At 37.8% G+C, this 288,358-nt stretch overlaps 2 protein-coding genes, 1 long non-coding RNA gene and 2 other non-coding genes across 10 annotated transcripts; 2 read left to right on the forward strand and 3 right to left on the reverse strand.

Annotated features, from left to right (window-relative positions):
• The first annotated feature begins 5,610 nt into the window (after positions 1–5,610).
• Positions 5,611–20,597, forward strand: LOC104150035 (cyclin-H). 3 transcript variants are annotated; one of them, XM_068929117.1, is made up of 10 exons: positions 5,684–5,938; positions 6,129–6,251; positions 7,509–7,582; positions 7,881–8,091; positions 8,394–8,557; positions 11,085–11,155; positions 13,169–13,280; positions 13,899–13,959; positions 16,779–16,861; positions 20,043–20,597. In XM_068929117.1, the coding sequence occupies exons 1-9, from the start codon at positions 5,822–5,824 to the stop codon at positions 16,815–16,817; spliced, it is 972 nt and encodes a 323-aa protein (XP_068785218.1). In that variant the 5' UTR covers positions 5,684–5,821; the 3' UTR covers positions 16,818–16,861; positions 20,043–20,597. The 3 variants fall into 3 exon arrangements, with proteins under 3 accessions (XP_068785217.1, XP_068785219.1, XP_068785218.1); XM_068929116.1 differs by lacking the exon at positions 20,043–20,597 and having other exon boundaries at positions 5,611–5,938; positions 16,779–17,012; XM_068929118.1 differs by lacking the exon at positions 20,043–20,597 and having other exon boundaries at positions 5,681–5,938; positions 6,129–6,199; positions 16,779–17,012.
• On the reverse strand, positions 19,385–83,099 carry LOC138064860 (ras GTPase-activating protein 1). The gene is made up of 25 exons (XM_068929115.1): positions 82,368–83,099; positions 66,201–66,350; positions 64,254–64,389; positions 63,297–63,367; positions 60,901–61,018; positions 59,896–59,927; positions 58,037–58,089; positions 57,115–57,265; positions 50,891–50,969; positions 48,304–48,424; positions 46,202–46,358; positions 43,818–43,905; positions 41,177–41,254; positions 39,419–39,576; positions 39,044–39,120; positions 34,231–34,403; positions 33,874–34,033; positions 33,522–33,664; positions 32,639–32,754; positions 31,388–31,474; positions 28,460–28,527; positions 25,644–25,732; positions 23,903–23,980; positions 22,443–22,577; positions 19,385–20,249 (listed from the first exon to the last, which is right to left on the reverse strand). Exons 1-25 carry the CDS (start codon positions 82,853–82,855, stop codon positions 20,166–20,168), a joined length of 3,090 nt encoding a protein of 1,029 aa, XP_068785216.1. The 5' UTR covers positions 82,856–83,099; the 3' UTR covers positions 19,385–20,165.
• Positions 83,100–83,414: 315 nt separating this feature from the next.
• LOC138064650 (uncharacterized) lies at positions 83,415–125,094 on the forward strand. 4 transcript variants are annotated; one of them, XR_011137886.1, is made up of 8 exons: positions 83,415–83,761; positions 85,599–85,686; positions 97,347–97,612; positions 99,456–99,516; positions 104,536–104,618; positions 110,774–110,816; positions 114,524–114,601; positions 122,426–125,094. It is a non-coding gene; the product is annotated as an uncharacterized lncRNA (long non-coding RNA). The 4 variants fall into 4 exon arrangements; XR_011137885.1 differs by having other exon boundaries at positions 97,347–99,516; XR_011137888.1 differs by lacking the exon at positions 110,774–110,816.
• Positions 125,095–250,030: 124,936 nt separating this feature from the next.
• On the reverse strand, positions 250,031–250,092 carry LOC138064868 (small nucleolar RNA Z39). Its single transcript, XR_011138125.1, has one exon. It is a non-coding gene; the product is annotated as a small nucleolar RNA Z39 (small nucleolar RNA).
• A 968-nt stretch (positions 250,093–251,060) lies between these two features.
• Positions 251,061–251,123, reverse strand: LOC138064869 (small nucleolar RNA Z39). The gene has a single exon (XR_011138126.1). It is a non-coding gene; the product is annotated as a small nucleolar RNA Z39 (small nucleolar RNA).
• Positions 251,124–288,358: the final 37,235 nt, after the last annotated feature.

Below are 288,358 nucleotides of genomic sequence, written 5' to 3' on the forward strand. Positions count from 1 at the left end.
TTACTAGAGAAAAAAAACTCCTGTTGAGGACATAACTATGGCAACAACAGCACCAACAAGAGCAGAGTTACATGTGAATCTAGCTGCAATGAAGATTGGAAAAATGAAGAGTTTTTTCAAGATTCTTGTGATCTAAGCATGAGAAAGCATTGTAAAGAGACAGTAAGAACCTCTCTGGCTCACGCTCAATGCAAGGGAAGTTTTATTTTGAATTTAAATAATGGGTTACTCAACCTATTCCTAGTAACTAGCAAGGAGAGAACATTTTCAAAATACTAGAAAGACAGCAGCTATTTTTATATTTGAGTCCCATGTCACAGGTCCATTTCACCTAACCTCCCTTGAGGCAAAAAGGACATCACACTGTCAAAAAATCCAGGCAGATTTGGCTTGTGAGTATGAATCACACTGGGGAAGGGGTGGAATAGGGAGTCATAGTAAGAGCACTTGTGAGAAGACCTCAAACGTGCAAACGTGACAGAACTCAACCAGCTGCTGTTTTGAAGAGCTAAAGGTCTGAGGATTCGGAAGCTAGAAAGAATCCAGGGAGGTAGAGAATTACAAAATTAGATGAAATGAGAGAAAGAGAGGAAGAAATGCTATTCCAGGAGTGCCAACATGTCTTATTCAGCATTACCATTTGTTCTCTTCCTAAACTTCCTCCCAAAGAAGGAAGCTTTTATATTGCTTCTTCATGCTATATAACTAAGTTCTGGAAGCTTTGGGGAAGATTGTCCATCAAAGAAGAAAGCACTGTAAGGGGTCCACACTGCATATTATGAGGAGCACATATGTTTGCTCAGCAGGTGGTACCCACATTTCTACATCTTTCTGATGTTAGAGCCTTCTCTAACATCAGACCACACTTCTCTTTCCATGCAAACTTCAAATCCTTCACCTCCCATCACACACTTTTCACCAAAACTGTTCTCAAGGGAACTCTTATCTTCCAATAAATGGATATAGGTGAAACTTCATCCTTAAAGAGTACTCGGCACTGTTCAGATACTACTGCATCAGGAGGAATCTCTCTGTAACACGTGTTGATAGAAGCATGTGAGTTATGCTCCACTTCCTATCGCGTATTCTAGCTCAAGATCAGCAATTTATTCTTGATTTCTAAGCCAAAACAGCTTAAGTCCAAGATGGTGAATGCTATTTATACCTTCAGGTAATTTTTCTGAGTAACTGCTGAGAGCATGTTCAAAAGCCTCGGCAACTGGGTTGTTTTTATTATCTCACAAGTTTTGCTCTGTTATTTCACTACTTGCTTGCTTCTGAATAAATATACCAGCACATGTGATGCTTAACATCAGAAGAAAAAATATTCATAGTCTGTAAACTTTTACATTTGATTGGATAGAGCAACTGATTAATAACTTACACAGCTACTTATGAAAAATAACACTATTTTTCTAATTCTCTTGCCTATGGATACTTTGCCCAAGAAGCAGATCTGCATTTCACAATTAAGTTGCTGTATTTTTGAGCTTTAGATTTAGGTTTCTGAAACAATTTCCATTTTTTGTAGTATCTTTCTCATTTATGTAAACAACTATTTTATTCCTACTCTACACTTTTTTAGTGTAGTCTATGTAATTCTTAGATTGTGTTACTTGCACAAAACTGCAATCAGACTGCATCATTACTACTTTTTATTAACTGCTTGAATTAAGGGACAATATATTAGAGCAGTGGTGTAGATAAACAGGTTTTGAAGAGTGCTATAGTTAAAAGCACAGAACTAGAAATTGGGAATTCTGTACATAGCTTTGTAACAGACTTGCATGGAAACGTGGCTGAGTTATTTTATGATCACATTTTCAACTGTGTCATCTCTCCACTTTCAGCCTAATCTTTAGAATTGTTAATATTACAGGATACCACCTAAAGTTAATATAGTCTGTGATTGCTGGGTACCTCTAAAATTATACTCCATGCCCCCTACAAGTAAAGATTCGGAAAAGTGAAAAACCTGAAGCCAAGGAACATTTTTTAAAAACTCTGCTTTAACCTCTCTAGTGCTCTTTTCCTTTTCAGAAATGGTCATTCTTACTATTATAATCCCTTTCATACAGCGATGATGTGAGATGGCATATGCTCCCTCAATAAAATGACTGATAATATTAAGGAATGCAATTCTTAGGATTGTCTAATTTGCTCATGGAACCACTATGAAAGGGCACAAACAGAAGTGTTCTCCTTTTGGTATCTTTGGTGTCTAGTTATCTGTGGTTCTTGAAAATCAGACTGTATCTTGTTCTACCAACATATTTCAAATTAAAGTTCAACTGTTGTACTTAAATACAAAGAAGTGACAGATTTTGACTATGCAGACGCTAAAAATACTTCTTATGTAGTTTAGGAAAAGCAGCTTCCACATTTCAGAGCACCAGAAAGCTACTACTGACCCTGCAAACATCTATATGTGCGTAACTTGAAGCATCTAATTATCTCATTCATTTCAAACACACGTGCAGGAACACTTAGAATTTGGTCGCCAAAGCAGAGAGTTTATGAAATGCTGTTTCCATAACTTAATTGGCTATGTAATGATTATTTTTGGGGAGCAAGAGACTACTGAAGAACCTAAGGGAGTATGTATGAACCTGCAGGCTGTTATGGATTAAACTGAAAGAGAAGCTGAGATCACTGTTACTCTGAAAAAGTTTATTGCTTGCTTTCTGCCAAAATTCTCGTTATTCCTTTATGAGTTTTTCAAGTAAACTTGAATTTTTAATTTCTGACCTGCAGCTCAGGAGCACCCTATCCGTAGCAGGAACAGCATGTGTGTCAGGATGCTAGTCATTTTTAAATTTAATCTTTTAAACAATAATGAAAACAGAAGTCAGAATGGCAAAAGGTTTGCAAAGTAAGATTAGTGGAAAGTTAGTTCTGAAAACTAGGTATGCACCGTCTAGAAAAAATAATCTGAATAGAAACTTAAGTATCTGTAACTAGATATCAATGTCATTGGTCTGGTTATTTGAAGGACACTGAATAATTATCAAAAATGAAGCAGCAACAGGGAAAATATGCAAAATATTGGAGAGAACTGTATGATTGGTGAAGCAATGGGACAAGCTACCAAGACAAGTTGTTAAATCACCTTCACAGAGATATTCATGGAGACTATACATCAAGTTATGGGTTATGATTTAACAATAATGAAATCAATCCTGACATTACGTAGGAGTAGAGACTAGAAGAAGCAGTAGAAGAACATTTCTTCTCACATATTTCTGTGAAAACTCACCAAGATTGATTTCATTTGGTATAACATAAATGATTTCATACTTTCTTTTTTTGTACTAACTGTATTATTATTTGATGTTGATAAATTACATGGTTTTATAGCTACTAGAGATGAAAACTAAATAGTGATGTGCTTTGAGAGCAAGAGATTTTCTTTTCAATGTCAGCATACTTCATGGCACCTTTAAGAAGCTTAAAAAACAGAAAGTTGTGTTTTATAGCTCGGCATTACTGTAACAAAAATGTAAATGTAAGACTGTGATCGTACTATGAGATAAAACTTCTGTAACATCGCTGGGAGTGGGGATCTGCTGAAGCCAATAGGCCATGGCAGTCCACAGAAAACAGATAAGAAAGACACTTAGTGGAACTGGAGCGTACACTTTGCCTTTGCCAGCACTGCAGTGTTGCAGCCTTTAGCATTTCATGTCACGCACAGCTTTCATGCAAGGCAACAAGCCCTTATGCCACATGACTGTTCACAAGGAAAAAAAGTAGTTTTCATTTCCAGGGTTTCCTATAACTTAGAATACTCCATTACGTGCTCACTCTGTGCCAGATCCTCATAAAAGCTAGTACTTTACTCCACAAAAGGACCCAACAAAGACTATTTTGTGGTGTTCTGCAACTAAAAGCAGTGCCATCAACAAGGAGAAGTATCTGAATCTGATCTAGCTATTCTCTTTCTCTATGTATTTTGTTCTGTTCTCCGTTTTTAGCTCATGTCTCCTCTTTTCTCCCACTGCCTTTCAAGATATGTATAATACTGTGGAAAGTCTGAGGTACTGACTATTTCTTCACATCTTAAGCCATTTTTTTTCCTTATCATACCTCTGTCCTTTTCACTATACATATTACTCCTATGGCTTTGTAGTACTTTCTGTTTTTTTTCCCCCTTCTTCTGGTTTCACTTCTTTTTTCTGTAGCTTTGCTGCAGAAAATGAGCACTGAAAATCTTTAGGATCAGTATTTTAGATATTTTACATAGCTGACTAAACTTTCAAGTCTTTAGCTTTCTGGAACACATATACATGCATTGCCTCACAAAATAAAAAGTAGTGGTGAATAAAGTCTTGTTTCAATTTTGAAAGAGCAATTTTTCATCATCACATATAATACAGTTGACATACTTCTGCCTTCCTGCACACATATTCAAACTGAGCTTTAGTCTTCAGCTTGCAAGGTTAGCTGGATCAAATGCAATTTATCCTTGGGACATCTAGTTGTTGTCTGTGGATCATATGGTGCATTTAGGACTGACTAGCCTGTATTAGTGTTTTACTTCTGAATGTTAGCCAGCACCTTTCTTGTCTCCTAAACTGATTCTGCCAGTGATTTTAGAATATTTATTATATTCAGCATCCATTATCAGGACTATGACAAAGCTTTCAAGTTCCTGGAGCCCAAAGCGGTCATATTTTATTGTAAAAATACTTAAAATTCTCATTGTCTTCTCTATCCAGAACCCTTTTACAAGCACTTAGTCAGCTCCCTGACTGGATCAGATAACTGCAGCTGCGTTTTCTGTTCTCAGGCAAACTCTGGTTAAGAAGAGTTCAAGGCTGGGAGCAATAACCAATCCACCAGTTCCTTTTTGGCACACCACGTCAATGGCAGCATGTGGCACCCAAGCAGCATGAGCTTAGGGCAATCCTTCTTTCAACCTTGTGGAAGAGCGGACGCCTATGAGGAAAGCAGCCTTGCAACCTTGGCCTTTTAGCTATTCACAACTGACATGGAGCTGGCCTCCCTGATCAGTCCAGGCTCAAATATAACCATGTTGTGTTAAACACCTTGACTTTTGCACTGCAGTCAGAAAAACTCTTGTCAAAATGGGCAGTTAATTCCAACTCCTGGCTGCAAGTGTGAAAGTATGGAGAGCAGTATCTCTTAAGCCATGATTGACAAATCCATGGCTGTCACATGGAAAATCCCACATTAGATAGGGCTCCTGGTGAACCAGGCAGCGTTCACACCATCGAGCCTTCCAGACTCCCCTCACCACTGCACCCTACAGACACACAGCGCGGAAGAAGACTTATGACACCCATCACCATGACTCTGCTTGGAGCAATAAACCCAGATCAAATGTCTCCTAATTAACTTTCTTAAAATTACTTCCATGAAAATATCCTGCTCATGGTTTTCACTGCCTGATGTGATTTCACAGAGGGGTCTTCAAAGCGGATCCCCCACCCGCCGCTTCACGGACGGGCTGGCGGGCGCCAACGGTCGCGGGTCGCCCAACCGCCGCCACAGCGCTCGCGCGCCTCGGGCGGCAACTACAACTCCCGACAGGCTCCGCTCCCCGCGGCAGCGCAGCCTGGCGGGAAAGGCGCGCCCGTCCGCGTGGGCAGGGTTGGGCGGCGAGGCGCGGTGCATGCTGGGGTCAAGCGCCTTACTCGCAGGGCAGGGCGGGGAAGGCGGTGCCCGCCGGGAGCTGTAGTGGGCGCGGCGTCGCGGCGCGTCACGGCGCAGGTGGCGTAAGCGCGCCGGTGACGCGGCCGTAAAGCGCGGCGGGGGCAGAGGAGTGGGGCCTGGCCGTAGGGGGGCCGCCGGCGCCATCATGTACCACAGCAGCACGCAGCGCCGGCACTGGACCTTCCGCGGCGAGGAGGAGCTGGCGCGCTGCCGGGCCGAGGCGAACCGCAAGTTCCGCGGCAAAGCGGTGGCGGGCGGAAAGGTGCGCGGCTGGGGGGGGGCCGTGCCGCCGCCGCCGCCTGCTCCCTCGGGGCGGGGGCCTGCGCCTCGCCTTGCGCCTCCGAGCGGGGGGTGATGGCGGGCAGGGCAGGGGCCCCCGAGGTGGGCAGGCAGCGCCCCAGGGCAGTGCCTGAGCGCCGCTCTTGGGTCAGAATCGACTTTGTTTCCCAAAGGTTCAGCAGACTGACCCTTTCCTTCTTGAGCCTCATGAGGAGCTGACGATATGCAAATACTACGAGAAAAGGTTACTGGATTTCTGTGCTGTGTTTAAGCCTGCAATGCCTAGATCTGTAGTGGTAAGCCAAGTGTTGTGGCTCTCTCTCAAGATTTTCCTCTTCCATCTCCTGGCTCTGTGCTCTGAGAGAAACATGCTTCCCTTAATGATGCTTCAGACACTTCTGTCAAGAGGTGGCTGTTTGAGACAGTACTGCCTCTTCGGTATGATTTGATGTGCTAACAGTGAGAAGTGTCTAAAGTGTGATGACTAATGAAGCTACAAGCTTTGTCTTTTCTGTCTCTTGTTCCTTCACTTGCTACTTGTTTATTTTATTTCTGAAAGTACAGACATCCTTTGAGTGTTTTATTCCTTCAATATTGTAGATCATGTTTCAAACCGCTTTTTTCTTTTGTCTGTTTTCTGAGGAGTGTGATACTTTCAAAAGCAGAGAATTGTTTCTCAGCTTCATCTGTTGCTTGTTTTAAGGGCTGGGTTTTAACCTCTTCCTTCCCTCTTCTCCTAAGCAAGAAATAGAAATGAACCTGAAAATGAATGGATTGATGATATAATAAAACACTCTCATTGCTGAATCCTGCATTTTGGCTGCTTGGTCCACTTGCTTCTTTTGCAACAGCATGAGTGTGTGTCTGACCTCAGAGTACACTGGTTAAAGCACCTATACTGGCAGTAAGTTAAATTACCAAAAAAAAAAAAAAAAAAAGTCTATGAAGAGATTTATGTTAAAATCAGAAGACTGTAACTCAGGAAAGAGAGTAGGGATTTATGACTGAAGCAGGGAATGAAATCAGTGCTTCTTCTGTTACCTGGTCATTAAGAAAACTTACTTATATTGGCCCCAGTCAGTCTCCCTCTTTTTAGTTGATGTGCTGAGCAATAAGATTGAAAAGCATCTCTTCTGAACATCTTTTTGAGACGTAGTGGTAGGCTGCCATTACATGGTATACTGAGTCTGGCATTGTATTTGAGAAGTAGCCCCTTTAGAGTATGCATGCTGAGTAATGTTGAATACCTGGTTTCACCCTGATAGGGTTCAAATCAACTTGGAAATCTAGTTGTAGGAAAAAGTCTGGATCTGAGCCTCTGATCTGGAGCAAAAAAAGACCAAACTACCGCTTTGTAAAGTTCTTACAGGAATAATGTTAGACTATGAGGTACTTACTGACATGGCAACATGTGCTTTTACTTGTAGCTGTAGTGTATTCTATGTCTTAAGTGTATATTCAAAGTTACTTGTTCTACTTTTTTTTTTTTTTTTAATCTAGTTTTGCTTCTGTACTTACTTCTCCCCCTGCTTTCTTTTTTTTTTTTAATTTAGGGAACAGCTTGTATGTATTTCAAACGCTTTTACCTCAATAACTCAGTGATGGAATATCATCCTCGGATAATAATGTGAGTTATCAACACATCTTGAGTTATTGTATTTAGGAGAATATTACAAGCATAATATTGATATTTGTAAAAGATTGAAGAAATGAGAAAGGAAGTTCAAGAGCTTAAATACAAGTAAAGACAGAAAATAGTCACTTTCCATTTTCATTTGGAGACGCTTACTGTGTTCTAAACATAGTGTTGTGAAGATTTAATTTTTCTGAACAGGTTTTTGATAAGAAGATGGGTGCTTGCAAATGTCAATTGTTCTTTTTTTTTTTTTTTCCCCATTCATTTCATTTTTATTTTCCTTCTCAAGGCTAACGTGTGCATTTTTGGCCTGTAAAGTAGATGAATTTAATGTGTCCAGTGCGCAGTTTGTTGGTAACCTTCGAGAAAGCCCTCTTGGGCAGGAAAAAGCTCTTGAACAGATCCTGGAATATGAACTACTACTTATTCAGCAGCTGAACTTCCATCTTATTGTGCACAATCCATACAGACCGTTTGAGGGATTTCTAATCGATTTGAAGGTAATACTGTTTTATATGCTACATATTTCGTACACTGATGCAGTGCAAACATCTTGGGGATTGTATTAAAAAAACTAAGTTATTTGTCTCTATGCTTTCAAAGATCTAAAATGATAAATAGGCAGGTGTCTGAAAGGAAATGTGTTATGTTATGGTCTTTAAGCATTTTAGGTTATCTTTCAGAATAAGATGATCTGTTATCCTTTCCCTTCAGGCAGCACTATGGAGTTGTGTATTTGGAACTTTTGAACCAGAAGATCAGGGAAGATGCCTACTTCCATAAATACTTGCTTATTTTTCAGACTCGCTATCCAATGTTGGAGAATCCTGAAGTTTTGAGGAAAACAGCCGATGACTTTCTCAATCGAGTAGCTCTGACAGATGCGTATTTGCTCTTTACTCCCTCACAAATAGCTCTCGCTGCTATATTATCTAGTGCTTCAAGAGCGGGAATTAATATGGAAAGGTAGGTGGGTTTTTTTTTTTTTGATAGGTATTCTTTAAACAGTTTGCTTCCTGTATTGTAACAGTACATTGTAAACACTATTTTGTTTTAGGCATTACTAAATAGTAAGCGTGTTAATGATCAGTAAATACATACTTACACGTGGTGCATTCTTTAACTAAGCTTTCAAAACTGAAGCATTGCTATTTTTATTTTTTTCCAGATTACAAAAGTAGGACATATATGATTAGTTGTCTGTCTTTTCCTCCCTTCTCCCAGCTGACTGCTTTGCCCTAGTTAAAACAGAACAAGATTTTCAGACTGATCTTGAAGAGTGAGTGAAGAAAACTGAAACAAGGGGAACTGAGGGTAGAAAACACAAAATTCTTGCTGATTAAAAAGTATTTAAGAATTCAGAGTCAAATAGAATTTATCTTTAACTGACAGCTACGTATGCAGAAACTGTTAACTGCTGTATTTGGCTGATCCAACAGTGTGATTTCCATGAAAACAGACTAATGAGAAGGTGCTTTTTAAATCGGTCTCTTTTCTTTCTGTGGTCCTCTCTATTTGTATTTGCAAAGGCATCATCAAGCACTTTGATATTACTGCTAAAATGTGTTGATTTGCCTTTCCTCCTCCTACCCCTTCTCAAGGACTAAAGGTTACTTTTTGTTCCTTCCAAAAATATAACTAATATAGCTAGATGTAGCTTATAGCAGCTACTTCTTGAATGTCTTGCTCATCAGATGATGCTCCATGCAAGTGTCTTGCATCTGGAGTGTAACTTCTGAGGTAAAAGGGCAAGCCGTGCTTTCTTGAGAAAGTTTCCCTCCATCTGCTGTAAATGAATCTCAGTTTTGTTAGGGAGGAATAAAAGGTGACTTTCCTAAAAGAATGAGTTAGTGTGGGGGAATGCCACGTGCTGTGTTAACTGTCCTCTCAGAACAGCATAAAAATGTTCAGGTCCTTATCCTAACTTTAAAGTTGTTGATTTCATTCCTAAATTTATAATTTGTACTATTTATGCTGTGATTCAGAAAAGCATGCTTATGAAAATGACTTGGAATAGTAAACAGTGTGTGAATTAAGGTATGTGAACTTTTGTCTGCATGTTTATGAAAAGCTGAATCTGTCACGTGTCTGCCCCATGCAACTACTGTAACCTAGTCGCTCATTATTCCAAATGAAGTTATGAGCTGCTGGACGTGGCTGAAACTAATGCTGCAGTTCCCATCTTATGGGCTGATGGGTGTGTGCGTGCGTGTGGAGGTGCGACAGGCTGGATGGAACCTGAACGGTTTGCAAGTCTGTCACTTGCACAATGCAAGTGATGTGTAGGACAGTCTAGGAAGAGTTACAGCTTCAAGAAAAACAAGTCCCACTCTTGGCACTAGAGCTCTAGAGAACAGTTGGCTCCAGATCAGTCTTTCATTATGGTATCAGCAGAAGGTCAAAAAATATTTTTGCTAAAATTGAGTTCTACGAGAGCAGTGATACCAACAGAGCAACTACTAGCTTAGAGTAATTGTTTTCTTGGTGGCTATCACTTCAGACTGGGAGCTGTAACTGATACACTTCTGTATGTCTGTATATTAACTAAAGTTGAAGATAATGCACACTGAAAGGGTTTGGAGTCTTGGATTTTTTTGTATTCTATCCATAAGTACCCCTTTTCCCAAGAAAAGGAAAAATTACTTGCTTATTGTGGAATTGGTGTTGCTTGTGTGGTTTGTGGTTTATCGTGTGTTTGAGGGGGCGGTATATTATTCGTTTGTTTTTAAGATTTGGAAGCTTAAATAAGGTGAGTGCCAAAGCTAAAAGTGTAATCTCTCTGTATTTGTGAAATTTTTACTCTAATGAGGTTGTGTACCATGGTTTCATTATTTGCAGTGAAATTCCTTTTTTAACACTAGCACGTGCTAAATAAAATGCCTAAATAATGGTGTTACCCTGTTGCTTTAATGTCCTTATTAAAAGGAAGTTTAAATCCTTCTCGGAAGAGGAAGGGTTCTACAGACTTTATAAGAGAACATTTCAGATTTGATTTTTTTTTTTTTTTTTTTTTCGTTAGGGTCAAGGCCATTCAGCTGCCAAAAGAAGCAGTCTCATCTCTCAAACTTTCCTGTCCATTTATCTGTCAGAAAACTGTTCTTTTGTAGGATTTGCTTTTCCAGCAGTCATACTGTGCAACAGTGTGATTCTAGTGTGACATTTCATAAAATCTGAAACCTGAGCTGACCTAACAAGGCTTGTTTACAAATGTTTAATTTTGCAACGTAGGAACTTGGATTCTTTAGATGGCCAAAAAAATGCTTTTGTTAAATTGTTACAGAAGAATAATAGAAGTGACAAGAGATTTCTTTCTTTCTTTTTAAAATCAGATTATAGCATTTATTTAACAAAAGTGTTGTTAAGTCCAATTATAAAGCTTTAGCATGCATAAATGATAAATAGTATTGTGATTTTTTTGACTAGTAGTAGATGCCATAAATAACTATAACTCATTATGAGAACTTCAGACTTGCTCTTTCATCTTTCTTTACAGTTATTTATCTGAAAGTCTTATGCTCAAAGAAAACAGACCATCTTTAGCGAAGCTACTAGATGGCATGAAATGTAAGTAAACGCGGGAAAAATATGATGAACTGTCTCTCAAGGAAAAATATTTTTTCCCCTCCAAATAGCAAAAGCTTTGAGCAGAAGAATGTGCTTTAAACAGTTTTCTTCATTCCAGGACTAGCGTTAAGTAAATCATGGACAGTAAAATGGAGCATTTAGCAGGAGGAGAAAACACTGAAAGTTAGCTTTGATATAAACAAATGAAGTTCAAACAAAAAATGCTTAATGAATTGTAGTCAGTTAAATGCTAGTAACTAACCTATATTCAAAAGTGCGAAATCTGTTTTGAGCACTAGATACTTCTATTGTTAAGTCTTAGGATGAAATACTTCCTTTCAGTCACTGCGACTTCACGTGCAGCTTCTGGCAAAAGCCTGCACATAACTACTTCTGCCACCAGAGGGTACCTTTTCTAAAATAAATCATTAATAATTTAAGTGACCTGCCAGGGTTTATATCTTACTTATTTTGCAGACTATAAGGATGGTTTGAAAGAGGTTTAAGTTTTGCGCTCTCTCTCTCTCTCTCTCTCTCTCTATATATATATATATATATAATATATATATATATATTTAATACTAGCAGTATCAAAAATGCTAACATGGTTTTGCTAGAACATTAGGGGTTGTAGTATATTCTATGATGATTAAATTTATTTAAATAAAAAGGCTGAGTTACTGAATTTCAGTAAGTAGTCAGTTCTGTAACGTCTAAGTGAATGCATGCATATAAAATGGAAGTGTGGGAGCATTAAACTGAAGTCTTTCAAATAAGTTGACTTTAATAGTTAATATATCACACTAGTCACCAGTGTCTACGCTTAAATCTAAATTGAATTTGTAAACGTAAGATTCTTCCCTTTCTCTTCCTGCTTCCAGTCTAGTCTTCCTGCTTCCAGTCTAGTCTTCCTGCTTCCAGTCTAGTCTTCCTGCTTCCAGTCTAGTCTTCCTGCTTCCAGTCTAGTCTTCCTGCTTCCAGTCTAGTCTTCCTGCTTCCAGTCTAGTCTTCCTGCTTCCAGTAGTAAGAAGCAGAAAGAAAACTGGGCTCACTTTCTTGTTACTTGCAACATTCTAGAATATAGCCTTTGCCCAAAGGCAACTCTTCTATAAACATATAATGACTGGAGGGAAGTCTTGAAACATTCAAGTTATTAATAAATGAGTAGATGAGAGAACTGATGGTAGTGAAAGCAAGTATCTTGTTTCTTATAGGGTATGCAAATTAAATTTGCATTCTTAACAAGAGTGAAACCAATCTCCCTTTTTTTAAATACTGAGGTACAATGCTGAATGCAAAAAGTGCCTGCATATGCTGATGCTTGTTAGCACAGCAATGTGAACTCTGCATCACTTTCACCTGCCTTGAGGAAGTCCAGACTCACGACGCTAACAACTTGTTTTAGTATAGTTCTTTGTGCTGAGCTTTTATTGTATCTTGATGTTGTTTAGAATGAATCCTGTAGTGTAAGATGACAGTTAAGTTTTACAGGTGTAATCTTGGATTCTCTGAAGTTGGAGCATTATATAGGGTAGGATATTTTGGCTGAGACTTGTTTATGAAGCAATTTTGGGGCAGGATAGTAGTCAATGCTCCCCGAACATCTAATGCTTACTTTGACAAATACCAGGATTTTATTTGGTAAGCTTTCTATCTATAACTGTCTTGTAGTATGTTGCATGTTGCCTTGTAGCTTCCTGAAGCCTGTTTAAAAACTGGATGTGATGCTTTCAAACCTAACAAAGATATGGACTTCATCTATGATTCTAAATTCTGTTTTTCCTTGTATGTTGTCCTAATTTGGGTGAAACCTTTTTAGTAGAAGCTACTCGGAAGTGTATACTGTGCCTCTTCTTATAAAGAGGGAAAGCCCTGTAAACTTCTGGTCCAAGCTTAAGTATAAGGGCTGAGCAATAACAGTAGCCGTAGTACTGATTGATGGCACCTTGTGTAATTCACACGGTGGAACAGAAATTATTTAATTTGCTTAGGGCTGTGTTGTTGCCATTGTAGGCATGAAAAATCTCATAAAGAAATATGAACTACCAAGGCCTGAAGAGGTTGCTGCTCTAAAACAGAAATTAGAGAAATGTCACAGCTCGGAGCTTTCACTTAATGTAAACCCGTAAGTAGCTACTTAACGCTTCCTCCTTAATATTTTAACTTTCTGGCATTTTTACTATTATGGAAACTTTAATTTTGTCTGATCTATGTAAGTGAATGAAAACTAAAACATCTAAATGAGGATGTCTGTTCAAATTCTTGCTGTGTGAGTTTCTGCTACTTGATTCTTTGCTTCTAGTAGTGCTTTCAGCAATGCATAAATACATTCTTTGTGCTGATTTGCACTGCAAGCACTAGTAGTGTTTGTTTATTTGCAACACAGATCTGGAGTTCAGGATGACTTTAAGGCCTGGCCTCTTGATATCATATGTAATGGGAATTGAGAGCTTCAAAATCACTTTAAGATTAAAAGAAAAATTGGGTTGATGTTTTCTTAAGGCTTATATGTGGACTGCAAAACTTAAGTTCTTCTTGATTTCTCTTTTCTGGAGAATATTGTGCCCTTTTCACTTTAGTACTCATAACTGCAAACTTCTAGCAAACTATTAGTTCAGACCTTGGTAGCTTCGTATGTTGCAAGCAGGTACCTAATCTAATTTCAAATGCTGTGGTCAAATAAAGAGATTACATGGCTCTAAAAATGCTTACGCATTTCACTTTTTTTCTGGATGGGGTCTAGGAAGAAGAGGAAAGGTTATGAAGATGATGAGTGTATAACAAAGAAATCGAAAATGGATGAGGTCAGTAAACCTATTGGACTGGTATTGCTTTTCCACCATCTTACTTACTGCCAAGACAAAAATGACACTGTTTTAACCTCTGTTAATATTTATTTACATGCTGCTCAGAAATCTTTCAAGCTGTTTTTTTTAGCCAGAGCTCTTGCTAGCTTGTACTTGGGGTGTTCTTAAACACTCTGGTCTTTTGTGGAGAGGAGGAGACAGTGCAGGGCATCCTTTCTGCTGTTTTCTGTGATTTGAAAGTCTTGTCTAACTGCAGCCATGGAGCAGCATAAAGCTAAGTACTTGTAAATGCAGCATGCTGCATTCCACTATGCCACTGAGGTAACAGTTTTAAAATGAGATTCTGGAGATTGTGATGAAAGCTTTTGGAAAGCCAGGAACTGAATGCTTGAGGAGAAATCCTAACTTATAGATAGTGATAGTGGAAACTCACTTCTCAGATTGTGGATGAAACAAATGAGGGTATCTTAGAAAAAAATATATCGGACAGGTTTTTTTTCAGAAGTTGTATTTGGGTGTCTTTCTGCTGACTTTTTTTTTTTCTTCCTGTTTTCATATACTTGCTTTTGGCTTTTTGCACAGAGCAGAGACTCCGCTTTTAGATTAAATTTCTACCTCAGGCTATTTGCTACCAAGGCTTTCACAAATTACACTGAGGGGTAGCTTGTACTCTAAGTTATAAGACTGCTTATAAATGAGGTAAAGATTTGGGAGGGTGTTTAAATTAAAATACAGTTAAGGTACTGCTTCAGATACAATTTCCTGCCAAGGTTACAAATTATATAGACGACTACTACATTCTGATGGAGGAGTAGCATTTCAAAAAAACCTTTTTTTAATTGAACATCTCTTGATATTGAAGAGCAGAACACATTCTGCATTCTTGTGGTCTAAGACACATCTGAAGTATGGCATTTAATGAAAACTTGTGAACTCTTGAACAGAGTTGTCTGTCAAAATTTTAACTTCAAAAGCGCACACAACACATCCTGCATTTTATAGGATTGTTTTTTGTTCTGTGTGTGGTGGGGTTTTTTTCTTTAGCAAGAGTCCTTGATTTATGTAAATTATCAGAATTATCATGGTCAGTTCTAGTTCCACTTTATAGCACCAGCCTGAAAATTGATGCCTGTGGAGCTAAGTTGAAATTTGTGCAGTTTAAAGACTCTTGAAAATATGTTCTTATGAAATGTGGAACCTCAGGCACATCTAATAACCCTGCAAAAAAGTTTGACTAAAGCTTACTCCAAATGCCAATCTAAAAAGTGAATGAAAACTAAAACATCTGCATTTGTAGAATATGGATGTCTGTTCAGACCTTTGCCATGTGAGCTTCTACTACTACAGAAATTAGCAACTTCTTTTTCACTTCTTCATAAAATGATCTAGAAAGTAACTCCAAACTAAGCCTGAGAGATTAATTTTTTTTCTTCTAGGTCAATTTGAAGAGGTCTTATTTAGGAGTTTTAGATCTGTGATTCTCTTGCAAACAAATTTTTTTTTTTCTTTTTAAACTCGCAGTTCTTTTCTCCAAAGAAATTGGATGAACTAATATAATCTATGATGTTTCATGATCAGCTGTTAGGACTTTTTTTTAAATTTAAATGTAAGTTTCAAGAGCTTTTTCTTAATAACTGTGCATCTGAACTGCCATGGGTTTATGTTTATATACTTTCATTTCGGAGTAATTAGTGCAGGATCAGATTTGGGCTGGCCAATCATGAACACACAAGAAAAGTAGGCTTAAATTTTTTTTTTGGAAGCTTATGGTACCTGTAGAGTTGCTCCCACCTTGAGGCTTCACTAATCCTGTAAACAGCCTGCTTGTTCAACTAGGGGATGCTGAAACCTGGGCATGAGGAGCACAGGGTTGAGATTTTTAATTTTCTTATGAAAAGCATAACAACATGGTTGTAGAAGCAGGAAATTAGACTCCTTCTGGGAGGCTTTCAATCCTGTGTTCTGGGATTAGCCACTAGTAGCTGAAAATAAAATCTTCCCTCTGCATTTACTTGACTGCATTGTCTCTCTTTTTCCCCATTGTGCTCAGTGTCGTTTGCAGGGTAATACTGCTGAGGAGGCAAGATGCATCTTTAATAATCTCAGGAAGAAAAACTTAATGGGATTTCCACAACTAACTAGGGAAAACCTAAAAATCTTTATGCTGTGCTCCCATTTAGAAGTGGGAAGAAGTCAGAGCACAAATCTAGATCACAGGGAGTCTAAGTAAACAGAACATCCTTGAAGGTGGTTCACAGTAGTTGTTGTCCATGAGGTCTTAAGTCAAGCTCCTTTTTAGATTTTAATGATGGGCTTAATGAACATGCACTTCATCTCATTCATTAGGAGTTACTCAACTCCTACCAGTACCAGTTTTGATTTCTACTTAGTGCTAATCTTACCATAAGTTAAATCATCAATGTTGTTGCTTCCTGGTTTATCAGAAGTAGAATGGCATGTGTAATGCAGCATGGTCCCTGGTCTTTACTTTTTCCTCAGGAAGTGTCCCTGCAGACATATGAGTGTCAATCTAGACATGACAAACCAGTTTTGCACTAGGCAAGTTTAGAAGCAAGTTTAAAAGCAGTTTAAACTTACTATTTCTAGGTTAATAATAGATAGGGTGAAAAAGATCAATATGAAGAGATGGCTGTATTAAGTTTATTTTTAACGAGCATATGTAGAAGTCAACTTTACAGTTAAGTGTGCAGCAGTACCATGTATCTGTAGTTATTTATTGCCTGTCCCACCTAACTGTAAAACTTACCAACTGCATACACTGCTCAGGGCATGGCTTTTTCCTTTTCTTCTATTAGGAAGAATGGACTGATGATGATCTGGTAGATTCACTCTAAACCCTGAAGGAAGATGGAATTCTACCACTGCAGTGCAGTTCAAGGTGCCAGGACTTGTGTGAGCTACCTGCTGTTTAATGTCAAGTGTTAGCTGAACTTTCAAAGTCTACCACAGGTTCCTTACCTCACAATACCACGTATTTGTTCTATCAGTTTTAATGTCTTTACAATAAAGCATAGTGTTGTTGTTATTTATTTTTAGTGCAACTGCAGCTAGTTACTTTAGCAAACACTCATCCATTCAAAGTCAAACACTAAATGTGAAATGTTTACTTAAAGGCATTTGTTACTCAGGAAGGAGTTTGGCTTTGGAACAGTTTGAGATTTGACTTTAGTTACTGCTGTGCTGAACTTCCATACTTATATCAAACTTTGCATTTAGCAAAGAGGATAAATAGAAGTGGGAGACAAATCTGGTATAGTTACTTAAATGCTTTAGACCAGAGGTGCTGCCTTCTTCCCAAGCTTGTCCTTGAAATAAATAAATGTTACAGGCAAGGTTGTATTTTTCAGCATTCTTGAAGCTACACTTAAATATACTGCTAAAAAAGACTGCAGCAGATAGAAGCTATGTTTATTACTTTATGTTGTAAATGCTGTGACTTAACTTGTTACTGTAGCTGCTAGTCCTGCAACTATGATCTCAAATTGCTGTGACCAACATAGCAGGGGCAACTGAGAGTTTAAAAAACACACATACTTTGACTTATATTTGGAGAGTATATAACTAAAGTATTTCATTTTCACATGTTTTTGAAAATAAGCAGTGGTGTTAGTTCCTGTAGAATATGCACACCTTAAAGTAGCTTTGAAACCTATCTAGATTCATTTTTATCACTGGCTATTTATCTATTACATTAAAAAAAAGTAGTCAACTTCACTTTCCAAATTTCCAAATTTTTCCAGATTGACAGCCTTTTTATCAAGGTAGTAGGCTGAGTAGCCAGGGAAGACAAGTAGGTATCATATCTTTACTTCACTTTATACAACACCTTCAAAAGCAAAAAACTTGACCTAACTGAAACTGTTAGAAATTGCATGTTTGGTTCTAGACTGGCTGGAAGACCATTCAGCAATAGTTAATACAGAAGACACTACAAGTGGGGGTTGTGACTTGCATATTTCTATTAGTGAGGTACTTTTAATTAGGGAACACAATTATGGGGAGAGAACCTGTAAGAATTGTTGAAAACAAGATTGTTGTTAATTATCTCTTCCTCTAAGTTGCAATTTAACACAAGTTTGACAGGAACCAGTCAAGCACTAGTTTTACAGGAGAGGATCTGCAGAGGAACTTGATGATATCATGGCCATGCAAATAGATACATGTCTTACTTGGCTACATTAAGAGTGTTACCTTTACCTATTAAGTATACTTAATAGCATACCACTCTTGACACATGGGAGCACTTGGTTACAGCAAAAGATCCAGTATTGGACACCCATCTTCAATAATGCTATGGCCCAACTGAAGAGTCCAAGGCAGCACAGCAGGAGCAGTTGCAAGCCCAGAAACCATGAGAGAAGCACTAACACTAAAGCAAAGACCTAAAGGTAAAAATGATAAAGTTAGTATGAAAGTGACTGCACAAGAGGTAATTCTTGTCCTTTTCCTCATAGACAGGAGATACTAAGTTTTGGAATATTTTTACAGTAGGGGAAAACAGTAGTAATATGGATTGGCTAGAAGAATTTTAGAAGTTCTATCTGTGCAAGCCTAGAAATAGTACAAGTTACATAATAATTGATTTGTACATGTCTAGAGACTAGACTGAATGAAGGCACTGAGATTTTGAAGACAGAAAGCAGCACTATTTTGAAAACTTGAAACCTATACATTTACCATAGTATGATTTATTTTAATCTTCCACCAAGTTTAGCTTTAAGGTCAGCAGCACCTCTTTGGGTTTCTGGTATTATTTATCTTTAAACGTGTTGTGCTGTAGCTCAATCCTGCAAATAACAATTCTGTCCAACCTCTAGTGGAATACATAAGCCTTAGATTAGTAACACAATAGTCAAAACAATTGCATCTCCACTTTCCCTTCCACATTCTTCCCAGTCAAATGGTACAGTTGTTTGAATGGTAAAACAGCTGTGTTCAAATTAATGATGCAATTTCTCATTAGTCTTGTCAGTTAATCTTTGCATCCTTTTATCCCATGTCAGTCCCAAGGAAAAAAGTCATGAAGGGGAATACTGAAAAACTCCCTACATGCATTTTTTGTAGTTTTAACAGATTTGCTCTCTTGTCCCATGTGAGATAGCAAATTTTTTTTTGTTTCCTCTCATTATTATTTAGTCAGACTCATAGCTTTTGTCTGTGATATGGTGTAACAGATAAGCTGGTGCTTGGAAGAGTCCTACTAAAAGCCATACATGTGACACTGTATGAACATTTTAAAATAATCATGTGTGTAGACACCATAAAAAATTTTCACAGCAGCCAAAATTACCAGTTTCCATAAACTGACTATCTACAACTTGATTTATTTTAAAAACTGATTTTTCAGTGATAAAAATAAGATTCATGGTAGACTTACATTGCAAAAAGACCAACAAATACATATTTTATAAAATGGTTTAATGAATGCATGCATGTCTGATACAAGGATCAATAAATTTACTGAATTCAAATTATTTACTGTTGTAAACATTTTACAAAAGCATTGTGATTTATCTGGATATACAGTCCTTGATGGAAGAATTATTCAGACTGAATCAGTGGCACATTAAAAAATAAAGCTGTCAAGACCCATTCTGCATATTCTCTTTCAACATGATTCCAGCAAGAGAAACAGCATGGTATAAAAAGTGTACAGCAAAGATTGTTCCTACCATAACGTCAAACTCTGGAAACTGTAAATACAAGTTAAAGTGGTTGAAACAGTCAAAGTCATAATAATTGTAACCAGTCAGAAATTACAGTAAGAAGTGTTATCCAGTTGTATGCAGCTGTCAAAACAATGCATTTCTTTCCTTGTCAGTTGATAATTCTTTTCCAACAAGACAGCAAAACTTTGGCAATTGGAGGTGCTGAAAATAATTTTCAAAGTTCAAGACAGTCACAGCATTTTCTTTGTGGAAGGTGAACTGTACACCAAGGCTCAGAGGTTGTGAAAGTTTGTTCCAAGTGGAAAAAAGTGCAAATGTCCTGCACAGATAGCTTAAAAAGCTGCTGGTACAATCATTCACCAACAGAATCTTTGTTTTCTTTTTGCATAGTTCACACATCACTGGGAATGTGACAGAGTGTGCTATTTTTGGCAAGAGCAAGAAGAAAGTGATACTGGTGTGAGTTGCCATGTTGGGCGTGCTGGATCCATGCAGAATTCAGGTAGAGGGCTGCTACCTGATGTTATTGGACACTGAATACTGATTTTGTTTTTGTTGAAGCAGTTCTGTAATAGCCAACAGCTTCTTAAGAACATGCTGTAAGAAAAAAAAGTCAGTACAGCCATACATTAGTAAGTAGAAAATACAAGAGTCTTGCCTGAGAAACACTTTCAACGTTAGCTTAACAAACTTGCTATCAGTGTAAAAATATATATTTCTGTAATATTTCATATATTTTTATATTATAAATATATACAAAAAGGAAACAGCTCTGATTCCCTAGTTGCTGAGACATTACTTTGAAAAGCAACTGTAGAACATCATGATGATATTTGTGTCTCCACTCATGGATCTTTTTATTTGGCCGTTTTTAAAGAAGAACGAACACAACATCTTATCAACTAAACCTGAGAGTTTCAAAGTGAAACCAAGTTTTCCTGTCTGTAAAAAAAAAAAAAAAAAAATTTCCTATTCTCAGTAATTTTCTTCAGGTGTTAAAGCAGAACTGGGCCAAGAAAATTAAAAAAAAAAAAAAGTCCTATGACAAGAGAAAAGGTGGTAATACAGTTCACTTTTCTGTGCAGCCAGGACTGTGCTCCTGTTAATTAATTCTTTCTGAAAATGCAGTCATTGAACTAAGGCAGATGAGGCAGATGCAACTGAACATATGTAATATAAGTAGGCTGGGAAAGTATACTCCTAACAATTTTGGGAGGCCAATCATTTTTTTCATCATAGTAGAACTATGTTTAACTATATCAGGGTGATCCTGAACCCTTGAGGCATTGCTGCTATTGACAGAATAAAGATAGAAAAACAACTTTCAAGAGAATTTTCTTTATGGAAACTCATGAGAAATTTCTCCTCTGAAATAGAGGTATAAGCAGACCAAGGAAGTAATATTACATCTCAAATCATTAAAGTACTTCATATTTTTCTCAAGATTTGCCTTGATTTTTTTTATCCCACTTATGCATACTATTCAAGGATAGGCCTTCTGAAAAAAAAAAGATAGCCCTTATCTATCAACACCACATATATTTAGTGCTGAAAGCTTCTAATATCCTGCTGTGCCGGTCTAGTCATCTTTTTTGCCTTGTTTTTCAAGATGGCCACTAGTTCCGAGTGAATTAGGAACCTGACCATGGTTGATTATTTCCCTCTCATATGCCACTAAAAAAGTAAAGTGTAGTTACTAAACTGGATAAGATTTGAACTGCTGTAATGAAAGACACCATTTCATTTTCAATTCGTTGAGCTTTCTTCTGCCAAAGTAATAAGGTTAAATACAAATATATTTTTGCATTTTGTAAACATCACAACAGAAGCTCCCAGTAACCCCCTGGTTTGAAAAAACGTTTTCTGCTCAAATATGTATTATTCAAATGACATGATACTGAGTCGTCTGGTGTCAGGAGATAAAAACACCAAAAAACAAAAACACATCAGTTTATGGTCTACATAGGTTTAAATATAGGCTTTTAAAGAGTCAAGATAGAAGTATTTGGAAACAGTGAGATTAAGAACTATCCCAAAACTTGAATTCTTTGAAAGTGAGCCATTCAGAAAAACAAGAAACCACCACAAACCCAGAAATCCATTATGTTTAAAGACTAAGAGTCCCTTTTGATTTGTACTGAATATGTAGTGATGGTTTAAGTGACACTAATTAAATCTGTCTGCTTGAAGTTCATCGTAATTAACAGAGTATAGGCAAGTATATTACTTTTGTAATATTTTGGAGGCAATGCATGAAGTCATTTGAGTGTTTTTTCCCCCCTCTTAAAAATGAAGTTTTCACAAAAGTCGTATACAAGTTTAACAGTTGGAACAGAATGCTTATAGTGTGTTTGCCAGAAAAGCTCACCATTTTTGTTTACAAGTGTAATAAATCAGGAAGTAGAAATGATGTAGCAATAGAAAGCTAAGGCAAATACACTTTGTTTAAAACAAAACACCCCAAAAATCCCCACACAAGATCATACTAAAACTAGCGACCCAGAGAGCCTGTCAGGAGACAGTCATTTCTTTAGTTTAGTCTTCCTCTAGAAACTGAAAGCTTCCTGTGGAAAGTTAAACACACCTACAGCTTTACAACCTCTTTTGTTTTGTTGTATAAAGAAACTATGGACTGCTATTTACCTTTAGAGCTACCTCCTCATGAAATGTAAATATTTAATATAACACTCATATTGCTACCCAAAAGTATTTCAAAAAAAGTCATATTACATCATAACAAGACATGCTATTTGTACGTGTGATTTTTTTTTGTTAACCATTGTAGCTTACCTGCATTACACCTCGCTCATTACTGAGCGTTCGAAGTTCATCCGAGTGTGCCACGCATATCTCATGCAAGGCTGCCAGATCACGAGATAAGTCAGTTCTAGAGTGCTCTGTAGTGTCTGGAAGCTCAGGAACATTCTGTAACAAAAATTACCAGAGCAGACTTAGAATGGTGAGTACCCAGCCGTAAAGGAAATTAAACAGTAGCTCTGTAGACCAGCCAATGCACTTGTTCTGATATTGCAAGCAAGTATCACACTGTTATTCTTCAGTTAAGTGTTCTGTCCCTGTTATCTAATAGAAACTATGTATTTCCTCATCTTCATAAGCATCCATTTTATGAGGAAATTTAATTATGGCTGCACATATATTTGATATGGAGTAAGCACAGAAGGTGTAACAGTGTCTCTTCCTACTAGGATTTTACTAAAAGGTCTGATGTTGCTATGCTACCTCTGAGCTGACCAGAAAGCTACAGAGGATAGAGATTCATCTTCTATCCTCCCTGCAAATGAGGAAGGATCCATCAAGTGGTTTTTTCAATGTAAATCAGGCAATAGTGGCAGCAAAAATACAAGATCTAGCAAGTCAGTAAAACCACTCATAAAATAATAATGTTGTAATTAAACCAGTATATTAATCCAACAGTAGACTAAAACCAACAGTTTTCAGAATCTTCATGCATAATCGGTCATTTAAAATAAGAAAAACTGGTACATCATAATATGCAGATCTTTCCATTTAACCAGAAAAAGGTGATATAAGGCAGCCTACCTGAATGCTCTTCCTTAAAATACTTATTTTTAATAGATTATCAAAATATTCTGAAATGTCTTGAGGTCACTTTCAAGGAACGAAGGAAGCTAGCCACATTTCTTTAATTTTCATTTTTAAAACAGATTCTTGGTTTAAAAATATACATACACGAACTCCTGAATACTATACTTTGAGTATGATAGAGCTATTAGACAAAACATTTTCAAAGATAATTACAATTGCTATTTTCTCTCAAACTACAACATCTAGAATGCATGTAGTAAGACATTTTGTGATATATAACAAATCCAGCACAGCATTTTTTTTTAAACATCAAAATTTGCAATCTCTGATTGAAACCATAGGACAAATTACACAATTTTCTTTTTAAAAATTTATTTTAAAACCCTGCTATTTTTGACCAGAAATCCAGTGGAGATAAGATCTATTTGGGCAAGGCATGTCCACAGCAGTGCTACAGGAATAAAATCTAATAGAGCATTTCATGCTTTTAACTATGCATGACAGGTCAGGAATCTGCAGGTTCTATACACACATAAGATTAAATTTATTCAGGAATAAGCATTCAAAATTGTGTGGAAACTGATCCATTTTTAAGCTATTTAGTAAGACTTTAAATGAAATTTCTTTACAGTTCTTGTTATGTAGCTTCCAATAAAATTTACCTTTTTTTAAAAGTCACTTACCCCAAGCTCATCTAGGAACATGATCATGCGATGTTTGTTACTCTTGATGAATGGATTTACACCCTCCATATACGGTTCCTAGTAATTTTTAAAAAAGTATTCATTAAAATAAAGCAACACTAATTTAACAGTCACACTGAAATGAACATGTTGCAGAGACAAATGACATTGCAAGACAAGTGCATTATCTGGAGTGAGTTTATGTTTTCAAGTGAATTTCTAAGGACTAGTATATAACCAGTCAGAAGACAGTACTTTCTGTATTCCAGATTAATTCAGAAATTGTTTGTTTACATAGGCATACAGAGGACATAATCTGAAATATTTAAGATGCACGTCCCTGCAACTGCAATAACAAACGCTGTACTTTCAAAGATAACATCAGGACATAAGTGCCCTCCTTGTTCTTTCATTAATGCTTCCATCAAGTTGTGTCTCTCACAACTAGCTTTATAATGGCAGCCTGAAGTCACTTTCTTTCATTATGTTTAAGTCAACAGATTTATTGTTCATCCACGTTGCAGCTTGGGAACCAAAACAGACCAGTTGTTGTTGGCCCATTCTTAATGAAACAATAGAAACTTTATTGCAAGCTAAGGCTTTCCAGTGCAACTTCTAAAGCTGATTTACAGTGTTCTTTATGTCAAACTACGAAAATGAATACAAATAGAAGGCTTGTTTCAACCTGCTGTAGAACAGAAACCACCAATCTAATGAATGAGTTGAGCAAAAGTAGGGTGAAAGGGGGAAGGAGAACAAGAGTCAGGTTAACAGTTGTTCATTTGTTTCAGAATTTAATATTCTATACCCAACTGGGAGTTAAGCCCTGATTGGTTTCAATTTGAAAGTGAATTATTACATGGTCTGAATTTGCAAGCAAATTGTTACATACAGTAAAAATGGGCGTGGAATGTATTTCAAGTTTCTGTACAGAGGGATGACAACATTACTGAAAGATGTTTCTTCTTTCTGACCTCAAATAATCAATGGAAATGCAAAAAAACTTTCCATCATCTACTTCAGACTGATAACACACCCTTCTTGAACTTACTCCGTCTAGTCACAAATTCCTGCTCTAGCAATTCTCAGTTGTCTTTTTGATATAGGTATTCCTGAAGAAAATTCATCCATTTTACCATCACATATTCATTTCCTTTGTGGATGGATGGCTGCCTGTCTGCCTTTCCTCTCCCACTTCTCCAGCTCCCACTCAGAAAATACTGGCGTATGACCCTTTTGGTCGCAGAGAGCAAAAAAAAAAAAGAAACAGTCAACATACCTCCCCTGTTTTTTCTGGAACAAATGACTGAGTATCTGTGCCCTCATAGCATCAAAACATGCTCACATCCCTCTCTGTAATACCTACTAGTATGGTCACTGGTTCATCAATTACTTTAACAGATGGTTTCTGCTGTTCATGCTACTGAGTTCAAAATCTACAGGGGATGTACCAAGGCATTAATACAAGTTTCTAGATCACTCATACTCAAACGATTATGGCTCCTCTTCCCCACTTCGGCCACTTTACGCTACTGCTATAGTTCAGATCAACAGCCTCTTTAGCTCCAACTGAACAGGACAGAAGAAATTGCAGGAAAAAAGCCTGATGAGGACACTCAGGCCACATACCAGGCTTTGCACAAGAAACTGGCAGCATATTTTATGCCTGTAATTCAACATGAACAATGAAACGTATTGGAAACAGTTCTATGCTGTTCTCAGTGTGCAAAATTATATTCACCTTGGCTCCAAATTCAACCAGATTTGCTAAATTCTGCACGGACTTGGCGACCAGCGTCAGTGTTCTTGCAGCAGTAGCGGAAGGAGAATCTGAGAGGAATACCAAGTAAAGAGTTACCAGCCATTTCATTTAAAACTACCAGCAGTCACATGAAACTTAAGCTCTTCTCCAATTCAGTTTTATCATTGAATTAAATACTTGATATTTTTCACATGGAGTTAGTTATAACATTTCACTTGAAGTAAAAGTGTTGTGGACTTAGTTACTAAAAGAAGAAGAAAATGAATATGCACATCTCATTTTCTGTACTAGTCTTTTACAGAAGAAGCATGCAAAATATTGTTCCTCAGAAGCTTAAGTTTAAAAATAGCTCTGTGAATTAACTGAAAAGCCTTCTCACAAAAATGAAACGCTTCTGTTAAAAGGAGGAATATTTGTTGTTAAAATAAAAAAATTAGTTTACCTTTTTCCTTACATGCAATCGTGGTGTGCATATCCAAGATAGAACTACTTACTGTACAAAGCAAAAACGCAAGTGCAAGCACTTAATGCTAACATGTTAGTTAAAACTCTCCCCTCCCCCACCAAGTGACAGTACCAGGAGCTTCTTGCCAAATATTTTCTGCAGTTATGGTCAAACCTAGCTTTCTGCTTATAGGCTGATATAAGGGTGTCTAAATTGTCATGATCGTTATATAAGCACTGAATTTTTCTATTCTTTGCAAGAATGCTGTATTAATTTGTCCATTCATTTGTTCATCGTGTATGCGCATCATTTGATCTCCTAACTTCTTCCCTGCTCTCCCTCCAGCACTGCAATCCATTGAAAAGTAATATCTAGCTTTCTATGCATAGCTGGAGCTTAGACTGAGGCACTAATACAACTAATCTCAGTAGCTCATAGCATTTAGCACTTGGTAACCTACATCCCTTTGAAGAAGCATTGGTGGAAAACATTTTTAGCCTTAGAACTTGGAACTTCAGATTTGGAGAAGTGATCTAAAAGTTTAAAAAAAATTTAAGAAGGTTGAAACACAGGACTTGCTTTTGAAACTAAGATTTTTGTGAAAAGCTGTTGAAGCAACAGGATAGACACACTGCTGCTGAAAACTAAACTGTATCTATACATCCAGACGTCAAGGTATTTTTTCCCCCCCTCCCATTACAGGGAGAATGTATACGGGAAGCTTTTGTCCTAAAAGTAAAGCTTCCCCCCCCCCCCCCTTTTTTTTAAAAGCAGCTCTAGAAACTCTATAAAGACTCTTAAGTTTACTTGGCAATAGTCAAGAATATTAGTTGGACTTCTGAACAGAACTTAAACACTTATGGACAAGCTTAAAAGGGATTTATGCAAATTCATGTGTGGTAATTCCATTTACAGCTATAGACACAGTGGACTCAATGTAGTTCCCGAGTCAGGAAGTTACTAACTCACAAATTATCTGAATAAAATATTGAAAGACAGAACACTGTACAAGGCTGTATTTTCTTAACCGTCTTCCCTAAAACATGTATGAAAATTATAGGGTGAGAGAAACGAACTTTTGGGTTGATACAGGTCTTCTCATTTGGTATACCTTGAAGACTTAAAGAAAGAGGGCAGAAAATATGCAATGTTGTCTGGAATTGCCCTAAAAAACAAACCTTGGATGTCCTACTATTCTAGTTTTCCCACCAGCAGTTTATGCCTTTCCTTTCTTCCTCACATGAGGAATACAGCAAGACTTCAGCCCCGAAATCCTTTCAACACAGCCTTACGTCTAGAACAACAGTAACAAATTTAATAGTTGATGCTTGCATAAGATCTCAACTACATCTGTAATTTAAAAATGCCTAGAAATATTTTTAGGCGCTTAAGCCAACTGCCATGGAATAACCCATGCCTTCACTGTTAAAGCTTTGCAGCAGGAAAGCCCCATGCAAACCATCAGACATGGTCCCTGATGCACGCCAACACCCAGATCATACCTAAGAACTGTTTGGGAGAATGCTATCTAATGTCAGCCAGAATGGTACCACTGACCAACACAGCAATTCTGCAATCTTGTTCTAGCAAACAGCAATGTTCCCTGTCAGTTTTATTAGTATATACACACTCTATGTAGGAAGCACCAAAAATTAGAGTAACACTTTCTTTATGCTACAAGAATGCTCACTCTGGCAAGCCAATAGGAATTCTCTATGGCCTTTAGTCAAACAAGATTACCATCTCAAGTCTGCACGACCCAGCCTTTCTGAATGCTACACCTCTTGCTCTCATCTTTTAAGATTCCTTTTTTGAGACTGGCCATACTTAACAAGTCAAAGTAAAGTAAAGTCTTCTGCAATGTCTGGAAGTTATCTGAACAGCAGTTTCAGGCAAGTTATTCAAGCATAATTTTCTAGGTACACAAACATATCCCAGGCTCTGCAGACACATTTTCAGCTCTCTCAATTTTTTTCATTTAAGAGATAAAACTGAATCTCAGCTATAGGCTTCGGAATTGTGTTGTATTTGAAAGAAGATCTGAAGACCAGCACACACTTAACTTTTACACATGGTTAGAATACATTATTCTGCCAGACTGTAACTCAGAGTTCAATATTATATCATTTAAATACCACAAAGCATGTTTACAAGACATTGGGGATAAACCCTGTCTAACCTTTGAGGTAGACTTTGGCTGCTATAGGGAGAAAGTCAATCAAGTGATGTGGACAACATGACGTTGGACACTGTTCAAAGAAAAACTTCATACTTTGCTAGATTAGATGCTAAAGAAAATTCATGCCTATTACTGTATAAAGTATGAATTCAGTCTGAAGCATATAGTCACCTGAGATGATATTAAACATCCTTGGGTTCAGGATAGCAGGACAAATCAGCCGAAGAAAAACAAAGCCACTGAAATGGGAAGAAAATTGTATTTTGTTCAATAATAAAGTCAGAAAATGAATGTAAAATTTTGTACTGTTAAGGATTCAAGTCAGTGTGGAAGTCTTTTTGATACAGGTAACAAATAACCAGCCTGCACTCTGTGAACATGCTTGTTAATTGAGAAAGTCTTCATATGACTTCATTAAGCCCATTTTCAGTTTTTGTCCCAGTTGATTTCCCAATTAAGGTGAACCTCTGAAACCACTTTGAAAGAAACCTGCACGATAAAGCCATACTGAAACCAATCCAAGTCCAAACTGCCTTCAAAAAGGAGGAGCGCCTGGTCTCCCACCTCCCACAAATAAGCGTTCCTGTGTCTGCTATGGCAAGTAATTCATCCTGTAGCCACCTGCTCTTCCAAATGGAGACAGGGAAAGCAGGAGTGCATAGTCAGAACGGCAGCAACCATTCGTTTGGCAGCAACATAGCCTTCACTCAACTTAAGCAAATCCATATCCTGATGACAGTACGCTATCCAAGAAGAATAATTCTGAATCAGACACCTTCCTTACAGAAGTAATTGTTGCCACTTGTTGACAATCTAAAAAGCTGGGGAAAAGCGCTTTGTTTGACTGCAGAACTAGGAAATCATCCAATAGGAACCTAAAATAGCCTTCAGGTTAGCATGAGAAAAGTCTAACTTTGTTAATAGCTGAAGTAAAATACATCCACCTCAGGTTAACCATAATTCTGGAAGACTGCTATACAATGAAATGACATATGGACTAACAGAAGTAATCTAAATCATCTCTCATTTTATTCAGAGTGCTTGGATAGTACTAGCAGACTGGTTTTTCACTGCAGCAATTCCAAAGCCTGACCACTTAACAAAAGAAGGGTAGGAGACTTGACACTACCTTGCTTGTTGAAAAGTAATCAGCAATGGTATTGTCCATTATTATTTGGAAATGATACATGGTTGGGCACCTTCCCAGTGAGGTTGGGCACCTTCCGTATGTCCAAAACACCTGAATTCTACTATGCTGTTACAACAGTTTCTTATTTCTTCAGGAACGATGAATTCTGGGCTGATAAGGCAACAGTTCTGGCCAACTGTGAAGAATATTTTCCATGCTGTTAACTTAAAGCTATAAGGAAGTAGTTTGGAGGTCATGGCACATAAAATAGTTTCTCTTTTAGACAGCCTGAAACTGAAGGCACCTGAGGTATGAAACTGGATCAGCCTTGCAGACCTGGGAGATATGGGGCTTCTTACACTGGTTAAGCTGCTTAAATTAAGAATGAGTCAATACTTAAGGGTGGGGTTTACAACCAGACAGAAACAGCAGCACCTTCTGAATGATATATCAGGGCAGCTACTCAGACACTTCGAAACTACCCACCCATCTCTGAATAACTTGATCATATTTAATCATGGACCAAAGCCAGTGCAACAAAAGACAATATGATGTTCTTCACTGAAGGCTGCAGAACTCTACTGCATGGAGGAGTCACAAATATCTACTTGTGCACACTAAGAGGATGAGAGAAGGATTCAATATTTATAGCATCCAGCATAAAATCTGGTTGCTGTAAGTTTTGGAAACGAGGAAAAATTCTAAACATATCCACTTACGGAAAGCCACCGGTTCTCTGGAGGTGGGGAGGCACAGGGAGAGACACTGTACTCACTTCTAAGTTCTACACCCCTGCTATAGGCTAGCCCCAACACCTCTTTTAATAGCAGTCTCAGTTTGAAGGCAAAACCCCTGCAGTAGGTGCTAACTGACATAAGCCAAGGTTTCTGGTGTCAAAACGATAAAACAGAGCCAAAGACAAGTTGGTCTGGAAGACTGCCTCCAATGGGAGATTAACCTCAGCAAATCATATCGGTGCCAGATACTATACTTGTCTACCAACAAGTTAGACCCGCAAAAAAGGTAAAGCAAATGAAGGAGAGACGTGGCTCTGATACCCTTAAACCACCAGTATCATTTACAAAAACAGTGCCAAGACCTCACCTTATGTCAAAGATTTTTGTTTGATATGCACTGGCAAAAGATAAGTCAAGGGAAAAATTTGTTTATTCAATTTGATGAATAAGGACTGGAGCTTTTATACTCAATGTCAGCTCAGAGAAGCCAGGTTTAGTAGCCTGCAACTTTTTTATAGGGGCTCTAGACTGTTTCAGCATGATTGGGCTGGAGCAGAGAAATGAAACAAAAGTGGGACAACATAGACCTACTTATTTTCAGAAATCAGAGTGTGTTATCAGCACTAGGAGGCTTCACTGATACAGAAAACCATGTATTCTGACGCAGACAGTACCTAAGTAAAATCTAGTGACAATCCAATTATCTTTCTGAGAAGACATTAATTTCCCTATCCTGTCAGGTCTTACAAATGTAAGACTTTCCAGTAATTAACACACACTGCAGAAGAGTCCCTGGATAAGACATGGTCCCCCCAGATGGCATATGACAGAAACATGACCTTCAGAGGTCACTGCTCTCTACAAATATCACAAAGGTTAACTATCAACTTTGAGAGAAGCTTTTCTTTCCAAATATGAACCGGAAAAAAACATTGTAGATAAGTTTGTAAAACTTAAAAATACAAGTAAATTGAAAGTTTAAACTACTAAAGTAAAGCTATGCTGACATCTATACTATTCGGGCAAGGCTCTAAATGCACAACTAAGAATCTAGTAAGCTTTCAATCCTTAATCGGGATATCATGCCTCAGTATCATAAAGATCTTTAATACTGTTGTAACATATATAAGTAAATGCTATAAAGTTTTAGCACTGAAAGAAAAACAGTTGAAGTATGTAATAATAAGACTTCAAAATATTATTTTCAGCACAGAATAGTGAGAAGTAACTTACCTAACAACTCTGGTTCTCATGGTGGTGTTAGCTGGCCACTTGTTTTGAACAGACTTCTGCAAGCAGCCATAAATATACCTCAATGTTCTGTAAAAATTATAGCTAATTAGCCTTTCCATTAAATTTTGCAGAATCAAAAAAAAAAAGCTGATCAGCAATGATCTAGTCCAACCTCTTGCTTTATGAGGAAGTATTACCAACACTACATTTATAATTTAGACAAATTTTAAATTAACTTTAAAAGACTGCTGTGACACTCCCTTTACAAATGGCAAAGAAAGTCCTTCCTCAGTACACGCTATTTGTGTGGTTAAGATTTGATGATTATTCAGATGCACATTCAATGTTTCATTATCATTTGTTTGCTATTGCTCAAATAGCGTTTCATTTTAAGAAAGGACAGGATGATTTGGTCTTTTTTTAAATTTTGCCCTTTTAAACTGAATGATTAACAAATTTTCTTTCCATAAATAAGGGGTAGGTGATTAAAAGTAGATGAGCAAGTAGAATAATACTTCTATCCCATCAAAAAGTGGGAGTACTGTGGTATATTTCCAGAAACGTTGTGAGCTGCATCATCTACTACAAAGGAAGGTAACTTCTATTGCTAACCTTGCCATCACCAACATGAAATAAATTTCTATGCTACCCTACTACTGCAATATTCAGTTTTTTTTTTTTAAATATTAAAAGCCAATGATGCAGTGAAAGAAAACACTTAGTATTATGCACTTTTTATCAAATGGTTCAAATATAAACCATGAGCATAAATTTTAGAACTAAAAAAAAAGTCATTCTACAACCACGCGTTCATAGTTTTAATATGTTGTTAATAATCCATCCCGTCTTCCCACCCAAGAGAAAGAGGAAGACAGGAAAGAATTTTTAATCAACTTAAATATATACAGCCGCTAACTGCTATCTGTCTGCTAACAGGTACTGTCTTCTACCTCTGTGGAAACAGTATATTGATATTTTTATTTTTCTTCTTTCCCTTATTCCTTGGATCTAGCAGCTTCCCCCCTCAAACAAAAGCACAAACGTGTGCTAGCCAGAAGCTTTTGTGCAAAAAGCACAATTAATTCCTGAAAATTGTATTTATTTTCCTCTGTGCCTATAACAACCCTGAAGAAGTTAGTCTTAGGACCAATTAGTAGAAGATGAACCAGTAAGAACACCATTAATGTGCAACGTAAATCACACAAACAGGAATTTTCAAATACAAATTTGAACAGAAGAGCGCATACTTACGGAGGCAGTATCTCTGCAGCCATGAATATTTTCTCCACCAATTCTGACAGTATACTGAGTAGATGTGCCAAATTAGTGTTTACATCTTCATTTTTTTCCAACTTCGAGGGATTTAACTAAAGCCAAAAGAAAAAACATGGACTAAATTTCTTCTCCTACGCAGAACTACATCTAAAATTTGGTAATACGGCACACTGAATAGTACTTCAAACTAAATTAATATTCTGCTGTTGTGCAAGTTGCAGGCTCTTAGAGAATTTAAGTGTCTGCTTCAATGGCTAGCCAGGAAATTAATAAGAACAAGTAACATTTTTACGTTTTAGTATACTATGCATAGCTTTTAATAGCACAGACACCGAACACTATCCATCCACATAACCTTTTCATATCTTTTAATCCAATCTTCTGAGGATCCCCATCCTTTCTGCAATTAAGTTAGAGTGAAACACAGAAGTTAAGAGGATTCGTTTAGAAAAAGAGATAGAGTCAATAACAAGCAGTTAATAACATCATGTAGTTATAATAAATTAAGTTCAGATAGAGTTTTCTATTAGATCTGGAGTTTACCAGAAACTATTTAGGTTAGGCCATTCCATACATGCTACAGACCAGCATACAATCACTAAAGAATGAACACGCAATTTAAAGAAGTATGAATAAAAAACATTTTAAAAGTGCTACTATATTGTTCAAGCCAACATCTAGAAAAAAAATCTCCTAATGAGTCCAGCTGCTGTATTTCTCATGTAAATGAAGTTTAGTTCTGAAAGATTATTAAGTGCATCTAAATCTAATGTTTTATGTTTGCGTTAAATACAACAACCACCACTAAGTAACTGTTTCAACAAATCAAAGTGTTTAAAACCATGGTTTAAAGTATCACCTCACAGGACTGCTTGCTCTCCATTATCTTTAATATAGAGTCTTTCAGTGCATGGTGAACAAAACGTGTAGCTGTGGCTTTCATATACTGCTCCATAAGTGTACTTGCTAAAGTGGTGGCACGAAACAAGGTAGTAGCTTCATCTGAAAAAAAGATAGTAAAATGAAAAAGTTGAGAAAAGATGACAACAAAAAGTAGAGGAAAAAAAGGCTGCATTTATAATTTCATATATCACGTAACTGAGGGGACAGAAGAGAATAAAAGGAAGACACTGGAGCCCTACCCTTCTCCTTCCGCCCAGCTCCCCAGTTTCAGTAAACTGAATTCAACGTTAGGGTAATTAGTACAGTACCTTCCATGCTTATTTCCCTGTCGTTTAGTGTTCGTAACAACAGTGACTCAAGCTTTTCATGAAGAAAAATCTTCAATAAAATGCCTGCCAGCAGTGTTCTGTCCTGTCCACAAACACGCGATAAGGCATAGACTACATGCAGCTCTTTTTGGAGTATAAGCTGAAAGAAAAACAGAACAGAACACTTCTGTATAGCACAGCTTTGGAAAACTGATATAATATAACAATAGTGACATCTGTATGTCACCGCAAGTGGTGCTTAAAGAGGTCAACCAACGTTACTGAAGCCTGTCTCAAATAACAGGCAAAATGAATCGTTTTGACAGATAAACTAAGGAGAGTTAAACAACTTGATACCTCTTTAAACTCACTGTATTCCTCTTCTGGCATGATCCTCTCCATAGAATATCGTGCTCGAACACGCAAAGATCCTGGCTCAATACCCTTTAAGGGTACATGGGAACTGAGCTGAAACCACTCATCTGTTGCATGTCCTTTCTGTAATCGGCTTAACTGGCAACGCATAAACACTTAAGGAAAAAACATCATTCACGTAAGTTATTTCCAGCAAAACAGTGCTCGTATTGAATAAAAGCATTTTATTTTCAGTGCATGTCATCTTGTTTCAGTAAGAGTATTAAAAAAAAAATTTATGCCCTCAATATATAAGCAGATAATTGTTTCAGTGGTTTTACAGACTCACATAAACTCAATCTGAAATATAAAGCATTCTGTAAATAAAGTATACATATACATTTGAAAACACCACACAAATATTAATAGTTTTCTTTGTAACACCCAAATATCACAAAATTAAAGTGGTTGAGGTTGGAAGGGACCTTTACAGATCATCTAGTCCAACCCCCCCCCCCAACACACACACTCAAGCAGCATAACCTAGAGCATGTTGCCTGAGATCACATCCAGACGGCTTGTGACTATCTCCAAGGACGCAGACTTCACAACCTCTCCGGTCAAGCTGTTCCAGTGCTCAAGTCACCCTCACAGTAAAGAATGTCTTTCCTTATGTTCAGATAGAGCTTCCTGCATTTCAGTTTGTGCCTGTTGCCCCTCGTCCTGTCACCAGGTGCCACTGAAGAGAGTCTGCCTCCATCCTCTTTAAATCTCCCCTTCAGATGTTTATATGCATTGATAAAATCCCCCTTGAGCCTTCTCTTCTCCAACCTCAATAGTCCCTGCTCTCTCAGCCTTTTCTCACGAGAGATGCTCTAAGTCTCTTAATCATCTTTGCGGCCCTTCACTGGACTCCCTCCGGTAGCTCCGTATATCTTGTACTGCTGAGCCCAGAACTGGACACAGTAAAGTAGCACAGAAAGTGAAAGAGTCAACGGGTTTATACAAATCTAGGTAGCAATTAGAAAATTTTAACAGGTAAAATGATTAAAATTCAATGTCCTCTTTCCAGCCTTGTGCTCATACTTCCATCCTGTCACCTCTTGAACTATTCTGTTACTACTATTTTGTTACTTCTTATTAGTGTGGCTACAGCTTTACCAAACATTGCCCTATGTATTTCTTTAAAACTTAGGAATTCACTGGATTATGGCTGTAGCAGGAAATTTTATATTAAAAATGCATTCCTGGACAGCTTACTACCTAAGTAATGATAAAAATCAGCTCAAGAGCAGCAAAATCATTAATTCACCTTTCAGTGGTATTGGCACCTTAAAATTACCAAGCTCGCCCATTTGACCACAACTGAAAGTCTGGTCTCCAGCTGACAAAAGTAAGCTGCAGCAGTCAGCACGCTGACCCTTCCCTTGCCACCCTTTCCTGAACAGAGCTGCTTCCCAGAGGAAGGGCCCAGACACTCGCAGAGAACATTCTACCTATCAAATATCCACAACTCCCTAAGAGCAGATATACAGTCCCCTCTGAATTTCACATTTAGCCTGTCAGACTGTCTGGACCTTCCAAGCCATCACCCTTTTTCTAGTCCTGTCATTGAGATCTACATTCAATTAAGTCCCTCAGAGTAAAAATAAATAAATAAATAGAGAAGTCAACTTGGGTTCTTTTACACAACACTGCCTTGTAGAAATTAACAACAGTTCTAGCAGACTTTCCACTGCCCCAATTTTGGAATATATGTTGGTGCATCATTTGCATATCAGATCATGGAACACAACACACCAGCATATTTATAATGCATACTTAAAGACCTTCCAGGTGAATATTTCATATTCATTGTTGAACCCAACCAGAACCACCTATCCCCTCAAAAAACATTTACCATTACTGATTCAGAATAAAAGCCCATCTAAATGTTGACAAAAGAGGAAACTGTTCAATACGTGGACAAACTAAATCCTGACTTTCCTACCCACAACCCATTCTACAAGCTGATGAGGAGCTGTTAAGGGCTGGAATCTTTTTGTACCTGTTCTGTTCTTCAAATGAGGGACTGTGGACACCTTACGTCTGTTTTCTTGCAGCAGTGGACACATATGTTGTTACTACCATTAATAAATGACTTAGGCTCCAGTCTGAGTTTCTACCAATTGTCCAAAGTCCACAAGTCTGTCCGAGAGCGTTACCTACCTTGTCCCAAATGTGCTTAGTGCATATTTGCTGGAGAATATGGGAGGGAAGAAACAAAGTTTTAAGCTTGCCATAGTAGGCTTATTTTCCAGTGCTACGCCAATGCGCAACACAGTAACAATTTGTTTTCTTCTTCTTCCACCTGGACAATTTCAATTACAAAACTTCAAAATCAAGTTGTGGCACTACTGCCAGTACAAACTGTCTGATCAAACCTGAGCATAACAGCTTCTAGTAGCAGCAGATAAGTCTACTAATACATTCTTGACCTAGAACTTTATTTTTTCAAGCTGCATGTACATATTTTCGAATAAATTCATACACAAAAGTACTTTTAGCAAAACAAAAAACTGAATTGATGCTATACTGCTTAGTATTATTATTTCTGAATATTTAGAGTGACCTCTTTGAAGCAAAAAATACTGAAATAATTACAGAACGAATACTTAATAGTCAAACTTCAAAGTCAAAGACTTGAGCACTAAGGATATACTTTAAAATCCTAAAAAGTTACTCCTCATGCTCATAGCACTTTTGGTATTTACTTTTGTGCACAATGATAGAAGAAATAAAGCAATGAAACCAATATCAGATTTTTGAGTTCTCAATCTGCTTTATATGGCAGGAAAAGCAAGCAGGAAAGCTGACTTAACCAGTTAGCTGGGAAGATGAATAGCACCAGCCTCAGGTAATTCCCCACTTCAGAGCGATCTACATTTAACAACTTCGCTGAGAAGAAGGTTTAAAAAGGTAACCCATTAATTTTCTTGCTTTTGGAGAGGCTGTTTAAGGCAACACAGCACACAGGCAAGTTGGATAAGGTCTGCCTTAGCTCAGATTTTTCCCATATACTCCTAATTTTTAGTAGGACTGGGCATGTAGGCAGAGATACCTGTTAATTCGAGTCAGTTTAGTCTACTCCTTATCCCAAAAGGAAAAGTCCATTGGGTTACTCTTTAAGAGTCTACCTAACAGCAATCCAGAAGCATTGCCAATCATCCTGACCCAGATGATATGGGAAACGTTCCATCGCCTTCTACAAGCTGGATACCCCCAAAGCCAACATGGCCTCCTTAATCTGGACAGAGAAGGAAACTACAAGAACATTTTGAAAGAAGTTACTTCAGTATTTCATTCATGAATGATCTTTTAAAAGGTTCTCTTACTAACCAGGGATTTGGCCTAGATAAAGAATTTTCTAGCTCAAAAGAACACAAGAATAAGTGCAAGAACAAGGTCACAATTCCATCACAGAGTTTTTATCTGTCAGAGGGGACATGTCTTTTTCCGCACTGTATGCGGAAAATTCTATAGTCAGAGGAACGGGCAAGAGTTTTGAAACTGAATTAGGTTCTACGTAAGCATTAAATCCAAGTAGTAATTCTACTTTGGTCAAGGTTACCCTACAAATCTCTTCTTTTAAAAGAAAAAAAAATATACATCAAGGAGTTAACATTGAGGCAAATGTAACAGGCTAGTAATTTCATATATGCAAACTGAAAACAATAGCGGTAAGTACTGTGCCAGCTTTCAAACAGACAGGTCTGAACACAATGGCAAAGAAAAATACTCTAATAAATCTTAGAAGGGTCTACACTGCAGGCAAGAAAGGAGGTAAGAGGCCAAAGTCACTGTAGAACAAATACCATTGGGAAAAAAATACCTTTAATAAAAGAAAAAGCTTAAAAACATATTGTGTGAGAAGAGAACTAGAATTGAAAAAAATCCATTTTTCTGGCATCTAAAAGCTTAGAATCCAAATTCCTCAAACCAAGCCTTTTCTTTTCTAAAAGAGGTGACAGCTTTGTACCTTGCTATTATCTTATTATGTATCCATCTTCATATTAATTTGCTGGAATAGAAACAGCAAGTGAAGAAGCTGTCTAGATAAGAGAGGGAAAGTAAATTCCTAGGAGCTTCTATAAAAGGCAGAAGGAAGCGAGATCCTTCTCCACTCCAAGTAATATTGAGGTAACATCAGCTGATAAGCCCACAAGTGGTACAAACAAGGTACACAGATGAGATTAAAAAAGGAAAAAAGAAACAGTGGGAAAATTTTGTTTCAGAGATTAATAAGGTCTTTCAATTTCTATTTTATTTATTTATTTTTAAATGGTGAAAACACTACCTTTCCTCCCTTTCTCTTTCTCACTGGAGGCAACAAAAGACTGAAAGGACAAAAGAAATTTCACACAGTCAGGCGTAAAGCAAATTAAAGGAGTTAACTTAGTGAAACTTCACATTTTATAGAGCAGATGAATACTGACAGCCTCCCTTTCCTTCTGCTTTTTGCTAAGCATAGTCACAGCATAACATAACGGCCATTATAGAATAGAGCTAGGAAAGCCATAAGGGTTGGATTACTGTGCATTTTATTACTAAAAATCATGCAAGTTCTCATTATAAGAACATTAATGCAGAGTCAGAAACAGCTGTCCAAGATATACTAACACAGTGGTGTGGAAGCCATAAAAATATAGTATACTTAATTCTCCTGTGACAGTGTTTAACAAGAGTAATGAAAATTGCCCAAAGTATCCATTGTTGCAATATATATATTATATATATATATATATATATTTTTTTTTTTTTACAGAAAAATACTTACATATATCTGGATCTTTACTTTTCTTTGTTTTGTTACTAAGACTTATCTCAAATCTATTAATATCAGATGAAAGATCACTAGGAGAAAAGACAGAAAGCCTCAATTAATACTATACTTGGCTGGCATCTAAAGTTATTTCAATCCTGAATTCTCTCTATCAGCCAAAGACATTTAAATTAACAGAGATATTTAGGTGCCTACAGAAAATTTTGCCCGCGCATTTGCGGCCAAAAGGCGGAGAGCTGTATAACCACACATACAGTATTTTTAAAAAGAACATGCAAAACATACTACGCAGTGTTAAGACTTTTAAATACAATTCAACTTTCAAGTGAAATTCAGTAATTCAAGAAGATTAAGAAGATTAAGACTTACTCAAAGACAAATTCTTCTGACCATACAGGGTTCTGCCCTTCTCTGATATGTGTTTTTGCTACCTGGACACTGTTCAGGTAGATGTTACAATACGGATTAGTAAAATGCTTTACAGGGAGCGTATGAGCTTCTTCTACATGCAAAATAAGACTGCTGACCTAAAGAAAATACACAAAATTTATTTCTTTTTGCTAAAGAATAAAAGAAAAAAAATCCCAATAATGGAATTTTTTCCTCTTGTGGAGGCTTAAGGTTAATGTATAAATACCAAACACAAACTATAATTTCCTAACACAATGAACAGAAAGAAGAGTAACAGAGCAACATTTTAAGAGGCAACAATGACAAATTAAGAGTAACTCAGAGAAAACTACTGAAAAGAAAACTCCAGCATCATGTCTTTAAACACATCTTATTTTTATCCTTTAAAACTATCTCTATGAGACATTAGGAAATGCAAGCATTAACTTTTCTATGCATCAAAAATTCTACTGAAGTCATAGAGACAGACTGATGTCTTTGTCACAGGCAACTTAAGCTATAGTCATATAACGTTAAGCTATATTACTTAAATAAGTCACAGACATCTTAAACAAAGCAATGGACTACTCCAAACACAATGGACTATGTGGCACTTTCCTAGCAGACAACGTAAAACTCCTTTGTTCAGTACACTACAACCCATTTTCCCACTAAAAGGAAAACTTTTATCGATACTACAGATTTTCAAAATAACAACACTTGAGAATTCATAATTTCCAGAAAGTGAAGTGAACTCTGAAATAATTTGCAGTAAGAAAGAATGTTTTAAACAGTCTACTATTGTACAAACTTCTAAATGAATGTATATTCATAGCTCAGTCCAACACCTACTGATACCAACTAAAATCTAATTAGACAATAAGTACAGGAAATACACTTAATCAGCTCAATATTCCATTTAAATTCAAATATTCAGGACCATAATTTACAAGGGACATTTCAAGAAACCCTGCAACACATCTTTATATAAAAATTCATAGTAAAGGTTCTTTAAACTCCCCTAGAAGACAGCTTATGCCATAAAGTCACTGTTCAGTAAACACTGACTGGCTTTTCTCTTCCATTGTAATGTGCAGAACATGCAAACCCAAACTAATTGATGGTACATCTACTTCTTTTTCTGCTCTTTAAATTAAGCTTTTAAGTCTCCCTTGAAAAATTTATGCAAGATAGAAATGCAATTACTTGATTTTTGATCTCTATATACTTTTACCTGCTTTGATCTTTCACACTTTTTGTGCTTTTCACCTAAAGTTCCATACTTCCCACATTTTATTTATTTCAGAAATTCTTCCACTCATTACAGCCTAAAAGGAAAACCCTCTTCTCATATTTCCTGTACATATTTTGATATAAGGCATTTAAAACTAACTACTGTATTCTGAATGAGAACACCAAATATATTAAATATCATCCCTACTTCTACTTCTTCACGTAGGCTAACATTTTCTTTGCTTTTTAAAGTACAGAATTAGTTTAAATTGCCAGTCTCTGGTTTCATTTGCCAGTTCACCTGTCTATTCACCTTATATAGTTTGATTCTTCAGAAGTTGTTCCAGTTGGTTTAACAAGGATACTGAATCACTCCAAAAAAGAAAAAGTACATGCAGGATTTACTAGCGCTGAAAGGAAAACTCTGAGATTTATCGGTATCATTTTGCAACAAGGAGACAACACACTTTTCCCCCCAAATCCGCAATATCTATACAGCTTCACCTGACGTAGACGCTTATTTGATGTTCCTGGACTGGTTTTTCTTAAACTGCAAAACATCTGCAGAGCTTTCATCCAGTCCTAAGAGAGAAGCACAGAACAGTATTAAAACAAAGAGCGGTACAGCTTCTTGCAGTGGAAGAGACATGTCAAAAAAAAAGAAAAAAGAAAAAAAGAAATAGATTCCAGTATCTGAAGTTGCACCTTTAGTTTTAGGAAAAAACACCTACTATGTTTTCTGTAATTCAAAAGTACGCAGATTTGCATATTAAAGCAAAATTAATATCTTCACTCACTAAAACCAAATAAAGGATTTGAAAATATGAAGGGTTTTCTCTTTTAGAAATATCAAGCATTAATAATGGATATACAGTCTGACCTTCACTAATTTTCCAGTCTACTAATATTGCATTAAATTACATATGCTATATAAAATGAAGCAAAACTTGCTCGCTTCTGAGAAAATAACAGTTATTAAACCAAACTGTGTTCTGATCATTCTCTCCAGCATTTCTGTATTGCGGTAAAATTTTTACTGCATATACTTCAAACAAAAAACAGCCTTAAAAGAGAAACACTGAAAAGTTTATCCTGTGCCTCCACTTTGTCTGCTCACAAATGCATAAAGCAAAGAGGATGGATTCCATTCTGAACAGGAAAATAAACAAGTTGTCTAACACCAAGTTGAGCGTAGAGCCTTTGTCTATGTTTTTTCTTCAGAAAGGCTGCTAAGAGGCATTGCCAGCTAGCATGACCACCCTTGAAAAGTCACTGCAGCCTGAGAAAGCTGTGGACAGAAGAGCTTTGCAAGAGGCATTAACGCTGGAAGGTGCAAAACATGCTGTAGACTCATTCTCCTGTTCCTGGCCGCACCCCCAAGTTTTATATTCCTCTTTTCAGCACTAAATTACATTTTTGACTATAGTTCAGTCTTCCTGAGGCTGTATATCAAAGTTCTGCTATCTACTCTCAAAAAGCAATTGAGCAATGTCATTTAAAAAAAAAAAAAAAAACCTGTTTCAATCTTACCCTTTATGTTACCTTCTGCATTAGCACAGGCACATCCTATACTGCAGCTAGTCTCAAGTAAACCACTTAAAAAGAGTGAGGTTTTAGTTTTCAAAATCTTCCACAAAAGGAAGAGCTTTAAAGTACGCATCACAAAGTTGTCATGAACAGTGTGCTGTACTAGGCGCAGCGATACCAGCATGAGGCTGCATGTCACACTATCACATTCAGTAATGCTTTGTACAAACCTCAAAGACAACATGCAACCCATTGGACAGCTGCTTTGGTGTTTATTTACCACGTTATATGAAATATATCAGATTTTCTTAATATACCAATAAAACTATTCTTCCAAGAAATATTACAAGGTACAGAAAGCTGAAACCTCTCAAAACAGAAGCATCTGTAAAGCATCTGACTTGCCATGCCAAAATCATTTCATAAAAAACATCCTACTATTGTGTAAAAAATGCACTGAACAGCTTAAATATTATGCAAATCTAAAATAAAAGTAGATTACGTCAAACGTTTAGGAAACAAGACAGGGTAATTCTACCCATTAGACATTAAATTATTTTTAAGGTTTTTTCGATTTCTAGAACACAAGACATTGCATGCGTAACAAAAACGAAGCCTGCGTTCATAGCTGTGCATATAGTATTGATTACTATACTGCATGTTGCTTTTCAAAGACAGTACATTAAGAGTTGTGAGACAAATGCCACTGCATTGTTCTGATGTCGTTCCAGTGACTTCCGTTGATTTGTGTCAATTTAAACGGAAAATTTGTGCTTTCCTGTGTATACAACATGAAGAGAACAAAATATTTATACAGTCTTCATGCTCATTTGAAGAGTGAGTGCTCTAGACAGCTTTAATTACATTCTAAGAAAATCAAATGCAAAGCTTAATTTCTGATGGAATAGGTGCATTTCAGAGCTGTGGACTGCCAAAACAACTTGATGACTAAGAACATCGTCATATCCAACATACGCTCTTCTGTTGGCCAGGGACTTTTAGAGTATTAAGCTCCAGTGCTACAATTTTTAATCAAATATAACTGCTAGACAGCTAAAAACTGAATGATACCAATTTAAAAGAGAAAAATCCTACTTTTTGTGCAAGATCAGGGCCAAACACTATAAACAATAATGCTTTATGGACAGAACAAATAACTGTAAAAGCCAGTTGCTCAATATGCTTTCATCAGTTGGCATATCTGTGCTAATGTTTTAGTTCATACTAGGAACGTGCTCTTGAAGCAAATGCTTACCATGCTCTGGTTTATATCATGGAAAAGTCTTGGAGAACAAATAACTTTTTTGAATTAAACTACTCCAAAAGATGCTCTCCAGAAACAGCTATGGAAACTAACAGAACTTCAGTCCATGGGACCAGACTAGAACTTGTCCAAAGTAAACCCCTAACGTGCGGGGAATATAAGTACTGGTTTCTCAACACCAACTGTTTTCTTTACAAATCTGTTACTGTTGCATGGTAATATTTGCTAATGTAGACGCAATCGCTATTTACTTCTGGTACAGTTGCTTCCTATTACAGAAGGGTAATAGCATTAAATGCTACAAGACAAAAAAAAGTTACTTTTAAAGTTATATTTACCAAAAAAAGCTCTCACCTGTGCTTGTTCTGGAGTTTCTCCTGCAAAGTAGAAGATATAATGCTCTTCACTAAAGTGCTGAACTACTATCTGAAAACAGTTTGGCCTTGAAAATAAACAAGACAAAAAACCATAAATTTTAGTATTCTTCAAAACACAGACAAACATCTTCACTTGTTGACCTCTGCCAAAACAAAGTTCTAGCCAAACTAGTACACTTCTGCTGTTTGACTGTAAGGAGCACTGAACATAGCCTAACTTCCCCCCGCCAAGTATAACATTATCATACACGGAAACAGGAAGAACTCCAACAGGAAAAATTGCTAGGTGTTTCAAAAGTGCATTTTGGTTTGAATAAGTTATGTAACTCCAAACAAACACCTGCACTTCAGCGCAACTAGTATGTTGCGGAATCCTTAAACTTCTTGAACAGTCTGTACTGAATATTCACGTATCACTGACTTGCAGTCAAGGCAAAAAAAATCTCCTAAGTAAAAGAGCTGTTAAGGAGGACTATTACTACAGACATTTCATAAGGGCAAAGGTTCAGCATAGTTCCCAACCAATTAATCATACATTATGAATTTGTTCTTTTAAGAGTTAAGGGAACTGTATTAACACAAGACATCTTATCTGAATGTGTTTTGCAGCGCTCTCAATCAATAAAATGTGTACTGGATTACACACTAATCATCAAGTGTATGTGATAAACTTCTACAACCTTAAATACAATTAGAGTGTTTTTGCCATTTTGTGTACCTACACTCATTTGTCAAAAAATCTACTAAAAAGATTGTCTCCCATGCATTTTACTCCTTAGGGAGATGCTGGCATGGCATTTTGTAGCCATGCCACAGTAGCGTGGGAGGAGAGCAGGAAGTAGCCAGACTGAAGGCTACTTAAGTCACCGCCAAACACACGCAAAGCTACAGCCTCCTCCGTACTTCCCAGAAAAGGGAAAAGGCAGTTTTTATAGGAGGAATTGTCTCTCAACTATAGATCTTCATCAACTGCTTCCCAAAGTGGTGCAACCATGCATGATCTCCTACCCACACTCTCAGTACCACTCACTTGCCAACTAAATTTCAACTCAGCACAGTGTTTCTTGTCAATAGCTTAAGGAGATAGTCACCAATAACCAAAATGTTCCTTGTTTACCACTGGCACCAAAGCTTCCTGTGTAATTGACACCTTATACAAGGAACATTTCAGTAATTTTTTTAAAGTTATTCTGGTACTCTTATCTATTTATATACTTCTCACTCCTATAGTTTTATAAGTTCTTTTTTTAAATGTTAAAGAGTAGAAAAAAATCAAATGGAACAGAACCACATTTTTGCAGCTTAAATAGCCACTTAAACGTTTTCAAGTCTTTTCATAGAGATAATGTGAAGTTAACCAAGTATCATTTAAAAATAAATATTAAAATACATGGAATAACCAGAATTTCTATTTAATACGCTTTTCTAGCTGTATTATGAGAAAAAGGATGCACTTGCAGGAGGAAACGTCTCTATTTTTCTATATCACGTTACAAAACAGGATGCTGAATTGTAATTACCAATGAACAGATGATGATGTCACCTCTTTCTTGTTAATTACCAATGATATCTGAAAGTCTCTTGATTCCAACTTCTTTGCTGATACTTGCAGTTGGCATATTTTGAATATCAAAAGTAATACAGTAGATGAGACTTGATGTGAAAGTGATCGCTGAATCTAATTATTTTGTGAAAATAATTTGTAAAACTTTGCTTACTGCTTTAATGTTGGTCTAATCTAACGAGAATCAATCCTTAAATAGAAAAGCAATTACAAATTATCCAATTTACCTTTCAAAAACCTATCAAAAAGAATGCAGGTATTCTGGAACTGACCAAACTGTTATCTTATGGTTATATTGGCTCAGAGTTAAAACCCTCAGAAGTATATGATAATCCCTTTATTGTCCATAAGGTAAAACGTGGAATAACATACTCAGTGTTGAAAAATGACAGTGCCAAAAGCCAAATCATTATTGCATTTTATTACATACAAGAAAACCTTAATAAAAGTTCTAAAATTTCTAACTAGAAGTCGTTTATGAACGGTCACAAGCAATGAAGTTGCCATGGCTTAACAAGTTACTACGTATCAGCTAAATCCCTTTACACATGCCCTTGCAATCTATACCAACTACAGAATAAAACAGAGTATGAACCACGAGTCACAACGCTTTCATTGTACAACCATTTACAACCAAGCTAGAAATCAGAGAGCTACCACAGCTCAGGTGTCAACAAGAAAACTTGTCAAGCTATGGCAACTTGTTCACTACTGATGTTGTCCACATCTTGTACGCATCTCAAAACAGCAGTTAACTGTCCTGCTGCATACATGAAAATTACACGTCATCGTCTTACCTGCCAAACAAGCTGTCATGTACTCCATAGACGGAGCACACACTAAGGTCTATTAATCCTTTGGGTTTTGTGGCTCGTTTTTCACTTTCAAAATAAATAAGCTGGGCATCATTTCCCTCTAATATAAAGTACAAGTTTTTCCATCTCTTTCCTTTACCTGTAGGAAAAGGAAAAGTTACAATACTGTTTTAAAAAAACGCACATATGTAAATGAAGAAAACAAAAGACGTTAGTAAGGCTTTTGTCAAATTACAAATAGAAGAATGATGTACAATTAATCATACTTAAGTTATAACATCAGTATATGCACTCAATTTCACACAACAAGTAGCTAAAAACTAGACTCTTCACAGATTCAGGTACAGTTGCTGACAGTTCTCTAAACATTTTCACTAATTTCAACAGGATTAAGCAAGTGCATATTGGCTGCCTGGACAGTTCAGTTCACATCCATGGGAAGACTGTCTTTACAGTCTGCAAATAACATCCTGATACTAAGTGATCCAATTTATGGCACCCATTAATTAAGAACCAGACTCTTAACATGTGAAAACTATTTCTAAACTCTTATCAGCTGACCAGCACATAACAGATTGCCCCACAATATCTTAAAATAGTACAACTAAAGAATAGAAATGGCAATACATTATACGCAATCTTACATCAGAACCATGCCCTGAATGCACCTATATCCAAGGATTTAGCCAATTCCACATGCTTCAGACAAAAATGTAAAAAGTGGCATTTTAACTACTGGGGATTTAACTTCAAGCTTTGTTGGAAGACACGTTATATGTAAAATGTGGGTTTAGCTATTGACTAAACAAATCACGCATTGTTTGAGGCCCTCTGAATTAAAACAAATATGAAACTTTCTGCAATTGATTCATACTTAAACCACAATACCTTTTAGAGAAACATTCAGCCTTAATTTTAAACTTTGATGATCACAAATCCACCACGGGTCTCAATAAACATGCACTTTTGAAAAGCCAACTTTAATATATTGTTAATATACTCTGTTTACTAGATGGAAGAGTAATTTATTACATTTCCGTTCTATATGCAGGTAACACATACTCCTCCACACCTAACTCTGTGCTCTTGTTTCAGCATTTAAAGTATGTCATTATCCCTTCTAGCTAAAGGCTTTCACTTGAAGTTCATTCTCAGCTGACTCCTCACTACCACATCCTCCTACATCTTCTGTTAGGAGTACTAATTCTAAGAGAAGAGGTGCTTTCCTTGCTCTATTCAGAGGTTCTACGGTTTTTATTTCCTTTGAATGTGCCTTTTAGATTTGACTATATTTAAGTGCTTACCTTCTTTCTCACTTTTACTTGCTATCCAGATCACTATCTGTAGCCTATCCTCTTAGTTATGGTAGCTGTCATCTGCAAAAACTATAATAAAGTTTTTCCTGTTTCCATTAAAGCTGATTAAAAACTAACCAAACAAAAACAAATGACATTTGGTAAGGAAAGCAGAGACTCTGAAGATTTGCTCAATGATAACTCTTAAGGGATACATTAAGATGTCTCAAGCAGTCAGCTTTTAATCCATTTATTGCATGTTATGTTGACTGTAACACTGCTAATGAATTTTCCAAGGTTGTGTCTATGTATCTTGTAGACCATAATACGCATTTAAAATTAAACACATTGGCTAAGTTCGAATAACAAAATTAAGTTTTGATCTCCAATGAATGTACTAATTTACATTACTCTAGCTATCTCACTCTAACAGCTAAAATTTAATGAGTTCCATATTCAGTATGGATGTTTCATGAGAACACTTCATTCAACAGGTTCAAATGTAACCTTTAACAAGGTGCCTAATTTTTCGGCTGCTCTGATTTTTTTTCCACAAAAACTACCAATCAACATTTTTACATTGCATGCAATTTTATGTATTGTGTCTTTCTAATAACGCACTTCAGGAAAAGAACACTTAACATCTTTTTTACAAGCTTTCTGTAACTTCTCCACTTTTTAAATTCAATTTTGTCCTTTTTAGTGTCAACACTATATTAAGCCCACTAAACATGCAACCACATCTGCATATTTTTGGAGAAACATTCCATAGTACTAAAAAGAACTCACTTTTTTTTAGAAGATAACCTTTTTTGACAATATTTTTATAAAAAGCATCCTTTGTTTTGCGACGAATTGTATTGTAGATTTCTTTTCCATCCACTGTATCATTAAGCACTTGTTCTTGATGCTGGTAAACAAGGAAGAATCAACATCTTAAACTCAGAAATTGCTGTGAAACAATCGCACACTACGAAGCTGCAATCAAAATCATCTTATTGAATACTACCAACTCTCCACTACTGCTCTCTCCTACGTTTTAATAAAGTAATATAATTTTTAATACAACACCTTTGCTATAAATGTAATACAACAATTTCTTGTGGAATGATTAGATCACAATTATGAGAAGAAAAATAAGTTTTAAATACAGACTAACTTTTACAAAGTAGCACCCGTCTTTTTTTTATTTTTACAATAAATAGAAAGCAGAATGTTTCACAGTTATCTTAGTAAAATTTACACAAGTCTTTAAAGGTTATTTAGTTCCTAACATTCTTCTGCTAAAGCTTTTGGGACGGACTAATTAGAGATAAACTCTAAAGTAACAAGAATGGTGTAGATCACAATTAAAATTGATCAATTCACACACAAAGTTGCATAGTCCCTCACTAATTGCATTAGCACTCACTTGTCCTAAATGAGAAGCATTCTAACAGAACAGGACAATGCAGAAACAGGAAGAAGAAAACGGATAAACTCACACAGAAAACTAAGATTTTGAAATGTAGATATTAAGGAAACATGAAAAAATCAAGACTGTTAAGTAGTGAGAACAATATTGCGATGAAAAGTGAGATATGTATACGCTCCATACTAAATGTTCTTTTCTTCCCTCCTCTCAGTCCCTTCCCGCAATATGACAAAGACAAGATGAAAAACACTTTAGTAACAGGAATTACAGCACCAACACTGAAAGCAGTATCAAATTTTTTCCGAATTAGAGATGATCTTCATAACCTATGAGAGAAACAGCATGCAACACAGCAGAACTAGACACAGCAGTTTTTAAAATAAATTTCAAATTAGATACAGTAATATATGGAGTAAGTGCAAATGAGTGCACTGACATTAAAAAAAAAAAGTCATATGGGGAAGAGTAAAGCCACTGGACTGACCCTAATAGTATTCAAGGCTTATTATTTTTCTCTTCAAAAACACAGCACATGGCAATATGTGGAAGGGAGATGAAATGCAGCCAAAGTATACTACTAACTTTTTAAACAAAGGAGAATCAAGAATATATGTGAGTAACTTGAAAGAACTTAATGCAGTGAGTCGCACACAGAAAATTCATCAAGGCAGAGAAAATTATTTACACAGGAACCGTAAGTGGATATGCAAAAAGCCAAAAGGAAGACTATGATTGTCATTATGCAAGAGGAATTATAGATCACAAGGAATGTTACTAGCGAAGCTTTCCAATGATTAGTCTTCGGATTCACGTTCACCTTCTCTCTCAACCACTGAGTGCAAGTTAAGAGGAGCAGACAATTGGGAAGCTCCGATGACACATAGGACAATCGGCAATACAGGAAAGAACTAAATAATAAGGCTAAGTCTAGCAACACAGCATAAAAGATAGATACGCCTGTTGATACTTACCAGTACAAAACAGAGGATGAGAAACTTGAATGGCTGAGTCATCCACAGGATGACTGAGCTATGAATATAATGTGGCTATGGTAATGACACAGATATTCCGAAATATATCTGATAAATATTTCCCACAGAAAAAGGGAATTACTAATGACATGGTACATCAGCTGTTCTGATCCATCACATTCAAGAAACATGAACTTGCACTCAAATTAGCGGCAGCAGCACAAATACGTTATGAACAGAAAAAAAACCCAGCTCGGTACACTCAGCTTAGTGAGCTGATTAAGGGAGAACACAAATGCCCTTGTGTTAATACAGCAGAAGGGAAAGCTAAAAAGGTAGAGATGTGCAACAAAGAGTATGAGGTGACGATGATTATTTAGGTTGGAAATCAAAAGCAAGTTTCTAATCATCAAACAGGAAAGTTTGGGAATAGAGAGGGAAGAAAATACACAGATGTATTTTAGAACCTGCTGTAAAGCTTATGAAAAAGCTAGATGATGTGCTTGGCTTATTATTAGTGCTTTCATAGGATCAACCTAGGCTATGGTGCAACAGTATTCCAGAACATGCCCTGCAATCCTAGCCCCCCCACCCCAATCATCCAAGAAGCTTTTCTGGGCATACAGGTTTCCTTCAGCAGGGGAAACACCACCCATAAACACAGGAGAACGGAGGGGAAAATAAGGCTGCCCTAACACGGCATGGAATTAAGGCACAGCATGGTGCAGTCAGGGACCAGACCCGGTGGCACAGTGCAGAGCCTCCATACGTCAGACAATAGATGGAGCTCGCCACGTTTTCTACGGACTACAAGCCAACTTTTGATAAGTGAAAGCATATGAGGATAAAACAAGAGAAATATATGAATCAAAAACACAAAAATTGGAGATGGGATGAATGCTGTTCAAATGTAATTGATACCACTGCTGTAATTCAGTTCCTAGATTATAAATACAGCTGATGACAGGTCAGTCTTCAAAAACAGTCTTACCTGCATTGGAACAGGATCTTTAAGGTAATATCCTTCAACAATCTGTTCTTTTCTATAGTGTTCAATGATGTCAGCAATACTGTTCAAGTAAGAAAAATAAGATCTTAAATTGGCTAAATTTTCCTCATTAGAGGAACTTGCTTTCCCATGCAATTGCGTTGTTCCCTCACAAATTCTTAACAAATACCAAATGTTAACTTTCATAGCTTTAATTGTAGTAATGAGAATTCACTAATACACTGAAGTCAAGAACATGTACAAATCTGTATTCATACTTGTTCTAAACTCAGCAGAATATTTTTAACCAGTTGCTTAAAACGTCAGATAAGGATACTCTATTTCCTTTGTCCAAGTAGCACACGTGCATTCCCAGCTCTCCAGCCAGGCTGAAAATTGCTATTTTAGTGGCAATCATTTTCCAAGTCTTGGAGAAATTAGGGAAGGGGAATGTGAGATACTTCAGTGTGCAAAGTGATTTCTTGCTAGGAGTACAGGAGTGGGAAATAGAAAAGGTTTGTAACACAGATTATGCAGATTACACTTCAAAATCACTGAGCTACCATGTTAAATTAAATTCTCTATCAGTAGCACTCCTCTACAGGGAAGCTTGCATTCTAATTATCAGAATCAGAATGAAATTGCATTTTGAGAGATCAAGAGAGAAGCAGTGATAGATGAAAACTAAAATTCAACATATTTTTGAGCTGCTGAAACATATTTTTGCAGTTATTGAAAGTTACACTGTAATACAGAACAGCAACATGAACACTAATTTAGAGGAATCATTTATATACAAAATATCAACCTGAAAATAAAGAACCAAATAATTAAGTGGAAAACAAAAATATATTGAATCTCACTGCAAATATACTGTTAGCTGTCTGCGTAAATGTAATCAACCAGACAAGCAATATGAGATCTTTGGCCCGTTACAATTCAACACAATTGTGTCCAACACAGGAAAGATACATGAATACTCTAGAATGATAATGAAGACAAGTAAAGCATTTGAAAGCCATTTTTGTTAGCTCTTCTCAATCTTATTCTTCTAAAGCTATGAACTAGCGTAAGCTTGATAAACCAGTGAATCTTCCCACAAAAATATTTCAAGTTTGTAAAACGACTTCAACTTCTCCACTATTACTAAAATCAAATCATTTCTTTCAATTTTTATTGAGATACAGTATGTGCATGACATTTTCTGCATGAGAATTTAAACCTTATCACATTGCATAAAATGACGACTCAATCATTGTATTTTGTGTGTTGATCAGCTATTGTCAACAACTTGTTATGAGGAAAATCAATAATAAAGCAGATTTATATGATTTTTCAAGTTCATCAAATCAAAAATACCTTGACTGTCAGTGTATCCTCTCCCTTCTTGGGGAAAAATAAAGACCCGGAGTCCCTCAACATGAGAAGCAATTGTCTAATTTCTTCCAATTTCATAAAATGAGCTGAAGAATGAACTGAGTTATGGTTCTATGTCTTGGTTCTTTAGCCCTCTCCTCCTCCAGGTGAACTCAACTCAGATGGTCATGGTATATTTGCCTTGTCATTAAAGCAGCCCAAAAGGCTGAACAAACCAAACATTGCAAACACAAAGATACAAGATATTTCCAGACAAATGCACTGAAGTATGTGAATTTACAAGTAATAAAAGTTGCCTAACATGTAAAATGTAAAACATGAAATTAGAATGACCACAGAAAGAATCTAAGGGACAGGAAAAAAGGATCACAACCATTTTTAGTGTCTGACAGCAACAAAAAAAATTCAACTTACACCAAATGCATCCAGGAAGGTATATACAAGTATGAATTAGAAAAAGAAAAAAGTTAAGCTTGGTTTGATTTACAGAAATAAAGATGAATCTCAATACTATATTACAGTTACTTCAGTTATTGTAATAGGTTTAGCATAGGGCTTATTAGGCTCCCCAGGTCCTCACTAATCAGATAATTTTAAAAGCATCTCATCACCATGAGTTGTATCAGCCCTTTAAAACTTAGTGAGTGAATTGGGAGTTATTCCAACAGCTGACATTTCAAACAGTGAAGAATCCAAAATGCAGAACTAAGCAAGACCACTCTATGCATTGTTAAATTAGCATATTAATTCTTTTCTTTATAAGAGCCATACTGTTCAGCCTATCAAAATATGTATTAATTAGTTGAAAAATGGATGCCAACAATTCCAATTGTATACTCAAGTCTCGAATTGTCTTGTCTGTTAAATTAAAGATAACTTGAAAGCTTGTTCACTATATAAACTGTTGGGTCAATGTTTCTCATTCTTTGACGTTCTCATCATCTCCTTTCACATAGAATCACCAGATTTAAAAAACAACAAAAATCCCCACCAACAGAATTTTATGGGAATTTGTTTGGAAGGAAAAGATGGAGAGGAAAAAGGGGCTGAAGAAATAACCTGGTATGCTTCTCCCGCCACACTTTTTTTAAACAGTATTGAAACATTAACAAATGTTATTTTATGCTAAAAAAAAGTGAAACATATGAAAGTTATTCATAGAATCACAGAACAGTTGAGGCTGGGAAGGGACCTCTGGAGATCACCTAGTCCAACCCCGCTGCTCTAGGCAGTATCAGCTACAGAAGGTTGCCCAAGACCATGTCCAGCTGGGTTTTGAACATCTCCAAGAATGGAGACTCCACAGCTGCTCTACGCCATCTGTTCCAGTGTTCGATCACCCTCACAGTAGAAGTGTTTTTCTTATTTTTAAATTGAATTTCCTGTATTTCAATCTGTGCTCATTGCCTCTGGCCCTGTCACTAGGTACCACTAAGCATCATCTTCGATCCCTCTGATCAGATATTTAAACACATTGGTAACACCCCCCCCCCCAGCTTTCTCTTCTCCAGGCTGAACAGTCCCCAGCTCTGTCAGCCTCGCCTCATATGAGCAATGCTCCAGTCCCTTAACTATCTTCATGGCCCTTTGTTGGGAACCTATATTTCTCTCACTTCTACCTGGCTCTACCCAGTATTCCCAAGCAGTCTCCCATCCAAGTACTAACTAGGACCGATCTTTATTAGCTTCTAAGATTAGATGAGATCAGGCATGTTCAGGATGGTGTAGCCATAAGTAATTGCAATAGGTAGCTGTAGATTTCTGTTTGAGATTTCATGATGTGCAGTTAGTAAAATTACCTCCAAGAACTGACTTTGCCATTTTTTCCATTAAAACGCAGAAATTACTTCAGCAGTCACATTTCTGTGTTATCCATGGAATAAACAGAAAGCTCACATGCCTTAGTGAAGTCCATAGGAAAATACTATTTCATTGGAGAATCCAAATAATTCCCTCAATATGCATGCAACATGTATTCTATACATTGAGGCCTTCAAGTAGATTGCAAAATAGCCAATCTGTAGTCTTTTGGCTGAGTATGAAATAATGAAAATAGACTCTCGTATGAGGGAATGTAAGTACAGTCTGTTCACTATATAGATCAATAGACGTTTTGAGCAATTTGTATATAGTGTGGCAGGAGGAAAGGCAAAGGGAAAAGATCAGTGAAGAAAAGAGTCTTCCCGTGCATCACAGAACTACCATGCATCACTAGATTCTTAAGACATACACAGGAACTTTTTCCTCACGATCACCCAGAATAACTTTGGCTTGCTTTTGGGAGCTGGGCAGAGACATACTGCTGCCAGTATGGAACTTGAGGTTATGGAACTTTCAAGTCCCATGTTTGGAAATTCAAATTCCTGAGAACTGAAACAAACCTACTTCATTTTAGATTTCCTTACTGTTCTTCAGCTTCTTACTTTTGTAGGGAAAATCTTGGTCTCTAATTTACTGCAACTACAACCATAACCACTACTCTGCAATCAAAGAACAGATTGGCTTCATTTTAACTATTTTTACACCAATTACAATCACCAAAACTGCAAGAAGAATATTTAAAAAAAACATTACTATTGGTAGTATATAAAGATCTATTCTAATATTAGTAACAGATATTAAAAGGAGATACCTTGAGAGCATTTTTTGAAACAGATTATAAAAAAGTTCATAGTTCTGTTAATGGAAACAGTCAAACAGATGCCATTTCAGCAAACAGCAGCACTTCCGATGCTTTTCACCACGAAAATAAACTCTACCTTTTTACGTAAGCCATAAAGAAAAAACAGACATTCTCTCTGCCCCAATAAATGCCAATAAATCATTTTATTATCTTGCCTAAATTCATACTTCCTGTGTCTCTGTTCTGGATGTAATGCCCTGTTTGATCTTTTTCAGCCACTTCCGATTGCTCCATACAATAATCCACATCAGTCTTCATATATTTAAAAACTTCCTTCTTCCAGTGTCCACAAGAAATTAATCAGCACAAGAATTAAAAAGCCCACAGAAAATGATTCCTTCTCTACTGTTCCTTATTTACTGCCCTTTGCAAATCTTGTATTTCAGAATTTGGGGAAGGTACTATCTTCATTTTGCATCCTTATTATCTTGTATTACATACTGTTTGAACTTCCAAGAAGTTTGTGAACTTTTAGTTAATACTAACTTAGACAGATTTTGAGTCTAGGAGCATACTAGTAATTCCCTGAAACATACAAATAAAACTAGAAGCCTTTCAACGCTAAGAAGATTCTCTTTCACTTCGGTTAAAGAAAATAATAAACCAGGGACGTATTATCTGAAGGCCTCAAGAAAACAGCACATCTGACCAACTGAAAAGATATCATAATACAGTGTTATTCACCATTGCTTATCTTACAGTGTAATTTATAACCTCTTACCAAATCTTTGCAGCTTAGGTACCAAAACTTTCAGAAGACAGTTACGCATTTCATCACAACTCAGTGTTGCTTAACTATAATCTTGCTTTCCATTCGACTTCAAAGAAAGAATCTTCTTTGGATAAATGGACTTACATACACATTTCAAGGGCATCCACCACTGAAAAATTAGTTCCCGAAGCAATAACTAACTCAATGCAGTAACTTTCTGAAGGTATGCTATCTAATGGTGCAAAACCGTTCAGGGCTAAGACTTCCATTGGATCTGCTAACCTGGTTGACATCACCTGAGATAGGTGCTTTAGTCTACCATCCTCCATAATGTATGTAACTAGAGAACAGGCAAATAAGCATTTACCTTCATGAAAGGCTGACTGAAGCTAGCTTGATTTTCACTGAGGATGTCTGCAGGGCAGATTGATTAATGTAAAAGGTATTCAAACAGCCTGTGTGGAGGATAGGCATAGGCTCATAAGGTTCTGACTGCTTAGGCTCACATCATTGTCCGCTTAAAGATGTATGACCATCCACTGAACTTCTTAGCTAGAAGACCTTGATATTTTCTCAAACACACCAGCTCCTGGATGTCTGCCCATTCAGAAGCCAAGGCAGAAGTGAGAGAAATTATCTACTGGGAGAAAGAACGCCCTGGTTTTAGATGAACAAATCTGAAAAATTTCTGATTTTCTGTGACAGGCAATGGCCTCCATTTAAAGGGGAAATGGGTTTTCAGTACTGAGAAGCCTTGAATCTATGACAACACAAAAAATAGGATCATTACGGCTGGAACTGTATCAATAGCTTCTCCCATGAAAGAGGAAATGCATGTCTTACGATTTTCTTTTCTTTTTGTACCAATTACCATATTTTTTTTACACTAATGGCCAAACAAACCCATCCTAAGTATCCTTACACTAAACGATTTGCACTTCTGACTAAAGTATCATTCACGTTTTAATGTAATTTAATGACTTTTTTCAGTAATGAAGATCATTTTCCCTTTCTTGCAAATACTTATTGCTATCATTTTTATTTTTGACATCTCTTTCAAACATCTCAAATTTAAAAAAAAGTTAGTTTTATTTTCCTCTTTCATATACACAAGCAACCTCACCATAAATAATAGCTTCCAAGACAACACAGCATTCTCTTGATTACACATCATGATCCACAATTTATAGTGTGAAGAAACTGGCTGAAAGAAGTAGTTTGGGTGAAGATAAATACTTCAAAAGAAACAAATTACATTTAGGCCTCAGATGGCTTTTAAAACTTGCTTAGTTACAAGCAACTGCCAAGCAAGTTGGGTAAAACGCTCAATATACTATTAAAAAAATACTAAGAAAGTCTTATAATCGCGCCAACAAATAATTATCAGGGACAAGTTATACAAATTCTTTACATAGGTACGATATACATATAAATCCTTTAATCATTAAAACTTACCTGTTATAATATCTGCCTCCCATCATAAACTGATTGTTTGATGTTGGACATATTTTAAAACGCTGAATATTTTCACTAGTCCGAAAATAAAGTGAATAATCACCAGGTGTATTATCTGAAGGCCTCACAAGAAAACTGCACACCTGACCAACTGAAAAGACATCATAACACAGTGTTACTCACTGTTGCTTATCTTACTGTCCTTTACAAGCTCTTATCAAATCCCTTTCCACATAAATTAGCATGAACTGCACACTTAAAAGGACAAATATAAAGTCTGTGAGGTACTTTCCAATAGTGATCCACCTCCTCTTTACCCAAATGAGATGAAGTAGTACGCAATTGCCAAAAGTTGATGCAAAACAGTTTAGCTGTAGCTGACAGTCCGCACACAATTTTGCTACCTCTCTACAAAAGCCTAGTAAGAAAAAGCATCTGACATTTTATTTTCAAAAATTCAAGTGTTTTCTCCTTGTATTTAAGGTATGGGTCAGGAATCTTGATGCTTCCATTTAAAGAAATCATCAGTGTTGGAGGGGAGGGGGAGAGAAGGAGGCAAGGGACACGGAATATTAAATACGTTCTTCTCCCATAAGGAGGTAATAGTACTTTCAGTACTTTCTGCTCAGCGTTTTGATGAAGACAAACATCACGTTACTTTATATACAAGTCAAAAACCATTTAACTATTTCAATTAAAATTATGAAACTAACTGTACTTGAGAAAGAAAATAAATACATTCAATACCCGTAGCCCTGCAAGATTTTCCCAGGGAAGCATTTTACTGTGGTAGCAACCACAGCTCAGGTCAGAATTAGATACTCACATGTTCATACAAAAAATCATTTTTTGCCAGTTTAATATTCATAGGATTACTTGTGCCATTCCACTATCCAAGTATTTCCATCCAAAATACAAGTACCTGTCATCAGCAAATTGTAAGCCTCTTGTTTGGAGATCTTCCCATGGAACCATCTTAACAAAGATGAAGAGAAAAATTAGAAAGCAAGACTACCAGCGCTCTTTTTTGGTTGTGGTGACATCCAAGGCTCTAGCACCTATGAATTAATCTTTATTTTAAAAGACCTAATACATATAGACTGAATAATCAACCATTGTGCTACTCAATGAGTCTGTTTTTCCACCAATGAAATGAAAACAAATATTAACAGGTATATAAATAAATTTTGATACAAGCATCCAACACTTGAAGATGATGTTCAAAACTAAACGCACTGAGAGACTAAAAGGCGCTGTTTAAATGCTAGATAATTTGATAGGCACTACTTGAGGTCAATCTCATTCGGCAATTTGAATCATGAAACAAAGCCCTAACAAGGAGATGAACGTAAAAGTTAAATACCGTACAGAATAACTAAGAAACTGAATTTTGCTAGAAGCTGAAGAAGTAGTCCCTAGCTTTGTTAAACTAGTGAATACTAACTGCTTTAATCTCACACCTTGCATCTTTTGCAGAGCCCTGTGCCAGAGTACTGTCCTAACAAAAACTCAGCAATCTCTGTCCAGTCTCGGCTTGACACTTATGACTGTACAGAGTAGCTTGACATTGCCTGGCTATTCAGTTTACTCCTGGCACACCACATGCTACCTCTTAAGAATTCATTTCGTCTTTTAAAGAAAAGCTAGAATACAGACTACATTCCATTGCACTTCTATTGAGGAAAAAAACAAACAAGAAAAAGGAAGTCGCTTTATGCATCAAAAAAGAACTCTAGTTTTAACTTTGTTACTATACTACCTTTAGAGAACAATCTACTAACGTTTGAAAGAATTCCTGTCCCCTCTACAACCCTCTGAGCAGCATGAAGATCTGTGGACCAAGAGTGCCAAAGCTCCAAGCACCTGCTACAGATTACTTTGTAAAAAGAACAGGTCCTAGTTCCTGTGTTTGAAGGCATCCCTACGATTGTTACATCGCTCTGCCAAACTGGTTAGTGGAACATTAGGCAGCAGAAGACTGAAACAACACACCAATGATTTTATCTCCTCTATTAAGATAACATGAAATGCATTCTTCAGTTATCAGTTCTTTGGGGACTGCAAACCAAGCAACACGGATACCAATGCAGCAGGCTGCAATTATAGCAAGCGGATCTGATGAACAGTGGGGGATGAAATGATTAAGCTACTAGAAATTTTCTGTAACTTTCATTTGCCACTCATTTTTCCTACTGAATATAACAAAGTTTGCCATAATAATGATGCATCTTTAATTCTAAATTGTATTAATTCTTCAAAAAAAGTCAGTTATTTAACAAGTTGGAATTCACTGCAACCAGTATCAATTATTTTATACTCCTCCAGTTTTCTCTTTAAAAAGCTGAAGTGTTATTAATATGAGGTTTACATAGAGAAGGAGTTACTGTTACACTTTATTATTCATCTTATTGTACCTTGCTCCCTCTCCAGGACTTAGAGTTAGGTAGATTTGAAAAAAGTTACCTCTAAACAAGCCCCATATAAAAAAAAACAAAACTCCACTGTGCATATTTTGAGTGAAAGTGATCATGAAGGTAATCATCTAAGACTTCATCACTGCAAACTACATTAGCCTGAGGCATAACTGACATGACAGAGTCTTGTATTAGTTATCTATGCTTCTTCAGCAGCTAATATAAAAAACTCTTACAATAAAAAACAAACAAAAAACTCCCAACACACACACTTAGTTCATCTTCCCAAAAGTCAGGCAACCTCACAGCTGAAGTTTACAAAGAGTTATCACACAATTTGCTTTTAATAAAAAACAAATTTCCTTACATTTTGCCTTCATGTGGATCTTCTTCTCTTCCCTAATGAGAAAATTAACATAGTAAGTACATGACAACAGCATATCTGAGCTTAGAAAATAAATTTCACAAGTTAAGACCTTCTGCAGAAATAAACAACACTAAGGAGTCTGAGACATTTTTGAATGAAGAGCGGTTTTTCATTTTATTCACTAAGTGGAAATTCAGCCAAAACGTTATTCCAGAGAATTTTTGTTTCTGCCATGCTTTAAATGCTTCTTTACAGGTGGCAACTTTATTTCAACTGTCCTAAGGTTGACTTCAACCACTGATGTAGAAGCCTGTAGTAGATTCCTTCACACTAAAATACATTTGAATTTAGCCATTGACATCCTGACATAGATCTCTGTGAAGCAGGTCAAGCTAACTCTGCTATGAGCAGAATATATATGCTGTGCAGGAGAACTTTAATGAGACTCCAAAGCAACAGTGAGCTTCAAAAACATATATATATTTTTGAAGCCCATTAAACCATCTCTTGCTCTGCAGTAACTCAACTACCTTCTAGTCACCTGCTTAGCTTCCTGACTTAGCATACGCCATTCTACACACAATTAACTCGTGAATACACTTTTTAACTCAGACTTTGCTGCTGCTGTTGCTCCCTCCCCCACCAGAAAAAAAGACATGCTGCATTACAAAATTACTCTGTACAGTTCCTTAATGTTTCATGGCAATTATTATTAATAAAAGAAAGAACACAACTAACTGACTATCAGATTCATTATAAGGACAGCTGAGTTTAGGGAACTGCCCAGTAAATTCACAGTATCAGTCATCAATATGTGAACTTGTTTGGACAACATGTGAATAAGTGTTTAACACTGCTTTTTTTTCCCCCCCAATCCCTAATTAGGCTTGCAGGTTTGTTGCACTATTTTAAAACCAGTAGCTCCATTTACTAAAAGAACATCTAGAAAAGCCCCCTCGCCCAACACCTCAGTTTTGTAACAGGTTTGAATACAGAATTACTTACCACTTCTTCTACCAAGTCTTCTACAATAAGACCTTGTTCATCTGTCCGTAGATTTGTAACCCACATCCACCCATCTTCCAACTCATTATGGACAATAAACATGTCTCCTTTAAGGAAACTGCAGAGAGTTGCAGTGACATTTAAGTTAGAAGCACAATCCATGTGTAAAGTTGATGCGAACAATGAATTCTTGAGTGTAATTTCAGCAAAACATTTGAGGAAATATGATCATGAAAAACATTAATCAGTATCCCAAGCACATCATGTGTATGTTTCCTCACAACTTAAGTAGCTATCACATATGAATATTTATACTGCTTTGATTTATATTTAGAATCTAATACATACTTGAATTCAGACCCTTTAAAATGTGCTAAGGATGCATAAATGAAAAATCACATCACAACCCTACTTAGGGACAGTAACATTGCTCTTCTATCAAGAGAGATCAAATACTAAATAAAAGTAAAAACAAATTCAAGAGTCCCATAATAGTCTATAATAAAATAATGCTTCTCTTATCAAAAGCTAACTTTGTATAATAAAGGTCTGCAAAAGTATCTAATATTTAGGTCTGTGCATATGAAGAGTACTAAAAAGAGGGTATGAAATAGTTATCAGACCATGCAATTAGTTACAATAAGAGCATACATAAGAGGCATTAGCATGGTCAAGGGAGCTTCATTACTGAAAAGTTCGTATAATTTATTCCTTCAGTGTTATCTCAAAATCAGGTCATATGAAAACCTTTTACTAGAGCACAGAAGGAATTCTCATTCACAATAGATGATGCATCAGGTACACAAACAATAGCTATGAGGTACTGAAGCTCAACAAATACTAAATCCAACCCAAAATTGGATAGGAATTATCTATGGAATTTATTTCATTTATGACAGGCTAACAGAAAAGGCATGAACTTGAGCATAAAACAAACAGCAAGAATAAAAAAGTCTAATGAAAACCACTTAGAGTGAATTTTATATTTTGTTTTGGTTGATTCGGCTACTAATGAATCTAAATCCTAAGAATGGGCATTAGATCGAAGGGCCACTCTACGTCAGTTCTGTTACAAAGAATGACACAGTAAGTTACTCCACGGAAACCATCTGAAATTATCCCTGGAATACTTCAAGTTTTCTAAATATTTATTCTAAATAATTCTACTTAAAATTTTAAGTCAAGATTCACTGAAATACATACAACCTTCAGGAATACCTTGATTTCACCTGGGACAAACCAAGAACTTGGTCCCAGCTATACTGGGAAGAGAATTATTTTATCGTGCAGATCTCAAAAGCTTAGCCAGACACACAAAACTTCGTGCTTTAAAGTAAAAACTTCGTTTTAGCAGAATTCTAAGAGAAAAAAGGTACAACTTTCTACCACTCGTGTAACCACAGCAGAGCAATGAAATGCCTTCACCCCTTAAATTGGTAGATGCAGTAAGGCACTTCCTGGACCTGATGCATCTTTCTATTCTTACAGATAGTAGGAAGCCCTACTTGCAATATACAATTACAGTTTCCCTCCTTCTCTTACCACCTTCTTCTCATTTGCTTAGAAAAAGGTCTTCTCAAAGAGCAATACCCTCAATGTTCCTTAAAGGGATCATATAGGACTGGACAGCCAGCCTAGGGATAAACTTCCAGACCAATAAGGATATAAAGCTGTAAATCTCATCTACCTTTCCTCTGTACCTTAGGTCAATTACTCCTAAAAACAACCCAATTTCCGATTCAACTGGCATGTTAAAACAGCTTGTGAAACCAAGATGGTCTCATTAGACTGATGAGAAGTCACTACACACCTCTTCCAAATCCTCCTATTTTTTCACCTGAAAAACAAACTTCTGATGTCTCAGAAAAGCATGATAAATTCCAAGTAACTAGCATACGCTCTTCTATTGGATATTGGACTGTTGGTCTTGTGTTCTTTCCACATAGCATATTATGAAAATGCAAGTGAGGAACATAGACAGTCCCTGAGAATTTCTAGAGATCAGTGTTTGAAAGGAAATGAGAAACAGTTCACAAAAAAAGTATGAGATACATAGGCTGGCAATTCAATCACTTTAAATTCCCAAGACTACTGGAGTTTACACATTTAAAAGTATCCTTTGTTCAACACAGATGCTTTCCAAAAGAGAGGGAAGAGAGGGGAAGGGAAAAATCATTCTTGCTCTCTTTTAAGCATAGAGAAGTAAAGAGAACACAAACTCACCTTCTTTGAGGAAAAAAATGTAAGCCTTTATAAAATTTATTTCAGAAGTATAAAGTTACTAATAAAACCTCCAAAGTCTTACATCTAAGATGCAATCGGAAAGTATTTGCAGAGTGAATATATACTGAAATACTCTAATTTCACAACTGCTTCTACTCACTATTAAAACATACCTTATTTCATCAGTTTCTGGCACTTTGGTGTAAGGTAGAATTGCTCGAACTCTCCTTCTGTCCTCCACAGGCTACAATTTAAAGGTAGGAGAACAAAGATGTTACTTCCGTCTTACCACATTAGAATTGCTGTTCTGAAGCAAAGGACTGGTCATAGTCATTCATATCCCCTTGCTGGTTTTAAATTTTCAAAGTTTAAAACAAGTAGGCACTAGAAATGCATAATCCATACAGTTAGCTAAGAAAGTTCACGTTTTCTTTCAAGCCTTCTAGTGTGCCAGATAATGTATGCAATCATCTTTGAAATAAGTTACAAATTAAGTAATTCCCATGAAAGAATATTTTTAAAACTTTCTTTCACTTAGAGTGGAAGTTTAAATAAGTTTAACATTCAGAAGTATTTTTATTCTGTCTAAGCAAAACTCAAATCCTGAAGCCAGGCATGACTTTTTTTTTTTTTTTTTTTTTTTAAAATTACTGACATTGTCTTAAGGACAGGCACTTGAAAGAAGCCTAGTTTTCAGAAACTTCAGTTATCTCCAGGATGCCCGTTTTGAAATCTCTGCTAAATACAGAGAATACCAGAAAACAGAAATATTTTATTATTTTGAAATACTCTAAGTCAGTGTAAAACTCTAGAGGTAACTACATTACAATGGTGTTCTTCACCGCCAAGAACTGCTCATTTTCCTGTTGTAATTTACGTACCATACATTTGCAGATAACTGCAATACCTCACACGTAGCTTTCTAATCACGTGCTTTAGTAAAAAAGCATTTTTTAATCATTACTTTGTACCAGTAAGAAGGCACTTATATATTCTTTATACTCCACTATATGCTGAGACAGCTCTAGAACTAGAAGAAGCTTTCCACAGCGTTTTCTTCCTAGGAAACTGAATACTGAACACAAGATTAATGGTATTAAGTAGACAACACTTAAAACTTCACTACTTGCCTCCGGAGGTGCTACTGGAAAGAGTAATTTTTCCCCCTTCAGCAAACAAGACACATGACTGTAATAACCAATTAGGTCCGAGAGCGAAGCAAAACGACGTCCACCAATGTAATAGTCTCCACACATGGCAATAATCCTAATAAAAAAATTGATAGAGGAAAAAGTTTTGAAACATTTTGCTATAACCTTCCCCCCTCCCTTTTTTTTTTTTTTTTAAAAGAAGTTAAGATAATGTTGAGTTTTTAAAGCAGAGTGCATACATTTAACAAGATTAGAGAACTTTCACCTAAAATGCTGGTATTTTAGCTGCACAGAAATACAGTAAAGGAAGTTTAATCTGAAAAATATCACTTAGGAAACAAACTATCAGGGAGGTTGTTTAGCAAAGGAAGTTTCACCCATTTCTGGAAGGCTGCAATTGTCAAAGATCAAGTTTTGGTGGAAGTGGCACTTCCACCCTGTAGGATACAGTTGTCCATCTCTATATTTGCTTGAAACAATTTTAAGACTCTCATTCTTGAGGTTGACAGTGTTCTTGAGTGTAGCACTTACCTTTCTAATAACAAAGGAAAAAACCTTGGGCCCTGTAGTCAATAAGTGGAATCATAGCCATGTCTCATCTCTAAAGAACAGTATCCACCAATAAATTAATTTCTTTTGGATACAGTTATCTCTGCATGTACTTAAAGAATCTTTCATTCTCAGATTCATAAAGATTTGAAAATCTAGTAAGGATCCTGCTCATTAGGGAACAGGAAATTATTAGAGACTACTTTTGATCTGAGATGCCAGAAACTATATTACTGTGGGTGTGAATCAACATTCAAGCTCCTGCTGTTGGTCACAATCAACAGAAGTTATTAAAAATAATCAGACTGTAAAAAACAACACTTAAAAGCAAGTATTAACATAGTTTAATTTTCTGCTACTGCTACACAATAACCAGTTCCGAAAGGAGAATCAGTATAGCTTAAAGGCAGGGATTGTTAGCTCAAATATAGCATGCTGCAAACATGAGCATACTTCTTCTGTACTGTTTTAACAGCACTGAAGAGAACAACAAGCTCATGTCAATGCAAAATCAGAACCTCTGAACCACACTTCATTAAATGGCAGATGCATTCAAAAACTCCCTACAGCATTTGTAATGCAAATGAAACCATTTTAGTGTACATCTGGTACACACATTGGTATTTTGGTTAATTCCACTTTCAGAAGTAGACAAATTTGCATTAGTTTCTTGCTATCTAGATAGCTGACAAAGGTTTTTCTCTATTGCTGAAGAGGCACTGGCCTTCCTATTTTGTGAAGATGAACATTACCCTGCAGTCTACTACTACTTGCTGACTAACATCCAGCTCTTCCCAGAATACATCTCATTTACGTTAAAGGCAATAAACGAATTTATTAATATACATAAGTTGCTAATGGTAAAGTAATCCTACTTACAACTTTGGATAAAGGGCTATTTGTATTTAGAGCAACTAATTCTAACACACACCAAAAGCTGTTTCCAGCAAACCCTCGGATTATTAAATACATAACCTCTTTGTTTCTCCTTGTTGTTTCTTTCTTGAAAGGACGGCACCCAGATTTGCTTGAACCTTGCCATTCAAATATGCCCTGTGAGCTGCAGCGACTGAGGAAAAGACTTAAAACAATCTCCTCAGATGACTAATAAGAAACCTGCATGTTACTGTAACTCTGTGCATAACAGCTTAAGACAATCTTCTCTATTCTGATGCTGAGTTTCCTCACATTTTTGTTCTGCAGCCTGTGAAGTGATTTTTAAGTAGCATATTTGAGAAACAATTAAACCCAAGAGCTATACCATACATAAACAAAAAATGGTCAAAAATACTAAACTAGTGATTGTTTCTGTAGTATACTGAATTCTAAAACCATAAACACATTACAGTATTTTAAAAGAAAACATTTAATTCTCACCTAAAATGATTGACATTTGTTTTACTAAGGAATGAAAGCACAAATGAACCTGGTCTCCGATCACTCTCTCGAATAAGGTAACTACCAGGTTTTCCTGCTTGCCGAAGACGTTCTTCTGCAATTGTTCTGTCAAGTTTTCCATGATACCACCTAGGAAAAAAAAAAAAAAAAACAAACACCACCACAAACCATAGGACAGTAGGTGAATAACCTATGAAACTAGTGAAAGCTTTCACTTAAAACCGATGTATCCAAAACCTTTATTTCAAATAAAATTTTCATATATTTGCATGTGCAACCTCTCTCAAGTTACTTATTTCCAATGAACAGTACTTTTAGGAGTGTGTAAGTTTTCAGATAACCTGCTTCCTCAAATAAGTCACACTAGAGGAAAGCCCTCTGAACTATCCTAAGGGGGAAAGGATCTAATTTACCAGCTTTTCTCTCATCCCCAATTCACTTATTTTAAACTAACACAACCAGGGGTGACTGATCCAACTCCAAGACTATTTTAGAACTACTCAGTCTTCACTTCAGGCTGGATTTTCCTGAAGCATAAATTGTGAAGTGAATTGTAACAACCTGTTTCTCATCTGACAAACACAGATATCACAGCAGAAAGCCTGCATCTAATCAGAATGACAGCGCCCACCAGACCACAGCCCAGCCCTAAAACAGTCTTTCCCAATCACAATGCATAGCCTATAATTAAAGAAAAAAAGCACAGATGCATGGCAAATCACTGACTGCAAAATACCACAAAGGAATGCTTTAGTCTGAAAGGGAAAGGTTAAACTCTCATCATTCAACCACTCCTTACCCTTAACTCAGTTTTCTTTTATTTACAAGGCTTTAGTCAGATCTCTCTTTCTACCCTAAACTGACAAATACTAAGTTTAAAAGAAAAAAAACAGCAGTGGAGGAAGCAATAGAAATACAAAACCAACTGTTGTTCCCACCACCTGTTAAAAGAGAGAACAGATATGTCCTTTCGCAAAGCCACAGAGTACTCTGCAGCTACACACTGTAATAATTTATTATCCCTGCACCCAACTACTAACTATGTTTACATGCAGATTCAACATTTAACTTCCACACTCTAGAAAATATCAACTTTCATACAGCTACTGTTTTATGCTTTTGAAATCATTGACTATTTCAGACTACTAACCAATTTATTCTACTAGTTCATGTATGTCTTGCAAGAGTCAAGCACATTTTGGAAGAGATAGAGCAACCTTTTAGATTAATATAACCAAGAAAACCGAATAAAACTAAAGATTACAGTTTAAAAACTGAACAGCCAGGCTGTTGATAAAATCTTGCCAGAAATCATTCTTTTTTCTATGAAACGGAAGTGAAAGTTTGTTTTGAAAGCTCATCAGAATGAAAATCAGATAGACTATACAGATATACATCTCTCATACCAGCAGAAGCAGCATCAATGAATATATCGTTTACAATAGCAAAGCACTACCTCTTGCTAGTATAGCTTTCTTCTCCTCACGCTGATCAAAAGAAGTTAAACCAGAAGAAGTGCCGTTTTGTCTGTACAGCTGTATAGCACTTGAGGCTCTTACAGGCAAAGTAATGTTAGAAACCTCATCATATTCCGAAGTATAGCTTTGCTGACAGAAACCTGTAGTTTGAATCTGTTCTCCAAAAAAGTGAATCCCACTACCTTTGTCAGGGGAGTCCCATGGGAAACGAAACAAGACTGAGCCTGTTCTGAGGTATCTGGGATGAAATACTCTGCTCCTGAGTAGACACAGAATCACACAGCATGGCTTACACCCAGAATTTGTTCATTTGAAATAAATGTCAAAACAACTACTTGCTATTCTGGATAGACTGACCTTTCACAAACTAATCAAATGCCCCCAGACCCGAGAAACCCTCCTGATCAAGAAATTCTTTGAAATCAGCAGTTCCACAAAGCCTATCTCAAACGATAGTATCACTAAGCTTTTAGTTGTTCCAATTATCACCTACTTCAGAAAAATAACCTTAACTTTATTGCGACACACACTAGGTTATAGCACCAAACTGAAAGACATGCTTTCAAAATGAGAAAGGGGACAGTGTTAATAAAGATGCAAATAACTAAAAAAAATTATACTAGGAAAACAAAAAGGCAGGAAACAAAAAGTGCAAACAAAACTTTCAGCTTTTCTGTAAGGGACCAGGATTTCTTATAACCATGGTCAGCAATATACCACACATTTAGATGCTCAAGTTTTAAGACAAGAAATTTTTCTAAACAAAAAGGATTCTCTCCCTGCCAGTAACAGGTATACTGGTATATCCCACATATTGCGGATTACTTCCTCTAATAATGAAGAGGCTATATTTATTTTGTCCCACTTAACAGTTTTACATCAAGCACAAGAGAAGATATTTATTACTGGGTAAAGTATAAGCAGGCTTAAAAATATATATTTGTTGCCATATCTCAGGAAAAGTTTGTTTTCTGAAATAAAAATATCTAGTTAACTTATGAGAGCAATTAAATTCAATGTCACTGAGAACATATTTCAAATACAAACAACTAATAGAAAATAGGTTTTATTTTACAGCTTGCTATATATTAGTGTAATACATGAGTTATTCTATCCTACTAGCTACAAAAATAAGTGTTAACATTGAATTTAACTACCAACTGATAAGAAAGTAAGATACAAATGGCAGTAGAGCAGAGTCAGTATTCAGCAACAAGAGCAGAAAACAGCTCAAGTGATATCCTCAGGAAGCCTCTGTAGATAGCATACATCTTTAGAAAACAGGATACACACTGAAGTACAAGCCTTTAAGATATCATTAGAGTAAGCAAAATGCTTTTCGGGAAATAACTGCATTTTTCCACAGAGTAGAGTTTCATCACTAGACAGAATTGCTTTATTCAAGCAACATAGAGTTGAACAGCACTGAAAGATTTTATTTCTCAGACTGTACATCTTATGCATCATTTAGCTATCACCTGTTTTCAATATCACATAACAATGTACTGTGCTAACTTCCATCATTATCTTCAAGTAGTTTGACAGCAAACTGTAAAGCATATTTTACAAAATTACAGCTCTCAATCTGATTTAAGGATATCAAGTGATCAATTAAGAATTGGCATTATCTACTCTTAAAAATATTTCTATTAAGTAGTAGTTCTTTAACAAAAGCCGTTTTCTTTGGCTTTGAAATACATCCATAACTGATTTTTTCTTTGAATACCAACTAATACAGAGCGCAAACACATAACTGAAAAATTTTAAGATCGTCCATACTGTATTATCAGTTAAAAAGAAAAATCCCACCCAATACTCCATGCTATCCAAAGAAAGAAAAACAGAAATGACTGAACTACAAAGCAGTCTCCAGAACCATCCCGACTCACCATGATTTCTGTATCAAAGTAATAAAAAGTGAAGAACACTCTAAAGGAGAAGGCCAGGCTACTAGAAGTTGAGAGAAACTAAATTCCAGGGGTTCTGATGTTTTTCAAATGAGTATCTCAATGAAGCTTAAGTTCAGGTGTTTCTGCAAACATCCATCATAGTAATACATCACAACAAATGACTCCCCTCCCCCCCCTCCAGAAGGCTCTGCATTATTTAGAATTTTATAGAACAACTTTACTCTCAGGCAGACAGAACAACTCTAATCTTAATGCATTCAGTTAACAATAATGCTTAACAAGAACTCTTGACTTGCGTCAAATAGCTTCTAAACAGATGTAAAATACAGTTCTACCTACAGCACAATACAGTACGAGTCTCATAAAAAGAATTAAGGTTTCCCCAGGAAGAGATCAAGTAATAAAACTTGTCTGGCCATCCATAAATAGAAAGTTGCCTCTCTTGTTGCAACTCTTATGAGCTGTACACATGCAAAATGAGTAACACATTACTTCTACCCTTTATCACTGCCAAGAACAAGACCCCTACCATTTCTAGTTAGTCACCTCTGTTTTCCTAGCTAGGAACACTTTTGTATTTCCAACACTAACTTCACAAATTTAAGTGATGATAACCCACTATTTGCACAATGTTTTGAGCAAACATAACTAAACAACCTAATGGATCACACAGCTAGTGCCCTGACATTGCAACAACCATTATCAGATGCATCGAAAGAAAAAATGTAAGTACCCTTCCAACAGAAGTGATCCAGCTATAAAATGTCTTACTAATTACAGATCATAATTTAGGTAGCTGTTTTCATGACTGGCTGTTTAACCACTGTTGTAACTAATTAGTAACCCATTTTGCACCCTTTTTTAATTCTAAGAGAATGTCAGCGATAGACTTTCATGCTCCACGAGCCAATCCGCTCTGCAGGAAAATACTTCCATCTGTCAGTTTAAATCAAAAGCAGCATATTCAAAACTCCAACCCTATATATTACAACCTTAATTACAGCAAACACATAGAATGCAGTCACAACTACGCTATCATAAACGATTTTGATTCTGTGTGTTGTGACATACACAAGTAACACACAGCTGCATAAGAGAACCTTCCCGACACTTAAGGCACTTCTGGGGCTGCGAGCCATAAGCCAGGTCATGAACCTTGTGAAGTGAGTAGCACAGTTTGAGCTGTTGTCTCTAGCCTGCAAACAAGAGCTCCTTAGTTTTCCACTGCTCCACTGAAGAAGGTGGGTACCAGAGAACCAGTCACATCAGCCTCAATAGGCCCAGCCAGCATACTTTCTACTGTGAGCAGGAATGCAATTACGCTGCAGCCCTTTAGCAAGCTCATGGTACAATTACAGGATACGTGGCCACAACCTGGAATCACCATGAGGTTCCTCAGATGCACAGGCTATTCACAAAGAGGTAGCAGATAGTGGATTTACCATCTGAAAGAGGCAGCTGTTACTGTGTGTCATGTCAAGTGGTTCAACTAAATTCTTTTACTGATGTATTTCCCTTTTACATATGGGAAAAGCAAATATTATGAAGATTCATTGTTCCACTAACACATTTTGTTTTTACAGTATGCTGTAATTTTATCTTAGGAACACATTAGGCCAGGGAGGAGAGAATGAAAGAAAAAAGCAACAGAGGGGAACAAACACGTTTTCCAGCAACTTCGAAACGTTGATAAGTTTGCAGACCTCCCTATTTCCTTCTAAAAATAAATTACCATGCATAGGAAAAAAAAAAAATATATCAAACGTCATATTCACTTCACTCAAAGCTCTTCTCCATAGCAATACCTGGCTGCTTAAGTGAAACCTCAGAAGAACGGAGAGCTTCCAGGAGACGCGGTCAGACCGCCCTACCTAGCAATTCACAACCACCACTTTTACACTTTTCACATATTACAGATTCTTACTATTGTTTCTTGAGTCTTTGTGAGCTCGACTCCCATTAGAAGCAAAAGAGAGCAAAGATATGATTACCTTAAACCAGGAAAACTTCCAGTTTCAAGTGGCATGCAGGTAACCTTACCTTAAACCAGGAAAACTTCCAATTTCAAATGGCATGTACTCAAGTACAGTTTCATGAAGACGGGAGAATACCCTGTATCGTCATTTGTTTCTTTTTATTCTCAACCCTCTCTCAAGATTTCCCCTTCAGATATTGAATAGCAGAAGACTTGATGCTCGTATTCACTCTAAGTTTCGTTTTAACCTATTTTCCCTCTGCCTAAAATGTTAACTATATTCTTAGATTTTAACCAGATCTTATCCAAATTATGACTTTTAACACCATCTTCATTAGATTTATGAACATGCTGTGTTAAGTTTGTATTACTTCCTTTATGCATATTATTTGTAAAGATTAATTTAAGGTAAGTTTGACTCGGACTTAATTAAATTCATTGCCTTCCTCCACCTTGTTAGTTAACATTCAGTAGTTACCAGTTTTTGACCAGGTATTTGCAGTTCTCCAGATCACAAAGAAAGTCCTGCTAGAAAAAGCTCTGCAAACACATTCTAACTTCTACACTGGATGCATGTATAAGATAATGAAGCAAGAGAGTTCAAACTAACCTGAAACTAAAGACAGGGAAGGGACCCAAAAGGCCAAGTAAGTGCCTTTTGTCTAGTAAGCATGAAATTCAGAGCGTTTCATACTCTCAGATTTTTTTTAATATTCTTTTTGGATTCCTATACATCTTTCTAAGTAGACATTCAAAGCAAATGTCAGCCTAATGAAGAATAAGTCTGCTTCTCTCAGTTACCTGTTTTCAACCCATTAGAAACAGCATGAAGGAAAACAGATTAGGAATGAGTCAACTAAAATGGAAAGTCACTCATAGAGGCGTTCCTTGGTATACCAGCTGTGCCAAGCCATTAACCAGGAGCTGCACACACTACCAAAAGAAGCCATTAAAACACTTCCAGCAGAACATACACCAACCATGGACTCGAATAAAAGAGACCAACCAAAAGTCAATGAAAAGGCTAAAAAAGGTTGGAAAGGTGAGATTACTGTACATTCAAAAGGCAATAAATAATTTTATTAGAGAAAGCAAGATTCTAAAAGTTTCAATAGTAAGCTTCAAAACAGTTGTAGAGATGTGCCAACAATATTAATATTAAAGTTAGAGACTTAAAAGATCTCTTCCAATTTGAGATGGTAAGAGTTCAGGATGCTATGAGGAGGGAGCGGGGCAACAAGTAGGATCACAACACCGGACTTCAGGAGAGCAAACTCTGACCTCTTCAGGGACCTACTTAGGGGAATCTCCTGGGGTAGGGCCCTAGAAGGAAGGGGGGGATAGAGGACAGCTGGTTAACATTCAAGCATCACTTCCTCCAGGCTCAAGACGGGGGCATCCCTCTGAGGAAGAGGTCCAGCAAAGTGGGCAGGATACCTGCATGGATGAGCAAGGAACTCCTGGCAAAACTCCAGCAGAAGAAGGAAGTGTACAGAATGTGGAAAAGGGGACGGGCCACTTGGGAGGAATACAGGGACGTTGTCAGAGCGTACAGGGAAGCGACAAGGAAGGCTAAGGCCCAGTTGGAATTAAATCTGGCAAGGGATGTCAAGGACAACAAGAAGGCCTTCTTCAAATACATCAATAGCAAAAGGAAGACTAGGGAAAACGTGGGCCCACTGCTGAATGGGGCGGGTGCCCTGGTGACAAAGGATACAGAGAAGGCAGAGCTGCTGAATGCCTTCTTTGCTTCGTCTTCACTGCTAAGGCCAGTCCTGAGGAATTCCAGACCCTGGGGACAAGAGAGAAAGGAAGACACTCTCTTTCTCGAGGAGGATCAGGTTAGAGATCTTTTGTCCAAACTTAACATCCATAAATCCATGGGCCCCGATGGGATGCACCCACGAGTGCTGAGGGAGCTGGCGGATGTTATCGCTAGGCCTCTCTCCATCATCTTTGAAAGGTCCTGGAGATCAGGAGAGGTGCTTGAGGACTGGAAGAAAGCCAATGTCACGCCAGTCTTCCAAAAGGGCAAGAAGGAGGAGCCAGGAAACTACAGGTCTGTCAGCCTCACCTCCATCCCTGGAAAGGTGATGGAACAGCTCCTCCTGGAGGTCCTCACTAAGCATCTGGAGGACCAGAAGGTGATCAGGAGTAGTCAGCATGGATTCACCAAAGGGAAATCATGCTTGACCAATCTGATAGCCTTCTATGACGGAATGACTGGCTGGGTAGATGAGGGCAGAGCAGTGGATGTTGTCTTTCTGGACTTCAGCAAGGCTTTTGACCCTGTCTCCCATCTCATCCTCATACGTAAACTCAGGAAGCGTGGGCTGGATGAGTGGACAGTGAGGTGGATTGAGAACTGGCTGGATGGCCGAGCTCAGAGGGTTGTGGTCAGTGGTGCAGAGTCTAGCTTGAAGGCCTGTGGCTAGCGGTGTCCCCCAGGGGTCAGTCCTGGGTCCAGTCTTGTTCAACACACTCATCGATGACCTGGAGGAAGGGACAGAGTGCACCCTCAGCAAGTTTGCTGATGATACTAAACTGGGGGGAGTGGCTGACACACCAGAAGGCTGTGCTGCCCTTCAGAGGGACCTGGACAGGCTGGAGAGCTGGGCGGAGAGGAACCTCCTGAAGTTCAACAAAGGCAAGTGCAGGGTCCTGCACCTGGGCAGGAATAACCCCACGCACCAGGACAGGCTGGGAGCTGGCCTGCTGGAAAGCAGCTCTGCAGAGAAGGACCTGGGAGTCCTGGCGAACAACAAGCTAACCATGAGCCAGCAGTGTGCCCTTGTGGCCAAGAAGGCCAATGGGATCCTGGGGTGCATTAGGCAGAGTGTTGCCAGCAGGTCGAGGGAGGTGATCCTGCCCCTCTCCTCAGCCCTGGGGAGGCCTCCCCTGGAGTGCTGGGTCCAGTTCTGGGCTCCCCAGGACAAGAGAGACATGGCACTCCTGGAGAGAGTCCAGCGGAGGGCTACAAAGATGAGTAGGGGCCTGGAGCACCTCTCCTATGAGGAAAGGCTGCGAGAGCTGGGCCTGTTCAGTCCGGAGAAGAGAAGACTGAGAGGCAATCTCATCAACGTGTATAAGTATCTGAAGGGAGGGTGTCAAGAGGATGAGGCCAGACTCCTCTCCGTGGTGCCCAACGACAGGACAAGAGGCAATGGGCACAAACTTAACTACAGGAAGTTCCATCTGAACAGGAGGAAAAACTTTCCTGTGAGGGTGACTGAGCACTGGAACACGTTGCCCAGAGAGGTGGTGGAGCCTCCTTCCCTGGAGATATTCAAAACCTGCCTTGGACGTGACCCTGGGCAATTTACTCTAGATGACCCTGCTTGAGCAGGGGGGTTGGACTAGATGATCTCCAGAGGTCCCTTCCAACCTCAACAATTCTGTGATTCTGTAATCCTACTTGATAAATATTTACTAAAAAAAGAACATTGATTGCTATCTCTTTTTTTAGAAAACATCAATAAATAGATGAAATAGAGCTAAATAGGCTGAAAAATAGCTCTCAGAACAGCTCACATTTTCTTACTGAAAGCTCAGCTTAGGAAATGAATTCTGGAGCTTATTAAAGTTTTCAGCAAGCAGCATCCCATTCTTACATGTTTCATTCTTCTGCCCTCAGGTCAAAGATATGCTTTTATCTGTTTAAACTAGGAGTAATGCTCCTAATGAAACAATGTTAATACTGTTGTGCAAATCAGATTTTCTTTGGCAACAGTTAAGGAATTTCTAAAACATTATTCGCCTTGTATGTCATTGATTTCATTTGAAGTACTAGCCTTAACTTTTTTCTTCCTCCTTGCACCTCATCCTCTCCTACTTCCAGCCTTCTCGGACTTTCTCCTCATCCTCTTATTGTTATATCCACTAGGTCAAGCTTTGCTCATCAGACACAACATGCTCGTCCAAGGGACCGAAATTTGGAATAGGAAGCCTCTGCCTTTCCAGTGCTAAACCTCACCTCATGCCAACCTCTTTCATCTTCCAGTCAGCAGCATAGCTCTGGATTAGAGCTCAAATTAACCAAGCACAGGTGTTTATCATGTGCTCCACTCACCTCACCTTTTATGCCAGAACACCTCACTAATGAAGTGCTTCTCATCAGTGGATTACTACCACTCTAACGAGAAAATCAGAAGTCAGAGCTTTAAACATTAAAGACAGAAATAATGCCTAAATTGATAGATGTCCAATGCTTCCCACAGGCAATAGGATCAATAGCGAGGAAAAAAGACAAAAAAAAATCCCCAGAAGATTGCTTATGGAGTATGACCCATCATATAAACTGAATCCACAAGTGACATAAGAAACCTGTTAACTATCCAACTTGTAATGCTTGCTTTGAACAATCTGCAACCTAACAATTCTATTAATTGTATGTGTATATATATATATATATATTTAAAAAGCGTTTCTAGACTTGAATATAGAACGAGGTGATTATCCACCCGGAAGCAGAAAGCAACAAACAACCTCTGTAATAAGGAGGTTTCTTGAGCTTCCCTTTGATTGCCAAGGAGTAGAAAGAACAAAAAAATATTTTTTCCACAGATACTCTGAAAGTACAAAGATCTTTGTAAGAAAGAAAAAGCAAACAAAAAGTGTAAAAATTGGAATTTTGCTATGGTTTGAACAAGATAATGTATTCCATTCCTTAACCTGGTAGACTATGCACATATTCAAGCTAGCATCTTGCAAGTCTCCAATGTTATTTACTAACAGATGGAGATAAATCAATTCTTTTGCTGTATCGTTACTCTTAAATCACACCAAACTTTTCTATGTATGAAACTTATCCATAAATTAACCTTACAAACCTAAGGAGTAAGCCATTGACAGAACATCCTTGTGTGTGTGTACTACAGAGAGCGAACATTTATATAAATATGCATCATTTTACAGAAAGAAACAGATAGACTTAAAGTAAAAGCAAAACCAGAGATCAAACTTTTTAGAAAAACTGCTTACACAAATGTACACAGAATCACCATATCCTGAGCTGATTATCAAATGTTGGCTAAATCTAGAAGCATCATTAACCTCATGGTTTCTGCAAATTACTCCAGAAAAGAAAGCAATGTACTCTGCAACAGCAAGTTCATAAAAGAAACCCTTGTCCAAGTGTCTGTAAGTAGCTATTAACAAGAGAAAATAATATATACACCCCTGCTGAGCCAGTAACAAGATTCTTTGGCAGCAAACTAAGATTTTAAGTATACCCATACGGTTGCATCTTCAACCATGTGGTATATCAGTTTACACTGATATAAACCCTCAACCAAAAGGTTTGTTTCTATGTGAAAACAGTCACCAGAAGCTGATGAAAACATGGAAAATTTAAGGTTAAGAAGAGAATGAATTTCTTAGAACCTACTCACCATGAGTACTCACTGGACTTCTCAGAACACTGACTGGGTACACCAAGTGTCCTGGAAACCTGGATACTCCTTCCCTCAACTGCTACTGGAGCTTACAAGCTTATTTTGAAACATCAGTTTGTGTATATTAAAAATTCTAATAGAAAGATAACTAAAAAACACAGTAAATATTTCATCTTTTTGTAATGCATAAGTAGCACTGTTAGCTACCTTAGAAAGAAAGAAAAAAAAAGGTGAATTGAGCTTTTACAGCAGAAAATTTGGAAAAGAAAAAAATGAAATACTATTTACCCACTTCAGGGTTTCTTGCACTTGCTTTTAAAACCTTTGCTACTGCCCCAACATGATTCCAGACTACTTCAAGTGATAAGTTTCAGTAAATAGGTTCCCTAATTATGATTCCAAACTATAAACAGTATTTTTGTACATATACAAAACAAAATTTATAGACAGACCCATGCAAGAACAGAAAACTTCTATTCCAGAGTGATAGAGTGGATTTTTTGCATAAAAATAAAAAAGGTTTGTTAAGACTGCCTGCAAATATATAAAACAGGAAAGGGACTCTGTCAAGCACTGGTATTGTTTTATTGGTGCTGAACATATTCTAGGAGAACACAGAAAAACACAGGATTCTGTTCCGCTGCGATGCTTCTAGACAACACAACAACAATGCTGAGACAAGATACCTTCTTCTTCCTCTTACTGTGCCCACTAGTGAGATAAATATCAAGATATCTTTTTTCAAGGAAGAAAGAAAGATACAGAGGAAACTAGAAAACTACTGCAGGAATCGTAAGAATTCATGGCTGAACGAGCAGATGGGCTTCTGCACTGAAGATAGCCATGCCACCTAATGGGAAAACTAGTGTTCCTCCCCACACCTCAGCCACCAAACAGATCAGAAAAGGTGAATAAATATAGCATATTACTACACTTTTCAATAGAGCAGGCCAGTAGATGAAGTGCCTAACTCACAGATGGAAGTTATGGGAAACAATATACAATATAAAATAAAAACCTGATAAAGTACAGGTCAAGAGTCTCTTTAATTAGAAAGACACTGTAAATTAGAAGACACTGTAAATTCCTCTTCAAATTCTTCCTAGCATCATACGCTGTTCTACTTCGGTTTTCCTTCATCTGAAACTTCCACGTATATATGTACCTATCACATTCAGTCTATACTTACTCCTTCACTTCCTATATAGGGTTACGTACAATTTCGTTCTGCTGCTCCTAACCACTAGAATTAAAAACAGATTTATAAACAACTATTCTGTAAGCACACAAATTATAAAATCCAGACAAATCAATATACTAACCAACTGCTTTAGAAAAATAAGGTACTTCCCTTCATCTTCCTCTCACACTTAGGATATAAGCGGTGGCAAAGAAATTATCTAAAAAGTTTACCTGCTAACCACATTAACTGCCAAACAGAGAACTTCACACTAAAAATCATGTTACATCACATTCTGTTCTTATTGCTTATTCAGGATCCAGTGAAACATGGCAATCCTCAGTATTTAGCACAACACGAAGTTATTCATCAGCACCAAGTACAGGCTTCAACAGTTATTGTAAAAATATACACTTTCAGAAAAAAACCCTTTTCATTCTAGCTTCTGAAAGAAACAAAATGCTGTAGAACTGTAGACTAGCTACCTCAGACAAACTCATGTGAAGAAACAAGAACTTCACACTGCATTCAGACAGAAAAAGTATTCCACATCACTCTAGTTATGTTTATTTAATATTTCTCTACCCTGCTCTCCACCTTCAGCTCTTTCTCACTAGCATGTTGCCTCAACAGGTACCATGAGTGGCAGTACAAATGCATCTGCTTTGGGTAAGATTTTGTTTTAACAAGACAGTATTTTGACAACTTGATTCGTTCTGTAAGGTTGATCGCTTTCAATTTTGACTGATTACCATTTCCAATTGATAATCACTGCTTAAAAAACACCATATGAAAGTGAGAATTTCGTTGGAACGTACTGGAGCAGCTTCTGCCATCTTAATGCAACACTAAGATCTACAATCATCTTGTCTATTTAAAATTTTCAGTTAAATACATAAATAGCTATGCTATTCCACATATCTGACTTACTACTAAATTAGGTAGCATTCATTCACTAATTTTGAAGACATTTCCATAATACCACTCTAGACTGCCACCAGCCCTTGTCAGGGCGCTCTGCAGTTTGCAGATGGGGTAGAAAGCCTTGGGGGGGGGGGGGGGGGGATTAAAATGAACACAGAATCCTATGCGTCTCACACAACATTAAGCTACAGCACAAATATGCTACTTACACACTTCTGAAAAGCAAAAAAAACACCAGGCACAGAAGAGAGGAGCCTTAAGTCAGTTTCACAGAGGATCAGGGAAGACAGAAACAATCCTACTTTGAGATTTTGAGTTTCTGACTAGAGGTAATCCGTTAAATACTGACAATCTCTTCCACCTCCTAGAAAATTAAAGAAAATGTAGTAAGAGAAGACATGCTCCCCTTTTCCTTAGGTACTTGGAAAAGACAAGAGGAAATTAAGTATATTATGTGGTTGCTAACGAAGACCAACACATTCTGACTCCGAACAAACTATATTTACAGCATCCTGATGGGAAGAGCAGAACTTGCATCTGCTTTGCTTCCCACCTCTTCAGGTTAGTTACTGTGAAAATTATTAAGCCAGCTATACAGTATTTAAAAAGTCATTTATACAAAAAGTTTGGTCTATGAGAATTTTATTGTCTACAACTTGCAAGCTAGGAATTCACTCAGGTTTTAGATTTCATTTTCTCTTTTTTTAACATTTGCAAAATGCGAGTTAGGACATGAAAAAGTGGTAAAATTGTACCTACGTTTATACAGAAAGCCCCATTTCATTTTACATGCAAAGGTCAAATTTCAGATTGGAGTATGAACTGGGCAACACCAGCAGCATCTTTTATTAGATAGTTTTGTTTGGAGTCAGTAACCACAAATTCAGTAAGTCCTGAAACATGATGCTTGTCCAAGAGAAGGCAAAGAAGTCCTAGTGAGTATTTATTGTTGTGTAAGAAATAACACCTTTTCATTTTTATCCAGGAGCTAATGTCACATAAGAGAGAACCAGGAGCGAAGAGCCCTACCAATTTTTTGATGCATATATTAAGATATGATAAACAAGTAAGACAAAGAAATAACCATTTAGCAGAAACATAGAATTATCCATCAAGCACACCATGTGTGCTTCCTATAAAAACTGAATGAATTAGGAGGAAGTGGGAAAGGGTGGAGCTGCCAGTCATATTTAAACAAATGGAATAGCAGTTTTGTAATCAGATTCAACTGGAGAAATTTAATCTACGTTTAAATTACAATAAAAATTAAAAATCATGTTAGCATATGAGTTACAATACAAGATTTTGACAGAAAAATCTGCTTAGATTTGTAGAAGTGGCAAACTCTACTTAGTATCAAATAGGTAACTATTCATAAGTAATTACCCTAAATAACTCCCACACTTCCTAAAAATACTTTCAGGGAAAAAAAGTTACTTACCCGTAGAGAAACATCGTAACCAGTTCTAACAGAAAAAGTAGTCTGATCTTTCAGAGAGAAAACTGAAAGACCAGAATTCTGTGTCTCACTTGATATGCAATATTAAAGAAGTAATTTCACCTTTATGTGCTTCTACTTCCCTCCTTATGCTTTGTCTGAACTGCCTAATTATATTTCTAGCTCCTCAGGGAAACGTGGAAATTCAAGACTATCCAAACGCTGTCTTCACAAAACAAGGTCTCAATCTTTATAAATGTGCACCAAAAAAAAAAAAAAATCAAGAAATTAAAAGAGGAAATGATTACTAGAAAGTCTGTCAAATTGACAGAGATTAATTAAAAAAAGAATTAACATAACAGTTTATGTCCCCCATACAACTGCAATGGCTGCTGAATTATTGGAAATAACTCAAATGCCAGAGTTAACTTTTGCATTATTTCAGGTATGAGAACACATAAAAACGAAGCCAAGTTCAAATGGGTTTTCAAATGAACTTTCTGATCTCACACCTTGGATACATCTGCTATTCTGTATCTTGAAACCCTAAGATATACACTATGCTTACTATAACTTCAGGTATAATACATTCCCAGATACCAATGTAAGCAATTTAAGCCTTTGAAACAATTTCAATTTGGGGAGAATAATACAAGCCTTGCAACTCCTTTACATAAACCTGCAGACTTCCTACAGTTAGTTCATTGTTAAATCCAAAGGTTGTGTTTAGAGTACTCCCTAATTACATGAACTCTATAGAACATTATCTGATCTTATATTTCGCGAAATATAAACACAGAACTGCTCTGCCTCTAGTGCAAAATTCTTCTTCATATTACCAGCACTGGAGAAATCCTGATTAACCTAAGAGAAGAGTAACTATAAAAATCTTACTCAAGATTTACAGTTCTTTTTTTCAACTGCTTCCTCTCTCCAAACATAGCCCAACTTAAAAAAAAAACTTTAAAGTCAGTTGAGCAGCAAAGCAGCAAAATTTAGGCATTATTTATAAAACAGCCTGTCTACTAATACTTTAACACACAAAAATAGTTATACCCACTTTAAATTCATGTCTCAAAACTGCCTGAATAAAGGAGTTCATGCTACACTACCTGTGTTTGTATCTGAACTGGGAAAGCCAAACATTGCTCCATTTTTCCTAATGAAAAAAACATAATATAAAACCACACAGCCTAAGATTTTTTTTAAACAACAAAGGGTAACACTTTAGTTGGTCTTGCTTTTAAAAATGAACGCTCGTCCCTCTTCTGAGGGAGAGGACTGCGCTACCAGACACTTGCAGAGTCTCCCCAACAGGTAGTTTAATCAGGACAGCTCATTCATCTTGGCCGTTTGCCGTATTAGTAGTATTGAGACTCGCAGAGCTTCACCGCGCTGGATCAGAGCGCGTTTCATTTGGTTTTGTTTTATTTTTTCTTTCTCAGGGGAGCTGACCCTCGCTGGGTCTCGAGCACCATCCTCCGAGCAGTGTCGCGCCGCGGCTGCTGCTCTGCCTCGGGCCGGGCCGGGCCGGCAGCAGCCCCGGACACGGACACACAGGTCCGCCCGCCGCCGGCCTGAAGCCAGCGGCAGGCCGAGGCACGGCCGGCAGGCGCGGCCCCCCGCCCAGGCTCCGCGGCCCGGCGAAACCCGCCGCCGCCGCCGCCGCCGCGCGGGCCAGCGGCTCCCCCGCCCGAGCCGCCGCCGCCGCAGTTTGACGCGCACTTTCCAACGGGCCGCGCCGGGCGCTCCCGGCCGCCGCCGCTTCCCCGCGCAGCCCGGGACGGCGGAGGGAGGGAGGGAGGGGGCGCCCGGGCGTGGCGGCGGGCGCGGGGCGCTGCTACTCACTGGTTGGTGGGGGGCGCGTTGAGCGGGATGGCCACCTCCTCCTCTTCGTACTCCGGCCCGTCCAGCGAGTCGCCTTCGTCCACGGTCCCCAGCCCCCCGGCCAAAGGGGGCGGCTGCGGCGGCGGCGGCAGCGGGGGGAAGGCGGCGGTGCCGGGCTCGGGCGGCGGCAGCGCCCCCCTGGACATCTCCGGCCCCTGGCCCTGGCCGGCCGCCGCCGGGGCGCCGCCGCCGCCCGCGGACGCCGGAGGGGCAGGCCCCGAGCCCAGCGCCAGGAGCCCCAGCGCCGAGCACAAAGCCGGGCCGCCCGGGGGGCCGGCGCCCGGGCTGCCCCCGCCGGAGCCCGCCGAGAAGGAGCCCTGCGGCCCCGGCCCCTTGCCGCGGCACAGGGCGGGGTAGTGCCCCGGCTCCGCTCCCCCGCCGCCGGCTCCCGCCGTCCCGGCCGAGGCAGCCGAGCCGCCCTCCTCACCCCCAGCCTCGGCCGCCATCATGTTGAGCCTCGCCCCCTCCTCCCCCCCTTCCTCCCCCCACGGCCGCCGCACGCCGGGGAGGAGGCGACAAAGGGGCTGAGACCCCCCCCGCCCCGCCCCGTCCCCCCGCCCCGGCGGGGAGCGGAGCCGGGACGCGGGGAAAACTTCCCCGGCGGAGACGGGCGCCGAACAATACCCGGCTGGGCGGGGGCTGGGCGCTCAGGGCAGCTCCGCAGGGCCCCGGCGCGGCTGCCTCATCCCCCTGCGCCCGCGAGGGGAGCGGCTGCCGCGGAGACGCGGCCCCCTGCTCTCACCCCGCCCCCCCCCTCCCCAGCCAGAGAGCGAGCGAGCGCGGTTGCGGGACGGGAACGGGCCAGGGCGGGGGAGGAAGGAGAGAGGGAGGGAGCGACCGAACGGAGAGAAAGGAGCAGGCGGGCCAGCAGCTCCGCACCGCGCCTGCGCGCTCCGCCCGCGCGCGCGCGCGCAATGCGGCGGCAGCGGCGGGCAGGGCGCGAGGTGGCCGCGAGACAGGGCGGGGGCCCCCCCGCCCCCCGGGTGGGACGGGGCGGGAGCGGGCCCCGCCCCCTCCGCGGGGAGGGGCCGGGAGGGCAGCGGAGAGCGGGGGGCGCCGCCCACCACCCCCGGCCCCGAAAAAGACAGGCCCAAAAAGCGCCCCGCCGAGCTGAGCGGGTGGAGGCGGGTCGGCCCGGGTCGTGCCGAAGTTTCCCCTTCCCCCGAGTTACGGCGTCGAGGTGGAGAAGGCGCTGGCGGCACCAAAGCGTGAGGCAGCGAGCGCCCCCGTCGGTCCGCGGGGACAGCGGGGCGGCGCGCAGGTCGTCCCGGCGCTAAACAAAAACCAGCAAACAAACCAACAAAGGGCGCAGAGGAATGCGCTCGGTGCGACGCGGCCGCCTACAGGGAGAACAGGTCCAGTGACTAGGGACCGCGGCGCGGACGCCGCCAGTGCGGGAGCGGGGCGGCGGCGCGGAGCCGCGCTCGGGGCCGGCGAGGACGGGCTCGGCGGCGGCCGGGGAGCCCGGCCGAGGGGGCGCGGCCGAGGGGGGGCGGGGCGGGGCCGCGCGGGCGGCCGTTAGGGGAGGGGGCGGGGGGAGGCGGGTGTCGGTGCGGCGCCGCCGCAGGCGCGGTGCTGAGGCCCCCCCTCCCCCCCCGCTCCCGGCCTCACTGCGGTGTTTATTCAGTCTGCGCCCGGGGGCTTTCTCGGTGGGACTCTTTCTAGGCAAAATTTGGCAGGGTTGGCCTGGCAGGATTTAGTCAGGGGTATAGCTGCTCTGGCACTGCGGCGCGGGCTTTCTCGGCACAGTGGAAGTCGCTGCGCTCCTTTAGTGGTTTGACAGTACTGTGTAAGAGATTGGATGCAAAAGCCAGAAGGATTCAGGCAGATCTGGCATTAATTCTCGCCCCTGGGCCTGACTGTCTTCACACAGGATGACAATGCTGCTCCCTAAGGTTGGCTTTCTTAGCGAAATCCACGTTTTTTCTTCTGTTTTCTTAAAAAGGATGCTGTCTTGCAGATTATTACAAAAGCTTACAAGTATCTGGTATTCCAGCAGTAAGAATAAAAAAATGCATACTACAGCCTACAAGACATTCTTGTAAGAGTTGCAACTCCATAGCTACAGAAGTGTATTTAGTGTGTACTTTCCTGAATTTTTTCCTCTTTTTTTTTCTTATTTCCCAAGCCCACAGACTCTCACACCCAAGCCTATCATTGTCATTAATAATTTTAGTAACCCATCGAAGTGGGTTTACTTCGATACGTTAGGTTAACATCCTATGTGAGTACCTCCGTGATCCTCCAAACCTGATCCTTACGTGTGTAAGTATTTCCATTGTGTGACAAACATTTTACCAGGCAAAATAACATGTAGGTATCTTTTGATTTTTTTTCAGTATTAAAAGAGCTGACAAATAGTAGCACGTTGACACTTGCATGTCTTTCAAGAGTTCTCAGAAGGCATCTAAACATTCAGGTTTTCAAAGCTTTGCGTTACCCAAAAGTATTAAGTGAATTCCTCCTGAGGCCCCTAAAAAAACCTAATACTCCCACTTTCACAGCTCTCCAGCCAACATCTTTTTATCTACTGAATTGAAATGTCATATTTTGCCTTCTAAAGGCAAAATTTGCTTCTAGTTACACCACTAATATCGGTGGAATTACGCTGGATTTGTGCCAGTGTCAATGAAAAGCAGAATCTGGCTCTAGTCCTCGGTTTGCAGGATTATAACACATTTATATCCTGCTGTTTTTCTGTTTCAGAAATTACAGCTTCAGTGGCAGTTTCAAACAACTTTGATTTCCATATTACCATATTTCAGTATTATATATGTAATTTCAAATAATCTTGTAGCTGTCTCTGTGGGCTTCTATTTACTGCTGTTTACTTTTCCTCACAGATTTTCTAGTAAAATGATTTTAGCACAATCTTGTTGCTTTTGAAGAAGTGATATTCCTAAATATAGAAATGCAGTGTAAATATTTATAAGATTCCCTTTATGAGGCCATTTTTTCTAAGTGCCTTGAAGGGCAACAGCATGTGTGTGGGTATGTGGGGACTAGAAGGACAGCTGTGCTAAGAATTCCCTGCAAGAGAGGGTAATGAAGCTGCAGCCATCCTTCATGAAATTTGTTTTAGGGAAAGAAGCTTTAAATTCAGTAAGGATTCCACAGAGAATGAGCTTCTTGTAAGATCACTTAAATTGTTGTATCTCTGCCCCTGACACACAGTTTCTTTTCACTTTGCAGGCAAAGCTGTCTGTCTCCGGTTGCTTGACATTGACATATGCACACCTCCATTTCCTCTTAACAGACTTTCCTCTGTTAAGGCCTACAGGTTGGTTTTCATTACACGATCTTTCATGGGGCTTAATTTACATTAATATATTTGGATGAACAAACAAGTGAAACTGTACTTCCTTAATACTTCTTATGTGTTTACAATTGTATCTTTTTCTGAAAATCCTGCTATAAATGATGCTAGGATAGTTACTTCTTCATGCCTGCTTACAGCGGCTGTGGATGATGTCAAATTAGATTATCTGAAAAATACATTTGCATATGCCCTAGAAATAATTTGCAGGATGGCAAATCTCTGAATTAAGGCGTACGGGATTTTTTCTCTGCTGCCTATTGGGTCTGGTATCCCTTAACCTTGGTCTAATATTGAAATATCACAGCACAGATAGATTACAAATTTTCCCTTGTTCTAATTTAAACACATTTTGCTTGCTTCTGACCCATCTGTGGAAAGGCCAGAACTGACTCTGTATCTAATAAAAATACATTCTTGCACATTTGTTAGTGTTCCCTGTAAAAGTCTGTTCATTTATTGTTTTAATTTACAGAAGAAAAAAATCTGATCACAAGATACTGCCTATGGAGGGCTTATACAATCTATATCTGTCCTAGTAAATACAACACAACGTTCCCAGCACTAGACTATGTCCGTCTACACAGTTAAATCTCATATAGCCCAGTCCGGAGGACCCTTTCCTCCCATGCGTGCCAGCAAACATTCAACCAGACAATTCCCAGGAGCTGTTCAGCAGTGGGGACCGTGCAGGAACCCTTCCCAATTGGTAGTTTAAATGCAGCTTCCTGGTTTTGAAGGCCAAGAGAGTTTCCCTGTGGAGCTGCATGTCATTCTGTGCCAGTTGGCTTCAGAGCCCAGGAACGTTTTTGGGTGCACTTAATGGTGTAGATATAGCCATAGATTACTGTCACTTTGTTAATAGTAACAGGTGCTTAAAGTTCTTGGTAGATGCAGTTCTTACTACAAAGACTGTGGGATCCAAAGCCATATCCTACAGTATAATGCTGGGTGAATTTCAGTGGCATGGAGGACCTCCTTTGAACTACGTTACCTGTTCAGAGACCCTGGCTTATAAAAGCTACTTGTACGGTATGTGGCACTCAAGCATTTGAGACCGATATGATACGTACCACAAGAATGGTGACATGTTCCAAGAGACTGAATACACGATTAAGAACTCGTGAGTTTTCAGACTGGATTTGTCCCTGGTTTGCATGGCCTTGGGCAAGTCATTTGTATGAGGTTACGTTTTCTCCATCAGTAAAGTAAGAGCAAGCTATTTCACAGACGTATCACAGGATTAATTATTTTTTTTACAACGTTTTGAAACTGTTTAGCATTAATGCTTATTAGTATGAAAAACCACGTGAAGTGAACAACTCAGTATTTCCATTGTGTTATTTTTAAAGAAGATGTTACCTGGATCATGGGTATAAACACCATGTAAACTTCACCTTTACTTCTTATTTCAGAAGCATTCTACTTCTGTGCTCTACCTGAGCACAGATTATTTCCACTTTTCCAAAGGTGTTATCCACTTTCAGAAATAAATTGGAACAGGAGGATTTTCAGTCTTTCTGCTGTAGGATGGAATGATAAGAAAACAGACCAATTGTGATGTGGAACCCCAGATGCTCCAGCTATTTGAGCTCTTCCCCTCATTGTGCTCCCGCAGCTATATAATAAACAGTTACAGAGGCAGCGCTAATTCTTCCTACCTAGGTAGCTGCTGTAACTTCATCGGAGGCCAAATGTGTTGCTGGGGAGGTGGAAAGGAGCTCAGAATCAGGACAAGAACCTGAATACCGCTATTTTTATTTCCTATAACTTAAACTCTTGACGTCCCTCATGTTTATATTTTCTTTTCTTTCTTATCGGATAAATCTGACTCCATCCCCAGAACAGTTATCATAAGGTAATCACTGAACAGCCTTAATCACTGTCTGCATATTTAATTTTAGGTCTGTGCTGTCGATTCTTCCGTTTTCATGGTACTTATTAAGAACTTTTGCTTGCAATGAATGTTTTGTTTGTGTTGAATCTCTGAATGGATGATTAATGGTGATCCTATTTTTAAATTCCTTCATTTCACAAGCCTGTCAGTTTTCAAGTGGTATTTTTGTTAAATGACTTACAGATTATTATTAGTTTTCAAGACATCTTTGTCACGTGAGAAACGATCTCTGTCAAACTCCAAACTCTGCCATAACCCTTTGTCACTGCTAACTTTGTTCACGTATAGTATGATGTCCTCTGAAATAAGTGTTTAAGGATAAATTGGAGTTCAGGTGAATTAAGCCCAAATAAAAAAATATAATCCTTATTGTAATAGAAATAGTATCCTGTCTTTAGAGTCATGATATATGTATGTAGAGACACTCACATTCATAAAGAAAATACTACTTGGTTAGTACTTTTATTTTTATCTTTTATCCAAAATGCAAAAATATGATTTATACATATATAGATATATATATATAGATAGATATATAGAAAATGAACCAATTAATAGATATTCTCATTGAGATAATTATTGGAATGCGATACCTTTCTTTTCAGTTTCTTTTAGCTGTCTTGCAAAATGGATTAGAAAGTTTTTCTATAGTTGTCTCTCATTTTTTACTTTCTGTTTTTAATTGTAGAACAGCACCATTATGCAGACGCATAGATTTTCCCTTGTCTCACTTCAGCCTATATCTTTCATTCCTTTTTTTTGGGGGGGGGTATTCCTCTGTGCACATAGCAAATCTTTTTTCTCTCAGGAACAAATTGATATTACAGTTTGACGCTCAGCCTCAGCACAACACTTCTTTGAGTCTGAAACCTTATGTTAGTTAGAACATTGAGGCTTAAAATCGTTCCTTCTCGACAAATCCTCTTATTCACTGATCTGAGCATGGCCATATTTTTATCCAGTCTTGAACGCTGGTGAAATTTTTCTTTCCTGCCTTTCTTATTTGTACATCTTGGCAGATTTGCTCTAACCTGTTTCTGCCACAGCTTTCTTGAGAATTGGCTTTGGAAAGTATAAAATTTCTATGGGATACAATTTAAATACTGTAAAGAGCTTACCAGTAATTATTTTACTGTTTTCTTTTTTAAATCCGTTTCTTTCAATTGAGTGTAATACGATAGTGTCAGTTTATATGTTCTTACTCTTAATTATTTTCACATAACCACTGAACTGTTAAAATATTGGGTATTTGTAATATATTTTTCAGTTGGTTATGTTTCTAGGTTTAGACCATTTTCTGTCTCCTGAGATCTAGAATGGTTGTTTTTGACATGCCTATGGAAACATATGATATTCAAATGAATGAATGTTCATCTTAGATGATATAAAATATAGTGTATCAGGAAATGAATTATTCAAAAACATCTATTTTAAGCAAGACCAACAACATTCAGTAGCAGGCTGGAGGCATTGCACAGTCTCCTGGCCACATGTTGGCCCTTGCTAACAGAGAGTCAGAAGCTTTGCTTGCTGCTGCTCTGTGCCTGGCAAGTCCGTGTCTGACTTTTTGTTCTTTCAGACCTTCTAAAAATACAGCTATGGCAACAAAGCAGACAATATTTTTTTCCCCTGAATCCTAACTAAGAGCTGTGAAAATGTATCAGTAAAGGCTAATACCAGTAAGAGTATACATAGCATCAGAGAGTACAAACATGAAGTTGTGTATGATAAAAACAATGAAGTTGTGTATCAGATTGCATTAAATTGTCTTAATTACTGTATTTTAGTGTGGCCAAATACTTTTCTGTATGTGTCTGAGAAAATACATGTTCATTGATGGCCATGCAACAGCTTTTTACCACTTTGCAGGATTTTGCCTTTTAGAGCAGCCACTGTGGTTAGACTCTTAGACTCATTGTACATGCTAGGTTTAGACTGATGTTCTAGTACGTCACATGAACCTCCTGCAGTAGGTGTTTTAAAAATAGGTGTAGATAGTGAAAACTTTACTGGTTCTTATATTTAGACCTTTGTGCTCTAATTGTTACCCCTTGATAACTGTCACCTTGTATCCGGCAAAATATATTGACAAAAGCAATACAGTTGAGAGATCGAGCTTATTAGTTCAGACGTAGCACTGTTAAATGCAGCTACGCTGCCCCAAACCTGTGCTGCTTGTTCTCAAAGTACTATGCTGTGCCATATGATCTTGCATGGGCTTGGGTCAATACTAACTTGAAGGTGTCGGTATTATGTTTTAATTTACTGGCAAATATGAAAATTCGTGAACTAGTCTAGAGACTGGATGAAACTGATTCGTGAGCGGACTCCAAACTGCAGGTCATAATTTGGTATTCCTGTGAAAGGGCTTTGTTAAACATTTGCCATCTCTAAGTGTGATATAGAGGAAGAATGATAGAGGTAAGTTTCAGTGCCAAAGGTGGTAGCATGTTATCTTAGCATACAGAAGGCAACTGGGAGTATTCTTTTCATATAATATTGCATGGCAGCTGTGACTGTTCCCGATGAGTGTTGTACCTGAAATAGAGCAGAAACTGCAAAAGATTAAATGGATATGAGACCAAGAAGACAGACCAGCCGTGTAAATGTTCTGTTTTTCCAAAGGAAATCTTATTGGAAGAGTCAAATCATAGTGACAAACTGAAAACAAAAGCACACTTAACATTTATTTTATTTACTTCGAAAAAGTGATTGTGATTTTCCATATGTGCCTTTGCTAACACGTCTTTGTGCTCATTAGGATCCTCTCTGATAGTTAGATTGATCATCTTTTTCAGTATATAGTAGCTCATTAACAGCACTAGCTCTTTTTCTTCTGAGAGCTGAAGCTTCTGTCTGAAATGCAGTGGCAAAACACTTACTTAAATTCAGTGTCACAGGAACAAGTGATACATGAATGCTGTGTCAGTCTTAATTCACATTTCTTTAATTTCCATTCTGTATTATTGTGTATATTTAAATATGAGAGAGACCTATCTATTTGTGCTTGTCTATACTTACAATTTATTTCTTGAAATATGCACATAAAGCCAGTATGGATTCTCTCCTAAGCCAATATGTACAGAGAGACTCCATTTATAGACCTTTTGAACAGTTGTATTATTTTTTAAGCAACAATAAAATATCTTCTTTTTCAGAAGCTGATTTTGAATTTATTACCCGTTTTCCATAAGAAAAGACAAAGACTGCTTTACGAAGGGCAAACATTTGTCCTTTGTGAATTTGACAGTATTTAACACGTAATAATTTTCTCTGCTTAGTTAATTACAGGCGACTTCCATAAAGGTTCTCATTAATGAATGACCTTAGGTTTATGCTCCACGTCTCTGACTTTGTTGATAGACACAAATTTACACAGAGATAAACATCTTTGTATTTTTGTAGCTGTTTAGGTATCCTTTGGATGTTTGTAGAGGTGCTTTTATGGGAGCTGGAGAAAGGAAAAAAGCCTGCAAAGAATGAACAAACAGGAAAATGTGAATATGCTTATACTACCTACAGAACTTCCTCTGAGACCCATTATGTAATCTGTGCAGGATAATCGCAGCCTTCTCTTGGAAAACTGTCTTTCGTTTCAGGCTGGGGCAATTTTTCATGCTACCCTGACACTGTTAAACAAACAGCTAATCACCCTGTTGAGAGTATAGGTATATATCATTCACATTCATTTCAATAGCCTGATTTCTTGCTTGGTAGTTATAAGTTGCAATGACTTAATATAAACCTTCCAAGTAAATCTTGTATTTAAATAAAGGCTATTTCTGTCATAGCTAACCGGTGTCCACGTAAATTAAATTATATACATGTCTTCTGAAAATCAACAAAGTAACTCTAATGTGAATTATTATTTAGCAGGATCATATTCTACATTGATCGTAGAAATTGATATTCGTATATCATAGAAGAATTTGAATGTAAAATCCAAATAGGATATCTATTTCTAGATGTAGCTGTAATATAAGTAACGAAAACCTATAACTTGGTCTTTTCAAACAATACTTTTTTAGTAGCACTCATAAAATAATAACAATGGAAATTATTTGTTTTTTAATATTGGAATTTTACTTAAGTTTCCAGTTACCAGAAAATTATAATCACCTCTTTTGATCTGACATTTTTCAATGAAAGTCTTAATCGACAGTGTCACTGAATGAAAAACCAGGAAAAGAAATACAGTCATGAATTTGGACATAGTTTGGCTAGGTCTAATTTCATGGACATCATGTAGTTAGATGGACATCAAATCTACCCAGAGCTTTCCAGGAGTTTTGAAGGTGGCTACTTACAAGGTGCCAAAAAAATTGTGTATACGCCTACTGAAGGTAAGAAACCAGTATTTACTTATTAGGCATATACAATCTATTTGCAAGATTGGAAACTGTGTCTAAGGTCATATTTACACATCTAAAGTATCCATTCAGTTTATGAAGATTCCTGTTTCCATATGGCTATGTGTATACTCCCATGAAACAAGTTCCTTCAGGTATTTCACTGGGAGCTTAGGGGTCCTGTTCTTCTACCTACAGGGTAGTTCTTATGTGTCCTCCATCCTAGGATACATTCTTCAGTTAATAAATGTTTTAAATTAGAAAGATGAAAGAAAATGTTAAAATCTAGTGTGCTAAAACCCATTTTTAGCTATTTTTGTTACAGGGTTAAGAAACTATGTATTAATCTAGCTGCGGAAATTATTAGGTGAAATTCTATGGCCTATGCTGTGTATTTGCCCAGACTCAGACCTTTTGTGACTTTATGATGTATTAATCTGAATGTGCACTGCTCAAATTTTCTATTTATTACTGTTTCAATTATTATTCTATTTCCTGATTATAATGGTACGTGCTTGTATGAAAGAAATTCTTTTAAGCTAGTTGTGTTTCCTTGACTGACTTTGAAATCAGTTCCATAGTCGTAAACTAAAGAACAGGCACATGAGTAGACCATAGCTTTAGTGTGTGGTACAACTCATTCCAGAGTAGCCTAAATATAATTACCTAGCAGTTACGCTACTGGATTTTAACCAGTTGTGGATCAAACGCTAAGAAGTATTAAGCGGGAGATCGCTAGCTGTCCTCCCACTGTTCTGTTTGAGTTTAAATGAGAGATACCTGAAGAACTAAATGGCAGTAGTGAAATCACTAATTACTTTAAAAGGGGCAGAAGTCTGCTATATATGCTTCAACACAACATTCTTCCTGGTTGGGAAGATGGGATATTCAAATAGCATCTGATGTATGGCATCTGCTAAATGTAGACAATTATTTTAGCAGCAGCTAGCATTTAGTTATAAATAAAATTAATTATCCTTGACATTTAAATTATAACTTCTAGGCACAATTTATATTTAATCTAAGATTTTGTCAAGATAGGCTGGTATGTAGCTCATTTGCTGCTTTCAGCTTCCGTAAACGTCTTTGCAACTTTCAGTGACATAGTGCAATTTGCAGTGATATTAATTTCCCTATAATCAGTGATTACGCATGGATTTTTATGTATGCGTGTATGTATATACATATATGTATAATTTTGAAATGTGCAACTCTTTAGAGAAATATTTTAATCACAGCGTGTATAACAGGAATACACGAAGCTACAGCCTCTATTCTGAAAATGTTTCCATACAAACGCAGTAGGTGCATAGAATTTGTTACAGAAGTCAGTAGTAGCACAGCAAATGGAAAATAGAGGAGATTAAGTACTAAAACCATTTTATTCCAGCTAATGAGAAGTTTCAGTGCACCGAGTTAGAATGAATTTGAACACCAAGATTCAAATCTTTCTGGGTGGATAACAGTAAGTGAGGGGGACAGTAGATTCCCTGTTAAACATTTTTTTTTTCCCCCTTAAGTCTGCTTTTTCTAAAGTGCATGCTGTCATTCAGTTGGAAATTAAGTTAGAGTAGTTTTGTGGCCCACGTCACACAGGACTTAGATTAGATGACTGTGGTAGTCTTTTGTGGCTCTGCAAATTTAGGAAAATTTGCAGGGATGTGGTTCACATGGTGGAGGAGGAGGCTTCTAGAGTCTCCTTCTTTACATACACAAGGATTAAGCACATACACAGTCCCTGCATCAGGAGAGTACAGAGGCTACGTGATGAAATGCGCTACTTTATGTAACACTAAGAAAATATTTTAATAGCAACTCAAAAAGAAGAGGAAGCAGATAATCTAGATATAGTTCAGTTGGTATTTGGAGAGGCTTCACTTTCTGAGAAAAGGAGCTTGTGTCTGAAAGAGTATTATGAGCTAAAGGTAACTCTGCATCTGGTGGTTAGAGGTGAGGCAATGAAGCTCTCAGTGGACATTCAGTATCTCTGATACTGAAGGTTAGAAACCGAAAGTGTTCCTCTGGGGCTGGTGAGACAAGGTCTAGCCTATTTTAAGCAGAGCTGCAGTAAATCAGAAGCTATTTTCTCTCTGGAGAACAAAGGGACCTGGCTTGTGGCTAAATTCATGCAATACGATAGTCAGCAACTCCAAAATGAATAAAGTCAGGTTGGCAAGTTTTAGACAAGGCTTATGTGTCACTTTTTATTGGAGCTGGAGCTGGCAGTGGGGATGAGTCTTCACTGGTGCATACCTGTCTGTGCTTTTGAGCCTACTGCTGCTGCATGTAGAATGCATAGAACTGGTGAGAGATTAGGTCATGTCAGGTCTGCACAAGAAAATAGAGTTGTCCCTTCTCCCTAGCAAAGGGTGCTTCTTAACATTTATGGTTCTGAGTTTTTGCTTCTGAGTAGGGGGATTGTGCACTGTCACATCACTTTCTACTATCACCCTGAATTGTCTTGCATGGCAATTTCATGCCTCAAGTTAAAGCAAATGCTAATTTAAAAAGTTACGGGTTTGTGTCTATGAGGGGTTTACACCAGTGCACATGATGTCGTTCCAGACTACAGCTGAGGTTTAATTCATGTTGCTGCAACTAGAAATTCCTCTGGAGAATTTATTCTCCATGAAGAGAATGAAGAGTAAATTGCATGTAATTTGCAAAGCATAAATTTGTTTAGTTGCAGCTGTACTCCAACTTTTCTAGCAATTCTACATTTACCTTCCTGTTCTGCTTCCTCACCCTTCCAACCACTTTAGTGTCCTTAACCAGCCAGTCTACCTGTTGGTATGACCTCTAGGAAACAGAGCAGGGAATAGAGCACATGGACATCACCAATGCCTGACGTGAGCTTCCTGTTTGAATGCTAGGGGTGGGCGACATTTTGCTTTTCTCTATTGAACACTTCTGATATCAGCATAGCTAACAAGCGTATTACTTTAGCTAGGCCTGTGCCATACTTCCTCACCGAAGCTAAGATCATGGATCTTATCAAGTCTAGGAAGAAGGGTAAACAAATCCTAGCCATCAGATATAGAAAATATGGCACATCTGAGAACGGTACCGTGGCAGCAGAGAAGCAAGGTCTCAGCTGGGTTACTGTGCAGCGCCATAGCAAAAGTAAGGTGCCTGCAAGAAAGTTAAAAGCAGACAAGCAGTTCTGTAAGCAGCAATTTCTCTGGAATTTGTGTCATACTTTCCTATGCATCCCTGCCTCCTACATCTTTCCACATTATCAACACCTCTTTTCTTCCCTAAATACTGCCCGAGGAAGAGACAACATAGGATGTAGTTGTTTCTGAGCTATGTGTGGACTTTTTGGTTGAAAGTCACATGCAGACTAGTGACAGATCAAAGAGCTCACCCTGAGGCCTTTCTCTCTGGGGGAGCCAGAGTCTTTAGGGGAGTCTTTACACCTTACCCTAATTTTCCTTAAAGGAAACTAATTACTAAATTACTAAAACTTAAAGGAAATTAATTACTTCTGAGCCCTGGTAAAGATTGGGTCAACATGTGGCCAATGGCTTCAAAGGTTATTGGAGGAGACAGATGTTTACACATGTGCACGCACACACACGTGCACATGCATGCACAGAGCATGATCATATACATCTCATTTTCTTAGAAAGCAAGGCTAAAAAAAGACTACCTTAGCATAGCAATGTGTTTATCAAGTGCCATACATACTGTGATTAATCTATGGTACATGCTTGTTTCTAATCATTTAGGAAATTAGTTCAGTTAGCTGCTGTAACTTATCAGAAAAAAATCTTGTCAATCAGTTAAATCTTAGCAAGGTACATTTTTATTAACATAAAATTTAGGAAGGCTTTTATCAACAGAAGCTCCATCTGTTTCTTCAGTGTGCTAAAAAAAATTGCAGCAGTATGAAAACTTCATATTGATTACACATCACATGGAGAAATTTATAAGTTACCGATACTATCAGTTCCTGAGATGCTAAAACTCATTGAAAAGCAGCAATAATGGTACCACAAACTCTAAGCCTGCCACAAGGTGCATGAAATTATATACTTTAGATGCAAAAAGCATTCTACTGGAGCTGTAGGAACTGCCTGTCTGCATCTCCCTTTCCTAAATACGTGGCTATGCCTTCCAGCAATCCAGAACGTCAGCGTTCTATTGAGTGATGTTAGTGCATGTTATTGGCGAAGACAGAGCCAGTCCTAGAAGGAGAGGTTGCTCAGTTGTGTCATAAAATGCAGTAGCACATCGGTCAGTGCCAACAGAGGGGAAAAAAGGGTGAAGGGAACTATAATCCTCTTAATTCCACTTTTCAATCTTTGCTTATATTTCTTACCATGCCTCCCTTAGCCTTCATGGAGATAAACTTTTTTCTTTCACTATTTCACTGCGTGGATAAATGTAAAATCCTTCAATATTAAGAATCCTGTAAGTGATGAATTAAACCAGCCTCAAAAGGAAAACTAATTTTAATATCCTAATAATTTTTTAATTCAAATATAGCCCCCATGACCTATAACACCCTTGTGTTTTCCTAATTTGAATTGAAAAATAGCACGTCATGTGTCTTATATTGCAAGCAGTCAGGCAGTCACCTGCTAACGGTAGTCTCTCTAAGTTAGGGAGGTTCCACAGCATAGTTTTAAAGCATATTGGAAGAGAGATAGAAAGGAACGCATATCCAGACTTTAAAAAAATAAGAAAATAGAAGTGGTTCTGTGGAAGATAGACATTGCTGTAGGATTTTCCTAAGTCTTTATTGCTATGGAAATACAGTATTACAGACTACCACCTTAGTGACTGGATCCTAGAAAGCGCTAATGTTACCCGTTGTTCAATATCTTATTTTATTTTGAAAAAAGCAACAGCATAAAAGGAAAGGCTAATAGAATTACTGAAAAACTTTAAGAATGTGGGACGGTGGCTCACCAGTTCAATGTATGTATTTCTGAAGTAAGAGAAGGAAGAGAGCAAAAAGAAAAAGGAAAGGACAAAAAGACTGTGAAGAAAACACCGCAGTAGCCACAATGCTGGCAGAGAAGTGACTTACAGCAGCAAAATGGAACCTGGTAGCTAAGAAGACCAAACATGGAGGCAGTTGGTGGAGATGCTGAGCAAGTAAATACTATTCTTGGAGCATATGGTCCATCTGATCACCTTCCACCATTTTCCTCGCTGCAATCCTGCTACCTATATTTATGCATGCCAATTTTAACAAAAAACTTCATAGAAAGCAAATGTTGTAAATGCCCATCACGGTATAACTCTGTGCATGTATGAAACATCATGCTCATTTTTCAGAGTAGGTATTCAGACATACTTCTGGCAAGCTAAGAGAACTGTATAAAGCATTTTCTCAGCTCTGCAGAATTTTCTCCTTTGTTTTTCAGATGCCATGCAGAAGTCAGCACGCACTTATGATTCAGGGCAGGCATTCCATGCTGCTTCAAGCCTTCTGATTACAGTCACTGTTTACCCTTCAGTTTCCCTAGAGCATACTGCCCTATCATCCTGCATCAATTTCTGTGGCACTTAATTCTTTTCTAGTCTGATGAAAGCTTTCATCAGCCATACTCCTACAGGAAGGACCAAGTCTCCTGGAATAGAAGATGGATGCTAACACTGTTCATTTCCAAAGCATAACTTTCTCTAACAAGTAAGTATTTTTCCATTAGATAGAATAGGTGAGAATTTCTGAAAATTCCAGAATCATGTGTTTTTTAGGCTGACTTGCAATAATGCTAATAAGTGTTATAATAGTGATCAAACAGACTCTGGAATGCATTGAAGAAATACATGTTAGTTCCTGTGAACTCGAAGGCCTTGTACATGTTATAAATAAAGTGAACATGGGTTTTATTAATCGCATGAATGCAACTGGAGGACTCTTTTTTTGCAGATTCCTATTGATAGGAAGTTGTTAAAAGCCTTACAACAAGAAATTGCCTCTTTAGTAGCTGCCCATGGCTCTGCTGCAGCAGTCCCAGAAGTAGATCTGTCCATGTCAAATTGGTTAGCATCTCTTAGCAGCAGCGATCAGGGACAGAGTGCTAGTATAGTTTTGAATCAATGAGGGACTTTCATTGGCTTGTCTCATCATAGCTGGGTCAAATTTTATGCAGGTCTGCAAGAAACACTTTCTATGTTTTTGGAATTTGACTTACAGTTATAGAACAAAGAGATCATTGGCTAGATTCTGCTAGATATTCCCCCATATGGTGTAGAACTAACCATTGTGAGATACCCACTCACAACATTTATGTGTACTTCAGAGGAAATCCCCTCCACGCAGAAGCTGTGACTCTTTATAAACACCACCTGTTTGCTTGGATTTGGCCAGCTAGGATTAGATACTTGTATAGAGGAGTCATATTTTTAAGTATTCCCCCAAGTGTAGATAGACGATCAGCTGAAGAAACAATTTCACTCAGCCTGTAATGCAATTGCATAGAGTTTTAAAGTTTCATCCCCCTACAATATCTGGTACAATGCTGAATATGTAGGCAGAATTCACTTTGTTGTTTAAAAATCAGTGCAACGCTTCAGGTTTACACAAAATACATTCAATAAAGCTCTTTCTGGGTAGGAACGAGTTGCTTCAAATAACACACAGAGTACCAGCTTAAACATCTGCAAGTACTTTGAAGCACACGTACAGAAAACACTCTCTTCTCATGCTACTTGTAATTCCACATAACTCCTACAAGGACAGGAAAAACAATCACTGATTAAAGATCCTAAAAATGAACTATCATGCATTCTTAGCGTTATATTTATAGTAGAAGGATCATTTAGTCCCTCTAATTTAGAATTTGTTGTGCAAATGAGTTAATGTACTTCTCAGATGTTAATACACAGCAAACTGGAATTTGTTTAAAACATTTAAACATGAAGGAATACAAAAATAAAGTAGCATAATAATGATCACTTATACAAGTTATTTGGAAATCTCAAGGTTTTTTTTTAAATATTGTTTATTTTTCGCTGATAGAACCAATAGGTTATTTACACAGAGACAAAACAGTGAAGAGTATACAATATCACCCTATCCAGTTCTGTCAGTTTTCATCACCTTTCACATATACACCATTCAGTATCAAAGATAAAAGATAAGACTCATGGTAATGTGGATAAGAAACTCTCATAAGATAATACCAAATCTACTACAAGAAAACAGCTCACACAAATCATATACCTACTTTAGGCAGTCTTTTTAGAATCTCTTTGTAGTTTAGAATCGGTTTCTAGAACTATGTATTTCACTCCTCTTCTAGAAATTGAAGGTTAGGCCTTAGATTTTTAGAGGCTAGACATCTGAAGGAGATCCTGAACACCTATTTAGACAAAAGCGAAGTCTGCTTACAGTGTTCCAGTTCATGTACCAATTTAATTTAAGAGAGTCATTTCAATGGAACATGAGAATTAAGCAAAACTGTCAGTATTGAACCATTCAAAAAGCTTTCAGGAGCACTTTCACGTATTTATACTCTGTAACCTAGGATAGATACTGACTCATACTGGATTTGACTGCAGAGGATTCAGATTCTTTTGCAAAGAAATGTGAGTATTCATTTGAAATAATTGCTTTTGTTCTGATTTTTATATTGCATAGCAGCATATAATATGTTAAAATGCTTAATGAAATATTTTATTGGAATTAAATGCTTTAATCAATCCCAAACTTGTTCTTGAATTTTCTTTCTTAGCGAGTTAGAAAAGCCAAGTTTTCATTATGATTCAGAATGAAGCAAAATATTAAAACCTCTATACATTTTAGGAAATAGGTATCATAGTCCCACCCTTAAATAAGCTGGTCACATGAATGTACGTTCCAATGAGGTATAATTTATGCATAAAACTGAATACAGAATCCACTGTATGTTTTACTGTCTGCTACAGTGAATTCCATGTATAATTTGTCTCAGTTGCAGTGAATGTATGTCACCCAGTTGTTTGTGTCCTCTGCATATATAATTATATAGGTGATTTTTCGAAAGGAAGATCTGTGTGTGTCTCATTCAAAGAATACAAACTGTGTGGTAATATGCCATTAATATTTCTGCACACATGTCAAATTGCCTTAAATTTACATAGAAACAAAAGAAGAGAAGGTTGTGAGAAGGGTAAAGTTTTGAGAAACAGCCTGGAATACTTTCTTAAATAAATAAAAATACAAACAAATGCTCAATGTGACCTAATTTATCACAGTCTTTCCTTCTACAAATTAGGTTCTTCGTGAGCAGACACCTATATAACTAGGGTGTTTCTAATTGAGGTATTAGCTTATCATCTGCCCACTATCATTTATACGTTTCAGAAGGAATGACTTGGAATACACTGAAGGATTAGGGAATACCTTTTCTGTATTTGTGGACTTTTACATTTTCTTTATTGTCTGACAATCTGGACACCCTACGTGAACTAACTAACTTAATCTGACAATATTTTTCGAACATAAGGAAGAACTGTCTAGGCTTAATCAAACAGTTCTGATGTCTAGTACGTCCTGTACTGCTTGGGTGTTTCTCCCTGCTGTTGGAACGCTTCCATTTGCCATCAGAGGAGACTTCTGCTTATAAAGACAGAGAGGATATGTTGCCCTCTCCCCAAAAGGAGCAGCAAGAGAAGCCAGTGAAGCCTATACGTGTTTGCTCTCATTTTGGTCTCCTCTATTTTATCCTAATGCTGCTCTGGATGCTGTTCTATCCTGATACTATACCCTTCATTTACTGAATAGAGGTGTATCTGAACTGCAAAAAACACCAAAGGGCCTGACCCAGAATTTGTTGACATGGGTGGGTAATTCATTCAACAAGACTTGCAGAGCTTAGCTTATGTGGAAATGCTCAAATCCTGTGCACTGAGAGAGGATGCTAATGTCTACCCAAATGGATGTATAAGGACAGGTTAGATCCCCTAAAATCAATGTGAGTGAGAAGAGCTGAATAATAGCACTTTTAGATATATCAGAAAAGGAAAGACACCCAAGGGTCCTGGAGTTTGTGAGAAATTGCTTTGAAGAATACTCAACTCCTTTTGAGTCTTACTATCCGTTTCAGAAGAATGAAATTAAGAACCCATTCATCAGCTATTTTGTGTAATGATGCCTGGAATTCTAAAAGTAACCTACAAAAATAAAAGCATTCAGCATTTTGGGTTTCCAAATTAGCTGAGAGAGAATTGGACAGAAAAAGCAATGAGTACATTTTAAGCACAGAGGAGGAGAAACTACATAAAAAGGAGAAAACTGAGAAGGAGACCACATAAACTGCTTTTAATCTGTATGCTTCTAGTAGCACAAAAAAGTTGATTTCATTTTTTTTTACTGAATTAACTGAAAAATAGTTTTCTGTTTGGGGCGTTTAAAAAGTTAACTCTTTATATAAAGAAATTTCAAGTGTAATCAACACAGACAGTGGGAGTACTTTTTAATGACTTATTCTTGTTGCTGAAATTATTCAATATACGTTAAAACAAGCATCTGAAAAGTATGTTTAAGCATGCTCTCTCACGTAAATCTGGGTACACCAAAGCAAGGAAGAGGAGCTTTCTATACCTGTCTTTCTCTTTAGATCTTGCCTGTATTATGGATACCTTTCAATATAGCTGCCCCCTTTCCTGGCTGCAGAATATTTGAAATTTTAATACAGATGAAACTTTACTGAAGAAACTAGCTCCCATGCGAAGCAGAGATGTTGTATAGAGGCAACTGAATTAGCTTTGAACAATCTGTTTATGTCTGTGTGCTATAGCTCATCGCTGTGTGAATATGTAAGCTCCTGGTAGCTACTTAGCTCAGCTGGAACATCATGCCTATATAACTATATTGCTTTTAATTAAAAGGCTACCTCATTCACTGCATTTCCTTGTGCAGCCATACATTTATTGTCAATGACAAAGGGGATTTCTGTGAACTCTTATTTAGAAAAGGAGTTTAATGGGTATGTAACTTTAATTGAGGGAGTACTTGTGCATCATGCTATGTCTTGAAGTCTTTTGTTGCTGGGGAAAACAACACCCAGAATCTTAGAGAATCAGACTCTAAGATAAAAATAAATAAATAAATAAATAAAGCAAGTGCCTTTGCCACAAATAGTTGTAATATTTTGAAGCAGAATACATTTTTATTTATAAAAAATGAATTCTTTATGATACTGTTTGAAATCCCAATCCAGAAGAATCCTTCCTATGTCCAAGTATGTGTGTAGGTATAGAACAGGTGAGGCGCACAAAACTTGCTTGCTTAGATCAGTTGACTGATATTGAAAAATGTTAGAGGCTTGTGTAATGGTATTTGTTTTAAGATTTTTTTTCTGTTGATCTTTTGATACTTACCCGACAGAAGATTATCCCACAAGGTCCATCCATAGTTTTAGGGGAACCTGTCATTGAAGTTAGTGTATTAGTTCATCCGTTTGTTTGGGAATCCTCTTAAATCAGTTTTATAATTCCCAGTAAAAGCTCAGCGTCTCGATAATGCTATATGTAGCCTTCATTTATCAGCTATTCTACCATTGAAAAAAAGCATTATTTTGCTTTTGAAAATCTCATTGAAAATTTCCCCCCCTTTTCTTTTTTTTTGGCTTTCGTGAGAATGCCACTGTGTCCTAGCTGATGTTCTCGGTATTCATGGCATGCTAAAAGTTTTTTCTCCTTGTCTCATATGTTGAAATGTGTTATTCACACAATTTTAAAGGTGTTTTCTGTTCTGTATGTCTTATACTTTCATTTATCTATACTTCACGTGTTTTTTGTTACTTCAAGACTGAATTATTGTCATTATTTTTGATAGCTTGTCCAATAAAAGTGTGTACTATAAAAAGGGAAAGGTTCATTCATACGCATCCTTCTTAAAATAATAAGTTTGATTGCTGATCAAACAAGGTGGTGATTTTTCTTTCCGCTCTGTGTTTAATGGGTTTGGTTTGGCCTGTCTTGTTGCCCTTTAATGAAAAGGGAGGGGAACAAGTGTCCCTTCTTCCTTCTTTTAGTTGTTTATGCTGTGGATAACATTTTTTTTCCTAAGCATGTATTTTAACCTTGAGTTTTACTTGACAGTATCAGATTGAAATACCAGTTCCTTCCTTCTTTTAGTTGTTTATGCTGTGGATAACATTTTTTTTCCTAAGCATGTATTTTAACCTTGAGTTTTACTTGACAGTATCAGATTGAAATACCAGTTCCTTCACAAGAGATGAAATCTACCCATTCAGAGAGTAAAATGTGCCTAGCTTTTAACCACAGCAAGGCAAGACCTAATAGTCTGGTGGAAAATGAAGAGACCCTTCTTCTTCTCTAGCCAGTTTGGGAGATGAAGCCCAAATAGAAGACAGACAAGAAGATGGAAAACAAACCACTGTAACAGCTTTTCAAAAGCTTGTATTTCTTCTGTTTACAAGACTAAGTCTACAAGTTCGTGTGTTCTACACTGTACATGCACGATTGTTCACTGAAAGTGTTTCCTTGTTCCAAATTTTATTAGCATATTTACAAGATGGAGCAAAATACTCCAGTGTAATTTTAATCAATGTACTTTTTAAATTAATCTTTTATCTACGATATATATTTTATATTTTATTACTTTTATATTTTATTACTTTTATACTTTATTTTTTAAAATATATATATATATATATATACACACACACACACAAACAATGTGATATTGCAAGATATGGCAAAAGAAATGTCCTAGATGATAAGGTAAGTGATAGCATCTGAGTATTGATGTGTGTGTAGATTACCATGTAGCCTCTGTATTACAGAGGTAATGTAATACCTCTGTGAGGTAAGGGAAAACTGAGAAATCTTGGATCTATTTTTCAAATAATTCTTTCCTTCTCTATGCCTTCCATGCTGCATGTGGGAGGATCCGTGAGCTAATCAAACAGGGGTTCCTATACTTGCAGACATCAGAATGTCATAATTGTTTGAACCTCCGTTTCTCTTTTCTTTAGGTTTTGTGTGCATTGCAAGTAAGTATTGCAAGCTTAGGCATCAAGGTAAAGTATTTAGAACTAGAATATATATTTTGTATCTTACATAGATATGTAAGTGTAAGCAACTCAGCAGTCCTGTGTGAATGAAAATAATTGACAAATATTTCTTCTGTGAATTCTGTTAGCTATGCGCTGTGGTATCGGTTGCTGAAAAGTCAGGAATGTGAAGTTTTAAGCAAGACTTTTTGTGACAATAAGTCAAACTGGATCATTTCTGTTCTTTCTTATTATCTCATCAATTAGAGTACTTATGGGGGAAAGAGGTGCTAGTGCTAATTTCAACTTCCTCATATCCCTCATCTGTTTTTAGTTTTTCTAACCACTGCTAAGATCAGTAAGTCCTTTAAAATCCTATATTAAATGGTTCTTGGGTACACTCCAGTTCATAGTTATGACTATGTGATTACAGTTTAAGTCAGGTATGTTTGTATGTTTATGTGTGCATATTTACCAATAATAAACTGCAAAAAAACAAATATCAGCACTAGGAAAAGTGTTATTTTCATTGCATAGTACAACTTATTTCTCTAGGTTCTCAAGGATGAAAAGACTTTTAAAATCTTGTTTGGCTGTTTTACAGTGGAGAGGTTCAGTGAGTTTCCCATAACTGCGTCTCCATGAACAATTTGACCTTCATGAGATCCATACCTCAAGTGATACAAGGTACTTCGTGCTCTCAAAAGACCGCCACGTTGCCTGCTGACCTGTCAAAATATTTCCCTCTCTGTAAAATAAATTAAAAATAGTAAAGCACAAGAACAATCAAGGGAAGGAAAAAGTTTATGATAATAATCTTTGTGATACTGTATCTAGATTAGTCACAATATAAAATGCAGTCTGGGATGAAAGCAATACGTGATGCTATTTGATTTGCTATCAATAAGTATAAATCTGCCTGATCTTTCAGTATGCTACAACATTAATTTATGGTTAGGTACATTTCTGTTTTTCTTGAGCTGTAAAGAAGGTGGATAAGAAAGTTCAGGCACAATGAGAAAGGAATTGCAATAGAAAGTATGTTCTTTAGGAACTAAAAAATTGTTTACCTTTCTAGTAGTATGCAGGATGGACAGTACTCTGGGAGTGAATCAAACTGTAGTGACATCATTTGGTATGTGTAAGATCCTTTATTATAGTTTGCAATGCTGAGGAAGGTGTAGTGAAAGAGGCAAGAAGCAGGAAGAACAGGAAGAAGAGTTTTCTAGTGAAGACAGTAGAAAGCTTCCCTAAAGAAGGTTTCTGTCCCTGTCTTTGTCATAAAGACTGTAGCATGGGACTTCAGAGATCTGCCTCTCAACTGCATATGGATGTGATATACAAAACAGGACGTAGGCTTGATTTGCAGAAGTGCTGAACATTGCAGAAGTGCAACTGAAGTCAGCCAGAGTTATTTACCTGTAAAATTATATATATATATATATATATATATATATAAAAATATATATAAATATATATATAAAATATTATATAATGCTATATATAATGCTATATATAGCGTATATATAGCATATATATCTATGCGGAGTACTTTGAAAAACCAGGTGTAGACATTTCAAACTGGAGATGTAGTATGCATGGACGATTGTGACCTCCGTCTGAATACCTCAGCTCCCCATAAGTAAAATGGAAATAATACCATTTCTTTGTCTCATAGCATAGTTCTAAGAATCAGTTAATGTGTGGGAAGTACTAAGTTCTTATAACGCTAATACCATTGGAAACCTCCCAGGTATACCAGTAACTCAGCCTTTACAGCAGGGTGTAAATGGTAAGTAATATAGTAAGCAGTGTAGAAAACAGTGGGGGGAAAATATTATCAACAACTGCTTACAGTCAGTGCTGTCTGTCCTGTTCATGGAAAGAAGTCAAGACCTGGGTAGGAGAGGAGGTCAGTATGCTGTCATTTATGCCTCATAATACATATGCACAAAAAAAAATTTGGCCCAGGAACCTTAATTCTGACATCTTCTGACTCTTGAGCACTTAGTCTAACAACCTTACTGTCCTCTTGCTATATTTTTCATGTGCAATGTGAAGAGATGAATGGCAGTACATCAATTTTTTATGTTTTTTCATCTACAGCAGTGTGCAAAATCTGCAGTATTGATGTGTCCAGTGTTTGACTCCTTTATCATATGCATTCATGTGACTTGAGAGTGTACAAGTGCTGAATTAACCCTGTTTCTGTGAGAAGTTAGTACAGAAAAATGCAATCTCACAGGACTAGTAAGAAACGTCTGCTTTGATATTTGACTTTGAGGTTAAAGCAAGGTGTTTATATCATACAAAGTAATGTAATAATACGTTAGTTTACTATGGTCTTCCTTCAGAGTCCAGTTCATCTCTAAATGATAGGCAAAGAATGCGTGTCTTTCATTCTCCAAAACAATGTACAAGAGAGACTTCAACAAGTCTTTGGTCCGTATGAAAGCTATGCAGTGTGAACTCTAGGACTTTTATAACCCTGAAAACCACAAGATTTTGGAGGTGCCCGCAAAGAAGGTAAACTCTGACCCATTTCCATTGATCCTGCTTCTATTTAAATAAATCCATATTTGTTTGGAGTAAGAATTATTGATCATCACCAGAGCCTAGCACTTCCTTTGAAGTCAGAGCTTTCTCATCTTCACTTAAAGTTCTGATTCCAGATAAGAAAGGGAATATGTATCTGTTTGCTGAAGGAGGACTAAGGTTAGGGTTAAGGTTAGGGTTAGGAGGATTTGGGGAGGAAGCAGCAAGATAGCTGCATGGATGAGGGAAAAGGTCACATCCTCAGTTATGTCCAATTCCTGTTTGATGCAGTTGCTGAGGGTTAACAAAGACACTAACTACTGGACAACCAAACTAGTTAGCAGTGTGTCTTAACTCTAGGTTGAATGCAACAGTTCATGTCTGTTGGCACTGTGCGGCACTTCCATTCTGATCCTTAGGCAGGATCCTCTGTCCTTAAATCGTCTAGCAAGTCCCTCTGCTGAAAGAAAAAAGTGAAAAACAGATTATGCCAGCCTAACGTTAGTGTAGGGTTCTGTTCTTCTCTCATGCCTATGATGGCAATTCTGAGAAATCTCTAAGGTACTTCGTGCATTTCTGACAATACTAAGTGACTGCAGTGAGGCCCTGTGTGTAAATATAGTCAAGAAGTATCATGTGGCAGTTGATATCCTTTCCCCCATACAGAAATAACCACTTCCTTTTGAAGAGTAATTCAGAATATCTGAGTCATTAAGGGTCTGTTTCAGAATGTGATTTCCATCACGTTGCTGTTTCTGTGGTTTGCTTACCATGTGAGTTATCTACATTAGTCTCTTTCTCTGCTTGTTTAACATTCATGTCCTTGCCATCTCTAGGGGAAAAAAGGTAGTATTTTGAAGCAAAGTGTTGTATTTTATGAGTTATTGTAGATTTTTGTTTATTTCATTCAGTTTTGTTATCTGACTTATAGGAGTTACAGCAGTGGTAAAATTGGCACTTTATGTCCAATGACTTGACAAGGAGGGATCTGTGGTCTTTAGCAATAATAAAGTAATCTTAAATGAAAGCCAAGAAACCTGTTGAATAAATCAAGTAGGGTAATTTCTGGCAAAAATACATTTAGTTAGCACTACAGGAGCAGAAATACTAATAGGAACTGGTAATGACAGGAAGGATGGTTCTTATCATTTCTTCCAGTATCCCTTCTCTCCCGTCTCTTTTGGTGTTTTTAGTGTTTTAGCTGTCTCTTTTTATAGAGGCCCAATATAATTAAATAAATAAGTAATGCAGACTGAGCATTCTCTCTCTATAATTTGCTATCCAACTTTACTGTTAGGTATATCATTTCCTCTTCTAGAAAAGCTTTCAAAACTTTTTTTCTTTCTTACCTAGATCAGCTCCTTAACATCTGATCCTTATCTTCTCTTTTACTTAAACTAATGCAACGTCTCACCTTACCTATCTAGTAAACAGACACTTAAGTTACTTTCTTTCCTTCTGTTATTACAATCTTTTCAGAGTTCATATACGTGTACTTATATTGTCATAGTTTCTAAGCAAGATAAGATTACAGGGGAAGATTTTTGAAAGCAGAAAGGATAGGTAGTTATGGTATTATTTTAAATGTGGTAGCCTACAAATATAAAATAAGCAAGAATAGACAATCAGCTGCCATTGAGTTATATATCTCATGAGCCCTCACTCCTCTTACAGATTTGGGACCGATATTCTCTAGCTGAGCCTAAAAACTGAGTCGAGATCCAGAAGACGGATTGATACAATTTTTCAGATGCAAAAAAATCTTCCAGATTTCTGGGTTTTTCAAGTCCAGACTTCTTATTTAGGAACAGTGGCATTGTAAATTTGTAGCTCTTTTTTTTTTTTTTTTCCTATTCTCTGTATAAAAAAGCTTTGTCTGGCAGACAGGAAGCAGTATTCTACCTGTCTGTGCACCTGCTCTTTGATAATTGAATTTAAAGGAGGAAAAGAATATAATAGCATTCAGTTTTTGAAGTAGCTGTCCTAAAAGACCCCTGAAGGCAACAGACCCAGTGGTACATTGCATTAAACACTGAAATGATAACTCCATTTCATTATGAAACAAACAAGGTAGGAGATTTCCATTCAGAGGAAAGCCTCATCAATAAGTGAAGGGATATGCAGTGATTCAGATCTCACTTCCTCCACTTCAGATATACTACTGTATCACTTAACACAAGGAGTTAACATCATAGTCTGTGTGTTCTTACACACTTCACGATCTGCAGAATTTTCAAAGGTGAGGACTAAATATTTCCTGCTGGCTTTTTTCTTAGTTTTTCTTTTTTTACTGTGCAATTTATTTAACTGTTAATCTTGCTGCTATTTTCTTGCAACTGGAAACTGCTTGGATCATGTAAGGGATCATTAAGCTACTTAACAATGAGATGGTACCTCTACTGAAAGATTGGAAGCGATTTTCAGAGATGTGTATGTGCACCAGAACGGATTAGAGTAACAGTCCACAAAGTTAAATAAAGCAGCTTCTTTGTGAGTGAGACTCGTTTATGAACATTGAACTCAGTTTTCTTCTTCATTTATGCTTTTAATTACAAGTCTGAAACTGAGAAACAGTAGACCAAAAGAAGCCATGAAAGCTCAGACAAAGAATTGATAGAGCTGCTGCACGATGAAAGCATATTTGAATCTCTATGCATGGCATTCAGAGAGAAGATAAACAATAGCTTGCATAGAATTTAATTATGCTGGGTAAAATTAATCTCTGGGATAACTCTCTGAACCTAATGGAGTATACTTTTGTTTTGATCTACAGAAACATTGTTTTTACATTTTATTGAATGCAAAAATGTGATTAATGCAGTATGAAGTTTGAGATTTTATATCAATGTAAATTAAGGCATCCATATTTAACCTTCCCTATAAAGCTACTTCATTAATGAGACCAAATATACCTGATCTGCATAAACAAAATAGTTCCTGGGTAGACATTTTTCCTTAAGCTTGATTAATTGTTCCTTTTCTTGCCATTGACAGGTCAAGATTTATGACATGATTAACATGTACCTGGTTATATTTTATTTTTTGTTTTGATTTTTCTTTTTTTGAATTAGTTATTGCTCTGAGATGTTTGTGTTACAAAAAACAATGTATAGCTTAAGGCTTGAAGGAGTGTATATCTCAATTTAATTAGCTTTTTGGAACTGAAAAGAAAAAGGAAGAACAAAGAAAATAAAGTTCTTCCTGCCACTTGTGTTCCGAGTTATCGTCTACCTTTTTCTTTTGTATTAAATAATCCAGAAATTTTGCTATTTTTGTAAGGGTTCTGTACCTGACTGTGAAATAATATTTTCCTTCAACTATATCTTTTGTTTTCTAGATCTTTCTGTTGATCATAACTAGACATGCAGATCTGTTCATTGCAATGACAGACAACTGTGTTTAATCTCACTAACTTTTCAGTAGTTAGGGCCTAGTCTTATGTTTTACCAAGTGAAAGGACACTCTAGCAGATATGTTGGACTCTATAGCAAACATGGACTTGCAGAGTATCGGAATATGACTGAGAGACGTCTTGACTGCAGTGAGTTACAGTTGGGTAGAGTTGTGAGTAGAGATATGAAGCTGTTCTTTCTGTAGCATCACTTAGCATGAAACTCCCTTAATTCTTTTGCACTTCAGTGATGGTGTCTCTGTCTTTGTCCTAGACGGGAAGAAGTTTTGCTGCATTTATTCAAACCCCAGATGAATTAAGGATTGTCAAAGAATGGGCAGTAGTTCATGAATATTCTGTCTGAGAAATGTTTATGCCTCACTGTTGTGTAGTATAAATTATATCACCTATCAAGTTAGGTTTGGATAACCATCTCAAATTGCATGTGACTCCGTGCAGCTATTTACCAACTGATATCAAATCATTTGGAACTTTAGATCAGATTTGACATATTTTACTATCTCATACCTTCAAGCTTTTATAATGCATGACATAAGTAATCATTAGCATCTCCTGGGCAAGAGCTCATGTGTTTTGAGTCCACAAAGTGGTATTAACACAGCAAATAAGATTTCTTTCCTCCAACCAAAGAACAGATGACAACAGTAAAGCAATTAGGTATGTCCCTAAGCTATATGAGAAAAGGACAGTAACAGGTGCTTTTATTATTCTCCTTTTTGCAAACATGGTATTGTGCATCAGTACTGAGTTCAGATATAGATAGCAGTGCTCTTCTGAGAGTTAGAGGGATCTTATGTAAGGTATAAAGGCTGATATAATATATTATTATTTAAACTGCATTAAACACCTAGATCCCTGTTCTTATTAATATTACTTGTCCTATTTTCATTTTTAGTTTTTCAAAAAGCCACTCAGGATGAGACAATACAGGAAAAAAAGTAAGTGCACCTACCTGGAAAAAACATATGCATTCTTATATATGCCTAAAAATCAAGGTAGCATTAGCCCTGTCGCAGACCGTTAGATTCATGGTTTAAAAATGCCCAGTGTTTATATGCTATGTAAGGATCACAGTAGATCTGAGAGAAATGGATGCTTATAACTGAGAATATTGGTTAGAGGAGGATAAAGATTAGGACAGTTGAAGATACCTTACCTGAAGATACTATTTTCTTAGAAGAAATTGCACAAACCAAAGGACCAAGAAGATTTTTCCCTGTATTATTGGAGCTGATGCCCCGTATATTGTTTGCTTGCTTGCTTTTTCACAGCTTTTCATGTCATGGCATCTGCAGGGCATTGCACCTAAAGGCGTACTTCTCAAATGCTTTCCTTCTTGTCTTGTCTTCTACGCAGCAGTCAATGTAAGAGGAGTACGATGCAGCACTGTTATTTGAAGTCCAACGAAGTCATGTGGTTAACAAAAGATCATTAACTCTATAGATAGGAGACCTAAGTATGTTCTTGCTTATCTGCTTTGTGACCTTTGCTCAGTCACTTCATCTTATTGAGACTCTTTGAACTCTTCGAACCTCTGATTCTCCTTCCATCTCCTGATTATTTGGACTGAGTTTCTTCTAGGTGGGGCTGCCCCTCTTGCTATGCTTGTACAATACGTCATACAATGCAGATTGACGTCGGTTCTGTCACAATGCGAGATCAAAATAATAACACTTTCTCAGTCATTTGAAGGTGATTCAACACCCTTTTGGAGAATTACTTGCTATGCAAGTATATTCCGCTGTCTGGCATGGATTCGGCAACCAGAGTTGCCATCAAGCTGTTAGTGCAGCTTCTGCTTCTTTTTCATTTTGCAAAAATCTTCTCTCATCTCTCATCCAGCTATATTACTATCTGTATTCCTACATTTTTTAAATATACATGGTGATAATATTTGACCTTTGCTTCAGAGAGAATGCAGTCAAAGAAATTGCTTAAGACAGACATGTGAGAAGGGTGGGTATTCTGATGTAGCATATGGGACGAACAAAACCTGGACACTGACCGCAAGTGGTTTATAAGAAGCTTACACCAGCACTGTGAAGCAAATAATTCTGCATATCTTCTTGCAGTATCAGTCTACATTGATGATATCCTTTTGAATCTTTCAGATTACACTGTATGCTTAGACTTCAGTGACTTAAAATATGTAAATAGAAACAGGTGCATAAAGGACATAAGAGAAATGTCAACCATGAGAACTTTGCCGCATAAAAATAAAGTATATTAAGGACAGAGATTTTTCTATTATTAATGAAATGGATTGCTTTGAAGAAATGCAAGTAGACAAGAATAATAGCAAAGTCATGAATTAAATAGTGGCTTAAAAGCAGGAGTCACATAGCGCTGCTGCAAATGACACCTTCCCACTAAAATTTTCTCACTTGGGAATTACAAAAGGATGATCTCTGTTTTAAAGAGAAGAAATTATAAATGATCTAGAAGAATTACCTCATCCTCATAAATAGTGGAGTGACATCATGCACATATTGCTTCATACTTCAGATATTTTCTTCCAAAAAGAGTTTGATCTTTTTTTCTTGCGTTGATCTAAGACAACCTGGTTTATGCAAAAATTGTTATCAGTTTTAATTTGTAAAAAACAGATAGTTAAATTGTAATGAACTCACTTAAGATGAATAGATGGTAATGATTACAATTAGTTGCTCTTATTGACAGAAAATTTCCATGAGCTCTATTGGCATAATGTTGCCCTGTCTGGTCTCCCCATGAAGCCTTCAAAGACAGATGAGGACAAAGATTATTCTTCCATTTGGAGTATCTGAACTCAGTCATGTACAATTATATGGAAAATTAGAAGTTACATGGTTTACTAAATTGAAGGTACCGTATATCTGCAAGAAACTGAAACACAAGCTTTGAGAACTGCATTGCTGAAAGCTGCTAAAACTTAGGTTCCTAGATTCACACCAAAGGGCTTCCCGGAATAAATTTTTACCTTCAGGCCTATTAGATATGGTTGAGCTCCATGATATATAAATATGTTTTTATCTGTGTGTGCGTGTGTAGATATATCCTTTTATACATGTGTATATACATACATATATATATATGCACACACACACACACACGTGCACACACATATGCCCGCGCACACACACACACACACACACACACACACACAAACTATAGGTATATAGAATTCATCTTATCTAATTGTTTATCACAGGTATCCGGTCTACTGCAGTCGTATGGGCTCTGTTTACAATCAGTGGAGACATACGCAGCTCCAGCAAGCAATTCATTGCATCACAAGATAAATGTTAAGAAAGGGTGAATCACTCTCTGGAGGATATCTGTTAGCAATACAGGGCACTCACACTAATTTAGAGCAAACATTCAACTTTTAGCCAGCTGAAATGAGATGAAGTGAATCCCAGCCACTGTCCCCTGCAATTCTAGATAGGTTGTCCTTACTGTCAAAAAATAATTCTTTCTGTTTGTTTATTTGTTTCTTTAGCTGTTGGTCTGCATTCAACTTCCAGCCACTGAATCTTGTTGTACGATTACTTGCTATGTGGAAGAGATATCTTCTACTATATTTCGGTTCAGACCTACAGACTCCAATGAAAGTCTCACTTGGATAAGCTAAATGAAGTGTAGGCCTTTAATTATTCACTTGACTCTTTGTAGTCTCTTCTTTCCTTCATACCACACAGGATACCAGGACCACCAGCAGCAAATATAATGTTACCATAACCTTCCTAGTTTGTATCCTCTTATTTAAACATTCAGGAATCACAACATATTTTTTATCATATAGCAACATCCTGGAAGGTCCTATTTGGATTATTTATCCATAATGAAAAGCAAGTCTTCCTGCTGAAGGGGATGACGTCTCTCAGAAACACCTGCTACTCCACTGCTTATAGCAATAACGTCTGGCTATGTGGATCATGAGGGTGACAGCTAGTAGTCTTACTTGCAACCCACATATGTGTGGTAACAACCCAGCACTCTGTGGCAAATACAGGCAAGCGTGCTTGGCTTTTGCTGAAAGTAAGGGGAAGCATGTCTGTGTGTTTGCTTGCTCTCATGTTGGGGGGGGGAGGGGGAAGCCTGCTTCTGTATCAAAAGGAAGAAGAAGTTGCCTGTAATCTGGAGATGGCCACAGTGATTGCCAAACCTGAATCCTCCTCCTGGTTATACCAAAGAAGACAGAGTTCTTGTTAAAGGAACAAAGTCTTGTTAAAATGACTGAGAACGAAATGAATTTAAAACTTAAGGGTGAGTTTCTGTTGTTTGTTACTGTACAGACTGTTTTTTTTTCCAAGATAAGCAAGCTACTTCTCAGTAACTCAGTAAAGGAATACCTAGTTTTTCCGCAGACTGATTCATTGTACTGGTAGTGTTTTGGGCTTGTACCTAATGGTGAAACATGAGAATTGACATGTCATTTGCACCAGCTTTACTCGTAAGAGTTCATGGTTTTTCTTGACGCATTCAAAGTCACCATAGTGGTAGAAATCAAATTTTCAGCTGTTAGGGCTACATGTTTGAATCGGCCTTTCACTGTTGTAATGACAAATGTATTCTACCTTATTCCCTAAGGGCCATGTGGAAGTGATGTTTAAAATAAAATCTATCCTTTGATCTAATCTGAACTTTATTTCTTTTCTTTCAGATGCACTGGTCTGTCTGTTGGCATGATGTTTTGATGAAAGAAAAAGAAAGGAGAGAAAGCAACTTTTTTAAAAATAAAGTATGCATTAGAATTTTATAACTGCAGCAAAATGCAGAGCACTGAGCAGTACGATTCAAGTCTAAGTGAAACTTAAACAGCAAACTGGTACACTGAAAGTGGCATCACTATTAAATTCTTATTCCCTTTAATGATCTGGGTTTCAGATACTGCTTCCAGGTACATGTTTTCTGTAATAATCCATGCTGAGTAGTTGAATTTATACCTTCTATTTTGGACACAGCTTGTAAATAAAATATTTGTTGGGGCAATATATGTTATCTCCACACATAGCTGTAGCCACTCAGAACCTGATGCAGACCTTGCTGAAATTACTGAAAAGCTATTCATCGACTTCGGTGGGTTTTGGATGATGCCTTCAGATGTTAGAAAGAGCATAACACCTAGATAGATTGATTGCCAGTGTCGAGTACTAGCACTCTCTACACATGGTTGCTGAAAGCCTCTTTTCATAAGAACATTTGTTTCTGGGAATGTGTTTTGGGGATTGTGAGCTTGCTTGACCATTAGAATGTCACATTCTAGCAAATGAGAAAATATTCCTGTGGGTGAGGGTGAATCAACTCATGTGTCTGCCTGTGTTAGTCACCGAGGAACTAACTGCCTGGGTGCAATGCAGTCAGCTCTTTACATTTAGAAAAGAAACTAGTGGTAAATATAAAGCAGGTCATCCTTTCCCCATCTATTTCAGTAAAGATAGCAAAAATAGTTCTATTTTAAAGATAAACAAAAAAACAAGGAGTAGGAGTCGACATCCCCATAGGAGTGCAGTGCATTTTCTTCAGATTTGTTTCATCTTCTAAAAATAAAATAAAACTGTTTGTCTTTCTATATGCTGTCAGAATGCCATGCAGTCTTAAGTAGCCTTTTGATAATTCTGTCAGTTTTATTCTCTTATATTCAGTGTCATCTGCAATGCAGATTTGTGATGTCTTCTTTTTATTCTATACTTATTAGGAGTGTGACTGTGGTTCCTTGCATGTTGTGACATATATGCACATTGTCTTTAACTCTTTTACCCTTTTGCTCTCTCAGCCTGGATGAAACAGCAAGTAGCCTCATAAATCTGTTATTTATAACTCTTCTGATTCATAATACTCTGCCAGTCCTGTAAACCTTTTTTTTTTTTTCCTGCGGAAGGACCAAGAATATTTTCTAGACTAGCTCTATTTGAAGGCTGGTAATGTAAAACACTTTTTAACCTCTCTTTAGGGTATTATTTTCCTTGTAAAATCAGTTTTGTAATCATTTACTAGCTGCTTGTCAAAAAACTCTGAATTTTGTAAGAGATTTGCCTGGATAAGGCAAGGTAGTTGGTTTAGGTTATAACCTATGTTTTCATAGCAGTTGCTTAACTGTTTCTATGGTGGACATTATCTGTTGGGCTCATTATAGCAGTGCTTCTGGAGTTTACTGAAAGCCACAGCTCTCACTGGTCCTCACATTTAATTTATTCAGGTTCTGCCTTCTAAACAAATATGTGAAGGCTTGAGTTGGAATGTAATGGACATCCATATTGCTATATATTCTGTAGCTCCTATCAGCTGTACAGCAAGCCTTCATTTTTCCACCATGTTCAGCAAAGCAGACAGCTCCATGGAAGAGAGAGTGAGTAAATGCAGAACCCTGACACTGATTTACAGTACCACTGGTTTTCAAGGACTGGCAACTAGGAGCGTTTTGGCATTTAGATTCTCTGCTTGAGTGCAGCTATGCCAAAACAAGTCACAGATTTATCATATCATATTTTCTGTTTCAAAGACAAGTAACATTGGAAGTATCTGCCATAATCAGCTAGGAAAAAATTCCACAAACTCATCAGATCATGACTGATGTTTTGGGCATTTTCTTCACTGTTGAGACTAAATTTTATTTAGCAGGAATTTGTAAGAGTAAGTGCTCTTTCTTTAGGCATTCTTCACTTTCCTTGATATTTCAGCTATCATTTTGTCTGAGGCTTTGGCTTCAACTATTTATTTATTAACTGCAGGTAATATCTGGCTCTGATAGCAGTTTCAGTAATATGACGCTTGTCCTCTAGGGATGCTACTGAAAACATTCCTTAGGCCGTCAAACAGCCATGAGATAAAAATGAGTTATTGCAATTAACATGGGATTATTCTCTTAACAGAGAAGGTACAGTGCTGAGGGATGGGTGTGCACCCCCTCACCTTAACAGTTTCCAGTGTAACATCCCTGTCCTTCTTTAGCTTTCTTCATTTTGCATTTGTTCCTTATAATAATAATCACGAGGCTATTAAGAAAAAAAAGTGAAATAATAAATCGGTAGATCCAATTTTCTATTGAAAAGAGAGTTAGAGATAACTAATTTCAGGAAATCAAACAATTTACTTAGTTGCCAGTATCTGATTTTGGAGCTTAAATTCAGTAACCCAGTCCAAAAAATGGCCATCAGGAAAATCACTGTCCTTTAGTTCTTTTGAATGTTATTTTCCTCTCTTTCTCTCACGGTAAGTTCACAGAGTAAAAGCTGATTGTGAGAAAACATTAAAATGGAAAACATTTTGACCATTAATATCATTCAATGATTTCCAATCTTCTGAAATAATTTTAAACCTTAAGCTTTTTTTCAGACCCCTGATATAGTCCTCCAGAACTGCAATGTTTGTAAACACTTACAGTTCAGTGTATTCCACAGGGTGGTAGAAATAGGTACAGTCATGCCCTGCAGCCACCTGAGCCACTCATGCTATGCAGCTTATGTGCTTGGGAACTGCAGATGTAGCCTTTAGACCTTCTAGAGATCATTACGCTGTGATCAAAATGATATTACTGATGCATGCCTTTAACATTTTAGCTGTAAGTAGAGAAATGTCTTCTGCCTGAAAAGGATATAATTCCACAGTTAAATCTGAGTCTTCTCTTTTTCAGAATGCTTACTCTAAGGGATTTAATAGGACTAACTGATCATTGTGATCTGTGATTAGTCTTTTTAAAGATACAGTCACCTTACAAAGTAAGACTTATTTTAAAAGCAGGTAAAAGCTATTGACCTTCATTTTACAGCAACTTTTCTAGAAAACAGAGACAGAATTTTGATCTGAAAATGAAAAAAAATATATGAAAACGAACATAGTCCTTTCTCTAAGCTAGACGTCAGTATAATTTACTGCACTGTAGCAGTCACATTGTTACTGTTACTTCCCCATAGGAAGAATCTGTTGTGGCAACATGTAATGGTTTGAAGCGTTTCATTGGAATAGGCCCACCTATCCCCATATTTTAATATATCCTGCTTAGAATTGAAATAAAAATGGAAATATCTGTTGCTGTGTGCAAGGCCTACTACATCTTCTTATAGTATCACAAATGAAATCTGCCATTACTTTTGGTGAAAATACTTCATGTCAAGGGCTGAAGCCACTTGTGTGTTAAACCAGTATTAACTTAAAAATCACTTGTGATGAGGGGAGAAAACTATGCATTACTAAGGGAAAATATGTAATGTCATTTGATGGACATGCCTATACTCTCCTGTGAACTTTCAAAATTTCATTATTTTTGGTAGTAACGAAAACATTTTGGTAGTAACCAGAACATTTCAATCAAGTAAGTACCTATTTGTACTGGGGAACTGCCACCGATAATTCTTTGTGGAAGATGTTGTTCTTAGCAAATCTATACTTCTTCCAACATGAAGTCATTTTCTTAATATTGTTTGAGTGGCTAGATAAGCCAAAGAAACTGCAAAGCATGCTCCTTGATTTTGCAAGAGATAGATATCATCTTGGTACTAGATAGATTTGTGGTGGGTTAGAAACAATGTATTCTTTTACAGGCAATAGCTTTAAATAGAAATACATCCCAAGCAGTAAGGATATGGAGAGCATAGAGGGAGAAAGTTCAGTTTAAAGTCTAATTAATTCAATATAAGGTTAAATTAGAATATAAGGTTAAATTAGAATTTTATACTATAATCAAATTTATATCTTGTGCAAGGTCAGCATGTGGCAGAAAACAGCTGGAGGAAGTTATAACAATGACATCCTGACTACTGACCTAGGGACAATCTGTAACTGAAAATCTTAAGCACTGTCTGCTTTTGTTGAAACACATGTGCTTTGGATTTATTAGTATTATATATGTTTAAATTTATTCCAGCTAGTAATTGTAGAGACTGATGGTGAAAGATCAGCAAGAAGTTCAAGTACAGAAGCTCAAGCTTATCAAACCGCTTGTGCAAGATCTGTGTCTGGCTGGGAGCTGACTACAAGGGTGGTTTAGAAGGAAGATATCAGTCTTTGTGCAGTGGACATGCAAATAACAGCTATGATACTATATAGGAGGTCTGTAAGAAGCTGATGTGATCGGGGGTGACACATGCACAGTCAGCAGAAGGTAAGCAGATTTGAGTGCTGAGCCTCAAGGAGGCTAAGCCTCAGATTCAAGGAGAAGGAAACTAAAGGAGAAGGGGTAGAAAGAGAAGAAAAATATAAGGTTATGATCTAAACCCATTTCAAACCCCTTATGCACTATGTGGCATTTCATATGCCAGCATAAATTTGATATAGTTAGATGGATCCCATAAAAACATTCTGAAAAAATCTACTTCTAAAATTAATTTGCTTTGCCCATTGGCACAAATGTTTGAGGAAAAATAAGCATGTGGAATATTAATGGAAGAAATCCATGTATATATGAGAGTTCATTTTGAACATATTTTCAAGTCAGGGAAAGGAAATACTGATGTAGGGTAATCTATCTAAATTGTCACAGTGCAATGCAGCTCAAACTGCAGATATTGGCTTATCCAGATGTTCACTGAGTACGTTTCATTTACAATATCATTTATGCAATTGTTATCTACAAAGAAATGAAAAATGGACATACGAATTGAACGAATGATTTGCTGCAAATTACCCATTCCAGGTCAGATTCTCAAAGGCTCACACATGTCTAACACCCACTAAAGGAACAAATTTTTCAAATTTTTAAATTATTGTATTCAAATAGTTAATTCAGTTTGGTAAAACATGGAAAACTGGCTAGGAGAGTGTTTCTAAGTCTGTAAAATCATCTAGAGAACTCTTATGAAAAATTCTTTTTTTGCCTTCTGACCTGGGCACATTAAGTGCTTTTTTTAGTAAACATCATTTAGTTTTAAATAAAGGAAAAGTTGTTATTTTTGAGTTTTGCTTCTGATACAAGATGCTAAAGCTTTATGAAGGTCATAAGAAAGCAGCTGATTAGCATAGACTGAGTAGTTAATATAACCTCCTTATGTCACTTGAGGAGTACACATAGTTAACAGTGGGCCCAAATTGCTGTGTAATTCAAACTGTCGGTTTTCAGATTTAAAGCTATGAATTCCCTTGTCTAAAGTAGCTGGATATTCTAGATTTTTGTTATTTCACATCTTTTTTTTTTTCCTCTCAACATTTCTACATGGAACCTTTTTGAAAGTCTCAGGGGAAAAAAAAGAGTTTTCTGTCCTCCCCCTTCTGTTGCCCTGCATTTTGCTGATACTGAGATGAAGTCACTTCATCCCAATGAGACCTTTCAGAGAAGGGAGGTTATAGCTGCTCTTTATTTACTCTGAGGACTGGCCAAGTTATCATCTAAGAAAGATTACTGCAGCTTTGTACGTCCATGTTTATAACCCTAATAAGAGCATAGCTGCAAACTATGCAAGGGAATTGCAAGTAAAATGGAATTTTCAAGTTATATGCATTCCCAGATATATGTAAATATTCATAACCTCACTTCTTGCTGCTACAACAAATTGCAGTCATTGAGAAAGCCTTTTTTTTGGGGGGAGGGGGAGGATTGATTTTTAAATATGTGGGCAGAAATAGCTGATTTTATCCCAATTTACAAAGCTCTCTTTAGGATGGATTAACAATTGAAATCTCAAGCCAGTATAGATAACTCTGAGTCTTTCTGGAAACATTTGAATTCAGATTCCCTTGCACAATGCAAAAAAAAAAAAAAAAAAAGTGTATTCTGCACAGCCCTTTACGTAAGAGGTGGAAATAATGTGGTTTCTACTATTAGAATATGTGTTATAATTCAGCTGTGAAGTATGGCTTATTTTGAGTTATGTGAACACAGCAACACAACCTAGGTTATGAATGCACACGTGATAAAAAGTACTCTTACGTACTGATACAGCAAAGCAATCTGCAAGATGTATGCAAATATCTGCTTAATTTTTTAAAAATGGGATGTGAACATTTTATCTTCTGTATACAGCTTTGAAGTACATTCCTTCATTCTCTCTTATGCTATTTTTGAAACCTCTATCAGTCTGTAACATGTGCTTACATCACTAGGAGTTACTACTCAACACATTTGCACTGGAGATTCCTGGCCTGTGAACATTTATACATTGAACAGAATCCCTAGAGCCATGTGGTAGTGATTCTAGAAACATATTTTTAGGGGAAAAGTCAAAACTTAAAAGTAGTATATACATGAGTACAGCTTGTCGTGGTGATTTTACGAGCCGAGAAAGATGGCAGCTTACTTATGCTTAATTTTCAAAGATTTATACCTCCATTCATGGGATTTCTATGGTGACAGACATCTTAATGCTCAGGTTTGCATCCAGCAATGATATCCACCTTGGTAACAAGTGCTAAACTTGCTATACTGTGTTTCTTGGAACATACAAGCTAAGCTATGGTATATTCTTTGTGCAGTGTAGAGTGGAGCAATTTTTAAACTAGCCTGTAGCCATCTTCCTGCTTTCCAGTGACCCTAAGGGTGGAAAAGATGACAGAGCGGTCTCCTACATGGTCTTGAGGGTAAAAGTCAAAGGTACTGGCTATAAAGATTAGCTGTATTAAGTGTTGTATAAACTAGACAAGCATATTGTCATGTTTATGGCTTAGTTGCTCAAGTTTCAGAACATTGGAGGTTGCTTTCAGAATTTTTGTGTTTACAGTGTTAAGATTTGGAAGAATACATCATTGACGAGTCTGGCATGATGCATTTTACCACCTACTGTCTTGCTCCTACTGTCCAAATGGTATTCCAGGAGAAGGACATCCAGTGTACAGACATCAGATGGCAATAGTAATTTCCAGACTTTCATTTGAGGAGGCAGACAATCTTGTACTTGCATAATGAATTAGCACGACTGCTCTTGCATCATCAGAATAGTGAAGAAGGTCTGGAAACAGTCAAATGTAGTTTGGTTCTGATTCATAGCTAGCCATTTTGGTGTGGGCCTATCATTTGTTGGGATTATTGTGGTGGAGGCTTGGGGTGCACTTCAGTGTTTGTCTGCAGACTGTGGTAATTGGAAATGTGCCTGGAATAATAACTTTTTTCCAAAAGAATGGGTATCCAAACTGCTTTAAGGCGTATATGAAGGCAACAGAAGGTCACAGAATGGTAAATTGTAATCTTTAAATTAAAAATAGTTTGCACTTTTGAATGGCCAGCATTTTTACATGAGTGCTGCGTGGGACTGAGGGGTTAGAGACCAAAGCTCCATATCCATCTTTCAGGTTATGAAACTCATTTCAGAAAAAAAAAAAAAGAAGCTGTTTAGAAAATTCTTGAATGGAAAGTGTTTTCAAGCATTTGAAAATGTCTTCTCAAAGTGTAAACTTGGGGATTACACAAAGGGATGCTTTAATTTCTGCCCTAAACCAAAGTTGATTTCACCTCACAGAAGCAGAAGTCATGGAGGAAGACCTGAGAATCTCTTTACTCCTGTGAGTCAGGGACAGACACACACACATACATATTTGCATATTTACATATAGATATGAAAAAGATTACAGATTAGGATCACTACAGATTTTAAACAATAGGATCACTATTCTAAATGACTTGTTTCATTTTCCTCCATAGGACACATGCTGAAGAACCCTAACCCTGGTGCAAATCCTGAAGATGCATGCTGGCAGCATGCATTGTTCCTGTAATAGAAAGGGAAAATGCAGCCTTCTGCTTTCCTGGAGTTCACAAAGGCACAATGTATATGCTTAAGGGGGCACTCTGCTGACTACTTTTTGGAAGTTTCTTACGCTTTCTGGCTGGTAAGTCAGACCACATCTGGTTGGTGAACTGGAGACTCTAGGTGCATCTAGCAATAGATTTGCAACGAGAGAGCAAAACAGGAGAAGCACCACTGGATTATTTGGCTGTTATGTGCCAGAGTTGCTGCTGGGAGCACATATATTAGCTGAGGGGAAAAGAGGCAGGAAGTACTTTCCCTCATCTTCTCAGCAATTTCCAAGGCTGGCGTGAGGTTTGTGTGTGTGCTTAAAATGTGTTTGTCTTCTGTTTTGTGAATACTTTAAATCCAGTTCTTATGATCTCAACTTTGATTTGTGTAGAAGTCTTTTGAGTTCCTACCTTGATAGATCAGAATTTTTAATCTAGGTCTAGATTTTCCTTGGAAAAATCTAGAGGATACAAGGAGAATATGCCCCCTTTCTGACTAAGTGTGCTCAGACTCACCTTTTACAACAGCTCATACCTTGTAGAGGAGAAATTATGACAAATCTGTGCATAGTGCAAACTGATGATGGGCCATTTTGAGGGTCTTTAAAAACTCTTACTTCCAGAAATAAAATCTTTTTCTATTAAAAAATCTAAACTTTTTCTGGAAAAATCATGTTACCTATCATTTGGAATATGGTATCAATTCTTTTTTGTTCCACTTCCCAAATATCTCTCATCATCTCTCCAATCCACTTTTACCAATGCACATTCTGCTCTCTTAGCGTGTATTTTATTTCTAGAATCCATGCAAGGGGAAGCTGGGGGCAGTGCTGAGTTATACTGAGAAGACAGATCTGTAAGAATCTCGATAAATTTGCAGTAGCTGCAAGGTAGAAATCACTGCTGACATTAAATTTGGGTTTTGAAACAGGATAGGGATGGAATCAATATGCAAAAAATTAAGTGAATGACTGGATTAACTAATTACTGTGATTATCTTGCTGCCTCATGATTACAGTGATGGTTGCTGAAAGGTAGCTAGAAATTACAAGGTTCAGAATGAGATCTCACAGGATCTCCCTTTGAAGCTCCTGCTATGCCTGTGAGATATTTGGTACTGACTTCACTGATCGTATAAACAGAATGTCCTAATATGTACATTTCCATTTTCTATTAAAATAAATTTGGTCATAGAGTGAGCCACTCTGATTACTAGCTGGTGCCAGGCAAAATGAATGTTGTATTAGGAGCAACCATGTTTTCCTGAGTTTTTTTTCTTCTTTTCATTTATATATAATGATGAATTGTACCCAAATAGTAAGAGAAAGACTTGTAATTTTGGGATTTTTTTGGTGGTAATAGAATAGATATATTCAATACATCTTGAGTATAATACAGTTTTAAAAAGCTTCTCATTTCTTTTCCATCCCTTCCCTGTGAAGGGATCATTTTATTTAATGCAGTAGGCTGGGCCATTTGTGCAGTAGGATTATGAAATGATGAATCTCTTTCTCTGGGTGAGCTTCTACTTGACAAATAGTGTATAGTCATTAATTCACCCTAACTCCTTTACCAGGCATCCAGATTTATCCAGTACTCACTATTGTCATATATTTCTGCAGAGCACACAGATCGATCTGGATTGGAGCAGGTTAACGACTAGCTCCAACTCTGTAATATCCTAACTTTACAGCAGAAGTATGACTAATGGGAACAGCCAGTCATTCACTTTCTTTACCTGTAGAGGACTTGTTTTCCAGATCTAAATAAACTTAATCTCATCTTTACCATTAAACTCTGAGCTCTGCCTTATCTCCAGTGAAGTCAGTGCAACAGTGTCCAAGACTTGTAGTATAAGCTCTTTGCCTTTGGTTTGACCTTACAAAAGGATTCAGACCCTTGTATTTACACAAAGCTTTCTTCAGTCTTTCACTTCTCAAGGGTCAGAATTATTTCTTTTCTTTTTTTTTTAATGGTGTTTATTCAGTGGTTTTTTTTGTAGTCTTTGGTAGGAGTTGAGTATGTTCTTTTTAAGAGGAACTGTAGAACCGATTCGCATTTTGGTTGACTGTCTGGACTGAAAGCTCCACAAGCATAGGCTGCCTTCAGTATAAACGTTATGTTTTGATTTTTGCCTGAAAAGGAACACCATTTGAACACCTTTTCAGCTGTTGTCCTCAACTGTAGTTCCAGCATGAAGAGGAAATGTGGTGATTTGAAAAGAACTGAAAAGGTACTAAAAACGTTGTTGTAAGGCTTGTAAGGGAGTTGTAAATAATCGTTGTTGATGTGTCTCCTGATAAGAAAAAGATAAGAAAAAGATTTATGAGAGCATTATTTTTTCTGTGATAACTCCTTTTTGAGTGATCTTCCATTAAAATATTGTCTTTCTGCTGAAATCTGTACAGGTCTCACATTAAACTAAATTAATATTGCTACACATCATAGAAACAAAATTGTACAAAAGAAAAATGAGTAATCCATGACTAAGAATGGCAAAGGTGGAGCATTTTATATCTGCATCACAAACAACTGACAATGTCAATCTCCAATAAACAATGTCAAGAAATCCTGATCCAGAGTCATGTCTAGTGTCTAATTATTGTGCACATAGCTCTTGTTTTTATTTTCTCTGCTAAATAAGTTCCTGCATGGGCAGCTAAAGGAAGTGGTGAACCACCCCCACGGAAGACTTTATATTTGGTTTAAGAATAGTTTTTTACAAACTTGCTGTGGTTTCTTAAGCATCTACTGCTAATATTTTACCTCTTTTTCTCAAGTGGAAAAAAAATCTTCCAGGTGGCAAACAACTGGAGTTATTGCCAGTATCCGAATTACGCATTAAGTTCGATAGAATTTCCATTATCGGAAAAAGTAAGTGATTTAGGCAATTCGTTGATATAGTCCAAGTTGCTGAAGTGATATTGCTATATGAAAATAGGTAAAAAATCCTCTGTTTCCTGTGGAAACGTATTTCTAGGTGAAAGGTTCTATGCTACTGCATTGTGGAAGCGTGCATTGTTATCGTGTCATGACCTTTCCTGGTGTATGATCTCCAAGGCTGAAAATTTAATTTAACTTGAGAGACAAACCTACTCTCAAACCTCAGTTCTTACTAATACATTGGGAAAACAATATAGTCATGTAACAGCGTGGGATGCTTGTCTTCTTAATTCAGAAGGGTTGTTGCTTGACAAGAGAACCATGTTGGTAAATCTTCATTTCTCACTACTGCTTTTTCTGTACTCTACATAGTTTGTAGGTTCAGGCTGATGGAAGTTGTTCATAAATTTGGATCAAATTTCTTCAATACCTTTGGTCACAGTGTGTATTTCTTTTGTTCAGAATTCCCCCAAACCTCAAACCACAGAGTGATTTAATTTTAGTCACAACTAAAAGGAGCAACCTTGAGACTTAAAGAGGTGTTGTAATCAGTGAGTATCACCTGCCTAGGCTAGAAGCATTACTTTCCTGTATGATGAGATGGTTCTTTTTTTGAAGACCCAATCATAGTCCCACACTTGTTGAGAACAATATCTCTGAACTGAAAGCACCTGAAAATAGACGAATACTTTTTAATAGTTAGTATATTAACAACCAGTTTATTTAAAGATACTTTTCCTGATAGGAAAGTCTAAGAAATGCCTTATGTGTATCAGGCTAATAACTCCCTGCTTACAGAACAAGTAAGATACAGTCAACTGGGAAGGGTATTACATTATCCTTCTCCCACAGGCTCTGGCTTATTCCAAAGGTCTAATTCTGTCTGGTTTTACTTTTCTATGTGACTCCATTTCTAAAGCTAATCAGGGAAAAAAATCACAAATATTTTATTGCAGCGTTTTACTTTTTTTCTTAACTAACTTTCAAATTGTCAACAAAAATTGTCAAAATGTCGACAAGTCTTCACGATACATGGTTCAAATTTTGAAGCCTCTAGCCTAGCTCTGTAGGTCTGGTACTGGTGGTTGTGTATGCAGGACTGATTGGGTTGATAGGCCTGCATGGTAAGTCTACATGGTATATGGAGGCTAACTACATCAGAGCTTGTGTTCAGAGTCTTACTGAGACTCGACCTCCCAATCTCTGTGCTTAGGTTAATGAATAAACTATCACAGTTATTTTCTCTGCTATGTGTATAGGCATTCCCTTATGCTATGCATTGCGTGACAGTTTCCTGATGTTATGCATTGCTATGCAACAACACAAAGAATTTCCTTCTTGCTGGAAATGCAGTCCTGCCTCTGCTTCACTTCTCAATCTTTGTCTTACTGGTGAAAACAGGCAATACATTCAGTGCCCTCAGTTTTCTGTTTTCAGTGCTTTTCCACTGTGCAGTGAATAGAAGTGTTCTGATTCACTCACCTAACAAAATATGTTTTCTGTTTAAAAGTTTCTCTAATATTTGGTTGTTTTCCTGCTTTATTGATTTATTCTGACATAGTGCATGAATTGTAGTTAGTGCCCATGTATTCTTTCTGTATATTTTGCTTATATTTTCATTCACCCGTCTAGTGTGCAATTGCATATAAAAACAGCATATATTTATTCTATTAACACCACCTTTTAATTTTTTTATTACTCAAACTTTATCAAAGAAAAATTACTACCTTAAGGATTTACTCTTTCAAAAATTACATATCCTCTACTTTTGTGAGTCCCAAATCCAGGTTGCCGTAACTTCACCCACGCAGAAACTACCTCAGTACCTCAGTAGAAGCTAGAGTCACAGTGTCACAGTCTCACTGTCACAGAATCACAGTCTTCAGGAAATTAACATCCTAATAATGTCTGCACATGAACATTAGTATTGTAAATTAATCTTTAAATTGAGTTTCCTTTGGCTTCTGCAAATCATTTAATTCCAGCTGTCTCCACTTTTACCATTGCTGGTCTTGTGTTCTATTTCAGCATGTCAGACCATACTGAAGCAAAAAAAAAAAAAAAAAGAGAGAGAAAAAAAGTTATCGAATTTAATCCATTGATTTAAATATGCTCCATTTCACAAATTCAGTTACTGAAGTCATAAAAATTGATATCTTTATTGTTTTTATTTTTCAATCTTCCTCACTGGGTTTAAGTAAATCTCACATATGATGGGAATTCTATTTATTAGGTACAGTGTCACACCTGAAAACTGTGTAAATATGGCACACAAGATTCATTCTTATGTATCAAGTTAGTCATTCTGATACTAAGCCACAAAAATGAAATTTAAAAAGTGTAGGAGCATGTATGTTAATTTTGGTATAGTTTCATATACTTTTAGGGAAACAAGGTTTTAACAAAAAGCATTTTTATTAAAAATACCTCTCAAATTATTAGTAAACTCTTTGAGAAAAAAGTTCATGCTTTCTCAAAATTTTATTACTTTTTCTGTGCAGAATGCTCTGTGCAAAATAGCACAAGAGAAAATATTTCTCATGTAGAACAGAAAAGCTATGCAAACTAATTTAGGCACAGAATTGTATAGACCAAGTTTCCTAAATTTATCATCTGTAGCTAAACTGTAGCTAAAGTAAGAAGAAACTCTGTGCTTGGGCCTGAAACCTCCCTAGTGACAGAACACCATCCTATCTCCCAACCTGTCTTTCTCCCAGTCTTGGTCCAGGAGGACTGATGAGACAGAACCACATGGAAAGGCGGTTACAATATATACGACAAAAAAAAAAAAATCTAATCTAAAAGCAGCCAAATTTTACGAAGACCAATGCTGAGGCAGTGTTAGATAACGAAGAATTCTATGAGCCATAATCACCACTGATATAAATGTTCTCCACAGAAGGATCTGATCTCAAGAGACCCAATAACCTGATCCTCCACTACTGAAACTGAGAAACACTTCTGCTGTTGTCAACAAATGTTACTTGAATCAGGATTGGAGCCACACACAGCAGTTTGGAAATTAGTCCTGATGATACAATGCTTCTAATTTCTTAGAAAAGCCTGTTCACCATGGTAAGGAATCCAAATTTACTATGTAATATATCTAGACTGCAAGGCAAGTGGTCAGATTATACAAAGTATGTTTCAGGAATCTGTTGTGACCTGACGCTTGCATCCCCTCTCAGGCTATCCAAATGCTTGCACTTTTTCATATAACACAAGAATGAATGAAATTGCTTGTCAGTTCTAATAAATCTGCAGTATTGAAAGCTTAGAATCGCTTACTTGAAGAAATGCAGATAGAAGGAGAAGAGGGATTGCCTTTTTTTTTAGTTAAGCGTCTTAGTACTGTCCCTAGAAATTATGAAATAAATGTAGGCTATGATGGCACTGGATACTAAACCATGATATGCAACTAAATAAATATATGATCTATGCAAAGAGCAATAGAATTAATTCATCATATTGCTTATCTTCTCTTGTTATGGTTTATGAAGGACATTATTTGTTCAGTAGTGCATTTTGGGAAACTTTTGTGATAAAGACATATTTTTACTTTTTGCTTCAATTTAAATACAAATATGTTCAGACAGGTTGGAAAGGCTTCAATTTAGAATTTAAATAATGAATTTCTTCCATATCTTTATAAATGTTTAAAGCCAACTTCTCTCCATTCATTGAACTCTAGAGCCTGTCATATACCTTAGTCAGCTGTTAGCACTGCTGTCATTAGTCATATCAGGGAAAATGTGTGAATCTGTCTAATATGAAGTCCTAAGTTTTAGAGATGTGATAAATGAACTAAATAAAATGTGGTAGCTATTTGGCAGCTCGTGGTTTGAAGTACGTTTCTAAGATACTTGTATCTATGCTATGTGATCCCTACCAGCACGAGTCTTAAACCTACCCTAAAACAACTTTGTGTGAAACAAGGCTATTCCTAACTTATTGACGTCTACCAGAAGAACCCAATACCAACTGCGGCCTTAAAATTATCCTGGTAACTTCTATCAGCCCCCAGTCAGCTGCTTACTTATCAAAACTTGCTACCTTGCAACCTACCTAGTTGTCACTTTAAGGGCCAGTGGTACCTGCCAGTTTTGACACAAACCTTGCCAGGTGCATTTGGGCGCTGCCAGTCCTAAATCTAGTTTATCAGTCCTGTCTAGACATAACACTAATCCCAACCGATTGATCCTTGGGAACTCAACTTTAATTTGGATTAGTAAATGTAATTTTTCTATGTGGAATGGGAGCTTGTAGAGGAGACTGATGTATCTCCATCTAGTGAAGACATCAAATAAGTAGACTTACTCTTTTATTTTTTGTGATTAAGACTATTTAAATTCCAGATCTGTACCCAACCTTAGCCTTTTCTCAAGGACTGTCTCATTTAGCAGAGGCTGTTTAAGATGTTATGTCCAGTTGTCTACTCCGCTCCTCTGCTGAGTATTATTTCTTTCATAGCAGAAAAGGCAAAAGGAGACGTGTATCTGCACTTCCATTTAGTCCAGTCTGTTAATACAAGCTCATTTTTGGCATTTTAAATAAATCAAGCAGTAAAGTAGGACAGTGGTAGTACAGAAATGTGTCTTACTCCATTGTCACTGCTGTGGGAGCAGTAAAATCCTGTGAATGAGCGGGATAGGCACACAAGTGTAGCGGTGTTGTAAATGTAGCTCACCCAATAGATTTTGTCTATTAGGATATAAAAAATTAAGATATCAAACTGGCTATGTTAGTGGCGCTAAGGTTAGCATTAGGGCTGGGGCTTGTGAGGGCTCAGATTAACCTCATACATTTGTCCAGAGGAGGACAGATTTGTCTGGATGAAAGTTAAAACTGACACTGGCAAAATCTGAGTTAAAGTTCTCCAATTAATTTCCAAAAACGTTCAGGAGGGCAATGTAATGGTCCCTTTGTGAATTGTCTTTTTCTTGGAGACAAAAGAATACAATTTATAGAAACATTATAATTACTGAATGTACTATATGGACTGAATGTACAATGAACACGGACCAGGGTGCTAAATCCAAGGATAGCATTTAGCAAACCTGGATAAGGTGTGGTGTTAGCCTATGCTATTTGGAAAGAAAGTATTACTATGTATGTTTGGAGAAGATGCAGGAGAGGATGTTTTCTGCTTAACAGTTTAACAAGTAATCTGTACATGAATGATCAGAGCAGCAGTTCTTAAAATGTGAAATAATTATTTCTCTTGGAAATTAGTCCTCTAATTTACTGGTCAGTATACATCTTGTAAAAACTTACTTTGAGGCTACCTGGCAAAATATAAGAAAAAATGATGATCTAATTTAAGTCAGTCAGTTTCCCAGTCATCTCCATTTACTAAATATTGATTCACATTACAGGGAAGTCTTGGAGTGTACAAACTGGTTTTCTTTTGGATTAAACTATACAAAATATGCTCTAACAGATAATTTCTGTGCTTCTGGTACTAAAGCATGTTAAGCTCACCTCCCCCTTCCCCCTTAAATGTGTACAATGTGAACATAAGCTCCTCAGCACCAACTGTGTTGCTCCTAATCTTCTCCTGCTGGGCCATTCTCCTTTCCAATATAGACATAGCCAACGTCAGTTTTCCAGAAAACTTGCTTCCCATCTTAAAATGAAATTCCTTAAAACAAAATAGAATTCCCTTTTGCCTTTTGACTCAAAGTTCACTTAATTTATGCTAAAGAAGCCTTTTACAGAAACAAACTTGTTCTAGCTTAAGATGTGTGAATATTTAGTCAATCTGAAGTTGGTGAAAGGTCATGTCATATTTTTTTAAATTTCCTGTTGATTTTCATATGATTACTGAACTGTTATATTTAGGATAAATTCTCAACTTGTCTAAAGTTGCAGTCAGCCCTTCCATGGAAGCTGAAGCTGCCTTAATTTTTTCAATAAAGTTATTTAGAAATATTTGATAGAACTTTATCGGAAAGATAATGTTTTCACTTGCTGAAGATAGTATACTTTAGAAAATAAGTTACAAATGTACCCTCAATTTTTTTTTTTTTGCAAAAATTTCTTTCTTTGAGAAATCTAATGATTTAATAGCTGAAATATATAGGTAAAGCTTTTGAATCCATTAGTGCCAAAATATTTTGATTCGGTGTGTTGGTTAATTGCAAAATTTCAGAGAGAAAAATAAAGTAGATGCTGTTGTATTGTGCAAGATAATGCAAGATAAAAGCAGTGCATCATCACCTCTCTTAGGTAGCTCTATTCATTTCATTAAGTTATGGAATAAAGTCTTTACTTATGTATTTATTTATTTATTATTGTCCCTTGAGATAATATGCAAGTGAACAATTAAAAAACATTCAACCTAACCTGTTTAAAAATGCCAAAATTTATAGTTAAATAGGTGGAACTGAACTCCAGTGAGTTCCAGTGGGAAGCGAGGACTGATCCTTAAAGTCATTATTTAAAAAGACATCTAAAGCCCTGGATCCTGTTTTACTCAGCTCTGGATTTCTCTTACACACCAGCTCACTCTATGGCTCAAAAATCGTGCTAGGAATTTGATGGTTAAAAGAGTGGTGAGCACCGTTTTGATTCATTATATTTGTCATACTACATCTGATTTGCTGCAGCATATCTTAGCACGAACATGATAAAAAAACAGTGCATGACTGTGATGCAATTCGGTGGAAAGTGGAAAAGAAAACACGATTTCAGATTTATGATCTGCTCTCGATACAGATGACAAACGATTAACCAGTATTTTTGTGCACAATTATCTGGTTCAGTTATCCATAAAAGAGGGGAATGTTCCTCTATTTCCCCTGAGTAGTCTGCAAGAGCCATTTGTGCATATATTTTAGCAACTGTCAGACCTGTTTAATTCAGCAGTTTTCTTTCACTGTATGATTCCTGTCTTGTTCATTTAGCTGCATTATAGCAGAAATTGCTCGCTGAAACTTTTATCAGCAGTAGGAGAATGGTTTTATCAGCAGTAGGAGAATGGTTTTGCACAATTCAGTTCTACGTGCTCTCCGTTCATTGTCTTGGGACTAATTTTTACTTTCTTCTGATGTTCCCACTCCTGTGTCCTTGTGTCTTCTCACGCTATTTTCTGAACTAGCTATAAAAGTAAAAGCAACTGAAACAAGGTGGAAACCTTAACATTGGCTTGTCGAAGAGAAATCTAATCCATCTCTTAAATCTTATAAACCCCTCAGTTCTCAGAAATCCGCTACATCACAGTCTTCCATATTGTTTTTTTTTTCCTTTCCATTTTCTCTAATTTTTATTCTCTTCTCTTGTCTCTCCCCATGTTACTCCTCTCCCTATTTGGTTTTATTATTTTTGCAGACACCTTTATCAATTTGAAAGTAGAGTGAGCTATCTCATAGCTAGGCTTTTTCTAAGCAATTAGGCTTGAAACCCATTAATAATATCTACAGTAAATCCTACCTGAAACGTTGACTCCCTCCAGCAGTTCAGCCTGACCCATAAATGCCCAGAACTTCAGGCTTGAGATTAACTCCACCGCCTCGGAGGTCCTAACTCCCTTTCCTCTCCATTGTATTTCAGACATACTGGTAGCTGTAAGGCCTTAAACCTAGGATTTTGTCCAGAAGTAATTCTAAAATTCTCTGTTGTTTCTTCTGACCCTTTTACAATCCACTTTTGCTCCTTCTAAGTATATGTAAGCTCAAGGAGACTGACAAGTTACTGGAAAGCCTCTGTCAGAGAGCCTGAGTTACATATGAAAATATCTTGGAAGAAATAAGCTGCAGAAATTGTGGTGAGCTACAAGCTGTGGTGTAGCTAGAGAGGGATAGTTAAGGTTGGTTCAGAATAACACCCAAGCCCTGACTTAGAAATCAGCAAGATATATACTTCTTGTGCATTAAGAGCACCCATCTAGGAAAGGTTGCAAACTAACTATCATGATGTTGATCCACGTCTTAGCTTACAGCACACTAACTTCTGCAGACAGTCAAACTGTGGAAGATCAGACACTGGCAAAAAGAATGACCTTATTTAATGACTTCATTAGTGTTCTAGAAGAGGGAACAAGCAATACATTAAGGAAACATGCAGATTATGCTAAGCCAAAAGGAGTTGTGAACTGTTAAAAAAGTGAAATACCACAAAGGAACCTAGAAGGAGTGGAAGCCTCAGAAGAAATACCAGTGGTTTTAACTTGAACAAATGAAAAATACTACATTTTAAGAAGAGTCTTGAAACATCATGCGAGAAAGAGGAACCTAGGAAGAAGTGAAGCTGAGAAACATAACTTCAATTAATAGGCAGGGACATGAATTTTCAGAACTTTTTTACTCTATTTCCAAGCATTTCCTAATACTTAAAACCACAATCACTTGGCATCTCAGGCTTTGAAGAGTGAGCCTTCAAAATATGAGGTTCAGCATTGCTGTAATACAGGCAGAAATACCGCGGAACAGAGGCACAATTCCTTGTTAATGAAGTGACATGGATACAAGTTACTGGTTTGCCTTAAGGCTTGGCAAAATAGCTGTATCAATAAGAACAGTCAGTACAATTTTGTGGTCATTGTATCCACAAAGTAAAATAAGTAGATAACCTACCATACAAGACCATAGGAATGTTTATACCAAGTGAGATAAGCAGTTCATCTGTCCTAGCAATGCTTAGGAAAGACTGTAAGTACAAAACAAAACACAGAGGGGTATGTTTCATCTCTTCTATTGTATGGCCTTCCAGCATTTGGCAATTTGCTGTTTAGAGACTTCCAGAAGTTGGGCACTAGGGGTGATGAGGTTACATGCATGTCATCTGGGTTGATAGTTTTCCTGAACTTTTCTTCCATTAATTTATCTAATCACTGAACCATTTAGTACTACTGGCATTCAAAACATCTAGTGGTTATGAGTTCTATGGTTGAAAGATGTGTATTTGGAAAAGATCTCCCTTTGCCTACTTTTTTTTTTTTTCCAGAGCCTGCTTCTTAATAATGTTTGGAACCTTCTGCTCAGTGCTAATTAATACATTATTAGAAATAAACAATAAAAATGAGAGACTTTCAGAAAAACAAAGTGATCAGGACACTGTAAAGGCAGATTTGTGAGGAAAGAGTAAGAGTTAAGCTTAGCAAAGTGGGCAGACTGTTGAGAAACATAATGGCAGTTATCAGATATATGAAAAGTAGAAACAGTTGATGTGGACCAGGTTGCAATTAAGGATTTGGTCTTCTGTATAGATGTATACCTAAGGCGAATGGATGAAACTTAGAAAGAAAAAGAACCTGGCTAGTAACATCTTTTTTAGCTGAGGGATGCAAAGCGAAGGGATGCAAATTCTAGTATTTAAGGCTCTGCAGACTCGTTGGAAATGCATTTCTCCCTGCTTCTCCAGCTACCAGACCTATCCTGAGAGATGGTGTCTTTACTATTTGTATAATTATGGTTCCTGTCTTATGGTTCCTGACGAACTAATATGTTAAGCATTTAACATTTCTCAGTTATCCACGTCTGTTGATTTATCTTGTCTGATTCCTGAGCTCATTGAAATATCATCTTTCTTGCAACCTTAAAGGTTTGAGTCCTTTTGTTCTGGAGATTTGTATTTTGTGTTCACAGTCAAAAATCTAATACTATGTTTAACGCTTTCTCTGTGGGTCATTTTGTTCAAATACCTTTAGCTGTATGCAAAGACTTTGTAAGCAAGATATATATGCAGCTTGAAAGTATAAGGCAATTATTTACTGGCTAACACATACAAACGAGAACTAGGAATTAATGAGCTGCAAGGCTGGGCAGTGATACATTCACCATCCTGATAAAATATTTGACGAATGATAGCGTTAGATATCTCAGTTAGCTATCCCCTTTGGAAGCAGCTGACCCTTGCTGCTCCCTGACAGAGACTTAGACTGAGAGTCCCCTGTTTCTTCCTCCAGATAAAGTCACTGGCTTTCCTGAGTCACTTCCTCAGGGATGGCTTCATCTTCTTGCAGTTGCCTCAGATGGGGGAGGGACCTTCACTGTGCCTTTTCCTGGCAGTTGTGCTCTCAGCACTCTGGTGTGCAGGGTTGCATTTTCTGTGGCTAAATCTTTTTGGGTACAGGGTACAGGGTAATATATGAACATGGATATACTATTAATTCACTCCATAACAGAATTGTGGGCCAGGCCAATTAGCATTTTCCTGGATAATGCCTGAGACTGTTCTGGGACCAGTACAGACCTGATACTGTTCCCAATAGGCAGTACAGGTGTGGCCACTTTTTGGGGTAGGAGAGAAGAGAGCTCAGCCATACGGATATGATCTGTGCTATGCTTCTTGGATTCAGGGCCAGCAAATGCCTTTGGGTGCATGCTTATGCGTGTGTAACACAGTGATTTAGAAGCTAAAGAAAAAAAGTGCCTTCAAACCCATGTTGGAATTGACGTTCTTTGAGAGAGAAATGTCACATAAATTCCTCTGAAGGAAGAAAATTGAGATAAACAACTGACAATTTCAATAGCATTTTGCTTAGAAATAATTTTAAGCCAATCCCTTTATCCTACCATCTGACAAATAGTGAACTCTGAATAAATGTGACAGATGCTGACTTTGTAGTCACTGTGAAATTACCCAGTAAGAGACAGAGATTCAGGGAAATTTATTTATATTTGTAGTTTTCCATTATTTTCTACAAGCAGAGCAGTAGAAACAAGCTGAGGTCTACTGAATCTCATCTATCTGGGTGTCAGTTCTTGCTTTAGTTGTGGCTGACCTTGTAGCTACTTTTCATTTTTAATTGTTTCTAAGGAACGACATTACAAATGATGCAACCAACACTTGAATGGTTAATTAGTGCTGAAGATATTCCATTCTATTCAGAAATCTAGATTTGAAATACTTTTTTTTTTCCACAGAATTTCATATCAGAAAGGATATTCAAAGCTGAGTGATGCAGCTGAGTGAAAAGAGTCTGATAAGGAAGAAAGGAGACAGGGCCAAATATTATAAATAAAAGAAACCTCAGGATTATCAAGTTTACTTCAGAATTAGCGCCATATCATATGGTGCTACTGAGGAATGGCATTTTTCTATGGCCAGATACCTGGGCAGTTTTGGCTCAATTGTTTCTCAAATTCTCTCACCCCCAAAACTTTTTCAATCTCATTTGGTTCTACAAACCTCCCCCTCTCCCTTATTCTCTTTTGGTTAACTGCATTGTTGAATAACTAGAAAACAGCTGAACTGAAGAACGTTTTTACGCTGATCCTCAAAAATAGGAACATCTAAAGGAAACCAAAATATTCTAAATAAAATATTAGAGGTCATTTTTCATTAAATAGGAAAGCTTCATCCCTTACTAGCTCTGCTATAATTCCTTACAGCCAGTACTAATGCATATATAAGGATTTCATTTAGTAGCATTTTGTCCACTCTAGTGAGTAAATCACTTCAAAAAATTCTAGCAGAACTCCTACTGACTTCAGTATAACTATAATTTTAATCTGAGATTAATTAACAATGGGTAAGGTTTCATCAGCTCCAAAGTTTGCACGTGCAGAAAAAAATGAAAACTAATCGCACTGAAATGGCAAACAATGGAAGACAACAACACATGCGGTTCAATTTTTTAAAATCACCGTCTCTACCTGGATGGAAACTGACAGTCCTACAGTTTGAATTACAGTCTGAAAGTTCCCAATTTATTTGCTAAAAACAGATAAGATCCATAACATCTTTTGAACTTGACTGAAAAGCAGAAATTGAAAGACGGAATTCAGTTAGAGAGCTTCCTCATAAGTATAGTTAGTTCAAGGAGTACAACTCTATATTCAGCTATGTCTTTTCATTTGGAAATAGGAAAGTTTTTTAATTGGGTTTCTATGTAAACGTGATAAAACCTGAAACCGTATGACTTAATAAATCAGTGAAGTAATGCAAATGAATTTTTCAAATTAAATACTTTACAGCTTTAAAAATCTTTACATGGGTTTTTTTTTTTTATCTGATATATTTAAACTGCCCATATTTTTTCCCACTGGTACAAGGAAAAGTATTGTCCTCGTTTATCTAGAAAGGCTGGAAGGAAGGGAGAGGAGAGCAGAGCAGAGAAAGATTTAGCTGATAAAGACTCTCAAAAATAAAGCCACTAGGAGATACAGCTAACTAGGAGCTTTTTTATTGCACAATTTCTTGGACTTGGATGCTTCAAAGAAATATAATTTAACATCTATTTAAATCACCACAAAAAATTAAGCATCATCCAAAAGTAAACTACTAAAAAACTTAATGTGTTTCCTCATCTTTAATTTTAATGATTTTCTCTGGATTTTTTTCTAGATAAAGGAAAAAAAAGGAAAAAAAAAGACTCAAAATTTAAAAGGTTGGAAGCAAGGGGAATTAAAATATTCCATCATGAGGAAGCAAATATGATTTCAAAATGAAAAGCTGCTGGATAGAGATGTCTACATATATTTGCAAGGGGAACTGTTTTATATTTCTAGAGTAAAAAGATGAACCTCATTATTTCCATGCGATTCTGTAGAGAACAGAAACTTTCTTCTGGTTGGGCTTCTGTCCTTTTCAAGAGTCATCCATCTATCATTGTTCTGAATTGTATCTCATGTCTTCAAGAGCTAAATCCCATTGTGGAAGTTAGGAAAGAGCCTTCCTCTTTTTATTAAATTATCAGTAGGTGGCTTTTACAATAGTGAAAGACTAAAGTGAGAAATTCCTTGCAATGGATTTAATGAGAAGCTAAGTATTTTTTATCTAAACAAGACATAACAATAAAAAGGCCCTTTTTTCCTGCTATAAATTACTCACTGCCATAAACCCCAGAACAACTCTCTTACACCATGGAAATTCTCAACTATGAGAGGCAAGAAATAGAGGTTTTAGAAAGCACCTAAAATGCTTCTTACGTAATTTACAATAGAGATATTGCTGAAGTACATACTACTCATGCTACTTTTAGATGAAACAGATCAACAAAGGCTGGGAATGACAAGTGAGACTTAACTGTGAAAACATCTAAAGGTTTTGTCAGACCCACACTCAGTTATTAGGACTTGCATGAAAATTACCTGAACTATTTCATTTGTAGAATGAGGTTCCACTTATTTGCTTAACTGGAAGATTCTTCCTGTTTTCATCAAATCCACTGTGTATTAAGGTACTGATGGGAAGAGTAAGACTTTGCTAGTGAACATCTTAGAGATTCTGAGAAAAATAGGGATGATTATCTTTTTTTTTTCTTATAATGGGAAGACAAATGGTTTTATTTATTTATATTGTGCTTCACCGCTCTGCTTGCTTTAGCAATTAGCAAGGGTTACATGATGTGTAAGAGGGTATCTAGCATAGGTCCTGGGGCAGAATGGAAAGCTAAGTGTCAGCGCATGGTTGTTTTTTTCATGAAAAAGGACTCCAGTATCTGTGTCAAAAGTCTTTTAAACTTGTCTTCACGCCAAAGATTTCATGACTTTATTCCTGTTCATGTTGTCCTATGGCAGATGCAGTCCACTGCAGCAAATTTGTTAGTATGTGACAGAGGGCAGAAAACAGAATGTGTAGGGATATGCAATCTTCTAAAGCAGAAGCGGTTAAAATTATCACTAACTTCACTGCTATAAAAATTATCTGCAAAGCTCATTTCTCCAATTTAGCCTTCCCACAATAAATTACTTCCCCTAAATGCAAACATAGCCTTGTTTCTGCTAAAGTTTTTTTTTTTTTTTAACCTTGAAGAAGTAGAGAAAGAAAGATTTATGATATAGTACAGAAACCTCAGACGCTGCCCAGGTCAGTGCTAATGCTACCACTCCCCCAAATCTTCCCCTGCTGGATAATCACTTTGCCATACTGTACTCCTTGGGTCCTAAGTTTTACTTCAAAGTACGTTCTAGCTACTTTGTGAACACAGACTCTGACTTTCAGGGCTTCACAGAAATGCGATTTCATGGCTCATCTGAATGAGGCACTCCAGGTCAAATGCTAATCCCACACAAACATGCCAATTGCTTAAATGCATCCTGTCCTAGAAATCCAGTAGACAGTCTAGTTAACTACTCAGGAAAAATGGTTTAGACCAGTGCTTTTCAAATTGTTGTCAAGTTACAGCTGTGGGAGGGTTGAAAGCGTTCGCCCCTAATTACAGCTGGCTCTGACATCCCCATTCTGGAGGAAGTGAAATGCAGCATCTCCTCTGAGAAGGAGTGGTGGAGGTGGTGACACCTGAAGATCAAGGATTTCAAGGGTGAGTAAACAGTAGTTCAAACAGGGAAGGAGTACCCAGACCTAAGTAAAACACGTATAATTATTCCCCTGCCTTGTTTTTTCTCACTGGTTTAGAATGTTCAAAATCTTACATGCGCTAGGATCCTTTGCCTTTGCTTTTCTCCTGCCCCTGGCTTCTCCTTTGGAACACAAATCTCTTAGGATTTTCTTTTCCTCTAGAGAGCATCTGGTAGTTCTTTGTTTTTCAAATGTCAGGAGAGAGAGATATTTTCTCTTAAAATATTCAAATTGCTTAGCTGGGTAATTCTAGACTTCTCAGGCAATATAGTTACACTGGTTCTAAGCAGTCAACTGTTAATCTAGAGCATGTAAAAGCAGGTATTATCTGAGCAGAAGATTTGTAGCTCTTTATTACTGGTCTATGTCATGATCCTTTGTATTCATGTCCAAAACAGAGAAAAAGCAGAGAAAGCAGACGAGCCTTCAGTTCAACATAGGCCTGGTAATTTGATTACGTATACATGCATAAAAAAAGAGAAAAAGAGTTCCCAGAATTGACCAGGACTCATAAAATGTATACAGGTAGATAGGTTCTCCAAGTCAATACAACTGAATATACAATAGAGACAAACAGATAAATGCATAGGAAAAAAAAAAACAAGCCACAAGCTTTTTTATTCAAAACAAAACTAGATATGTTCTGAGGTGAACTTCTATGATATTTTCAGCAACTTAATTTTAAAGTGTTTTCACACTTTAGAGATGTCTAAACCTACAGTTCTTAAGGATTCAATCTTCTATATTTTCTACATTATAATTGTGCGTCTCAGCAACTTTGATTGCTTATGCTCTTAAAGCATTTTATTTTTGCCATGATTACTTTTCTTGTTAGTCAAAAAACCTACAGTATAGATATTCAGTAGACAAAAATTGAAATGAAATCATCAAAAAATAATTGGCTTACTCTCAATCCAGAAGTGTTCTATAATAAAAAAAGATTTGACATTGAAATAGACGAAGGTATTTCTTTAGTTCCGTTCATATCACTCTGGCAAAGTCGCTTTGGATATGGACACAAACTCTTTCAGCTCTTAAAACTGTGTGGTCTCTAACCATTCACTAACATTTGCAAAATAAGAAATTCTATAAACTAGTTAAAAAGGGATCAATGTATCTCACTGAAAAGACCAGTCTTTTCTTTCAGATCATCCCATTTTCATCCGAACACCTGGGGAAATGTAAGTTTGAAATTAAGAAGATTATATATGGATTGGAAAAAGAATCTGTTTCTCTGAAAATGAATCTGGAAACAAAACCTACTAATACCTCCTCCTATCTCTCATACAACTTCCTTTACACCCGTCTCGTGATCTTCTTACTTTGTATGTTCTCAAGCAGAAGGAACAGGAAAAACACCTGGTTGCCTGCCTTCATTCCAACTGGAGGATACAGAGCCTACTCTTCACTATTTTTCCTTTTGTTTTCATGAAGATGTTTGCATCTCAAAACACTGCACTATCAGTTATTTGGGACCCAGGTCTTTATGAACTGCAACATCTCCTGAAACTGAGCTTTCTAATGGAAATTATTTTCTAGTGTCACAAAATAACTGAAAATAGAAAGGAAAAATAACCCAATTTTGTTTGTAACTCTTTCATCAATGAAATCACAGACAGAGGTCACCTATAAAGGTGGTTTCTGTTTGAGAGAAGAACTAGCTTCTGACTTAAGAAAATAATTAATAATTTACTTGGGGAAAAAAGAAGGGGGAGGAATCAGGAATTTATGCCTGACATACTGCTCTGTTTTTAAAGAGTACCTGAATTAATGGGAAATAAAGATCATTACTGAGAAATCTAGGAACTATTTGAAAGATAAGGTCTTGTCCTGTACGTCTTATGTAGTGTTTCTTTCCTATATCCCAAAATAATTGTGGTAAAGGACAACAAATGTTTCTATTTTCTCCTCACTATTTAAGTTACAACCTTTTTTGTTTGTCTGTTTGTTTTAGAAACTAACTGGCTTCAGCATTCCCTTCATCATGACAGTACAGTTTCACCGTTCATAACATTCTTATGTTATAATGTTTTTGATAGTTGGACACCTTTCATGAGGTTAAATCAAGAGTTCTTTGTAGAGGCGTTTTAAATAATTTGAAAGTACAGCCATTAAATAGAGAAGACAAAGGGTGGTAGAGAAATTATATCGCTTGTAGGAACAGTCTCTAGCATCTCAGGAAGATGCAACCAAAGTCATTTTCCTGCCAAAGAAAAATGCAGAGGAGTTGCTCATGTTAGAGATACCTAGGTCTTAAGTTACACGTAAAAGATAATTGAACCTTAGCATAGCTGACTTTTACAAAGAGACTTAAAAATAATAAAAGATACCAGAGACATAAGGAAGAAAACGGATACACTTAAATGCTGCAGTGTGCAATTCTTATTCATGTATTATATTTTAAAAGATGTAATAGAAGTAAAAATACACAGAGAAAAGCAGTAGGGTGCCCCTGAACAAAAGTGAGGAATGGCTTCCATATCAAGAACTACGTAAAATCAAACTTTTCAGTCTGGAAAAGATATGACAGCTAGGATAGAAAAGGAGAAAGGAACATAAAAGAAATCTGTAATATGAATGGCATAGAGAAGGTAGATAGATAGACAGCCATTATTTACCATTTCTCACAATTCAAAAACTAGAAGGTGTCAAATAAGGTGGCAAGTTCCAAAAAGGTAACAGAGAAAGCGGAAAGCCTTATGTTCAACATAGAGTTGATAATTTGATTTTTTATATATATATATATTTATACACACACACACACACACACACATATATGTGTATCACTCACTACGTATACATACTTACACGCATAAAGAGACAGAGAAAAAGAGAAAGGAAAGGCTACTGCACATAATGAAGTTGAGCTGTGAAACTCCTTGTTGCAACATGTTGTGGATTTTTAAATCAGCTTCGGTTCAAAACGTAACTGGAAAAATTCATAATAGAAAAATCTCTCTAGCTCCGTTAAACACGAGCTCAGAAAGTTCCTGAGCAGCTAATTGCTCAAAAAGTATGTTGTAGAGAAGTATGCTCAAGCTAGGCTTGCCTTGTTTTTATGCTCTTTTGGACGCATTCGTTGTTGATTTTTGTCAAAGATGGGATACTGGGCAGGACAGAATTGTGATCTCTTCTAGTAAAACTTCTCTTATTTTCTTACACTGGGTCATTAGAAATGTGAAGTTGAAACACACAAAGCACAACTATAATTTCTATAAATTTATCAGCTTAGCTGTAGTGCTTATGTGCAGTAACAGTTAATTAAAATTAGATAATACAAGATCATTCTGTCCATTGAATTATAATGCATATTTATTTTCTTTATTTTTTCAGTACCTTATAGAATTTTTAATAAATCCTATTTAATAAATGTTGATGTTATCAACGCATTTATTTTGGGCTAGGTAAGTTTACAAAGCTATCAATAAATTCCAAGTTTGATTGCTCTTTTGAAATCAAAATATGTTTAATATAAAACCTGCTCCAGGAAAAAGCCACTCGCATTCTGTATGTTTACTAGTAGTAGGAAGTCTTAGACCTAATTAGCCACAGGATGGCACTGTTCAACAAGAAATCACACAGGTGTCTGTCGTTTTGCGCTAGCTCAGGTGCAGAGCCTGTAAAGACTCACCCAAGTTCATGAGCAAAGGATCCACCCAGTTAAGAAAATTACTAGAATTTTAAAGATGACAATAACAGTGTCCCTTATGTCTAATTTATTTCAACTATTTTGGTAGCTTAATATTGCTGTGGTGGCTTAAGAGAATCAAGTTTTGTAGGTAAAGCTAATATCTTTTGTTAGATTAGTTGCTAAAAAAAGGAAAAGAAAAACTAATGGATATACAATCTCTTGTCTTCCTCAATAATTTAACATGGCGGCAGGGAGCTCTCCTTTTTTATGAACACAGCAAATAACAGACTTGTGTATGACAAGCTTCAGTCTATCCCACAGAAAAGATTTTCTCTCTACAGAGGGTGCTTTTGAGGAGGAATCATTGTGGGGGAGTGGAGAACTGGAAACTAACCTTAGTGCTTAAAATAACATTACAGTCTCATGACCGTAAATCCTGGCTATGCTTGGAACTGGAGAGTTTCCACAGAAGTTGGCTTATCCAGCACCAGCATGTGCTGCTGCTCATGCAAGCGTCAAAGAACACAGGAGAGGGAGAAGTAGCCCTAGGATGACAAGTCTCTAAAGAAAGAATATACTGTACCATTTTTGTAATTTATAATAGGTGCAATTATTTCAGACTGGCTTCAGATGTAAGGCAACATAAGATACATATAAAACACATACCTTGAATAATCTTCCCCTGAAAGCTCTTCAAATTTCACCTCAGCCTCTCAGCACTGGCAGATTTATTTAACACCTGAGAATTATGAGGTTTTCATGGCAAGCACATGCTTACGGTGATGTATGAGTTACAGCTCTGAACTGTTAATCCAGTTAAGACCACAGATAAACCTAGTTTTATATGTGAAACTATTTATCCAACTGTGCTTTTTTTTTGACTGCTACTAGATCAAATTTTAGTGTTGACTGGAACAGGGAAAACACCCCATCACTTTATGTGGTGCAGATATAGTTGTAGCTGAGGGCTATTAAGGCCTGTAGCTATGCTGACAACTGGAAATATATACTACAAAAAGTCTAAGCTAGCTGTAAAAAGAAAGTGAGAAATAACAAAAGACCAAAAGAAAAAAAAACTTAAAACTGTAGACTACAGATTATACAAGAGAAATGTGAGAAAGGAAGGAGATTAGTTTGTTTTTCTTTTTTAAGAGGAGGAGAAAATGAAATACAAGACATAAATTTTCATATATGAGATAGTAGGAACACATTGCCACATTACTTGATGGGGAAGTGGCATTGATTGAGGCAAGATCAAGATCTGTGTTTTGCCTACATCAGGACTTATGCTTTAGTTTTACCAAAGACACAGCTTGCTTGTTCCCCTGTACTGCCCAGCCCCAGAATGGGACATTTCTATTTCTTAAAACAGAAATTCACTATAGGTTTAAAATTAAACTGTACATACTCAGAAACATCTTGGTATCTGTCTCCTTTTCAACATCGGCTATCTTGCTTTCTACAGGTGAGCCACAGGGCCTCATCTAGTAATTGCTAACAGGCCTCACCTGGGAGGGAATCAGGCATAGCTGCTGTTACAGTTTCTCCTTTGAAGACATTTGTTCCTTCATGGTAGTACGCTTTTCTTTGTTTTGTAATTTTGTGTAATTTTCTGTTTTGTCCTTTCTTGTCTCTGCCAAATCTACTTTCTCAGCTTCTGTCTTCTTCCACTGAAATGTTGCTTTGCTACTTCTAGGACTCCTATGCCTTTATGCTTTCCTGTTCTTGCTTTTCTTTCTGCAAATCTTCTGAAAATACCCTTAGCTATGGTGAAGTTCAAAATACAGTTAATCTGACTGTGTTATGGTTTTAGCTGGTCCTCCTGCAGGGGAAGGCTAGAGACTTCTCTTTCTGAAACACCAAGCAGCTTGCACTGCTGTCTTCTGAGTCAAGGTTTCCAACATTTCTATTTGCACAAAACTCACTAAAACTGGTTGTGTTATGGATAAGCAAATACAGAAATCCTTCCGAGTGTCCTATTTAAAAAAATTCCTTGGTACTTTGGACCATCTGTTCAACTGAACTTGGATCATGAATTATACCTGAAAACAAACCATCAACACCTACAGTAGCATTAAAAGACAACTAAGATTGGAAAAGTTTTACAAAAATCATGCAACTGAATCTTGCCCTCTTGAGTTCTGCAAGCGTTCTACCCACCCATAGCACAACTGCAGTAAATAAAATGCTGGCCACGGATTGCTTCTTCCCTTTAAATGACACACAGACATAAGTGTTCTTCCTTATGCTCTCCTGATTCATTTCCAAGCAGGCCCACCAAGATTTTCCTTTCTAAAAACCCTAGTTCCCTTTCCAACTTTCATTCTTGGAGCACCAAGCTCCATCTCTCAGTTTTCCAGTCCATTCGCTATTTTCTTATGCTACTTTCTCTTCTCTGCTCTAGAGTACTTCTTCTCTTTTTTCAGCTCTGGACCTTTCTTGCCTATGTCCAAGTTTTCTCTTCTTAATGTTCCGATCAAACAGCTTCCTCTTAAAAAACCTGGAGGCCACCAGGTGCCATGGAGCATGTACAAGTATTTCCATTTCCCATATCTTCCAGCACCTTTCCATACTTTGCTCTCAAGCAGCCGGGAACAATCAGAGAAAGACTAGGTCTATCATGCCCCAAACTCCAAGATTGCTTTTAAGTGTTGTGTGTCTATGTGAAAAAATCTTTGCTCCCTGTGAAATTTGAGTTTGGTGCTTGGGCCTCTGGGAAAGTTGGGCCAGTGTTCAAGAACAGGGCGTTGGCATGCCGCATTGTAATGAGTGAACACAAGTTGTGGTCAGAGCTTGAGTCCTCAACGGATCATCTGCTCACCAGGCTTTGTCCCCTTGTAAATCAGTCTGGTGCTACTGCCATTCTGCTACCGCTTGTGTTCAGCTGAAGTGCTTGCACACAGCACTTTGTGCACTCCTTTCTTTCTTTCCTATACTAAAACGTTTGGAATGTTACGCTACTTCAAAGAAAAAGTTGCCACAGGTTTTTCACATGGGAATAACAGTACGTTTTTCTGTACTTTGCTATTCATAGTAAACCTGTTTTGACTGATTTTTTTTAAAGAAACTGAGCCTGAGGCAGTAACTTTGCATGTAAAATTTTACTTTGTGACAGAACTGTTGTTGTATTATGAACAGCAGAAAATAGAATTGTGGTCAAGACAATTTTGTTAAGTTTAATAAGAAGCAATGCTGAAATACATGGCTGATACAAGTATAGCTTTTAAATTAGTTTGGGGATTTAATGTTTTCTGATTTGATGGAAAAAAAAACCCAACCTTTTTCTCTGCTCCATTTTCACCCCTGGAACATATTTCCTACTCTCTAATCCTCTCTGTTTCTCCTATTCTTCGTGTTTCATTAAGGACTTAACTGAATAATTTGTTTTTTTGCCTTTTAATTTTAGAAGTCTCTATGCCCATAAGATATAAATATAATGGCAAAACTTTTCAAGTGCGTGTTGAAGCATTTGATGAGATTTCTTCTTAATCTTTAACATTGTTTATTCACATATTATTGTTTTTAATAAGAAATGAGGCCAGTGTTCTTTGGCCTCTGGAGTGTCAAAGTTTTTGAATCGATATATCTCCTGATAATATTGGATGTTGTATGATGAAGAAGGTAGCTGAGTATTTCATAATTCCTGATAAATTTGGTTAGACTACTGTTGTAACTCAGCTGATGTAACTTGGTGTGACTTCACTGAAAGAGGTGGAACTACATCAACTTATGTCACATGAGAATTAAGCCCTGTATGAAAACATACCAACAGTATAAAAATATTAATCAACACTAGGGTAAACAGAGACCTGCATGTTGTACATATATTGGTTAGATGTTCATCCCAACTTGTAATATATAGTTTTATTTTGTTGTCTTAAAATATTTTCTGGCATGTGAATATATAGCCTTATACTTTTTTGAAACTAAAAGTATAGTCCTGATTTAACTACACATCTCACAAGGTTTGCATCGCAAAAGAGCATTAAAAGCCCAGTGAGTGACTGTGACTAAAAGATAATTTTAATTAGAAGCCTTACTATTATTTTTGCTGATATTAAAAGAAAGGTTTAATTATAATCAGAATATTTTAGAAAAGCAAAAGAATAAAGCACTTTTGCCTGCCAAATGTGTTTTTCTCTTTGCTCGTACTGTTTCATTTTTATTTTTTAAATAAAAGGTTGACATCCAATTGGGCGATGCAAATTAAACCACTAATGCCTAACATTTCTTTAATGACTTCTATGAAACAGAATAGATTTCTTCAGAAAGGCATTTATGTCAAATGGTAATGGGAAATTGGTTTTGTATGGATCTGAGGTTTGTCCTTTGCATTCTGAGGATCTTAATTTTGTTGTATCTCATTGTTGCATAATGAGGTGCATATCAAATATGAAATGAGAAGATAAAAAATATAATTCCTTTGCAGTACATTAATTTGAGACCATGACAGGAAGAGTGCTTTCAAATTCTTTGCTGAACATTTAACTAAGAGACTCAAATAGATGACTTAGAATAGTAGCTTCTGACTTAAGTCCATATCTAAAGAGATTCTAATGTTATAATTGTATTCTGGTGAATCTGAATTCAATTGTAGTCTAAGGATTTAAAAGTATTATAATAGATAAGATCTGCAAAATTACTGAAAAACTACACTTAAATACCTCCTTTAGTATTTATTGCAGTTTACAACTTTATTATAGACTTACCTAACCACAGCACAGCCATATTTTAAGAAAACTGAATTAAGGTGTCAACCTCAGACTAGAAATAATTCTGAGTACCCTTGTGACATTTTAAAAAAGGAAGATTAATTTCTATGATCTTCACAATCAAAACATTGGTTTAAATTGACAGGGTTTGATGATGACCGTATCTTACCTTTAGAATTAATGGGGAAAGATTTGGAGGAAAATGATTATTAATAAAATACCTCTATTGTGATTGTTGTCATTAGAAAGTAGGTAAATGAGAGCAATGGTTCTGAGGTCTTGCATTTGCCTGATATTAAGAGTTAAGGTTTATGAGTTATGGAGCTGTCATTGACTTAACATCTCATAAATTTCTACTCAACAGTGAACTCTCAGCATGTCAGAGATTCAAGGCAGATTGCGCCCCTCCAATCACAGGTATTGAGACTGAGAGCAAACTTCTAGGACATGGAGTCCAGTTGTCTGCTATGTCAGGTAATAGCTCATCTAAACCGATATAAGGTGATCATGCTCACTCTTAAAACTATATACGTTTCAGTATAATATTCAGAAAGAGTGTTCTAACATCTCACTCTTCTTATGGTTAGAACTGTTAATTTTCAGTCTAATTTTCTTCCTAGCCAATATGTTTTGTGTGCATGCCTAATACATGCCATGGATATTTTAATCCATATTAACAGTACAGAAATGCTAATATTTGATATATCAAAATTTCAATTAATGAAAATCCAATCCATGTGAGCAACAGGAGGACATGAGAATACATTAACATAAATTCGCTCCAAAGGTCTTTGATATTAACTGCCAGAAGTGGTTAGGAAAACCGACAAGTTGCAACTGCAATTGATACCGTTTTCCTGTCTCAGCATAGGTAGTATTGATAAGTGGGGCTAATCCTGGCATAGAGGACTGCGTGCAGCAATTATTAGCTTGAGAAAACCCACTTAAAACTCATTGGAAAAACTCATTGGAAAGACTTATGGTGCAATAACTACATGATCAGTCATGGTTTAACATCTCTGAAAAGAGCAAGGGAGCTCAGGTGCTGCGTGTTGTGTCATTCACTGCCCTTTAACATAAATAGCAGTTTTCTCTTCCTGTTTGCTTTTACTTTCTTGATGTATTTCCACACAGAACCAACATCCATTTTGCAGGTCTAAATAAACCAGGTTATTTAGGGACAGTCCTGGAAATTTGAGGTTCAAACTTCATCCCACAAGTTATAAAAATAAACCTTTCTTATTCTGGAAAGTGGAAACTCTAGCATCGTATAAAGAACCCCATCATGGCAAACTTTGAGGAAGTACTGACAGGAATATGTGCTAAGATTGACTTGATTAGTCATATATCACAAAAGTGTGTCAAACTGGAAACATTCTTCGGGAACTGGTGTGACTTCTCTGTTACCATATAATATCAACTGCACGTACCAATATACATCTACCTGAACGTAAGCTGTCCACTCCGTAGCTGTGAATTCTTTTCCTGAAGTGCCAAATTTGTTTGCTAAACAAGAAGTAATAATTTATCCTGTCTCTGAGGTTATGAAACTCCTACAGAGTTTTTCTTGAAGATGCCAGCTCTGCAAATCATTTCTAACTGTTGTGGTTCTCCATTGTCTCTACCTGTGTAATGCCGGCATAATGAGAGTGCATGGGTTCAGAAGTTAAATGTCCCCATTTGAGAACATACTGAAGACTCCTTTTGCCCTTTCCAACCTCCCTTACAAGTATCTCAGAACCCTTCCTGCCCCTGTCATTTTCACAGGTAGATTCCTTTGAGTTAACTTCAGATACACTGATGTTACTATGCTTTTTTTCTATGGTCACTTTGGCAATGCACTGAATAGTGCACTCATTAAAAACATAAGTTAGAAACCTGATCTTGAATATACAACAGATAAAATGCCAGTTTCCTTATTTGATTAATAAAAATAGGATGCAGGGGAACATTTCCCTGCAATCCAAATTTACAGAAAAATCCTTAAACTAATTCAGTCATCTGGAATCATGTAGAATTTTGAAAAGAAAACCTATACCTTGGATAAAAGAGATGTTAAATGGAAGTAGAAACTGGGAAGCACCAACTTCTGGGCACTTCCAAATGCAGAGATGCAAATAACTTCAAGAAAAATAATTAAGAAAGGGTAATGACAGACCAGTGTTAAATAGAATGACCAGCAGGAGACAGATAACTGACATGCAGTGAGTCATTGTAACGCCGAGTGGTGAGTGTCTGAAGGTTACATTGAATCAAAAAAGCTTCTGAAAATTTTATTGTTGTGCCACCAATATTCAGACATAAATTCATTTTGCTACACATTTTTAGCAAAGCCCTTCATCTCCTTCGTCTCAAATGAAGATTTGGAACTGATAACAGGGATTTGATTAATGATCTTTTTTTTTTTTTTTACTATTGTCAGTATAACAATGTAGGATAGTTTGCGAAAGGTTATGAGAATGAATAGGTCATATAACAGCATTGTATATTGACTTAATTCAAAAAACATTTACTAATTTAGTTGTGCTCTGCCTATGCAAATCTTATTCGATAGTGGCAAGAGAGTCTTACAGGCTGGGATGCAATTTAGCACTCAGAAGGATCTGACTCCTCCTTTGTCTAATTTAGTTTATATCCCCTCTAAAGATTATACTTCACAAGTCTCAGGCACTTTACATTTACAATGACTTTTCACTACTGATTATAAAAGCTTCTATATTGCCATGGAAGAATTCAGCTGGTCCTGTCAGTGCACTTGCTCTCAAAAATGGCCAAATACCATCATATAGCAGAGCTTAGAGAGCTCTTCTCTTAAAGATGGATTCCGATTAGAAATTTCAGTTCATGCTTCATGCTGGAACTACAAAAAATTGTTATGACCTGGTCTGGTTCTGATGTCACAATCCTTGCCTTTATTCACAGAATAATTTAGAGATGGATGTTGTAACCCCACAATCACAGTTCATAGATTACAGAAAAAAAAAACCAACCTACTTAAACACCACTATTAACTAGAGCAGAATTTTAGCCATGGTAATAAGATTTGAGAAGAGATAAAGGTTAAAATAAAGTCTCCTTAAAGCAATATTGAGGGCACATCACATGAAGGGGATAATTGGCATATAATTGGTATGTATCTTGAGACCCTAAGACTGTTGAAAAGTTAAAATAATAATTAAAGTACAATTAATTCTTTTAGAGCCAAAAGGATTTTTTGTATTCAGCTAGCAAATCTTATCCAGTACTTAAATAGCCTAATTAAGAGAAACAAATGTCCTGAAACCGCAATAACCTATGAAAAGATGAGTTATCAAATGATTTCTTAATTTCAATAGCAAGAAGCATGATAATTCCCATAGTATAATTAGCTGAAAAGTTGATATATTTCATATTAGAAATAATGGTTGTGTCTGATCAGAATGAGTTCTTCCTCATATTTTTCCATTCCATTAAAAACTGAAGCACCCTCAACCTAATTATGAATGTTGACAGGTTAAAATTGTGAAATGAAGAATAAAAGGCAAAATTAATTAGTCATGTTAATGAACCTGTAATTCCACTTTTATTCTTTCGGTCTTTTGAGAGAAAGAAAAGATTCCTTAACACTGAGAGGAATAAACTGTTCATTAACAGATTTTCAGTGGTTTTCTTGCATGCCCTATTACTTATTTATCTGGAAGTGCTATTCCTCCTACCCTTTTAATACACACAGATGCAAGGTTAGTATCACTGAAAACACTGGCAACATTTCATTATGGTCCTCTGTTGTGGAAATACCTTTATAAGGTTTTTGGAAATTTAATTTCTACTCTAGCATTCATTCTTAGCTGTTCAAGCCATTTGTGTACTGTGAGCCCTCTGTCTAAGTTCTCATGCTCTTTGACAAGAGGTAGTACATGTAGTAAATCACTGAAGAAGACAAATTTCCGTACTTCTCTCAAGACTCACAACTTCTATTTCTAAGCAGTATGTCAGTCTCACAGTCCTAAAACTGTTATGCCTCAAGGATAATTTCACATGCTCTCAAAGTCCTCAGAGTGCCCTGAACTATTTTATGTCCACACACAGTTTTGTTAAAACTTGTGCCAGTGCTTGAGCTCAAGAGACACTGAGTCAGCACACAAACCCAGAGAGATGGCACACTGTGTATTGACCTATGGGAGAGAACAGAGTAGTGAGGACTTTGAGTCCTGGGCATGAGTATCTCCTGATAATACTGTTTTCCTGTGAAAGAACTCAAGAACAGATTCTGCCATGCTGTTTCTCAGAGAAAAGGGATGAAAGTGCTTGTAAGTAAAACAAGTCTGGAACATTTCTTCAAGGGTTTATACATATTTGAATGTGCTTGAACCCGTCTACATTTTAAAGAGCATAAGACAGATGTGTCAGCAATTAACTGCAGAGATAAAAAAGGAAGTTTAATTCTCAGATATCATGTGCTGTCTGGATGGCCTTCTGCATGTCAGGATGAAAAGCTTGAATCACAATTTGCAGTACTTAATCCTGGACTTAAACACACACATGAGCAGTTTACCACATTATTTTTGAGGGGAGGGTAGAACAGTAAAATGTTCTGTCGTATTAACATGGCCACAGGGATTCGGTGTCTGGTGGATTTGGTGCCCAGTGGCAGGATGAGAGGTAACGGCTACAAATTCAAACACAGAAAATTCTGTATGAACATAAGAAAACACTTTTTCACTGTGAGGGTGGCCAAACACTGGAGCAGCTTGCCCAAAGAGGTTGTGGAGCCTCTATCTTTGTAGATATTCAGATCTCAACTGACAGGTCCTGAGCAACCTGCTCTGACTGACCCTGCTTGAGCAGAGGGCTGGACTAGATGATCTCCAGGATTACTTTCCAAGGCCAGCTGTTCTGCGATTCCCTAAACCACAGCCTCATAGGAGTCTCAAAGGAGAGGTGTCCTAGGAGGAGTGTAAGAGATAATAGTTTCTACCAAGGTGTTAGATGCCTGCTAAGCTAGGATTGAACTCGACAGTGGTGGTGCAGCCAGCATTCCTCCTGTCAGAATTTACAATAATTCTTCTTGAGGCAAAAGAAAGTTTTCACAGGGTTATTTTATTGTACTTTTTAAAGACTAACTTTTCTCTGTTTTACTGTAATCTAGCTTCTAAAATGATGTTATTAACTAGAATATAATTAGAAGTAGCAGGAATTCAGACTATTTAATTTTTTCTGTAAACACAATAAGGATTAACCGTGATATACATGCTTATGAATTTCTAAATATGATTTGAGGAGGAAATAATATGTTACACACAGCAAGACATGAGGATATATTTCAAACTTTATTTCTTAGAATTCAGCACTTTTTCCCTCGTACTTAATGCCATAAAATCCTAATTGAGGGAAAGGAGTAAGATAAATTACCCAGGCACAGAGTATAGCTTCTTCATAAAATGCCCATTTCTTCCAAATCAAATGTTTTCCTGCGGCCAGTATTGCTTCACTTTATACCATCTGTCACCAAAAAATTTTATTTTCCAAAAAAAAAATAATTAGGCTTTTACTCAACTCTAGAACATTCATTGCATTAGAGAAAACTTCTTCAGCTCCTGCAATCAAAATGAGTTTCAAAAACAATGCTTAAATGAAAGATCCAATCTTTTATGGTAGATTGAATTTCAAAGATATACAAGGCAAAGGATGGTAATTTTAAAAGCCCCAAACCTCTGCATGCTGTCTGACTCAACACATTCAATAAGAATTGCTGAGCTAAGGAAACAACGGCCGTTTCTACTGTAGTGAGTGCAGCAGTGAGGTAATGGCTTCCTGTACAGACAATTACTTGGGTAGGAACATGCTTACATGCTTTGCTTCAACAGATGTTGATCCCTTTGTATTATGACCATAAGCAATTAGGGATTATCAGAAAGGGTTTCACAATGACACTTTTCAGATGTGAGACTTTATATTCTGGTATGCAATTAATTCCTAATCCTTTCAAGTATGTTAGTATCCAGTGTAAAACATGAACGGTAGAAGAAATGATACAAGTGCTTTAAGAAAGAAGCTGTACTGCTTGGCCTTCTATTCCTTTTGCCTCACAGATTCCTACAGAAATCAATGGAAATTTGCTATGTTGAGGAATAATGGGAATATTGGCTATGATGTGCAAACACACAAACATAGTAATTGTTAACTTATATTACTTAATGGAAATTACAGAAAATATTTTCATTACTATTAATTCAACTATTTAAAAGAACCGGTAGTAAGGATAGTGCTAGTTTAACATACTTGTTCTGAAGACCAGCTTTCTCTAAGTTTGAGGCTATATTCACACAGCAATTGGGAGATTTGATTGCAATAAGTGATGATCTACCCTGATCTAACTTTAGTCTGGCTAGCTTTGGTAACTTTGGCACTGAAGATAAAATGGCATGGTCTACAGATGCTCACGGAAGAATGTGAAGTCCTGAGGCAATTTTTGAGGCTTATGTTTTCATTGCTAGAGTTACTTGAGCTAGCTCAGTTAGATCTTCCTGGAGAATATGATGCCCTGATGATACAGTACTGAGGGAGCCAAAGAGACATCTGAGACAAAGCAACTGAATTAGCTTTGGAATTGAAAGGATTATATATATGTCAGGAAGATTAACTCATATCTCTGCATGTTTGGCGTTGTCCCATGTAGCCGGGACACACACACCGGTTCTGACTTAGAGATCACTGCACTGTATTCCACTGCGTTACGAGGACATTAGTACTTCTTTCCTACGTACAAAACTGATATGCTAACTTAGCCCTTCCTCACAGTGGTGTTACAATACTAAATACACATTCAAAATACGGAGAAACTGTGGGTAAGGGTGATGAGCTGTTATTCATACCTTTCTGATAATAGAAGAGGCATTCAGGGAGTGGTTTCCTTAACGGACACTATAAAAGTGGAGTTTGTCAAAATATTGCTTTTTTCCCCCTATTTATAGTTTTTACTCTAAATCAGAACATTAGAGGGAATTTTGCAAGGTAATTTGAGGAAAAAAGCAGTATCAAAACATTTTTGTTTTTCTTATCTAATTCCCAGAAACCTCTCATTCTGTCCTAATGCTTGGGAAACACCTTGAAATGTCCCTGGCTCTGCAGAAGCAATCTCGGAATTACCTTAGATGCTTTAGGGTCAGGGAAGACCTCCTTCAGAACTCCGTTGAAGAGCAGCAACTAGAAGACTAAGAACTGGAGCTTCCAAGGCCTCCAGACTCATGGAGCTTTAATAGGGAATGTAGAGAGCATGGGTTTTTTGAGCTGAAGCAGTGCAGATCTTGGGGCCTGAAATGCAGTATCTGAATTAAAGATGGAGCTATATCACAAAATGTGGGTTTATCAGTGGTTAATAACTTTATTCTCCATGTAATAATGTAAGGAACTTTCAAACTTTCTATCTAGTCTGACATGTTCATATCAGCAGTTCCATTCTGCATAGCTCTCCGGAGAGGTAAATCTTTATTTTCCAGCATTATTCCAAATATCCCTAAGGGGGGAAAAGATTCATGTGATATCTTTCCCAGTTAAACTATCAAGGACAATAAACACTTCCATCAAGGTTAAAATTTCCCTTTCTTACTGCCAAACTCCTTTAAACCGCATTTACGTAAAATAAGGAATATTCACAACAAAAATGTCGTTCCATGAGTACTCAGCTTCTCGGGGATTTAGGTGCCACCTTGCCTACCTTGATGGTTTGCTTAGTTGCTTAGTGAGTGGTCTGCAAGATACTGCAGGCACCTCAAGAGCTTTCAGCTCAGACAGGAAGGCACCTAGTACATGTAGTACATGTAGTGCATATGAACCTAGCATGGTATTCATCTCTACTTGCTTTAGATGTCAGGTATATGTCTACATCTGAGAGAATCGCCTGCATTTCCTTTGTACTCAGTAAGAGAAACAGGCATTGTTAAGGTACAATTTGTGTCAATCTACAGCAGGCATCTAGATAGGTTAGATGAATTACATCTCTAAAATTCTCTTTAATGACTTTAAAGGCTTTCTGGAGCAATTTTCACAAATACAGACATAAGCACTGTAAATACCAAGGATTAGCTAAGTCGAATCCTCCCTAAATAATTTTAAACTATAATTTGGACATGTTAGTTCACTTTGAGGTCTGGTTGAAAATGAGAAAACAGATAAGAAAATAAAGTAAGAAAAAGTGTAACTTTGTGTGAAAAACTAATGACTAGGCTTTGTTCACTTGAGTTTTGAATATTGCTGAGAATGGAGCCTCCACAGCCTCTTTGGACAACTTGTTTCAGTGCTTAACTACACTTGCTGTGAGTGGCTCTGAGTTTCTGCGGCTGAAACTCAGGATCTTGTGCAACTGGTTAATGCTATATGGTGATGGGAATATCTTAATACCTTTTGAGTCTCTGGGCATTAGGCATTCCTTAAAAATTAACAGACTACGTTGTTGTGAAGTGTTATTGCTCCACAAAGACTAGCCACAAAAGTGTTATTAGATAATTAGTAGAATGCAGGCAGAGAATGAATTCCTATCAGGTTTAAGATTTGCAGGTAATACTTGATAGCATGGCAGTTAGGACAAGCCAACTGGGACAGTACCTACTGACCATACCTGTGCATAATGGTTCCTTCTGTTTTCCAGTGCTTCAGCCATCTTCCTCTCCTTTCTTTAGTGGCATGCTTGTGCAGGGTGTTGTGGAGGTTGGATTTCACTAGGGATAAAGCTTCACAATGAGCCAAGAGAGCTGACAGCCTGTTAAAGCCTGTAATTCCTGACCTTCAGCCATCTCTCACCAGTTCTGCTACCACAGGGGCTCTGCTGACTGTCAAAGGGGCAGGCAATGATATTGCAAATTCTATTTTAAAATTAAAATGTCTTTTATAGTAACTGGAACTCCTCTCTTCTGTTGCACATGCTTTTGTTCCATTTCTAGATTAACAGAAAGTGCCCACTCCATGACTTTAGTCTTTTATGAGGGTGCCTTTATCTTTTAGTGTGAAAGCAAATTGACTGATGAATAGGTTGTGTATAAAGCTATCAATTGTGTTGTTTTCTTTAGGGCCCAATTAAGTGAAAAATGAAAAATTTATTTTTTTTCTGTCCATAAAACTACATTTTTTACAGTTATATGTTGTTTTCAAAAGAGCGGCTTCTTCATATGCAGACAGAATCACAAAGAATAGCCAAGGTTGGAAGGGATCCCTGAAGATCATCTAGTCCAACCCCCCTGCTCAAGCAGGGTCCTCTAGAGCACATTTCCCAGGTTTGTGTCCAGGCAGGTTTTGAATATCTCCAGGGAAGGAGACTCCACAACCTCTCTGGGCAACCTGTTCCAATGCTCAGTCACCCTCACAGTGAAGAAGTTTTTCCTCCTGTTCAGATGGCGCTTCCTGTGTTTCGGTTTGTGCCCGTTGCCTCTTGTCCTGTCGCTGGGCACCACAGAGAGGAGTCTGGCCCCATCCTCTCGACACCTCCCCCCCTTCAGATACTTATACACGTTGATGAGATCGCCTCTCAGTCTTCTCTTCTCCGGACTGAACAGGCCCAGCTCTCGCAGCCTTTCCTCATAGGAGAGGTGCTCCAGGCCCCTACTCATCTTGGTAGCCCTCCGCTGGACTCTCTCCAGGAGTGCCATGTCTCTCTTGTCCTGGGGAGCCCAGAACTGGACCCAGCACTCCAGGTGAGGCCTCACCAGGGCTAAGGAGAGGGGCAGGATCACCTCCCTCGTCCTGCTGGCAACACTCTGCCTAATGCACCCCAGGAGACCATTGGCCTTCTTGGCCACAAGGGCACACTGCTGGCTCATGGTTAGCTTGTTGTTCGCCAGCACTCCCAGGTCCTTCTCTGCAGAGCTGCTTTCCAGCAGGCCAGCTCCCAGCCTGTCCTGGTGCATGGGGTTATTCCTGCCCAGGTGCAGGACCCTGCACTTGCCTTTGTTGAACTTCAGGAGGTTCCTCTCCGCCCAGCTCTCCAGCCTGTCCAGGTCCCTCTGAAGGGCAGCACAGCCTTCTGGTGTGTCAGCCACTCCCCCCAGTTTAGTATCATCAGCAAACTTGCTGAGGGTGCACTCTGTCCCTTCCTCCAGGTCATCGATGAGTGTGTTGAACAAGACTGGACCCAGGACTGACCCCTGGGGGACACTGCTAGCTACAGGCCAAAAAAAATGTAGACCTTAAAAAAAAAGACCTTAAAAATTTATCACCCTTGTCATGCTGTTATTTCATTAGTGAAGTTTAAATTATATTGGTTGGAAGTATAATAGAAGTCTCTACGATATATGAAAAAGATGTTACATTAAGTCTATATATGCAATTATATGCTGAAATATAAAACTATATTAAAAGATATTAAATTCTATTAAACATACAAAGTTTTATGGATTGTGAAATTTTTAATGAGATAGTTTAGCAAAGCTCCTGTTTATGTCAGTTTTACATACCAAATGAGCTTTCTCATTGCCTGAACAGTCACATATAACAGGATAGGCCTAGTACTGATCCCATTGGCTTTGTTGAGCCAAGCCCTTCACGTCTGATAAAGTTTATCTTTTTTAATAAAATTTAAATTGTTTTTTAAGTTATGATTCAATGTATTTCAAATACTAGTGATTCCTATACTACCCATGTAAAAAAGCAATCTGTAAAATGTGACTTCACAGTAACAGCCTAAGAGGACTGTTCAGTGTGCCCCAACTTCACTGTTTTCTTATTTTTAAAAAATCACTGACCTTCTAAATACAGTGTTGACTAATAGTCACAGCTCTCACAGATAAAGTGTTTGATAGACCCTTGGTGAAGGTTCTGCAGAAAAAAAATAAATAATATTACATTTGCAGTAGTAGCAGGATAGGATCAATGGGTCTGTGCTAGGAGAGATTAGAAGGTATTTTGGGAACTAGAGGATCAAGTGAAGGGAACTTGAGGGATGTAAAGGGCACGTACCTCCATGTAGGTTAGTGGTGCTTTGTAGAGCTTCAGGATGAGGACTACTGGAAGTGGTCCACTGATCAGTTTTGGAAGATTATGTGAGCCTTTGGGAGCCCACTGCTGGAGGAAGGAGCTCTCTTTGCCTCTGCCCTCTGTTAGCCTATCCTGCTTCTCAGTCCCAACAAATCTCCACATCTCCACTCTGATCCAAAGTGAACACACCCTTTAAAGCAGAAGGGTATGTTTCAATATTCCTTAAAGCAATGTTTAATGTTGGTGCATCTCTTTAGCTTATTGTGCAAGATTGAGTTTTGATGAGTTCTGATTCTACCTATTGTAAAATCTGTAAAAACAGATCCAAATGAAAAAAATTCAATAACAGTTTGTGTGTGTTGTCCTAGTGCTCGTTTGTCAAACTGAGTAAAGAAGAACAAGGCAAGGCATATAAAAGAATAACAAAAATGATCCTTCTGTGTTTCCTCTACCTTTCAAAAGAGTGAGGAATAGGAAACCCCAAATTTGCTATGTTGTGAGAACAGAAGCATAGTAACACTACAGGTTCTTAATATGATTCCAATTGGAAAAGTAAATCATTTTTTTACTAGAAGTTGTGAATAAAATTATGTTAGAGGAGACCCATACCTGAATTTTTCCTGGCTTTAAAAGGTTGGCTCAAAACTTAGAAACATTGGAGCACTGCAGTAGAAGGTGCATAGCAAAGCATAGTTTTTCATGATGAAAGTAAATGCCAATTCACAACATCAGGTAATCTATACAGTGCTGATATGACTATGATGGAACAGAGTGAGGTTTTTTTTTTTTTTTTGGTCATTCTGCAGTTTTGGGGTATCTTCTAATTTTATATATGTCTGAAATTTTCACATGATCTGACTGCTTAATATGACCTCTAGACAATGTAAACAGTCAATCAAAATAACTCCTAGTAGACTTCACTGCTATTTTTAAAAATTACTTCCATTGCATTAAATTTCTCACACAACTGAAATATCTGATGATTGACTTATGTTTCAAGGCAGTGACCATTGAGATTGAAAAAATTCATGAAGGGTCAGTGCTCTGGGTGCAGCTTATTCTGCTGGTTCTGTACAGCTTTCCACTCTTAGTTTTATCCACAGTAAGTTTCCTTCCATGGATATCCTTTGTAATGAGGGCTTTGCTACCTTCACTTTACTCTGGAAAAGTTTGCTTTACAAATATTGAAATCTTGCACCTTCTGTAGCTCTGGGAAAGCTTCCATTTATTGACCCTTACCTTCACTCTTTTGAATGAGAGAAGAAGAAAAGCTGCCTACCTGGATAAATCATATACAGATAGCTTCTCAGAACATACAAAGTGAATTTGAAAAATGTGGTGGGTTGTGTTCAAATATATGATCAGTGCTTTTAAATGACATAACATGGACAAAAATGAAACACTAGCTCATTCTGGCAGTAGGGACAGGTAGGCTTTAAGAGGAGGGTTGTATTTGTGTGGGCACAAACGTTCTGTACAAAGATTCTGTACTCCTAAAACTCAAGAGAAAACTCATTTTCTTTTCCATGGTTTGAACAATTCCTACCACAGCTCCTGACTTTATTTTTTGAATTCCTCTTTCTGTGTCAGTCTCACTTGAAAGCTGCCTGGGACATCATCCTTCTCCAGCACAGAGCCTATAGGAATTATTTATTTTGAGGCCTCCTTCTGTGCATTTGCCTTAGTCAGGGCTGACATTTTAATGTTAGACAACCATGAGTTGCAACCACAAATTTCTCTGTGTTGTGCAAGTCCGTTTTGTTCATGCTGTTTTTTCTCCCATTATGTACCATAGCCATTAATCCCTTAACTTCCAGATCTGAGCTGAAACGTGTCATTCTGCAGATGGTCAAAGTAGTAGTCTCAGAAATGATCCAGATATGTACAAATGTCCTTGGAGTTGGGATTAGGATCATCATCTAAGAAAATGTTAAAGTGGGCCTGTGGAAGAGCTGTGTGTTCTTTCTTGTGCCTTTTTCCTTCTCACTAGCCTCTGCTAGCCTGCATGGCAGCCCTAATTTAACATTAACTTTAGGCATTTCTGGAACAGTTTTAGGCCCATGTCAACAGTGTATGCTTATGATTTAAGACCAAGAACTGCATGAGATTTCAGCCGCAATCCTTAAAGTAATACCATCCGACAAAATATTGAGCTGATGGCAGGGTACGGCATCTCTTATAGAAGGATCATAATGGCATGTTAGTACAGCAGTCATTGAGATGCTGCTCTGTTTAGAGTGCGTAGCTGCAGTTAACTTTCTTTTTCCACGCCTTTCCTCCCCTATAACATCCAGCTGATATTCCATTATTTTGAGGTGATTATGCATGCTAAGTGGAGTATAAAGGTTGGGGCCTCAGATGCAGGAAGCATGTGGTTTCAAGGGACCAGCATGATGCAGCAAGACCTGCAACAAGACACAGCTAGCGTAGCCTTGCTGCATGTGCAAGGGTTATGTGTAAGTATCTTTTAAATCATTTTTTGGAGTGGTAATAGCATTAATAAATGACCTGCACCGTACACTAGGCCATGGTCAGAGAGGATAAAGGAAATTGTCACTGCTGTAATAACAAATCCCCCAGCTGCTCTGGCTTAGTAAATCCACATTAGTCCATACAGGATGCTTGAGTACATGCTTGAATGTACAGAATGTACCTTTCCATGCTTGAAAGAGGGTGTGATGGCCGAATGAGTCAAGATTGCACTTGAGAACAAAATCACTATTAACCATCACAGTGGATGTGGTCAGATTTCCATTCTGAGTAACAACCCTTTAACCATTTTACAAGAGGTGACTGGATTGCTAGCTCATCATTTCGTTACTTTTTCTAACTTCATCATCTAAAATGTGATTTATTTCAGATACCAAATGCACCAAACGATACCAACATGCAGATATCATTAACAACTCTTAACTTGGCATTTTCTTCTTAATCAAACTGCCTGTTTGTCTCTATTTTAGACTCCATTTACCTTTAAATTCAGTTGTTAATACCAACATTGCATTCTAGCAATTGTATTATAGTCTTTTTCCTGTTGAAATGGTTCATGTTTTCTTTCTGGAAATTAATTCAGTTTATAGCCTCTGTTACTGTTCTGATTGCCCAGGTTCAACTTAGTTTGGTGAAGTCCCTTAAAAGAAACCTTAAAAGAAACCTTCATTCAGAGTAACATTTCAGTCAAATTACAGTTCTGTGAACTGCCTGACCTGGCCAAACTTAAAACATTATACTTAACATCTGTCATTGGAAGATGGCGATGAAAGGTTGTTGAAAATCACCTCTAGAGGCTGCCACTTCCAGAGGGCTGATGAAATTCCTTCTTCAAAATAATGGAACAGCTTAAAAACATCACTTTTTTTTCTGACTGATTCAGTCTTCACGTCTATTTGCTGTAGGCTTTTAATTAATCTTAGTTTTTCAATGTGTTTTTGACATACCTTGGGTCACCTTTAGAAAATCTGAGTAATAGCACACATTTTAAAAGACTTAGCACCGTGGGTCACAGTGGCAGCTCTGAATTACAGAGATCTGCTGAGTGCAAAGACCTTTCAAAACTTCTGAAAACAACTTCATTTTAGTGTCTTAATGAGAGGCAAGCTCCTCTGAAAATATACCTGTCTTGTAACAAAGTTTTATAAATCTTTTATCATCAACATTTCCAAAACTCTGTTAGCCTCCCTCACTTAATGTTCTACCAAAAACAAACCAAGTACAAAACTTGGTACACTGGTAAAATTTGAGAAGGCTGTGTATTGACTGTGACTTCCTGACTCACTTGTCTAAATCCAGAGAGTTGCGGGAGGGGAAAAAACCCAAGCAAACAACTAAAAATTGTAGCTCTATAACTAAAATATAGCACAAGAAACTGAGAGGATAAGTCCAAATATTTAATTAATTGGTTTTATTGTCTTTTTGATTCAAAGTACAAGATCTTGAAGGCTGTTTGTATTATAAAGAAAAGTTGATGGTGGAGTAGGGTGCCTATGATGCAGTGATGCTTATTTACAAATAATATGCTGAATCCTTTTTTTCTGAAGGAAGAAGAATCAAACAACAGGAGCTAATTCCCTTGCTTGCTGTCCTTAGCCTTTTCCATTCAATAGCTAGCCGAAAAGCTCTGCCTTCAGGATGACACTCTTCTTTAGGTGTAATGCAGCTTTGGTTTTTCGTGTGTATTTGCTGTTTCTGTAGTGTTTCTTTTTTTTCCAATATGAAAATGCATTTTATTTCCAAACACCGCAGTAAAATTTTTGCGTAGGCAATCCCTTTGCTTCAGGTCCTGACAAGGGCCTGTGATTTAGTTATGGGCTGCTGTTTTATAACAGAAGAACTCGTAGCTTCTTTCCAAGTTTCCTGTAAGAGCATTTACATCTACTGATTGCAGTGATGTTTTGTTCATCCTACAGCCATTCACAGGCCTGTGGCCTGTTATGGAATTCCAGAAAACTCCAACTGAAATGGACTATGTTTATACTACTTTTAGATTTCCTAAAGTCTTTGCGTTTTGTACATTTTCCTATGAGAATTTGCTCCAAGTTTCATAAATAAAAATCCAGAGGACACCTATCAGCTTTAGAAACCATGCTTTGTATACACATTATTCTAGCTTTCCCTGAAATGCTTTGCTTAATTCCACGTCATCTGAGGGGAGCACTTCTTGTTCTCATTAGTAAGAAGGAACTCCCATGAGAAAATGCTGCATCCTATCCACTTCCAATCTTCAGTGTCACTTTTGCATGGATTGCTTAGTCTTCTTCTCTTCTTTTTTTTCCTCTTAGTTGAGTTGTGAGACAAACAGCAAAACAAAATATGGAAAAGGGCTACTATGCTAAATACAACACGTTCATCTGCATTCTGAGACTGGCTTGTGGGGACTACAAGTTTAAGCACAGACTTGGCCTTCAGAATGCAACTTTGAAGCTACTTTGCTTCTGGCATGCTTCAGAGAATCTGAAGCTGTTTTAATTGCAATGGCAGATGCTGTCCGGTTAGATTCTCCATGGGGAAAGAGACGCCTCAGAATATTACTTCTTTGCTTGCTGACTTGCTTACCCGTACCTCATTTGATGCTGCTGGCTGTGAAACAGAATATTTCTGCTCACATGGCTACAGTGCCCAACAGTGTGATGCTGAGTGTTGGAAGAACAGTCCTGAGTTTGGTGACTCTGACACCTTTTACGACAATCATCTGAATAACACTGAAGTGCTCAAACTGAAGTTGGCTTCTTATATCACGCATTTTGAGACTGTTGCCTGTAAAAGTTTTAATTAGATAGATTCTAGTCTATTTTTCAAGACTTACCCTTGAAGAACAAGTTTAGCGCCCTCCAAGCCGAGGAGGAGCTGGGCATGGCTCCAAGGGAGGCAACTGGCCTGGCAGACCCTGTGCCGTGCAGGAACCCCCGGAAGAAACGGCGAGTGATTGTTGTGGGTGGCTCCCTGCTGCAGGGGACAGAGGCACCTATCTGCCGACCTGATCTCTTGTCCAGAGAGGTTTGCTGCCTGCCAGGGGCTCGAATAAGAGATGTCGTGGAAAGACTGCCAAGGCTTGTCCATGCATCAGACTACTACCCTCTGCTGATCTTCCATGTGGGTGCTAATGACACGAAAGGCAAACTGGAAACCATCAAACGGGACTTCAGAGCTCTGGGAATGGTGGTGAAGGGTCTGGGAGCCCAGGTCGTTTTCTCCTCAATCTTGCCTGTGAGGGGAAAGGACAGGAGGAGGAGTAGACGAGTTTTCCAAGTTAACAGCTGGCTGCGCCGCTGGTGTTGGCAACAGGGCTTTGGTTTCTATGACCATGGGACCCTGTTTGAAGATCAACAGCTGATGGGGAGAGACGGGATCCACCTTACCAAGCGGGGCACGCGCATCTTTGCCAACAGATTGGCCAGCCTGGTAAGGAGGGCTTTAAACTAGGCAAGATGGGGGAAGGGGAGTGGTATAGTGGCAGGGGAGTCAGTAAAACACCGTTCAAGTCAGGATGCCTCCAGCGGGTGCATACAACCAGGGGAGACAGCATGCAACATGGCTATGGAGGATCCTCTTGCACCTCTTCTGGGAAGCCTGTGTGCTTGACTGGCTCTCTGAAATGCCTGTATACCAATGCACGCAGCATGGGGAATAAGCAGGAAGAGTTAGAGATCTGTGTGCGGTCGCAGGGCCATGATCTCATTGCAGTGACAGAGACATGGTGGGATAGTTCACATGACTGGGATGCTGTCATGGATGGCTATGTGCTTTTTAGGAAAGACAGGCCAGGAAGGCGAGGTGGTGGAGTTGCTCTTTATGTGAGGGAGCAACTAGAATGTATGGAGCTCTGCCTCGGGGTGGATGAAGAGCAAGTTGAGAGCCTATGGGTAAGGATTAAAGGGCAGGGTAACATGGGTGACACTGTTGTGGGGGTTTACTACAGGCCACCTGATCAGGAGGAAGTCGTCGATGAGGCCTTCTACAGACAGCTGGAAGAAGCCTCACGATCACAGGCCCTGGTTCTCATGGGAGACTTCAACCACCCTGACATCTGTTGGGAAGACAGCACAGCTAGGCACAAACAGTCAAAGAGGTTCCTGCAGAGCATTGATGATAATTTCTTGACCCAGGTGGTGGAGACGCCAACGAGGAGAGGTGCAATGCTAGACCTTGTACTAACGAACAAAGAAGGTCTAGTTGGAGATGTGAAGGTTGGGGGCAGCCTTGGCTGCAGTGACCATGAGATGGTGGAGTTCAGGATCCTGCGAGGAGGGAGCAGGGCAATGAGTAGGATTGCAACGCTGGACTTCAGGAGAGCTGACTTTGGCCTCTTCAGGGACCTACTTAGGGGAATCTCCTGGGGTAGGGCCCTAGAAGGAAGAGGGGTCCAAGAAAGCTGGTTAATATTCAAGCATCACTTCCTCCAGGCTCAGAATCAGTGCATCCCTCTGAGGAAGAAGTTCAGCAAAGCGGGCAGGAGACCTGCATGGATGAGCAAGGAACTCCTGGCCAAACTCCAGCAGAAGAAGGAAGTGTACAGAATGTGGAAAAGGGGACAGGCCACTTGGGAGGAATACAGGGACGTTGTCAGAGTGTGCAGGGATGCGACAAGGAAGGCTAAGGCCCAGTTGGAATTAAATCTGGCAAGGGATGTCAAGGACAACAAGAAGGCCTTCTTCAAATACATCAATAGCAAAAGGAAGACTAGGGAAAACGTGGGCCCGCTGCTGAAAGGGGCGGGTGCCCTGGTGACAAAGGATACAGAGAAGGCAGAGTTATTGAATGCCTTCTTTGCTTCTGTCTTCACTGCTAAGGCCAGTCCTGAGGAATTCCAGACCTTGGAGACAAGAGAGGAAGGCTGGAGAAAGGAAGACTCTCCCTTGGTTGAGGAGGATCGGGTTAGAGATCTTTTGTCCAAACTTGACATCCACAAATCCATGGGCCCCGATGGGATGCACCCACGAGTGCTGAGGGAGCTGGCAGATGTTATCGCTAGGCCTCTCTCCATCATCTTTGAAAGGTCCTGGAGATCAGGAGAGGTGCCTGAGGACTGGAAGAAAGCCAATGTCACGCCAGTCTTCAAAAAGGGCAAGAAGGAGGAGCCAGGAAACTACAGGCCTGTCAGCCTCACCTCCATCCCGGGAAAGGTGATGGAACAGCTCATCCTGGAGGTCATCACTAAGCATCTGGAGGACAAGAAGGTGATCAGGAGTAGTCAGCATGGATTCACCAAAGGGAAATCATGCTTGACCAATCTGATAGCCTTCTATGACAGAATGACTGGCTGGGTAGATGAGGGCAGAGCAGTGGATGTTGTCTTTCTGGACTTCAGCAAGGCTTTTGACACTGTCTCCCATCACATCCTCCTAGGTAAGCTCAGGAAGTGTGGGCTAGATGAGTGGACGGTGAGGTGGCTTGAGAACTGGCTGGATGGCCGAGCTCAGAGGGTTGTGGTGAATGGCGCAGAGTCAAGTTGGAGGCCTGTGGCTAGTGGTGTCCCCCAGGGGTCAGTCCTGGGCCCAGTCTTGTTCAATATATTCATCAATGACCTGGAGGAAGGGACAGAGTGCACCCTCAGCAAGTTTGCTGATGATACTAAACTGGGGGGAGTGGCTGACACACCAGAAGACTGTGCTGCCATTCAGAGGGACCTGGACAGGCTGGAGAGTTGGGCGGAGAGGAACCTCATGAAGTTCAACAAAGGCAAGTGCAAGGTCCTGCACCTAGGCAGGAATAATCCCATGCACCAGTACAGGCTGGGGACTGACCTGTTGGAAAGTAGCTCTGCCGAGAAGGACCTGGGAGTGCTGGTGGACAACAAGTTAAACATGAGCCAGCAGTGTGCCCTTGTGGCCAAGAAGGCCAATGGGATCCTGGGGTGCGTTAGGCAGAGTGTTGCCAGCAGGTGGAGGGAGGTGATCCTGCCCCTCTCCTCAGCCCTGGTGAGGCCTCACCTGGAGTACTGTGTCCAGTTCTGGGCTCCCCAGTACAAGAGAGACATGGCACTCCTGGAGAGAGTCCAGCGGAGGGCTACAAAGATGATTAGAGGGCTGGAGCATCTCTCCTATGAAGAAAGACTGCAAGAGCTGGGCCTGTTCAGCCTGGAGAAGAGAAGATTGAGAGGGGATCTCATCAACGTGTACAAGTATCTGAAGGGGGAGTGTCAAGAGGATGGGGCCAGCCTCTTCTCCGTGGTGCCCAGCAACAGGACAAGAGGCAATGGGCAGAAACTGAACCACAGGAAGTTCCATCTGAACCTGAGAAAAAACTTCTTCACTGTGAGGGTGACAGAGCATTGGAACAGGTTGCCCAGAGGGGTGGTGGAGTCTCCTTCGCTGGAGATATTCAAAACCCGTCTGGATGTGATCCTGGGCAATATGCTCTAGGTGACCCTGCTTGAGCAGGGAGGTTGGACTAGATGATCTCCAGAGGTCCCTTCCAACCTAAACGATTCTGTGATTCTGTGATTCTGTGATTCAGATCTTGTCTTACCATATGGTCTCTCATGCTCTCTTATGTCTCAAACAGAAGCTATTTCACACATCTAAAACCATCTGCACGCTCCAGGATTTTACAATGGTCACTGCTGTACCAAGGCTTCAAATGCAGTTATAAATACTAGGCAAGACATTATTTTCCCTTCATGCCTACAGTAGTCTTTAAAACCTTCTGTGCTTCTTCTCACGCCAGGAACACTGTGCTAGATTATCCTGTATCCAATCTAATATTCTCTTTGTGAACGGGACTGAGTAGTGAAAATATGCACATAACCCTGGCGTGCATAAGAAGGGATGACGTGAGAAGAGAAAAGAAGAAAGGGCTAGAAAGGATGTCTTCTCTCCAGGCTAGGAGGACCCCTCTGAGAAAGTTAACAGCATTCAGGCTGTACTTTCAATGCATTGTTCTGGGAATTTGCATTCTTAGGACAGATTCCCTGTTCACAAGGCTGGAGTAATATGGCCAAGGATCTAGGAAGAATGGGACACACAGAATGGCCTCCAAGGTTTTTGTTGAGATTTACCATGTATTTGAATGGCTTTCCCACTCTGCTGTAGTGGCTTTGTAGGTCAGAATCACTGAGCCATCAACTTATTATCACTGTCACTTACTGCTGAAATATAGAAAGAACTATTCCAACTTATTCTCAAGCTACCTTTTTCCATGTGCTGTGCATCTTTACATGCATCCATGTAAAGGTCAGGTGAAAACCTATCTTTAAATCTTGTCCTCTCTAAGGGGATTCCTCACTGTTACTACAACAATTAGAGCTTTTTCTTTCTCTAGTCTATCTTCTGTCTACCCCATTCTCAAAGTCAATAGGTCAATACATGTAGAGCAGAAAAGTACAACAGAAGAAGAAAGGACAGTACATGCTGTCTGATTATTAAACAGTCCCATGTGCATAGTACAGAAGGCTTCTCTTTAATGAGATGTATCTAGCAAGCTTATTTAGATTCTCACTCATACTCATCACTATTATTATGTAGCTCAGCAGGAAGCTGAAATGAAAGACCTAAAGGGGAGCTGCTATTGTGGGAAAAACTCCTATAATCACAGCAGCTTCAAAAGAGTGTTTTCCAAAGTTAGTATACCGTTTTTAAATATGAAAGTTAAAAGTAAAACTCCTTAGGAGAAGGGGCAAAGTTGAATTTTGCTGCCAGCCACATGTAGCTGATGTTGATGACCTGTATGTACGTGGAGCTTTCATCCAAAAGATTCCTAAACCCTTTGTAAATTTTTCTCATTGTAAGTACTAAACATTTCGATATTTCTGTCTGTATCTGTTCAAAGCAAATTACCAAGATAATCATCGAAATGTAAGTGGAAGGATGTAAAAAGTAATGCAGAGAATGCAAAGTTTCTACTACTGGATTGTTTATATTAATTTACCCTACGCTCAGTGACTAAGTTAGATCACTGACTTAATTAGGAATCTAGGTACTGGCCTTAGGATATGCAAATTTGAAAGCTTGATCCTTGGTGTTATAAACTATTTTCACTCGTGTAACTGTATGTACTGATGTGAGCGTTTGACTGCCAAGAAAGCCCAAAACATCATCCAGGTCAAAAAGGCAGAATCCTAAGCCTACTGAAATCATTGAAGTTTATTCATTTCATTTGATGGCATTAGGATTTCCCTCTGGAGGCTATTCATTTGGCACTAGATCAAATCTCAGTAGTAATCAAGCCACAGCCTCTAATTAGGCTGTGTAGCACTCCCAAGTATTGTGACTGTACTGTTTCCGGAATACAGAATAACTCATTTGCTGCTCTTTTACATCTCTTTACACTAGTGCAATCTCCTTCCACGCTCTGCATTATTGTTACGTTCCTCCATGTCTTGCCAGAATGTTTGCAATACTGTTTCGCTACCATGGCCTTTTGCTGGGGACAGGTAGATATCAGTGAAATACTTGGGCAGAGGAAATAATTATCAATGGCTTTGTTGAAATGCTACCTGGATTTCACCAGTGATGAAAAGAAGTGAACAAACAAGGGATAAATGTTATTAATTCCTTTACTCCTTGATTTCATCTCTACCTGTCTTTCCCCAGCCTGATGGAAATTACGTGCATTACCTCCATATGCCTAGGGGTTACACACAAAAAAGTGTTTTTTTAAAGGTTAACCACATTTACATTGTTTTTCACAGGCAGCTTCCACAGACAGAAAATTGATGAGAAGTGCCATTTCCAGACTGACCATCTTTATACAATGTAAGCTTTCTTCCTGGGGTGTTTTACGGCTTAGACCTCAGTCTCACAGAGAGCACTCCTGTGGAACCATGGAACGGTAAATAGCAAGGTGGAGATTTCTGACTTCTTTGGTCTCTCTGACACCCTTTCTCAAGGTCAGCAATCAATGAATGGAATACCTCCTCTGCAAATCAGAACTGCCCGTCAGTAATCTGTGGCCTTGAGCTATTGAAGAAAAATCCGTGTTCACTTTCCTGCAAAAATTTCATCTGCTAAATTACCTACAAGAGCAGTGTTTTTAAATACAAGTTCTGTTTTAAATGTTAATATAAAGATGTTAATAGCTTTTACTAATTAATGTGTTTTCTTATACCTTTTCCTTTTCCTCATCACTTGTTTTATTATAGCTAAAAAGAGATGAAAGATTTGTAATACTATATAATAGAAGTTGCTGGGTGCATTACTGTTGGTTGTCCTGGGAGTCACATCTGTCCTTGAGACCTAGTTACGTTTAAAATCTGTATTTAAATTACTGATAGGAACATTTTAAATTAATTGGTAGCGTTCTTGCTGTAGTTTGTGTTATTCTTCCAAACTTAATAGCTTATTATCAAAAGATCTGTGGCAGACTATATATTTAAAACAATGCAATGTACCACATGATTGTTATTCAGATGTGAAGAGCAGCCCAAGGAAGTCATTATACACGCCCAGAAGCAAGTGTATTTGCTTTTCAAAACCAACAAATTATGCCAGACACTTTTCAGTGCTATAGAGAAGTTCTATAATATTTGGATATTTAGAATAGATCTAGGAACCCAGGACTCCTGTGTCCTGCTAAGGGGTTGACCTGTCAGGGGACTGCCAGAGAGCAGTAGGCACAAGGACTGCAGAACCTGTGACATCCAACATTCAACCGAGTCTGAGTTATCATTCTTCTCTACCCTCAAGCCATGAAGCTAAAAGCCATTTATCTAGATAGAGCTGACATGTGGCCTCACAGCAGAAAATCCAGAAGTGCTGTGAACCTCAGCTGTATATATTTTGTGTAGTAAGGAACAGTATTAAAGACTTGCTTATTCCACACATACTTATGGCCTATCATTTAAGGAAAGTTAAGCTACAGCTGTGTAGAGCATTATCTACTCTCATTTGTAGTGGAGTTACATTGACCTGATTTGATCAGTTTCCATGGAATTACTCATCCCAGTGTAAGAAGAGAGGCATGACCAAATCTTATAGTGGCTTCAAAAGTTTGTCAGTGCTTAATAGTGTCTTTTCCATATGTGTTTGCTTTTTCTAGAAATTAACTACAGCACAAAAATGGAAATAATCATGTCAGCAAACTGTTAAGATTTTATGGCATATTTTAAAACTTTAAGTACTGATTTTTTTATAGTGCTTGAGTATAACATGCTTACATTGTTGAGTTAAAAATCAGCATTTATTGTTATAGCTGTCTGAGATGCTCTACTTTGAGGCAAGGCATATGACTTTACTTAAAATATTTTCCATCTGAATACATTTTAATAAGCAAATAAACCACTTCAATGGGTAACCTAAATAAATTAGTAATAAAGAAATCTCTTCAAAAAACAACATCTGGTACTCTGAGAACAGGATATTTTTGTTAATGCAGATGCAATTCTAATCACTTGTAACTTCATAAATGACCTTGCTGTGACATCAAACAAAGGATAATAGTTTAAAACAGACATTGAGGCTAACCAGTATTCTAGAGTTATCTCTGATATTGCTATGCATACTTAGGAATGATTATACTAAACACCTGGCATGTAAGTTACATATTGTTACTTTGCAATACTGTTTATCCAGCAAAGCTGGATAATATCTGGCATTCAGTCATGTTCTGCTTTTCATCCTGGTTTCGCTCTGAGTTAGCTAAGACATTGGGCTTGATGCATGTATGGGAAGAGGAGGACCTAAGTGACTTTCGTAGCATTGCAAGGTAAGCCAATATCCTGACACCTTTTCACATTTTTGGACTGCACGTCTGTGTTAGCTATGGTATCTAACTGTGATGTCTGACAAGGTTTCTCAAGCATACATCTCTTGTAAGCCTCTTCAAATACTCTGCAGTCGGCAAATTCTCCTCCCTGTGATAAACCTTCTTTTATCATCCCTGTAAAGACTTCTTTTGTGCCTTTTAGACATTTTTGCAACAGAGTTTACATCTTATGGATGATTGCACTTATTATAAATGGTGCCAGACATTAAAAGGCAGGTTTACAAGCAGGATGAATGCGTTATAATTGTAGATCTTGCACATTTTGCCAATTTCCTTCTGTAGCAGGATGACGGTAATTAGAGATAAAAGATACATTGGAGAGCTGATTCAGTGCCCATTCAAGTGAAAGAAGTGTCTCCCAATTATTTCAGTATGCCTTGGATCAGGATCATCAAGACCATTTTCTGTCAAAGAAATATTAATATTTCCAGAATGAGGGAGTGCCTTGTATTAGTCTGACTCAGAAGGTATGTTTTTTTTAAATTTACATTGCACCATTATGCATAGAAATATCAACACAGTTCAGGTTTTTCCCCCTTCTCCACTGCACACCACTAAGAAAGATGGTGAACATCTCTCTTTAAGCCAGTGCTATAAGTGCCTCTTCATGAAAATCTTCATTTTTTAAAAAAAACTTCCAGTAATTCACCTGATAATTATCCCCCTGCTGTTCTCCATCTCTCAGTAGCTCCCCTTCTCAGGTTCCTTGCTGACTGAATAAGATCATTCTGAGAAAGGACAGGACAAGGGAAAGGAAAGGAAAGGAAAAAGGTGAGCTATATATATATGAAATCTATTAGAAGAAATAAGACCACCCATTCTAGAAGTCTCCAGACAAGGAATATTAGGCTGCACCTTTACTTGGTTTTCTGAACATACTTTCACATTCTTAAAGGCAAGAGCATTTTAAATAGTGATATATAAAAGTAAGACACAGGAGCTAGGAAATATTTGGGCATAGACTTTGATGGTTGTCTGCACCAAGAATTTTCCTATCTGTGTTAACGAGTAAAAGGAAAAACATTATCAGAAATATCCAAATATATTAAAACACTAAAGTCTCCTTTGTCCTGCAAAGCCATTCAATACATAGAAAACATTTACTGTTCTCTTGATATATTTATGCTGGAAGGCTATAACTGAGCAGCTTACCAGATGTGAGAACTGAACCTAGAAATTCTGTATTTGAAACACAACCCTTTGCTTGAGCTAATCTACCACCTTATTTAGTTGAGCTTCTAGGCCAGCCACCAGTCACTGAGGGGTGTATGCTATAATGCAAGGATATAGGCTACACCTGGCTCACCTTTCCCTAAACAGCTTTCTCCATTTAGCCGCTGTAATCCGTTAGTCCCTATTCATGCCCGATTTGAAAGCAGTGCTGAGAAAGAATGATAGTAGTAAGATGCTTATAGTGCAACCAGCTAAGAAGATGAGAATTTGATGTGTTGTTTTCAGGTAAGAAAAATATTTTGGATTTCTGTTTTTAGGGGTGCTGTATTTTTTTTGCTTTTATGCTCATATTCCTTTTCCTGGTTTGCTTAATTCATTTGTTGGCTCTGATTTGTGTCCTGGCTCTTACAATTTTCTTTCAGCCAGATTGTAGGAAGGTTTTCTTTGAGGACCTTTAAAAGTTCAGGGCCTTGATTTGAAAACGTGTTGGCAGAGCATTGTGTCTCCTTTATGTGTTTGGTCTGATTGTCTGTAACTTGAACTCTATACCAAATTCTGAATAGCTCATGTGAGACAGAGAGAAAAAGAAACCTCAGCTTACTACTACCTTCTGGGAAGTGCTTGTAACTTTCCTTGTGATTTCAAAGAGCTGTTCCTTCTTGAAAATGTATATGCATTAATTACTGCACGGATTTCCCTTGTTAAAGGGATACAGTACATGTAGGCAATGCAGGATGATGGGGTAAACTTGTAAGGACAGAAAACTACTAACTACCAAGGATAACGTCTCCTCTGTAGAATTTTCAGCTAGATTAGAAGCACTATGTTGCAGTTCAATGAACTTGAGCAGTGAAGGCTGAAGCTGAATAACTTTGTACTGGTCATTAGTTTACTCACTGGAAAAATGTAGTTTCAATGGATTCACAATTTTTCACAAAGTTGAGGTATTTTATCCACATAAATGGACTAAATTAGCAAGGAGACTCTTGCATCTTTCCTAAAGCTAATACAAGAAAGAAGAGACCTACCTATCTTGAGCTGGTGCCTTGAGTAGGCAGTTATTTCTGTTCCAAAATACAACAAGAATTTAAATCGAAAGTGACTATTTATCTTGAAAATGATGTAACTAACAGGATACAGACTACTTTGGGGTGACTGTCTATTGTTTTTTCCTAAGGAAAAAGAAAAATTGCTTCTAGGGGAGTATCTGGAACACTGGGTTACAGACTTGTCCTTGCTGACTTCTTTGACTAAATATCGTGTTATATACCATAAAAATACTCCAGCAGATAAGAAAGTACCATAGCCCAGGAATCTGGATGCTAGTGAGGCATGGGTTGTCTTGATCCAAGCCTTTGATCTGGGACAAAAAAAGAACATCTTTCAGGTGAGATGAACACGAGGTTATCGGGGAAGTGCCTCTCCACCGCTGGTTTTACAAATGGAGCCTTTTTTGTCTACTAACAAACTCTTCAAAATAAAATAAGAAGATTTATTTGGATTGAAAACTTATTCCAGTCCATCTACTGACATGGCTGCCAAAGTTCTTGTATTCTTGTCTTTTTTGTTAAACTTGTATTTCAATTGAGACTCTAGTTCTTGAAGTGACACAGAGATGTAACCTACTTTTTTTAAACCCGGTTTTAGTCAGTGGATAAAATAACTAAAAATAGGTCTTTATTGTTACATCACTTTCAGTGCATGTTACCCATACTATTTTCATGCAGGTGAGAGCAATCAGCAATTATCTAAGGGGTAGAATCTTTTATTCTTTTCCTTCATTTTTATTTGTGATGTTGCTATCATTTGCAATTAATTGCTTCTTCTATATGGTCCTCAGAAGCACTCGTTTTGTAGTTGTACTGGCTGTTTTGAAATCTTTTTGGGAATTTATCTGAACTTAGTGTGAAGGATTTGTACACACAACTGAGGAAAATACTTGGTGGATGTTTGACCATAGTCTAATGCTATAAATGAGGTGAAAAGCACTCTGGCATCTCCATCGTTGCACTGAAAAGGTCTGTCAAACTTCAGCAGAGACAACTGTCTGTTTTTTTTTTTTTTTTAAATTTTTCTTAAGAGACTTGAGGTACCCTTTCAAGAGGGAAGAAATTTCTTAGTATGGATTCATCCTGAGTCTACAGAACCGTTCTCAGGTACTAGCTCTTGGTACTTAACTGGTCTTCAGCAACAGTCATGAAGCTAAAGGTCCCAAACTAATGAAACATTACATGTGTGTATGTGCTAAAACTAAACATGAAAGTACTGCACAGTGCACAGACAGTACAGATGAAAGTAGTACACAGAAACATTCTGATTTGCAACATCTGTCAAATCTTGTTGTGTAATTGGTACCTACTGCCTTTCTGAGAATTGGCCTCAGGTGTTTTTGTAAATACTGCAGTTGCCTCTTTCTGAAAGAGTGAGTGGTTTTTTTTTTTTTGCTTTTGAGAGTTATTGCTAGGATTCTATGAAAAAAACAGTACAAAAAGTCAATACATGTGTCCTTAATGACAAAGGCTGCATCTGTTTCAGATAAGCATCTTTCTAAAAGGTTTTGGCATGCAGCTGTAGCTGGAATGGCAGATGTTTACTTTACAGTCTGTGAAATCTAGTCTGCTATTCTGGGGAAATGCTGGCCCAGCTGTAGTACACACAGCTCTGATAGCACTGTAGTGCCAGACCAGCTCAAATGAAATTTAAAAGCTTTAATTCTCCCTTCAGCCCGTAGGACTATAATAGCTAGCAATTGGAGAATAATTGCACTGCTTTTGAAAACTCATAGTTGCAATCAAAAATAAAATAGACAAAGAAGTATTTACTTTCATAACATGTAAACCCATCCTCTTTGCATTATGGGATCTTCAGCTGATGTCACTTGCTTTGATAGATTCTGCAATTGCTTCAGTATCTTTCTGTCATGCTGGATAGTGAAAGAAGAAAAGCAGAAATTTATCAAAATAGCTTACTTAGCAACTTCATGCTCTTTAGCGCTAATCTAATGAGAAGGTAATCTTGCTATAGTTTGACAGGATGCTGTACCTTGCTCCATTTGAGTCACATAGCACAGGTAGCAGTGTTGACTAACTGTTCTTAGATTAGAAACAAGTCTTAGATTAGGTGCAGATTAGGATGTTGAATCTCAGTTTTGAGACCTTTAGATATGTGCCATTACTATGGAAGACCTCCCTGAAAATCTGAGGGATTAGTTGTCAAGTCTGGTTGATAGATTTAACAGTTAGTAAACTTCTTTTTTTTTTTTTTGGTCATCTCCCTCTGGCCAGGAAGACCCATGACTTCTGCTCTTCATATTTGAGTTGGGAGAGTGTTTGCAAACTTGTATTGTACTTTAATTTTTTGATGGTGATTGAGGGATGTTGGCTGAGTTTCTTCAACTTCAGGAGGAGTAATGTATATATACACTATGGTAAGTGACTCATTCCATGCTCAGTCAGCAACACTGCGTGAATGAACCTCTGTTGGAAAAGTCATTGTGGAGTTACTGATCCAAAGAGGGCTTTTCAGCCACGTGTTATCTTGGAATAGCTCTTGTAGGCCTAGCTGTCCTTTCTGAAACAAATATAGAAACTGAAGCGACAAGAATTGAGATACAAACAATCTAGTTCACTGAGTTCCTGTCAGAGGATGCTTGTTGGCTTGTTCTTTTTATAGGAAACTTGTTTTGCAGTCTAATTGTAAACAAACCTTGTTCTTCTTGAATGAATTTGATATTTACAGGCATCTACAAAAAACTTCAAAAGATTTATTTTCATTTAATTACTTGTTTCTATAGCTTAATTATTTTGTTTGATGTGATGGAGGATATAGTCACGTTGCTGCCCCATAAGCTTGTTGAATATATTTAATGAAAAAAAGAAAATTACTGTTAACCAGAAATGCAAAGCAGAAGATGTCACTTATGCCAAACCTCATTACATGTTCAAAATTCATGAACGTTTTCACAATTGGTGGTTGTTCAGATAACGAATAATATGGCCTCATTAATCATAGTGAATTTACTGGCCTTTGCCTGGCTAGGTGTCTTTATTTCTTACACAGAACACTGTATTAATTACAGATTCAAAATATTACGCAAATGCAATTTATTTTGTAACGGCTCCTTTTCTCTGAATATATTGTGTTTTTATAATACAGATTTTAAAATGTGAAAGTCTATGTTTTTATAGAAAAGTGAAGTCATAAATTGCTAGCTCATAAGCATAAGTAACAAAAAGATGATTCAGCATGGAGCAACTGCAATGTTTGTGTTATAAATCAGTATGTAAAATGTTAACAAATACTTCTCAGGTTCAGAGCCTATAATACTGTATTATCTTTTTCTGCTAGAATTCCAAGAAGTATGTTTAGAGAGGTAGATTCTAAATGATTTAAAAAAAATTAATTCTAATATTAAAGTTGTTTTAAAGATTCTACTGCTGTTATATGGCCCATGCCAATTTATCTTGAGATTATCCTTCTAATGATGATATAATAATGAGATATATAATATGTAAGAATAAACTCAGTCTAGAAATACTAATTTTATAAGATAATATTTTAGTTAACTGTTGGAGGAGAGAAGTGTTTTGGAAAAACTATCTCTGGCTATCAAGGATGGCTCTCTTGGTTTAGTGGGAAGGAAGAGAGATTGTGATGTGAAAGTTCATCTCTAGCTCACCTCAGAATCGGACCTTTGCCTGAACTGTCATGTAAACACACTTTCATACAAGTGAGAACTATTCCCCCAAAGCTGAAAAACTCTAGCCTCCCATATACAGCATTTCGACTTTTATCAAAACACTCTCTGTTCAAATATAGCTATATTATTGTAAATTTTCTGTAAAATATGCATTCTTAAATCATCCTGACAAGACAAGAGTGAGTGATTGTGCTAGCTGCAAGAGGACAGAGGAAAGAAAAGAGAAGCAAATTATACTGAGATATAGAGTAGTCTTGCCACCTTGGACTGCAGCCAACAGACCATGGCTCTGTAATTGTCTAAGCCCCAGAGCAGGGCAGAGGTTGGTTCTGGAGGGAATATTTCCTGCTAGTTTGAAGTGCTAGAGGTTTTGACAGGATATGTCAGAAAAGAGAGAAACCCTGCCGGGAAATTCTGCCAGCTGTCCCACACCCAGACTCTGGAGAAATATATCGGGCAGTACGTAAATAAAAACTTGTTCTTCATGTTTAGCTGCAAAATTGAGGCTTGCCTCATGTGTTCATGAATGTGAAGATCTAGAATTAAATCTATCTTTTCCTATGCTATAGATGGCAGAATTCCCTTCCAGTGAAGGGAATATATATATATATATATATATATTTTTTTTTGTTTCAGCAGGTGGCACCTAGAATGAATCAGATTTTTGCACAGCCTTGTTAAGGGAAAAATGATCAAGTAAACATTTTAATGCAGAATTAATATCTTTATTGAGTATGTGCATACAGAGAGCGCTCTTTGAAATAGAGCAGCAGGTACCTAAGGAACACCGAATCCAGGGGAAAGAAATTGGTTTACACCCTTCATTCTTGTCAAACCATCTTAGATTGAAAGTTATTTTTTTAATTATTTCAAACTAGCTTGCAGGTGTTTAGTGTAGCTAGAGACCTAGGTTCACAGAAGTTGTTTGAAAGATTGATCTATTCTGTATCTCTTCACTATTCTGTATCTCTTCACACTAGACTTTATCTAGAATATTAAAAAATTGCCACTAGAAGAAATATTCTGAAAGTCAGAAACATACATTATGAGTGTGGTGTGTGAGATTTTTATCAAATAAGAGAGAATAATGAGGCTATGGTCATTAGATGCTGCAGTAATAGAAATTATAAGACCAGGATCATACTGTCAGCTGAGAATGCAATGGTAGTGCAATGGCTTGAATGCAATGGTTTTTTTGCTCACTTCAACATATAGTTGAAAGGTCATTTCAGCGTTACGAAATGTAGGTAGAGCAAGAGATTAACTGGCTCATTCTTTAGCTGCATTGTCCTTTAATCTTATGTTAAAAAATAAGATTGCTAATAGTTTCTAAAATGGTAGTGGAAGGAGGTATCCATAACATCAACTTATTTTCATTAATAAGCAGTAAGGAAATTATTACCTTTCTAATATTTCTGTCAGTCTGCTACTGATAACAGATGGTCATGCTTAGAACATGCAACTTTCTGGGAACAAAAATTTTGACCTGTTCCACGGTGCAACCACAAATAATATGGTCTTAATTCACCCTGATGGTTTACTTCTGCACTTGGTGCTGTTTCAGTGAAAATAGCAGTTCTGCTTAGCATAAACATAGAGCAGAAATACAATGCCTGGTAACTTTAGTTGTCTGCAGGAGTCGGTGCTGTCATAGTAATAAAAACTTGAGTAGACCTGCCATATCTAACACAATGTTTTGTGTTTCAATTCTGTAGTATTTACTACTTAAATCAGAGAAAACATGACACTGCAGACTTTATTTTATTTATTGAGAGACTTTAATGGTAAAATGGCTAGCTGTCTTCAAGCTTCATTATCTTTTTGCAATTTTTATGTTTTATTTAGGCAATTTAGATCAGGTAACTCTTTTTTTTTTTTTTGTCGTTAGACTTATGTGAAAGATCAGAAAATCTGCTTTTACAGAATAAACTATTGCACTTGCTACATTCTGATACTTGTTATTTGAGTGTTTGGTAGCAATGAAAGAGTTGAGAGGGAACTTCAGCAAAACAGTAACTACTTTGTTTGTTTGTTTTATCTTATGCCAGGCCATATGTCTCCCAGAATTTTATTCCTCTTGGATATCAGTGCATAATCAATCCATGCTTTGAGAAGAACAAATTCAATCCCTGGTGTATATCAAGGATTTAGAATTCATGTTAAATCATAGTTATATTAAAAGCCTCAACTTGGAGTGCTGCAATGGAAAGTGGTAATGCATCCTTCTGGGACTTCTGCCATTCTAAGTAAGGCTGTGACCTCCTTAGAAAGTTGTTCCAGAAGGATATCTGACTTCTTAGGGCACAATTTCTGTATGAGTTGCTAGTCTGACAAGATTTTGCCATCTTTAGTTTCCAAAGTCATTCTGACTTTGCCTTCAGGCAAAAAGCAAGATGTTTAGATATGCTCCTCTCTCCTTTTTCCTGCAGTGACATTAGACCTTTGTTCCAATCTCATGGGATGCTTATCTCTCATTTTAGTAACTAATAGATAAGAAGGACGTAGCTACTACTTTTTAATGGGACCAAAAAAACCTTTGAACAGGGGATCTCACATGGAGAGAGGTGTTTGTGGAGTTCACATAGAAAGCGTGCAGATCTTTTGCCTTTGGTCATTCCCTTACCTGGAAGGGTTAGAAGGCTGATGCACATTTAGGATTGAGCTAAATATTCTGTACTGTCTTGTTAAGGACTACAAGTGGGCTGATAGTTTGGAAATCACTGTTCTAATTGCTTCCTTCTCCTCTCTAATTGTTTTTCTTGCTGTACTACATATCTTCTTCTGGTTCCTCAGTCTTTGAGTTATTGAAGCTTAGCCTTAATGGCTAAGAGCTGCTTTCAGAGTGCTGCAAGACTTGTAAGTAGCACAGACTGGAACAAATGTAGTGAACACAAGGCATTATTCTGCAGCAGAGGATAGCAATTAATGAGCTAGAACAGTATTTCTTTGTTTCAGCATTTTCTGAGCCAAATTCTAGTTTGGGAGGACCAACTGGAGCAGGTAACAATTACATCATAATCTTTTCAGACAGTGCAAACTAACACGCTGCTGTTTTCCCCCTTTGCATCATGTTACATACCTGTTTTAAAATACTGCAAAGCAATGATTTTTTTTTTTTATCATTATTACTGATTTTCATGGAAGTGGAAAGAAGTTTGGCTTCAAAAGTCTAAGCCCTGCTTTCTGTCCCACTATTCAGGAGCTCTTTTCTCTATTGATTTCCTTCTGGGCACAATTCTGCTTTTTCTTGTCTGTACCAAGCTACTAAGGTACAGCTTGGTTCAGGAGAAAAATGGGGGTGGCAATTTAAAATCAAAACTTCAATGCTGGAAGATGATGTTATACCTATTTTACCAGTTTTTGCATGGTCATGCTGCTTATGCATGTTCACTCTTACTATGGTATGGGGGTTTGAAAAAAGCAAAGGCAAATATGGCATGAGGCACTAGATGATAATAGTAGTTTTATCAGTGAAATGGGACATTACTGGAATATTGAATTTTATATCTATATTCAATGCCATACTTGTAGTTTGCTCTCCTAAAAACTCCCACATATTAGACCACTCCTTTGCTATTTGATGTGTGTGGGGTTTTTTTGCTTTACCGTGAACTCATCCTGGTAGGGGCTGGTTTTCAGGTGTTTAGTCCTGTCTAAATGGGATGGCTTAATTTTGACCTTGGGTGATACTGCAATAGAAATAAATGGTGAATAGCGGCATTTATTTGTCCTCAGTTTGTATATTGTATTACTTCAAAATAGCCCATCTGATATAGCCATACAATTTTGAGGGAGGAAAGTGTATCCCTTCTATGGGAAACAACTGAACATATCTGGAGAAGGGAAGATCCTGGAAGCCTGTAATGGCCAAGAAAGCAGTGAGTTTTCAGCAAGGAGAGCCTGCAGCAGGACATGTAGTCTGAAAGACCAGGAAAGGAGCAGGGAGCAGGCTGGTGTAGTGACAGAACAAGAAACTTCCTCAGAACCAGAGGGAAGGTGTGGAGTTTGTTGCAATCAGGAAGAACCATGTGGTCGACTGGAACTAAGCCTGGAAGCAAGGACAATTAAATAACTGAACTTTTCCTTTATAGAATAAGGAGGAGGGGAAAGAAAAGGCCTTTGAAAAACCTTCAACTGAGTTAGAGATTTCTATTCTAAACATAAAGTTCCTACAGGAGATCTTTTTGCCTGCTTTAGCAGAAAACATTGATTTCACAGGCTCCACATGACTCTTCCCCTTCCCTCCCCCACCCATTAGCTCATAAGTTTTTCATATAGGGGGAAAAAAACCCAACTCTGCTCCCAGTGTTGTTGCTTTGGGCTTTGGATGATGCATATTTAAGATGGTATAGACTCACGCTGGCTGACAGAATTCACTGCAAAGCTCTGCTGACCATTGCCATCATTTCTGTAAATGCATTAGCTTTTATGTGAAAAGGCTGGAAAGAACCTAAGATGAAATTTCAAACAGAAAACAGTTTTCCAACTAAAGAGCCTTATTAAAGATTTTTAATTGCCTCAGGTAGATTATTTTCTAGTCAGAAGCCCTTAACTTCTTTATAGTTAAACAGAAAGTGCAAAAATATCATGTTCTGCCTGGGATTTTACTCTTCTGGTTGATTTCAGCATCATTGCTCTATGCTTTAGTAGTATTCATGGCTTCCTATTCAAGCATTGTGATATGATTGCACTCGTAGCCTTGTGAAAAACCCTAACAAGCTCTGGAAGGAAAGAGGCTGTTGTCAGTAAAATCTTTTTTTTTTTTTTTTTTCTAACAAAGCTAAATGATATAACTTCTTATTTTTATTTTATTTTTTCAGATAAAGCAGAGGACTACGCTTTTTGGTTTTGTGATGGTGAGAACGAGCCATTAAACTGGACCAGACTGTGACAAGAAAGTGTTCTTGTTACATCAAAGGCTGCAAACAGGTTGCCAAAAGAAGTCAACAAAGCTGCTCAGAATACTTTGAGGTAAGAAACTTTTAGTATATTTAGTTGTAATGGCCGATGTATAACACTTGTGATCGTTTTGGGGAAAAAAGGCTGATGAGTTTAGTTTCAGATCTGTAAAGATGCTCAGATATTGTTTGTCATCTAACTTACAGCTTGTCAGCTTGTAACACATGGAACTATTATTCAGTTGTGTTCTTCATTTTCCCCCTATTTTACTGAAAGGATGTTTTTAAGCCCTAATGATTAACATAGGTTTCATGAAGTCCTTAATTTTTACTCATCTTTGAAATGGACTCTTAATTATTACAAAAATATAAGCCTGTCAGAGGTCAACTATTAGTTCTGCCTGGCCTTCAAAGCTCTAGCAGGGAACTGAGCCACCTACTCCTGCAGCATTGGATGTCCGTTCGTTCTTTTGTTTTGAAATCTTTCCTAAAAAAGGAATGAGACAGCAGGACAGAAGTCCTACAAACTTCCATTAGACAAGCTGCATATGTCAGGAGAATTGCTATCCATTTATAGCTGTGCTCAGAATAGGACTTTTCTGAAAGAAAATGATGTTCTCGTGAAGAATGCGTCTTTCAGAAATCCATTCAGGTCCTTATCCCAGTCACCCCTGGAGACAGCTGAAGTAAATCCACTGAGATCAATGGCGTCACTGTGTGTTTGTAACTGAGATTAAAATCTAGCCGAAGCAGTAAACACAACTTGTTAGGTCTGGCTACAAGGAGATTTGTGCTGGGGAAGGATTTTAAGAGTTGTCGTAGAGTGGTATGTCACAGAAGTCTCGTGCCATGCAGCACGAAATCTTATTGGCGCTACAAAAATCACGAACTGTGTCGTATGTTCTTGAGCGCTATCTTCTGAGGCTGTATGCGAGCTCAGTTTTCATGGTTTTGTTTGTTTTCTAATTAATATTACATGTTTTGCTGGTGAATACAAACACCTCGCTTACAGGACGTTCCTATAACATAGTAAAATTGATATTCTGTTAATGCTTATGACCCACTCTTCTCTTCCAAATATTTTAAATTCATGGGGTAATTCCTGTGGGATATAACTTCTTAAATTGATGTGTAGCTTTGATTTCCTTTGAAACTATTGTGCAAGTAGAAATTTTAATCTCTTTCTAGTCATCTAGAGGTAACTTTCGAAAACTAAGCTCAGTCACTGGACAGTAATTTCCTGAGCAAGTTTTAGGAGAAAAAAAAAAAAAAAACACAAAAAAACTCCAAGTTCATGATGCAGCTCTAGAAAGTGTATAGTAATTGGTATACCAGGCAATGTCTTACACAGGGATTTAAAAGGCAGTGGATTGACTATATGCAGCACAATGGATTGTTTAATTTAATTAACTTATCCTCTTTGATAATTGTCCAAGCTTATTGCATAGTTTTGCCTTCTTGTTAAGGCCATGTCTCACCATAGTCTCCCATTGCCTTTCTGCCTGAAAATGTCCACCTTTTTAAAACTTATGATGCACAAATACGCAATATGAGACTATACCTCTGTCAAGATGAACATTCTTATGGCTTCAGTGCCTATAAAACCCAACTGCGCTTAAATCTTAAGCATCACTGTTACTTTGTTCGTTTCTCTTTGGTTAAAGAGATCATGCCATGTTTTAGAGCTATGTATTGCTATGACATAGATGTTTGGATGACGAAAAATAGGTAAACTAGGTTGCAGCATAAGCTTTGTCACTGCATTGTGGTTTCAGTGTAGTTGAATTTTGTATGGTGGTACACAATAATGTATGTATTGTACACAGTATTCTATGGCTGGTGAGCCTTGATCCATTACTGAGATCATCACTGCAAAGCCCTCCAGTACAATACAGAATACTCTTCAGCCCTTAAAGCAATTTCACGTAAAGGTGAAAATCAATAAAGAGCTCATCAGAAGAACAGTTTTAATAGATTTATATATGTGCACGTGCACACATACCCGCACAGTCAAGTATACTGGCACATAAAGAAATTAAATATATAATAGGACTGAAGCATATACGTTCAGCTGAAAACATAATGTGCACTTTTGAAAACTGACTGTAATGAACATGCTGCAGAAGACATAAAACTCAAGTCGAATGATTGTTTAGGATATATCTGTCCGGAATGTGCCCAATATTGCAGGCTGATTGTAGTATCCTCTATTTTGATGATGATTTTCATCACTGAATTTTAAACTGGATAATTTTCTGTACAGTTGAATATTCTATCAATCTTCAAAAATAAACAAATTCTCATTCTCTTAATGATTCTTTGGATAATAGTTTGAAACAGTGGAGGAAACAACGGAAAACTTCAAATCTATCTCAAATTCTCTTTTAATACAGTATACTTCCATATTTTATGCACTAATCTAGAAGGAAAGGAGATAAGAATCTAGTAGTTCTTCCACTTCTCTTTATACTTCTCATCTACGTTATGTCCTATTTCATCATTAACAACAATCACTTCTCTTCTTCACTGACCTGTTTCCAATTTAACAGAACAGTTTTATTTCTTAATATCTGTGCTTTCTGATACATGAGACTCTTTTTCCTTCTGATTGAAGGCAGGCTGTACTTTTATTAGAGGACAGCTTAAAAACCTTGCTGGTTGCTCCTTACATTTTAGTGTTCAGCATTACGTTTTTATTATTTGTTCATTCAGATTCTCTCTGACTATGAAATCCAATCTTTCATTTCTTATGTTCTGCATTTCCACAAGATGGCAGCAGCATTTTATTCCAAATACCTGTGATAGCTCACACCATGTGTCTTCCCAAGTCCACAAAGATGTTTTCAAGTCCAGGCTGCATGTTATTAACAATACCATAGATGAAAAGCGTGTGTGGCCTACAAAGAAGTTCTGTCTGCTGGTAAGAATTCATATTCTAATTATCAATTGAAAATAATAGCTACCTTTCAAAAATAATAGTGGACGCAAACATATTTTGAATGTATTACTCTGACTCGGCAGAAACTGAAATTGTAATTTTAATAAAAAGAGGAGATTTTGACCCAGTCTAAATGTGAGTCATTTACGTTGCCCTCTCTGCCTATAGCCTCATAAATTAATACTTTATTGTTGCTCAACTCAAAGGCAGTGGAGTTCTGGATACTGTATAGCTGAGGTCAGTCAAGAAGGAACCGCTACTTCAGTAGCAGTAAAATCAAACCCTTAAATGGGCTCTCGGACATAAAAGATTGATCTTCCTTGACCTTTGCCCCATGCAAAAATATCTATTTTTCTCAGGCTAACCTACTGCACTTTAGTGAGAAGGAGATACTAAATCAAAGGGGAGGAATCCCTCCCAGGTAACCCCTAATGCTTGTTTAGCATTCCTTTTAGTTCGGGCAACATGAGAATGATGGGCCCTCTTCAAGTACTGAAGAAGAGAAGCTCAGAATTGGTAGGGAAGAAATGATCCACTGATCTGCACCAAACTCCTGTTCTAGCCAAGTTGTGAAAAGAAATTCATTCTACAGCAAGGGTGGATTGCCAAAATGCATCAAGAACAGAACAGTAATACGGGTCACTAGCCTATCAGATCAGTGTTCTGGTCCAACAGCCTTGAAAATTTAATTTAATGGTTTTAAAACTAAGCTTGTACAATTGTAAGGCCTATGTTTTGTCTCTATAGTATTTAAAGTACCCTTTGGAGGAAAAAAAAAAAAATCTCACTCTAGAACAATCCAAGGTTGTATTGCTTTAGCTGAAACTCAAACTGAAACGCTGAAAGGCAACAAATGTAGCTTTCGATTTCATCTTTGCTTTTAAAGACATACTTCACTTCTAATTTTCACATGTTAGTAGCTCAAGAAATCTGTGCGCCTTCAAAAAATGCACTGTATAAGGAACCAAAATGTCAAATGCTATTTTTGCTTAAAGCAGCTGTTCAAAATGTTTGGCAACACTTTCTAATTCAACTTCTAGCAGAGGTGTCCTTGTCTCCAACTCGTTGCCTCTGGGTTAGGAAACTGTTGGGAAAGTCTCAACAGAAGGTATCTTAACCAAGCAAATGCTGAACTGGTCTATTGAATTTTAACACATTCATACTGAATGTTTTATTTTTAAATCCCAGATTTATTTTTGTAACTAAGGATGGCTGTGTTTTATCTAGTGTGCGTTCTCAGGGGTGGAAAGGGATGGATGACTGTTGACGTCCCTCTTCACTCTAAAAGGCAATGAGAAAAATGGGAAGGCAAGAGGCTGAGGGAAGTGTTTCGCCTTTTCTCCCATTAAGCCCACGCTCAATGCTCTCAGGCACTGAAAAATCTTAGAGACATAATATGCCATAACAATGGAGATGCCTGTACATGTAGTCAATATTGTTTTCAGATTAATGAACTACGCTATTTTACTGCAATACCTAGAGATTAACAATTAATCTCATTAATAAAAATTCTGGTGGATAACGGAGCTTGTGGAGCGCATCTTCGCATCTCTTCTCAGGAAATTACAACTATTATTGTCTTCTGTTTTTTGTTTTTTATTTATACTAGTAACTTTTGAAAACACTATTTACTAGTGAGGAAAAATATAATAGGCTATGATTCAAACAAGAACTACAGAGTAGCTGGCTATCAATATGTAGATTAGGAGCAGTGGAAGTCTTTGTCTTTTGCTAATAAGTACCTAATTCTTCTTTCTTCAAAAATTCTTAGTAAGTTCCTCGTTTATGGGATGCTGATGGTCATGTAACAATTTCTTTCTCTTCCTATACTCTTTTCTGCTTGATATGTGTTACTGAAAGACATGAATTGCTGGCTATTGTATTTGGCCATACAATAAACACAAGTTAGGCAAAAATCTACTCTGAAATTTAGCTTCCATCCAAAGGAAACTATAATATATTTTGCCAGAGTCAGAATTTGGGAAGTGGAAGACCCCTTTTCAGCCACATACCATAAAGATACAGAAGGCCCACCTGCTAAAATACACAGAGATATTTAAAGTGCCTTTTGTCCCTGTATAGGCAAAGAGCAGCTTTCATGTGAACGTGCCTGTATTTCCTCTAAGAAGGAGAGCAGGCTTTTTGGAGTATGTTCCTGTAGAGAGCCAAGTATCACTTTACCACAGCTCTTGTTACATCATGTTTGAGTGTAACACTCCATCTTTATCTAGCTCAACTGGACCTGCTGATGAGCTTGGAGAACAGGGCTACTATGATTAGGTCCTCATATGGCTCAGCCACATTGTTATGTTGTAAAATGAAAAATGTGTCTTTCTGTGAGATCAAGGCAATATAACCAAAACTTGGAAAACTGTAAAATGTTCACAATGGTAGGATGAAGTCAAAAGAGTTTTTGTTTCATTTGCCATGTAATTCTCATTAAAATCTGTTGCCACCTATTTTTTTGTCATGTATTTCTAGCTATTCACGAGCATAGCCTAATGGTTGTACGCTGACACCTGCTCAGTCTTTACTCTTGCTGGATGAGTTTGGGCATGGCTTTGCAAACCTGGGCAGCTGCCTCATGAGTGAAGTTGTGAGACTGCCACTGAGCTATTTTGTTTGGAAATAAATAACTGTTTTTAGGGTAGTTTTTTTTTTTTTTTTAGTGAATTTAAAGGTTGATTTCTTAAGTCATTCACTCACATGCGTATCCAAACAGGACCAGTGTGTAATAATATATGTTAAATTACCGAAAGAATCAACTTGCTTGCTCAAAAATAGGCTTTCAGATTAAAGCACTAATTAAAATCTATAATAATTTTAATTAGTATCTTTCTGTGCTGCTTCTAAATCTCTCTGCTGAAGTTGGTTTTATTTCATTTACTTTAATATAAAACTAGGGTTGTTTTAACTAGAAGTATCAAAATCTACATGCTCTCATTTCACCTACCTTTTTCTGAGAGGACCATAAACAGAAGCGGGGAGGGGAAGGCTAATTGAAGTTGAGTATGGTATGGTTTAATTTAGCAAAAATCTACAGTATAACTAGACTTGCGATTCTTGTAAGGCATTCTTTGTCAGCTTTTAGATACCTAACTTAGCAGCAGTGTATATGGTATGCTAGAACTGGCCTTATCATGAATGAATTGCCTGAGTAAGGATTAAGCTTCTTTAGGTATAGTTCATATTAAATTTTATACTGTTGTGTCCTCATTGATTAGAGTAACTAGATTAAAACCCAATCCAAATATGTCTAGAGATGCTGCAACTTTGTGTCCCATTTGAGTGTAGATAGAGGAAGGAGTTTTGGAACAGCTGTTTTCTGTTGGGTGATTATTATTAATAAAGAGTGATTCTGATCTCTGACTCATCCCGTATAGGTTACTGTAATACAAATACATAGTTTTAAAAAGTCATCATAAATGAGCATTTCAGCTGTTTGCTGGGCCACATTTCCTCTTTTACATTTGCCAGTAGAAAAAAAAAAAAAAGACTCTTTACTTCACAGAAAAAGAACATGGACCATTGCACAAACGAGAAACTTAGCAGAAGGAACAAAAAATCTGTAACTAAATTAGGGGTACTAGTCTGATTTTTTTATTATTATTATTTTTTTAATCGCTTATTTCTGTCAGGAGGTTAAGGACAAGGCTTTATGCTTGTGTGTGTAATTTGTGGGAGATGCACTATTTTAGCAATATCAGCTGTAAACAGTGGTATTTACCATCAACTGTTTTGCTTTTGAATCCAGAATCTGTAATTTTGTAGAAGGAGGAGGGTTTAAAGAACAATAACTTTTTTCCTCACCTGTATAGCAGTGGTTCCTTCTCCAGCTTTTGTTTTGCCAAAGGAAGTGTATTAGAGCCTATAGCACTGAACTTGCTGTTGGTTACTTGCTCTAAATCTGCTAATTCATTTTGGTGGATTTTTTTATAATGCAGCTGAAACAGCAGCCAAATTTTTAATACTGCAGATATCTATGATGATTTTGGCTGCTAGGCAAAGCTCTAAATCAGTGAATTGTTGCATTTGTTGTATTTACTTCAACAGTAAAGGATTTTTTTTTCTTCTTCCTCTTCCCCTAGTAGCAAAATGTATAGGAACACAAATATAACTAGTGAAATAGGCTGAAGCTGATGATGTCCATTGTGCTGTTTCTATCAGCCATGGAAGCACCATTATTGTTTGTTTGTTTGTTTTTTAATTCCCTACCTGTATTTTTTTTGACTATTTTATGGTAAACATTAGAACCTCCCTTGCTTTACACACAGAGGTCTTTTCTCCTATGGCTATGCTCACCTAACTCCCATTAACTCACATAGGAGCTGCATGCGCATTTCAAAGGGAAAGTAGATCCTTTAATAGTTACAAACAATATTCATTTGAAAGCTACCAGGTGTTCAGCATGAATCTCATTATGTCAGTCATTTCAATTTTCCTACTTTGCAATGACAAGCAAACTGCCAAAAGTAGAAAGATGCTCCTGGGTGTTATCTGAATCTTGACTTTAAAAACGAAAGAAACAGAATTTTGGTTAATGAAGAAGACCAGCCACTGACTTCAAAATTAAACTGAAGTATTTTGCTTTGCAGTTAGATAGGAATCTAATGTGAGCTGCATTAAAAACAGCTTTGGAAAGGTATTTCATTCTTTCATTAAGATGAAAGTGTTAACTTTGGAGTATAATTCCCTCTCAGAGGGTTAGTTGCATTTAGTCGCAGGCCAGCAAAATCTTTGCCTTAGCCTCTGTGCAATAATCTCAAAGTACTTTCTTGGTCCGCTCTCTTTCTTAGCTACAATAACAGCAGAAAGTTTTTCTTTACCCTTCAACATCATGATAAATGTTGGCCAAAATCATTGGAAAGAGAGTGGGAAGACTTTTGGCATGGGGAATTTTAACAAATTGAAAACATCATAATAAATAGTTAGTTTATACTAGAGTGCCATATTTTTCAAATACGCAACTACACACATCTAATCACTCAGATCGCCGGTGTTAGCCAGAAACAAAAATCTGTTAACTGTTTAGATATAATAGTCCCATTCTAGGCAACTCAGAAATGCATAAGTCTTAATGGAGTTGAACTGAAGTTACAAAAAAGTATAAGTGCTCAAATTCCTCTCCTTTCCTGCAGTGCCTATCTAGCTCTCTAATGAATGAATATATTTAAACAGAATATAAATATATTCACAGGAAATATGCAACTGCAAGCATTAAGTGGTTTTTTAAACTGTCTATACAGAGTAAAGAATATAAATATAACATAGGACAGTGCCCAGAATATAAGTGTCTATTTTATATTATATGCATGCTTCAAGTCCCTCAGGCCGTATTCAGAAAGATATTTATGCAGGTACTTGTCACCGAAAATTCTTCTCTGATATCAAGCCCTAAGTGTTTTGAAAATTTTAGCTTTTCATATGTGCGTAGTTCTGTAAATATCAATAATCTTCTGTGAAACTATGCACACTGTCTCTTTTCATATATTCCTTTCAGCTGCTGAATCTACTCAGTGTAGAACCACTAGATGCCACTGTGCCCTAAGGAAGAAAATGAACCATAGCTTCATAGTCTGCTTTTCAATTAGGGGATAAGCAATTTTAGAAAGCCTGTGTTTACTCAAATAGTGCAATTTCTTTAAGTGTTTTTGTGACCAGACACAGCTAGACCGTTGATGAGAGTGATTCCCTGAAGCACAGAGCTTAGCTCAAGAGAGTTGGAGTACTTTGAGGTGTCACAACCGTTTGCAGAGCTGGCTAAACGTTCAACTAAACGTTGGTCAAGTTTTCAAACACAGCGAATCTTCCCTGCGCACCGGGAATGCTCCCTGACAACATTTCTGCTTCGTGTAAGGTGGCTGTCGCTGCCTTCTCACTTTTCTTCCTCATAGAAGAGAAGGGGCACACTAGTTGCAATGTTGCCTGTCTGTTTCCTGACTTGCGTCTCAAAGTGGTTGGTTTTAAACTGACATTGTTTTTTTTTTTCCTCCATACAAAAAAAATGTGATGGTAACTTAGATATCATAACATGGTGAAGGAGTGTGCCGCCTGGCAGCTCGCAGTGTAAGGCTCTTATGCTTGCAGAGTTGAATTTCTTGGAAATGACCGATTTTCCTGGAGAAATTAAGATTGAGTGAAAATACTAGGAAAATTATTGTCTCATAACAGAGGCTGAACAGTAGGAAAAAAACACTTTTAACAACAAGCTGTTTCAAATGTTGAAATTCTCATTTCCTGAAGCCATTTATAATGGGGTAACTGGATGCTTAGAAGGAAGAAAATATCCTCCTACATTTCCAGGAGGATGAACTTGCTAATCTAATGGCACTTTTGTGGCTCTAACTGAATCTGTAATAGTTGAATTGGGAACAGAATAATAAAAACCTGGTTCAAATAGCTTAGAATATTATATCCAATTACATGATCATGAAATTTTCATTAACGCTCAAGGAACATGCCAGTAAAAGGGAAGCTATCTTTTAAACTTTTTCAACTCCCTTATTTTTCTTTTCTCTGGGTGAGCTGGAGCTATGGGACGGTGTTCTGTCCACCAGCACAGAACAACCAGCATTTTGTTTCATGATTTATCCTGGCAAAGGTCTCTCAAATTCTCTGCAATTTTAACGAGACCTATGGCCGGACAGTTGCCTTCCCACTAATGTCTGTATCACCAAACCCTTTGCTGGGTCCTATTTAAAAAGATCTCTGTAAAAGATTCAGCTGACAGGTTGACTAGTTATAGTTTTCTGATAGTAAAAGGAGAAGATTAAGTATTTGGATAGGGAAGTCTAAATGAAGACCAGAACATTCCCTGCAGTGAGTAAAGCCCTCTATTCCCATATTGAATATTTTATTTACAGTGAAGATATTCTTCTCCTCAACCGTATAAACCTATATAATTATTTCTGCCAAAATGCCCAAAAGAACATAAATAACAAATGACTAATTCATTACTTCTGTGCAGAAAGTCTGAATTTTTGTGTAAAAGCAAAAGGGTGGGAACTGCAGCACAAAAACCTCTGAATGTCGAGAGCTTAACAAAGCTAGGATCTCAAAGTCCCTCAGCAAGACTGTCCGGGAAGATATCCGAGGTGAAGGAGTGAGGTACATCATCCACTTTAATGAGCACGGTATTCTAGAAAAACACAGCTGGCAGGATGTTGAAACAATTCCTGGTACAGTTACTTGCCCTAGGCATGGGGCTGGAAATAGGCAGTGATATCTGAAAACGCAGGGTGGACACTAGGGAGCTCAGCTTCATACTTGAGATGCCTCTGTTGGTCTGTACCTGCAATATAACTCCATGAAAGAAAAGGGGATAAATAGTTCTTTTTCTATGGTGGCTAGGACAAAAATGATAGTGTAACTGGAGCATATGAGATGAATCCTAATGGTAAATACGATGGAGCTCTGGAATGGATTTGATTGTGTAGGTACACTGTTACATGCCCATTTCCTGGAGATTTTAAGATCAGGTGAGACGTAGCCCTGTCAGAAATGATGGCAGAATAATTCAGAAGAGGATATGGCTTACATGACCTTTTGCTGCACCTCCAATGACGTTTAAGCTGTAATTCTGTGAATATGAACAAGAAGAAACGTCTGCTGGCAAAAGTATGAAGGGAGGACGAAGTCAAAAGATTTGTAATTTCAAACTAGATTACAAACTGCATGGAGTTTAACCTTTGTTTTGAAGATAAAGATGGCTGCACTCTGATCCATTACATGCAAATCATAGGTAAGTTTTCTCAGATAATGTTTTATAGAGGTATAACAGTGAGACATATATTTATTATGAGTTTGCAACACTAGATGCTGTAGGAATGAAGTTTAATTAGAGTGCTATACTACCCAAGCAGATGCACGTACACAGTATAGTTCCTGTCTGCAATGTGAGATGTCAGATTTTTTTAAAATTCTTTCCTACTTTTAGATGCATGGTTGGTTAACATACAGTACTAGGTAGATCCTATTCAGGCACACTGCAAAGGACTACAGTCCCTTTTCCCTTCCTTCATTATTAACAGTGGTTTGTGATTACTTGGCTTCACACTACCACCTTTTGTCTTACAGTCTATCAGTGCTACAGCTGTCCTTGAGCTTGTGTTTATCTTGCGTTTTTTGGTCATGAGACCTCAATACGGTTGTATGAATATGGAGTACTTATTGAAATGACACTTATTTTATGCATTGCAGAATGTCAGAAATATTCTGTTATTAAAACATCTTTTCATTTCAAAGAATCTTTGTCAAAAGTGAATGTATTTCTCTCCTATCTGGCTCCTGGAACATTTTGATGTAGCCTTGTCTTTTATTCTAAACAATGAAAACAGTTATGCAAAATATTGGGGTTAAAATGTCTCTTCAGAGGTTTTTTTCTTCCTTTAATTCACACCTTTCTTTTTAAGATTGTGACATCTTGCTTGCATCGCTTTGGGCAAGAGTACCTTCACCATCCAAACCATGAGTGAACCCGAGTTCACTGCAAATCTCTCTACTCGCATGACTAGTTTTCTTTCTAGCACAGAGGTGACTTTGCCAGCGTTTACACCTGTAACAGGGTGTAGAAAGTGCTTTTTAAGGCCCTCAGTTTAGACATACGTATCAAACTCTGCAAATACTTTCACTGATTTTAGATGCACTATTTGAAAAACGTTTATTGAGCATATGATAATTTAGCTCCTGGAAACCGAGTAAGTTTATCATGGAATTTTGTTCACAAGTACAGTCGCTGAGTAAATAGAAATCAAATTACTGTGATTAGCCATTTTCATGTGCATTTATTTACTTTGGGTAATGCAGTTGCACTAACTTAACTCCGAATATCACAGAATAAGAAAGAGGTAATATAATGAAGGTAGGTAAAACACTGCTTGGCTAGGTAGATCTGCTGCTATCCTATAGCACAAGAACAATGGGATCTTTTAGTGATTAAAAGGAAATCTATAAAACTATTTTTTTCCACTTAGAATACTCTAACAAAATGCCACAAGGCCAAAAATTTAATTCATAGCAGGCTAAACGTTTATGAAAGTTTTCATTCTGCTAGCACATGCTTAGTGGAAGGCATATTAAGTGTTTTGTCAGGGCTTAAGCCAATGTCTGTAAAAAGTCAGGAGAAATTCTGATATGGTCAGCAGATTATTTCTGGTCACTCATGGAGAGAGCATACTGGACATTGGGTTTGGTCCAGCTGGGAAATCCCATATTTCCCATTAAATGTGCAGTGGAAATACTTAACAAATGCTTTGTCAAATTGTTGAAGAAGGAGCAATTTAATTTTACTATACTATAGCAATTTAATTTTAAAGGTACAGGTTTTAGTGAGATAGCAATTTGATTTACATGTGGCATGAACTGTTCGTAGTCTTAAGATTTGAAAGATACTCAGAGTTCATGGGGACAATCCCCCATAAATTTTTTTTCTCATGCAAAACTGCAATTGATTGAAATGTGTACTTCGGCAGAGAATATAACTTTTGTCAAACTTTAAGATTAGCAGAAAAGAAGAAATAGCTATTAGGCAGATGCTATGGCAAGAATAACCAGATAAAAATGTTTTGCAATACTAAAAAAAAATGGTTTTAAAACCATCTGAAAGCTGTGATAAAATATTTCAGTTAACATTTTAGCCCTTTTAGGAGAAGTTCATCAGACCGTTATGTTAAAGCAAGAAACGGTAGGAATCTCAGGTTATAGAAGTGAGTTCCTGGTGTTATGCTTGATGGACTCTCTGCAGCAGCTAACTGACCTAGATGATGATACTCAATGTGATATGCGAGGTGATGAAGTGGGGGCAACTGCTTCCTAGCTTATCTCTGTGTAACTTTTTTGTCCCAAGTGCTGGAGTTCTTGCTTTTGAGTAATAGCCAGTGGAAGAGTTTGTTTAGAGGCATGGAGAATCCAAGGAAACGTAATGGAGAGACATCTTGTCATGAAAGCTCTTGATAAGTTTTTGGATTTTATTGGGTTCAGTCACAAACTTGCTGGGAGAAACCAACTTCTTGGATCTCTCTTGATCCCAGCCCTGAAGTAAGTAATATTTTCCTAGTTAGTTATTTTGCAAAGGTATGAGGGAGATTTCATCCACAGGGGGATTAAGAATGTTTTGAAGTTTCTAGAAGGCAAATTAGATCGAAAAGGGCATTTAATTTCATGCCTCTTGATATTTACAGGTGGAGTTTTGGAGGGAGAGGCATCTAAATCAGAGTAACAGGGTAACAGGTAACACAGTAGCAGAGGAATAAAAGAGAAGAAAAAAGGGCTTTTGTAGATTAGCATAGGAAGTAAGTAAATAAACCAGCTCTTATTTTGCAAAAACTGATTTCTAAAGAAATAAAATGGAGAACTCCCTTTAGAAATATCCATAACAAACTTTAATAACTGTAAATCTTTCATGATATGTCTGGAAAATTTCTGTTCAATAACTGTATCTCTTTATGCTGTTGTTCATGGGATTTCCTTATTAGATAAGGGAATATATTTGAATTCAGTAACGCTCAGTACATGAAATCTTACATTCTGAAACAAACTGTGTACCACAATGAAGTAATATATCTTTTTTTATTGAAAAAGGCTTCTTTGAAAGTGTTCTTTAGTTTTCTGCTTCCTTTTCTCTTCATTTTCTTCCTTCATAAATATATTCTGGCTTTTCTTTTGTTCTTCCAGACTGTTGTCCTGGTTCCTAGTGATAAGGCTGATATCAAGCTAACAGTGTCTTCAAGAGCCTCCCAGGAGACTGTTAAAGCAAAACTAAACTGTGCTTACAGTGGGGCTTCCTGATGCCTCATTTAGTTGAATGAATTTCTATTTATCCTTTCATCCTCTGATAGTCACTTCCTCATTTTCTCTGCTAACACATTAAAACTGAAGGAATTATCAGGAACTGTGCAGGAAAGGGCTGTATGATAATGTATTTTTATATAAACTCACACACACACAGACGCACAGACTCCCTCGCTTTTAATGTCGAAGTGATCCTATGAGGTCAAAGCACATCTTAAGTGCTTTCCAAATTCTATAAGCTACGTTATTTCTGAACAGAACGTTTCATAATTAAGATGATTTTGCTGACAAGCTATTGTGACTGCTGCACACATCACACCTGAAAAAAACACATAAAAGCAAGGACTACGAAATCCAAGTTCCCAGATGTAGACATATATTCCTTTACCTGTGGACGTTCACCTTAGTATTCACAGCACTGCTGTTCAGAGCATACCTGATAATCTAGCCTTCTTTAAGTAAGTTTTCTGTGCGTGCTTTTGTTTTCTTCCTTCTTTCCAAACAAGAGCATAAGGCATAAAACAATACAGAGAAATCTCAGAAGGTACTTCTTGGATCTGGTTAACCTTTACCAGGTCTTGCACTCCTCATATGTGAAATATCTAACAAATCTAATCCCTTTGACCATATGCTTTTTTGTTTGTTTAGATTTATGTGTTTTGCTAGGTGGACAAGAATGGTTTGTAGCATAAATTGTCATCTTTGGACCTGAAGGGAAAATCCCAGAGAGCAGAGAGACACAAACACAAAGTCTTGCTGAAGTTGAGAGAACAAATAAATCAATATGAGGAAGTGTCTTTGGAATAGCCACCTAGTGTGATGTTGCAGCACCCTGGTGTGTTACCATCTGGGAGAGTTCAAATAAGCTGTAAATCCCAGGCCCTCCAGGCTGTGGGAGGCTGGCTTGGAGAATTGCATCTTTTGTTTCTTGGGAGGTAAAATAGAGGCTGGCTAGTTGATGCTATAAGCATTCCCTGCTGGCTGATCAACATCAGACAGAAGAGTTTTCTTAACCTTTAGCCAAAGATGAGGCCAAAATGACAGACCGTGTTTAGAACAGTGAGAAAGAGCTTGCTGAAATAAAGGAGAGAGAGGATAGAAGAATTTCATGCTAGCCAGAGATGGGAACACCTACTAGCAAAAAGATTACGATTTTTAATGTGATTTAGGTTCTGCTATGCTGAACACTGGAAGTCCTAAGGACCAGATTTTTAAAGGAACCTAGACATTTAGGCAAAAGTCAAAAAGACACACTGGACACCTTCATACAGTTTTCATAGTACCAAAAAAAAAAAAAAATCCAGCCTCTAGTCCAGCAGGGTGATTCTGTGAAATAGTTGGGCACAATGATACAGTGTATGGAGATGCTTTGGCAGTCTGAAGGACAATTCATACTGACTGTTTTTAAGGACTGAATGGGCAATGAAGATCCATGCAAATAGATCAAGCTGGGAACTACCTAGAGATAGCCAGTACGAAGTACAGAGTTACAGGAGTGTATCTGAACTGCTGAAAACCTCTGACTCGGTGGTCACTGTCTACTCAGAAGCCAAATTGACCATAGGTGTCTAAATACCACAGGGTACCTCTTTTTAAAACGTAGCTATAGCTCATGGAGTGTAACGATGCTGGAGTGCCTTTCATATAGCTGCTTATTCTTTAGAATATTTGTCCAGGAACTGGGAGATGTTGGCTCAGGACTTTCTTTTCTAGAGACAGTTAAAACCCACATCACAGGAGAGAGCTTTAAGTACCAAGCTCCAGGATGGCCTGTGTGTGCAGCTTACCTTTCTTTTGAAGTTTGGCTACTGCCAATTCAGGAGAGCAAGAGCAGCCAGGCTAGAAAAAGAACAAGTGAAAGAGCATAAGCTTGGCATGATATGAGCATCTCTACCAGGTGAGGACTTCCATGGGCTTACCTAAGTTTAGGTCGCCTTCCAACTCGCCTATGAATAGCCCTGAACCCTAAGTGTTTAGCTCCTCAGATGAGGGTGCTTCAGAGAAATGTATTGAAAACTGACTTTGGATGTAGCAAAAGCTGCTATTCAAAATGAAAGCACTGAGTTCATGCAGGCAGCTGACAGGTTTTGTAGTTACTGGAAAAAGGACTCTCTGGACTGCATATTCAATATTCATTTTAAGGTCTCTTTTTGGCTTCTCTGGATCTCATTCTATGTGTACTTGCTGTATTCACTACTTTTCTGCTCTCCTGACCTTTTAACTCATCTGAAATACTTCTTGCTTCCATCAAAAAGCAAAACCTGGATTCTGAAATCGTGACCCAGATTTTGTTTCTCTGATAGCTTTGAATTTTCACTGGGATAGGAAAATTAACATTCTATGCAGAGAAAAGTATCTGGAAAGATGGCTTCTGCCTTCTCCCTTGGTTCTCCAATCTAACAGGAACATAGCAGTCATCTTTTCAAGATGAATCATTGCCATGGCTCTACAGGAGAGAAAGTTAAGCAGTGCTGTGTGAAACAGGCTCCTTCTCAATTCACCAGAGATCCGCACTTAGGTTTATCTTTCATTTGAGTGCTTTTTTCTAGCCCCCTCACTTCCTAGTATGTGAACTGCTTATTAGAAGAAATTGTGGCGGAGCAGAGGTGTCAGAAGATATTCAGACAGGCAGAAACAGAGCTGGCTGTGTATAAGAGTTAGCTTTGTGTGACAAGAAGATGGGTGTTAGTCGATGTGAGATCAGAAAAGCCACAGAGCACTAGAAGAATACCAACTTCATAACTAATAAAAATGCAAAACAAAGAGGAGAGTGTGATTAGGTGAATCATTTTCTGGGAATCTGCTTTCAGTCTCGCAGCAACTTTAGCCATATGTTTGTCTTGTGTTGATGATACCTCATTCTAACCAGTAACTTAATGTGAAGGACCATACAAGTGACACTAAAAGTAACAGCAACATTGTGGAGCAGAAATGCTGTGATGACCCACAGCTTGGGGCAAGTAGATGCCCCACCCACTCGGTCACTTCGGGACTGAAATGTTTGAGAGGTTTAGGCTGCTCACTGGGAAGTGTTGAAACAAAACTAGTTAGATTTAAGGTAAACATTTCAACCTCTACCACTCTGTTCAACAGAGTAATGTAGAAGGTAACATAGTACTGACCAAGTGCTAAATGTTTGGTGCTGCATCTTTGTTCTTGATTTTCAGAGAAAACGTCCTGTGAAAGTGAATAGTATAAGTTGTTCTAAGATAGGCACTTTGAGGGCTAAGGTGCCTTTTGTGTGCAGCATCGTTTGGTGCTAATAGCATATGGAAAATGACAGGAATGGAAAAACACAGAACACCTCTGTAGCCTTTCTAGAGAAAACAAGGAGCGCATGCTCAGTCTCTAACACTGACCGTTTCACCACTGCATTCACCTTTGCATTCCGATCTGATAGGTTAGATCAAGTTAGCAATACAAAAAATTTAACACAATCGACAAAAGGGTTTAAATGCCTAAGCTGTGAGGTAGGCTGGGTTTTTTTTGCTCGTCTATAAAATTTAGCTCCTCAAAATTCCTGCTTATCTGATAAGCAGACCTAAAAATAGCAAAAATTTCTGTTCACCTGCTTCTGACAGGTCTTTACATAGCTACTGCTCTGTTTCTGGATGTACCTTGAAGTATTTTTCTCATGTGCTGGGCAATTCAGTTCTTAAATGCTGTTGGGATCAACACGTTAGGCATTCCCCTACCTGAGGGATGGGGTTTGGGCAGTGGTTCCCAGAGCACAGAACTGGGATCTTTGCAAGGCACAGCAGCCCTGGCAGTTTTCTTTCCAAATAAAAAAGCCTGGCTACATTCCCTCAGATTGATTGCACAGCACGTCCAGCACCTCCCAGGCACGCTGAACTTCTCTCCCTGTGGCAGGAGCCTGCTCATGTGCAGTGATCATTTCTTCTGACAGGGCTTTCGGAGACTAGAAATCCCAGACATAGGCCCCCCCACAAAAGCAATATGGCAATATCCATTAATAGGCAGAAAGTGGAAATTTATATTGTTAAAAGCAACAGTGTTAACAGGGGTTTAAATCCTATTGGGGTCCTGGGCTCCCACTTTGAAATGGTCTTGGGAGCAGGCGCTGGTGCCTAGTTCTATCCCTCTGGTTTTGCACAGAGAGGAGGCAAGTATCCTCGTTTGCAAGCACTTGAATTAGTGGACTGTTTTGCTTCTGTGTTTTCCCTGAAACACATGAGAATCAACTCTAGATTTCAAAGTATCTGTTTTCTCACATTAAAACAGATGTGCTCTCTGCACTGGGAACAAGAAGGTTAGGGCTGAGGAAATTGAATTAGAAAAGCAGCGAGTAGCTGAGAGCAGAAAGAGTGTATTGATTGAATCTGCAAATCTGCAGCTAACTTCCGATTACATTCAGGCTACCCATTGCTGGACTGCCCAGACATCTCTCCATCTTCTACGATTGTTACGCAAGTGTCGATTTTGTAAGGAATTATAGAAACAGGAACACTGAAATTTTAGGCAGATTCCAAGACTCACATTTGACAGAGCATCTAGAAGTAGTGGAGCCCAGATCTCACACTCGCGTTAAAAAAACTGTACTCCCAGCTGGTGTATCCTGGCACAGTTCACAACTTTGCCAGTACATCACCAAACTTTGATGTATCCCAGCTGAGAGCCTGTCCTTCTGAGTAAATTTCCCTATGCATTTTTATAGCACTACTCAGAATGATTCCCTGCAACATTCTCTCTAGTGACTTATCTAATTTACTTCTAAGTAGAAGTTCAGATGAGAAGTTAAATAAGTACACCCCTTGGCTCAGTTTCTGCTGTTTTCTCCTAATCTCTGATATTAAATTTAAGTGATGCAGTTGATTATTTGAGAGTAATTTAAGAACTTCCTCTTTCTCATAGAGCAATCATGATGTTGCATATCCTGCTATTAAAAAAAAAGAATTAAAATAACTAAATGGCTTGTTTACTGTGCTATCAGTTCTTATCATGCTTATTATGGGCAAAAAGGAAACACAGCTGATAAGTAAACTCAAAAATTTTCAAGAATAAAAAATTTTTATGAGCCTAGTCTTCCTCAAGCAAGGGAGGGGTGTTTGCAGCAGTGTCCCAGGTTCTTTGGTGGGAAGAGGGTGATGTTGGTTGGGGTTTCTTTTTCCTCCTCACCTTTCTTATTTTTTGATTCACCTGGGGATATTTTTCTATGTTTTCTAACATGCTTTTACACTTTACTCCTTCTTCATTGGTCTGCAAGTCCATGTTACATCCAAATTTACTGCGTATGGGGTGTTTTACCTATATTAGAAACTTGTTCTTTGCTCTCTTTGTTACCCCAGACCTCTTTCTGTCCAGCTCCAGGTCTGCATTTCTTTAACTGACCACTGATGAGTTGCTTATAGCTGTGCCGTTTCCAGTGCCAGCCCGTGCCCTGCCTCTTATCGTCCCATGCCTGCGCTCCCCTCTGCGCCGCATCCGGTGTGGCCGCTTCCCAAGGCCTCCGCTATCGTGCCAGGCTGCATTCCTCTGCGCTGCATCACAGAGCTGTGAATCTCTACGCTGTGTTATAGTCATGAATATCTCACTCTACACAAAATAGCTATTTGTTACCCCGGCTACACAGAAACTGTGATTGTACTGTATAAAGATAAGCACAAGTAAGACAAATTGGCCACAGCCACCTGGCACTAGGAAAATGGCTGTTACAGCTAAAGCGAGTAACAGCAAGGCTCCAGGCAGGTCAAGACAAGATGAGGCGAAGCAAGCCTGACGGGCCTTGGTCCTGAGGCCTTGCAAACTCAGCACAAAGCCTGTGGACTGCTACTAGCAATAGCAATATGCCGTTTCCTGGCCTATAGAGCTACAATAAGTATCATTTCAGAAAGGGAGAGCGTTGGCACTAGTAATGGTGAAGCTTTCAGCTAGAAAAATGATTTTCAAACTAGCAATGTATCTTTAACTTCAGGCCTTTTCTTGTCTGCATTACTATCTGTTAACAGAGATGGTAAATAATTCGTTTTCGTTATTGCCTTGGAGGCATTTACAGCCTGTGATCATGCATCTCACATGGGTGTTCTCTGTTTCTAGAGCACAGAGATTTCAAGTCTTTAATCTCTGCTCAGACATTTTGCTTGAATCATGTTTGTTTTCCTTATTGTTTTGAATAATTTGGGTACTAACTGTGAAGCGCACGTACCTGAGTAGTTTTGATTTTCTTTCTTTGAAGAGCTTTATAACCCTGAGAATATTTATAATTTAGCTACCTGCAAGAAGGAAACCGTTTATATGAACTGATTGACAACAGTGATTTCACTGCACCTACTCTCAGAGAATAACTTTGCAATATTTGTTCATAGGTTTTGGCTGCTGACACCTTTCTGCCAAAAGACACCTAGATATGACAAGACTTTGCATCAAGTCTGCTGCTTATTTCAATTATTGTTTCTTTTGTATTACTTCTTTTATAATGCTTTTCTATTTCAGCATCATCTCCACTTTATTTTTCTGTCAGTCTTTGTTATGCTGTCTTACAGGGGAGGATCCAAGGACTGCCCTGATGAGCTGAGGATCCGTAGAGAGCTGAGATCAGCATTAGCGCCTAAACACTTCACTCCTTCCAGTTTTCAGCATACCTGATAACACCTTGAAAATCTTCTCTCTCTCAGATAATCCTGGTGCTTTCTGCCAAAAGGCTTTTTTCTGAGGCCTAGGTAAACAATCGGCCTCCTCTTGAAGGTGTTGAAGAGACTTCCATCAATTCTGGCTGGTTTTGGATCAGACTCTGTAAGAAAAATATTCCATAATGTTTATTTAAAGTTTCATATTTATAGTCAGTTCATAAATTTCTAATTACAAATAAAAGCTTAATTTTTCCCTCCAGTCTAAATAGCACCTGAATGAATTTAAAATTGTAAAACCCCATCAAAATATTAAGCTAATTAAAGTGAAGATTTTAAGCCTGCTACTTTTTGCTGTGTTGTCGATGACAGTACATTAATTAGCCCATAAGGTGACATGAGACAATTTTCTGTGGTTTTTTTCTTTCCCTTTGCTGCCTCAGGAAGTATTTTTCCTATAGTCTGCTCAGGATGAGTGTCTTCTGCACTTAGAGTAACAACATTCATACAAATTATAATAATTCTGTCAAAACACTGAATTAATACCTTGCATAAAGTAGCTCTTGTGTATTGTGAATGTGCACAGGCATGAAATTTTGACATTGGATTATGGTGTTACATTTTCCATTTGAGAACAACATGACACCTATTTGAACAGATTATGTATGTGCATATATGATTAAAATATATATTTATATATATATATGTATCTGTGGAACAATGTAATAAAGTGGGTCAGGTGAAAATTGCCCTATGATTATAAACGTAGTGGAGATGTCCTCTCTGAACAACTGAACTCCCCTTCCCTTTTACCTATGCTGACATATTTGTCATTGATATTTAATTGTTAGCAAGTAGGTGAGTGAAAGCATTGCAATGATTTCATAACCTCTGGCTTTCCTATCATAAGCTCTGATCCTTCAATTAGCTCTGTGAAGATGGGTCCCCAGACTCATCATATCCATTGGGAAAGGTAGGAGAAATCCATATAAGGCTTGATTTCGGTCAGGAATTCTAGTTATTTTAATCAAGTTATTCTTGTAGTTATTTTGATCTAGTTATTTTAATCAAGTATTAAACATTTGAGAACTACAGAAAGTTTGCTCTATATATTTTTCTACACATAATGTAATAGATGTGAATGTTATGCAGCTATAACGTGATAGAGAAAAAAAATACTTGGTTGGAAAGCCTGTGCATTTTATCCTAGCACAAAAGTTGTAGCATTTAATTTCCCTGAAGCTGAATAGTAAAATAGCATTAAGGAGATTAGACAATTCCGTGAGTATTTGAGAGTATAAGAACATAGTCATTACCTACCGGGTTCACATTTGGGGAAAGTCAGCATAGCTTATATCAAAGTCTGCACAATGTCAACTCAGTGCTGAATCTGCAGACTTAAAAGGCCTAACACACTGCCTGCCTTTTGTTCAGTTCAGCAGAAGTTTGACTGAGTGCAGGCAGAAAGATAAGGCCTGAAAGAAGTGATAATTCACTAACTATAGCCTGCCAGCCATTCCTGTCAGTAAACGAGATCTTCCCTTTAAACTTAAAGATGAGGATCGTCTGAGTTTGTTCCTGTCTGTGCATTACGCATGACATGGTTGTGTTGATTTCCAGTTGTCCTTGGCAAAGAGAAAAAGCTCTTCAAGGACCTTTTCTGACCTGGAAGAAACGACTGCAGCTCAGCGGAGACGGTAACTTGCTTTCAACTTGCTCAACTGCAAAAAGCATCAAGCACCATTAAGACTTTAAAATAAAACTTGCCATAGTTTTGACATAGCCCCATAAAGGCTCATAAAACAAAGCAAAAAAACACCTCAACAAAACACAAAAACTTCCCCTGCCCTTTTTTTGTTGTAGCGAAGCCAGAGTGGAGGGTGAAGTAGAAGTGTCTTACGTTCCTCCTTTACAAAATTTTAAGTGCAGAGAAAGCCTAAACTTGAGAGAATTCAGGGAAAGTGTTTGCACTTGGGAACTGTCAGCAATCTCAAACTAAGTAACAGCAGCAATCAAGGAGCACAGTTCTACGCGGTTTCACTGCTTCTGATTCCTCCCTCTCCGCTTTCCCACAAGCATACATTCTCACCAACTTCACCTGCCTTACTCACTTAGTACTCACTTACCTGAAAACATGTCCGCATTTAGGCTGTAGTGTAATCTTTGGAAAATAGCAAATTTTGTGAAAACTGGAAGCTCTGCACTGCTTCAGTCTCAAAACCCCTCCAATTACTTAGGAAACCAAGTATTCTAAATCAGATCAGGGATCAGATCGATCCCCCTTCAAAAAGTGAGCGCGCAACCAAGGATACCTCCAACGTGACAAGAAAGAACGCATTTGATTCAGAAATGATAAAACTGCAGTAGCACTTACCGGGAATGATGGTGCAGTTAATCAACTGTGTAAAGGCAGCCGGTTCACTGGACAGACAGCTAAAAAACATTAGAGGAATGTAATGCCCAAACAATCAGCCGGTCGTCGGGAAAGGGCACCAACCACATGCTACGGCGCAACTGTAACAATCACAAATTACAATTTTCAGTCACAAATTTCTAGTCTGATGTTAAATGCTGACATAAAAATATGGTTTTACAATTATTTGATTTATTTGACGAGAACAATTAACGGACTAAAGATCTCTCTGTCAGCAGAATGGCACCTATTCAAAATTTATAAGGTGGGAAAGTAAAATTAGAAATAAAAATCTACTTAAATTGAGCGCTCTGGCAAAATGAAATAATTTATATAAACTATGTCTTATCCTACAGTTAATATGAACTACGTGCATACATTGGGCTTTTCCGAAACTCACTCAGTCATATGTGTTTACTACTGCCTTTAATCAGCATAGAATTGGTCTCAGGTTTGTGTTTCAAAGGTGAGTCTTGCAACCATTTGAAAACTTTAAGAGCTTTTGAATTCATGGAGGCCCAGGTTTCGCTTAGATCATTATTTCTTGGGTCTTCTCCTCTTGCTTTTTCTTGTTGTTTTCTGCCCACTGATCCAGGTGGCACTCTGCCATCTGTCCTCCTCCTCTCCATTTATTTCTCCTCTGTCTATTTAGCAAGGTTTCTCACTACAGTGTCAAAGTCAAATCCAGGCAAAATAGGTTAACAATAGTGAAATCCTCAGAGGAGCTGATGGAAAGAATTAACTTATCTTTCTTTTTGGGTTACAGAAAGCAGCACCGGTAGGAATTCTTTCATGTTATGAATACTATTCTGTTTATGGTGGAAAATTTTATTAAGAAAAAAAGTCTCGCAGCACTGCCCACAGGTCATTCAGGTTGAGTTATTTTAATAAACACCTATGAGAAATTAATTTTATAACCAGATTCTTCCAGTGAAAAAGCTCTGTCCCTGTCTCTTCTACGGTTCATTCTGAACTTTATTTATGTCCATCCTGCAAAAGAAAACTACAGTAAAAACCATACAGTATATGTCAACATATCATGCATTACACAGGGAAAAATTGGCATTAAAGTCTGATACCTTTCCTTAATTGAAGGATTCTTTTATTCTATTGTGTGGCAAGAGACTATTTAATTCCAGCTTAAGAGAATCTGTTTAGAGCAAGTAATTTTCCACATACAGCTGTTCTCTACCAATCTGACTGAAGCTCAGCTATGTAAGTGTAAATTCTGTCTGAATAATTAACTGCTGCAGATGATGATCCTGTATTACAGTGATTGTAGTTACTACAAGCAGAAATGTATAATAATATTTCACAAACAGCATGGGAAATTTGATTCTCTGCCAGAGCTCTGCATGAAGAGCCGGGGAGGCTCTCTGAACCTGTCACTAAACAGTAGAAATTAGGCTAGTAAAGCATTCAGAACAGCACTTTGACGCAGGACACCCTGTACTCAAATCTTGGCTCCAAAACATACATATTACAGGCAAACATCTCCAGTTCCACTACAAAAGAAGAATCCTGAAATCCTCCCCGAGAGAGGGTGGCTGGTTTACATCTCTCTGAGCAAACTGACCCTTCTCTGATCTAACTTCTGTCCTAAAGGGGCAAGCACAAATTTGGGAAGATTCAGATGGGCACTAGGTATAAGATTATGCTTCCTCCATTCCACTAGAGAATCTGGCCTTCTAAACGTTTAATCCGAGTTAGTTTGATGTTAGTGAAATTCATAACAGTTACTTGAAACTCACTATATAATCATATAGACCTCTTTACACATATTTATAAATCTCTGGTATTTAGTGAACATAAATAAATGGAGGTCTTGATCAAAGCTATCTTAAAGACACACCATGCAAAGCAATGTCATACAAAATACTCATATGTAATGCTACCAGCTAGTTATTTAAAGATTAATTTTGTTAATATTAGTAGTCATTTTTCTGATATAGGCTCCGCTTCAGAGAAGGATTATCTTTTATAACTTGGTATATCCTAGAATGGAAGAGTTCTGGGATGAGAGTGTGAAGACTGAAATGGTGAAGAGGCTGAATTATGCCACGTGCATTGAGAGCAGTAGTGTAGTTTTAGAAAGAAAAGAGACAGATATCTTTGTTATTACCACCATTTAATGATTAAGGGGGTCAAAATGCTTAAACTGTATCTCTATCAGTACTTTGTTATTATATTGTTAGTACTATATGTATGTATTTAATGCTAGCAATATATTATTTCATTAGTAGCATTATTGCTGTACCATCACTGAAATTAAGAATAATTTTCCAGTGTTACACAAATCCGATGACCTATGTAAAGGAGTATGTCATTACGGATAGAGGAACAACAAAAATAACAACACATTAAAAATGAGATAATTTTCTTACTTTTAAAATCTTTCTGTGTACATAAACAACTACATGATTGAAGCTAACTATGTCTTATTTGCTTCCTATTTGGTTCCTAGATAGTTAACTGACTGTATGTGGTGACTAAAGAAATTCTCTACATATGTAACATAACCTTGTGCAATAAATTATTTAGACTTACATGAAGTAAGTCTTTGTTACTCAGAGAACTGAAGACAAAAATACCTATTTTTGTTTCAAAAATTCTCTTGGACATATAAAAGTAATATTTGATATAAAAATGTATTACTATCCTTTTGTTACTAAATCGCCCATGAATGAAATATCTTTACAAGAACTCTATGCACAGATATTTACTGAAAACTTTGTATGAATGTATTTCAGTCTCTGAATTTTGTTTGTTTTTTGGCTTTCACTGTATATTGGAGGATTTTCTGTTCATTTGCTGTTTGGTTTGCGTGACTTTTCTCCAAAATCAGCTGTTGCCATAGCTACTGTCTAACTGTACTTTACTTATGCTTTGGGTATAAAACTTGAAGGTGTGAGCATTAATCTGCACTGAAAAGGGGTTGGCTTCTTGGTAACCTAATTCACCTTTTGCAATTATGGATGGAATTGCATTGATTTTATCAATGCTGCCAAAACATAATAGAGTGAAAGTGCACTCTTAGCTGAACTTTCTACTCCAGAGTGAGGAAGCACAAGGAAGATGTTACTACTTGCACTGACTTTCTTTCCCAAGTACCTTTTACAGTGTATTTCACTAGACTAAGAAAAAACCGTTGGAGCATTTTATTTATGAGCTGAGAAGATGTTTCATTCACTAACCTCTGGCTTTTTACACTGACTGCTATAATTTGACCTCATGCGTGAGATCATTTTATTGGCTTAGAGATTCCTCTGTGACAGAAAATGGCAAAGGTAATGCTTAGGAAATAAGAGGATAAATGGAGAAAATATTGTGTGAGCAGTTAAAGAGGACCAAAGTAGGTGAAAGAAGAGGATGGGAAAGAGAATTGAAGGGAAGGGAGGAAATAACGTTAGTGAAATGTTACAGTCATAAACAGAGTGTAGCTAGAACTGTTAAAATAAATAGCAGTATTCATTCATGTTGGCAGTGAGTCCTAGCCAAACTAAACAGCCGAAAGACCTTTAATCTTGATCTCTGTGGCACCACCTTGTTCTCCTTTCCAGCCTACAACTGCAATGCATCAAGCCTCCCTGGAAACTCACAGCTGCATTACGTCTGTCCAGCCTTCATCTTTCTTTGGACAAACACTTCTTTCAAAATTCAAAACACATCAAAGTCATCATTCAAAACCCTGAGAGCCTTCTTTGTTTGGCCGTGCTTGTTTGCACATGCTTGGTTGTGTGAAGGGTGCTAGTTTTCATTCACTGAAGATACTTTGTGAAATCCAGCATGCACAATCTATTCCGTTGTAATGTGCTTTGAAATGTATCAAGGACCAAAAATGCAGTTTGTGCTTCTCTTTCACTTTTTCCTATGAGAAATCTGTATTAGATATGTAAATGTCTTTAAGGCTTGTTTTATAACCTTCCTTTTCAAAAGCATCTTTGGAATGAGAGAAAAGGCTAGTATTCCTGTGTTTCCATGAGAAGTGGAGACTCTGGGGTGACTAATGAGGCAAAAGCCAAGTTAAGAGCCTGCAGTCATTCACTGAGCATCGGTATCCCTAACAACACACAACCTAAGTATCCTAATATTTCGATATAAATTTCATTGTACTTAATGCTCAACTGAGAACCTCAGAAGCCTGGGTGAGACTGAGAATCCACCTGAGAACAGAGTTCATTCTCTGTTCTTTTACTGAGCTTTCTTTTAGACTCTCCAAGGTAGCTCCAAATTAAATCGCTTTATTGTTGTGGTTTAAATAATTTCATTGCTGTTCTGTTGCCACTGTTTAGTTACCTCCATCTCGTGTGTCATAAAAGTTTCCCACGTCCTCCAAGTCATTTGCATCGCTATGTTCTAATTTCTTCAGATTCTTCTTCTTGGGCTGTTGTTAACAAATTGACATGCACCAGTACAGAAATCACCACACAACACTTTGTTTCATGTTTATTTTTTGAGGTACCAAAAGAAAAATATGGAGTGAGTCGGAAATGAGGTCAAGCAACACACGTTGGACTTATTCCATTAATTAGGAAATGAACTTCTTTATCAACACTACATGGTTTACTCCAGCTAAATCCCAAGTACATGTATACTTTATTAAGGTCCTTACCTTAATAGAGTATGCATGTTATGCACTGTAAATGAAGCATAGCTAGAGAATTAAGAGTCTATATGTTATTCATGTTTGAATTACATTTCGGCATGCCATTCAATCAGTACAATTACTACTGCTCCTTATGCGACACGTATTGGCTTTGCTGAAAGCAAGACTTCTCAAATGACTCTGCCTACTTAGCTCTCATTAGAATTTAATTTGTGGTAGTCCTGCTAATTCAGTGTTATAATCAACTGCCAAGTGTGAAAAACACACATGGATTGCTGGTTTGGTTGGTTGGTTTTTTCCTGCATTCTTTACATGGAGAAGTACAGAAAATGTATGATCCTTACCTAAGGTAAAGGATCTAACTCTACTTTCTGTCATAGCAGCGTGCATGGCCTAGGGTGGAAATGGACCCAGACTGACTAAGGAAATAGTGCAGATTTCTGGACCCACATCAAGATAGGTCAGAAATTAAGTTTGGGTTCACCACCTAAGGAAGGCTAGGGTTATATTCAAATCCTCTGATATGTCAGATGATTTTTCAAATGTTTTATTACAGATGATTAATGTTTCCAGAGACTGCTCTAGCACACAGTGAAGCACTATAAATCAGCTTCCTTCTTTTAGAGCTAATATTGAAAGAGTTTAGAAAGCTATTCAAAGGAGGAGAGTCAGAACTGTAGGACTGAGTTCAATTCAAACCCAGGCCCTCAACGATCAAGAGCGCAAGCTGTAGGTGCCTGTGTTATTGCTTTTGAATACCATTAAGTGTTACTTTCCTTGTACAGAGTATATTTGATTCCTTCCTTTCTTTATATCAAAGGTCCTAGGAATTGAACTAGTTCAGTGTAATCTTTTCACCTGGGATAAGGTGGCAGTTTAACAAGCAAGCACAGTGATCTTTTGAACAAAGTTGGCAAGCAATACAATTTGGAAATGTGAAACCGCATGGCCCTGAGCCAGTTACGTAGTCTTCATACTCTCTACTAAACTTACAGTTTCTTGTTGCAGTTAACAGCCAAATATAAGTACAGTATATAGAACTTCACTGGATTGTAGCACGAAGACAGAACGCAAAGCACTGTGCAAAGTACATGTAACAAACCCAGCTCCCCATCTGTGAAATTCCTTGTATCCTTTCCTTATAATTTCTCAGGCATGAGAAAATATCACTAGCTGGGAATCTCTGACAAAGATAAATGAATTTACTGGTCAAGGACAGCTATCAAAGGAATTAAATTATTCTCAGACATTTTTGTGGTGCTCATAAAAGGAGAACTCATGAAATTCACTATAGCTTCATAATTGTTTAAGGGCTAGAAAAACTCTATCTCTTCATATCTCCCTCTCTAAATAAATAGGCCTCATTACTCAGATGCAACTATTTTGTTTGCACAGGAGTATCTGCAGATGCTATAGACTAGCCCAGAAGATATGTTGAAACTCTACTACAGACCTATTATAAGAAGCCCTTTCAAATCAATAGCAGAACAAGTTGAAATTAAAGCAACAAAACACAGAAAGGTATGTTCACTTTACACATAGTCTCACAGAAACCATTCTTCTCATGTAAGAGCTGCACTGTCCCTGCTACCAGAACTCTGCTGCTGTCTTTATTGTCATTTTGGCAGAGATAAATCCACCAAAAGAAATGTATCTTTTCTGGGCTCCTCGTGCACCAAAACTATAGCAGTGAACCACAAAGGAGATTCAAACCTCTTCTGAGAGCATATTGGAGCTACTTCAGCTGCCTTCTTGTTTAGAAGAGGAGCTTGTGCCAGTAGAAAGGAGGAAATTGTCATCAGGTGGGTATGCAATGCGATCTCCAAGTCATTGATTCAATAGCGCTTTGGTGCTTCACAGATTGCTGTTATAGTAAGAGAAAAATTGAAGTTGCACTCAGAGCTAATCTAGAGCTTTAGAAGATGTAGACACTTGGGTTGACAGGCTGACTGCAATGAACTAGTTACAATCTCCTAAGGATTCACAAGGTTTAGGAAAAGCCTCTAAACTGTTTGCAAAGGAAGAAAAACCTCGGAAGTGTTTCAGCCCTGAATACTCTGCGTGCGTTTTCAAGAGGAAACGGCTGTGTGAGGCCCAGTTCTTGTTGTTCTGATGTTTCTGAGGTAAGTGTCTTATGATTTTAGGATTCAATGCTTGCATGTAGTATTCTGTCATTGCCACTGCATGTGTCAGTCTTCATGGAAATGTCTCCAGTGTGCCCATTTTCTGAGAGCTATGAGTGTGAAATGAAAACAATTATAATTGTTTTTAACTAAGAGTGTTCCAGTGAGTCGTGGGTTCTTGGTTAAAGGGGAAGTTTTAGCAGTTAGATCTTACTTATTTATTATAGGATTTTTTTTTGTTTATGTAGCTTTTGGTTATCAAATTTATTTTAGTTTTCACAACTAAAAAAGGAAAAATTAAAAGGTTAAAAATATTGCTTAGTAAACAGTTGCCAGCTGGGCTAAAAAATGCTGCAAAGTGCCATTTTTCAAACACCTGCATTACATCTTCATCTTGACCTTTACAAGAGGAGAGAACACATAGCTAAAAAAGATGGAAGTTGTAAAGTTGCATCAGTTAATTAAGTGAAGTAATTGGACACATTTGCAGATTATAGGCAAGGGAGCGGTCTTGTGAATAAGTGTTATTATTAAGGTTGTTTTTTAAAAGAACTTCATAAAAACATTGCTTACACAACTTAGAAGGCTAGTAAGACAATTATTTGGAAAGCGCTACAAATGAAGTTCAAGCTACAGAAGTTCAAAATGCAGTTAAGAAGCCTCTAGCCCTTCCTTTCTTAAAGCCTACTTTGTTTTTTGTGGGTACTCGTTATTCAGGATTAGATTACCATATTAGACTTTTAATACACAGGAAAAAAACTCTACCCTTCTATCTTCTTCCATGAATATAACGTTTCTTCAGAAGAATTCAAAAAGGAGAGATTTCGGCTGTCTCTATAGACCCTGAAGTTCACTACATGCAGTCAGTGTGTTAAAATAAAGCTTATTACATCCCCGGGTGGATGGCTCAATAAAGATTAATGTAGTCTTAGATCTGTAGAGCTCAATCTGTCTTGTGTCTTTACTGGATTTACCCGAACTTTCCTAAGATCTCCTCTGTAGAAATGACCTAATTTTGCTTTTGTTTCTTATTGTGTAACACAGAAGGATCCAGCGGTTCATCAGAAGTAAAGGAGCTAATGATCTAACTACTATGGGTTATCTATATCACCTGCATAGTGTAGATGCATGTCCTGCACAGGTGCCATCTGTGGTAGAACAGAGAGGAGACTCAGGGATGGCCAGCTGATCTCTGACTACTCAAGTATTGTGTTTGCTAGGCAATTTCTCCTCTGCTGTTTAAAAATAAATACATAAAAATAAAACTCCTTGAGAAAAATTAAGAAAGTTAATCAGGTGTGACAAGTTCTTTGTTTTTTGGCTCTAAATATTTTACTGAAATACATGACAAGTGGCACAAGAGTAGCGTCTTATGCAGATAGCAAGAGTGTTTCGGATCTGCATATTCCTTTGTTCTTCTGTAGCAAATGCAGCACCTTTCTGATGAAGCCAGTGGAGGGAGAAATTAGTCTGCATAGTTATGTACAACTATCTTTAAAGACAGGCATCTCTTCTTTGGATGAAATTCACAGCAATCTGAAAAACTGCTTAGTTCATAAAGGCTGAGAGAACCTCTCTCAGCCTTTATCTGATGAACAATTATCAGGCTTAATTCAAAATTCATTCATCTTAATGAAAAGGTCTTCAGTGGACTTCAACGCATGCTGGATTAACTTCATGGATCTTAATGATGTTATGAGAAAAAACCTTAATCATTCTCATGAATGATCACTTTTAATGATTCAAATCATGATAAGTAGTAATGCAAAGCATAAACTGCATGATAGAAACAAATTTGTTTCTATCATCGATATTTAGATATTTTGTAAGCAGATAGTGATCATCATCTTGGAGATACATGGAAGTGGAATTCATCTCCTGCTTGGAAATGCTGACAAAATTAGGCTGTAACAATCACAAACATATTGAAGCTACTAACTATGTATTCAGAACATTGTAAGGGTTTGATCCGTGTGTTTTCTTACCAGTTCAGTAGCTTCTCCTAACATCAACTCTAAGCTAATGTCTGGGAATATTGATCTGAATACATTTTATTGTTGGGAGAATCTGATGTACTTAAGAATCTGAAGATTTTGTTTTTAGCATACTTTTATCCTAGCTATTTTCTCCTCTGCTTTGCATCTATGATAGCTTGCAATTCATTACTCTTCTGTATTTAGTTTCACTTTGGATTTTGACCTAAGTTCTTTTTCAGTTAGGTGATATTAGATGGTCTAATCCAAATACTATTAAAGGTAGTATAAGCTTTGTAGACTTCACCAAATGTTAGATTTGATTTGAAGTAGTCAGAGGCCAGTTCCATGGTGTCTTTTAATTCTAAAGCTAATTAGGGGACTGTGAGTATGAGGTAACTGGCTAAGCTGCAGTAACTTTATCATCTGGCTGTATAAACAAGCTGTGACAAGCAGTTGAGGAGTTAGCTCACAAATACAATTTCTTTAATATATATTCTTACAAGATATTTGTTCACAATTAAGTACAACCAGTTTTGACATAACTGTCTTGAAAATAATACAATAAACCTTTGGGGAGCAGAGTATAGGCTATATCTTATTGCATATCTGTGGTGACCATACAGTTTAGCTAAACATAAAAACAGACCAGTGAGGTGTTTGGTGAGGAGCTCGGGAATTCTTGCCTTTGGGACCTGCGGAACAGAGAGATTTTGGGATTCCTGCACAGACTAATGGTCTGATTGATTAGCATGGAGTTTGTAATTTGAAGACGCTTCGGTTAGTTTAAGAGCTAATGTGTGGTGAAATTCATTTTGATAACGACTGCTCTCTCCTTGCTTCATGAAAGTGAAAATTGTATATTACTTGGTGCTCTTCTACTTTTTGGCTCTGGAAACTCCAGCTTTTAAACACAGGCACACAATAAATAAAATAAATCCTCTACATGTGCAAAACCTAATGGCTATATTCAGGTATTGCATCAGTCCTGCCTCTCAGTCTATTCTAATAGGTGATTAGACTGACTTGCTCTCTAAGTGACTCCATGAAACATTAATTTTGAGGATGAACTGCTCACACTCCTCAACACATCCCAAGAACAAATGAAATACATTTTTTCTTCTTTCCTAGATGAAATACTTACTGAAACTTCCTGTAGTGTTCTTTCAAATTAGTGACACAAATTCATCTATTCATACATTCTTCTTTAAAGTGAAAAGAGACAATAATTTCAGAGTGATATTCATTTCACCTGTCTTACGATTAATACAAAAGTGAGCTAAATTCATTACCAGAGGCTCCTTTACAACTGAAGAAAAGAAATTTATGAAGTAGCTTTTTTGGACAGGAATTTAACTTGACTTTAAAATGTTTTGTTAGAAATTGTGTTATGTAGTACCATGGATAGATTTCTTTTTTTCCCCATTTTGATTACTTTATAAATTCTTCTGTATGGATTTAATTTTAAATGTACCAAGGATTAATAGGTATTGAGATACATGTCCTCAAGCTGAAATACCTGGATGTGAACTACTATCCCTTTCATTCTTCCCTAGCTAAATAAGACTGTCAAAATAGTATAGTCTCCTAGTAGTTATCACCAAGAATGATGATAAAATGTGATAATGAAATAAATTTAACAGCGCCAAATATGTCCCAAAGTTAACAGCACCAAATAGCTACATTTTTGTGTTAGTCCCTTGAAAGGCTTGTTTGATTTGAGCTGAGAAATATGGTATTTGTGTACCTCTGCTTCCTTCTTTTACCTCCCAATTCTTGAATATTTTTAAGGCATCTTGATTTTTTTTGGAACAAAAGTGAAAGGATATCTTTGGTCTAGAACTGCCCATGTCTATGGTGAGAAGACATCTGGATTGTGATCTTCCCTATCTGGATCAAAGATTTTATTGAGAAACTATTAATCTTTTAAAATTGCTTTGGGGGTGATACTTTCTACAAAGTCACAAGTCTATGTTCTCCAGTTGCCAGGAAACTCTGGAAATCACTGTAAATTTCATATGAACTTGGATTACATCTTTTGAACACTGTGAAGACACATTGCAGTTTAAGGCAGAACTTTTTGGTAGGTAGTTAAACAAAATAGTGATGTGTTAAAATAAGTTTAAACAGGAATAAAGACATCAAGCTAAAAAAATTTATTCCTAAAATATCTCCTAGCTATTTCAGAAGCTTCCTATTGCAGTATTGTACATACTGTTTAATGCATAGTATTATGAAGAAAAAAAGCCTAACATTAGACCTAGGTTTGAATTTCCCCAGCTTGTTTGTTTGTTTCCTTGCTTTGTGTCTGTGCATTAGTGCATTTTAGCCGTGCACATGAAGTACTTTTTGGATATGATAGCAGTCTGCCTGTTAACCACTTCTTCTGGCTGTGCTTCCAACATAACTTATCCTTGGGATTTTGCATTGTTTGTTCTCTGTCCAGATGAACTAACATCCCCTGTGCATAATGTGGCCATTTCTCAGCAACTGTCTAAATATGTTTTTGATTTTTTTAGAGTCAATGTAAAGGTGTTCTAGATATCCTGAGAACTGGGACTCTTATGGTGTAATTTGGAAACATTCAGTATCCGTGAATTTGGCTTTCCTGTTGCTAGGGACAATACCAGTGGCAGAAGTATTAGCACCAATTTTTCCTCCTGTGACTGAAATAAATGCCTTCTCATTGAGAATTATTTATGTCTCAGAGGTAAATTTCAATTCTTCTAAAACAATTCAGACAGACAAAGTGGTGGTGGAAAGTGCAGACTTACTGTTAATAATATTGTAGGCCTTATATTACTTGTGCAAGTGAAATAGATAGTGGGAATCTATCAAGCTTTAGAATGTCAGACTAGTAGCTAATGTGGTGCAATGGAATAAAAGAAGTTCATTAGAAGTGGGAACATCTTGATCATAAAAGTTTCCATTTTTTTCTGGGAATGAACAAAGCCATTACTGAGAGGCAGTTTTCATTTTAAGTCTCACTTCGAAGCATTAAGGACTTGTTAAAGATTGCCTTTTTTCTACAGTACTAATATGATCCTTTGTTTTAGTGCTTTACCTTTACCTTTAGCAAATGAACTGCTGCATTCTAGGAAAGGCAAGGCTGTGGCTTTATTTAAGGAAGTAGGGAGGACAAGAGAAGAAATAGAAGGATTGTACAAATTTTGGTGTGACTTTTTTTTAGCAATTGACCAAACAGATTGCTTCAGCAGATGATAGTACATTAACTGGAGCCTGATGTTTTCTAATATAAATTTATAATCGCTCCTGTATAATGCAATAGAACACCAGAGAGAGAAGGGAGCTCTCCTTCTGTCAGGCCAAGACATTTGGATTGTAAAAATAACGGTTTCACAGCTAATTCTTTAAACACATACATAGCAGACCTGGAAATAACATCAGGAATTTATGTTTGGGTATCCCTAGCGTTAGAGTCCAGCTACATAGCTGAGCTGATTTTCAAAACTTCTGAGCAGTTTGATAAGTGCTTTGAAAATCAGGCCACCTTATTCAGGGGCCTAACTAGGGATTCCCGTCTATTGTGGTCAGACACGAAGGTGCTGATGACAGCTCAGAATATCAAGTTAGTTGGTACGTTTTGTCAGCCTGACCTTGTTTATGCTGTGTCGCATGCCAAGTAACAGTGTTGACTAATTGTAATGAGTGCTGCAAAGCCTTTTTTTTTCTTTTTTTTTAACCAATCAAATGCTGAATATGAGAGCAATTATCGGAAGTGGATATAGTCCATTAGCACAACAGGACAGAGATGTTTGAGCTAAAAGTTTTTGGATGATCAAGCTCCATGACGCACACAATGTTTCTCACGTTGTACGTACCAGCAAATGACCCTGATCCACATAATAAAGACTTACAGGATATGGCAGCTGTTGTTATCTAAAACAGAATGTAAAAAAGGATTCTTACCCGGATATTTGTATCTGCTGCTCCTTATTGTTGCTTAATAAGGGGACATACGGTCTTCTGGCTCCATTTCAAACGTGCTTACAAGGAAGTAGAGCATACAAGGATATGCCTATAAAGTGTTTCAACAGAAAATGTTCTATTAGAACCTGTAGAATAATACAAATCCTTCAATAGCACATCTAGTGGACTTATAATGCAGATGTTTACTTCACCAGAAACAGAAGCAACTTTAAGTGTTAGAAAAAAGGGTTTTATTCAGTTTCACAGAATTGTCTTCACTGTTGTCACGAAGATCCCATGGTTTTCGAGGACAATTGGTCTGTGGGTGATTTCTCAACCAAGCACTAAGGAGAGAAATTAGAGAGAAGCTGTTAATGTATGTTTAAGAGCACAATCTTGAGTGAAATCTATTGCAATTTAATTGTCTTTCTGTTTTTCTGTCTAATTTGTTGCCTAATAATACAATCTATTGCTTAAACTAATGAGCTCTAAAGTAAAGTGCGGGTTAATCCTGAGAGGTAAGTCATGTTAATTTTTTAGGCTAACATGGTTTACCATCTGAAGAGCTCTGTTGGATTGAGTCATGCCATTGTGTATTAGTTTCATTAAATGCAGTACGTCCATTTCTTTCTCTTACTTATTTAGAGATAAATCAAAAGATTTTTGACTTCATCAGAAGACTTCATCAGTTTTCTCCTCGATGGTCAGTAGTTTCCATCAAGAACTATACTGATACTGATAAATACTGCTGATACTGATAAATACTGCAACATACATATTATAGTTCTGTTTTAGGATAATTCACACCTCTCCAACAATTAGTCAAATAAAATGAATCTTACTTTCTTTTTTTTTTTTTTTGGTCAAACTCTAGCTGGGAGCTAGAAACATGGTAAAAGGGTCTATGCTCAAGTGTTGCTTGCCACTGTAGAACTTTCTAGATTAAAGGTGAACCATCATACTAGACTGCTAAAGCACAGTGGAGAAAGACCGAATCTCTAATTAGCAAGTCAAGGGTTGAGATTTAAGGAGAAATTCATGATAAACTTATCTAGTAAGATGCTTCTAGCAACTGCTGGACTTGTATAATTTGAAACTCCTGAAAGGCATGTGCTCTTCAAATCTTCTTCAAATACGAACTCTTACTGTAACTATTTTTTCTTAGCTATTTATTGATTTATGATGAGATTTTGATAAGTTATGTAAATTAGGATTAGTAGTCAGATTTTCATTTCTGCTATGTTGCAGTTGACAACTGATGTATGAAACTGTTCAAGAACATGAATCACAATGCTTCTAAAGATTTACTGAGATACTAAAACATGTTATCATCTTTTAGGGGGGTAGGCAGGGTGCTAAAATGGGCCCTTGAACTATTTACTGTCATATCTGCAGCAGCTGCAGATTCAGTTTGGGTTATGGTGGAAGCAGCTGGACATGACTCAGCTGAGATGAATATTATCCAAAATGGCCATCCCTTGGAACTCATGGGTCCTCCACCCAAGAGGCTCTTGCTTAATTAAATTAGCAATCTGTAGGTTCTAATGTGGGAAAAATCTTTTAAGCAAAATTAACTTTCTACATAAACATGTCTGTAAACAAAAACCATCGTGTTGAGATACTGATTTTATGTTTAGTTAGCTCTTCTCTACAGTAAGTCAGCTTGACAGGCTGCTCTGTGTAGGACGAGGACAGATCGTAGATCAGGCTGCTCAATTAATTTTGACCAAAGTCTAGCAGCTAAGTTGCTTGAAAGCAGCGTACTATATGTATGCTGCCTCTTTGCGGATGGAGGCAGGCCACAGCTATTTTCAGAGAAACTACATTTCCCCCTCCCTGCCCCTATATCTCAGACATTTTGATGTAATCGCAGGTAACTTCTAGTCTAAAAGGTAACTTCTAGTCTACATCTGTGCTAAAGCTACTCACGTGGCAGAGTCTGTCTTGACTCTTGAGATCAGCTTCATTATCTTTGTCACATCTTTTTTTTTTTTCTGACAGCCCCACATATTTTTTGTCTGGTTGCTGAAGAAGTTGAATATCTAAGTGAGCTTTAAAATTAAAAGGGGAAAAAAAGAGATTTAGTAAAAAGCTTTTTGAGTTTGGAACACCTGCCTGTCATCAAAATTATCATCATCTTTATCTACAGGATTTGCCAAAAGACTTAGAGCTCTGCTCTTCACACTTAGTTACTCATTATTGTCCTCACGACACTTTAAAATGAAAGTAACTAGAATCTCTCAATCTCTTCATCAAGACTCAAGAAGTTTTTAATGCAGGTCACTGGAAGACTGGATTGATTTGAAGTTGTAAGTTCTTTGAACCTTAATGTTTAAGTGTACTTCATGCAGAACACCTGAAATAAAACTTTAAGTAGTATTTACGAAGAGGGAGTAAATTCAAGTCTCAGCACTGACATAATTAAAGCAATGAATAGGTTTTTTTTATAGGTCCCTTTGAAATCTGTAAATGAACTTGTCTGCTCTTAGAATCTTCCCCTTGGTTTAATATATGGCTCTTATTAAAATGACTTCTAATACATATAATTTTATTACCCATATGTCCACATGAAGAGATTGATAGATGAAGCCATATACTATCCCCATAAAATCCTTCTTATATAAGGTTTGAACCATTAACTGGAACATTTTTATTAAATCTTCAAATGTAAAGCATTTGTGAAGATCACCTAAGTAAGAACTTAATAAAAGTATTAATACAATGGCTATATTATTACAATAAACTGAGAGAACTAAAGAATTTATCCCATTTCTTCTGAATCTAGATAAATGGGTAAAGTTGCTGACATAAAAGTTACAGTGGAGGAAAGGACTGTTATCAAGTGATGTCATTAAAATATCATTTTTAGTCAATATAAAAAATGTGACACTTTTTTATTTTGGTTCTCCTTTTATCCTCCTCAGATCAATGCTGTAAAATTCAGAATATGCCCTTCAGAGCGTCAGTTTTGCTATTTACTCTATTTTTACCCTTGATTCAGTCACTGCTCATAGTCCAACATGGTCTGAAATCCAGGCATGTTCACCACAGCTTAGTAAGGAAACTTCTTTTTTTCAGAAAAGATGAAGAAGATAAGGGAGCACAGATGCAGAAGATGTTGTATTGTCAGTGCTGAGCATTAGCTTCCACCAAGGTGGCACTGCTTCTCTGACTTTCTCTCCGTGCTCCTTGTTGCACCCCTCCGGGCCAGGTTTGAGGGTGGAGGCATTCTCCCAAGCTGAGACCCTGACCTTGGACAACCCCACTGATACTGATCTTCTGTGCTCCCGGTCTGTCCTATAAAAAGCAGGACTTCAGTGATGTCCCAGTTGAAATAAACTTTTCAGTAATGTGATATCTGTAGGCGTACCTCCCTAAATTGACCCAATATAATTTGAAAATCTTATCCACGATAAGATATGAAATCTTATCTTACAGAAAACCAACATTGAAAGATTCTTTGATAGGCCTAAGCAAGACAGAACAGGTATACAAGCAACTTGCTTGTCTTCAAGGACTTGGCCTCATTGCCATAACAGGCCAAGTGCTCCAGCTGAGCGTTCCTGGGTGTACAGTAGGATAACACAATTTGTCTGAAGGGAGGGATACTTAAGGACCTTTGGCTAATTGAGAAAAATATGCATGAAATCAATCAGCTTTCTTAGTTTATTTTTGTTAGCTGCTCTTAATTGTAAGCAGCAAGGAGCTCATCTGGGAGTGATGGTAATTCATGCTTGCAAGGTATTTCCAGTAATTAGACTTGTATGAACTGAGAAGGTTCACTGAATCTACTACTTCTCAGGCATTAACCACAGAAAATATATTTATCCCTCAGGAAAAAAAGGCCTGATGCCAAATATGCTTAATGTTAAACGTTTCTTTTATTTGTTTTTCTCTTGCTCCTTTTTAGATTTTAGAACATTTTAGATTGATTAAAAATAAAGATTAAGAGCAAATTTTATTCTATACCTCTAGAAGTATCAAAAGCAAATACCACGGATTTCTGACAACTTTGCCTCCTATGAGTTGTTAGTGTTTGCCTAGGTTGTTATACCTGTCCCAAAAAATTTTAAAATAACCTTGCATAGCTAATCTAGATTTTAGCAGCCTGTTTGCAGCAGCTTTGGTGTAGTGGCACTGCCCAGTCCAAAGCACTATGGTGGTGCCTGCTCTCCCCACAGCATGCCTGACCCAGGCCTCTCGTGCTGACAATGCTGGGCTTACAGTGTAGGTCTTGATGACAGCATCTTCCTTGAGCGCTTTTTTGTCTCCAGGGGAATCCTTTGTGCCCAGATGTAGAAACTGTGCAGCTTTGTTTTGCTACTGCATAAAAGGAGAGTAATAGGGACGGAAAAATCTTTCTTCTTCATGACTGGCATTTCCGGCTTAGCGTTGCTTGTAGAATGAGAAACTAACGGACTTTTCCTCCTATCGAACTGCTAATACTTTCCTCGCTTTCCCTCCCTGCCCTACACCCCTACCACTTTGTAGTCTCATAGCCCTGTGGCTGGCTTTTCTGGCCCAAGGGTTTGGGACAGTTGCATTGCTTTCGTGTCCAGCGGCTGTTTTGTCACTGTTTTCTTCTCGCTGTCCTTGTCAGCTAGTTTGGCACCTGCTGCCAGCCTTCTGTCTCATCTTCCTTGTTCCCTCGGCTTGCCTCGGTGGCTGTGGACCTGCATCACGGATGTCTTGCAACAAGAATCTTATGTATATGGTAGAAACCCACCTTCCTCCAGTCATAGACCCAGCTGTGAAGCTGTATGATAGTTTCAGTTATATACCTTTATCCCTTCCTGGGTGGTTTTCGTGGTGTCTTCCTTATGAAGACACCAGCCCAAGGCTTCTCCTTGTAAAATTAAGTTTAATGCTATGAGTCCATCCGGACAGCTGAACTGGGAGGGAGTGATTCCAAATTAGAGCGCAGTAGCATGGTTCTGCTGGGAAAAATACAACCTGGTTATCTGAATAGCTAAAGATGTTTCAAGAAGTGTCCAAGCAAATGAATACACTTTATTTCCACTGAAAAAATCTCAAAGTATTTTTGAAATAAATTGTGTGTGTGTGTGTGTGTATGAAACATATTTATTCAGCTCTATTATGACTCCTTTGGCTGCTTGTGGCCCCAGTATAATCTCCGAAATGAAGGATAAGAAAGGAACAATCTGAATAATAATGGCTCATTTAGTGCTAGTCTTGTCCCTCTTTCTTACGTCCCTTACCTTGTATTATGTGCTACAGTATACTGCACCACCTGGGCTAATTTAGTTTTCAGGACATAGCAGAGGAACTGGTCTTATTTCTCTCCAAATGTATATTCATGATTGAAAGTTCAAGGTGAAAATATCTTCTCTTGAAAAACAAGGCAAAACACCCTGAAACTTCATTGGCTTTCGAATGTTTTACTACAGCGATTTTTCTGAATATTGATTGCCAATAGATTCAAAACACTTCTCATCAATTAGCGGTAGGTGAATAACCCACAGTCAATTCTTCATGTGAGAATTTTTGTCTCTCATTCAAGCACTGAACTGTTTGCAAATAAATGGATTATTAAATGAATAGAAAATCTTTGGTCCAAACCTTTAACTTAAAATAACTGCAGCTTTTTTGGTAAGGAAAGGAGAAGGAGGGATTTGTATAGCTCTAGGAATTTACAGTGACTTGAGGTCCTAATGTTCAGTGAGAGGGTTAGGAAGAAGAGCCCTCTGACTGGGACTGAAGTACTGCACTGGAACTGGTACATTATATATGGTTTATTAATATATAAGGCCTGTGCTGTGAAGGAGCTTACTGTTGCTGACATCCCATTAGTTTAGCATTTGTATGTCTCCAGTGAGATCAGACCCTTCCTTAACAGTCAAACACTATCTGCAGCTGTGTCTTGAAAAGGTAAGAACAGTATTGCACTGCTCTAAAATGCAATAGTACTTCCTTAAGTAGCAACGAGGAAAAAATGTAAGTAACTGAGTTGTAGCTGCAAAACAAATGCTAATACTGATTCTCTCTTTCTCTCTCTCATTCAGAGCAGGGATGTTAATCCTTGTTCTTATTAGAAGCTCTGTAGCTAGCATAGTTCCAGGTGGTGATATGCCAGGTCTCCCGGAGCACCTAGCAATGAATTAAATATGCCTTATGCTATCAGATCTGTCAGAAAAGGACAAAAGTTATAAATATCTATGCTCTGTAGTTGTATTTCAAGGTTCTATCCCAATTTGGCCCTTGCAATCATAACAGGAGAAGGTTTGTGCCTTCTAATAGAAAGGCTACATGAGGGTGAGTTGAGATTACCTGTGGCTTTTCTAGCACTCTGTCTGTGACATATTGGGGAGAAGAGCTCCATTTCTGCACTGTTCTTGCTCCTTTTTTGAAGTTTTGGCAGACAAGATGCCTCCCTTGCCTGTGCCCCTCCTCAGTTGTTATTTCTACTTTCTCGCTGAGGAGAACCGTCCCCTTACAGGATTAGTAACTCTTCTTCAGGTCTTGCATGGATTCAAAGCATATTCCTCCCTTCTCTGCCGGTTCTTCTTTGAACTCCTGGCTTTAAAGGCCCCTAATCTGCCCAGTACTGCAAGCATGCTGTGGCATGTGGCTGAAGCACTTATAGATGTATCTGAGATTGCTCTTATCGAGTCCGTTCAGGTACCAGTGATATGCCTGGGGCATGTTCTGCGCAGAGCTGCCAGGAGCCCACAGCTTTTCTCCTATAAATCTGTCTTAAATAGAAGTGTGGACCATCACTTTCACTGTCACTGAGCTCAGTGCTTTGTTCCTAGTGCTGCTCTGTGTTGGCTGTTTTGGCTGCAGGCCTTGGTGAATCTCCGTTTTTATTTTCCCCAAAGTTTTGCACACAGCAGTACTCAAACGCATTCACTGTGTTAAGCATGTCTGGCCTCAGCTACTGCTCTTTGTCAGCAACTTATCTCCAATACAAATATGTCTGCCCTAAATGCAGCTTGTAGCTTGCCCAGATCCAGCCTCCAGTAGCAGGCTCTGCCTATGTTACTGCAACTTTCTCAGGGGCTCATTTGTTGGTCTGATGCACACTGTGTTCCCATCCTCCTCCTAGTCAGAAAAGGAAATTTGGGTCTGCTTCTCAGCTCTGAGGGATCACGCTCAGCTGGGGTCTCTTTCCCCAGCCCATTCATCACCACTCCTTCCTTACATACTGGTATCAAGTCAGGGAGTCAGTAACAACTCCTTACGCATCGATGGGGAGAACTAGCTAGGCCCCTGCTGCAGACTTCAGTTACATGTATGGGCCAACCTCTAGATTTAACATTTTAACTACAAGTAGTACTTAAATATATAGATACTCAAGCTACCTTTTAACAAAGTATTGGAAGCAGTCAAGATACCTCAGTGTGTAGTTCAGTGTCACTTGGTTTATGGTGCTTTTTAGGTGAAATCCCTATCCTCGGTCTGTGGAACAATCACTTGTAATCTTTTTTCACGTATGTACGATGACAGGTCTTCAGTATGGCTACTCATGTTGATCTTTGTAGCATAATGATACAATGGAAAAGAAAAGATGTCTCATCAAGCAAAGCTCTTCACAGAATGACAAAAAAATGGGATTGGAAAATAAAGATGCCCTCGCAAGGTCGTCTAGTCAATGTTCTGGCCCCAATTATAGCTAAACCACTCCTGATACATGTTTGTCTAACTTCTACTTTTCTCATCCCAGCATGTCTTTATTCTTTGGCTGAACTTACTCTATTATGAATCAAGCACTGTCAAGTCTCCATAAAAGATTAAAAGTTCTCTTTGAATAACAGCCTCTACAATGTAAGACAAATTATATACAGCAGGCAAGGGAGAATTTCAGGAAAGAAAATATCTGACCTAGAAACTGATATCATGGCTAAAAGGTCCTCTCTATAATGAATTTAGGATTTAATAGAAAAATAAATATCACAACACATGTTGACATTAAAAAAAAATCCTTAATAAAGTAAGAGCATAATTAAAAGCAACCACCAATTATATCTTTGATGGTGTTAATAATGTATACTATAACCTATACAAATCTCACAGGAATAAATAGTTAATGCTTATTAAATGAGGCCGTTGGCTGAAAGGCACTAAACAAATGAATGTAAATATTTCTAGAAAGAATATATGCAGCATTTTTTCAGAGTATATTGTTATAAATGCTTTAATGTGCTTTTTTTTTTTTTTATATACATACATGTGTCTTGCTTTTGCCTTCCTTACATACTCTAGCTTTCTCACAAATCTCCTCCTTTTCTTGGTGCTGGTTGCAGACTGGGAAACATTTAGACTGCCGCTCTGCAACACAAAGCAATGTTACGGTTACATAGGTTTGCTGGAATTATATATTTTTGGCACTGTGTCCCTAGCCTGTGATGTATTAAGGGTCAGTCCAAGAGTGTGTTGTGCTGAAAACCTTGCATAATTTCAAAACGTGCTGCAGGGGGCACTATTTACTAAGAAAATTTAAATAGGTGTGCTCTTGGTGTTAGACAGTGAGTCATGCTTAAAAAATATACAGGGTGTTTTGATAGAACTATTTTCTCACTCATTTTAATCAACTGTGAAGCAGAGATTCAATTCAAATATTTTTTTCCCCAAATTCATAGATCTGGAAGTGTCTGCAGTCTGAATTTTCTCAGCATAGTGTATACTTTGTTATTATTTTCTCAGAAAAAATAGTACTTACTAAGCCCATATTATCTGACACAACATTATGTTTGCGATAGGCAGTTTTTATACTTCTGGTTTATTCTGGTCTGTAGTAAATCACTAGAAAATGAAATAAAGTCAAGGTATAATCTCACGGAGACTAACATTATATCACAGTTTTCCACGAAAAAACTCTGTTTAATAAAATGAGTGAACAAGACAAGACCATTTGAATGTTCTCCGAAAAGATGAGCATATCACTGTCTGTACACAAGATATTTTGTATGCTACTTTAAATGCAGCCATCCTAATGATAATAATCTACATACTGTGAATTCCCGGATGGAATTCACAATTAGACAATAAGCAAATCCAGAATTTTTATGGGAGTTAAAAGCGAGGTGAGAAGATATCTGTTAAGAGAATGAAAACATGTTGTAGGATGTGGAGCTCTCAATATCGGTATATCACAATATTCTAGTCAGCATCTGACTGCATATTTTATCACAGCAAGAAGCTTTAAAAATTATTTATGAGACTTGCGGAACACTTAGTGTACCAAGGAAAGGACAAATCGCTCCCGCTCGGTATATTCTTGCGCTAAATTCTCACTGGACTGTGACATGTTTAAGAGAAAGCTTCTCCTTTGTTCTCTGAAGAAAGAAACACCAACGTGATAGCAACAATTGTCAAACTTGTTTAGCACGTGCGCACTTTCCTAGGGCTGGGAAATAATTAGCCTCTACAATTCTGTGGATACATAATGGCAATGCAGGCTACCCTGTTTTGTCTGCAGGAACTGCAGGAATGGTTTCCAGCAGTCATGTGTAAGGTTATTACTTTATTGAATTAAAAAGGGAGAAACACGCAATTTTAGGACCGTCAGTTTTAATGGGACTTTGATCACCAAATCAAGTTATAGCAGTCTGGATCTCTAGCTGTTGTGAATCAACTCTAACAACTCGATTTGAGTTTAGACTAGAGGCTTCAGTTACATCCATCAGGAAAGCCTGAATGCTGATCCGGTCACAAGACACAACCTCCACAACCCATTTTCATGCTTGCTGCGAGTGCCCACAACTGCCGCAAGTGCCAGTGCTTGCTCCTAGCCAGCTGGAGAGTGGGAGGACCTACTTCTCCAAGCAGTGCACTGACAAGTGGCAGCTACATAACTCATTTAATTTATTTTATACTGTTAACTGTAGCAGTTCTGCAGTTGAGGAAAAGAAGCCAGATGAAAAGCACAGCAATGTGTTATTACAGGAGAATACAAATTTCCTGTCAGTCCTAAAAACTTACAACTGCTTGTTTGTTATTTTTATACTCTATCGACCATAGGGATCTACTGCACGCAGTCACCAGTTTCTTCCTTGCTATGTGTCATATGAAGATAACAAAGTGTTACATGTTGCTGTAGAAAGGAGGTCAAACTGGCTGAGAAATGTGTTGGTAGTTATAATGTAAATAAGGTGATTTCTCCCTGACACAGAAGGGGTTTGCTTTTTGAATTTTGCAAAAGGCAGTAGAAGCTTTTGATGTTCCGACTTGTTGGATTCAAGCGTTTGAGAATGTTTTCACAAGATACTTATCACTTTGACACTAACAATAGTATAAATGTGGAAATGATAAAACAGTAAGCCAGCCGATTTTTATGTAGTAGAATAAAAGACCCTAAACATATAGTGAGGTAGTGTAAGTTGATGCACATTTGAAAAATAAATTTTTGAAGAGCTTTTAGAGGAATGGTTGTTTTGCAGCTTTCTCTAAGATAAAACCTTTCATGTAGTTTTGTTGTCTTATTGTGCCACAATCAAGAACATTGTGAGAATGATAGACAGGAGAATGCTTGCAAGATTTTGCTTTGTAAGAATGCGTCTCTAGTTTTGGTAATAGGGTGGTAAAGTGTCCTCTTAATTTCTGCTTTAAATTGTGACTTTCTGTAATAATTTTCACTGTGAGAGCTCAGCAATGAGCATAGCAAAACTAAGTTTTCATTGGCTCCTGTAAAACCACAGTATCTTTTCGAGCCCCCCTTTTGTGCTATAAGCAGCTGAAATACTTTGGTCCCAAATCTGTAACTTAAACTATGAATGTATTGTCTCTTCATGGGGAAATGAAACCATGTTTAAACTGCAGAACATTGTCGAAGCTAAGGGAAGGCAAATGAAAGAGGCCTTCAGAAGTTGACTAGTCCCTGCCCCTGAAATATGATTAACTAGATTGAACTGTAGCTATGATGGTTGCACCACCAACTGAGAGAAGTTGGTGCGCAGTTGCTGATAATGAACACAGCAGCTCCACTAGGTACTGCGCAGTAACCAATAAAGACTAGCTACATTCAGCATCGTGTTAAGGTACTTGAGGAGATCTTTGTAGAGATTAAACAATTTTATTTGTTTCTTGTATGCCCCTCACCTTTTTTTTTGTAATTCTTGAAAAGAAAGGCTTATGATGAGATATATATTCTAATTTTGATAACCTTTAAAGGAAGCAGCAAGATCAACGGTATAACCAGAGTAAGAAATAATCTCATATTTCCTTTTCTTTTGCTAAACTGACCAAGAATAGACATGGACAGCTCTAGTGGAGCTATGAAAACCTAAGAGGTCCCTGGAAACACGAAGGCAGATGTATGGGTTACTTTACTATCCCGCTTCCATAGGGCAGTTGGACATGCTACCAGCATTTAGTGCAGGCTACTAATTGCCTTGAGGAGAAATTTTGTCGATAAATTTTATATACAATGGCAATAAATCAAGTTTGAAAGTGATACCTTTGAATCATTCTAACATCTGAATTACATACCTCATGCTCACTCTTTTACCAGCATTTCTCCCTTCACTCTTCAACAGTGCATTAACTGTCTTAGTATTGACACGTTCCACCAACCACTGCTGTTCATGAGACAGATCTCCTGGCTTCTAGTCTAATATCATGATGAAAAACAGCAAATGTTCGTGGATGGTGCATAGCATGCTCTTTTCAATGTGTTGTATGCTTTTCATGCAATCTATGCTTGCTATGGGCTTTAGGTAGGCTCCCTGCTGAGACCAAGCCAGTGCTGTACATGAAATGGAAGCCTGAGCCCCAGTGAAATGCCTGTACGCCAAAAAAAGAGAAAGAGCAAAACTCAGTCATTCAATGAACTGCACATAGCAAGACAGTGCCTTAAAAAAGGTGCAGAAGGAAATGTTATCTGTTTAATACAGCTTGGAAGGGAGCCCAGGATGAGAGTTTCTCTAAAAGCACAATATTAACCTTTAAGCAAGATACTTTAATAAAATAATAGAAAACAATCTTAGTAAACCTAACTACAGTAGCAGGCTCAAGGGAGATGAGACAAAATCTAGCCATAAATAACTGCTTATAACCATTTGTCTTAGCTCCCTTAAGTCTGTTTTTGTAGTCAGGTTTGCTACAGCAAAATGTTAAAACATAATCTGTTGTTGCCTATGTAAGAGCAGTTTCAACACATCCATTTGGTCCTGATTTGATTTCCCCCATGAAGACAAGAGAATTCGTTTTGTTCATTTCAGTGAGCGATGGAACGTGATCTCACAGAGGAATCGGTGCCATTCTCACGCTCCTTGGTGAACTCTATCAACAAAAGATATTTTTCCTGAACCATTTTTAGTGTCTTGAATCAATAAATATAATTTCTGTGTGGAATTTTTTGAGTCTCTTTATGGAATCTTTAAAGTCACACGTGCACTTCTGGTGCCTCTGCTTTCACAGTTTGTAAATAACATCCTAGCAAATATCTTTCAGCTTTGTCTCAACCACGCTGTGCTTCAGGTGTTGAACCATGCTCCTTTAGCTATTCAGCAAGGTATTGGCAAGTGCACCTGTTGGTGCATTGCGACTGTTTCCGCATGTCTTATGCCATATGTTAAAATAGATTTAAAAAAAAAAAAAATCCCTGCTGTACCACACCCAACACTGTTTTAAATCATATCTGGTGCTATAATCAGTTATTCCTAAAGCAGTTTCTTTATTTGCATCTGAGCAAAATCATCTGCTTGGCAGATCTTAATGGGAGACTTCACTGCACATTCTGATGGCTTTGATGGAATAAGTGTTTCCCATACCTTTTGGTCCCATACTAGATTTAGATTGTAGTCCTGAAACAGTGTGGAGAACATGTTCAATCAATCATGTTTATATCCTAAATATTTTTTGATATGTTTTGCTACAGAAAGCTTTATTTATCACTTTCTTTAGAGAATAATTTCTGGCCTTACTTAAAACTCTTCCATGGTATCCCTTCTTACAGCTTGTGAGATCTTCAGAATGACTTGAATGCAGAGAGTTTTGTTATGGAGTAAACTAAGACAGGTAAGAGGCATTTGAATGTAGGTTTTCTGTGTCCCAGTGGATTTAACAAATCCAGCCAACCGAAGAGACATCACGTGGCTTTTCCTCCTCTTAGAAGCTCTATTCTAATCAGCTCTGGGTGGGTACTGAATGGACACTTTGGTAGCTAATTTACAAACTGAGAATTTAAGCATCAAGACTGATGGTGACTTCTCCTGCCAAGACTTAAGTAGTTTGATGCACACTTGATAGCAAAGTTGGGTAAGATTTTACTGGCAAAAAATGTAGGTAACAAGGAATGAAGCATCTCCAGCTCTAGATAGGCATTTCAAAATACCAATTCTCTTTGTGGCTCCAGCCCTGAGATGTTGAATTTAGGGCCACACTGGAGAGAAAACAAACAACAACAAAAAACACCCATCATACTGTTTTAACCTCAATGCCTTTTTCCTTCCTAGATTTTTTGCCTTCTCAATCTTTATTTGTATTTTGTGATTTCTCCCCACTCCATCCTGGACCAGATATATGCAGGCTGCAGTTTATAAAATGGACTTGCAATTTGTAAGAGCTTTGAAGTGGTTCCAAATATTCCATTTCTGATCTTTCCTCAAAGCAGTGCCCATCTTCTGTCTATGCTCCTCAGCTTATTCTAACTACATTTAAGGCTAAAGATAATAGAGGGAACAGTGTCATAGAACAACAATGATTTTTTCTAAGCAATCAGTGAAAACATGATAAGTGTTTATAAAAGAGAAGTGTTTATGGATTATGTGACTATATTGATGTACCAACCACATATCCCATTAGGTAAGTGCTGTACTGTGTTCTTATTTCACATGCATAAATACTGCCAGAAAATATAACATCAGACATTATCACTGTAGTAGCAGAAACAAAAAATGCCTCGACAGCCTTGCTTCCTGAGGAAACCATTTTAACTCGAAATCAGTGAATGCTTTGCCTGTATACTGAAAAATGTATTTCTCAGACTTACATATTTCTGACTTCAAAAAGAATTAAAGATCACCATTTCACCCCAGAAGTTGAATTGTCCCTCAGAATAATAGCAGATGTCTTCTTGCAGTGTTGTACAAGGGTTCTTCCTGGTCATAATGGCATTGTATTTATAGATAAAACTGCCTGGTTCCAAGTACGTGGATAAGGATAAAACGTGTTTAATCTGCAAGCATATGGCTTTCAATTTCTAGGATGATGACCTGTCTGGAATTCCATTATTGTATTGTCAGGAGAAGAGACAATGTCAAAGGAAGGAGGAATAGCCCTTAAAATAATTGAATGGTGATGTAGCAGCAGCTGTCTGTGCGGCTTGTTCTGTGAGAGATGTGACTCTGTATAGGTGCGGTGATAGGTGTGGTGCCATGCATACTGTCCCTATCAGTAATTCTGACGTACCAACATTGAAAGCCGTATATTAGAGAAATGTTGATATTACATATTTTTAAGCCTTTTTAATCCGTGACGTCCCCAAAGGTGCTTGTACAACTATACTCCTTTTGTTTATAGGTGCAGAAATAGAGATTCTGACCTACAGAGAAGAAGCAAGGATAAAGCTGGCTTTAAACCATCTATAATTTTGAGTATCTTACCTCTTTGTCTTGTTACAAATTAGTACAACCATAGATGTCTCACAAACTACAGATAAAAATGATCTGTATTGCTGCCACCATCATCATCTAATCTATATAGGGGGACCAAAGAGTAAAGAACAGTCCTGTTCTCACAGCTTTGTGTCCTCTGTTAAATCCCTGCCAGAAGACTTATAAGGATTGTCCCTTCAAACTTTCCAGCTCCTTTATGTGGTTCAGCTATCACGTTTCTAAAACTTAGATGACTATGTAGTCTTGATTTTAGGACATGAACTTTAGGTAGGCACTTTTTTTTTGTTTGTTTGTTTTTTTGTTTTTTAACTGTAGCCAAAGATTTATGACTTGTTTTTGTCTCTAGAAGAGATTGTAGATTAGTAAATAGGATATTCATACATTGGGGCTTTTTCTGAGGTTCGTTATAGGCCGTATACCATCTTTGGTAGCTCACTTTAATTCCTAGCATTAGATGTTAAGTGCTAGGAATAAGACAGCTACGGGGGATAGAAAAGCTCAAAAAATCCCAGCTGCCAGGCCTTTGCATTTTTCAGATTATAGGAACATATGAAGAGAAATGATTATTTAGAAATTGGTCTGTGTCTGTCTAAAGTAAGTTAGAGGGATCAGAGAAACATTGGCTTGACGGTACAATGACCTCTGTAGGTTTCCTGTTACTTTGGAGGGTCCTAGTGTAAGACTCTACCGGCTCGCGCCGGCCCTAGACTCAAGGCCACAGAGACAGTTCATGAAGTGTGTTCCCACCAGGTGTGAGTTCCCGCTGCCCCCCTTTGCAGGAGCGCATCCGGAGGGTGCTGAGCGGAGCTCACTGACCCACCACCCAGCTCTTCACTACTGCTGAACTGGGGTGCGTGGCCGTGCCCAGGATTGTCTGTGCGTGCCAGTACCACAGCTCACTACAGACAGGTCAACGATCAGTAAACTTCTGACGCGCTGCAGAAGTGCCAGGTTCCTAGGTTGAGAGCTGTAACAGACCCACAGTCTCGGAGAAGCAGGCATTTAAAGAGGGGATTATTGGAATGGATCCTGAAGCATACCTCAAAGCTAATGAAAAATCCAGTGCTAGGCGTATGAATCTCAAACGTTGGTAGCCGTTCCTTGATACCTAAAGATATTGACTAAGGAAAAAAAAAGGGAAACATCTGAAGATTTATTTATTTTTATCTGTGGAACGGTGCAGTGAAGCGCTACTTATTTTTAGGAACAGAAAGAATAGGTGGCGTGTGTCTTCCTTTATTTTGTTCTCACGCAAAAAATGCTTTCTAGATAAGCCTAAACATGGACAGTTTTATTTCAAATGTCAGTGCCTGAGATCTGAGTGACTGAAAATAGGGACTTGTAATGTAAACTGCTAAGAGGTCTTAGCCATAGTGCTTTGAAATCAGCATCAGACTGAGGCTGCTCCACTGACAATATACAGAATCTCCCTGCTTAGGATTTCTAAACCCTCTTGAAAAAACAGCTCATTTAGCTTTTTGCCATCAATGCAGTGTAGATAAGTGTTATTGCCACAGTATGGAGAAAAACAAACCCTCAAAAAGCCAAAGAAAAGGGACCCAAATTTACTTTAACGATTTTGTAAATCTGAGCTGAGTAAACTTGCCCACGTGTTTTACAGTGTCTGTAGAACAACAGTTTCCTAGCTCTGTTTTATACTCACGGGTCTATCTCTTGTTCCTACTATAAATACATAATTTTGTTTTGTGAAGAGCACATGCTGTTAAGGAAAAGCATTAACAATTTCAGACAAGGAAAAGGAGCAAGTCTTAATTTGCACAGACATATCCCTAAGAAGTTAGGAACTGGTCAAGTCTGTAGTAATGACCTTTCTTATTTTGAAATCCAGGCAGCGTTTTCTTATGTGCATTTTGAAGTCCTGTTTTAGTAGATTGTCCTTATGAGAATGTGTGCAATGTAGCTTTAAATTACCTTGTAGGCTGAATTCTACTGAAAGAAAGTAGAGAGTGAAAGAAAAAATGTTTTTTGCCAGGTGCTTGCAAACTAATATGTTTCCCTGCAGGGTAGAAATAAAAAGCATCTTATTAAATCACATCATAAATGACCCATGTAGCACAGTTTATTTTACATTACCTAGGTAAGGAAGCGCTGAGCCAAATAAATCAAAGTGAACAAGGCAATAATTGTTCCTCCTTTTATATCACCTAAAATATGGAAGTAATGAAGGAAACATGATTAAAGTGAGAATATTTTATTAGTAATAGGCTTTTCTTTCCTTGTTTTTTAGAGAAATTATGTTCACTGTGGATATGGAAACCCTTTTCCTTGTATTTTTAAGCTGGCATTTCATAGATTTGAATGGGGTAATATTGCGGTTGTATTGTTGTAAAGCCAGAATATGTACGTGGATTTTTTTTTTGTAGTACATGTTTTATGAGTTGATTTGTTCTGAAATTTTCCTCATGCCTCCTGGTTGTGAGAAATCGTATCTTCAGGAACAGGTCAAAATATCTCTTCAGTGGTTGTTCAAAAAATTATATGATTTTGTAGAAAGTAAAGACTACCATAGATTTTTTCATTCACGTGCTGACTAGTTTTATTGAAATAAATGGAATTACTTAATGGAGGTTATGTGCTGAATCAGTTGCTTAACTGAACTATGTACTATACCCATTAGTCTTCAGCAGGACTAAGATTTCACAGAGTAGCAAATTAGATTTAATCATTACAACTTAAGTAAATGAAATAGTAATATGGCCCAAAGTAGAAAAATGGCCTCAATTATGAGTGAAAATATAAAGCAAAGAAATATATCTTTCTGATCAAGACTAATCATGCACTTGCCAGGTTTGAAATCAGAGCAGAGTTTTAAAGGTGCTTCTAAAAGGACTAGTTGTTTAAGATTTAATATTCAAACCTGCTTGTATAAGAATGTCCTTCCTGGCTCAGACCAAAAATCCTCTTAATTCAGCATCTTGTCTTTTGGGGTTAGCCGGCAGCAGATATACAAGAATATAAGAAAAAAGGCCTTTCTGAGGATACCTCCCCATGGCTCTGTTTTCTGGTCAAGAGTTCACATTGTATTTGGGTTGTCATGTTTATTTTGTACATCTTCTCTGAATTTGTCTGATCTTTTTTCTAACTCTGTCAGGCTTCTTACTCCTCTGCAACGATATGTTCTACAACGGAATTATGCAATCTGCGAGAAAAAAAAAAAAAAAACGCTTAGGAAATTTTGAATATTTACTTCCTATTCAGCAGAAACTTGCCTGGCACTACTGAAGCTGAATGTTCCAGTTAGCTATTGAAGCTCGATTTTGTGCTTTTAAGCAGTCCAGACATTGGAGGAGGATCAGTGATACAAAGACTGGACAGGTTGCCTTTCTTTCTAACTACAGCACTGTGGCATGCAAACAGTCAATACACAGGAACTAAAACGATCATGAAGCAGGCCTTCAAATCATGATTTTTTTATTTCCTGAATGACTATAGTTGCCATGAGATGAAGACTAGATTCTCCTTGTGTGTTAACTCTAACTGGTATATATAGCTCTTCCAGGGCTCTAATTGTCTGGCAAAAGCCATCTGCCTTGCTAACTGAAATCTCATAGTCACCAAGTCCTTATTTCATCTTCTCATCATTACTTCAATCACTAGTCTTGGCGCTAGTTCTGCCTTGTCTCATCTAGACCCTCCCTCACCCACTGCTTTTTCCCCTAGGTCCTTAGTTCAACACCTTTAGTAGAGCTTCCGCTTCTTTTCGAATCATTTCTAATCCTCTTATAGCACCATGGCTCATTTTGATGTGTAACTGAGGCAAGGTAGGAGTGACGTTCCCATGCTGTGTAAATCACTAAACATTATTTTTAGCAGCTGAGAACATGGTCCTTTATGGTACGCAGTCTCAGGCGCAAACTCTGTTCGCCCACCTTCATCCTATTGCTGAGTGATAATACAGCTTGAGAAAGTAAAGATGGGTGCTGCTGTTCTGCAAATGTAATTGTATTGCAATTATATGGATTTTGGAGAAACACTGCAAAATATTTTAGGATGAGTGTGCATGAAAGATGCTAAACAGAACAAATGCACATATGAGCTAATCAACGTGAATGGGCAATTTAAACACCATGGGCCGCCACCTCATAATGACACCACGTTCTGCCTCAGACGTTACTTTTGCTTGCATGTCAGTACCTGTATTATATTTACAGTAGGAAAGACCAGCTGAAACCCTAAAACAGGTGGAACAGCCAATAAGAGAATGTGGTAACAACTCGGTGCAAGCCCTGACCTTTCGCTTGGCTGAGCACCAGCTGAAAACCAACCTCATTTCCCCAAGGTAGTTCTTTAGGAATGAACTGCATACACAAATCTGCTTGTCCTCCCTCAGGGGAGCAGTGATCAACCTCAGCAGGGCATGGTAATCTGTATTTCCCATTGCCGGCAGGTGTGAAACAGGCCTACACTTAATGAAGTGTTTTGTAATCCTTTTGGGATGAAAAAGCATTCCGTAAGTAGCATTACCCTCACCGTGGCTTGCGACTCTCTCGCATGTCAGGCAAATGGTAAGGAATAGCACTCCCTCCCCTTTCTTCCCACAAGATTTGTATAAACTGTTCCATAATCTAAACCACCTCAAGCTCATCTTTACCCAAAGCACATACTTTCTTAGAACATTGCCATATCGGCCCAACCCAGCCTCATATATCATAAAAGGATTTCTGAGGGTAGCTCCCAGAATCGGCTCCAGAGTCAGATACTTGGGAGAAGAACAGAGGAACGAGAGCTGGGCCAGCTCCCACCAGCTGGCCAGGGACTTGTTCAACCGATTTGTGCATCTGTGCTAACGCTGACTTGCCAACCACTCTGTGACATATATTGATCAATTTAGTCTCTTATATAACAGTAGCTTTTAGGATTAGCTTCCTTACTTCAAGCAGGAACAGAAGGAACTCATCAGTACCAGGAATATTAACGCTCTGTCGGCAATGTTATGGTCAAATGAGACCCAAAGCACTACATTCTTGCATTAGGCTATAATAGCCATCAAACAAAAAATTAACTGTATTACCGAGAAGCTGTAGCCCATACTTGAGCACAGTCTGGTGAAGCAGACATGATCCTCTCTTTCGTAGTGTCTGTATTCCTCCCTAAATGTAGCTCTCTTATTGAAATTAGCATTTATTTTGGATACAGGACAAGAAGAATAATGAAGAGTATTAAAAATGGTTTTAGAAGATCAGATTCTAGTTAAATAGCTGTGTGCAAAGGGAGACATTCATGGGCTATCCTAACAGTCTTTTGGGGTAGGTCAGTAGGGATAACAAGCGGCATTTGCCATGAGCCGTTTCTGACAGGATTCAGGGCTGGATCAAGGATCCTGATGCATGAAGCCAAAACATAATCAAAAGGGCGTTTAGCCCTTGTGCGCTTGGCTGATGAGCAATACCTGCCAGCAGCTCATGGCTTGAAGCCACACTTGAACTGTGCATGAATTTTGTTTTTTGTCACTGAAGACGAGGCAGGGGGAAAGTAAATGCTGCCCCTGTATGTCGTTTGCTGTCTTAAATTGATAGCTTTCAAGGCAACAGTTGTTGCTCTGTGCTTGTTTTAGTGGGATGTCACTGGGAGACGTGAACATTATTTAGGTAAAAATTTAATTTTAAAGTCAATCATAAGTGAAAGGGTTAGAGTATATCCAAAAGAAACATTGAACAGACTGTGCTAAATAGGAGGTGTTTTCTTAATCAAATATGTCATTTGAAGGGGAACAAAATAGGTCCATAATGTAATTGCTGCAACATGGTCATTTACTAGAAGCTAGTAAACTATGCACTGCTTGTTCAAATCTGGATGACCTTTTCAAGGATGAGCAGAGTGCTAAATACATTAAATGACTCATATTTCCTCATCTGGCATGACAGATGTTTGATTTTGTTGACATTTGCAGGAATGCACAAGCAGTTACGACTTCCATTGTTTATTCATCAGAGAACGTGAAGGTACCTGATGGTGCGTATACGCTTTGTCCTGTACAATAAATCTTGCTATTTTTGTTCTTTTTAATGTAAGTTTATCCGCATTTAGAAAGACATAAGCAGTGGCTGTACTCTTCATGGAAAGGTCATTTCTCTTTGACAGGTGATGTTTTAGTGCTAACAGCATCTCAAGGAAGTCTGACATTTGACAAATTATTTTCTAGACATTACAGAGAAATCTAGTAACTGCACACTATTACATAAAAGGCATCTAATTCAGGTACCTTTGGTGAGGCTCAGACAATCTAAATGTAGTATCTGTTGGATGGTTTACTGGGAATTCTTTCCCTTTTCTTTGGCAGCTGACCAGAAAATCTAATATTTTGGCAAATATCTGAGCATGTATTTCAATTGTCTTCCACTTCTAAGTCTTATTATAGCAACACAGCAACATAAAAACACCGGCTGTTGTGAATAGAGGTATGAGAATGATTGCAGTCCTTTGGACTTTTACACAAGAACACTTGAACTGAGCAAAGAAATGAAGTAAGAATTAGACAATATTTATTCAGATACTGCAGTGCTATGTAAGTAATCGCTCTCTACAAACAGTGAAGTTAAATGAAAGTTAATTTTTATAGTTAAGCACTACAGAATAGGGAAATGTCAACAAGGAATTTTTACATATGGTTTTAATTCTTTTAGTCTATGCCTATTCATTCCTATGTGAAACATGCTATTTTGCAGTATAACAGAAGGCACTTTTATGCGCTTCAGATACTTTTGTAAATTCTTGTTATCCTTAGGCCAAAATATACATCTTCTTTTAAAAAAAAAAAAAAAAAAAAAACCTAACTAGGAAAAGATCTGTTAGATAGAGCTATGTAAAATGGTGGCACAAAAAGCTGACGTGATTTTTCACACGACTGCTTTTTTTTTCCTCTTCTACGCAAGAAGTGCTCTTTACTGTTGAAATCCACAAGAAGACTGGAAAGCTTTAAAATATTGGCAGTTGAATGGGGCTATCAAATAGAGAGCTAACAGCACCAAACTGAATGAGTACTGAGTTTCACAGAATAGTTGTCAGAAATGGACAATCTGTAGCTTTCAGGTGTTATCAAAATGGCTGGTGAGATGAGACACCTTTGTGTAAATGGAAAATGTTTGGGGTTTAGGGTGAACATCAATACAGCTTTTTAAAAACACAAGCTGAAATTTTTCTAAATGACCTTTAGTTTCATGACTTTTAACTTTTGGAAGTACAGCTTCCTATACTCTACATAGGTCTGGTGTTCACAAAGTGGGTTTGTAGATTTTTTTTCTGAAAAACAGAAGGGTAGGTGGATGGGTGAGAACATCCTTATATGGGTACTTTTCCTTACGTGTAATTTGTTGCAGATGTGGGCCATTTTAACCTTAACTTAGTATCTCTTATTCTGCAGTGTCCTCCACTCTTTCATTTTCAGTGACGTGTTGAAACTTTTGTTTTCTTTCTTTGGTCAATAAACTTACCTTGAGTCTTCTGCTATTTGTATTTGGTCACTGATTTTTCAAAGGTCATTGATTTGTAAGGCAGGCTAAAGGCTTCATTTAGTAATCTCATCTGAAAATCGCTGGTGTTACTGAAGAAATGAATGTTTAAAGTCATTGACAACAGATTGTATTTTCCTTGTCCTGTAATTTCAAAACTCCTTCTAGAATATATCTTTTAGAGTAATGCCATTTTTGAAATTGGAACATGTAGTTATTTTCTCTCCTACGTGACCTGATTTCATAGGTGTTAGCATGGTTACTGGAGGGAGACCAATATTTAGCTGGAGGAAGAAGCAGTATGTGGTCGTTGCTTATCTAGGAGAGCCTTTATCTGGGATATGAGAGACCCAGGTTCAGTCTGACACTCTCTCTCTCTCTGTCTCTCTGCTTCCCAAAGGAGTGATTTAAGCAACATAATATAAAGTATACTGATGAGGGTGTTCTCTCAGTACCACCTGGGGGCTGTTCTATGTTTCAAGGGTTATTTAAGTATCTGTTGCATGAGAAGGATGGTTTAGGGTGTTTTGCTAGGAGAGAGGAGACCTGAGTTTATGTTCTAAGGTCTTATAAAGTATTAATTTTATTTAACTGTATTTAAGCATTCACTGGAACAAGCACTGAAACACAAGTTGTCTCTCTTTCACACAACACCAGGTTGATCGTTAAGCTGTTGGCCAGTCCTGCCTGTGTGCTTGGTACTCTCCTGATGCTGGTTCTGCTCAGCCTTCTGGGTTTTGCACATGCCTACAAAGCAAAACCTCAGGAAAATTAACTTGAATTAACTTCTTAAAAAATGAACTAGGTAATGTACTAATTAGCTAAGTTCCTGTTGACACACTGTTAGAGTAACTGGTAATTTGGCTTACAGTAATTGACTTTGGAGGTGAATTTAAATTGAATTGATACAGGGCTACTGTAAATTGAAAGCAAAGTGTCAACACAGGACTTAAATACAGTGTAAGTAATTCTGAAGTCACACCTTCAGTTAGTGAAGATTAGGTCTCTTGCAAGGAAGCTGTTAGGTGCCTGTACTCGGCCTTTGCGTTACTAAACGAGCAGAAGTGCTTCAACTGCATGGAACAACTCGATTCCCTAGCAAGGCAGCTGCAAGTTAAATGCTGCAGTATCTAAAACCTTTGCAGAATACCTCCTCCTTGGTACTACCAGCCACTTCCAAACACCAAAGGGAAGATACGGTCTAAGGGTTGCCAACTGCCCCCTCCCCAAGCCCACGCACCCTGCTTTGGAAAGCTGGCATTTAAACGCTCCCAGCTGGGCTCTGGAGAGGCATTCAGAGCTCTCGACAGTGGGCTGAGATAATAGCGAGTTAATGCTGCGGCTGCTTGGCCAAAAACAATTTTCTGCAATATTGGATTCAGAGGACTGCAGCATGTCTGGAAAAACAAACAGGAAAGAAAAGTGACAGCAGTGGGGGGAGATGCACGATCTGCGAGGTTTTGGAGCACAGCACTGTGTACATTTGCAGAAAAGTTTCCAATTAGCCGTCCCTAAAGCTGAAGTGGCAGTGCTTCAGGCTGACAGTAAAACTCCGTAATTCAAGATCCTAAAGAGACTGATGTCCTTTAGAGACAGAGCTTCTTTAGCTTTCACTTTCAATTATGTGGATGGCTCATGAACGCCTGCAAAAAGGATTCTTCATTCATATTAATAACCTGTATATGTTTGGTTGGGTTTTTTTTTTCCTATCCTAGTATTTTTTTTCAAGCAAATGTGATAGTTTTGGTTGACTGCAAAGCCCTGTTTCATCAAATATCAAGGCTGGCTGATGCAGCAGGCTAGTGGCTACCAGGTTTTCCCTTCCAGAAAGATGAGATCTTTCCATTTTGTCTTTACAAAAGTACATTTAGTGCAGAGCTACGAAGCACTCTTGCTGCTCCATGTAGTCTAAAGAGCCCTTGAGCAATTCCAGATTCTAATGGTGCAGTCACAAACTGTAGGGAAAAAAACCCACACAAATCTCAAGCCCTCCCTTCCCTCCCCTATCTCAGTTTTTACATCAGCACTTCGACCAGCAAGGTACAGCTCCACATGTTGTTGCTGGCTCTGGGCAGTTTGGTTAGGTTCTCAGCAACATCATTTACACACTGCCATTTTTCTAAGAGCTGCGTGCTCCACGTAGCTAAAGAAAAAGGTGGCATAACCATAGAAAAGAGCGTAATATTATTCATAGGATGTTGAAACAGAACATGGAACGCTGCAGCACGGTAACTCCTCCAAATACTACTATTTTAAACTCATTTAAATACAAGCCAGACTTACTGAGCATATCATCCTGGATAGTAACTAACATTTATCTTGCTATAATGAGAGCAAAGAGTTAGGGAGCTGGTCAGAGGGAGGCACTCGCAGCTTGCAGGAACAGGCCGTAGTACAACTGCCTCTGACAAAACCTACTGACGCGCTGCTGTGTTCCTCTGATGCCCATCACAGTTTCAACTTAAACAATGCGGAGAATTAATCTGCAGCCCCCCAAATATTCTATTTTGACACATCAAAATAATGACTACGTGTGTGTCTTATGGCTCTTTGACACACCCCACTGAGAGGAGAATATTTTTATAACACAGGACAGCTGACTCCATCCCAGCTCCGAATCATTTCACCCTTTTATAATTTTATTTTCTTGTCCATGAAACTGAAAACAAACTTTTTTTTTTTTAATGGATGGAGGAAGCTATGTTAGTAATCTCTTTCTTTCATTTTTTTTCTTAAGAGTTCCCTTTCATGTTTTTGAACAGTAACCACTGATACCACTATACTAACACTGAGATTCTGGACATCAGCCAAGAAGATGAAGTACAATGTATACATGACCTTTGTCTTTAAAGAATAAAAATAATTTTCAGGTGTTAGCCTGTGGAATGAGGCCCAAGCTCTCAGCGAGCAGCTCATGGTCAAGGAGAACGGCGCCTAATTTGGTTGTCATGACAACGGCAGCTCCACTTACATGTTTGCTTCCTCCAGCCCAACTTGTTTATAAACCTCTAAATTGTTTCATGTTCCTATGTTAACCTGCAACAGAAATAGACATTTCTGGCCACCAAGCCCCCCCACCCCCCAGAAGGAACATAGCAGCTACTAACTTACATTGGAAAGGATTTTTAATTTTCACTGTGCTATTTAATTAGTGACAAAAAGAAAGATTAGTGCTTAATTTTTGTAAATAACTCGTACTCTAATTATTGTATAAGGCAACATATCACTTCCAATGGCTGTCATTAGCGTAGAAAGCTAAAATTGGAAGCAAAGAAAATGTGGCCAGTCTTACTCAGGTTTCTCTTGCACTAATATTACGCATTTCTTTTATGTAAGGGTTTCTCACGTCGGTTCAGAAGTGCAACGCATCAAATCCAGTGCCCTGTCCCCAAGGTGGGTTAATACCAGATGCTTCAAGGCATAACTGAGCAAAACTTGAAGTTTCTATCCTTTAAAGAAAAAAAAAGTTCCCTGAAAATGGGATTTGAAGAGGACATATTGTAAAATTTATTGCTGAACGGAAATTCCAGAAGGATTTCATTTGGAAAATAAATATATTTGATGCTTTTCACTACATCAAAATATTTACCCCATTTAATATAATTAAGCACAAATCCTTCATTTTTTTAAGTCTTCACATTTATACTAAATTTCATTCCTGTAGGGTGGCATACTGCTTAGTAAAATAGCAGTTAAAAGTTGGTGCTCACAACTTTTTCCCTCCCTTAAAAGAAAAAAAAAGGCACTTTAGCTGTCCAACCTGGTGCTGAAGTCACAGCTTGGAGAAGGGAGCAGTGAATTCTTCATATTGGGACTAGTAATATTTTTCATATGCATATGAGATAGGATGTCTTTTTTTTCCCCCCTTATTTCTTGCTAATAGTTTACTTTTCCTTCATGTTGAAACCTTTTTATAGCTGAAAAAATTACTTTCTTTAGAAGCGGTTAACATCTTTCTTGCTTTTTTGATTATCTACCACTGTACACTGAGCAGATGTTTTCATTCATCTGTCCACATCTGCCTGAGTGATCATGACTAGCTCCAAATGCATCACTTGCAATTGAGAAATTTAAATTACCCCATTACTACCTTGCCATTATCTCTTCTAAATTTCATCTGCTATCATGTTGCTTAAAAATTAGCAACCTTTGTACACCTTTGAGATACGTGATATAGTACAAATATATTTGGAACGCTGCTTTGCCATCCCATTTGTGCTGAAGTTTCACTATTTGTTATTTTAAAAAATTTTAATTTGTAATACACGCTCTCTTCCACTCCCCATCCAAATACTTAATTTGGTAGCTCCAGAGCACTTTATAAAGTCTTTTTCACTATTCAGCTGTGTTTATGGAAATGAGACAACATAATGTTCTAGAGTAAACCAAAAAAATCCCCCAACTGGAACCATTTCAAGTATCAAAACACAAGGACATCTTCTAAATTTCATCTTTTAAAATTTAAATGAAAAAATGCTTAAAGGCTACTTGTATCTAATATCATTAAAACACTGAAGTGTGAACCTCTCTGGAAACAGTGAAACTATTTTGAGCCAAAACAGAATTTCTGTGTGCTCGTGTGTGTAATATATATCAGGCACCATAAGGGATTTTTTCCTTACAGCCAGCAAAGAAAATAGCTTATCATTTACACAGGTTTAACTTATTTCCCAGCTGCTCTTTAACCATCGTCTTCTTTCCATTGAACAATTCTAATGATAGAGAAGCACTACTTGCACAGTGCTTTTTGTCTATAACATCAAGCCCATGACTGTTTTAGTTTTCTACCTCTTGTTTTTTGAATTGATTTACTTTCTACCAAGTCTGGGATCCCAAAAGGCTATTTTGAAAATGAATATTTTATGGGTTATATTGTATAGCTGTGCAGTGGTACAGACTGTTTTATGTTTCTGCTAACTTATTTCTAGAACTCCCACTTTTTAACAAATTTGATCTGTTCCTACTTCATTATACACATGTAAGAACAAATTGATATTTATCAGCATTGCCATCTCTGAAAACACTCTGGGCTATTTCCATGTTACTCCATGTGGTGAAAAGTTGCTTCGAGAAGTCATTCTTCAGTTAGATTCCGGCTCCATTAAGGTCGATGAAAGCTTGGTATTTAATAGGGTCATAAATTCACACTAGACACCCCCTAACTTCTGGGGGAGGAAAACAGGGTGGGGGTTGTTGGGCTGTAGAGATGGGCTAGTTCCATTTACTTGAAGACTGAGAGGCACCAAGCAGCCAAATCTTCCAAGTCAGGTGCTATTATTTCAAATTTTAACATTACTGAAAAGGCTTATTTTTCTTTATAGTATGTATGTTCCTTATTTGCTTCCTGAGCCCAGTACAGGATTTTCCACCAGAGATCACTTACTCCACTCCAGTATTTTGCTGCGATACGTAAGACTTTCAACGCTGTGGGACTAGGAATGGAAGAAAACAGTGAAATATACTGTGAACAGTGATTAGTAGTAGATACATGTCATAAATCTACCCAGAGTTTCTCTGGCTTACCCATTCAGCAGTCAGTAAGAAAACAGAGGAGTAGGAGGTCTTAAATAGGAAGCAATAGAATGGGTAAAACAGAACAGATTTAGGCCAAAATAATTTTAGGAGTAGCAGGAAAAAAGTTTTTGCAGGCAGTGACACACACTCCTAAAAATCAAGCTACGATATTAGCAACGATCTTTTCATAACAGCAAAGAAAGAAATACAATCTGGAATTGTACCTTTGTGAAATTAAAGTCTGTCAAATATCTGATGTTAATGATAGGTGCTACTTATGTCTGGATGAAAACTGGTATTTCTACCAACTATTTTAGACTTTGTTTTGTTCAACAGTGATCGATAATCTGGGAGTAAAAAATGTCTTTGAGTAAAATGATCAGACTACCTCAGTTTGCATTAATAGAAAGACAAGTTAAAACAGATCTGGTAACTGGTTTCTACTAGAGCTGAAAGTTTTGAAAAACTAAGGCAACAAACTAGTGAAATCAAATAGAGAATCTACAGCCTGGATAACTGATGGCACTTGAAAGTTACTGAAAACTGCTCAAGCAAAGCCTACAGAGAAACAGTCCAAATCTAAAGGAATTAGTTACAGCTTTGAAAGCACATAAACTGAGTTTATAATCAATGGAGAATAAGGCTACCCATTTTGAAACTTAAAATATATAGATGATTCGTTAGAAGTGCAAGCTAGTAACTGGAGAACTGCATGGATCAAATACAGCAAGTGTTCTTAATTTTTTTCTGCTTTCTTAAATATATTAAGTGAGCAGATGAGATTAAAAAGGCCACAGCAAAGTTCTGCTAAACTTTCCTTTTAAAGGAAAGAATAGTTAATAGATACAGAAACAGGATACCATAACCATAGGTTTTATCAAATACTAATTCATAGCTGACCAACATGATATATTTAAGTCACCTAACTTGCTCCAAGCAGAGATAACATGAATTAATTGTTTGTACTACTCCTGCTAGCAAACACAAAGAGGAGGAGTACACAGTAGATGCAAGCTGGAAAACAACTCTCAGTGCAGTGGAGGTTTAGATCATACCCTAGAGTATGCCCTATTGTTGCAGTAATAGAAATTAAGTGAAACAGCATGAGATGCAAGGTTATGCGTACAGTGATTCTCACCAATAATTTTTATAAGCTGTTGGGGTGGTGTGGGGGGAGGAAATAGGGTCATAATTTTCAAATTACTTATAAACTAGTAGCTCCTAGGACCTCTTTGTTCCTAAATGACTATAATCCATCACTGTAATGACATTATGAAAGAGATAATTACAGTTTTAGAATAAACAATGAGAGGAGGAAAGCTCTAAAAATTCACCTAAAATAACCAAGTTTAGCCAGCCATGTTCAAAAATTGATTTAAATAGAAGTAGAGAGAAGGGAATAATATTCAGAAAGAGCTGATTTTAACAGAAGATTAAAGGAACTGGTTTGCCCAGAACAGCATGATAAACCTTCACCGATGGTCACTGCTCTTAAATACATCAAGGACTTGGGAGTAACAAGGAGGAAAGCTATGAAAGAGAAAGCTTTATTTAAAATGTGATCAAGCACTAGTGAGCTGCTACAAGTTAAACACACAATGGAAGTTAAATCTCTATGCTGTACGAAAAATGTGATTCTGTAACAGGCTTTCACTATTTACTCTGCACAACAGAGACATCTGACTTGAGTCTCAGCTACTTCCTGTTGCACATGAGTGTCTAGAAGCTCCCACAAAGGTAGTTCAATTTGATTTTTGCATAAGCAGCACAATTTTTTTTTATAGCATCTCAATTCTTGGAAGAAGCTATAGTCCCATCCCTAGACCAAGAAATTACTGTCAGCTTTTCCAGATTTCCTAGATAACAGGGGAACAGAATGCTTTGACAGCCACACTGTAAACACACATTAGTTCACTCCAAGGCATGAAGGGACACACACTCTGTAAAAGTCCGTTCAAAGCAATTATTCTTTAGACAAAAAAGAAAAGTTACAGTAAGAAACAAATTATACCTCATTCTTACAATCTGAAACCTCTAGAGTTTGGGATCCTTCCTCTGAATCATGAGATTTTCTCCATACAATCATTTTCCTTTGGCCATTGCTGGTCCTTTGACCAAAATCACCATCCTTCATTAGGTTTTCTTCTGCTTCCAGTGACAGTTTTATCAACAGATATATTCTTCCTCTTTGCCTCTTCCCAATCTCTTCAGACACTACTCATCATTTTAAAGGCACCACTAGGAAGAGAGATGTGGCACCCAATTACTATTCCATTATGATATTTTTTGCCCCTTTTACACACTTCATTGATTGTATTTCACAATCAACTGATATTAGCCTAGATTTGAACTATACTAGCAGAACCTGAACTGTTGTGGAAGTGACCTTTCAAGTTCACAAGCTGACAGATGTTGCAAACCATATTACACTGTTATAGAACAGCTTGTTTTAGGAAGAAAAGCAAGCCAAAGAACCTCACTCAAGGAAAGCAAATCAAAATTCTGGTAACAGCATTATTTGAAAGGATAAAGTAACAAATACACTAGCATAACCCAGTATTGAAGTTACATATTTAGCCAGTGAAGTACTCCCAACAAAGAGCTGCTAAAAATAAGTAGATACACTACTGCAGCACAGATTAATATGAAAATGACTTCGTACCTATGCCATGAACAGGGGCACTCATTTAAATTTATGATTGTCATATCCAAGTTGGTAGAAGTATCCTGACAGTATTCTTAACAGTTCAGAGATTGCCTTTAATTATTCAGATTATATATTAGGCACGAATGTACACTAAGACTAGAACTGCAAACTTAAAGCTATCAATTCTTTAGATACAGCAACTAATTTCTTAGTAATAACTAAGAAATTTTGATAAGCTATAGAATCCCTATCACCAATAGGTTTTCTGGCACGGGCTGTAGTTATTGCCTTGTTATATACTTGTTTCCAGTTACTTTATACCCCAAGCCTAAAGCATTAGGAAAGCAGCTAAGACTCTTCATAGGGCAACCCATATATTCACAGCAATAAGGCAGCAGACAGAAGGGATCTTTAGCAGAAGAACTTCAACAAAACTCATGAGAAACTCCTAAGCATGGAAACAAAACCAAATAAGTGTTTTCAACTAATCAACCTGAAATACTGAAGACGCAAATTCTGTGGCATGGATTACTGACAACATACCCACTGTTAGGCTTATTGCCTAATCTATCCCAGGTCATTACTCTACAGTGACTCTAAAGACTTCTGAGATGTCCACACAGCATCGCAAAGCGACTTAAGTATCCAGTCCATCCTAAAACTCCATTAGCCCAATTTTAGCTTTACAGAGATGGAGAGAAGAAAAGGAAGGAGAATAAATAACAATTTCAGTTTAAGAACAGGAGATAAAGAACATCAGTGTTCACCCTAATGTCAGTGCATTGCAATTTGAAGGGCTTCAGGAGTTTCACAAAACAGACAGTCCAAGATATTCAGATTAAAGATTTATTTACAGACATATCCAGCATGGTATATAGTTTCAGTCATCTTCCCATTGAAAGTTGCTGTGTAGAAGGCTTCAGCTCTGCAAGAAAAAGAATTAACAAATTGAATCTAGAAGAGATATGGAGATGTGCTTTAATTACAATTTTGACCTGCTTTGCTTCATCCACTACAAATTTTTGTGGCAAAGGCCTGTACTTCTGAGTGTACATAGCCAAGCGCTCAACATCAGTACAGGTCTCCCAGTTTATTTCTTTCTGGGATGTGAAAGAAAAGCTAAGTGGCCAAAAGTATCAGACTGAAAGAATTATACAGATAATGTGTTCTGCTTATGAAATTCCAGTGAGCATTATATTCCCTTCCAAAAACTACTCAGGTCATTCCAGCTTCTCAGAAAGATTTGCTACTTCTCACATTATTGCATCTCTGGGTACCAATTATTTCCAAAGTAGGATCTGTTAAATTGAGTTAAATTAAAGAAGTCTTTCAACTGGAAGTGGCATGCTTCCAGAGCCCACACAGTGTTTGAAACTTGCTTTTTCTGTAAAGGTCATCAGCCAGCATCAGTTAACATGGCACCAGTTGTGATAAAACCACCGTAACCACCTTATTTTAAGAAATGCATTTTATACAGTAAACAAACGAGTGCTGTATGTAGGTGTCATGATTGTTTTGACATGGTAGAACTGAAGTTCAGAAAGTCTTGTTTTCCATTTTTAACTGGCACATCAGAAAGCGTTTACAACATCACAGTTTCTCACACTGTTTTGTTCACATCATGTGTGCCAGATATTTCTACAGATTATACTAGGTATAGCTGTGTTTCTTTAATGAAGGTGGATCTCTTTCGTTACTGCAATTATCCAAACCGGTACCATTCTACTACCCATTTGCCCAGATGGGGAATCCCATGAAGCTGTCTTTGGGGAGTCAAAGTTCACAAATCAATGACAGCTCAGCAGCTATGTGAAACAAACTTAAGCCTGTTCTATGAGTTTCAGTAGCAACTTCAGACCACAAACTAAGCAGCTGGTCTGGGAAGGCCTGTAAAATGTAGTGATGCTAATAGGTGAAGTTTGACTCCTTAAAGCTCATTTTTGACCAGATTCCAGTGCTAGAGTATCTAACAAAATCAGTTACCCAGTTAGCGAGATTACAGCCTGTCCTCTTCATTTCTTAAGGAGCTGGTGTCTGACTATAACAAAAGGGAAGACAAATCCACTTCCGAAAAATGCACACATTACTGCCAATAATCGCCATTTGTTTTCAATGGAAAATGGAATATTCTGGAAAAGAAAAGAAATTTTAATTTTGCAACCAATAAGATACTTTAATTGCTTCCTCATCCACTTAGTAACAGTGAGATACCCAGAGCACTAACAGGAAAATTCAGACTGACATACTAAACATTCATTCTCAAAACAATTTTCCTCCCTCCTAAGAGGAGAGGGACCCAGTACTTAGGACAAGATCATTTAGGCTGGATGTTATCTCTGGAGGTTAAGTCCATCACCTCCCCACAGAACTCAAAAGTAAGGCCAAGTGAGACCAGCTGGTCCAGGACCACATCCAGTTAAGTTTAAATGTCTCTGAGAACAGAGGCTCCACAGTCCCTCTAGGCAATCTGTTCCAGTATTTACTTACCCTCATTCCAAAAATGTTGTTTCTAGCATTTGATCAAATCTTCTCATGTTAATTGGGTATGAGAAATTAATTTTTAGATGTAGCATTTTAAGACAACATTAAGGATAAGGTACATCAGAAAGCGTTTACAGTATCATTGTTTCCCCTCATACTGCAATGCTCATCATCTGTACCAGTGCAGCAGAGAGCAGCACTGAAAGAAAGTAAAGTCATTTTGCATCACCATTTGCTTGGCTATGGCCATAATGGCGATACCAGGAAAATCCAAAGCCCACACAATGCCAGCCAGAGAACTGGCAAAAGGGCAGCCATCACCCTGCTCCTCACAACAGCATCCAGCTCACCAGGATAGCAAAACCTGATGATAGACTAAACCCTTTCCAACAGCCTAGTGATGCACTCACCTTGAACAAGCACGAGAGGACAGGCCTGTACCTCACTCAGGCAAGCAAGGGTGGGTAGGCCCGTACCACACTTAAGCAGCACCCTTACGACCTCTGCAACAACGGTAACACTTCCCCCTCTCCCTTGCCCAGCAACTGCTGCCGGGCTCACCCCCGAGCGAGGCCTGCAGCAGAGGTGCCTGCGGGCCCAGCAGCACGTGACTAGCGCAGCGCCCCTCAGGGAGGCCTTTCCCGCGGCCTCGGCCCCGTCCCCGAAGAGCCGTTAGCCGCCGTTAACCGCTGCCCGCCCCCGCCGTTACCACCCCTCCCCCACCCGCAGGCCCCTTCCTTCCCGCGACCTTCCGGGCGGGCCGGGGCCTCCTCCCCTCCTTACCTTTCCGGGCCCGTCCTCATAGTGGCCCCTGCGGATAGCAGACGTAGCAAACCTGCGCACAGCTGTGGCCAGCATAATGGCACCAACAAGGCCGACGCACCAACCGTCTCCCCTCCGCGACCTTCCCGAGGAGGCGGCGGCGCCGGAGCCTTATGGGATGCGGCGGGGGCGGGGCGGGACGGCTGCTGCCGCGCGGCACGATGGGAGCTGTAGTTCCGCGGCCTGGGCGCGGCTGGGGCCGCGGCAGCGCCCTGCCCGCCATTTTCTGGATCTTGCCGCCGCTCCTGGGCGGCCGGAGCGGTTCCCTGAGCGGTGTGCGGAGCCGGGGCGGGGGGGATGCTGTTATCCCCAAAGAAGGGTTCTTTCACCCGGTGTGCAATGAGCTGAGAAACACACAGGGTCGAGCTCCTTGTTGAAGTCATCTCTGCGCAGAGGCGGGCGCGGGGTGGTAACTCCACAAAGCTAGCACACCTGGTTACGAGGCAGCCTACGCTTTATGTCGTTTAAGCAACAGTTATCAGTCCAGTTTGCAACTGCATTAAGTCATGCTAAGTCTCATCTTCATTTGAAGTCGCAGTATCCTCTTTTTCTACTACGCGTGCTCTCTGGGGAAGGGGCTTTGATCAGCAGGGGGCTTCCCTGCTCCTGGGTGGGTTTCATATTAGGCTAGTTAGGCTAGTTCACCCGTGGTTCAAGTAGTTCTCTCCTGTTTATCAACTGCTTTTGTTCTCTTCGGGTTTATCTGGGTACTTCCTTATCTGGTTGTCTTACAGTGTTGTCTTGCTCCTTCCTTCAGGGTCTTGTTTTGTTAACTACCTGTGAAAGACTGAATAATGCCCTAATCTCCCTTTTTCCCCATACCTCCAACAGTTCCCCCCTTTGAGACTTAGATTAATAATTCATTATTTCAAATAAGTCTCAAGTAGCGTCTTTTGGTTTCTTCCCACTGGCGTATATCTTGCTGGAATTCTTCTCTATTTCTTACAGGAAGGCTTTCAGGGCTTTCAGGGAAGACTTACAGGGTGGGCTGTAGTTATCATTATAGGTGAGGATCCTGACATACAGCTCGGATGATTATACCCTTGTTACATCTAAAGATTATGCCAATTACTATAATCAGTATTACAAGTATAATCAGGATTTGAAATAAAGTCTGTAGCCATCCCATGAAGTATTTTATTTAACCAGCCATTTTTCATACTGCTCCTCAGATCATGACTAGTGTTTGCTATCTGTTCCATTCGATCAAATTGTCTCTTCAGATTTTCCGGGATGTTAGGGATATGGACACAGCAACTGTCATTTTTTAGGTCTGAATAGCCACATACTCCATGTTCACGAAATAAAAGTAAATCTAGGAGCAAATGATTTTGTAAAGCCGTCTTGGAGGGGGCCTGCAAGCGAGAATTTAGTTCCTCCATCCCATTTCATGACCACTTTAGAATATGTTTCCCTTCTTTGTTACACCATGTTATGGTATTATTGGGTACATTTTTTCACGTATGTTCCCACATTGATGTTAAGTTAGTTGTGAGTATTCCCCAAGGGACTGGTCACTCAGCAGACCTTGGAGTTGGCAAACAGTGATCTGAGTTACATCATGGATTTTCCCAAAAGACTGTGTAAGTTGTAAGATCAGATTCATATTGCTAATAGGTGAACACAGTAAGATTAAGAGTATTCTTATCCATAGTCCTCTAGACACTGTGGTTTAGCTTGCAAAGATCAATATTCTATAAATAAATCTTAGGACTGCAGGCAGCAGTATTACCAATCCACAGCCAGACAATAACAGTCCTTATGAGCACTCTAACTCAGTGTATGCAAGTTTTGGAGTTCCAGGTGCACTTCATTAGCCTGTATAGTTCTTAGAGAGTCTTAATTCTAGCACTCCCGTTTGTGTAATGTCCATTGCCCTTCTGGGAGAGCTTTTTTTACCTTCGTGTAGTGGATCCAGGAGCTGATCCCTTCCACCTTTACTGTGGTATATGTAGTTAGGAGCACAAGATAAGGTCCTTTCCACTTTTCTTTTAATGGTTCATCCTTCCAGGTCCGGACATAAACCAGGTCTCCAGGCTTGAAACTATGGACTGGAAAGTCTAAAGGAAGTGGAGGTCGCTGGTTGAGATACCTGTGTAAAGAGGATAACACCCGCAAAAAAGATAGCAAATAGTGTTTCAGGATTCTCTCACCTTTGATATGCATTTGATCGCTCTGATTTCCCATTTCATTAATAGGATACGGTTTTCTGTACAATATTTCAAATGGACTTACCCCTTCCCTGGCCCATGGAGTGATCCTAATTCTCATCAAAGCAATTGGTAGAATATCCACCCATTTAAACTGGGTTTCTTGACACAATATAGAAATTTGTCTTTTAAGGGTTTGATTCATTCTGTCCACCTTTCCACTAGACTGTGGTCTCCAAGGGGTATGCAGGTCCCATTGTATTTGGAGGAATTTAGATACTCCCTGAACTGTTTCTGAAACAAAGTGAGGCCCTTTGTCTGAGGATATGCCCTCGGGGACCCCGAGTCTGGGGATTATTTCCTTTAAGAGGATCTTAGTTACTTCTCTAGCCCTATTGTTGTGATAGGGGAAAGCCTCAGGCCATCCAGAAAACGTATCTACTAACACAAGTAAATATTTATACTGTCCACATTTTGGCAATTCGGAAAAATCTATTTGCCAGTATTCTCCAGGGGTTATCCCCTTTCTTACTTCACCCATCAGAGGTTTCTTCTCAATTTTAGAATTACTTGCACAGCAAGTTTGCCATTTTTTTACCGTTATATCTGTACTTGTATGTATTTTCGGTCCTATGGTGTATCTCTTGGTACCGCTCACCATAATATCTGATCCCATATGTGTATCTTCATGTAACTTCTTAAGAAGAACCTCCCTCATCCTAGATGATGATCCTAGATGATCCTAGATGATTAACATTTGTTGGTTTGGAGTCACCCACCATCCTTCTTCACTTTTTGTACACTTCAATCTTTCTACCAGTTGATTTTCTTTTTCTGACTATTGCGGAGGTTTTAAGTCCGGTCTTCTGCTAGGTATGAGGGCACCTATCACTGATTTGTGTATAGCTGCTCTTTTTGCAGCTTGGTCAGGCAACCTGTTGCCTCGAATTATTTCTTCTTGTCCTTTTTGATGGGCTCTGCAGTGAATTGTTGCCGCTTCCTTTGGTTCTAGTATGGCCTGTAGTAATTTTAAAATCTCTTGTCCATATTTTATACCGTTCCCCTGGGAGTTCAACAGCCCACGTTCTTTCCAGATAGCTCCATGAACACGTACGACTTTGAAAGCATATTTAGAGTCAGTGTAAATATTAACCCTTTGACTCTTTCCAATCTCAAGGGCTCTAGTAAGAGTAATGATTTCTGCTTTTTGTGCTGATGTATTTTGGGGTAAGGGTTTAGCTTCTGTTTCCTCCCAGAGGGTTACCACTGCATATCTGGCTTTCCTTTCCCCGTTTTGCATAAAACTGCTACCATCTGTAAATAGTTCCAAATCTGCATTTTTCAATGGCTCGTCTTTCAGATCCGGCCTGCTGGTGTAGCGCTAATGTAGCGCTTCTCGTTACAGAAGCAGTATTGACCCTCCGCCCCCACTGGCTCCGTAGATCATATTTATTCAGCTGTCTGCTTGGTCCTTATTATAATCTGTACTAAATTGCCTTGTACAGATGTCAATGTCACAAACCTGTAGTTCCCCTCGGAAGCTTCTGTAATAAATGGATATCATATTTGCCACCCACCAGTTCATACTAAGGACATTTTAAGTAGGAGCTTAGCCCAGCTGTTAGTAATTCAATTATTCATCATTGATTTCTCTTAGAAACTCACTGTATGTGAATAGCCTTTGGTCCTGGTGATTTGTTAGTGCTTATTTTGTCCGTAGGTACACTATAACCTCTTCCACAATTACTTAAATTTTCATACAGATCCTGTGCTGCATCCCTTGCAAAAAGGACTGGTATGCAAACCTACCTAGGTTCTTCCACAGTGAAAGTCAGTGCAAAGAATCCATTCAGCATCTCTACAATGGCCTTGTCCTTTCTGAGTGCTTCTCTTATTCCTTGGCTGTCAATAGGCAATAGAGAACCTTTCACTCCTGTTTGAAGAAAGACGTAGTTGTGATTCCTTTAGCTAGTTGTTTTTGAGATATTTTTTGTCTGGTTATATTTTTCATTTGATATGTCAGACTTTACAATCTTTTCTTCATTTTGACGATTTTTAGGTGTTTTGAGGATGCTGTCCTGTTTCTATTAATTCCCCTTGCCTTTTAGCCAGGCAGGCCTCTTTTTACCTTTTCTCAAGCCTTTCCTAATGAGAATGAATAGCACACTGGCGCTTGGCTTCCTGTATGGTAGTCTGCTTTCCATCAGTTGTCACCATATACTGTAGTAGGATTTAATTCCCTGAAGTTTCTCCTTTTATCTTCTCTTTGACAAGTGTTCTTGTTTTTATGTAGCTCTCCTTTACCTGTATTGAAATTTATGTCCTGTGCTGCTCCTGAAGAGATGCTGAACATAGGTACATTAAGATCAGTGTTTCGCAGCGGAACTTCAGTGGTGAGATTTTTGAACCAAACCCAGAGCCTTCACATTACTCAGGACTGAGTAAAAGGTTGATTTTCTTCTTGTGGACTCCTAACCAGCTGCTTCACAAAGCAATCATTGATAAGATTTAAAAATTTCTTCTCTACTTAATGTCCCAGTGCAATTTTTGCTCAGTCTACCTACGGATAATTTCAGTCACCCAGTTCAACTGCAGTTCCTGTCCTTACGCTATTCTGATTTCTTGCAGCTTATCACAGTAGGTGTTGCCATCCTGATGGAGTGAGTGGCGACACAGTACTATATGGCTGTGATGTAGGCTTGGGACTCCCATCCATACAGATTCTGTGTTGCTCAGTGAGGCTATTAATTACTAGGGGAGATGCTAAGTTCCCTCCAGTAGATAATATTACGCCACCAGTGTCACAGATTACTTGCTGTTTTTCCTATGTATTTTGAATCCTGGTACTACAGTATTTTGTTGTTTGACTTCTTTCTGAGAAGTCTGGGATAGGCTGAGATGTCCTTGTTTTCTTTTAGGGCTATACTGAGTATTTCTACACAGAACAATGTTAGCAGGGCCAAAGGTTGCAGATTCAGTATCCTGACTTCCAGAAATCCTCTAGATTGACTCCCACAGTGGCATAGTTTTAGACTTTTGTTGGCAATAGTAGTAAAATCCTTGAACTAGTGGTTTACAGTTCTTGTCTATAAATAGAGATCTGTAGGTAGATATCATAGATATTTTCAGGAGAAAGAATAAAAGGCGGGGGGGGGGAGCTTGTTCTGTGGAGTGGAAAGAAGTATATCACTGCTCTTTTTCTGACTGATGCTGATGCCCAAAGGCACATTTGCTGAACTCTATTGAGCTTAGTCAACAATACCCAAAAAATATATCCTTGCTAATTAGCTAACAGGTCCTTCATCCACCTGCCATCTTTCAAGACCTTACATTTGTTTAACAATTGATGAAAAAATATATACTAACACTCGCATCTCTTTGCCTTCAAAATATAAACTTGAAATTAAATATCTTTATCTTATTAACAGGCTACAGCAATGCTGTCCAGTCTGAAGCAGGTATTTGAGAAAACCATGCAGGTAGAGTTTAGAGAAGCAGACTAATTTGCCTTAGGTTGAAATTTTGGCAAAGAAATGAAAACTAATACCTTCCACATTATTAGAAATGTGATGTATATTAATTACAATGAGGATAATCAGGTAGCTGGGCAGGTTATTACAGAAAACAGTAAACACTCCATTGGGTGCGTGTGTAAGAAGACCATCTAAATGATACGCAAACTGTGGTGCTTGCAGAAGGAATGACTGGGTGAAATTCCCTGGCCTATATTATGCAGGGGATCAGAACAGATTATTATAATGGTACCTGCTGGCTTTTAAATCTATGAATTTTTGAATCTAGGCTTTTAATTCACATCCAGTTTTTTATACACAGAGTTCTTCCTTACTTTAAAAAATTCATTACTATAATGGTTAGAATTGCCAGGTTATCAGGTTATCTTCTTCATCTTTAACATTTTTTTTTTTTTTTACTTTTGGATATGACTTGGAAATAAATTCTTTCTAGTACTGCTTTCTTATTGCTGCTCACTTTTCTTCACAAAGAACATTCTTTTCTTGAACTATGAGGCAAAAATATAAGCAAGAAGAAAGCCAGATAATTAAAGGAGATAATTTGTAATGTCTAATTTTGTGATCTTGATGAAAGGAAGAAGCATATAAAGCTTAATGGACATGTTAGCAAAAATGCGCAGGGCCACCAAATGCTATCCTTTTCCAAGGCGATCATGCCAGTTACTGAAATAATAACAGAACCAAGATACAGGTCATATTGGCTTTTTCAATCCTATTTTATCAGAGAGAGAAAGAGGTATTTTTCAATATTAAAATGATATGTGGTTGAATTCAGATCGATGTACTTCATGAAAACATTTTTATTAGCATAAACTACCTAAATCTTTTCAGTAGTGTCATAAAATGGGATCTGAGGAGACAAAACAACTATCGTGTAAGACACCCTAGGAAAATACTGGTTTCTTCAGAAACTGTGCCTTATATTTTTTGGCAAGATAAAATTTTGCAGAACAGTTACAATTAGGAGTAGTGAGATTGGGATGAATTACTGATAATTGAGATATTAACTACAAGCTTGAGCAATTGTAAAATGCCAATTAATGAAGGAGAAAAGCTGAAAATAAGCTGTTAGAGGCAGTATATAAGGGATATTAATTATACATTACTAGTAAAACTATAGATTAACAGCAGTATCTAAATATGGTAATTTACCAGAGTCTCATGTTCCACTCTAATTTCACAATTCTAAAACCATTTCTTTTCATAACAGTAAATTTAGCTTGCCTTATGTATGACAGATTTTTTTTAACTAAGTGCATATTCTGAAATTAAAAAATGTATTACATATATAAAATACGTTTTATATACATAAAATATACAACATACAGAGCAATATTAAAAATAACATGGGAAACATTGGCCAAAAAGGAAGCCATAATATGTGAAGTACCATATTTAATATGATGAAAAGTAGAAAGCCTAGAAATGAAAGAAGACAGAGAATGGCGCTTTAAACAAATTCTTAGTTTAGGAAGTTATTTCCATTGCTTCCGATAATGCACTGGAAAGTAAAACAGAGCTGTAAAAGGAATTGTCCTGTGGAAACAGTTATAGTGCTGTTGTAGACATGGATGGTATAAGGCTGTTTGTGAGACAAGGCTGTTAGGCAAAGTGATATTTTTAATTATTTTGCTATGTAGAATTTGTAAAAATAGCCAGGGCTTCAGATGTGCAAGCCTTACCTCAGGTCTGAAACTGATGCACTAAGTTTGAAAGATAATACAAGCCAAATATAATTGATATAAAGTGTAGTTCAATGGACACGTTTTTTTGCCAGGAATTTTTGAGTGGCTCAGTTCACAAATCCAGTTCACTATGTTGCTGCACAAAGATTTGTGCTGGCCTGTGGAAAAGTATGAACAATTGTAGCAATAAAAAGATAGAAATGGAGGGGATAAAATTAGTACTTTTCTTGGCAACAGCATCATTTTGCATTGGCAAAAAGAATTTATCTGAATACGGCTTTAGAGCTGAATACAGATAATTGTCACCTAAGGAAAATTGAGGGATGCTTGGTGTTGTGGTATGAGCAAATTGTTACATGAGATAAGCCAAAGTCTTTACTGAGTCCATAATTTTTAATATCTACTGCCGTTAGGAATTTTAGTTCCTAGGATTGCCCTTGATGATGTTCAAGACAAATTATTATCGTGGGTACATATCACAATTTTGTAGTGATTTTATATGCAAATCTGAATTTAGCATGATATGTTGTAAACAAGAGGATACAATCATTGGGGATTTCTTTTTGCACTGTAATATCTTTACAACCAAAATCTTCCTGACAGTCTACTGTGTGCTTTGTGTGTTTTTGTCACTTAGTGCTTCATGAGCACAACTCACCTTTTTTTCCTTTGTGTAATCAATTTAAAATATGCAGTTATATTCCATTCTCAACCTGAATTGAAATATTATGTTTTTTCCTTCTGTTTCAAACCAGAAAGAAGGTGTGTGTGCCCAGATTTGGCTGGTTTGCTCAAGCTTTACAGGTAGGGGTACTGTTAGGGTTGTAGGGGAGAGGTAATACAGTATCACTGTAATTCATATCCTTAAATTGTCATGACTACAAAAGCAACATAAGAACTTCCGTGGGTCATTTCTGTATTTTAGGCTGTGTAGTCACTTACAAAGACTGTAATGTCAAATGTTTGTGAAAAACACAAACAATACTGGAAGTTGAACATATATTGATGAAATGAATATTGCTCATGAAAGCAAGTTGAACATAGTTCTAACTGGATGTGCTCAGTGACAAAAAAAAAATCCAGTTTTAGAAATTTATCTAGATAAGTTTGTTTTCACCTAGTGTGAAATATTTCAAAATTTGCTACTTCATATAAATGACTCCTAATGGATGTGAAGACTCATTTGTATGTATAGTAATATGTTTCACAGGCAGAAATATGTGTCTGACAATAATATTTTACCCTGACAGAACATTTTTTGTTCATTAATCTCAAAGCACTTTGCAACATTAATTAAGTCTAACAAAAGTCATATCAAATAGGCATTGGAAGGATTATTATATGGAATCTATTACAGAGGTTTCACGAGAGTCTGGCACTTACATAGTGAGTAAGAGCTACTTTATATTATTTATTTTGGCTTGAAATCTTCTAAAATGGAGTATGTAAAGCTCCTTATTTGTTATCACAGACACCAAGACACATTTGGTTTCTAATTACAGTGAGCACCATTATAATTACTCGCATTTTGAACTATCGCAGTGTAACAGCCATTGCTTGATTGCTAAAACTTGTGTTTGAAGGAGCTTTTCTGGGTACAGGAATATTTAGGAGGCTTGGAACCATCATATTTACCCTAAACCTCTTTGTAGGTGCAGTGCTTAATTTACATAGCTGATTCTAACTAACTTAATTTTTCTTCCTAATTTATGCTCATTTTTTTATGCAGTTTAACAAAGGATTATTGGATAACTTTCCTTTTCTCTTATTATCATTTGGTATTTGAAGTCTTCATGTTGGTTTTGGCAGTGTCTGCCAGGGTATCAGGGCAGTATGTGATTGAAAATATGCGAAATGCAAAAACAACCCTCCTGCAAAAGAGAGTAGTAGTTCAGTAGTTCTGGAATACCTGTCATGTATAGGATTTGCATTCTTGTTAGATGATTTTCTGCCAGTCTTCTCCTTTACATATCATTAGTTATGCACAAGCATATTTAATGTATTTGAATTTTCATATTTTTTTAATTTGGTTAGATAAATTGATCTATTATGTTCACCTCTCCCACTGCAGAAGGAACTCCTTTGTTTATATATATTGTACATATGGGAGGTTAGTTGTCTCCCTGATTCATTTTTTTCATATTTGTAAAGTTTGCCATTAATGCTCCATTTCTAGGTGTGTGGATAGAATAACATACATTGATTGTCACATTGACTGAGGAGAGCAGATAATCAAAGACTTACATGCATCCTTGTTTAAAAAAAAATAAGTTTGAGCATGTGTTTGTGATCCCTTAAGTTACGAGAGAAACACCCAGGTGTAGAACTTATTTTAAAAGATCAACAGTGAATTAGTAATTGCTTTCAAAAGCATGATAGGTATTGTGAACTTTCCTAGGGGAAGATGTTCTTTACAGTAGGCTACAATTTGTAATATATTGGGCTTAAATGAAAGGCTATTGAAGTCTATAAAAGCTAGTGGTATTTGAAGCAGCTCCTTAACCTATTCAGAAGTTTTGGGGTTTTTTATGCATTTAAAAGACTGAATTACACTAAAAATACCAAATTAGGAGGTTGATGTACAATGATGTATGTTTATGTACACTTCTTTTTATACAAAAGCTGTCCTACTCTGTACTTGGTAAAATGATATCGCATATATTGCATGCGTGCGACCGTTGCAGACAGGCGGCTCACGTCAGTGTAGGCATTCTTGCACAGATACTGAATTACCTCAACTGTCCGTTTCACTTCAGTGCTTGTGTACTTGTGTGCCAATATCAGCTTGTTTCTATATGTGTGTTTTAATAAAAATAGGCACTTTAGTGATCACAGAATCACAGAATCGTTTAGGTTGGAAGGGACCTCTGGAGATCATCTAGTCCAACCTCCCTGCTCAAGCAGGGTCACCTAGAGCACATTTCCCAGGTTTGTGTCCAGGCAGGTTTTGAATATCTCCAGGGAAGGAGACTCCACCACCTCTCTGGGCAACCTGTTCCAATGCTCTGTCACCCTCACCGTCAAGAAGTTTTTTCTCAGGTTCAGATGGAACTTCCTGTGGTTCAGTTTCTGCCCGTTGCCTCTTGTCCTGTTGCTGGGCACCACGGAGAAGAGGCTGGCCTCATCCTCTTGACACTCCCCCTTCAGATCCTTGTACACGTTGATGAGATCGCCTCTCAATCTTCTCTTCTCCAGGCTGAACAGGCCCAGCTCTTGCAGTCTTTCTTCATAGGAGAGGTGCTCCAGCCCTCTAATCATCTTTGTAGATGATCATCTTGTAAATGATACCCATTTAGATCATAAGACTAAGATAAACATTGACAAATCTGAGTAAGAGACCATAAATATATCTTAAATTCCAAACCTTGGGAGATACTAGCTTAAAAGTAGCTCAGTACTTGGTGGTGAAGTGTTGCACCAGGAGGTTACCCTCCAAAACGTTACCCAGCTTCCTGGGTTTTAGAGGTAATGCTATTTTTTTTTTTTTTTTTAATTCTTCTTGGCTTCTCATAGAAGTGAGGCCAGCATGATTGTGCTCTGTGTCCATTTTTGTGCACTTCGTTCGATACAATTTGAACCCACTGGCCAATTTTGAGTGCATTTGACAAAGGATGCTAAGATATGAAGTTCCTGTACTTCCCATGAAAAAAGGTGACTGTGCATAGGAAAGAAAAATGAGGGAGCCTTTGCCCTGTGTGATCACAGGGTTTTTGTTTGGTGGTGATAGCCTTTGGCTTTGAGTGATTATTTGGGGAATTGGGTAAATGAAGCTGCTCTGGAAGGCTTCGGGGCCTTTCAGGGATGTGGGAGGGGAGCGCAAATGGGCTCGACAGGGTGGCTCCTTTGAGCCCGACGAGGGGGTGGAGCTTGCCCAGGCTCGGGAGGATGTAAAAGCAGTAGCTGAAAGAAGCAGGGAGGTTTGTGGTGAGAGTTTGTGTGGGTGAAGGCATGAAGAGTATCAGGTTAGTGTGGACCATTTTTCTTATGCTTTTTGGTAATTTTCTTCTTTTTGTAATTAGCATAGTAAGGATAGAGGAGGAAAAGAGAAAGAGAGGCAGAACTGTTAATGAGCTTCTGAAAATGAGTGTAATTTTATTGTTGTTTCTCAAAGTGTAGTCTTACTGGTTGCTTGGTTTATTCCACCATGTGTGATATGAATTATCACCTGTCTAGGGAAGAGACATTTTTTTTGTGCATCTGATGCAAGGAGCTTCTGTGAGAGAATGTAGTTGTTCATCTGAAGCCAGAGTAATTGGATTTAAAATAGTGTGGAAAAAATGGAAAGGCTCGTGGCTGAGACTGGCAAGGATGTTGTAGTATCTACCTTCACTATGAAAACTGCTGTACTGCAAGGAGTATGCAACCGTTATAGAAGGAGAGTGTCCTGCTGAGAAGTAATGTTACCTGCCCTCCAGCTGATGGCAATATGCTCCTTGCTAAGGATGCTTCCGCATCAGGGCCACTCCAGGATAGAGGAAGCAGGTGGTGGCAATTAAACTCTATTAGGCACCTGTCCAAGATCTCTGTAATAGTGTTCTTTGAAATACTACTTGTGTTGTGACTTGAGGTCTGGCTTTGTAATGCGTAGGTAAGATAATGGTGTAGAGAGGAGGCACTGAGGTAGCTGTATGCCATGTGATAACTAAGATAACCAAGAGGTGGGATATCTAGGCGCACTGAGGTGGCCACTGAAGAGGTGGGATATCTAGGCACTGAGGTGGTGACTGAAGTACCATTTGTTTAAACCTTAATTCACCTCTAAGTATGGACCAATGTTACTGCATAATGCTTCAGGAAATAAGAGAGAAACAGTCCCAACTAATTTGAATAGGAAGCCTGAAAGCCTGTTACTCACAGGTCCATCATCACTTGGTATTTATATCAGTTAACTAGTTAGTAGTTCTACAAAGCCTAGTTTCAAAAGAAATACCACAATTAAATAGAAATGAAGGTGAAAAGAGGGAGAATTTTTGTACTCTTCATAAAAAAACTTTAGCTATAAAAGATCAAACTGAACTTATCTATAGCCTATTTGACCAATGCAGTTACAGCTACATTTGTTATTTTTTTTAAGTACTTTCAGTATAAACTGTCTAGATTGACACGTTCAGAAACTTGCAGTTAGTCATAAGCAACAGCCATGTGTATTATTAATTTAATTTTCTCTTTGTAATAGCAGTGAATTGTTCTGGTGTTCAGGCAAGTGTTTTCATTTTTCTTGTTTATATGTTGTCAGGCTATAAAGTCACTGTTGACAGACCATGCACAGCAGCTCCTAACTGTAATCAACTTCATAATGCTTTCAAACAAGGATGCATGTTTTACTGGCCTCAGTGGAGTTACTTTTGACTTAACTTCATGAAAGAATAGTGTTTCTAAAACCCATCCTGAGATGTCTCAAACAGACACTTAAGCGTTGGCAGGATTTGAAACTAATAACTTCAGTTTTGGCATCACTGAGGTTTTAAGAAGGATATAGTATTTAGTTCTTATGGCTCAAAGCTGGAGGACATTCTGTTAGAGCCTTTTTTTTTTTTTTTTTTGAGGAAGATACTTGGTCTATCTGCTGTTAGTCTCAAGGAGAAGTAGTGAACTAGCCTGCTCTGCTTCTGGGCAGGTGAAACTCTTGTAATGCCTTGGAATATGCTTTGATATTATGGTAGTGAGAATATCAGTTGGGCTATGTGCTTGTTAATGTTATCCTCTGCATTGAGGGACCTTAAGAGGGCAAGGCTAATGTGTCTCTTACCTGATGATGGGCTCTTTCGTAATGTAACAACCACCTTTACAATTCTGCTGTACTATTTAATGTAAATGAAGGCCTGAGTGTATCCTTGTTATTCTCCAGAGTTAGTATTTTTCCACCTGTAGATGTATCATGTTTAATGATGTGCATTTTCAATCATATTTTGATGCAGTTAGCAATATCTCAGTTCAGTCAAGCTATTTTATTTTATTTACCAGTAAGCCTTTCAATCCCTCCACTGGCCTGATCGCTTTTGGTCTCTTAACTTTTTCAAGAATGTTTTTTGTAGGAGATGGTGCATTCAACTTAACCAGCATCCTTTTATTATGAAATATTTAATTGTTCAAAATGTTGAATGTGAAATATGCTGGTGGCCTCTAGTTTATGCTCTTTGTGCATCAACGTTATTAGGTAACTTCATGCCCTCACTTATGAGGCCAAGCAAGAGGCAAAACCTGCCTAAGCATAGATGAAATCACACACTCACATTTTTCTTTTTTATTTTTTTCTTTATAGCTGACCATTTTTGGTCAGCATTCAGGCATGATAAAAGGGCAATGTGTTAAATCTTGGACGTACAAATTTGCCATGTAATTCAGGCAGTAGTGATTCATTAACTTTAAATATGAACTTAAAATAGAGTTGGCAATTCTCTCTTTCCATTACCTCTCCCAGGGTTGAAGCTGGTCAATTCTCCCAGTCAAGCTTATGAACCAATCCGCATGCTGAGTATGAACTTGGATGCAAGTAGAAATTGAAGCCTATGCTTTCATGGCGGTATAGCAACACTAATGCAGGAGAATCTTGGGAACCTGGGGATGCATCCAGTGTGTTTCATGAAGTCTGTGGAACCTGAACTCTGAAGTGGTAGTTCAGAGCTTTAGTCAAACGTTTTCTTTATCTTCCTTATCAGCTTAATATTCCGAAGATCATAAAGAACATACATATGTCTTCTTAAATGTCTGAAGTAATACACTCAAGAATTCATCTTAGGTGGGCTTCCTGTCACTTTCAATTCTAAATTTAATCAAATGCTTGATGTATTGAATACCATCAACAATTTCTGTTGTTCAAAAGGTGTCTTTTTCATATGTTTTTGTCTTTGTGTTCTTTTATATCTTAAAGAAGTATGTTTAAGGCTTCTCTAAATTTGATGGATTCAGCAGCTTGTCTCTGGGGCCTAGCTTTCATTTAAAATAGCTCATCTTGTAAATGGTAATTCAATATGCTTTTTGTAAGAAAATTATTGCCAATTAGAATTGGGGATAGCAGTGGATTTTTCTACTGCACATGCTCAACAGCTTCATAGAATTTCATTTCAGTTGGAAACTTGACTCCTGACTAGAATTGTATGATACTGTCAATTTTTGCTTTGATTAGCCATTTTTACGCTTGAATACCTTTGCAAGAATACAGCATAGTTAATGCAGCTAAAGAATGTCACGTTACTGGAGCACAAGTAGCTTTTGGCTGTGAAACTAACCAGACTGAAATCCTGCAAATCTAAGAAAGAAAAACCTTTTTTTCCTTATGTGTGGAACTTGGATTGAATGAAAGATTTATGCGCTATCTTGATTTTAATGTATTATTTCATAATGTTTTATTCTTATTTAAAATTGTGCGGACTGTTCCTTTACACTCATGTGATTGCTACCATTCTGGCAGTGCTTGGCACAGTTAAATCTAGCTTAACTGGTTGTCCTATTGTTCCTCAGAATAGGGAGCAGGGCCTGGAGAGCTGAGGAGTGAATTTTTGCAGTGGATGTTCTGTTAGCTTTTGCTTTGGTAGGGCAAGGACATAGCTGAGGAGCTTATATTTGGCTGAATGATCCTGAATATTGCTGTTATGTGTCAAACTTAGCCAAAAGCTTAAGTGGAAGTAAACGTGCTTGAAGCTGCATTTTTGTGGGTCAGAATTCAAGGCCAGATATGTTTGTTGTAGGAATGTGGGGTATGGATACAAAGCTTCTGTAAGAAGCTCGGTTTTCCCCCAGATGTTTTTTATTTATATGCATAATATCATACCTCAATTCTAACTTCCCATACAAAACTGCTGTGGTTCTTTATTACCAAACATCTGAACTGTAAGATGTGGAGACTTTCTGTACCTGAGTTTGAGTGTGTGCGCTACAGCTGCCTCCCATTTCCATGTTGGTTCTTGCCATGTCTCCATAGTTCTAGGTTTTCTTCCCTGTGGAAAACTGCTAGTCAGGAGAACTTAACATAAGCAGAATCAAAAGATGTTCAATGGGTTTTTTGTTGTGTGCCTTCCCTGCTCCCCCCCCCCCCCAAAAAAAAAAAAAAAAACCACTCAAAGCTTTTTCTAGTCCTCTCTTCCCTGACCTTTATTATGGCTGTTAAGGAGCCATTCCATCTTTATTACTTGATAATGTCCATAAGCAGCTGTTGAATATCAGTAAATTGCTAGCTTTGTGACCCTTCCTCTAGGACATGTCTGAACCTCCTCCTATGAAGAAAGGAGGCAAAAGCTTGGCGTTATCCCAGTTCTATTCCAGTGTGAAGTCTTCCATGTCAGTGGAATATTAGCTCCCTGGTAAGGAAGCTATACTGTACAGTATAGCTCATCACTAAAAGCGTGCTTGACAATTTTCCTGTGGCAGAAACTTGGATCAGCCTGTATAATAGCTCCTCAGTCTTACTTTAATGGATTGTGAGACTTTCTCCTTTTTTGTGAAGGTGGCTCAGTTTTAATCAGTGCATTCAATTTGATTGGTTTTTCATGTTCTTCTCTCTTTTTTTTTAAATTTGTTCTGCTTCAGTTTTCCACTGTTGCAGATTCTTTATTGATAGAGAAGTCACTTCACCAGCCACTGAAAATCCATATATCATACCAAATTCAGCAGTTTCATATAATGTGTGAGAGAAAGACATATACATGGAATATTGATTTTTATGTACAGCTTACTCACCTGCACTTGAGCTTTTTAAAATCAGCTTTAAAATTTGACACCAGTATTTAATAGAGGATCATGACACTTCTTTGAGAAACGTTCAGAAATGTAACGTTAGAAGGCTGTTTTCAAAACATAGTAAATGGGAATTATCTTGCAGAAAACTGCAAGGGGTAATTCTAGAGTTCTATCACTATTTCTCCCTTGCTTTTCATAGAATCATAGAACAGTTGGAGAGGACTTCTGCAGATTGTCTAGTCCAGCCCTCCCCTTGTTCAAAGTGGGGCCAACTAGAGCTGGCTGTTCAGGACTGTCTAGTTGGGTTTTGAATATTTCCAAGGATGGAGACTTTAACCTTTTGGGACAACTTGTTCCAGTGTTCAGTCACCCTCACAGTAAAGTCCGTCTTTTCCCCTTGTATTTAAATGGAATTTCCTATACTTCAGTTTGGCCCATTACCTTGTGTCCTGTCACTAGATACCACTGAGAGAGTCTGACTTTGTCTTCTCACCCAGAAAAATAAACTTCTGGTTTATTTCCTAGTCAACATGCTTCTTTACGCATGCATGCATGCATAGATACATATAGCATGGCTAAGGTTCTTGGCTCTTAAAATTAAATAACCAAAGAACACTAATTGCCTTCCCTTCCTCAAAGTCATTTCTGCTTAAAAATTAACTGTGTACAGTATTTGTCAGAGAAGTTGAAGGAGAGAATGATCTATACTTATTTTTGTAGTTATATACATGTTTAAATGGGCCAGACAAAATAAACAATACAATCCCTTTCCTAAGGCACTTGCATTCCAACCCAAAAAGCATATCAATTACAAATTGATATGGAGAGTATGGGTACTAGAGGAGTTCACAACTGGAGAAGCTTTCCAGGAGTACTCTGAAATCCAACATTTGGCTCCCTCTTTTGAGTGCCTGGTATGTGGGCAGTGGTTTCAGTGAGAAAGGAGGGCAAGGGCTGGAGACAGATTTGTCAAGGAAGGATATTTAGAAAAATAGAAGGAGTAGTAAAAGGCATTGGCAAATTGGGCAGTGCATATCCATGAGATCAACAACTTGTGTTCCATTCAAGCTCGGATTCAGCAAGGTTCTCTGGTGTACAAATGCATGGTACTCAAACATGTTAAAGTGCTTGCCCAATTGAGAATGGCTTCATAAGTAAGCACACACTGAAAGGTCTACCAGAATTGAGGCCTAAAGAAAAGGAAGATACTATTATGTAATTCTGACATCCTAGTCTCCAATGGCCATGTGCATGTTAGTAAAGAAATATCTATTAAACCCCCTGGAATTTGAAATGACAATGTAATAAGCAGTTTTGTTTTTTATTTACAATGTTTGTGTGGTATTTTTTCTTTTGCCTCCTCCTGAGACTGCTGTATTTGCTGACAGCATAGATGTGTGTAAAATTATGTGTATATATAATTATTTTTTTACGTATATTACTCTGTTCCTCTAGTAAAGCATTTTGTTAGTAAGCCTGTGTCCTGGATGCTGTGAGCAGGTATCCTAGTGCTGAGGATGCATGTGATAACGATAATGTGCATTAACTGAAATGATAGTTTGTAGTTTTCAACTTTTTTGTCAAAGTTGAAAGATTCATTCTTCAATCCACTGTTGCACTGTGAATTCAACAGATGTTTTATAGTCAGATACACGGGTCTCTTGTATTGCTTAATTTCTGAAAGAGGTGCTTTAAGATGCCTGTAAACACTTTATTTACAATAAACTTAGATGAATATGCTGGACTAATAGAAAGGAGGTTGCAGCAACATGTAAATTCTGTTACATTAATCATGTATATTACTATTATGTGTAAGTATAGTTTTAACATATAATAAGCTCATAGGTATGTATATGTTCTGTTGTTGTCTTAAAGAGACCTTTATAGTTATTAACTTGTGAAATGCATTTAAAAATCCATGGTTGCCCAAAATTTGGGGCTGCAGTAGGAACTTCTGCCACAAACACTTGCTTTAAAAAAAGAAGGGTTTTTTATTTTGATTCCTATTGAAAAATTTCGGTGAATATGTTTGTGTCCTCCTTGTTTTTTTCAAGAGTATACTAAGAATAAAATAATTATTTGTAGTCTTATCTTCTGTTAGCATTGCTTGCCTCCTCTTTTTACCTCCAATTGTGCACATGTCCCATGAGTGCACTTGTATAATACTTTTTATAGTAGTATATTTTTGTGTGAGTATCTATCTTCTTGAATTCTTGATTTGCTAACTATTCTTCTCTTACTAATTTTACATTTCCAGGTCTGCCTTTCTTATCTTTCATGGCTCTAGTTTATTGACTTTTTCAAAAGCTCTTTCTGACAACTTAGCAATTTTTTCAGTAGCTTGAGTGAAGGTTACAGAGCTGTACTTCATAACTAGTTCTTGGATCGTAGTCAGGTGAACACCTAAGAAGGTTACAAAGCCCTTTTATGTTAAAGGAGACTTGAAATCCCTTGCTTAGGGGTCCTGTGGCAGCCTCAAATTTGAAAGGTCTTTTCTTGAGAGGCATCTTGCATGATGCACAAATATTGACTACTTTTCAGTTTATGGTTGAATTTATGGCCTGTAAACAAAGGTGAGCTCATAACACAAAGTCTGGATCTGAATTTCTTCTTAATCTGTTACTTAGATTTGAAGGGGTCAGCAGGGGCTACTGTCTGTATGGATTTATGCTCTAGATCCATATAACAAATGAACTTATTGTTAATCTTGTGCCGGTAACTACATGATCTTTGGCAGTGATCTTTTGAGGCCAAGCCTCAGTCTTAGAGGAGCAGAGATTAGTCAGCAGCTGGCCAGGAGGCTGCTATAGATAATGCAGGTGCAGGAGAGCATTCTGCTGATGTTTTGTTTTTTTTCCCCCCCCGTATTGTTCTTGCTATGTGTTGCTCTCACCTCTGAATCAGAACTGCCCTCGGTAACCTACTCTAATGATTCCCTTTTTTCAGATAAACTAGATTAAAAAAAAATAATTCCATGACTAGTCTTCTAAGCAGTATGTCATAATTTCTGTCTAAATTTCTATTTTGCCTACATATGTTTTATAATATTACTTGTGATTTAAATGAGGAGATAGTGATTAGAAATAAGAACATTTCATTGAATCGTGTTCTAGTGGAGGGGGGGAGTCATTCTTTTGCCTGGGTGTATGTAAATGCACCGAGCCTATATATGCTATTTGGTATGGTGCAAGGGTTCTGTTAACATGCTTTTTTTGAATGATCATAGTACTCTGATAGAGTTGTGCCCTGGTTATTCAGTATCAGCACATACTAACATCTATACATTGCCATCGGGAATTCCAAAAGTGCAGGTACTTCACAGGAAAAGCTATGTATGATAATGATCTATGTGAGACTGTAGTTACTATGAGCTCTACTGTGTGAAACTCTTTAGTTATGGTGGCATGAAGAATGAATGAAGCAATATGTAACAAATAGCTTTTTTCATTAATACAGGATATTTTGTTTTTATAGCCTTTTTGTCTTAGAACTTTGTTATAAAATGTGATGAGTATGAGAGTCTTTTTCCAACGATGTACAGAGTCTGTCTAGAACTGAAGCTCACAAAACTAATCTAAAGCTTCAAAACATCAGAAGTTTCCAAAATACCATGTTTCCCTTGATTTCTGTAGGACCAGGATTGTTCTGCAATTTGACTTGTCAGTCCAGGACTGTACAGACTGTCTTTACTAGGTAGGTGACAGTCTCTGAGGCTTGGTTTCCAGTTTTAGCCCTGGAACTGATTATCCTTTTTTCTAGAAACTAATATTGGATTAAGCCATACCAGGTAAGGAATACCCTGTAAACTTTCTTGTCCTAACTTGCAGTCTATGGGGAAACTAGCAGTTGGTCGCTGCTTTTCAGTGTACTGTTTGGCTGTAACTACAGTTTTCAGTTTATTCTTGCTCCTGGAGAAATTTGCTTCAAGCCTTTGATGGTTGTATAGGATACTAACTTGTGGCCTTGCTACAGAATGTGTTCTTGTCTTGTTCTTAAGGTAGCACAATGAATTCTTAGGTCTCCTATTTTTGTGATTGCGGCTTTGACCATGATGATCATTGACTTCAGTCTCAGTTTTGCCCTAGTAAGGTGGTTGTCCACAGCTGTCTGGAATGATTAGAGTTGCAGGAATGTTATGACATGGCGCTCTCAGTTTGAGAAGATGAGGGGGATTGCAGAAGAATGCAATTTTTTGTTCCTGTCTGATGTGTAATTTTTTAGATTACTCATGTGACTATTTTTGAATCTTTTAACTTGTCCTGTTCTGAGATGGTGGAAGTAATTCAAAATTATAAAAAAGTCAAGATGAAAAACTATTCATTTATAAACCTTTATAGAATAACACTCCACAATATCCTTGGTCTCTTAAACGAGACTATTAGTGAGCACAGTACTTCACCTTTAAAACTGTCAGAAACAGATTTGGATATTTTCCCTCTCTTGTTTTTTTCTAGAGGAAAAACAATGCTATGTGACAGGAAATTGGTTTAGTTCAGTTTAGTTTCTTTTGAATTCAAAGTGACTTATTTTACACCTCTGTAAGACTTGGAGGCCTGTGTCCTTAAAAAGAAAAGATTTTGTGTCTTACAGCTGCCCCTATGGGAAGGGGTGGGGGTAGGGGGAAGACTTCCACCAGGACCTGTAATGCCTACAGAGATGCATATAAAAGATCTAGTTATAAGCTAGGAACTACACAGCTGGAACATGAGCAGCCTATGGCAGAAACTTTTGACAGATGTGCTTCCTGTATAATAGCCCTAAATGTCTTGCAATGTTAAGGCTCTTCCCTCTCTGGTTCCCAACCCAAAACCATGCCCCCACCCCCAAAACTGTAAGGGCAGTGCAAATGAAGTTTGAAGATAAACATCTTAGCTCCAACCCATTGTATGAGAGACTCAAATGCAAGCCTGGAAGGGTAAAAGTAAGTATCTGTAAAGTTGCTTTTCTGAGGCTAAGCCATATATACGGTATTTATTCTGCTGAAATAGCAGAGTTGGAATGCTGTCTGCTCTGGAGAAGTAAGAGCTCCTAGGTAGCAGGAAGGTGGGTTTTTTCTAGTTGTTAACTTAAAGGTAGGAATGTGCGTTTTCTTCCTATTCCTGTGGATGTTAGATAAAAGTTAGAGAAATCTAATATCTAGTGGAGATGTATATTAATGTTGGAATATTATTTACTCTGGGGCCTCTGTTCATCAAGGAAATTGAGGTCTGTATTTTCATCTTTATTCAAATAAGTTTTTATGTTATTCTTTCTCCTCTCTGTATTCTGCTAATACAGAATAGGAGGAAAAATAACAGAAAACCTTAATGTATGGCAAATTGTAGAATATTTGATAGAAAACTGAGAGAAAATCTAGAGCTTATAAGATGAGAAACTTGTCTGCTTCCTTGCATCTTTGACACTTTTATCCAGGCAAAGTGGAGATAAAATACTGACCTGTGTTCACTGTATGTACATATAAATGACAAATATGCACCACTTCTCATTTATTAATTTGAAATAAATTCCTATATGAATGAATCTTAAGATGGAAGAAAAACTTAGAAATAGCCGAAGGTTCTGAAAATTCTTTCCATCAGTCACCCTAAAACATGACTTGGAGTTAGGGCAATCAAAGAACTACAGAGCATATGCTGTCTCTTAATTGGGAAAAAATCCCCCCCCCCCCCCATGTTAAGATGGGTGACCTGGTGATTGTTCCTCTCTGCAAAGTGCTTGCTCGTTTTGCTCTTACACTAAGGAATGTCAGAGTTCATTTGAGTTCTGTTTCTGAGGAGCCGAATTTCAAACTTTACCTGCTCTAAAAATGAAGAATTGCTGCTTATGTTGCCTGTAGTCAGTGCTACTTTGTGTGTTTTGCTCACAGAACATAACATAACCAAATATAAGCAGGCTAAAGACCCGGTGATTAATGCATATTTAATAACTATTTGCACTGAGCAAAAATGCTGTTAGCTCCTCACCATTTGTAGGTATGTATTTATTTGGGAAAACAAACACGAGAGGTCAGGTCCTTATGGGCAGGTCTTTTTCTAGTCACTTGCTTGTGGGAGAGGGAAAAACCGACACATGAGGTTGATCTTTTAATGTATGAAGGAACTGATATATGGTCCACTCTACAGAGAAGCCTGCCAGATAACCTGCTGTCAAAGTCCTGTTTGTTCTGGTAGACTACTGAGCGGAGGGGTTTATAACAGCCACTCAGTGCGCTTTTAATGTGCAGAGCTGCTCAGGTTTGGGTGTTCTGCGTGTTAACCTGGTGCATCAGCGTGGTGCCTTGCCAGAGCTGGTGCTGCAGTACATGCAGAAAGCCCTGATGCTTGTGACAGTCAGCTGGAGCAGGGAATACAAATGAATTTCAAGAAGAGCTGGGGTGGGGGAAGGGGAAGTGAGTGAGGTGAATGTTAGCAGACACCTATTCAAATTTTTAACTCAGTTGGACTGGAACATGTTAGGAGGCACTGACATGCACAAGTCACTAGAGGGTAGGTGATCATAATGAGAAAGCGGAGGAGGTAATCTCTTCAGGCATTACAGCAGCAGCTAGAAGAAAACATGCCCAAGGACCTCTGAAGGTCACTAATCCATCAAGAGCTAACTGGCTTGTAAGTGGTACTATTGTTTCTATTGTATGTGCAAGTGTTGAACATGTCAATTATGGCAGTGAACAGTGGTTTACTTGTGCAAACTGATAAAATGCAACAGTTAAAATTATTCAGCCATCTAATGAAAAGAGATTTTTCTGCTCAAGATTAAGAGATTAGATGTTTCTTTATATAGCAGGTAGTATTACTTTTTTATCTCTATTAAAGACTTTGTAAGGTGAAATGTAATTTGAATTGTAGTAGTTGTAGGTTTCCTTTAAATATTTTACTACCTAATAAATATTCCAATGACAATATAGATGAATTTTAACAGAGCATCTTGCTGGTACTACTCCTGCTAATTTAAAAGATTTACAGCAATTACCATTCTTGAAAGCTAAAAAAAATAGTGAGTTATTTCATGAACACATAAAACAGGGCCTTTAGAAAGATTTAACAAGACTCTTAAAATGAAATATTTGGCTCAGACATAGTTTGAGCTGGATACAAAATTAAAGTGCATTGTCATTCCTGACATTCATAAAAATAAGTTACTGTGTATTGTTTCCTTCTCTATTTCTGAATACAGATCAGTTTGAAGGAAACCAGGTGCTTTTTTCTTGTTTCTAAGGGTCTTGGAAGGCTTGCTCCATGTGCAAATAAGACTACATCCAAATAACTGGTTAACTGTGGAACTGAAGATGCCTATGTCATAAGCTTATAATGTCTAATAAAATAGAAGCTTTGCAGTCTCTAACTGGAATTTTGTGAAAAAGGCATTCATAAATCTGTTTCCTTTTTAATGTTTCCTTATGTTCATTTGAACATCTAATCTGTAGCCATTTTGGAAGGTATCATGTGTATGTAGGATTTGCTTTCCCAGAAAGAAGCAGCAGAGAGAATGAGAGAGGCAGCTCACTGTACTTCAGAGGCTAAAACTTGTATTGAAATCGGTGGCCAAAAAATCTATTAATTAGTGGGACAGGACTTATTAATTGCTGACAGTTGGCTGAAGTTCACTTTAGTTCACTAGCCTCAGGCTGTTCTCTTGTGTTTAAGCTGTTTTGAATATTGGCTTATTATCATGTACTACTATAGTAAAACTAAACTCCTAAATTTTATGCTGTGTGTGCCACAATGAGATTTTGAACTAGCTCGTGCCCAGTTTCATTAGGCTGCTCTCTTCATCTTGACATAGGTACTCACCAGTGTTACATCTACACCTTTTCTTGCAGTTACTTGGGAAAAGTTCAGGATTAGAGTCCTGAAATATGTTTGCATGTGCTTATATATTGTTGGGTAAAAAGGGAAATGCTACCTCTCCCTAAGCTGCAGAGAGATGGGCAACTGAATGGCAGATCATGTAAGCCATGTATGCTTACTGCGTCTGGTCTAAACATGCATATCTGCAGCTCATGCAGATGTTAGCTCAATTATTCTCAAGCAAATGTTTGGTTTTGGAGCCATATCTACAGCTTAGCCAGCCTGACTACACTGGTTCCTTGGTACCTGCTTGCTTGAAGTGTGTGCAAAAAGCCTCCCTTTTGAAACTGTCCTGAGTAGAAGCTAGTTTCTGCTGTCTTTCACTGGAAGAGTAGACAGCTCAATGGCCAGCAGCAACGTTCTTGCCGTTCTGCGGTGAAGACGGAGCAGTGTGCTGCTCTGAACTGTTTACCTAGAATTCCAGGTGTACAGTGGGGAGGAAGGGCTCTGACCTAGTTTGGCAAATATGGGAGATGTGGTAGAGAGCTTCATTTTTGAAAGCTTTCTGAAAAGATTCACCCAAGTGTTGCTTATGCTCCTATTTTCTTTAAGTTCATTCTTTCTTGCCATGGCTGATCAGTCTTGATGGTTTCTTCCCTTAAAAGGACATATACAAAGTATAACAGATTACATTGCAATATATAACCTTGCCCATCATTGAGTATTGCTGATGCAGTACTCGATCAGTATTTAAGGTCATATTCAGTCTGAATAAATCTGTCTTGGGTGTAGCTATCAAAATGAGGAAGACCATCCTGAGGGTCTGCCAAGTTGTGGAAGGCGATTATCTCAAACTAGGAATAAAACTCGTAATGCTTGAAAGTTTAACATCTGTATGGATGCTTTCTTATGTCTCAAGTGAGAGGTAGCTTGGTGTGCATGAGATGCATCTTGCTACCTGGATGGGGATCGGTTGTGGTTTTTTAATCACTCTGATCTTGTATTTTGTATTTTAGTATAGGTGTATTCACATTATATGTGAATTATACAGAATAACTTATTTAATAGTCAAGGAAGAAACTATTTCAATTATCTTTAAAAGTTTTGAAGTAAATCTGCTAAGTCATTCATAGGGTTAGAAGTATTTATGAAAATGTATGTTTTAAGAATTTGTCACTTTATGCAAAATATCAGGAAGAAACAGAAGTGTGCTTTTAAATCAGCTTGAACTACATGTGAGACTTGCCAATACTAAAATGGAGTAAATTATGCGAATTTATTTAATTGTGAAAGTATTTCATAGGATTACCACAAAATGCCTATGAAGAAGTTATTTCTCAGTTATTTTAACTTATTTTATTTAAGCTATGCATCTCAGCCCTTATATTGGCGGGGGAGGAGAAAGGGGAGGCAAAGAACTGTTGTTCTCAAAGTATGAGAGCTGCTGCTACAAATATAACTTATTAGAAGGAAGAAGTGAATGTTAAAGGTAATAAAGAATATTTAAATACTTCTGTGTAGCTTGATTGTTTTGTTTTGCTTTGTATTTGCATTTCAAAGTTCTCAGCAAAACTATATGAGACTGAATTGGTGCTTCCAACTTGTTTTCCTTAGCCAGGGGAAATTCAATTAACAGCAAGGATAGAGGGAAAAGATCTAATTTAATTGTCTTCCTTTTTTACTACTTTTTTTCATATGGGTTTGAGTGGCTTCAGGAAAACGAGACTTCAAAGAAAGATGTTGGACACTTAAGCAGCTTGTCAGTAACACTTCTGCAGCAGATTTTATTGACTTTTAAAGAAATTACACTCTTCAATTTTGTAATTAGCAAAAAGGACCCTTTACAATTTATTGGAATGATGCTCCATTTTTGCTTTACATGTTTTTAAAGCTGTTATTTATGGTTTAATTTTTTCAACACCAGGGCTGCTTTCACATCTTTACTTTTTATAGACTAGTGTCTTAGCATAACATCAATATGCACTCATTCCACTGGCTTTTTGCTTCTGGGAATGAAGTTTGAATGACTTAAACAAAAGATCAGAAAATGAGTTTTGGCACAGCAGGAAAAAGAAGGAAGCTCTTGAAGAAGGCAAGATGAAAAAATGAGAAAATAGCAAAAGCTAGATTCTTTGGGCTAAATGAAAGAAATCAGAACTATTCGCACAAAAGTTAAAGTGCCCCATTACACAAGTCTGTTTTTAAGGATGTGAGAAAAGTTGCTGACATGAAGCAGTGTTCCCATGTTTCATCTCCTTCTGGATGTTTTCATTGAGTATACGTTATTGACAGTAGCAGACATCCATAGTTTTAAGGATGAAAAGATCCAATGACTTAATCACAAGCACCTTAAAATTACATTTGCGCTTCAACTGGAAAAAGTAATAAAAGATCTATGTGACCATCAAGGATTTTGCTGTTTTATTTATAAGAGTAAAGACTAATGACATCTTTGTCAGAGTGCAAGCTTCAAGTGATATATCTGCTGCTTTGATTACAATGGCTGGGATCAGAGTCTTAAATGCCATAAACTAGTGCAAGGGTAATAGAGAAACAGTCTGCTTTACACTGGCTGAGAAACTTGCTTGCAGTTTTTTGTGCTTTGTGGATCTTGCTCTATTTCTCTCTCTCTCCCCCTCTCCCTTCCCCCCTCCCTCCCTCCAAAAATGAATGGCCACAAAGCAGGAATAAATGAAGCATTTGCTGTGATTAATAAATTAGTCTATGTTCTTGTACGCACTGTAGGATGAGGGAGGGAATAAATACCACCTGTCCCAGGAAGGAGCAAAGAGAGCTCCCCAAGGGTGCAGTAAAATTCTGGTCCTGCTGAGAACAGTGAGTTTTTGAAGCCTGCTAACTTGCACAAGCTATGTTATGATTCTATCCTGGGAGGAGACCTGTGTATTTGTTTCTTTATTCTTTCTCCCTTTCACCCATACCCTCTTTTCCATACCAAGAAAATCTGAGAGTGTGGGCCAAAAAAGAGAACTGATATGGTCTGTCAGGTCTTGAGTGTGTCCAAGCTTCTTGGAGAGTATCTGCCCCACAGTTTAGATGAAGCTTTTACGAAGTGCAGAGAGAAATCCTGTCAAGTTATCTGCGAAATGTCCATAGGCATTTGGGAGTCTATGCTGGTAACTCATCGAAGATTCTCAGGGAAAAATTCTGGGGATTCCTTACTTAAGGAATCTGAACCTCAGAAAGAATTTACAAAGACCAAAGGGGTTTTGTCTGATTAAGGGATGAAAAAGGATTGTAATTTATATCCAGATAATTTAATTTTTAAGAGAAAAACAGACTGGAAAAAGGGGTGTGTGTGAAGGGAGGTCCTAGATCCTTCTGATATGGTGAGAGCTTAGCTGATAGGGGTAAGGTTTTACCCAAATATTCAATTTCTGAGAATTGCTAACTAAAAAAGTGTGAATTGCTTAAATATTTGCAAAACTGTGCTAGTTCACTTACAGGAGAGGAATTTTGATGGTGGACACTATATTGGTAGATCATTTCTCTTTTGAAGACCAATGTAACCTAGAACTTACTGCTGCTTTTAATGTTGCATAGGACCTTATTCTTCCTTGATGTTCCAAAATTAATTGCAGATTGTTCAAATGCTACCTAATGTGGTCTGTATTTAAATAACTAAGTTTAGTGGGTCAGAATAATGAGATGGTATTGGTGTGTTTCTGGTGTCTGAAGAAAATACGATAGTAGTCTAGCTGTAAAGCTTTGACATGAAATCCTTGTCCTGCTATTAGTAGGACAGTCTGAGTCAGTAGGGTTCATGATCCTTTTAAAGGTTGTCTTATGATGTATGCTTGTTTACCTAGAAGCCTGAGGAAGTATTTAATAGTGATATTTAACTTTAGTATTGAACAGCTTGGGCAGTATCTTGAAAATGTTTCTCCAATTTGGCTGGCAGTATCTGTTTGAGCATTATGATTTAAGTAATTTTATCTGTGTGCTACATCTGTGTTAAATTGTTTCATAGTATTAGCAGATTGGCGTTTTAGTTTTATTTAGTTTTTTTATTGAATGGATCACTGCAAGAAATAATTATTTGTTAGTGTTGGGGAGGAGGAAGGAAGGGAGAGAGAAGCAATAGATTTTACCTACCTCCTCCCTCCCCACCCCAAGAAAGCATTTTTTTAATGGATTGAAATATGTTTGGGAAATGGAGTGTTTTCCGGAGAACGCTTCATATGCGTAAACCTAAGTCAGGCACTATTTTGTCTGAGCAGTGACTACTCATCTTGGTCCTAAATGTAACAATGTAATGTGTCTGTCTCTCTCTCATAATGCACAGAGCACCTACATGTGGATTTATTACACAGGTTCATTTCCCTGCAGGCATTTATTTTCTTTTTTCCTTCCCTTCATTTGGGGTTAACTTTTGTATTTCTACATGGTGATGCATTTATGCAGGATAGCCTTCAGGTGTGTATTGGTTCAACTGAATTTTAAGACCCCTTCATATTTTAGTTTAGGCTTATTGATTCAAAACAGCCATATATATCCCATTCTAGTGGTGCAAAGGGAAGCTTTCAGATATTTGCTGTGTGGTATGTGCCAGTCACTTTGTGGTGTTTCTGGGCTCCCAAAGATGGTGACAGCTCCTAACATTCATGCTACAGATCTGTTTCACGTGACTAGCATCAGGCCTATCTGATACTTAAAGATTTATATTTCTGAGAGCTCATATTTGTCCCTGTGATATAAGTGACTTTCTATTGTGAAAGTGGTTTTGGATAGAACATGGTTTACTTTAGGGGTAAAAATCAGTTTTTCTGGAAACAAGGTACAACTTAGTTTAATTCTTTCCTTTTTTTAAGAAAAGGACAACTATTGTTCTGGACCTATTTGAATGTGAACAGTTAGAGCAGACAAATATTGTTCTAGTTTAAGTAGATCAGCATATATAATCCGATTTTGGTTCTTGATGAACAATTTTTCTTCTGGTTTTTCTCTGCAATAAATCTACTGCAACACATTAGACTTCTAAAGACCACTAGCTATCATTAGTCACTGTGAGGACAAGTTACCAGTTTGGAATAATTGTCAGTTATTCTTTCTATGAGGAAACTAGACCCAATGATTAGGAGGTACCATCTCCATAACTCTTAGGGTCTCCAATTCCTAAATTCTGTATATGTCACAAGTCCTTTTTGAGAGGAAATGACCTTGTAGTGCTGTAAAAACAGACTTGTTATCTGCAGGATTATATTAAGAGGAGTGGAACTGTAGTAGCTTCATGCAAAAAGAATGCGTATCCACCAATACTATTGATACCTGTCTTGATGCTTTAAGATTTGTAACAGGCCATTAACAGCAGACCATTGTAATACTCATTTTTGACAGAAAGATTATCTGATGAGGTATGCAAGTTGAATGAAAACCAGCCTTTTGAAAGTCCTAGAGGAAAGAGACCTAGTTTCATTACTGTTTTATTATACAGGGGATTCAATCCTTGCCTTGCACCCAGTATTCAGTGAGGATATGTTTATGCTTTAGTCAACACAAACCTTGTTCGCATCTTTGTAGTTTCCTAAGTTGGATATCTGCAGTAACAGCAGCAAACGAGGCCTTGTGATGTCCAAGCCTTTTCCAAGAATTTGTGAATGCCTGGGAAACTGGCCCAACTTAGAGTTCCTTGTGTCAGCACTTGTGCCAGCTGTACTAAATCTAAGTAGTTTAAAATTATCTTGGGTGTGTCTATACCAACTGTAGTCATACCTTTAGCCGGACTGCAGGCATGCATGTCTTGCCTAATGTTGTTTTCTGTTATAGTTGCAATCACTAGACAAAACGTAAGATGGAGAGTCATACTGCCAAAGTTTGCCTAAGCAAGTGAAAAAGTGTACGTGTTAAGTAGGGATCTTTTCAATGTTGGAAGTGTTCATTGGGGAACCAAAAACAGTTGAAATAGAAGCTAGTTATTGCTAATCTAAGGTCTAAGGTAGACCTAGATTACTCTAGGTCAAATTTGGAGATCACTTCTTACTGCATGACCTGTCAGTGGCTGTGGCCTAGGTACATGCCTTCTGCTTTTTGTGAGTCAATTCATTTACTGTTTTTTTTAAACCAGTTATGTCATAACTATTAAAAAGACTTTGCAGTTCTACTGCTCTTTGGTAGTAGACTACCTTCAAAAAGCAGCAGTCTACACTCTTGCCTTGTGCATTGTTGTTTAACCATCCTGTTTAAAGTCATAATCTTTTGGGTTTCTGGGATGGTGGACACTTAGAAATTTCAGAAAGAGGCCTCTGTCCACATTCAGAGGAACTCAGCTCTGTTCGTACGTAATCAATTATTTGCAGCCATTGATGATGACTGCAGATCATGTCCATAATCTGAGGTGGGTCTTTGACTCTCAAATCTTACAGTCTTGACAGATTTACATGTAGAGCAAAGAGCTTGCATTTAGCAGTGATCTTATCTAATTTGCATGCTGCCTAACTCTTACCAGAAATGATTCACTTTCAAGTGTTCCTTGCAGTGTCCCTTTTAGGTATCCCTTTCAAAATGGAGCATGATTAAGATCTGTGTGGCCATGAGCCTTAAAATGAGTAGATGCTGCATGTCCTGAAGAATGGCACTGAAGTGGGTGGGGTGAAGAAGCCTGGCACATTCAGACAGAGGCTATTTTGCACTGACCCAGGGCAAAAATGTGATTTATACTTACCTTTATACTGGGTTGGGAGGAATGCTGGATTGGAATTTGGCAGCCAAAGGCACTTCCTTTAGTCCTGTACTTTCTGCTTTCAACCTCTGTTTCTTTTGCTCAGTAAAAGAGCCTTACATTGTGTGTCTGAAGAGGCAGATTTTCAGCTGCTGACTTCTTTAACTCCCAAATATGTGCTAGTTCATCCATACACAAAGTGGTGCTCCTGTTCTGTGTGTGTGCCAGGAAGCGTTTCCTGATGCATTTATCAACAAGTTTTGGCATTTCATGCAGTTTTGTTGCTCACTTTAAAGGTTTCCCTGTTTTTGCATTTCTTTTGAGAATATGGAATAAGAGGTTTCTAAGAAGGACTAGCATGTCTTTGAACACTTGCAAAGCTACTTCTAATGTTGACTGTCTGGAAGTAGGAAGGTAAATGGATACCTGTTGAGTTTGGGCAAACACTATGAATTGGCTTTCCAGCTGAAGTTTCCAAATGGTGTGTTTTTTTTGCCTGTCTGTTTCAAAATCCAATATCATTGGTCAACTGACGACTATTTTTAAAAAAAAATGTTAACACTGCTTTTAGATTTCATAAAACATGCATATCAAGTGTCTCTGAGGACACAGGTTTCAATCTCAAAGCATAATGTAATTAGGTATTACTGTGTCTTTGGTATGATTGGGAAGAAAAGCGAAAGGGAAAATGTAGAGGAAGATTAAATATGATATTTTCTATAAAGGGTGTGTGTAAATATTTTTCACCTCCAATAAACAAAAGGAAGTTGTTGACTTTCTCAGTATCAAATAAGTAGTTATGTTGATATGAGTGTCTCATTTGTATGCATGTATAACACAAGAAGAAACTTACTTTTTGTTTCAGTGCTAGAAAAACAGGTATTGATCATAGAGTAAATGAGACTTTGGAAGACAGTAGAAATCCATAATACTGAATGATAGGCCAAAAAGATACTTGAGATGAGAATAGGCTTTCAAAACAGCACCTAACTCTTCTTCCTTGATAATATCAAACCTTATCTAGATATTTCTGATATCCTGTGCACACGTGTGAATCCTTCAGGCTCCTAAATACTCTGAAAATCTGGTCCTAAGCTAAAACCAAAAATGGGATTGTTAAAGACCTGGATCTTGCAACTCTTTTGGGAATGACAAAATTGTTGTTGTTAATGCACAAAAGGGAAAATGGCTGTGTGCCTTCCCTTGGACTGAGGTTTTTTGTCAGTAAAGATGGCAACATCTTCTATGCATTTAGTTTCAGTGAAAAAGAAGCTAAACTGCAGATTAGTTATTGTTAGAAATTTAAAGTAGATCAACTTTACTAATTGAGGTAAAGCATGATGATGATTCAGAACACAATTCACTTTACCCTCTCTTTCAAATTGTCAGTGAATGTCTGGAAGCAGTTTTGACTTTATCGCTAGTTGCTGAAGTGTTATGGTAGACAATATAATGGTAAGAAATTTTCTCCTAGAAGGATGCGTGTCTCCCCCCTGCTTATGAATTACAGAATTCTGAAGCTTCAGACTTCAGTACTGTTTCAGCAGGGTTGTAAAGTTGCTTGATAAGTTTAGAATGTTTTTTTCCGCAAGTGTCTTAAGCGAGTATTTTCACTAATCTGCAGAGTGTGATGGGCCAAAATAAAAGGGACAAAAATCTTACTGTTTCCAAGTTTGTTTTTTTGAAATTTAATGCAAGTTTTTTGATTTCTACAAAGTTGTTTGCATCATGTAAAAGCCCTTCCAAACTTCACAAACTGCAAGTACCCAAAATGGATGGAAAGCTTGGTTTGGGTGTGGGGAGGTATGTGTATGGGGGTGCAAATGTAATGTAAATAACATTTATTTAAAAAACAAAAGTTGTGGCTCTGCAAGTCTCTGCACTCATTTAAAATGATAACTATATCCACAGACCAGAAAATGTGAGTTATGTTTTTGAGGCTGTTACTTTCTTCTGCCACAGAAATTGCGAATGGGTGTTCAGTTGGACCATTGAAGAATATTTTCTTTATTACCATCTTGAGTCAGAGCTATGTTGGCTCTGAAATCATACCCTAATTGACCTTTTTCCTTGTCCTACCCTTCCTTTACATTAAAGAAGCGGGAGGAGAATGAGAAGGAATGTATTTAGTGAGTCGCTCAGAGCTGTGGAAGAAGTTCTTACAAAGAAGCAGCAGGGAAGACAGATGAATGAACCAGAGAACAATGCGTTTTTGTAATCTATTACATGCACACTCAGCTGTGATAAAATCAAAATAAAATATTTCCTACGTTGTTAATTAACACAGATATCCACAACTTGATTGTTGCCTAATATTCCTGACAGATGGACAAAATGTGCCTATAATGCATCTTAATGAAATAAGCATATAAAAGGAATCTGCTAAACAAATGCCATTGTGAAAAGGGGATTCAAGGTTCACAGTCTACCTGTTCTCACTGCTTGCACCAGACACTTAACTGAACTTTGTACCTGACTATAAATGGAAAAGGTTGAGAAATAATCAGATTCCCTTCACTAACATGAAGTACAGAGGTTAGATAAGTGGTATGCACAGCTGTGGACATTCACATTTAAATCATCTCAGTGAGCTATGCTATAGCTCACCTGAATTACCTAGATACTATAAGTAATGCTGCATCTGTAAGTCTGGAACCACCTAATGCATTTCTGCACTGTTTTCTCAAAGACCTGAATGACTTTTGGTTTGAGAGCATGGTGCCACATGCATTCACAAAGCCAGTCAACCTGGGTTTGAAAACTGCTGTGATCCTAGGATATTGCACAAAGACTAAAAGCCTTTCCAGAACAGGGGAGCTTGGCACAGCAGTAACTCAAGCTCTGTGTAGGGACAGCTGTATCCTACAGGACTGGACTATGAGCTTTTGCTGCTGAATCTGAGCTGGTTTGTCTGGGTTTTCTTTGCACTGAGCTGGTCATTTCCTTTTAGGAAATTTACTTAATTTACTAAATCAACTAAATAACAAATGACTGAATTGCTGCATAAATATGACTGTTACTTCTAGGCCCAAGTCGACTTCTCAAGATAGTTGCATTATGAAAAATTCTGCCTTATTTGGACAGCTTTAGTGTTCTTGGACCTTTGCTTGTAAACATGAGAAGTCAGTAAAGACGGTGAAAATCTAATTTCCTTTTCTGGTAGGAAAGTGCAAAAACTCTACAGTTTACTAATAGAGGTGCTAACTTTCACATTAGCTCATAATGGCCCAGTATAGAAGGCTTTATTTTCCCGCATGTGACTTTAATACAAAAGAATGAATATTGTACTTTCTGATGCAGTAAATGTGCTACTTCTGTAATTTCTGCACCTCTGAAATAGGATCTGATATAGCTGGAGTCTATTGACTTTTGTGCCAAGCAAGTTGATGTGTTTATCTGGATAGGCTGCTGCAGAAGGGGGGTATTTGGGAATTAGATCTGCATGAGAAGCAATGTTTTGCTGGATTTTGTGTTCTGCTGGCTCTTGGAGATAAGCTGCTGTACAATCTTATTTTTGCTCCAATGATTTGTTTCAAGCTTGCTTAGAATCTTTGGCTGAAGTCCCTTTGTATATGACATGCTTTTAGATAATAACTGAATTATCTCTATCTGTAAAACTAGAGAGTTGAAAAATGAGGTTGTATTAATTATCACTATTTCACTGTTATTTCCATTAGAAAAAAGATTTAAAGCTTAGAAGTGAAATGGATTTTGCTTTGTGTGGGGAGATATGAAAGCTTTTACCTAGTGTTTACTCTCCTGCTGCCTTGTCATGTGAAATTAGACACATCTTAAATCACGATTCAATTAATTATCAGATGATGCAAGTAAGAAACAAGGACTGAATTAAGGGTCTGACATTCAGACCTCTATTTGGACATTGGATCTTCATTGCTGCTTTCTGATCCTAATGTCCCTGGAAACCCACAAATATCAACTGTGAGATCTTTCTTGTAAAGTGCATATTTCCACCTTAAGAAATGTTTCCTAATACCAGTCATGCATCGCTGTGCACCAGTTAGGGAATATTCAAGTCTGTCTTTAAGAGCTGTGATTATTTCCAGTAGCCCTATAGTGTATGAGGAGGATGAAAACCATCTCTACTCGCTCTTGCAGTGAATTTCTTTCTGTGATACTCGTACAGCCTTTTCCTGTAAAAGGAGTATGTTTCTCAAGTCTGTGTATGAGTGGCAGAAATCTTAAGCAAGTAAAGAAATACTAGTTGTGGGTGTGTGTAGATGCATCTGAACCTTATGCCAAATCAGTAAACGACATCACAGCAAATTATTTTTGGTTTTTGAATAAAACTTCATGTCACACCTTGCTGGTATGAGGAAAAAGGGGCTGTACTATCAGAAGTGGTTTTTTGTGTGTAGCTTTTTTGGTCAATATTTTGCTGGCAGATCATCAGGCTAAGTTCTCTAAACAGTGTGCAAAAACAATGCCTGCCTACCTGAAGAGGGCAGTGCTGCCTAATGTGACAAAATCCACTCATTTTCAACCATACACTTTATTTCTCTAGATTTCCTTTGATGGATAACCTGAAAGTCTTCTATTACTATTTTAGAAATGGGTTATGCAATTGCACTTAGAAAATGGTACTTCTATACATTACCTTGTATGAAGTATCTGAGTTTCAGCCACTGATGCATCAGTGTTCTTCAGACTGGCTGCAAAATCTACCTTAGATGAACAGAAATAACTCTTTGAAACCTCACTGATTTCCCCCGCCCTTCTATATCCATTTTAGACTTCTGCTTTTTTCTTTTTAAATTCCCTCATAATTTCAAGCTGCTTGCTGTAGTTTTACAGTCATTTAGGAGTTAGTTCAATCAAAGTAAGTAATTATAGGTATGCTATAGAAAAGCTGATGTGTTTGTGCTTTTAAGTTTTTAGGTGCCCGAATATAATTGTCTTATGAAATCTGAAAGTCATGTTCCCTTAATGTCTCTCAAACAGAGCACTCAAATACAGGCATTCCACATCATGAGATGATTCTGAAAGTCGTAACTGGAAAGAATGAAATATGGAAGGAAAGCATTTTTCCCTCAGAAGACTGCTTAAAGTGAGCAGTTGGGAGGGGAAAAAGGGGGAAAATGAATGAATTGCTAGACACAAACAGAACGAAATGGCTCTTAGAATCTTTCTCTTGACAACATTTTGCTATTTACCAACGTTGTCAGACAACTTGCTCAAACTCTTGAGAACTCCATTACGCTATTAAAATGGTTTTTTTTTTGTGGAAGACTTTCAATACATTTGCCTCTTTTGACCCGAGTGATGCCTTTTTACTGTAGTACTGACGGTGCAATGGCATAATATTCTAATTCAATTTGGAAAAGGTTTTTTATCATATAAGCCAAGTTGGCAACCTACTTGAAGTTCCTATAATTAAAGCATATATCTTAGCTGAAATTCTGTTTAGCCAGTTGATTATATTTTCAAAGAGTTTGCCAAATTGGCAAAACAAACCTGAAGATCAGGCTAAAACTATTGATGTTTCCATGAAACACGTCTAATTAGCTGACCTTACAATGAATGGAGGTTAATACATGCATGAATTTTGAGTGAATTATTGGATTTTGACTTTTAATTTTCTCCCCTCCCCCCGCCCTTTTTTCCTTGTTGCAAGTGAAATAACCTGCTCCTAAGCAGAGAGAATGAAGTAATGCATTTCACTATTGTGTTACATGCTATTCCTCGTGTAGGTTTGCCTGATGGTGGCAGGAGAGATCAAACTTAGGTTGTCCTAACAGACGGAAGGAACATAGATGTTTCCTGTGTTTGGCATATGGTAGCTTTTAATCTGAAGTTTGTGAAAGGTAATTCAGGCATAGTCTGTTTACAGTGGGGTTTTTTGGGGGAGGGGGGTAGGAGGGAAGGAATTCCCAGTATTTTGTATAGCACAGATATCTTTCCATGCAGCGAAAGGAATTGAAAGGGGACTGTTAATACACTTTTTTGTTTTGTTTTTGTATACAGAATTGGAAGCCTAAAATATTACTCTAAAGCCTTCAGGTCAAATTATCCAAGTACCACAGGGATAATATTCATTGTTTATCTAGAATCACCAATTCAAATAACT

The sequence above is a fragment of the Struthio camelus genome, chromosome Z (genome assembly GCF_040807025.1).
Source record: "Struthio camelus isolate bStrCam1 chromosome Z, bStrCam1.hap1, whole genome shotgun sequence".
In the NCBI taxonomy this organism is placed as follows: domain Eukaryota; kingdom Metazoa; phylum Chordata; class Aves; order Struthioniformes; family Struthionidae; genus Struthio; species Struthio camelus.

Excerpts from the sequence above, each read along its gene's own strand:
- LOC138064860 (XM_068929115.1), bottom strand. The coding sequence starts at position 82,855 with ATGATGGCGGCCGAGGCTGGGGGTGAGGAGGGCGGCTCGGCTGCCTCG. Across the intron at positions 34,034-34,230 it reads AATACAGTGAGTTTAAAGAG|CTTATACTCCAAAAAGAGCT; the intron begins GTATCAAGTTGT and ends TTTTTCTTTCAG. Across the intron at positions 23,981-25,643 it reads TGGTTGAATTTGGAGCCAAG|GAACCGTATATGGAGGGTGT; the intron begins GTGAATATAATT and ends AAAAATTACTAG.
- LOC104150035 (XM_068929116.1), top strand. The coding sequence starts at position 5,822 with ATGTACCACAGCAGCACGCAGCGCCGGCACTGGACCTTCCGCGGCGAG. Across the intron at positions 8,092-8,393 it reads GATTTCTAATCGATTTGAAG|ACTCGCTATCCAATGTTGGA; the intron begins GTAATACTGTTT and ends CTTATTTTTCAG. Across the intron at positions 11,156-13,168 it reads GCTACTAGATGGCATGAAAT|GCATGAAAAATCTCATAAAG; the intron begins GTAAGTAAACGC and ends TTGCCATTGTAG.